Source organism: Jaculus jaculus, chromosome 12 (assembly GCF_020740685.1).
Source record: "Jaculus jaculus isolate mJacJac1 chromosome 12, mJacJac1.mat.Y.cur, whole genome shotgun sequence".
Lineage (NCBI taxonomy): Eukaryota > Metazoa > Chordata > Mammalia > Rodentia > Dipodidae > Jaculus > Jaculus jaculus.
Genome location: NC_059113.1, coordinates 74,670,647 through 74,890,045, shown reverse-complemented (window position 1 = coordinate 74,890,045; position 219,399 = coordinate 74,670,647). Strand labels below are relative to the sequence as shown.

General features: G+C 41.1%; 4 protein-coding genes and 1 pseudogene across 8 annotated transcripts; 2 read left to right on the top strand and 3 right to left on the bottom strand.

The window, feature by feature from the left end:
• Positions 1-29,128: 29,128 nt before the first annotated feature.
• Positions 29,129-88,030, bottom strand: Abhd18 (abhydrolase domain containing 18). Of its 3 annotated transcripts, XM_004657093.2 has the most exons (13): positions 87,828-88,030; positions 75,979-76,086; positions 73,295-73,379; positions 69,257-69,357; positions 62,741-62,819; positions 62,547-62,631; positions 47,245-47,272; positions 45,077-45,215; positions 43,461-43,550; positions 42,480-42,581; positions 38,656-39,046; positions 36,182-36,344; positions 29,802-29,985 (listed from the first exon to the last, which is right to left on the bottom strand). In XM_004657093.2, exons 2-13 carry the CDS (start codon positions 76,068-76,070, stop codon positions 29,934-29,936), a joined length of 1,407 nt encoding a protein of 468 aa, XP_004657150.1. In that variant the 5' UTR covers positions 76,071-76,086; positions 87,828-88,030; the 3' UTR covers positions 29,802-29,933. The 3 variants fall into 3 exon arrangements, with proteins under 3 accessions (XP_044987466.1, XP_004657150.1, XP_044987467.1); XM_045131531.1 differs by lacking the exon at positions 36,182-36,344 and having other exon boundaries at positions 29,129-29,985; XM_045131532.1 differs by lacking the exons at positions 69,257-69,357; positions 87,828-88,030 and having other exon boundaries at positions 75,979-76,028.
• LOC105943928 lies at positions 63,017-63,757 on the top strand (annotated as a pseudogene).
• A 167-nt stretch (positions 88,031-88,197) lies between the features above and the next one.
• Mfsd8 (major facilitator superfamily domain containing 8) lies at positions 88,198-160,223 on the top strand. Of its 2 annotated transcripts, XM_012948461.2 has the most exons (12): positions 88,198-88,362; positions 115,761-115,852; positions 119,045-119,088; positions 120,493-120,733; positions 122,419-122,532; positions 124,049-124,193; positions 127,636-127,691; positions 129,554-129,662; positions 130,642-130,776; positions 131,799-131,902; positions 131,985-132,232; positions 159,737-160,223. In XM_012948461.2, exons 1-12 carry the CDS (start codon positions 88,298-88,300, stop codon positions 159,950-159,952), a joined length of 1,569 nt encoding a protein of 522 aa, XP_012803915.2. In that variant the 5' UTR covers positions 88,198-88,297; the 3' UTR covers positions 159,953-160,223. The 2 variants fall into 2 exon arrangements, with proteins under 2 accessions (XP_012803915.2, XP_044987619.1); XM_045131684.1 differs by lacking the exons at positions 115,761-115,852; positions 119,045-119,088 and having other exon boundaries at positions 120,597-120,733.
• Positions 135,211-135,627, bottom strand: LOC105943929 (nuclear nucleic acid-binding protein C1D-like). The gene has a single exon (XM_012948458.2). It carries the CDS (start codon positions 135,625-135,627, stop codon positions 135,211-135,213), a length of 417 nt encoding a protein of 138 aa, XP_012803912.2.
• A 7,104-nt stretch (positions 160,224-167,327) lies between the features above and the next one.
• On the bottom strand, positions 167,328-190,249 carry Plk4 (polo like kinase 4). 2 transcript variants are annotated; one of them, XM_045131755.1, is made up of 17 exons: positions 190,026-190,249; positions 189,406-189,501; positions 188,342-188,437; positions 188,147-188,261; positions 184,984-186,001; positions 183,190-183,290; positions 180,130-180,494; positions 178,889-178,990; positions 177,420-177,522; positions 176,694-176,843; positions 174,871-175,004; positions 174,685-174,776; positions 174,262-174,409; positions 172,687-172,818; positions 170,084-170,190; positions 168,205-168,281; positions 167,328-167,976 (listed from the first exon to the last, which is right to left on the bottom strand). In XM_045131755.1, the coding sequence occupies exons 1-16, from the start codon at positions 190,053-190,055 to the stop codon at positions 168,239-168,241; spliced, it is 2,832 nt and encodes a 943-aa protein (XP_044987690.1). In that variant the 5' UTR covers positions 190,056-190,249; the 3' UTR covers positions 167,328-167,976; positions 168,205-168,238. The 2 variants fall into 2 exon arrangements, with proteins under 2 accessions (XP_044987690.1, XP_044987689.1); XM_045131754.1 differs by lacking the exon at positions 168,205-168,281.
• Between the last annotated feature and the right edge of the window lie 29,150 nt (positions 190,250-219,399).

The following is a 219,399-nucleotide window of genomic DNA, read 5'->3' as shown; positions in this document are numbered from 1 at the left end:
ACAAACAAAACAAAACACAAAACTTTTTTTAAAAACATGCTGGCTGCAAGGCCACTGAGAAATCCTGCTGGAACTGAGCTGATAACCTCCTCCATGTAGACCGGCTGACAGAAAGCTGGAAGAAGCTTTCTGCATGCAATTCAATGGGAGAGAGAAAAATCACCAGTGAAGAAGATACTCAACAGTGGCCATCACAAGCCTTATATTTGGCCAGCCAGGCAAAATGGGCCAACGAGTGCAATAGTGGCATGTCTGTCACGGTGGAAACCAACTGCCCTCTAATTTGACTGGGAGGGCATACATTCCTGATACTGAAAACCTACAACCCGGGTAGTCATGAGCCTTAGAGGTATAACGTCTGCTGCTGTCTGGCCAAATGTATATACTATGCTTATCAACCTGCCCATTAAGCACTTCTCTTAACGTTCATACCCATATATTAATGCTACTCTCACTTTCAGTAGAGAACCTTCTCTTTTCAGTTGGCAGTGACCTTGGGATGACTCAGAAGGCATCATAGTGATGAAAAGAAGTGACAGGAGTGCTCAGCACTGCAATATCCCTATCACACCTTCCAAGGCTCGGTCTATTGCAAAAGAAGTGGCAGAAAGAATGTAGGAGCCAAAGGAAAGGTAGGACTCCTTACAACGTGCTCCCCGCCCCCAGACACAAAATGGCTTGGATATCCATGACCTCACAGTGCCTGACACTTCCTACACAAGACCATCATAATAGGAGGAAAAGATGATATCAAAATAAAAGAGAGACTGATTGAGAGAGGGAGGGGATATGATGGAGAATGGAGTTTCAAAGGGGAAAGTGGGGGAAGGAGGGCATTACCATGGGATATTGTTTACAATCATTAAAGTTGTTAATAAAAAAATTGAAAAAATAAAAAGATGCTGGGCATGGTGGCGCATGCCTTTAATCCAAGCACTTGGGAGGCACAGGTAGGAGGCTCACTGTAAGTTCGAGGCCACCCTAAGACTACATAGTGAATTCCAGGTCAGCATGGACCAGAGTGAGACCCTGCCTGGAACAAACAAAAATAAAATAAAGAAATATATTTCTACATAATTGCAGTCACAATACCATTATCACAACAAAGTAAATGTGCATTAATTAATGCCACATTAGATCATAGACAAATTCCTCCAGTCGTCCCTAAATGCTTCTTTTTTATTTTATTTTTATTGACAACTTCCATACTATAGACAATAAACCATAATTCCCTCCCCTCTCCCACTTACCCTTTACAAATCCAGTCTTCATATCCCCTCTCCCCTCCCAGTTAGTCTCGCTTTTATTTTGATCCATCATCTTTTCCTCCTATTATGAGGGTCTTGTGTGGGCAGTGCCAGGTACTGTGAGGTCATGGATATCCAGGCCATTCTGTGTCTGGAAGGGTGTATTGTAAGCAGTCCTACCCTTTTTTGGTTTATTTCTTATTCTTTAATTTTGGGAAAATATCACTAGATTACTAGTCAACTATATTTCTAATATTTTCTGCTGGAATAGATGTTAAACAGAAATACATTTGATCCCATATAATCTTTCTTGGCATTCAACTTTGATTAGAAATGATATGGTCTCATATGCTGTCCTTACAGGCTAATAATGTGTTTGCACTGAGAGCAGGTTCCTTCTGGTGAAAAACTTTTCTCTACCTCACACCACACCTTAAGTATCTGCTTACCAACCCATGAAGTCCATCAGCTATAAACAGTAAGATTTTCTTGTTTCTCCACAGAAATCCAGTTTACCTGACTGAGATTGGTTGCAAGTAAATGAGGACTATACTTGCTTCAATTACCTTCATATGAAGTGCCAACTTTACATGTTCTTTGCCTCCCCCCCCCCACCCAAGGAAAGGTCTCACACAAGCCCAGGCTGACCTGGAATTCAATCTGTAGTCTCAGGGTGGCCTTGAATTAACAGTGATCCTCCTACCTCTGCCTCCCAAACGCTGGGATTAATGACTTGAGCCACCACTGCCAGGCAAGACCTGGAATTCACTATGCAATCTCAGGCTGGCCTCCAACTCACAACAATACTCCTACTGCCTCTGCTTTCCAAGTGCTGGGATTAGAGGAATGTGCCACCATGCCAAACCAAAGCTTTGTATTTTTAAAGTCCTGTCAGGTAAATAAATACATAAATAAGTAAATCCCAGCACATGGAATGCTGAGGCAGGGCAATCTAGGGTTCAAGGCCTGCCAGAGCTACATAGTGGAAATGTCACACAGAAAACCAAAAAATCTGGTCATGCATAGTGGCACACTCCTTTAATCCCAGCACTCTGGGAGGCAGAGGCAGAAGGATCATTGTGAGTTTGAGGGCACTCTGAGACTACATAGTGAATTCTAGGTCAGCCTGGGCTTCAGTGAGACCCTATCTCGAAAAACCAAAACCAAATGGAAGAAAACCAAAAATCTCTACATATTTTTAGTGCTTGTAAGTAGATAAATTTAGCCAGGATGAGTGACCTAGATAATAGTGAATGTTAACTCCCCCATTCTGGGGGGCGGGGGGAGGGCTCTTTGCAGTAGAGTCTCACTCTAGCCTAGGCTAACCTGGAATTCACAATGTAGTTTCAGGGTGGCATCAAACTTATGGCAATTCTCTTACCTTTGCCTCCTAAGTGCTTGGAATAAAAGCATGCAAAACCATACCTGGGTAACCCCCTTTTTCTGTAATGAATAATTGATGCCTACAGAATAGGTAGAGGGTTGTCTTTTGAGGGAGAGAGAGAGATCCTTTAGGCCTTTGCAAATTATGAAATACATAAAATAATTCCTATATAATCTTGATCATATTGTTTAAATAAAATAAGCCTTTGGAAGGAAAATCTGGTTTTTTTCTGTTTAAAGTTTGCTAATATATCAATAGGTGATTAACCTTGCTCCTTTTAACACTCCTCTGGTATCTCAGGAAATTTAGGTCCAACTGGAACATATGGCCCTCTAATACTATCAATGCAATTCACATTAAGACTAGCAAACAAAAACAGAAACAAAAGTGCATAGAATTGCACTGGGTGCTAAAGAACTTTAAATGAATGCAGTAGATAGAATCTGTTTGGGTTGGGCATGGTCCCTAACCTTATGTCTTTTTAAAAATTTTTTATTGACAATATCCACAACTGTAAACAATATCTCATGGTAATTCCTCCTCCCACTTTCCCCTCTGAAACTTCACTCTCCATAATATCCCCTCACCCCCTCAATCAGTGTCTCTTTTATTTTGATGTCATGATCTTTTCTTCCTATTATGATGGTCTTGTGTAGGTGGTGTCAGGCATTCTGAGGTCATGGGTATCCAGGCCATTTGGTGTCTGGAGGGGCATGTTGTAAGGAGTCCTACACTTCCTTTGGCTTTTACATTCTTTCCGCCACCTCTTCTACAATGAACCCTGAGCCATGGAAGGTGTAACTGAGATGTTTCAGTGCTAAGCACTCCTCTGTCACTTCTTCTCAGCACCATGGTGTATTCTGAGTTATCCCAAAGTCATTTCCACTTGAAAAGAGAAAGTTCTCTAACCAAAAGTGAGAGTAACATTAATATATGTGTATGAACATTAACAGAAGTGCTTACTGGGCAATTTGGTGAGCATAGTATATACATTTAGCCAGATACCATCAGAAGTTATACCCCTAGGGCTCAAGACTACCCCTGTTGTAGGTTTTCAGTATTAAGGATATCCCATGGAGCAGTCCTCCAGTCAAATTAGAGGGCAGTTGATTTCCACCATGACAGACGTGCCACTACTGCACCTGCTGGCTCATTTGCCCTGGCTGGTCAAATATAAGGCTTGCAATGTCCACTGTTGGGTAACTTCACTGGTAACTTCTCTCTCTCCCATTGAACTGCATGCAGCATAGCTTTTGCCAGCTTTCTGCCAGCTAGTCTACAAGGAGGAGGTTTTCAGCTTAGCTCCAACAGGGTTTCTTAGTGGTCTTGCAGCCCAAGTACTTCAACAATAGGGTTCAAGTCTTCAGCTATAGGGTCTTACCATTTATTCCTGTTAGGAAACCAAGGGCCTCAGAAATGGCCTGTAATGTTTTGGAGGCATCAGGGACCTTCCTGGCCAAAAACTCACTGGAAGGTATCCCATCCCTACCACTGAAAATTTTCTAGTAACAATCTACGGCTCCTATATGTTCAATTGTCCAAAAAAGTAGGTTTCTATATGACTTATTTATATCCTCTTAGATTTTGATTAGCCCTCCCCCCACCTTTCCTTTACTCAATCTATTCCTCTGACTTCACTTAGACCTTTTCACCTACATTAATCTGTTCTTCTACTTACTTATATACAATACTATCTGTTGCAGTCAGGTTTGCATCACCCAACCAAGAGCAGCTTGTGGGGAAAAGAGGTTTATTTTGGCTTACAAGCTAGAGGGTTAAGCTCCACAATGGCATGGAAAAATGATTGCAGGAGCAGAGGGTGGGCATCACCACCTGGCCAACATAAGGTGGATAATAGCAACAGGAGAGTGTGCCAAACACTGGTATGGGGAAACTGGCTATAACACCCATAAGCCCACCCCTAACAAAACACTCCCTCCAGGAGGTGTTAATTCCCAAATCTCCATCATCTAGGAACATAGCATTCAGAACACCTAAGTTTACAGGGGACATGTGAATCAAACCACCACATTCTGCCCTTGACCCCCATAAACTGATAAACATCCATAATGTAAAAGGCAATGCATTCAGTCCAACTTTAAAAGTGCCCACAGTTTTTTTTAATCAATTCCAATGATGTTCATTTATCCCATAATCCAAGGTCTTTTAACTGAGCCACAATACAAAAAAATCCCCCCAAAACCCACAATGACAAAGAATAAACATCCACACTGCAAAAGATGGCATTGGGCATAGCAAAGAAATATTCAAGCAATACATGATTTAAACAGGGCAAACACCAAACCCTGTAGCTCCAAGTCCAACAACTCTAGCCAGTGACAAATCTCTAAGTCCACTAATTCTAACCAGCAACAAGTCTCTAGAGTTCCAATTCCACCCCTCCAGCTAGGCTACTCAAAGTCCTGGAAAACTTCATCTAGGGCCAGCAGCTTTCCTTAGCAGCCATCTCATGTTCCCAGCATCTCCATTGGGTCTCCACTGCAATGCAGGGTTCATCCTCATGGCTCCAATGGGTCTTCATACAGGCATCCAGCAAACCTGCTTCACACTGCCCATGACCATTTCCAAAACACAAGACCATGTTGCAAACTCAATGCTCTCTCTTTCCTGCATTTCTTGTACTCCTCAATACCAGGTAGGGTGCCAAGTTGTTAATCCAGTGGGGAATAAAGCAGACTTTGAAGAATAGGACACTCCTAGAGCACTCAGGCCCCTTCAAAAGAGCCTACCTTCTTTCTTTTGCCCCAGTGCACGTCAGCTGGCACAATATCAAAGGCAATAATCTCTCAATTGCAGCTGAATGGGCAGCAGTTCACCCAAAGATTTTTCTTTCTGTGCCATATCCCTCTGCTCACACCAGTTCATTTCTATGTAAAGCAACCCTGCACAACTTCTCAGACATGGGCATAGCAAGCTTCCTACACAAACTGCTGGCCAAGTCCAGACAAAGCTCTTTCGCACCCTCATAAGCCAAACCTCACAGTCCATAGTTCTTGCTGTATTCAGGTCTTTCAACTCTGACCAGAATAGTCCATCAAGCTGTACTTACAGCACTGCAAGGTATCTCTGAGGCCAAGGTTTCAAATCCTTCCACATTCCTCTTGAAAATCAGCTCCAAAAGGCTAAAGCCACACAGTCAGGTGTCTAGCAGCAATCCCATTCCTCGGTACCACTTTACTGCTGCAGTCAGGTTTGCATCACCCAACCAAGAGCAACTTCAGAACACCTAAGTTTATGGGGGACACCTGAACTTGGCTTACAGGCTCAAGGGGAAGCTCCATGATGACAGGGGGAAATGATGGCATGAGCAGAGGGTGGACATCACCCCCTGGCCAACATAAGGTGGACAAGAGCAACAGGACAGTATGCCAAACACTGGCATAGGGAAACTGGCTGTAATATCCATAAGTCTGCCTCCAACAATACACACCTTCCAGGAGGTGTTAATTCCCAAATATCCATCAGCTAGGAGCCTAGCATTCAGAACACTTAAGTTTATGCGGGACACATGAATCAAACCACCACACCATCCTATTAGGTTCCCTCCCCTCTTTCTATTCCCTTTAGATCTCCTTTCTAGCTTACTGGCCTATGCTACTGAGTTTTCTTCCTACACACACACAGATGTCCAGTCATTTGTAGGTAGGATCCACATATGAGAGAGAACATGAAACAATTGGCTTTCTGGGCCTGGGTTACCTCACTTAGTATAATCCTTTCCAGATCCATCCATTTTCCTGCAAATTTCATAACTTCATTTTTTCTTTACTGCTGAGTAGAACTGCATTGTATAAATGTGTCACATCTTCATTGTCCATCAGTTGAGGAACATCTAGGCTGATTCCATTTCCCAGCTATTGTGAATAGAGGGGCAATAAATATGGTTGAGCAAGTATCTCTAAGGTAATGAGATGAGTCCTTAGGATATATGCCTGGGGATGCTATAGCTGGTTCATATGGTAGATCTATTTTTAGCTGTCTTAGGAACCTCCACACTGACTTCCTATTTCTCTGCTGCAGTTGACATTTTCTTATATTCCTCATTTTTTAGTAGAAGAGTGTATTTTGTTGGGTTGATTTTTGGCTTTTTCTCCCCTAGGCTGCTTTGGCATGGTTCTTATGCCACCATCTTAACCAGAAGTCTCTCCATCCAAGATCTTTTAACTGAGCCATAATACCAAAAATACCCCCAAAACCCAACAATGGCACAGAATAAACATTCATGCTGCAAAAGATGGCATTGGATATAGCAAAGAAATATTCAGCCAATACCAGACTTAAAACAATCAGGGAAAACTTCAAACTCTGTAGCTTCAAGTCCAACAACTATTTAGTGACAAATCTCCAAGTCCAATAATTCTAACCAGCAAGTCTTTGGTATTCTAATTCTGTCTGCTCCCCCACACTAGCTTACTCATAGTCCTGAAAACCTTCATCCAGGGCCCGCAGCTCTCCTTGGCAGCCATCTTGTGGTCCCAGCATCTCCACTGGGTCTCTACTGCAAGCCACGGTTCATCCTCATGGCCCCATGGGGTCTCCATGCAGGCATCCAGCAAACCTGGTTCACACTGCCCATGGCAATTTCCAAAACACAAGACCATGTTGCAAATTCAATGACCCTCTCTTTCTTGCATTTCTTATACTCCATAATACCAGGAAGGGTGCCAATTTGTTAATCTGGGGCGGGTGGGGGGGGGCAGGAGGGAATAAAACAGACTTTGAAGAACAGGACACTCCTTGAGCATTCAGGCCCCTTCAAAATAGTATACATTCCACCTGTTGCTCCAGTGCAGGTCAGCTAGCCCAATCTCAAAGGTTGTAATTTCTCAATTGCAGGTGAACGGGCAGCAGTTCAGCCAAAGATTTTTTTTTTTTTTTTTCGTGCTATAGCCCTCTGCTCACACCAGTTCATTTCTACGCAAGGCAACACTGCACAACTTCTCAGGACACCAGAATAACATCAAGCTTTTCACACAAACTGCCTCCAGCCCAGTCTAAGCAAAGCTATTTCTCACCCTCATGAGCCAAACCTCATAGTCCATAGTTCTTACTGCATTCAGGTCTGTCAACTCTGACTAGAGTTGTCCATCAAGCTGTACTTACAGCAGTGCAAGGCATCTCTGAGGCCAAGGTTTCAAATCCTTCCACATTCCTCTTGAAAATTAGCCCCAAAGGCCAAAACCACACAGTCAGGTGTCTAGCAGCAACCCTAGTTCTTGGTACCACTTTACTGTTGCAGTCAGGTTCACATTGCTGGTAGAAATCACCCAACCAAGAACAGCTTCTGGGAAAAAAAAAAAAAAAAAAAAAAGAGGTTTATTTTGGCTTACAGGCTCAATGGAGATGCTCCATGATGGCAGTGAAAACGATGGCATGAGCAGAGGGTGGACATCACCCCCTGGCCAATGTAAGATGGACCATAGCAACAGGAGAGTGAGTGAAACACTAATAAGGGGGATCTGGCTATAACACCCATAAGTCTGCCCCCAACAGTACACTGCCTCCAGGAGGCGTTAATTCCCAAATTTCCATCAGCTGGGAATCTAGCATTCAGAACACCTAAGTTTATGGGGGACACCTGAATCAACCACCACAGAGTCCTACCCTTCCTTTGGCTCTTAAAGTCTTTCCGCCATCTCTTCCACAATGGACCCTGAACCTTGGAAGGTGTGATTGAGATATATCAGTGCTGAGAACTTCTCTGTTTCTTCTCAGCATCATGGTGCCTTCTGAGTCATCCCAAGGTCACTGCCATCTGAAACTAGAAGCTTCTCTAGCCAAAAGTGAGAGTAGCATGAATATATACGCATGAACATTGAGAGATGTGCTTACTGGGCAGTTTGGCGAGCATTGTATATACATTTAGCCAGACACCAGCAGATGTTACACCCTAGGGCTCATGAGTACTCCTGTTGTAGGTTTTCAGTATCAGGGATGTATTCCCTCACAGAGTGGTCCTCCAGTCCAATTAGAGAGTGGTTGGTTTCCCCATAACAGACATGCCACTATTGCACCCAGTGGCTTATTTGGCCTGGCTGGCCAAATTTAAGGCTTGCAGTGTCTGCTGTTGAGTATCTTCACTGATCATTTCTCTCTCACACACACATTAAACTGCATGAAACATAGCTTTTTCCAGCTTTCTGTCAGGTGGTCTACATGAAGGAGGTTTTAAGTTCAGCTCCAGCAGGATTTCTCAGTGACCTTGCAGCCCAAGGATGTGGAGTCTTTAGCCCAAGGATGTGCACTCTTCAGCAATAGGGTCTTACCATCTATTCCTGGTGGGAAACCAAAGGCCTTGGCAATGGCCTGTAATGTTTGGGAGCTATCAGGGTCCCCCCTGGCCAACAACTCACTGGAAAGTATCCCATACCTACCTACCACTGAAAATTTTCTAGTAACAATTTATGGCTTCTAAGTGTTCCATTGTCCAAAAAAGTAGGTTTCCATATGACTTATTTGTATCCTCTTAGATTTTTTGTTTGTTTGTTTGTTTTTGAGGTAGGATCTCATTCCAGCCCAGGCTGATGTGGAATGCACTATGTAGTCTCAGGGTGTCCTTGAATTCATGGTGAACCTCCTACCTCTGCCTCCCAAGTACTGGAATTAAAGGCATGCACCACCACTCTCGGCTTCTCTTAGATTTTGGTTAGCCCTCCCTCCACATTTCCTTTACTCAATCTCTTCCCCTGACCTCACTTGGGCCTTTTCACCCCCATTAATCTATGCTTCAACTTATATATATACAATACCATCCTATTAAGTCCTCCTTCCCTTCCTTTCTCTTCCTTTTATATCTCTTTTCTACCTTACTGGCCTCTGCTACTGAGTTTTCTTCCTACTCACACAGAAGTCCAATCATCTGTAGCTAGGATCCACATATGACAGAGAACATGCAACGTTTGGCTTTCTGAGCCTGGGTAACTTCACTAAGTATAATACTTTCCAGATGCAAAAATTTGGAACTTTTAATTTATTCCTGTTAAATTTGATCTAATCTATATTTTTAAAATATATTTTTAAAAATTGTTATTTTATTTATTTATTTGAGAGAAAGAGGCAGAGGGAGAGAAAAAGAATGGGCATGGCAGGGCCTCCAGTCACTGCAAACGAATTCTAGGTGCATGCAACCCCTTGTGCATCTGGCTTACCTGGGACCTGGACAATTGAATCTGGATCCTTGGACTTCACAGGCCAGCACCACCTCGCTCTCTCTCTCTGTCTCTAATAAATAAATAAATAAATCTTAAAAAAAAAAAAAAAAAAAAGAAAACCAGCCAGGTGCGGTGGTGCATGCCTTTAATCCCAGCACTTGGGAGGCAGAGGTAGGAGGATCACTATGAGTTAGAGGCCACCCTGAGAATACATAGTGAATTCCAGGTCAGTCTGGGCTAGAGTGAGACCCTACCTTGAAAAAAAAAATTAATTTAATTAAATTTTAAAAAGCCAGGCCATCCATCCTGAGACTACATAGTGCATTCTGGTCAGCCTGGGCTAAAGGGAAACCATACCTCAGAAAAACAAAAACAAAAACAAACAAACAACAACAACAAAAACAGGAAGTTGGGTGTGGTGGCGCACATCTTTAATCACAGCACTCAGGAAGCAGAGGTAAGAGGATTGCTGTGAGTTTGAGGCCAGCCTTAGACTACATAGTGGATTCCAGGCCAGCCAGAGCTAGAGTGAAACCCTACCTCAAAAACCAAAACAAACAAACAAACAACAACAACAAATATATATATATAACTTATTTATTTGACAGAGAGTGAGTGAATGGGCACACAAGGGCCTCCAACCACTGGAAACGAAATCCAGATGCATGTGCCACCTTGTGTATCTGGCTTTACATGGGTACTGGGGAATTGGACCTGGGTCCTTAGGCTTAGCAGACAAGTGTCTTAATAGCTAAGTCATTTCTCCAGTCCCTTAAGAATTTTTTTGTTTTGTTTTGCTTTTTCTGAGGGATTTAAGATTGTCTCTTAGTTATAAGTCCTATAAAATCAAACAAGTTATATACTTTCAACATATAAAGACACAAAGCAAACATTTTCAACTGGTATAAGGCATAGCAAGAATTGACTAGAACAATGTAAATTCAACCACCATGAAGCAAACATCAAACTTTTTGTTGTTGTTGTTTTTCAAGGGAGTGTCTCACTAGCCCAGGCTGACCTGGAACTCACTATGTAGTCGCAGGGTGGTCTCGAACTCACAGCGATCCTCCTACCTCTGCCTCCTAAGTGCTAGGATTAAAAGCATGCCCCCAAAGAGAGAATTGGCGTGCTAAGGCCTCTAGCCACTGCAGTTGAACTCCAGATGTGTGTGCCCCTTGTGTGTGTGAAGGCAGTGGGTGAAGGGAGCTGTTTGTAGATGACAGGCATATTTGAAGATTAAGAGGAAGGAGTTAGAAATGAACGGACATTAGGATGAAGGGCAAAACCAAGTTTTTGGAGGGAGTTATTTTTGTTTTTTAATGTTTGCTTGTTTTTAATACTGTAGATTGAATCCAGGGCCTTGCTGGTACAAGGCAAGTGCTCTGCCCCAAAGTACACCCTCAGCTGGAATTTTTTTTCCATTAAATTCCTTCTTTAACCTTTAAAAAAAAAAAAAAAAGCATGCCCCCAAAACATTATAGGCCATTGCCGAGGCCCTTGGTTTCCCACCAGGAATTGATGGTAAGACCTTATTGCTGAAGACTCCACATACTTGGACTGCAAGGCCACTGAGAAATCCTGCTGGAACTGAGCTGATAACCTCTTCCATGTAGACCAGCTGACAGAAAGCTGGAAGAAGCCATTCTACATGTAGTTCAATGGGAAAAAGAGATACCACCAGTGAAGATACTCAACAGTGGACACTGCAAGCCTTATAATTGGCCTGCCAGGCCAAATGAGCCAATGGGTGCAATAGTAGCAAGTCTGTCATGGTGGAAACCAACTGCACTATGATACCTTCTGAGTCATCCCAGATCCCCCTTATTAGTGTTTCACTCACTCTCCTGTTGCTATGGTCCATCTTACGTTGGCCAGGGGGTGATGTCCACCCTATGCTCATGGAGCATCTCCCTTGAGCCTGTAAGCCAAAATAAACCTCTTTTTTTTTTTGAGGCCTGCTCCATGGGGGGGAATACATCCCTGATACTGAAAACTTAGAACATGGGTAGTCATGAGCCCTGGGGGTGTAACATCTGCTGATGTCTGGAAAGCTGTATATACTATGCTTATTAAACTGCCCAATAAGCAATAAGCACTTCTCTTAATATTACACCCTTATATTAACGTTACTCTCACTTTGGGTAGAGAATCTTCTCTTTTCAGATGACAGTGACCTTGGGATGACTCAGAAGGTATCATAGTGCTGGAAAGAAGTGACTGGAGTACTGAGTAACATCTCAATCACACTTTCCAAGGCTTAGGGTCTAATGTGGAAGAGGTGGCGGAAAGAATGTAAGAGCCAAAGGAAGGGTAGGACTCCTTACAGCAAGCTCCTCCAGACACAAAATGGCCTGGATATCCATGACCTCACAGTGCCTGACACTACCTATACAAGATTATTATAAGAGGAGGAAAAGATCATGACATCAAAATAAAAGAGAGACTGATTGAGATGGGGAGGGGATTATGATGGAGAATTGAATTTCAAAGGGAAAAGTGCGGGGGGGGGGAGAGGGTATATTTTTTACAATCATGGAAAATGTTAATGAAAATTGTGAAAAGAAAAAAAAATGAAAAGGCAAGAATTAAATCATCTCTGGATCTACAGATAACAAAACTAATCACAGTGGTTATATACAGAGCAAAGTAGACAAGGATTTTGTATTATAGTCCTTCCTAGTTTTTCCATTTTCCATTTCAGAACAAAGTACCACCCAGTTGTTAAAAAATAAACATAAAAAATAAAAATAAAAATTGAGAAAAAAAAGTGTGCACCACCACACCTGGCTTAAACTTCAAACTTTTGTAGCTTTAGTGCAAATAATCAGAGACTGACAAGTCTCCAGATTTTTTAATTCTGCCCCTCCAGGGCAGAGCAGCCAGGGAAAACTTATCCCAGGCCAACAGCACATTCCATGGTAGCCCTTGTACAGTGCTGGTATATCCAAAACATCTTCAGGTCTCCATGCAAATGATGGTTCATCTTCCAAACGCTCTTCTAGTCTATCAGGGCATCACACCCTGCCTCCTGCCACATCTCAGCAGTGGCTCCTGGAACTGTGTGCAATTTATGATGACTCCACACATTTTGCATGCTTCTAAAACTAATACCACATGTGCAGGACACAGCTATATTCTTGATTCAGGAATGAAATAAATTGTCATCTTGAAAATCAGGTTCCTTTTCTGGTCAACTCTTTCCTGAAGAATTTGCATTTCTATCATAGTCTTTCTTCAGGCATCCTCTCCACTTCTTTTAATATAAAGTAGTTGGGCAATCTTCTTTAAGATTACTGTTGTGTTGACAATAGCAGCTTTAATAACCTAAAACCAGTCTCAGTTCCAGTAATTCTAACTTTCTTGAGGTTTTCCAACTAAAAATCTTAAATCTAAGAAGTCCTTTATCTTTAGCCAAGCACATTAGTCCATTACAAATTTAATCTTGATTAAACTCACTGGCCTGGGCAACAGGATGCAGCCAGCCGTTATGCCAGTAGCCTAGTTCCAACAAAGTCTTCTGTAGTCTTTCCATCCCCATAGAAAGCTCATAAGCCAAGCCATGAAGTTCAATACTGCTACACTTAGCATTCTCAAACTTTCATCACAATAGTCCATTAAACTTGATTTACCACTCCAGAATGAGTCTTCAATTGCAAGCACCAAGTCCATACTCATTCCTCCAAAACAAAGGTTCCAAAAGACAAAAATCCACATGGTCAGGTTCATCTCACCTCACATTCTGCATTCTGGTGCCAACTTTTGTAGCAGACAACTTTAGGTTTGCTGAGATGAACTTCTAGATCAGGCACAGTTATGGAAGAAGGAATGTATTGAAGCTTACAGATTCAGGGGAAGTTCTATAATGGCCCAAGCTAGTTTTTACAACCCTTAAATCATGAATAAATTAATACTAGTTGAGACCTGACATCTTGAGGCTTGTATTATTTCAGTCTGTAAGGCCTCTAGCTAGCGCTAGAGAGTTAGAAGTTACTGAGCCAGAAACTGTAACTGAAGTGATCAGGATACCTGGAAGTCAGTGATCAGTTTAGATGGTCACAGAGGTAAAAGAATAGCTATACTTCAGGTACTTTTATCCATCTTCCTTTTTTCTTTGGTTTTTCAAGGTAAGGCCTCACTCTAGCTCAGGCTGATCTGGAATTCACTACGTAGTCTCAGGGTGGCCTTGAAATCACAGTGATCCTCCTAACTCTGCCTCCTGACTGCTGAGATTAAGGGCATGTGCCCCCACACCCAGCTTAAGAGATATCGCTCTTAGGCTGGAGAGATGGCTTAGCAGTTAAGCACTTGCCTGTGACGCCTAAGGACCCTGGCTCAAGGCTCGATTCCCCAGGATCCACATTAGCCAGATGCACAAGGGGGCACACACATCTGGAGTTCGTTTGCAGTGGCTAGAGGCCCTGGTGCACCCATTCTCTCTTTCTCCCTCTCCCTCTCCTTGTCCCTCCCTCTCCCTCTTTCTCTCTCTGTCTCTTTCTCCATGTTGCTCTCAAATAAACAAATAAAATAAACACAATCTATTTTAAAAAGATATCCCTCTTATGAAGAGACACCTCCTGGGCTGGGCATGGTGGAATACACCTTTAATCCCAGCACTGGAGGAGAGGTAGGAGGATTTCCATGAGTTCAAAGCTACCCTGTGAATTCCAGGTCAGCCTGGGCTAGAGGGAGACCCTATCTTAAAAGAAAAAGAAAGAAAAAACCATCTGGGATACCAAGGTAGAAGAATCACAATGAGTTTGAAGCCAGCCAGAGACAACATAGTGAATTCTAGGTCAACATGGGCTAGTGTGAAACCCTACCTTGGAAAAACAAAAACCAAACTAACCAACCCAACAAACAAACAAGCAAACAAACAAAAAACCAAACAAACAAATTTTTAAAAAAAGCACTAGGCTGGGTGTGGTGGCACACGCCTCAAATCCCAGCATTCTGGTAGCAGAGTACGAGGACTGAAGTGAGTTCTAGCCCAGCCTGAGACTATAGCATGAATTCCAGGGGAGAGCATGTACTAGAATGTGACCCTACTTGGAAAAAAAAAATTACTATTATATTGTCAGGTTTCTTAAAACCTGTTTATCCCAGAACTCAGGAGACAGAGGTAGGATGGCCATGAGTTCCAAGCCACTCTGAGATTACATAGTGAATTCCAGGTCAGCCTGGGCTAGAGACCCTACCTAAAAAAAAAGAGTAGGTAGAATATGGCTTCAAGCACAGCTCACTGGCACCATAAGGGAAATAAACCTACCAACAGGTAACCCAGTAAATGGATATATTATGCCATTATGCCTTCCAAATTACCGTCTAAATATTTATGTTTGTACCTATGTATTAATGCTACTCTCATGTTTAAAGAAGCTTCTCGCTGGGCATGGTGTTGCACACCTTTAATCCCAACACTTGAGAGGCAGAGGTATGAGGATCACCATGAGTTTTAGGCCATCCAGAGTTACATATTGAATTCCAGGTCAGCCTGGGCTGGGGCGAGACCCTATCTTGAAAAAAAAAAAAACAGAAGAAGCTTTTCTTTCCAGATGGTGGAGACTACCGGGAAGACTCAGAACTCCTCAAAGTGCTGAGAACTCAGTGAAATGTTCAGCATTAGAGACATGTCTATCACACTTTCTAGTTCTCAGGGACCATCGCAGAAGAGGTGTTTAAAAAAATGTAAGAGCCAAGTATAAGAGAGGTACTTTGGAATACTGTCTTCTAGACACAAAGTTGTCACTCATGACCTTACAGTGGCTAAAGCTGCCTACACAAATCTGCATAATAAGAAGGTAAAAAAAAAAAAGTTGAGAGCTGCCGAGATGGCTTAGCAGTTAGGGCCCTTGCATGTGAAGCCTAAGGACCCATGTTCAATTCTTCTGGCTTCTGGTCCCATGTAAGCAAACGCACAAGGTGATGCAAGTGTGCAAGGCTTCACATGTGCACAAGGTGGGGCCCACCAATTCTCTCTTGCTTTCTCTTATTAAAAAAATTACCAAAAAAATATATCAAAATAGAAGAAAGAGGGTTGGAAAGATGGCTTAGCGATTAAGGCGCTTGCCTACAAAGCCAAAGGACCTCGGTTTGATTCCCCAGTTCCCACATAGGCCAGATGCACAAGGTGGTGCATGTATCTGGAGTTTGCAGTGGCTGGAAGCCCTGGTGTGCCCTCTCTCTCTCTCTCTCTGTCTCTTTCCCTCTCTTAAATAACTTTTTATATATATATGAATGAAAGGGAGCTGGGTGTGCTGGTGCACGCCTTTAATCCCAGCACTTGGGAAACAGAGGTAGGAGGATTACTATTAGTCTGAGGCCACCCTGAGACTACATAGTGAATTCCAGGTCACCTGGGCTATAGCAAGACCCTACCTTAAAAAGAAAAAAAAAGAAAGAAAGAAAGAAAGAAAGAAAGAAAGAAAGAAAGAAAGAAAGAAAGAAAGAAAAAAGAAAATTAAAAAAATAGAAGATTAGTTACAAGGAAGGAGGGCTGGAGAAATGCAGAGTGGTTAAGGCGCTTGCCTGCAAAGCCTAACAACCTGGGTTCAATTCCCCCAGTACCCAGATAAAGCCATATGCATAAAGTGGTGCATGTATCTAAAGTTCATTTGCAGTGACTAAGGGCCCTGGCACACGTCTTTGTATCTATCTTTCTTCTATTTTTCTCTGCTTGCAAATAAATACAAATATTTAAGCCTGGCATGGTGGCTCATGCCTTTAATTCCAGCATTCAGTTCTAAGCCAGCCTGAGACTACATAGTGAATTCTGGGACAACCTGGGCTAGAGTGAGACCCTACCTTGAAAAACTAAAAGTAAAAAATTATTAGTATATTTATTTTATTATATATATATATATATATATATATATATATATATATATATAAAACTAGTATATTTATTATATCTATAGCAAAGGAAAGGGACCCATGTGGCTAGAGATCCCACATGGAGGGCTTGGGGAAAAAAGTGTGGAAAGAAAAGAGAAAAGAAAATTCAAGGAGCTCCTAGCACATAGGGAGTTGGAAGGGATAAAGAACCTATGTGGAGCTGGGGTGGTGGTGCACATCTTTAATCCCAGCACTCGGGAAGCAGAGGTAAGAGGATCACTATAAATTCAAGGCCACCCTGAGACTACATTGTGAATTCCAGATCAGCCTGGGCTAGAGTGAGACCCTACCTCAAAAAACAAAAATAAATAAATAAAAAGAAAAAAGGAGTTCATAGAAGGGGGGATACAGGAGGTAGACTGAAGAGTGTGGTGGGATTATGATCAGGGTACATTGTGTATATGTATGGTGATTATCAATAAAAACTTTTTTTGAAAAAAGGAAGCCGGCATCCTAGGTGACAAAAAACTAAGAGTCCTGCCCACAGGACTCTTATTATGATGGTCTTGTGTAGGTAGTGTCAGGCATTGTGAGGTCATGGATATCCAGGCCATTTGGTGTCTGGAGGAGCAAACATGTAAGGAGTCCTACCCTTCCTTAGGCTCTTGCATTCTTTCTGCAATGGACCCTGAGCCTTGGAAGTTGTGACAGAGGTATTTCAATGCTGAGCACTCCTCTGTCATATCTTCTCAGCACAATGGTGCCTTCTCAAGTTATCCCAAGGTCACTGCCATCTGAAAAGTGAAGGTTCTCTAGCCAAAAGTGAGAGTAGCATTAATATATGTGTATGAACATTAAAAGAAGTGCTTACCGGGCAGTTTGGTAAGCATACTATGTACATTTAGCCAGACGGCAGCAAACATTACACACCTAGGGCTCATGACTATCCCTGTTGTAGGTTTTCAGTATTAGCGATGTATTCCCTCCAATGGAGCGGACCTCCAGACAAATTAGAGGGCGGCTGCGTTCCCCCATAACAGACATGCCACTATTGCACCCTGAAACTACTTCTAAAACCAGTAAATGATGTATGAAAATCAATTTAGGACACAAATACTGCAGTTCTGTATGTAAAAGAGAAAGTCAACGTGAATAAGAAATGAAGCAAAGAATTTAAGGGTTATTTATTTACTTATTTTTATTTTCATTTTCAGTTTATTGCATGAAGTTACACTAGTCCAAGTCAAAAGCAGACCCCAAATGGTTACATTATACAAGCTGTGAGGTTTTTAAACTTGTGATAAGGGACAGAAGGGACATTCTATTCATTGCATGGAAATCCTTGCTTGTGCTTCAGACAGCCACAAGCACTTAAAACCCATAAGCCTTCAGCTGATTGTTCTTAGCCAGTCCAATCTCTATTAGGAACTAGCATATGTTTTTGTGCTGGTTACCCTGTAGCTGAATCACTTTTCCATATTCTGGATGTTCAATTACAGAACCATTGCAGGCAAATTTCTTCTTGAATGCCATCTTTGACTACCCAGATCCCATGTAAGCCAGATGCCAAGGTGATGTATGCATAAGGTCGCACATGTGAACAAGGAAGTACAAGCATTTGGAGTTTGATTCCAGTGGCTGAAGGCCCTGGCATGCCAATTAATTCTCTTTCTCTCTCATAAAAAAAAAAAGGTCAGTTTTTGGGTTTGTCTCAAAAATAAAAATAAAAAAGGGCTGGAGGGATGCCTTAGCAGTTAAGGCATTTGCCTGCAAAGCCAAAGGATCCAGGTTTGATTCCCCAGGGCCCATGTTAGCCAGATGCACAAAGGGGCACATGCGTCTGGAGTTCGTTTGCAGTGGCTGTAGGTCCTGGTTTGCCCATTCTCTCTCTTTCTCTGTCAAGTAAATAAATAAATAAATAAGAATAAAAATATTTAAATAAATAAACAGAAGAGGGACTACTTGGAAAGTGGAGTGGCTGTAGGGGCCAAAAAGGGTATGGCAGTGGATTATCAAATTACAATGTTTTGGGCTGGAGAGATGGCTCAGCACTTGCCTACAAAGCCTAAGGGCTCATGTTTGACTCCCCAGGTCCCAAATAAGCCAGACACACAAGTTATATAAGTGCACAAAATCACACATGTGCACAAGAGGGCACACACATCTGGAGTTCGAATGCAATGGCTAGAAGCCCTGGCACTCCAGTTCTTTTTCTCTCACTCATGCTATCTAACATTTAAAAAAAGGGGGGGGGGCGGCTGGAGGGATTACTTAGTGGTTAAGTGCTTGCCTATGAGGCATAAGGACTTCAGTTCAAGGCTCCATTCCCCAGGACCCACATTAGACAGATGCACAAAGGGCGCATGAGTCTGGAGTTCCTTTGCAGTGGCTGGAGGCCCTGAAGTGCCCATTCTCTCTCCCTCTCTCTGCCGATCTCAAATAAATAAATAAAAAACCAAAAAAAAAAAAAAAAAAAAAAAAAAAGCCACTCTGTTGGGCTTTACTCAAAAAAAGTTACAATGTTTATAAATTAATATTCTCAATACAAAATTTATTTTAAAAAAGAATCTCCGGGTTCAGTTTTCTCCACCTTTAAATTGCAGGATTTTTAAATTTTTTATAGTTTTTTGAGGGTTTCATTCTAGCCCAGGCTGACCTGGAATTCACAATGTAGTCTCAGGGTGGCCTTAAACTCATGGCGATCCTCCTACTTCTACCTCCCAAGTGCTGGGATCAAAGGTGTGAGCCAACACATCCAGCTGTTTTGTTTTTGTTGTTTGTTTTTTGAGGTAGGGTTTCCCTAGAGATCAGGCTGACCTGGAATTCACTTCACTATGTAGTCTCAGCCTGTCCTTATCCTCCCATCCTCCTTTGTCAGTGGTGGATTTTTTTTTTTTTTTTTTTTGGTTTTCAAGGTAGGGTCTCACTCTAGTCCAGGCTGACCTGGAGACTTCAGCCTGAGCTAGAGTGAGACCCAACCTAAAAATATATAAATAATAAATGTTGGAATTTGATTTGGAAAACTTTAACAAGTACCAAAGGCTTAAATGAGAGATTATGAAATAAAATCAAAGTGACAAGATTTCAAAAGCACAAAACAAAAAATTAACACAGAATCTGTTTCTTTGGTTAATTACTAAGAACTGAAGAACATGTGCTCAAGAACAAGTCAACAATCTTGGAGGTCTTTTTTTTCTTTTCTAATGAGAGAGAACTGGTATGCAAGGGCCACCAGCCACTGTAACTGAACTCAATGTGTGCACCCCCTTATGTGCATGGGTAACCTTGTGTACTTGTATCACCTTGTGCATCTGGCTTTCATAGGATATGGGGCGTTGAACATGGGTCCTTAAGCTTCAAAGGCTTTAACCACTAAGCTATGTCTCCAACCATTCTTTGTCTTTTTGATAGGGTCTGATAAATAATCTAGGCTGGTCCTTAATTCACTACGTATTCCAGGCTGGCCTCAATTTTGCTGTGATCCTCCTGCCTCAGCCTTCCAAGTGCTGGGCTTGTAAGCATGTGCCACCACACCTCACAATCTTGTTTAAAATAAGCATCAATGTTCTTTTAATGCTTAAATTTTAGAAAAATAGAAATCTTTTACACTTTTGCAAATGATTCAACATGAAATGTTTTTCTTTTGTGACATGGTCTTGCTAGGTATCACTAATTCTTCCTGCTTTAGCTTTCCACGTGCTGGGATTCTACATGTATACTACCATAGTCAACTCTAAAATATTTACATTTAATTCTCTATAAATCTTGAAAATGTGTAGCCCAGGCTGGCCTCGAACTCCTGATCCTCCTGCCTCCACCTCTTCAGCAATATCCTACTGGCGTGTGCCACCACAACTAGCTCACTTTTTTTTTTAAGTCAAGAGTAAATATATTCCCTATATATATTAGATACAGTTACTGCCAGGGTCAGACAATATCCCTGCCCATTCTAGGAAGTTTCTTATTCTCATCTTTGTGGAAGAAAAGAAGTACAAGTGGCTGCCAAAAGCAGATTCTTATTATCAAACAGCAGTACTGGAGCCCTACATGGGACTCCTGCTGCCCCATCCTCCATCCTGTTTCAAGAGTCCCAGACTTGCTGAGGGTACACCAAGGAATGTACTGTAGGTAGAGAACATTCTCAGGGGTATAGGGAAGAGGGGACAGTGTAGCTGCTGGGGGAGCAGGATCCTGGGCAGGGGCTCTGGGGGTTTTTGTCTGATCAGGACCATGCAAGTGGTCATGGGACACTGACTGGTGGATCCAATGTGGATGGTGCAGACCCAGGCTGGTGCTCTAGGCTCAGCTCTGGCTGTCACCAACTCCAGGCCCTGGAGTCCCAAGACCTTGACGAAATCTGTTGGCACCCAGAGGCCCTGCACATACTGTCATGACAGGCTTGAGGTGGCAGTGAGAGACAGGGCAGGAGTCATAATGCTTGGAGTCTTCTGAGTATTACTTGTCTTCTAAATCTTTTATTTATTTAGGGGCTGGAGAGAGAGCTTAGTGGTTAAGGTGCTTGCCTACAAAGCCTAAGGACCTACGTTTGACTCCACAGAATCCACACCAACCAGATTGTGGTGGTTTGATTCAGGTGTCCCCATAAACTTAGGTATTCTGAATGCTAGGTTCCTAGCAGAGAGATTTGGGAATTAACACCTCCTGGAGGTAGTGTATTGTTGGGGGGTGGGCTTATGGGTATTATAGCCAGTTTCCCCTTACCAGTGTTTGAACTCTCCTGTTCCTGTTGTCCACCTGATGTTGTCCAGGAAGTGATATCCACCCTCTGATCATGCCATCGTTTTCCCCTGCCATCATAGAGCTTCCTCTTGAGTCTGTAAGTCAAAATAAACCTTTTTTCCCCCACAAGCTGTTCTTGGTCTGGTGATTTTTTTTCTTTTTCTTTTTTTGGTTTTTCAAGATAGGATCTCACTGTAGCTCAGGCTGACCTAGAATTCACTCTGTAGTCTCAGGGTGGCCTTGAACTCATGGTGATCCTCTTATCTCTGCCTCCCAAGTGCTGGGATTAAAGACAAGTACTGCCATGCCTGGCTGGTCAGGTGATTTCTGCGAGCCAGCAATGCAAACCTGACTGCAACAGTAATGTTGGTACTGAGAGTGACATTGCTGCTAGACACCTAATTGTATGGCTTTGGCTTTCAGGAGCTGATTATCAAGAGGAATGTGGAAGGATTTGAATTCTTGACCTAAGACACCTTGCAGTGCTGTTAAGTACAGCTTGATGGATTCTTCTGGTCAGAGTTGCAAGAACTGAATGCAGTAATGAACTATGGACTGTGAGATTTGGCTTATGAGGGTGAAAAGCAGATGTCTGGACTGGGCTAGAAGCAGTTTGAGAGGCTTGCTTTTATGGCTGTGACCTGAGAAATTGTGCAGTGTAACATTGTGTAGAAACAGACTGATGTGAGTGGAGGGTTATGGCACAGAAAGAAATATTTAGGCCAAAACTGCTGCCTATTCAGCTACAAGTGAGAGAGTACAACCTTTGAGATTGGGCCAGCTGACTTGCACTGGGCCAACAAGAAGAATGTAGTCTCATTTGAAGGGGCCTGAGTGCTCAAGGAGTGTCCTGTTCTTCAAAATCATCTTTATTTCCCCCTGGATTAGCCAACTGGCACCCTACCTGGTATTGTGGAGTATAAGAAATGCAGGAAAGAGCAGGGTCATTGAGTTTGCAACGATGTCTTGGGTTTTGGAAATGGCCATGGGCAGTTTGAAGCAGGTTTCCTGGATGCCTGCATGGAGACCTGATGGGAGTTTTGAGGATGAACCGTGGCTTGCAGTGGAAACCCAGTGGAGATGCTGGGACTACGATACTGCTGCCAAGGAGAGATGCTGACCCCAGATGAAGTTTTCTAGGACTGTCAGAGTCTATCTGGAGGGGAGGAATTAGAACTCCAGAGACTTGTTGCTGGTTAGGATTATTAGACTTGGAGACTTGTCACTGGCTAGAGTTGGTCTTGGAGCTACAGTTTAATGTTTGCCCTTGTTTTAAATTCTGTATTGGTTGAGTATTTCTTTGCTATGCCCAATGCCATATTTTTCAGTGATTGTTTATTCTGTGCCATTATGGGTGTTTTGGGGATTTTTTTGGTATTATGGCTCAGTTAGATCTTGGTCTATGGAAATGTTTGAATATCATTAGGACTAATAAAAGCTATGGGAACTTTTTTTTTTTTTTTTTTTTTTTAGCTATGGGAACTTTTAATGTTGGACTGAATGTATTGCATTTTACATCATGGGTGGTTATCGGGGCCAGGGGTGGAATGTGGTGGTTTGATTCAGGTGCCCCATAAACTTAGGTGTCCTGAATGCTAGGTCCCCAGAAGATAGAGATTTGGGAATTAACACCTCCTGGAGGCAGCGTGTTATTGGGGGTGGGTTTATGGGTGTCATAGCCAGTTTCCTCATGCCAGTGTTTGCCACACTCTCTTGTTTTTATTGTCTACCTGATGTTGACTAAGAAATGATGTTCACCCTCTGCTCATGCAATCATTTTCCCTGCCATTGATCATTTTTCCCTGCCATCATGGACCTTCACCTTGAGTCTGTAAGCCAAAATAAACCTTTTTTTCTTCCCCACAAGCTGCTCTTGGTTGGGTGATTTTTGGCAGCAGTGTGAACTTAACTGCAACACAGATGTGCAAGGTGGCACATGCATCTGCAGTTCATTTGCAGTGGCAGGAGGCCCTAATATGCCCATTCTGTTTGCAAATTAACAAATAATATATATTAAATATTTTACCTGAGAGAAAGAGGTAAATGAGAGAGAAAGAGAGAAAATGCTAGCATGAATGGGCATGCCAGGGCCTCCAGTCACCTCAAACGGACTCCAAATATACGTGCCTGTGGTAGTTTGAATACATGGCCTTCAATATTTACTAGTTTGTACTTTGCATCTGCAGCCATCTGGCTGGAGGCGGTGTCACTGGGTGGATCCAGCCCTAAGTTGTGGTGGTGGGTTTGAAATTCCAATCTAAAGATATGCAAAGTAGTCAGGCATGGTGGCACATGCCTTTAATCTTGGGAGGTAGGAGGAAAGATCACTGTGAGTTTGAGGCCACCCTGAGAATACATAGTGAATTCCAGGTCAGCCTGGGCTAGAGTGAGACCCTATCTCAGAAAACAACAACAAAAAAGACATGCAAAGTGCCTAGTGACAGGTTCAGTAGTAACCAAAACCACGAGGCAAAGATGGAAGCTTTTATTGGGGTGGGGGGGTGGATAAGGACACGAACTGCCAGGACTGACTCTCAAGAACAGAGCGGTTCCCTGAAGAATGTGGATGACCCATTTCCTTATGTCTCTGTCGCCCTCCTGCTATCCTCAGTGACTCCATTTTGTCCTGACCTAACACCTGGAGTCTTGACCTGTGATGTGTGGCTTTTGATTTTTCTCTGCTTGGACCTGTGAAAGCAGGTCAGCTTCTTCTGTCATTATAATCCCTTCCATCTATAACCGAGCTTGGTCTGGAAGTTCATCTCAGAGAACCTGAAGCTGTCTACTACAGTGCCACTTGTAGCAATCTCTCCAGCACTCCCAAAAATTCCCTTTTTTTTTGGTTTTCCGAGGTAGGGAATTCACTATGTATTCTCTCAGGGTGGTCTCCTACCTCTGCCTCCCAAGTGCTGGGATTAAAGGCATGTGCCACCACACCCAGCTCATTAAAAAAAAATTTTTTTTGCAAGCAGAGAAATAAGAACCCCAAATTCACTTTAATTGCATGCGTGTCTATGTATATGGATGAGGGCATGTGGAGACCAGAGGTTGATGCTGGGTCACAACTGGCTTTTATATGAGGTTCTGAGATTTCAAACTCTGGTTGTAGGGCAAGCATTTTACTGATTAAGCCATCTCCACAGCCCAGTTTTGGTCTTTCTGAGACAGTCTACTTAGGCAGTAAGGGCTAGCCTTGAACTTGCTATGCAGCTGAGACTGACCTTGAACTCATCCTTTTGTCTCCATTTCCTAAGTACTAATTACAGATGTATACTACTTTGCCCAGGTCTTTTGTTATTCTTCTGTTACAAGGTTTTGCTCTGTAGCTTCAGGCTGGCCTTGAACTTATAGTGATCCTCCTGCCTCAGCCTCTGTAAGTGCATGGATTATACTAACCACACTGACTAGCAAGTTTTTTTCTTTGTGCAATTATTAGGGTACTATATATAAGAAAATCATTTTGCCTTAGCAATAGGTTTATACACAAATGAAATGTTTATGGGTTTACATTCTCTCCTCCTGCATAGTGGCCTTTTTAGGCCTGAATAAAATATTTTAAGGTTTTTGTTGTAATTTTCTAGTTATAACTGTCTTCAGGGTTAGGGAGATGGCTGTGAGTAAAGGTTCTTGCTTGCACAGTCTGCCAGACCAGATTTGGTTCCCCAGTATCCATGTAAAGCCAGATGCACAAAGTGGTACATGAATCTGGAGTTTGTCTGAAGTGGCAGGAGGCCTGGCACTATGATCTCTCTAAAGTAAATAAAAGTATGAAAAAAAAATGAAAAGCTTGGCATGATGGCACATGCCTTTAATCCCAAGAGGCAGAGGTAGGAGGATCACCAAGAGTTCCAGGCCACCCTGAGACTGTAGTAAATTCCAGGTCAGCCTGGACCAGAGTGAGACCCTACCTCAAAAACAAAAACAAAACAAAACAAAACTGAGCTGGGCATAGTGGTGCACACCTTTGATCCCAGCACTAGGGAGAAAGAAGTAGAAGGATCGTTATGATTTTGAGGGCAGCCTGGGACTACAGAGTGAGTGCCAAGTCAGCCTGGGCTAGAGTGAGACCCTATCTTGAAAAAAGCAAAAAACAAAAGACAAAAAATAAATCTCTCCCCCAAACACATTTGTCTTTCTTTTGTTCTTCTTCCCTGTACCTAATAATCTCCCTTCCAGATAGCTTAGGCTGGCCTTGAATTTGTGACCCTCCTGCCTCAACTTCTATGTAGGGATTACAGATATGAACCTCCACTCTTGGCTTTCTGAACCTAGTTTCTATGGTAGCCTCTGTCCAGGATCTCATTCCTTCCAACTGAAAGGCCCAAGAATTCAGAAGCTCAGAAATACTATCACGCTCCAAGGGGAGCTTAAGCAGGCTCCCTGCATACCTCAAACTCCAGGCTTTACTCTCTGTTGGAAGCAAGTAAAGAATCCCTCTTCTCATTATATCAGAGCCCGCTCCTAATATAAAACTAGGTAAAAGGGCATGAGATAGCCCTCGAGGATGGGAAATGAGTAATGAAGTGAAAACCCTTTTTTGGTTTCTGTAAATAGCCTGCACTATAAGCCTTACACTATAAGCCTTAATAGCCCACACTGTTAGCCTTAGTAGCTCGCACCATAAGCTATAACAGCCTGCCTCAGACCACCAAGGTCACAGGAGGCTGATACCATACTCTGCTACCCCCACCTAAGGAATTGCACAAAGGCTGACCTCCAAGGTCATAGGAGACTGGTACCACACTCTGCTACTCCCACCCAAGGACCTGCGCAAATGCTGATCACCAAGGTCATAAACTAATTGGCTTAGAAACTATGGGGTGGCACAAACTGACTGGCTAACACCCTGCGGGGCTCCTAATATTAGAAAATGATTGGTCTAATGCATAGGCTTTGTTAGAAACCCTATAAAAAACTGTCCTGTTCCTGCATTCAGGGCTCTGCAGTCCTCTACCCCTGTGAGGTGTACGACTGTGGGCCCCAGCGCGCTTGGAATAAAATCCTCTTGCAGTTTGCATCAAGACCGCTTCTCGTGAGTGATTTGGGGTGTCGCCTTATCCGGGCAGAGCGTGGGGGCTCCCTGCGGGGTTTTTTTCCTACACAACCAAAGTGAATCCTTTGGTTGGTAACTCTATAGGTTATAATTGTTTGCAGTATAGTGGCTAGAATAAAAACTGCAATCACATGCTGTAATCACAGCCAAGACTGACCTAAACAACACTTTAAAACAGCTGCTGTATCTCAGAGTGCTTTTCCTCAGATTCCACATGGCTCAGGGATGCTGATACTGTTTCTGCCAAGCCTCCCTCCCTTACTTCTACCTTACCCCATGTGTATAATAACTAAGGGGAACATTCACCACTCACTTCAAGTCCAGGCACATGCTTTCTGTAGCTGGAATAATGCTCTTTTGTTTGTTTGTATTTTTCGAGGAAGGGTCTCACTCTGGTCCAGGCTGACCTGAAATTAACTATGTAGTCTCAGGGTGGCCTCGAAGTCATGGCAATCCTCCTACCTTTGCCTCCTGAGTGCTGGGATTATAGACACGTGCCACCATGCCCAACAGAATAATACTTCTTGAATTTTTTTTTTTGTTGTTTGTTTTTTTGAGGTAGGGTTTCACTCCAGACCAGGCTGACCTGGAATTCACTATGGAGTCTCATGGTGGCCTTGAACTACCTCTGTCTCCCGAGTGCTGGGAATTAAAGGCATGTGCCACCAGCCTGGCAAAAATTAAATTTTTAAATAGACTTTTATTAAGACATACAAAATACTTTGAAATGATTTTTAAAATTCAGTTACATTCTTATTAGTATAATAATCATTACAAGGTAAAGCAAAGCACCACAATTAAAAATATTCATTCATATAACAATCTAAAATACATATGCCAAAATGATTTAATGGTAATTACAATATGAGTGAATCATGAAATTCAGAGACTTTTTCTAACTACAGACACACTTACATCAGAGGTCTCAAACTTAGACGTCATCAGGACCGAGGAGGAGTCTCATATAAGAATTCAGTGGCAGAGTTGGAATGCACACCTGATTTGAAGACTTTCCAAGCCCAAACATTTATGTGCACCACATAAAACAACTTGGAGCCAGGCGTGGTGTCACACACCTTTAATCCCAGCACTTGGGAAGCAGAGGTAGGAGGATCGTATTGAGTTGAGGCAACCCTAAAGACTACATAGTGAATTCTAGGTCAGCCTACGTCACAGTAAGACCCTACCTCAAAAAAAAAAAAACCAAAAAAACCAAAAAACCAAAAAAACCAGTTCCATTATTTTTACCAGCAAAAAAATCACACACCATAGTATGTTATTGCCTTATAACTTGTTGAAAAACCAGCTAATAATATCACTTCACTATATATAATATGTATGTATGTATATATAGATATAATATTTAAAAAAAACACTAACCCACTTGACAGTAAGCTTTAGTACTTTTTTTTTTTTTTTCAGGTAGGGTTATACTCTAGCTCTGGATGAGTTCACTATGTAGTCTCAGGCTTGCCTTGAATTCACATCAATCTTCCTACCTCTGCCTCCCAAGTGCTGAGATTATAGGCATGTGCCACCAAGCCTTGCTGTTTTAGTACATTTTAGGGGGCTTTTTTTTTTTTTTTTTTTTTTGAGGCAGGGTTTCACTTTAGTTCAGGCTGACCTGGGAATTCACTATGTAGTCTCAGGGTGGCTTTGAACTAACAGCAATCCTCCTACCTCTGCCTCCTAAATAATGAATGGGATTACAGGCATGCGTCACCATGGCATTTTTGTGCTGTCAGTCAAAAACAAAGATTCTTCTGGTCTGAGTGTATAAAATTGCGATAGCTCTAATGGTATTATAGTACCATGTTGGTTTATCACATCAAAGAAGTTGTTAGTTTGCTATCAATGACATCACAGTAGGAATTTTTAAACAATTTCAATGATGGAGGCATTAGAGTGAAAAAATCTTTAAAAAGGCTGCCAAGGGCATGTCATAATTCACATGTCTTTATTACAGCAGTACCTATTTTATATTCAAGGACAATACAGATTACAAAACACTTTTTTCCCCACAAACATTCACATAGTACTAAAAAAAATTTCTACCCTTTCAGCATTTTTACTTCAGAAAAGTTTAATATTAGCACCAAATTTAGCCATCTAACCCCTACTGAAAAAGTTAATAGTATATAAAACTCTCAACCTTTAAAAATAGTTTACATAGGAGAAATTATTTTTATATGAGGTTATTTTATTTTTTCTTTTCTTTTTTTTGATACAGGGTTTCACTCATGGCTCTTAATTTCTAAAACTAAAAAGACAGATGCGTACCAAACTGAAGAGCAGTTATGCAAGGAATGCTAAACACAAAATTCACCAATTAATGTAAATGCCTTCCATTATTTCCATGTTTTCAAATGTGGAACTCTTAAAGTAGGGGGGACTATGCTTGGCTTTTTTACCTTCCCTTTTCTTTCTGCAGTGCTGGGGACAGCCTTGAACCACATAGGCACTCTTCTGAGCTACAACCCCAGCCTGGCACTTTCCCCAACTGCTTCAGTAAAATCTTAAAATCTATCCCAAGTTAGTTAATATTATCTGTGTATTTAAACATTCATTATTTATCTACAAAAGAAGATTTTTTTTTTTTTCCCCCAAGGTAGGGTCTCACTCTAGCCCAGGCTGACCTGGAATTCACTATGTGGTCTCAGGGTGGCCTTGAATTTATGGTGATCCTCCTACCTCAGCCTCCTGGGTGCAGGGATTAAAGGCTTGTACCACCACACCCAGCCCAGCATTTTTTTTTTTTTCTTTTCTTTTTGAGACAGGATCTCATCATGTAGATTAGTCTAGCCATGAACTTGCTATGTAGCTGAAGATGACTGTAAACTCAATCCTCATGTCTCTACATCGCAAATGCTGGGGTCACAGGCTCATGACACCATGCACTGCTATATGCAATCAGTATTTCCTTCCTTCCTTCCCTTTCCTTTCCTCCCTCCCTTTCTTTCTTTTTGAGGCAGAATTTTTTTTTTTTTTTAATAGTTGAAAGCTAACACTGATTTTCCACATCTTTGGATTTCTATGGCAGGAAATTTAGAGTTGAAAACCATATTATAAATTCATCACACTGGCAAAAAAGAAAGCCACAGGTTTTTCAAGTTAATAGCAGAAAAGTCAGATGAGGTCATACAGTACAGAAAATGCATAATAATCTTTGTTTCAGCAATTCCATTAAAAAGTGAGTTTCTATGAATAAAGTTATTCTGAAATAAATTATTCATAATTAAAAAGTTAAAGTTTTTATAAATAGTAATAGACTAAATATCAGATATGTAGGATTTGTAAAGAAATAACAAATACTCCAAGATTATGTAATTCAAATAATGCTTTTAAACTACTAAAATGTGTTTAAGGTTTATAATTGATCTGTTAACACTGGATTATAGACAAATCTGGTAGCAATCAGAGATATCATGCTGTCTGTCTGCTTGTTCTTCACATTACACAGGATAAACTCCTTTTGTCTGCATTGATTATGCAATGCAATGATCCAGTTAGTTAGCATATTTATGGAGGAAGCGTTCAAAGGCATCGTAGATGGCTTGTCTACAATTAAAAAAAATATATAAGTAATTTAGTAAAAAGGGAGATAGGCAGACAAACTTCTATTTTATTTCTAAAATTATCTGTGGTTTGCATACTGATCTCCTCTCCAAATAGCTATAAAGAGGCAGGTGTCTGCATTCGTGAAACTTTATCACTATCAATGGAAAACCTCAAATGTATTTCTTTCTTTCTTTTTTTGGTTTTCCAAGGTAGGGCCACACTCTAGCTGAGGCTGACCTGGAATTCACTATGTACTCTCAGGGTGGTCTTGAACTCATAGCAAGCCTCCTACCTCTGCCTTCCAAGTGCTGGAATTAAAGGTGTGCACCACCATGCCTGGCTCTCAAAATGTATTTTTAACCAATCATGGATCCAGAAGCACCTCCTTTTCTCTCCCTCTTCCTCTTCCTCTTTTTCAAGGTAGGGTTTTGCTGTAGTCCAGGCGTAATTTCAGGGTAGCCTCAAATGCTGGGATTAAAGGCGTGCACCACCACACCCAGCTTCCTCTCCCCCTTAAGAAAAAAAAAATTTTTCCCCCAAGGTAGGGTCTCAATCTAGCCCAAGCTGACCTTGAACTCACACTGATCTTCCAACTTCTGCCACCCAAATGCTGGGATTAACTCTGTGTGCCACCATGCCTGGCTTAATTTTTTTAAAAAAAATCTATTTATTTATTTATTTGCAGAGAAAGAGGGAAAAAGAGAGAGAGAGAGAATGGGCATGTTAGGGCCTACAGCCACTGCAAACAAACTCCAGATGCGTGTGACCCCTTGTGCAGCTGACTAATGTGGGTCCTGGGGAATCAAACCTGGGTCCTTTGGCTTTGCAGGCAAACATCTTAACCGCTAAACCATCCCTCCAGCCCTTTTTTCTCGTTTTTTTTAAAAAAATTTTTTTTTGTTCAGTTTTATTTATTTATTTGAGAGTGACAGAGAGAGAAAGAGGCAGATAGAGAGAGAGAAAGAATGGGCACGCCAGGGCTTCCAGCCACTGCAAACAAACTCCAGACGCGTGCGCCCTCTTGTGCATATGGCTAACGTGGGTCCTGGAAAATCGAGCCTCGAACCGGGGTCCTTTGGCTTCACAGGCAAGCGCTTAACCACTAAGCCATCTCTCCAGCCCTCCTGTTTTTTTTTTTTTTGAGGTAGGGTCTCACTCTAGCTCAGGCTGACCTGGAATTCACTATGTAGCCTGGAACTCATGGTGATCCTCCTACCCCTGCCTCCATGCCCAACAAGCCTTTGATTTTTATGTTCAACTGCCAGGAACATGTTCTTAGTAATTAAAAAATCTGTGTCACCAAGTGTGGTGTTGAACGCCTTTAATCCTAGCACTCTGAGGCAGGGGTAGGAAGATCACCATGAGTTCGAGGCCACCCTGAGGCTACATAGTGAATTCCAGGTCAGCCTGAGCTAGAGTGAGACCCTACCCTGAAAAACAAAACAAAACAAAACACAAAAACAAAAACAACAACAAAAAATTCAAAGGCTCTAGCCTTCTATATAAACTTCAATAGTTATATCTTAGTATTTCAACAGAAAAAGAATAAATTATTTTTAAAAATTTTTATTCATTTTTTTGAGAGAGAGAATGGATGTGCCAGAGACTCCTTTTGCTGCAAATGAACTCCAGACACATGCATCACTTTGTGCATTTGCCTTTTTAAATTTTTTTTTTAATTTTTATTTTTTGGTTTTCCGAGGTAGGGTTTCACTCTAGCTCAGGCTGACCTGGAATTTACTATGTAGTCTCAGGGTGACCTCGAACTCACGGTGATCTTCCTACCTCTGCCTCCCGAGTGCTGGAATTAAAGGCATGCACCACCATGCCAGGCTAGCTGGCTTTCTTTCTTTCTTTTTTTTTTTTTGCTTTCTTTCTTTCTTTATTTTTTGTGGTAGGGTCTTAATCTAGCCCAAACTGAACTGTAGCTCACTCTGTAGTCCTAGGCTGGCCTCAAACTCACAGTAATCCTACTTTTGCCTCCTGCCAATTTTCTTTTAAATTTTATTTTATTTACCTATGTTATTCATTGTGACAGAGAGAGAGAGAGAGAGACAGAGTGAGGATGGGCATGCCAGGACCTCCAGCCACTGCAAACAAACTCCAGACACACGTGCCTCCATGTGCATCTGGCTTATGTGGGACGTGGAGAATTGAACCTGGGTCATTAGGCTTCATAGGCATGCTCCTTAACCACTAAGCTAACTATCTAGCCCCCCTTTTTTGAGAGAGGGAATTGGCATTTCAGGGCCTTAGCCATTGCAATCGAATTCTAGATGTTTGTGCCACTTAGCATGCATGTGCAACCTTGCACTTGCGTCACCTTTGTGTGTCTGGTTTATGTAGGACCTGAAGAGAGATGGAGCATAGGTTCTTGGACTTTGCAGGAAAGTACCTTAAATGCTAAGCCATCTCTCCAGCCCTCAAAGTATTTATTAAAGCATATTTTTTCCTCCTATAATATATTTTCATTATAGAATATTTCAGAAATTCCAAAAATATCCAAAAGTAAAAGTCAGAATGACACTGCTCTAGGGTATTGATTGTTAATCTTTCCATGTATATTTTAGGCTTTTTTTTGGAGAGGGTCCCACTATGCATATTAGGCTGCTTTTGAACTTTCCAATATCCTGCCTCAGCTACCACATCCAGTTAATACAAGCCTTTACATTTAATTTACATCTATATTTTTTCCCAATACATTAAAAAAAAAAAAAACTATGAAAGCCAGGTGTGGTGGTACATGCCTTTAATCCCAGCACTTGTGAGGCAGAGGTAGGAGGATTGCTGTGAGTTTGAGGTCACCCTGAGACTACATAGTGAATTCCAGATTAGCCTGGTCTAGAGCCCTACCTTGAAAAACAAAGCAAAAAACAAACAAAAAACCCACCTGCCAAAAAACACCCCAGAACTATGAGAACTGTTAATTTTATATCCTACTTGTTTAACCATATCCTAACAAAAATACTATCTTTGGAATTGACAGCTTACTACTAGATTACGACTGCTATTATGTTGAGAAGCTGGCTCTTAGCAGTTTTTATTTCTTTGATTCAAGAATCTGTTCCCTTTTTAAAAATCCGTATTGAAGAAGAAGTGGCAGAAAGAATGGAAGAGCCAAAAAAAGTGTATGACTCCTTACAAAGCAACTGTCTAGACAGAAATTGGCCTTGATATCCATGACCTCACAGTGCCTAGCAATCCCTTCACCAGACCCTCAAATTGGCCTTGATATCCATGACCTCACAGTGCCTAGCAATCCCTTCACCAGACCCTCATAATAGGAGAAAAAGATGATGACATCAAAATAAAAGAGAGACTAATGAAGAGAGGGAGAGGATATGATGGAGAGTGAAGTTGTGAAGGGGAAAGTGGGGGAGGGGTGAATTATCATGGTTTATTGTCTGTATGTATAGAAGTTGTCAATAAAAAGAAATTAAAAAATATATTTCTTATTTATTTACTTATTTGAGAGATGTAGAGGGAGACAGAGAGGGAAAGAAAGAATGAGAGCAGATGTGCCAGGGCCTCCAGCCACTGGAAACAAACTCAGATGCATGTGCTACCTTGTGCATTATGTAGGTACTGGGGAATAGAACCTGGGTCCTTTGGCTTTGCAGGCTGTGGTGGTTTGATTCAGGTGTCCCCCATAAACCTAGGTGCTCTGAATGCTAGGTTCCCAGCACATGGATATTTGGGAATTAATGCCTCCTGGAGGGAGTGTATTGTTGGGGAGGGCTTATGGGTGTTATAGCCAGTTTCCCCATCCCAGTGTTTGGCACACTCTTCTGTTCCTATTGTCAACCTTATGTTCATCAGGAGGTGATGTCCACCCTCTGCTCATGCCATCGTTTTCCCTGCCATTGTGGAGCTTCCCCCTCGAGCCTGTAAACCAAAATATATCTCTTTCTCTCTTTTTATTTTCCCCCACAAGCTGCTCTTAGTTGGGTGATTTCTACAAGCAATGTGAATCTGTCTACAACACAGGCTAAATCACTAAGCCATCTCTCCAGCACTCTGTTCCCTTTAAGAATATTTATTTGTAGGGCTGGAGAGATGGCTTAGCGGTTAAACACTTGACTGTGAAGCCTAAGGACCCTGGTTCGAGGCTCGGTTCCCCAGGTCCCACGTTAGCCAGATGCACAAGGGGGCGCACGCGTCTGGTGTTCGTTTGCAGAGGCTGGAAGCCCTGGCGCGCCCATTCTCTCTCTCTCCCTCTATCTGTCTTTCTCTCTGTGTCTGTTGCTCTCAAATAAATAAATAAATAAAAATTAAAAAAAAATATTTATTTGTAAGCAGAGAGGGGTGAGGAGAAGAGACAGTGACAGAATGGGCATGCTAGGGACACCAGCTGCTGCAAATAAGCTCCAGATGCATGCAATGCTGTGCACCTGGCTTTATGTGGATACTGGGGAATTGAATTTGGGACATTTAGGCTTTTCAGGCAAGTGCCTTAACTCTAAGCCATCTCCATATATTAATGCTACTCTCACTTTTTTTTCCCCCTTGTTTTTCGAGTTAGGGTCTTGCTCTGGCCCAAGCTGATCTGGAGTTCACTATGTAATCTCAGGGTGGCCTCAAACTCACGGTGATCCTCCTACCTCTACCTCCCGAGTGCTGGGATTAAAGGCGTGCACCACCATGCCTGGCTCTCTCTCTCTCTCTCTCTTAAATAAATAAATATAAAAAATACCTTTTAAGCCTGTGTGGTGGTGCATGCCTTTAATCCCAGCACTTGGGAGGTAGAGGTAGGAGGATCACCGTGAGTTTGAGGCCACCCTGAGACTACATAATGAATTCCAGGTTATCCTGGACCAGAGCGAGACCTTACCTCAAAAAAAAAAAAAAAAAAAAAAAAAAAAGCAAAAAATCAAAATAATCTCTTCCCTGTACTGGCACCTGCAAAGTGGAGGCAGAACATTCAGGAGTTTGTCGGCCTTGGCTTAACAGAATTTGAGGCCAGCCTAGCCTACATGAGTCCCTGTCTCAAAAGTCAAAGGGAGGGAAAGAATTACAGACTTGCTGGGTATTGTGGTGCAGTGCCTGTGGTCTGAACACTTGTAACACTTAGGCAGAGGCAGGTAGATTATGAATTTGAGGCCAGGTTGGGCTATAAATGGAGCTCAAGGTCAGTCTCAGCTCCATTTCTAGCACTTGTCAGGTAGAGACAGAGGATTAGAACCTTAAAGTCAACCTTAACTACATAGTGAGTTTGAGGATAGCTTGAGGTACATACAAGAAAAAGGGGCAAAAACCATATTAACAAAAGCAACAACAAAAATCCCCCAGACCTGAAACATTTGAACCTCAAAAGGTGACAATTTATGTTGAACGTTAACCACTGAAGCGCCTCTCCAGCCCCTATAAATTAACTTGAATTTATTAAGCAACGACAAACAAAAAAATTGTTATTTTAATTTTGAAGCAGGACCTTATGAAGGGTCTCACTCTATCACAGGCTGACCTAGAATTCACTCTGTAGCTCCTACTCACTCAAGGGGATTCTCCTACCTCAGTCTCCCAGTGCTGACATTAAAGGTGTGTAACCATGACAGATGCGGTGGCATACACATTTAATCTCAGTACTTGGGAGGCTGAGGTAGGAGGATCACTGTGAGTTCAAGGACCCCTGAGACTACATAGTGAATTCCAGGTCAGCCTGGGCTAGAATGAGACCCTACCTCGGAAAACCAAAAAAAAACAACAAAAACTCGGCATGGTAGCAAAAACCTTTAACCCCAGCACTCAGGAGGCAGAAGTATTAGCATTGCAGAGAAAGTCCATATCTTGAAACAAAAGCAGAAAAAAAAAAAGAGAAAACAAATACCTCAACATGAGATTTGTGGGAGACCAAGGATAAAAGGTCAAAAAAAGGCTGGAGAGATGGCTTAGCAGTTAAGGCATTTGCCTGTGAAACCAAAGGACCTATGTTCGATTCCTCAGGACCCATGTAAGCCAAATGCACAAGGGACACTTGCATCTGGAGTTGGCTTGCAGTGGCTATAGGCCCTGGCGTGGCCATTCTCTGTCTCCTATCTCTCTCTCTCTGCTTGCAAATAAATAATAAAAATTTTAAAAAATTTAAAAAGAATAAGATATTTAAAATAATCAGAAAAAAAATTCTAGATTTGTTGAGGAAAAAAATGCCCTCCCAAGAAAACAACAAATAAATATTTTTTTAGGCAAATCACCTCACCTGAACAGTCCTTGTTTAAAAAGATAAGCACTAATATGACCCCCTTCTAGATAGCGGATCTCACAGCCAGGCCAAATCTCCTGTAGACTCCGCACTCCTGTTCGTGGAATGTAGGCATCTTCTTTGGCCTGTACCACAATGATGAGGCTTGGGTCAACTGGAACTAAGTACAGGATTTTTGACCAGAAAAAAAAACAAACATAATTTTTATTTAAATACCAATTAAATTGTATTAGTAAATAAAATATACCATACACAAGGGACTAGAGCAATGGCTTAGTGGTTAAGGTGCTTGCATGTTTGACTCTCCAGATCCCATATAAGCCAGATGCACAAAGGTAAGGCAAGTGCAAGGTTGCATATGCCCACTAGGTGGCATAAGCATCTGGAGCTTGACCACAGTGGCCAAGGTGCTGGGGCACCAATTCTCTCTCTCCCTCCCCTCTAAAATAAATAAATAAATAAAATTATAAATATATATGATACTCAGCCAGGCTGGGAATGTGAAAAGGTTCAAGGCTAGCCTGGACAACTCTGTGAGACAGGTTCAAAAACCAAAACTGCAACACCAAACTGGTCTTGATCTTACTGTATTGCTAAGGAAGACCATGATTGGCCTTTTGCCTGCTTCTACCTCCCATGTGCTGGGATTATTGCTTGATTTAAAAGTTACACTTTCTGGGCTGGAGAGATGGCTTAGCGGTTAAGCGCTTGCCTGTGAAGCCGAAGGACCCTGGTTCAAGGCTCGGTTCCCTAGGACCCACGTTAGCCAGATGCACAAGGGGGCGTATGCATCTGGGGTTCGTTTGCAGTGGCTGGAAGCCCTGGCGCGCCCGTTCTCAATCTCTCTCTCTCTCTGTCACTCTCAAATAAATAAATAAATAATGAACAACAAAAAATTTTAAAAAAAAGTTACTTTCTGGGTGAAAGGCTTTAATCCCAGCACTTGGAGGCAGAGATAGGAGGATCACTGTGAGTTCATGAGACTACAGAGTGAATTCCAGATCAGCGTGGGCAAGACCCTATCTTGAAAAACAAAAAAAAACAAGCAAAAAAAAAATTGCCATTGCCTTTTGCAAAGCTGGGTATTGAACCCAGGGTCTTTTACAAGTGAAGCAAGCACTCTATCAGTGAGCTACATTATCTACTTTGTGTATCTGGCTTTATGTGGGTACTAGGGAATTGAATCAAGGTGGACCATGGGCCAAACTACCTGTAAAAGTTGAACCATCTCCCTAGTATTCATGACAATTTGTCATAATAAGGCTATTTCCTCCAAGTTGAAACATTTTATCATGGAGGGAGGATCTCCTTAAGACCCAGGAAGTCCCTAAGCTCAGTAGTAAGCAAGGCTCAAGATGTAGCTCAAGTTCTAGGAAGTTCGATTCACAAGTCTCCCTCTCCAGAGGTGTAGCTTCCAGGAGTTGTCACCTATGCTGGGGGACGGTTTTCCATAATGCAGCTGCCACCTGAGTTGTCCATCCTCATTCATACTCCTGTAACTAACTCCCATAAACTCACTGATTTACCAAGTGGAACTTTGTTGAATTGTTTCATTGTTCAGATGTTGGTATTCTGCTTGAGGGTGAATAGGTATTTGCTGATGTCTTACCAGAAAGTTTAACAAAATAATTTCATACATATATGTATTTTGATCACATTCATCCCTGTTACCCTCACTTATTCATCCTTTCCCATGCCTGCTGATCCCTTCCTTCTCCCAACAAGTCCCTTTTCCCTTTGACTTTTTTTTTTTTTCTTGGTGATCCAAAGAGTTTATATGGTTACATTGAGGAACTGGGGAGAGGTGTGCTTTATCAGAGTATGGATACTCTCATGGCTACACCACTGAACAAAATGTCTTCCTGCCCTGCTGCCTGTTGATACTCAGGGAAGGGCAAGGCAAACCTTGTGAATCTTTCCCACAAACCCATGCTTTGTGTTTTGTTTTGTTTTGTTTGTTTGTTTTTGTTGTTATTGTTTTGTTTTGGTTGGGTTTGGTTTTTCGAGGTAGGGTTTCACTCTAGTCCATGCTGACCTGGAATTCACTGTGTAGTCTCGGTGGTCTTGAACTCTCGGTGATCCTCCTACCTCTGCCTCCCGAGTGCTGGGACTAAAGCTGTATGCCACTACACCCAGCCCATCCTTTGCTTTTGAAGTAGTGTCTCACTCTAGCCCAGGATAACCTGGCACTCACTTTGTAGTGGCAGGCTGGCCTCAGACTCACAATAATCCTACCTCTGCCTCCCCAGTGCTAGGATTAAAGGCATGTACCACCATGGTTGCCCTACCAATATATTTTTTAAATGAGTAAGATGGCTTCAGATTTTATGTATAAAATGATACACTTAAATGATTATCTTGGAGAACACATTCTAGAGTATAAAACACATTCTTTTGAAAACATAAAATTATGTAGTCAACAAATATTTACACATCAGCAAATGTTCCCCATTTCATCTGAAAATTAGTACCTGAGAAATTTGCTACATGAGTACATTCATCCATGACTCCTTTCATAAATATTAAAGATTCTTTTTGAAGATTGCTTCTTCTTTGTTCTTTGCTGAGCAGCTGGTAAGACTGAGGGTTGTAATTTGTGTAATGACTTTTGCTGGATTTAAGTGTTTGATTCAAGTATTCTATCTTACAGGGATCTTGCAACAAGAGTCCTTTGGATGTAGCATTAATAGGTATTTTACTAGCATTATGGCACTCAGCATGCTTTGTGGAAACAACTTTGTCTGTCATATCTAGATTTAAAGTTCTAGAAACCAGGTTAAAATTAGTTAGCTTGTCTGGTAACTTGTCTGCACTGCTAGGGCAATGTTTCACGAACTCTTGTCCCATTTTGAAAGAATCTGTCTGAACAGATGAAAGAAAATATGAAATTAGAATTCAGCCTTATGGAACATTATTTTTAAAACAAGAAGAACAACATTATTTTTAAAACAAGAAGAAAGGTAAAGTACTCATGAGTAGGCAAACAAAAAAGTGGTAAAGCACATGCAAACGTGCATATATATACACACACAATGGAATATTGTCTTAAGTGTAAAGTCAGGAGAGGTGGCAGAGGCCTATAATATTAGCAGTTGGGAGGCTGAGACAGGCCAGTAGGTTGTTCCATGCTAGACTGGGCTTTATAGTAAGACTTTCCTTTAAAAATCAACATATACACACAAAAGTAATGAATGTTCTCTTTTGGGGGAGGGAAGGGTGGCAAAGGTCCCACAAAAAAGGTTAGGCTGCTCTCATATTTGTGATCCTCCTGCCTCAGCTTCACAAGTGCTGGGGTAATAAGTATGCAACATTAGCATAATCCCTCCCCCTTTAAGACAAGGTCTTACTGCATAGGAAAAGTGGACCTTGAATTTGTAATCCTCCTGACTCAGCTTCCTGAGTGTTGGGATTACATGTGCTACCTACCATTCCCAGCTCCAAATTATTATTTTTGAGGTAAAAACCTTTTTTTAAAGCTGGGCATTGTGGCACACACCTTTAATCTCAACACTCAAGAGGCAGAAGTAGGAGGATAGCTGTGAATTCGAGGCCAGCCTGGAACTACAGAGTAAATTCCACGTCAGCCTGGTTGAAAGTGAGATGCTACTGTAGGGAAAAAGAAAAGAAAGAAAAGAAAAAAAAAAAAAAAAAAAAAACTAGCTTCAGCCGGCCATAGTGACACATGCCTTTAATCCCAGCACCTGGGAAGCAAAGGGAGGAGGATAAACATGAGTTCAAGGCCACCCTGAGACTACATGGTGAATTCCAGGTCAGCCTGGGCTAGAATGAAACCCTACCTTGAAAAAGCCCCCATTCTCCCCAAAAGCTAGTTTCAGTGTGAACCTGTTTAAAAACATCCAAAAATAGCCAGGTATGGTGGCACAAGCCTTTAATCCCAGCACTTGGGAGGCAGAGGTAGGAGGATCACTGTGAGTTTGAGGCCACCCTGAGACTACATACTGATGTCCAGGTCAGCCTGAACTAGAATGAAACCCTACCTTGAAAAAGCCCCCACTCCCCCAAAAAGCTAGTTTCAGTTACAATGTGTGAACCTGTTTAAAAACTTCCAAAATAGGGCTGGGGAGATGGCTTAGCAGTTAAGCACTTGCCTATGAAGCCTAAGGACCCCGGTTCAAGGCATGATTCCCCAGGACCCACATTAGCCAGATGCACAAGGGGGCGCACACATCTGGAGTTCCTTTGCAGTGGCTGGAAGCCCTGATGTGCCCATTCTCTCTCCCTCTCTCCCTCTGCCTCTTACTCTCTCTGTCTGTCACTCTCAAATAAATAAAGAAAAAAAAAAAAACTTCCAAAATAGCCAGGTGTGGTGGCACATGCCTTTAATCCCAGCACTTGGGAGGCAGAGGTAGAAGGATCACTGTGAGTTTGAGGCCACCCTGACAGTACATACTGAAGTCCAGGTCAGCCTGAGCTAGAGTGAGACCTTACCTCAAAAAAACTAAAAAAAAAAAAAAAAAAAAAAAAAAGTACAGGTTTTTAATTTTTCTAAGTTTATTTATTTATTTTTTGGTTCCAGGCTGACCTGGAATTCACTATGCAGTTTCAGGGTGGTCTCAAACTCAGAGTGATCCTCCCACCTCTGTCTCCCAAGTACTGGGATTAAAAGCATGTGCCACCATGCCTGGCTAAGTTTATTTTTAGAAATAGGGTGTAGCTGTATAGCCCTGGATCATCTGATACTTTCTATACATTCCAATTTGGCCTAGAACTTAGGAGTAATATTCTTGGCTCAGCACTCCCAAGTGCTAGGGTTACAGGTGTGTGCACTTAATTAATTTCTTAAGCAAATAACTTCCCTTTGAGGGAAGACTGACTTTATTTTTTTTTATTTTTTATTTTTATTTTTTGGTTTTTCGAAGTAGGGTTTCACTGTAGCCCCAGGCTGACCTGGACTTCAGTATGTAGTCTCAGGGTGACCTCAAACTCACAGTGATCCTCCTATCTCTGCCTCCTGAGTGCAGGGATTAAACCTACTTGGTAAGCCCCAGGCTGTCAGGCTTTATAAACAGTTGCTTTTATAACTACAGAGTCATCTCTCCCAAAACAAAAAAAAATTTTTTTTTTGTTTCTCAAGGTAGGGTTTTGGTGTAGATCAGGCTGACCTAGAATTCACTATGTAGTCTCAGGTTGGCCTCGATCTCATAGTGCTCCTATCTCAGCCTCCTGAGTGCTGGGATTAAAGGCATGCACTACTATACCCAGCAAAAAGTGAACAATTTTTTTTTTCTTTTGGTTTCTTGAGGTAGGGTTTCACTCTAGCCCAGGCTGACTTGGAATTCACTCTGTATTCTCAGGGTGGCCTCCAATTCATGGCAATCCTACTACCTCTGCTTCCCGAGTGCTGGGATTAAAGGTGTGTGCCACCACTCCCGGCTTAAAAAAAAAAAAAAAAAAAGAACAATTTTTAAAAGTTCAAAATGGTGTACATTTAAATTTTTATTTTTTATTTTTTAAAATTTTTTTTTGGTTCATTTTTTATTTATTTGAGAGCGACAGACATAGAGAGAAAGACACATAGAGGGAAAGAGAGAGAATGGGCGCGCCAGGGCTTCTAGCCACTGCAAACGAACTCCAGACGCGTGCACCCCCTTGTGCATCTGGCTAACGTGGGACCTGGGGAACCGAGCCTCGAACCGGGGTCCTTAGGCTTCACAGGCAAGCGCTTAACTGCTAAGCCATCTCTCCAGCCCAATTTTTATTTTTTTATTTTTTATTTTTTCCAGGTTGGGTCTTACTGTAGCCCAAGCTGACCTGGAATTCACTATGTAGTCCAGACTGGCCTTGAACTCACAGAGATTCTCCTACCTCTGCCTCCCAGTGCTAGGATTAAAAGTATATGCCATCATGCCTGGTTTGGTGTACATTTTTTTTTCTCTTTTGGTTTTTTGGGGTAGGGTCTCTCACTCTAGCCCAGGCTGACCTGGAATTCACTATGGAGTCTCAGGGTGGCCTTGAACTCACAGTGATCCTCCTACCTCTGCCTCCTGAGTGCTGTGATTAAAGGCATACACCACCACGGCTGGCTTTGGTGTACATTTTTTAAAATTTGCTATTTAAAAACTTGAATTAAGTCAGGTGTGGTGGTGCACGCCTTTAATCCCAGCACTCGGGAGGCAGAGGTAGAAGGATCACTGTTCGAGGGCACCCTGAGACTCCATAGTGAATTCCAGGTCAGCCTGGGCTAGAGTGAGACCTTACCTCAAAAAAAAAAAAAAAAAATTGAATTAAATATGCAAAGAACTTTCAAATATTACCTGGACAGTAAAAAACTTACCCCACAGTATTCAAGCATATGAATAATTTCTTCTTCATAAACCGTCTGTGTATAATACTGCTTTTCTAGTTCCCGCCAATTAACTGATTTACTCAACACACCCTAAAATAATTAGAGCAAGATCAAATCACAACCTATTTTGCTCTATGCTTTTATTTTTATTAACCACACAAGATCAAATCACAACCTATTTTGTCCAGTACTTTTATTTTTCTTTTGGTTTTTAGAAGTAGGATCTCACTCTAGCTCAGGCTGACCTGGAATTCACTATGGAGTCTCAGGGTGGCCTCAAACTCATGTCGATCCTCCTTACCTCTGCCTCCTGAGTGCTGAGTGATTAAAGGCATGTGCCACCACACCCGCCACCAATACTTTGATTTTTATTAAGCTTTAAGAGTTTTAATACAAGCAGCCTAGAGATTACCTATTCTAAGATAGACCTGACTGTATCCTTGACTGGAATCTGGGAACATGATGAACAAGCAGTTCTTACACTAATATATCTTCCCTTAAATTATAAGAGTGGGTCATAGTAAAACAGAACACTTTCATCCCTAGCCCCCTCAGCTACTGTTACTGGGAGGTAGGCTTTCACTGTAGTCAGAAGCTGGCTTCAAACTCACACCCACTTTCCTACCTCAGCTTCCCTTTCTACTTACCTCAATTCCTGATGGATTTTTGGCACATGCCAAGCAGAAATTGTCTAACTAACAGCTCCACATTAAAAATCCTGCTCTGGGGGCTGGAGAGATGGCTTAGCAGTTAAGGAGCTTGCCTGCAAAACCTAATGACCTAGTTTCCACGCAAAGCGAGATGTACAAAGAGGCAACTGCATCTGGAGTTCATTTGCAGTGCCTAGAGGCCCTGACACACCTATTCTCTCTGTATCTCTTCTATCTATGTCTGCTTACAAATATACATATATAAATGAAAACTCTGCTCTGGCTGGATATATATAGATATTAACTGTAACTTAATTACCGTAGTGAAGACTCCAGATGCTGTTGACCAGGATAAACATGGGATCAATGGCATAGGCTTAGGCCAGTTGGACACTGCTAAGGAGGCCATCTGTAACATGATGACAATCAGTTTAGGAAGTTTCTCATTAATGTTTTGACTAGTGGGATGTGGTAGTGCACACTTAATTCTATCTTGGGAGGCTGAGGTAGCATGACCACGAGTTAAGGACACCCTGGGTTACAGGGCAAATTCCAGACCAGCCTGGGCTACAGTCAAACTTAAAGCCAAAGTAGAGCTAAAGAGATGGTTCAGCAGTTAAAGGTGCTTGCTGGCAAAACCTGATGGCCTGAATTTGATTCCTTAGTACCATGTAAAGCTAACTGCATGAAATGGTACATGCATCTGAAGTTCCTTTACAGTGGCAAGAGGCCCTGGTGTGCCCATTCTCTTTCTACTTACAAATAAGTAAAATAAAAATATTAAAAAGAAGCCAAAGTAAATAAATAAGCTCCTGCTTACTAAGATGGAAATTATTTAATACTATGAAGTACTTTGTAGTAAGTAGTTGGTGAGGAAAGACATGAACACAGGTCTGTGAGCACTAATATAATGTCTATAACCTTATTAAAGTTTTTTTTTAAAAAGGCTGTTCAAAGTAGGGTCTTGCTCTAGCTCAGACTGACCTGGAATTCACTATGTATTCTCAGGGTGGCCTCAAACTCATGGTGATCCTCCTACCTCTGCCTCCTGAGTATTGGGATTAAAGGTGTGGGTCACCACACCTGTTTTTGTTTTTTTGTTTTTGTTGTTTTTGATTTTTTGAGGTAGAGTCTTGCTTAGCCCAGACTAACTTGGAATTAGTCTTAGGCTTGACTCAAACTCACAGATATCTTCCTACCTCAGCCTCCCATACACCACCACGCCTGGTTTGTTAAACTCTGTATTTTTAAAAATATTTTATTTATTTGAGAGAAAGAGAGAGAATGGGTACTCCAGGGCCTCTAGCCACTACAAACAAACTCCAGATGCATGTGCCAACCATCTCATGCATCTAGTTTTACATGGGTACTGGGAAACCAAACCTGGGTCCTTTGGCTTTGCCAACTGATAAGCCATCTCTCCAGCCCTGTTAACTCTTTCCCCCCCCCCCCCCCAAGGTAGGGTCTCACTCTGGTCCAGGCTGACCTGGAATTAACTATGTAGTCTCAGGGTGGCCTCAAACTCACAGCGATCCTCCTACCTCTTGACTCCCAAGTGAGTGCTCGGATTAAAGGCATGTGCCACCATGCCTGGCATCCTGTTAACTCTTTAAAAAAGTTCTTAATCCCAGCAATCAGCAGGCAGAAGAAGGATTGTGAAGAGTTTGAGGCCAGTCTGGGAGCTACAGAGTGAGTTCCAGGTCAGCCTGGGCTAGAGTGATAGCATACCTGGAAAAAATGAACAAATATATATATGTGTACACACACACACACACACACACACACACACACACACACACACACATATTCATACATATTCTTATTTATAATGAGAGGGAGGAGGGGAAGGAAGAGAGACAGAAAACAAATTAACCAGATTCCCTACATCTTATACATGCAATTATAGTGAAACATAGGTGAAATGACAAGGCTTACGTGTCCTCCCATGGATATTCCAGTCATTCCTAGAGGTCCATAACCTTCCCTCTCCAGCCAGTGCAAGAGAGCTGCAGATTCCAAAATAAGAGCTCCTCCCATCACAAAAAGGTCAGACACATTTTTTAAGCTGGACCTTCTAGCCACACAAAAGAAAACAAAAAATGATTTATGTATTGCAGTTTATATATTTTTTTTGTTCTCTAAAATGAAGTCTTAGTATGTAATTCACGCTAGCCTTGAACTCACTTTATAGCCCAAGCTGGCCTCAAATTTGAGATTTTACTGCCTCTGTCTCCTTAGTGCTGGGATTTAAGACATATGCCACCATCTTTGGCTCAAAAATGTTTTGTTTTTGGTTTTTGAGGCAGGGTTTCACTCTAGCCCAGGCTTACCTGGAATTTACTATGTAGTCTTAGGGTGGCCTCGAATTTAGGGCAATCCTCCTACCTCCACCTCCCAAGTGCTAGGATTAAAGGCATGCACCACCATGCCCAGGCTTTAATATTTTTTAAATTTTCACTTATTTACTTACTTTTATTTATTTTTTTATTTTTGGTTTTTCAAGGTAGGGTTTCACTCTAGTCCAGGCTGAACTGGAATTCACTATGTAGTTTCGGGGTGGCTTCAAACTCAGAGCGATCCTCCTACCTCTGCCTCCTGAGTGCTAGTATTAATGGTAATGCACCACCATGCCCTGCTTTTTTTTTTTTTTTTTTCACCGAGTTGGGGTCTCACTCTAGCTCAGGCTGACCTGGAATTCACTATGTAGTCTCAGGGTGGCCTTGAACTCATGGTGATCCTCTTACCTCTGCCTCCTGAGTGCTGGGATTAAAGAAAGGCATGTGCAACCACACCTGGCCACAGTGTATCATTCTTATGTACAACTCTGTTCTTATATACTATGCCTCATTACTCTTTATTCTACTGTCTTGCTTTATTTCTTTGGTGGCACTGAAAAGTACCTGAAAGCATGTACTTATTTTTTTTCTTTCTTTCAGTTTTCTTGAGGTAGAATCTCGCTCTAGCCCAGGCTGACCTGGAATTCACTATGTAGCCAGGATTAATTTTTTTCTATCAAGAATTTTAACATATGAACACACATACAGAATCTGAGAATATTACCATTCCATTATCCTTTTATTGGCCCCTGTCCCTCACCCCCAGCCTCTAGTTATAAGCACTATACCACTGAGCCATCTCCCAACCTGAGAAGACTTTTTCTTATTGTTGCTGTATTATTCATGTCTAGTGTCAAAATTAATTTTTTTTTTGGGGGGGGGTTCAAGGTAGAGTCTTGCTCTAGCACAGGCTGACCTCAAACTCCCAGTGATCCTCCTAAACATTGGGATTAAAGGCATATGCCACCATGCCTGGCTTAAATTTTTATTAAATGGACCAAACCCTAATTGTCATAGAAGTTTATGATTATAAAAGATGAGAAAAGTTTATCTTTAGACTTTCTATGCCATGTATTACAAGGATAAAAAGTAATGTTTGACTACGCTAAGTGAATGCACTTTAAAAGGACAAAGTTTTATAATCTGCTTAGGTATGGTTCTCACATAAAGTTACCTACATGAGCCCACTGAAATTGCTCCTTGTGTTACCTAGTCAGACACTAAGCAAACATTTTACAATAAAGAGTTAAAGTCCCCAGCACTCGGGAGGCAAAAGTAGGAGGATGGCCGTGAATTCAAGGCCACTCTGACAGTGAATTCCAGGTCAGCCTGGGCTAGAGTGAGAACCTACCTTGAAAAACCAAAAAATAAAATAAAATAAAATAAAGAATTATTCTGCATGAGAAGGAAAATACTTAGTAGCAGAGGCCAGTAAGTTAAAAAGGAGACATAAAGGGAAGAGAAAGGAAGGGAGGAGGGTACTTAATAGGTTGATATTGTATATATGTAAGTTCAATGATTGAGATGGGGAGGTAATATGATGGAGAATGGAATTTCAAAGGGGAAAGTGGGGGGGGGGGAGGGAGGGAATTACCATGGGATATTTTTTTATAATCATGGAAAATGTTAATAAAAAATTTAAAAAATTTTAAAAAAAGAATTAAAGGCAAGACTCCTCCTATAAACTTACTCCTAAACTTAGAAAACATCATCTGAAGATACCGAGAATGTGGCTAAAGGACTGCAAAGAAGGTCACTGATACTTACACTTGGTCTTTGGGTTTCCTGCAGCCATTTGAAAACATGGGTCAAAGAGAAAGTTTTAAAATGATTAAATATAATTCTGCATCAAAACATATTGACTTGGGCTGGAGAGATGGCTTTGAGGTTAAGGTGCTTGCCTGTGAAGCCTAAGGACCCAAGTTCAATTCCCCAGATTCCACATAAGCCAGATGCACAAGGTGGCACTTGTGTCTGGAGTTCATTTGCAGCAACTGAAGGCCCTGGAGTGCCCATCCTCTCTCTCTGTATCTGCCTCTTTTTTTTTTCTAAAGCAAGATAGTTAAATATGAGCAAAATACTAAACATCTTTTAGTTTTATTTCAATAGGTTGTGTAGAGTTCTCAGATTTTTTCAACTGAATATTTTTCTCTCAATTTACACAGTTTTAGTGAGATATACTCACATATCAGATAATTTACCTGCTTGAAGTCTACAAATTAATGTATTCAGTATATGCACATGATTGTACATAACTTCTACTTAAGATTTAAAATGGGGACTGGAGCGATGGCTTAGCGGTTAAAGCATTTCCCTGCAAAGCCAAAGGACCCACGTTTGATTCTCCAGAACCCATGTAAGCCAGATGTATAAGGCGGTGCATGTGTCTGGAGTTGTGGAGGTCCTGGCATGCCCATTCTTTCTCTCTCTTTCTCTCTCTCTCTCAAATAAATGAATAAATAAATAAAAATTTAAAACAATATTTAAAATGAATTTCGAAGTTTATTGGCATACATCAAAAATATTTATTTATTTATGAGAGAGAGAGGTAGATAAGATAGCGAGAATGGACACACCAGGACCTCTCTATCCACTGCAAGTGAACTCCAGACGCATGCAGCCCTTGTGCATTTGGCCTACATGGGTCCTGGGGAATCAAACCAGAGTCCTTAGGCTTCGCAGGCAAAATGTCTCAACTGCTAAGCCATTTCCCCAGCCCTAGTAAACTTTATGTTATTACAGAAATACAAAAAAATACAAAAAAAGTGCTTAAAACTACTCTCTACAAATAACCACACTTAATTTTTTTAAATAGATTATACTTTTAAAAATATTTTATTTTATTTATTTGAGAACAAGACAGAGAAAGAGAATGGGTGTGCCAGGGCCTCTAGCCACTGCAAATGAACTCCAGACACATGCACCACTTTGTGCACCTGGCTTTATGTGGGTACTGGAGGATTGAACCTTGGTCCTTAGGCATTGCAAGCAAAATGCCTTAACTGCTGCATCCTTTCTCCAGGCCCCAGCTCACGTTCTTTCTCTATATATATTTTGTTTGTTTTTCAAGGCAGGGTCTCAGTATAGCCCAGGCAGTCCTGGATTTCAACTATGTAGTCTCAGAGTGGCCTCAAACTCAGAAATCCTCCTACATCTGCCTCCTAAAATACTAGGATTAAAGACATACGCCACCACACCTGGCTACTAGCTATACTTTTTTTTTTTTGGTAGGGTCTCACTCTAGCTCAGTTTGACCTAGAATTCACTATGTAGTCTCAGGGTGGCCTAGAACTCACAGCGATCCTCCTACCTTAGCCTCCCAAGTGCTGGGATTAAAGATGTGTGCCACCATATGTGCTCACCTCCAACTATACATTTTAAATTATTATTTAAACTCACTGAGTGATTAATTATTACCATCATTCTTGTTTTTTTGAGGTAAGATCTCATTCCAGCTAAGACTGATTTGCAATTCAGGGTGGCCTCAAATTCACAGTGAGCCTCCTACCTTAGCCTCTCAAGTGCTGGGATGAAAGTATGTGTCACGTCAAGCAATTAATTTTTTTTTTTTTTTTTTGAGGAAGGGTTTCACTTGTAACTCTGGGTGACCTTGAACTCACTCTGTAGATGCAAGCTGGCCTCAAACTCACAGTGATACACCTACTTCTCCCATCTAAGTGCTGGGATTAAAAGTGTGTGCCACCATACCTGGCTATTTTGTTGTTTGTTTTGCCTTTTTAAGGTAGGGTCTCACTCTAGCTCAGGCTGACCTGAAATTCACTATGTAGTCTCAGAGGAGCCTCGAACTCACAGCAAGCCTCCTACCTCTGCCTGGTATGAAAGGCATGCGCCACCACACCTGGCTACATCTGGCTAATATTTTGTTTTGTTTTTTTCTAGGTAGGGTCTCACTCTAGCCCAGGCTGGCCTGGAACTCAGTGGTTCTCCTCCCATGGCCTCCTGAGTACTGGGATTAAAGGCATGAACTACCAGGCCCAGCTTATTCCCATTTATTAATGAGAAAACTGAGGTACGGGTTGGAGAGATGGCTTAGTAATTAAGGCGCTGCCTGCAAAGCAAAAGAACCATGATTCGATTCCCCAGGACCCACATAAGCCAGATACACTAAGTGGCATATGTATATGGAGTTCCTTTGCAGCAGCTGCAGACTTCTGCATGTCCATTCTCTCTCTTTGCCTCTCTCTCAAATAAATAGATAAATAGATAAATAAATAAAAATTTTAAAACCTGAGGTACAAAAGGGTTAAACAACAGGTCCAAGACCATAAAGGTAGTGGTAGGGCAATAAAAACATCACTACTGACTTATGGAATTCCAATATTATGAACCAATTTATTCAATTATTTGACTATTGTACATATACACTTGTAATGTGTTTTGTTTTGTTTATTTTTATTTATTGGAGAGCAACAGACAGAGAGAGATGGGTACACCAGGGCCTCCAGCCACTGCAGATGAACTACAGATGCATGCACCACCTTGTGCATCTGGCTTATGTGGGTCCTGGGGAACTGAGCCTTGAACTGGGGTCCTTTGGCTTCACAGGCAAGTGCTTAACCGCTAAGCCATCTCTCCAGCCCATAGTGTTTATTTTTTTTAATTTTTGGTTTTTTGAGGTAGGGTCTTGCTCTAGCCCAGGTTAACCTGGAATTCACTATGTAGTCTCAGGGTGGCCTTGAACTCAGTGTTTCTCCTACCTTAGCTTCCCAAGGCTGGATTAAAGCCGTGTGCCACCATGCCTGGCCTAATTTTTAAAAATATTTTATTTTTTATTTATTTATGTATTTATTTGATAGAGAAAGAGGGAGAGAGAGAGAGAGTGAGACAGAGGGAGAATGGGTCAGGGCCTCCAGCCACTGCAATCGAACTTTAGACATATGTCCTTCCCCCCCACCCCCCGTGCATCCAGCTAACGTGGGTCCTGGGGAATTGAACCTGGGTTCTTTGGCTTTGCAGGCAAATGCCTCCAGCCTCTAATTTAAAAAAAATTAATTTTATTTATTTCAGAGAGAGATATACAGAAATAGGCAGATAGAGAGAGAATGGGTATGCCAGGGCCTCCAACCACTGCAAATGAACTCTATATGTATTTACCACCTTGTGCATCTGGCTTACCTGGGTCCTAGAGAGTCAAACCTGGGTCCTTTGGGCTTTTCAGGCCAAACTAGCAGACCTTAACTGCTAAGCCATCTCTCCAGCCCTGGACTAATGTTTTTTTTTTTTTTTTTTTGGTTTTTCGAGGTAGGGCTTCACTCTAGTCCAGGCTGACCTGGAATTCACTCTGTATTCACAGGGTGGCCTTGAACTCATGGTGATCTTCCTACCTCTGCCTCCTGAGTGCTGGGATTGAAGGTGTGCACCACCAAGCCCAGCTTAATGTTTTACTTTTATAAATAACACTGTATAAAATATTTTCTATAATTTCCTTTTCTTTTGGTTTATCAAGGTAGGGTCTCACACTAGCCCAGGCTGATCTGAAGTTCACTATGTAGTCTCAGAGTGGCCTTGAACTCATGGTGATCCTCCTACCTCTGCTTCCCAAGTGCTGGGATTAAAGGCAAGTGCCATCACACCCACTTTAAGTTTTTTTTAATGTTATTTACTTCCAAGGAGAGAGAGAATAAAAATAGGCACATCAGGGCTTCTAGCTGCTGCAAACCAACTCCAGATGCATGGCCGACTTTGTACAACTGGTTTTATGTCAGTACTGGGGAACTGATTCCAGATTGTTAGGCTTTACAAACAAACATCTTAACTGCTGAGCCATCTCTCCAGCCCCTACAATTTCCTTTTTTTTTGGGGGGGGGTTTTCGAGGTAGGGTCTCACTGTAGCCCAGGCTGACCTGGAATTCACTATGGAGTCTCAGGGTGGCCTCGAACTCATGGCAATCCTACCTCTGCCTCCCGAGTGCTGGGATTAAAGGCATGTGCCACCACGCCCGGCTTATCACCCTCAATTTCTTTGCAGTCAAGGATCAAAGAAATCCAGGCCCTCACACACACATGCTCTGCAAGCACAATCCCATGTCAGCCCAGATGTAAGAGGTTTTAGAATTCTGGTAAAGGGTTGAGTGGGATTTTTAGTCATTTGTAATGAGTCTCAATCCACAGCAGCCTGTCCAGGGCTGTGTTTATCAAAAAAAAAAAAAAATTGGGCTGGACAGATGGCTCAGTGGATAAGGAGCTTGTCTACAAAGCCTAACAACCCTGGTACAATTCCCCAGTACCCACATAAAGCCAGATGCAAAAAGTGGTGCATGCATTTAGAGTTCATTTGCAGTGGCTAGAGGCCCTGGCATGCCCATTAGCTCTGTCCTTCTATTTTCCCTCTGCTTACAAATATATAAATAATTTTAAAAAATCATGAAGAAATCAAGAAAGAAATAAAAAAATTTGTAGAGTTAAATGATAATGAGAACACAATACACTAAAACCATTGGGGCACAATGAAGGTAGTCCTAAGAGGAAAATTTATAGCTTTAAGTACCTATATTAAGAAATTAGGACAAGGGGTCCTGGTGTGCAGATCCCCATTCTTTTCTCTCTACTTGCAAATGATTAGATAAGTGAAAATGCTTTTTAAAAAAAACTATATCTTATGTTAAGACCCGATTGCCGAAGACTCCACATGCTTGGACTGTAGATCACTGATAAATCAAGAAGGAATTGAGCTGGAAACCTCCTCCCTGTTCACTGGCTGTCAGAAAAAAACTATGCTGCATGCAGCCTTTCGGGAGAGAGAAGTCATCAATGGTGTAAAACAAAAGTGAACCCTGTGAACTTAAGATGGGCCAGTGAGGCCAAATGTGTCAAATCGTATAAAAGTGGCATGTATGCTATGGGGGAAACCACTGCTCTCTAATTGGACTGGAGGCTTGCTCCACAAGAGGGAATACATGCCTGATACTGAAAATTTAGTGAAAAGCCCATGGCTGAGGATGAAATGGGCCTGGGGGAGTGACAACTGCTGTTGTCTGGCTAAATGCACATATTATGCCCAGAAAACTGCCCCCTAAGCACTTTTTTTTTTCACAATTTTAAAAAGATGATTATTATGACCATTTCAAACATGTCTCATAAACTCTGATCAGAGAAAAGAAAAACTTAAGATTAAAAAAAACAGAATAAAAAAATAGGTACTACGCGGTTCATAACAAAGAGACAAGTTTAAAAGTCAACCTTCTATCCTGGTCCTATGCAGGCATCTAACTTCAGAGACAGTTATTATGTGGAATAGTATTTCCTTCCAGATAATACATCCTAAACACTTCAACAGCCTTTCCTAAATAATTTTTTCAGGGTTAATTTTAAGAGAAGGCTGAAATACTACCAGTTGTTTCAGCTGATTTCAGATTCATGTTACAGATTCTTTTTGAAGTCCTTTTGTGTGCACAAGCAAAATTACGAATGGCATTTCGAAGAGTTGCAGTTCCCTCGGAGATATCAGAGGAATTGATGATGGAATGTAATGCCCGGTTATAGGCTCTATAGTTTTTATAGAAGATACAATTGTTGGCACAGGTATCTGGGTGAGCATCCCAAAAATCAGGACCACAACAGCATAATGGAGGTAAAATAATATTATACAGCTTCATTTTCTCCTGGACTTGGGCTCGTAAAACTTCTACATATCTTACATATTCTTTTTCTTTCTGTTGCTGTTTTTCCCTGGCTCCTTGTATTTCATCAAGCTGTAACTGAGCTAAAATGTCACTCATCTTCTCTCCTGAATATGGTACTTCACGAGAGTTCATTCTCAGCATCTTCTGCTCTTTAGCATAACGCTGTTGCTCTATCTTTTTCTTAATTTTTTCAACTTTCTTCTTTTGTTCCCTTTGCCTTTGTTGTTCTTTTGCTTGTTCTCTCTCAATGTCCATGAAAAGCCTCCTGTGTCTCAGGTATTGCTTCTGATGCTCTTTCTTGTCTTCTTCTTGATCCACTCCAGACTGAAATGCCAGTGGGCCCTGGGATTCAGTGCTCAGTCCTAACTGACACTCGTAAACAAAAAGATGTCAGGAATGCAGAGATCAGTTCTGTGACCCACAGCCATGCTGGAAGATCCAGTGTGTCCTGAGCATAGATCCACAGTGTCTGACACTACCTGCGTAGCCACAAGATCAAGATCCTGGAGGTATTCAACAAGGTGGATGGGAGTGAGAACCAGCGAATCTCCAGGGAAGAGTTCATCATGGCTCTGAAGGCGGTAAGCACTTCTACCTTGGCACGGGGTGTGCCCTGTCCCCTCTCCTCAGTCCCTGGGTCTCTCGGAGGTAAACAGTGCATTCACATTACTGGCCTCGTACTTACAGAGCCAAGCTTGAACTGTGTGGCATAACCTATGGCCAGATCATACTCTTAAAATCGCCAGTGTCCCCCTAAGCACTTTTTTAATGTCTCTACCCATATATTACGCTTTCACTTTTAGTTAGAGAAGCTTCTTTTCAGATGACAGTGACCACTGGGGTGACTCAAAAGACACAATAGTGTGAGAAGAAGTGACAGTGAGTGTTCAGCACTGAGATATCTCTATCACACCCTCCAAGGCTCAGGGTCCAATGTGAAAGAGGCGGCAGAAAGAACGAAAAAGCAAAGGAAGTGTAGTACTGCTTACAATGTGATCTTCCAGACACAAAATGGCCTTGACATTCATGACTTCACAGTGCCTGACACTACCTATTCCAGACCTTCATAATAGGAGGAAAATATGATGACATCAATATAGAAGAGAGCCTGATTAAAGGAAGAAGGGATTCAATGGAGGGGGGATTTGAGAGGAGGAGAACTGGGCTGGGTGGGGATTATCATGGTTTATTGTCTATACTTCTGGAAACCATCAATAGAAGGTCTTCAAAAATAAATAAGGGCTGGAGAGATGGCTTAGTTGTTAAGGTGCTTGCCTGCAAAGCCAAAAGATGTAGGTTTGATTCTCCAGGACCCATATAAGCTAGATGCACAAGAGGGCACATGCATCTGGAGTTCGTTAGCAGTGGCTGGAGGTCCTGGCACATCCATTCTCTCTCTCAAATAAATAAATAAAATATATTTTTGAAATAAAAAAAAAAAAAAGAAATTAGGGCTGGGCGTGGTGGTGCATACCTTTCATCCCAGCACTCGGGAGGCAGAGGTAGGAGGATCATCGAGAGTTCAAGGCCACCCTGAGAGTACATAGTGAATTCCAGGTCAACCTGGACCAGAGTGAGACTCTACCTCAGGAAACAAAACAAAACAAAACAAAACAAAACAAAACAAAACAAAACAAAACAAAACAAAACAAAACAAAACATCTCCCAACTAGAAAAAGTCCAGGCCCAGATGGATTCACTGGTGAATTTTAACAGACCTTCATGGAAGAACTAACACCAATGCTTCTTAAACTTTTCCATAACATAGGAAAGGAAGGAATCCTATCAAACTCCTTCTATGAAGCCAGCATCACACTGATACCAAAACCAGACAAAGATAGAACAACAACAACAAAAAAATACAGACCAATCTCCCTCATGAACATAGATGCAAAAATTCTTGACAAATATTGGCAAATAGAATACAAGAATATATCAGAAAAATCATCCACCCTGACCAAGTTGGCTTATATCCCAGAGATGCAGGGATGGTTCAACATATGCAAATCAATAAATGTAATGGACCATATAAATGGACTGAAGGATAAAAATCACATGATCAAGTCATTAGACACCGAAAAGGCATTTGACAAAACCCAACATCCCTTCATGACAAAAGTCCTCAAGAGCCCAGTGTGGTGGCTCATGCCTTTAATCCCAGCACTTGGAAAGCAGAGGATTGCCATGAGTTCGAGGCCACCCTGAGACTACATAGTGAATTCCAGGTTAGCCTGAGCTAGAGTGAGACCCTACCTGAGGGGTGGGAAAAAAAAGTCCTACAGAGACTGGGAATAGGAGGAACATATCTCAACATAATAAAAGCTACTTATGACAAACCTACAGCCAACATAATACTAAGAGGAGAAAAACTTAAAACTTTTTTACTAAAATCAGGAACAAAGCAAAGGTGTCCAAAGTCCCCAATTTTATTTAATATAGTACTGGAAGTGCTAACCATAGCAATAAGGCAAGAGACACACATAAAAGGGATACAAATTGGAAAGGAACAGATCACGTTATTATTTGCAGATGACATGATTCTATATATAAAGGACCCTAAATACTTTACTAGCAAACTTTTAGAGCTGATAAATACCTACAGCCATGTAGCAGGATACAAACCAAACACACAGAAATAGTAGCCTTTCCATATGCTAACAACAAACACACACAGAAGATGAAATCAGACAATCACTCCCATTCACAATTGCATCAAAAAAAAGTAAAGTACAAAGTACATGAGCTGAGTATGGTGGCACACACACTGGAGAGGCAGAGTAAGACCCTACCTCAAAAAAACAAAAAACAAACAAAACAACCCAAAAATCAAAAAATTCATTTGGAAGCACAGAAAACCTCGCATATCTAAAACAATTTTTAGCAACAAAAATAAGGCTGGTGGTATCACCAAACCTAATTTTAACCTATATTACAGAGCCATAGTAACAAAGACAGCATGGTACTGGCACAAAAACAGACATGTAGAAATGGAACAGAATAGAGGAACCAGATGCAAATCCAGGTACTTATAGCCACCTGATCTTCAAAAAAAAGTCAAAAATACTCATCGTAGAAAAAAACAGCCTCGACAAAAAGACAAGTCATTCTGAAGGTTGTACCGTGAGAGGATACTGAAGACAGCATTGCATTCAGCCTTCAAAAGAAAAAGGCTATTGTGGCCGTGATGGACTCTTGGGGCCCTTTATCATTTACGATTGCTGTCAGGGCTGCAGTGTGTAGCTTCTTGGTAGAGAACTGTGTAGCAGGCACAGGACAGAGTCAATCTCAGCTCTGAAAAAAATTTGCTATCAAATGGTCAGCCCTTGCGAAGCCAGCACATTAGAATTTGGAGGAAATGTGCATTAAAATGCTCCCAGGGATCTGGAAATGCTGAGCATGGCACCTTAAGCTATCTTCCTCAGCCACTGACAGGAACTCTCAGCTTTCTGTGTTCCTGAAAGCCAAATGTCTAAAGCTCAAAGATCCAGGGCCAACAAAACAGAGTGATTCAACAGCCTCTGCACCTACCTAGGCCTCAGCCTCACAGTTTACTTCACCACATCCTTCATCACTTGCTACAAGCCTCTGACCACCATTGTCCCCTGCAGTCAGAGCTGGGACTGGTCCGCAATCAGCTCTGGCAGAAAGGAGCATCAGGAGAGGACAAGTGGTTCCTAGGGTCGGAAATGTCAAGACAAGACATACAGATAGCACTCTGCGATCACAATCAGCATGGCAGAGTGAGGTTCTCCACAGCTAGGACTCTAGACCAAAGAGATGGTTTCCACTGCCCCAGGCTAAGTCAGCTGAGTGTGTGAGTGGCCATCCCTCACCTTCCAGGTATCTCCATGACTCGATTACTATTCCAACAGCCAGCACAGGTAATTTAATATGAATGCCAGAAAAACAATCCCTGGGGACAGAGTCAGGAGACCAGACACCAGGACAAATCCCTCTCTCCCAAGAGTGAGGGAAGCCTTTGATCTCTGTTCCACACTCATTTACCATCTGAGACGGCTCTGCACACACCAGTCAAGCTGTACAGTCTAACTGCCGGTTCTGAACAAGGACCACATATGGCTGTTGAGGGGCAGCTGGTGGGACTGACAGTGGGAGCTGTGCCCTAAATTCTCAGATTGAATGAGAGCTGGATCCTGGGAAGACTGGGCACAGGGTTGGGGTTAAGAACTGTCACAGGGAATGGAGAGATGGCTTAGCGGTTAAGCACTTGCCTATGAAGCCTAAGGACCCCGGTTCAAGGCTCAATTCCCCAGAACCCACATTTCCAGATGCACAAGGGGGCGCACACATCTAGAGTTTGTTTGCAGGGGCTTGAAGCCCTGATGCGCCCATTCTCTCTCTCCCCCCCTCTGCCTCTTTCTCTGTCTGTCACTCTCAAATAAATTAAAAACAAAAAAAAAAAGAAAAATATAGCCTCTTCAGCAAATGGTGCTGGGAAAACTGGATATGTACCTGTTGAAAGATGAAAATAGAGACTTATATCTCTCCATGTACAAGAATTAAGTCCAGGGGAGGGAGGGTATTACCATGGGATTTTTTTTTATAATCATGGAAAATGTTAATAAAAAATTTAAAAACAGAAAAAAATAGAAAAAGATAAAAGATAAAGAGAGAGATAGTTTGGATAAAAGTACTCTGCTGGGGGCTGGACAGATGGCTTAGTGGTTAAGGTGTTTGCCTGCAAAGCCAAAGGATCACTGTTTGACTCTCCAGGACCCACATAAGCCAAATGCACAAAGGGGCTCATGCTCCTGGAGTTCATCTGCAGTGGCTGGAGGCCCTGGCATGCCCATTCTCTCTCCCTCTTTCTCTCTCTCTCTCATAAATAAATAAATAAATACTTTTTTAAGTTAAGCAACATCTTTTATTAGATATGGACATATTTTATATGTAAATACCACATGTTGGTATCATCCTTTCCCTTCTCCCTGTCCCTTCCTCATTGGGGATGCAAGTCAATCACATGGGGATTGTGGGTCATGCATTATGGTGGATAGAGGCAATGTCTCTATGCAAAATGTCCTAATTTGTGGCTCTAACAATCTTACTGCCCACTCTTCTGCAATTAAGTCCAAATGGATCAAAGACCTTAATATCAGACCTGCAACTCTGAAACTGCTAGAGGAAAAAGCAGAGAAAACCCTTCAACATATTGGTCTCAGTAAAGACTTTCTGAATATAACCCCAATTGCTCAGGAAATAAAACCACAAATCAACCACTGGAACCACATGAAATTACAAAGCTTTTGTTCAGCAAAGGAAACTGAATATAGCAAGAGGCAACCTACAGAATGGTAGAAAATCATTGCCAACTATAGATTTCACAGAGGATTAATATGTAGGATGTACAAAGGACTCAAAAAATTAAATAATAAGATATCAAACAACCCAATTAAAAATGGGCTGTGGCACTACAAATGACATATAAACACCAGAAAAAATGTTCTACATCCCTAGTCATCACAGAAATGCAGATTCAAACTAAATTGAGATTCTGTCTCACTCCTGTCAGATTGGCTACTATCATGAAAACAAATGACCATAAATGCTGGAGGGGATACAGAAAAAGAGAACCCTTCTACACTGTTGGTGGGAATGCAATCTGGTCCAGCCATTATAGAAATCAGTGTGGAGGTTCCTGAGACAGCTAAAAATAAATCTACCACATGACCCAGCTATACCACTCCTAGGCATATATCCTAAGGACTCATCTCACTATCTTAGAGATACTTGCTCAACCATGTTTATTGACACTCTATTCACAATAGCTAGGAAATGGAACCAGCCTAGATGTCTCTCAACTAATAAGTGGATAATAAAAATATGGCACATTTATACAATGGAGTTCTACTCAGCAGTAAAGAAAAATGAAGTTCTAAAATTTGCAAGAAAATGGATGTATCTGGAAAGGATTATACAAAGTGAGGTAACCCAGGCCCAGAAAGCCAAACATCACATGTTCTCTCTCATATGTGGATCCTAGCTACAAATAATTGGACTTCTATGTGGGTAGGAGTAAAACTCAATAGCACAGGCCAATAAGCTAGAAAGGAGACATAAAGGGAATAGGAAGGGAAGGATGGGGGATGTAATAGGATGGTATTATAAATATGTAAGTAGAACAGATTAATGGGGGTAAAATGGCCTAAATGAGGTCAGGGGACGAGATTGAGTAAAGGAAAGGTGGATGGAGGGGTAATCAAAATCTAAGAGGATATAAATAAGTCATATGGAAACCTACTTCTTTGGACAATTGAACACACGAAGCCACAGATTGTTATTAGAAAATTTTCAGTGCCAGGGATGGGACACTTTCCAGTGAGTTGCCAAGGTCCTTGGTTTCCCACCAGAGATAATAGAAGACTTCACATATTTGGGTGGCAAGATCAATGAGAATTCCTGCTGGAGTTGAGTTGAAAACCTCCTCCAGGTAGGACAGCTGACAGAAAGCTGGAAAAAGCTATGCTGCATGCAGTTCAATGGGAAAGAGAAAAATCAACAGTGAAGATACTCAACAGTGGACACTATAAGATTTAAATTTGGCCGGCAAGGCCAAATGAGCCAATGGGTGCAATAGGGGCATGTCTTCATGGGGGAAACCAACAACTCTGTAATTGGACTGGAGACCCACTCCATGGGAGGGAATACATCCCTGATACTAAAAACCTACAACAGGGCTAGTCATGAGCCCTAGGGGTGTAAGGTCTGCTGGTGTCTGGATAAATGTATATACCATGCTCACCCAACTACCCAGTAAGCACTTCTCTTAATGTTCATACCCATATATTAATGCTACTCTCACTTTTGGTTTCAGAAGCTTCTCTTTTCAAATGGTAGTGACCTTGGAATGATTCAGAAGGCACCATGGTGCTGGGAAGATGCGACAGAGGAGTGCTCAGCACTGCAATATCTCTATCATACCTTCCAAGGCTCAGGGTCCATTGTGGAAGAGGTGGTGGAAAGAATATAAGAGCTGGGCTGCAGGGATGGCTTAGTGGTTAAGGCATTTGCGTACAAAGCCAAAGGACCCAGGTTGGATTCCCCAAGATCCACGTTAGCAAGATACACACCGGCACAAAAGTCTGGAGTTTGTTTGCAGTGGCTGGAGGCCCTGGTGTGACCATTCTCTGTTTCTCTCTCTCTTCTTCCCTCTTTCTCTGTCAAATAAAGTAAAATATTAAAAAAGAAAAAAAAAAAAAAAAGAATGTAAGACCCAAAGGAAGGGCAGGGCTCCTTACGATGTGCTCCTCCAGATACCAAATGGCCTGGATATCCATGACCTTGCAGTACCTGACACTACCTCCACAAGACCATCATAAGAGGAAGAAAAGATCATTACATCAAAATAAAAGTGATGGGCAGTGTATGATGGAGAGTGAAGTTTCAAATGGGAAAGTGGGGGGAAGGAATTACCATGGGCTATTGTTTATAATTATGGAAGTTTTCAATAAAAATAAATAACAAAATCATTGGCAGCTGGAGAAATGGCTCAGTGGTTAATTCACTTGCCTGCAAAATTAATAACCAGAGTTTGAATCCCTATTACCCATCTAAAGCCAGATACACATGCATCTGGAGTTCGTCTGCAGCAGCTAGAGGCCCTGCTGTACCTATTCTGTCTGTCTCTGCTTGCAAATAAATAAATAAAAATATTTAGAAAATCAGTGATAATTATTGTACTTTACATTTCTTTCTTTCTTTATTTTTGTTTTTTGTTTGTTCGTTTATTTTTAATTTTTATTTATTTATTTGAGAGCGACAGACACAGAGAGAAAGACAGATAGAGGGAGAGAGAGAGAATGGGCGCGCCAGGGCTTCCAGCCTCTGCAAACGAACTCCAGATGCATGCGCCCCCTTGTGCATCTGGCTAATGTGGGACCTGGGGAACCGAGCCTCGAACCAGGGTCCTTAGGCTTCACAGGCAGGCGCTTAACCGCTAAGCCATCTCTCCAGCCCTGTTTGTTTTTTGAGACAGGGTCTTGCTCTAGCCCAGGCTGACCTAGAATTCATTCTGTAGTTCAGGGTGGTCTTGAACTCACAGCAGCCCTCCTACCTCTGCCTTCTGAATGCTGGTATTAAAGGTGTGTGCCACCACTTTCCTTCTATCTGTGTACATTTCTTCTTCCATGAATAATCTGACATCACCTTTAAAATTAGTTAAGTATTGTTCTAAACCTTCACTTTTACTGCAAATGCATTTAAAACATGTGTTTCCTTAATACCAAATAGGCGACTTATGAAATTAAAATCCAACTTTAAGTATTTCAACAAATCATTAAAAAACAGGAATATAGTATTATGTTAGTTTTTCTTTTTAACTTTATTTATTTATTTATTTATTGGGGAAAAGGGGAGAGAAGGGGCATGCCAGGACCTCCACCTACTGCAAATGAACTCCAGGCATATGTGCTACCATGTGCATCTGGTTGACATGGGTTCTGGGGAATAGAACCTGGTCCTTAATCTTTGCAGGCAAATTCATTAATTGCTAAGCCATCTCTCCAGCCATTTTTCTTTCTTTCGTTCTTTTCTTTTCTTGAGGTAGGGTTTCACTCTAGCTCAGGGTGACTTTGAACTCATGGTGATACTTCCTCTGCCTCGTGAGTGCTGGGATTAAAGGCGTGTGCCACCATACCCAGCCTTTTTTTCTTTTTTTTTTTTAAGACAGGCCTTGTTGTATAGCTCAGGTTGGTCTCAAACTCACAATCTTGCCTTAACTTCCTGAGTACCTGTGATTATCAGAATGTGCCACGATATAACACATATTTTTTTTTCCTTCAGTATTCTATTTTTCTTCTGGAGGCAGGGGCTCTCATAGCTCACATGACCTCCAGTTCACTAAGTTAGACTATTCTGCTACTGTAACTCCATGACATTATTTCTTAAGAGACATAAATAAAATTATTGTTCACTCCGTTTCCTTCCTGTTTTCTATTTTTTTTTTTCCCCAAGGTAGGGTTTCACTCTATCTCAGGTTGACCTGGAATTCACTATGTAGTCTGAGGGTGGCCTTGAACTCATGTCGATTCTCCTACCTCTGCCTCCCAAGTGAGTGCTGGGATTAAAGGTGTACACCGCCATGCCCGGCCTTGCTTTCTATTTTCTGAATTGATGACTAACTTTAAAAGGGTGTGGAGAAGTTGGTTACTACCTATCATTCTTTCTGATGAATGCACAAATAAATAAATAACAGAAAACATTTTTAGGTGGGTGTGGTGGCACATACCTTTAATCCTAGCACTTGGGAGGCAGAGGTAGGAGGATCACCGTGAGTTCAAGGCCATCCTGAGACTACATAGTGAATTCCAGGTCAGCCTGGCCTAGAGTGAAACCCTACCTTTATAAACCAAGGCAAAGCAAAACAAAACAAACAAAAAAACATTTTTAGGTGTCACAAAAGGATATAATAAGGGTTTTCTAACAATAAAGAAGCCATTCGGGCCTCTTTAATCATAGGGCGGGCCATAAGTGTTCGTCTCCTCCAGTAATGCTAGGGACAGAAAAGATACCATAATTAACAAATATGACAATCAAATTTGCTAAGGGAACATGTTAACAAATATCTAGGGACTAAACTGTTATAATACTACATGTCTTACATGGTCTCCTGTTCCGGCAAGATGAATACATACAGGTCTGTATTTGCTCTTCCATTCCTTAGGCACAATAAACTGGAACCTATTAAAAGAATGAAATCTTTTTAAAGGATTTTAAGTACAAATTACACACAGTATTCTTCCCTTGGTGATAGGGTCTTGCTACATAGCACAAGCTGGCTTAAAACTCACTATGTTATCTTGTTACTTGTTACTGTTACCCCTGACAAGTGTCCCATCAGAGTCACAGGGATGTGAAGACCATTTCCTTGGCTGACCATGCTGTCCTGGGTAGTACTTTACACCACCAAGACCCCATGTCTGAAGACTGTGCCTCTCCTGGGACCCAGGGCATTGAAGACAACAAGGATATTACATGCTGGGCAGCCATAACTTGCCCCTCCACCACCTCTTCCTGAATATGGAGGAAAAGTAAGTCTTGGGCTGATCCTGAGGAATTCTTCCAGTTTCTTTATCCTAAAACTGGTGTAACAGGATCCCCTACATGCTTGAAACTGGGCTTATCTTGTGTTGTCTACCAAAGAAATCTATGTGATTATCCCAGAGACCTTTTCTACCATATCAGTAGTGGGGTTACTTGTCTACATAATTAAAAACTATGGTGTCTCTCTTGCAAGATTTATTGATAAACTCAATGGGCAAAAAATTGCTCAGCTGGAAGAAATAAAGCAGGCATCCATCAAACAAATCCAGGATGTAACTGAACTGGAGAAGTCACAGCAGGCACTGATTCATACCTTTTCCATGTTCAGAAGAGTAACACTGCTATGGCCTTGGAGATCACTTATGGGGAATGGCTACATAAAGTGGATAAAGAAGTGAAGAATCACATTTCTGTGCAGGACATGATGCACCAAAAGGAGCAAGAGCACATGATAAACTGGGTGGAGAAGAATGTGGTGCAAAGCATTTCTACACAGCAGGAAAAGGAGACAACTACCAAGTGCATAGCAGATCTGAACACTCTCAAAGGCAGCTCAGGCCCAGCCCATTACATAAATGTAACATTTTCAGTTGAAACTATCAGAAATAGTGAACTAAATGGAAAGTAGTCTGCTTGTCTTCTGTATTGTTACTGACTGAAATCACAGTGTGCCTTTCCTAAGAATTCACTTTTTGTTTATTTTTATTTATTTATTTGAGAGAGAGAAAGAGGCAGAGAGAGACGGAGGGAGAGGAAAAGAATGGGGCCTCCAGCCCCTGCATATGAATTCCAGATGCATGTGCCACTTTGTGCATCTGGCTTACATGGGTCCTGGGGAACAGAGTCTCAAACCAGGGTCCTTAGGCTTCACAGGCAAGCGCCTAACCGCTAAGCCATCTCTCCAGCCCCCAAACATACATACGTGTACACACACACACACACACACACACACACACATAAATAATTTTTTAAGGTGTGCACCACCATGCCTGGCCATACCTGGCATTTAAAATTTTTTGTTGTTTATTTTTATTTATTTATTTGAGAGTGGCAGACAGACAAAGAAAGAAAGAGGCACATAGAGAGAATGGACCAGGGCCTCCAGCCACTGCAAATGAACCTTGTGCATCTGGCTTATGTGGGTCCTGGGGGATTGAGCCTTGAACCAGGGTCCTTAGGCTTCATGGGCAAGTGCTTAACCACTAAACAATCTCTCCAGCCTCCCAAATACACACACACATGGATCCATGAGCTGCTGAGATGTGGCAAGCTGTAATAGGGTTGAAATCCCTGTGTGAAGGCCCAGGAAGATCATTGTATCTCTCTGTCTCTCTCTTACACACACACACGGATCCAAGAGCTGCTGAGATGTGGCAAGGTGTAGTAGGGTTGAAATCCCTGTGTGGAGTCCCAGGAAGATCATTGTATGGAACTATGAAGATGAACCATGGATTGCAATGGAGACTTCTGAGTTTGGAAGCCAGGACTGTGGGATGACTGCCAAGGAGAGCAGTTGGCTCAGAAAGAAGTTTCCCCTGGGGTTGTGAGCAGCCTAGCTGGAGGTCTTGAATTTGAAACCCAGAGACTTTGTCACTGGTTCCAAATTACAGAGTTGCAACTGTAGATATTTAATATTTCCTTGCTGGTTAGTGATCTTGCATTGGTTCAGCCTCTCTCCCTCCCTCCTTTTTTTGAGGTAGGGTCTCACATTATATCCCGGGCTGACCTTAAATTCACTATGTAGTCTCAGGGTGGCCTCAAACTCATGGTGATCCTACCTCTGTCTCCTGAGTGTTGAAATTAAAGGTATGTGCCACAATGCCTGTCTCTCTCTCTCTCTCTCTCTCTCTCTCTCTCTCTCTTTTTTTTGTGGCAGGGTTTCACTCTAACCCAAGCTGACCTAGAACTCATTCTGATACCCAAAGCAGCCTCAGATTTGTGGAGCTTTTCTTACCTCGCTGAAATCATAGGCATGAGCTATCATTCTTGGCATAATTTTTTTCAAGACAGGGTCTTATTTAATCCAACCTGGCCTCAAAGTCGATATACAGCCAAGAATGATTGTGAAGTGTTGATTCTCCTGTTCCACACAGTGAGTGCTAGGATAACAGGTGAGCTTGGGATAGTACACAGGGCCCTATGCATCCTAGATAAACTACCAACTAACCTACATTTCTAGCTCCTTTATCACTGATTTTTTTTTCATAAACTTTCTCTTCTCTTCTTTTCTTTTTTTCCTTTGGCACAGGTACATGAATATGGATGCATCAGGATCTCTTGCCACTGCAAACATGAATGCCAAACATCTGAACCACTTTTTCTTTTTTAAAAAATGTATTTTATTTGGGCTGGAGAGATGGTTTAGTGGTTAAGGCATTTGCCTGCAAAGCCAAAGGATCCCAGTTCGACTCTCCAGGACCTATGTATACCAGATACACAAGGGGGCACATGCATCTGGGGTTTGTTTGCAATGGCTGGAAGCCCTGACACACCCATTATCTCTCTTTCTCTCTTTGTCTCTGCCTCTTTCTCTCTCTCAAATAAGTCAATATTATCTGAGAGAGAGAAAAAAAATAGGCGGGGATGGGGGGTGGAGAGAATAGGCACGCCAGGGCCTCCAGACATTGCAAATGAACTCCAGATGCATGTGCTCTCTTGTGCATCTGGCTTACATGGGTCCTGGGGAACTGATTTCAGGTTCTTTAGCTTTGCTGGCTAAACTACGTTTTCTAACAGGGATTATTATTATTATTATTATTATTATTATTATTATTATTATTATTTTAAATCAGGTGGCTGGGAAATTGAACCTGGGTAATTATCCTTTGAATAAAAGCACCTTTAACCACTGAGTAATATTCCAGTAAAAATATATTCTTATTTCTTTATATGAGAGGCACAGAGAGAGGAAGCATGAGTAAGGGCTAGGGCCTTTTACCACTACAAATTCCAGATACAGTGCATCTACATGGGTACTGAGGAACAGAACCCGGGCCACAGACTTTGCAAACAAGTGTCTTTAACCATTGAGCTGTCTCCCCAGCCTATCATTAAGATTTTTTAAAATATTTTATTTATTTATTTATTTATTTATTTGACAGAGAAAGAGGGAGAGAAAGAGAGAGAGAGAGAGAGAGAGAATGGGTGTGCCAGGGCCTCCAACCACTGCAAACAAACTCCAGACATGTGTGCCCCCTTGTGCATCTGGCTAATGTGAATCCTGGGGAATCAAACCTGGGTTCTTTGGCTTTGCAGGCAAATGCCTTAACCACTAAGCCATCCTTCCAGCCCTATCATTAATTTTTTAAAAAACATTTTATTTATTTATTTATGAGAAAGAGACAGATAGAGAGAATGGGCATGCCAGGTCCTCTAGCCACTGCATACAAACTCCAGACACATGTACCACCTTGTGCATCTGGATTACATGGGTTGTGGGGAATCGAGCTGGGGTCCTTAGGCTTTGCAGGCAAATGCCTTAGCTGCTAAGCCATTTCCCAACTCCCTCATTAAATTCTTGATAAATCTAATTATGTTAAAATTACTTTCAATGTTGGGCGTGGTGGTGCACACCTTTAATCTCAGCACTAGGGAGGCAGAGATATGAGGATCGCTGTGAATGAGGCCACCTGAGACTCCATAGTCAATTTCAGGCCAGCCTGGGCTAGAGTGAGACCCTACCTCAAAAAGCCAAAAAAAAAAAAAAAAGAAAAATTACTTTTAATGCCGGGCATTGAAAAAAAATGAAATTTAGGGCTGGCAGGAGCGCACACGTCTGGAGTTTGTTTGCAGTGATTAGAGGCTCTGGCACACCCATAAAAGTATGTCTCCTGCTTCCAAGGTGTTTATGACTCTGGTCTAGCTCCCAATCTCCCTTAAATAAACCTCACAATTTGTAATTTTTTCCTAAAGAAACTCAATAGTTCATCATTTATTGTGGTGATCCTTCTACCTCCACCTCCTGAGTGCTGGGATTAAAGGTGTGTACCACCATGCCCAGCTAAGGGGCCTTTAATGCCAGCATTCAAAGGTAGGAGGATCACAACAACAACTGCCTCCCCCACAAATAAATAAAATATTTTAATAATGGGGCTGAAGAGGTGGCTTAGAGGTTAAAGCATTGGCCTGCAAAGTAAAAGGACCCTGGTTTGACTTACCAGGACCCACATAAGCCAGATGCACAAGGGGCACAAGCATCCAGAGTTTGGTTGCAGTGGCTGAAGGCCCTGATGTACCCATTCTCTCTATCTACCTCTTTCTCTCTCACTCAAATAAAATAAAATAAAATAAAAATCTGTGTATACAGGAATAATTAAAAAAAACTTATAAAAGGTTCAATTTCCAAAGACCCATGTAAGCCACATGCACAAAGAAGAGCATGCATCTGGAGTTTGTTTGCAGTGGCTGGATGCTCTGGTGCACTCATTCTCTTTCTCGCTCTTCCTCTCTCTGCCTTTTTTTTTTTTTCCAAATTTTTTAAAACTTTTTTATTTATTTATTTGAGAGTGACAGACACAGAGAGAAAGACAGGTAGAGGGAGAGAGAGAGAATGGGCGCGCCAGGGCTTCCAGCCACTGCAAACGAACTCCAGACGCGTGCGCCCCCTTGTGCATCTGTCTGCCTTTTTTTTTTTTTTTCCGAGATAGGTTCTCTCTCTAGCCCAGGCTGACCTGAAATTCACTCTGTATTCTCAGGGTAGTCTCAAACTCATGGCAATCCTCCTACCTCTGCCTTCTGAGTGCTGGGATTAAAGGCGTGTGCCACCACACCCTCTTCTCTGCCTCTTTTTTCTCTCTAAGCTAAACAAATAAAAATAAAAAATACTTCAGTAAACCTTTTCTTTTTCAAATCAAATGTAATTTTTTATTAAGATATCCTTCATATGCTGTAAGTCCATCCATTTCAGAAGTCTGATTTAATGGATATGTACATTGGTCACAGTGGTACAAGCTAACACCAGAACATTTTCATCCCCCTACAAAGGAGTCCCATACTTGTTAACAGTCACTCCCCCAACCACTGACAGCCACTCTGTATTTTCTGTCTCCAGATTTGCCTTCTGTGAACATCTTGTGTAAGTCCAGTGCAATCCTTTAGGGCTTTAACTTAGCTTAACATCTTCAAGGCTCATCTATATTGTAACATGAATCAGGCAATTCATTCTTTTCTTTTCCCTCCCTCTGTCTGTCTGTCTGTCTGTCTGTCTGTCTGTCTGTCTGTCTTTCTTTCTTTCTTTCTTTCTTTCTTTCTTTCTTTCTTTCTTTCTCTCTCTCTCTCTCTCTCCCTCTCTCTCTCCCCCCCCTCCCTCCCTCCCTCCCTCTCTCCCTTCCTGCTTATTTGAGAGTAGCCTTTAGCCACTATAAAGGAATTCTAGATGCATATGCAACCTTGTGCATATGGCTTACGTGCATACTGGGGAGTCAAGCCTCGAACCGGGGTCTTTAGGCTTGACAAGCATACCGCTAAGCCATCTCTCCAGCTCTTTCTTTCTTTCTTTTTTTGGTTTTCCGAGGTAGGGTACCACTCTAGCCCAGGCTGACCTGGAATCCACTACGTAGTCTCACTGTGGCCTCAAACTCATATCGATCATCTTGCCTCTGTCTCCTGAATGCTGGGATTAAAGGTGTGTGCCACCACGCCCATCTTAATAATTCATTCTTTTGTGTAACAGAATATCATTTTAATATGTGGACAGTATCATATTTTTAATCTATTTATCAGTTGATGGATGAATGAACATTTTTGTACATATATTACTGGACTTTTTTTTTTTTTTTGAGGTACAGGCTCACTGTACGTACCCCAAGCTGACTTGGAATTCACTATGTAGTCTCAGGCTGGCCTTGAACTCAGGGTGATAGTCCTACCTTTGCTTCCTGAGTGGTAAGATTAAAGATATGTGCCACCACGCCCAGCTTTGGACATCCTTATAAAGAACTAAAATACCTTCTAATTCAGCCTCTGCAACAATTTCATCCTGTCTCTTTACCATGTGACTTAACCTACCATGATGTTGATATTATCATCATTTTACTGAATACTTACTAATTTCCTTTCTGATCAAAGATTCTTACCTGGCAATAACAGACTCAACTGGCATGATATCAGGTACATAGTGGGCCATGGGAGAAACAAAGTGCCCATCTAGGATCTTACAGTCTGACTGCTCTTCAACCTGCAAGAAAAGAAAATCTAGGTGTATGCAAGTACTCTAAGATATCTGGATCTACCCTAGATGTTTTTCTAATTAAAAAAATTCTACCAGGCATGGTGGTGCATGTCTTCATGACCTAACACTTGAGAGGAGGATTGCTTGAGTTTGAGGCCACTCTGAGACTATCTAGGGAATTCCAGGTCCGCTTGGGCTAGAGTGAAACTCTACCTCAAGAAACAAAACAAAACAAACAAAAAAACAACCAACCAAACAAAATTCTATTCAGGGGCTAGAGAGATGGCTTAGCAATTAAGGTACTTGCCTGAAAAGCCAAAGGACCCAGATTCAACTCCCCAGTACCAACGTAAGCTAGATGCACAGGTAGCACTTGTGTTTAGAGTTCATTTTAGGTGGCTGCAGGCCCTGATGTACCAATTCTCTCTACTTGTTTCTCTCTCTTTCTCTCTCAAATAAATAAATAAAACTAAAAAAAAAAGTAAATTCTAAAAAAAAATCTACTCAGGCTGGAGAGATGGCTTAGCAGTTAAGGTGTTTGCCTGCAAAGCCAAAGGACCCAGGTTCAATTGCCCAGGACCCATGTAAGCCAGATGCACAAAGTGGCACATGCATTTGGACTTTGTTAACAGTTGCTGGATGCCCTGGTGTGCCCATTCTCTCTCTCTCTCTAATAAAGAAATATAAATACTTTTAAAACTTCTACTCAGAAAAACCTATTTCATCTCTATTTCTCTCTTGCTGTTGGGGATCAAACTCAGAGCCTTGCATATGATAGGAAGGAAATCTACCACACCCATAGCACTAAAACTTCTTAGTGCTTATTATGTTGATAGCCCCACTGTGCTTTTTTTGTTTTGTTTGCTTGTTTGTTTTTGGAAGTAGTGTCTCTCTAGTCTAGCCCAGGCTGACTACGTAGTCTCAAGGGTGGCCTTGAACTCACAGCGATCCTCCTACATCAGCCTCCCAAATGCTGGGATTAAAGGAGTGCATTACCACACTGGCCCCACTGTGCTTTAAAAAATTATTTATTTATTTGCAAAGACAGCAGCATCAAGAGAAGATGAACATGCCATGGCCTCTTGCTACTGTAAACAAACTTCGAGGTGCATGTGACACTGTACATCTGGCTTCATGTGGATGCTGGGGAATTGAACCTGGGCTGTCAGGCTTTGCAAGCAAGTTCCTTTAACTGTTCATCTATCTCCCCAGTACCCCACACTGTGATTTCAAAAATACTGCAATTAGGCTGGGCATGGTGGTATATGTCTTTAATCCCAGTGCTTGGGAGGCAGAGACTGGAGGATCAGTGAGAGACTGAGGGCAATCTGGCTTTATGTGGGTACTGAGGAATTGAATGTGGGTCATTTGGCTTTGCAAGCAAGTGTCTTAACTGCAGAGCCATACCTCTAGCATCCCCCCCCACACCACTGTAATTTTTTTTTTTCAATGTAGGGTCCTGCTCTAGCCCAGGCTGACCTAGAATTCAACATGTAGTCTCAGGCTGGCCTCAACTCACACTGATCCTCCTAAGTGTTGGGATTAAGGATGCGCGTCACCATTCCTGGCTCTTTTTTTTTTTTTTTTGGTTTTTCTAGGTAGGGTCTCACTCTAGCCCAAACTAAACTGACCTGGAATTCACTGTGTCATCTCAGGGTGGCCTCAAACTCACGGCAATCCTTCTACCTCTGCCTCCAAAATGCTGGGATTAAAGGTGTATGCCACCATGCCCAGCCTCTCTCTTTTTTTTTTTTTTTTATTTGAGAGCGACAGACACAGAGAGAAAGACAGATAGAGGGAGGGAGAGAGAATGGGCGCGCCAGGGCTTCCAGCCTCTGCAAACGAACTCCAGACGCATGCGCCCCCTTGTGCATCTGGCTAACGTGGGACCTGGGGAACCGAGCCTCGAACCGGGGTCCTTAGGCTTCACAGGCAAGCGCTTAACCGCTAAGCCATCTCTCCAGCCCTCATTTTTTTTTTTTTTTGAGGCAGGATCTTACACTAGCCCAGGCTGAAGAGGAACTCAGTCTACAGCCTAGGATGGTTCACTCTCACAGGTGGTGGAATAAAAGCATGAGAAGTAGAGAAAAGAAGACTGTGAGCTTGAGACTACATAGTGAATTCCAGGTCAGCTTGGGCTACAGCAAGATCCTACCTTGAAAAACAAAAACAAACAACAAGAAAAACATGAGCTATCATGCTTGGTTGTAGTTGCTTTAAAAAATTTAAAATCTGGGCTGGAGAGTTGGCTTAGCAGCTAAGGTACATGTCTGAGAAGCCTAAAGACCTAAGTTTGATTTTCCAGGTTCCAAGTAAGCCAAATGCACATGGTGACACATGCGTCTGGAGTTTGCAGTGGCTAGAGGTCCTGGCACACCTATTCTCTCTCTCCTTCTCTGTCTCAAATAAATAAATAAATAAATAAATAAAAAATAAATCTTAAAAAAATTCTTAAACTTAAAAAAAAAATCTGCTAGGCATGGTGGTGCACGCTTTTTTAATCCCAGCACTCAGGAGGTAGAGGTAGGAGGATTGCCATGAGTTTGAGGCCACCCTGGGATTATATAGCTAATCCCAAATCAGCCTGGGCCAGAGTGAGACCGTACCTCAAAAAAACCAAGTAAATAAATAATTAATTAATCAAATAATAAATAAAAAATCTGGGCTGCAGAGATGGCTTAACAGTTAAGGTGCTTGCCTGCAAAGCCAAAGAACCAAGGTTCAATTCTCTAGGACCAACATAAGCCAGATGCACAAGATGGCCCACATGTCTTGTGTTCATTTTCAGTGGCTGGAGGCTCTGGAATGCTCATTCTCTCTCTCAAATAAATAAAAATAAAATAATTTTAAAAATTAAAAATCTGTTTTAGGGCCAGGTGTGGTGGTGCATGCCTTGAATCCCAGCACTCAGGAAGCAGGAGGAGGAGGATCACCTTGAGTTTGAGGCCACACTGAGAGTACAGAGCAAATTCCAGGTCAGCCTAAGCTAGACAGAAACCCTACCTTGAAAAACAAAAAACAAAACAAAAATCTTTTTTAGGCCAATAGTCAAAATTAAAGCAGAAGAATGCCACCTTCATATCAAACGAGTGTATATGCATCTAGCATTTTTTTAAATTTAGCACATGTATATTAACATTAGTAATTTGTTTTCCCTTTTGCCACTGCATAGATTGAATCTAAAGCCTTATGAGTGCTCCACTTCATTCTATTACTGAGCTACCTTCCCTAGCCCCATCATTTCTCTTTTTCAAACGAAAATTCTAGCCAGTTATGCAAATATCACAAATATCTATTTAAAGGTCCACTTTTGTTTTTCTTTTTATGGCTACTGGATTTCCATAAGCTTCTGGAAGTTACTTCCTATCCCGTAATAGAACTTCTTTTGAAAAAGAGTCTCATGCAACTTTAGGCTGGCCTCAAACTATATAGTGCTTTATTAATAGTTGATTGCAAATAACTCCTCTGATGCTGATTCTCTGAGTAGATCACTCCCTGAAGATCACTTCCCTTTAATACTTAGTAGTCATCAAATCTTTTTTTTTTTTTTTTTTTTAATTTCCCAAGGTAAGGTCTCACTCCAGCTCAGGCTGACCTGGAATTCACTATGTACTCTCCAGGTGGCCTTGAACTCTTGGCGATCCTCCTGCATTTGCTTCCCAAGTGCTGGGATTAAAGGCATGCACCACCATGCCCGGCTTACTAGTCTTCTTTAATATTCTTCTGGTGCCTAAGGATACAAAATGCCACTCAGAAAAATGCAGCCTAAATACTTCTTTGTATTTAGGCAAGGACTAGTTATGTGCTCCAAAATACACAGGAGGATAGTTGTAAAAACATCTGGATGGGGCACAGATAGCATTCTTTCAATGTTAATAAAACATTGTGTTCCCATGCTTCAGGGCTGTTACTATACTTCGACATTCAATCTATTTCCCAATACCTTATCAATGTATACTGGATAATCACTGGAAACTAGATTCTGGCATCTTTCTCGATTTCCAATCATCTTTCTGAATTCAAAGAGTCTATAAGGAGACAAAAAGCAAATAGTTTACTTTTTATGCCAACTGTTAAATCTATTGTATAGAGACTGATGAATACCAAGGAAAAATTAGCAAGTCTAGTTTATAGGCCATACTGAATTTAATTTTTATCACTAAAAGAAAAGGGTATTATTTTTTTTTACCTACTGGATACTTACCCCTCAGAAGAAAATATGGGAAAATTATTCATAAAAGTAATCAACACTTACAAGACTCAAAACTAAAGGTACCAACCTCAAAATTATAATACTATAGTTTTACTGCCATTTTAAGTTCAGGTCACTCAAGAAGTCTGGAACTGCAGACAACTCTGGCCAGCCTAATAATGACCAAGAATAAAAAGCTTATCTGTCAGGCTGGAGTGGTTGAGACACTTGCCTGCAAAGCCAAAGGACCAAGGTTCAAATCCTCAGGACTCATAAGCTAGATGCATAAGGTGGTACATGTGTCTGGAGTTCCTTGATGGGATAGAGGCCCTAGTGCACCCGTTCTCTATTTACCTTTTTCTATCAAATTAAAACAAAACATGTATCTGTTGAAAAAACAAAGCAGGGCTGGAGAGATAGCTTACTGGTTAAGGGGCTTGCCTGCAAAGCCAAAGGACCTTGGTTCGATTCCCCAAGAATCATGTAAGCCAGATGTACAAGGTGGCACATGAAATGGGAGTTTGTCTGCAGTGGATAGAAGCCCTGGTATGCCTGTTCTCTCCCTCTGTTTCTGCCTCTTTAATGCTTTCAAGTAAGTAAATAAAGATCCTGCTTTGAAAAAACAAAACAAAACAAAAAGCTTATCTGGGGCTGGAGAGATGGTTTAGCAATTAAGTTGCTTGCCTACAAAGCCATAGGAGCTAGGTTCGATTCCCTAGGCCCCACAGAAGCCAGATGCACAAGGTGGCACATGCATCTCAAGTTCATTTGCAGCAGCTGGAGGTCCTGGCCTCTCTCTCTCTCTCAAATAAATAAATAAACAAAAATAAAATGTTAAAAAAGCTTATCTGTAGTTCTTTTTAAATATTTTATTTTTATTTATTTATTTGACAGAGAGAAAAGGAAAGAGAGGGAGAGAGAGAGAGAGAGAGAGAAGGAAGGAGGGAGAAAGGGAGGGAGGGAAAGAGAGAAAGAGAGAGAGAGAGAGAGAGAAAGAGAGAGAGAGAGAGAGAGAGAGAATATGAGCACACCAGGACTTCCAGCCGCTGCAAATGGACTCCACACACATGCACCACCTTGTGCATCTGGCTAATGTGGGTCCTGGGGAATTGAACCTGGGTCCTTTGGCTTTGCAGGCCAAGACCTTAACCACTAAGCAATCCCTCCAGCACTTTGTAGTTGTTTTTTTTTACTTTTTTGTTGTTCATTTTTACTTATTTATTTGAGAGTAACAGAGAGAGAAAGAGGCAGAGAGAGAGAGACAGAGAGAGAAAGAATGGGCGCGCCAGGGCTTCCAGCCACTGCAAATGAACTCCAGACGCGTGCGCCCCCTAGTGCATCTGTCTAGTGTGGGTCCTGGAGAATCGAGCCTCGAACCGGGGTCCTTAGGCTTCACAGGCAAGCACTTAACTGCTAAGCCATCTCTCCAGCCCTTTATAGTTGTTTTTTACAAAAATATTTATACTTAGCTATTTGCAAAGAGAAAGGGGAGAAAAAGAGGGGAGAGATAGAGAGGAAAAGAAAGGAGCACTCCTACCACTGTAAATGAACTTCAGACGCATGTGCTACTCTGTGTATCTGGCTTTACATGGGTAATAGGAATCAAACCCAGGCCTTTAGGCTTTGCAAGCAAGTGCCTTAACTGCTAAGACATCTCTTCAGCCCTCTGTAGTTCTTTTTTTTTTAATTATTTTATTTACTAGAGAGAGAGGGGTGCAAATATAGAGAAAGAATGGGCATGCCAGGGACTCAGTCACTGTAAACAAACTCCAGATGCATGTGCTATCTTGTGTATCTAGCTTATGTGGATCCTGGGGTATCAAATCTGTGCCCTCTGGTTTTGCAGGCAAGTGCTTTAAATACTAAGCCATCTCTCCAGCCCTGTTCTTTTTGTTTTAATAAAATAATACAATTTATGACATTATGAGCTAAAACTTAGGAGACATGACTACATTACACTTCTTTCTTTCGTTTTTTTAAGGTAGAGTCTCACTCTAGCCCAGGCTGACCTGGAATTCACTATGTAGTCTTAGGGTGGCCTCGAACTCATGGCAATCCTCCTACCTCTGCCTCCCTAGTACTGGGATTAAAGGCGCGCACCACCATGCTGACTACTCTTCCCCTCCTCCCCCACTAGATAGGCTCTCACTCTAGCCCAGGCTGATCTGGTGCTCAGTCTGTAGTCTCAGGGTGGCCTCAAACTCACAGTGATCCTCCTACTTCTGCCTCCTGAGTACTGGGATTAAAGACATGTGCCCAGGCTCAGTTATACTTTTTATACTGTTCAATATTTAATTCCTAAGCAAATCACTCTATAATGGAGGATGAAGGATTTGATAACTGAAATTTTAAATGTATACTAAAAAAAAAATTCAAAACACACAAACAGGGAAAACAACCAAGCATGCAAGCAAGCAAACCAAAATCAAGATTACCTTTTAAGATGCTCTGGTCTTCCCCATCCTCTGATAAAAAGTTTTGTGAGAAGAAGTCTCCGGTACAGAATGTCTAACTTGCTCACACCCATTACCACCAAACCACATCTGGAAGTAAAATTTTCAATAACTTTAAAATATATATATTTTTTAAATCAAGGCCACAGATCAACTTTCTAACCATTTTTTTTTCTAACCATTTTTTTTGAAAGCCACCTAAAATTAGACATTTAGAAACAACTGAGATAAACACAGAGAAGAGACCCAAGCCTCACTGAATTGTGCATTCTTTCAGGGCAAGACCTCGATACTCAGGATAGAAACAAGCATAAGTAGCTAGCATTTGTAGGGTGATGACAGTAAGGAGTACTAAGCACATAGCACTGCATTATCATCTAAGCACTATTAATAGAACTACCACCACACTCACTCTCTCTTGAGAAAGGATCTACAAAGAAGGAAAGTGAGGCAGAGAAGCAGTCATGATTTACCCAGACACACAGCTCTACAGACCTGATTGAAGATCCAATTCTAGTAAAATGCTAAAGATCTGACTATTACATTATAAAGTCTTCACTACAAGATGAAGTATGTAACACTTCTTCCAAATACTTCTTAAAAACTGATCTTTGGGCTGGAGAGACGGCTTACTGGTTAAGGCGTTTGCCTGCACTAAGCCTAATGACCCATGTTTGACTCCCCAGATCCCACATAAGCCAGGTGACTCATGTGCAAGGTTTCATATGTGCACAAGGTGGCGCAAGCATCTGGAGTTTTCAGTGGCTGAAGGTCCTGGCACACCAATTCTCTCTCTCTCACACACATACAAAAAACAATTGATCTTGGGCTGGAGATATGCTTTAGCAGTTAAGGCATTGGCCTGCAAAGCCTATCAACCTAGGTTTGATTCCCCCAGCACCCTCATAAAGCCAGATGCACAAAGTGGTACATGCATCTGGAGTTCGATTGCAGTGGCTGAAGGCTCTGGGGTACCCATTCTCTCTATCTCTCTGCTTGCAAATAAATAAATAAACTTAAAGAAAAACTGATCTTTTCCAGTGAAAGAAACTAACCTAGGTTTAGGTTTTAGTGTCCTTAGGTAAATGGAAATTTGTATTTCCATCTGTGAACTTTTTTTTTCTTGCAGGCAAGTGCCTTAACCACTAAGCTATCTCTCCAGCCCAAAAACTTTTTACAGAAGTAAAATGTATACATAAATACACATGGCAAAGATGGAGATAAACTTTGTCAATAGCATCTAAGTTCTACGTTCCAAGGATATCAATTGCTAGTGGTTAGAATTTGGTTCTACCTGATCTTTTCCTTGTTGATGTGATTTACATACATTTTTAAAACAATTATCACAGTAACATAACATTTTAGGCAGGATTTAACTGGTATAAAAATAAACAAAGAAGGCAGAAAGGTCTTTCTGTTCACTAGCTTCCCTTCACAAAATGAAGTCATAGTTTTGCTAATTAATTTTCAGGGTTCTAGCTCCCTTTGCTTATTTATATTTATATACAAAAGCAGATTTGTTGTAAACTCAAAAGGTATACACGCCCACATCATATTTTCCTTTCTTCTTTTCCTTTTCTTTTTTCTTTTTTCCAAGGCAGGGACTCCTCTGGTACCCAGGTCAACTTGTAACTTGTTCTGAAGTCTCAGGCTGGCCCCTCAAACTCACAGCAATCCTCCTACCTCTTCCTCACAAGTGCTGCATCCTTTTCTTTTATAGGTTAGATTAGCTGTGAACTGCAGTGGTTCTTGCTGCTATCCAGCTTCTCCATGCTGCCCAAAGACCACAAGAGTCAAGCAGGCTGACAGACAAAGCCCTGGGAAACAGGAGGGGGGCAAGACCAAAAGGAAGTGGTCCAAAGGCAAAGTTGAGGACAAACTCAACAACCTAGCCCTGTCTGACAAAGCTGCTTGGACAGACTGTAGGGAAGTTCCCAACTGTAAGCTGATGGCCCTGGCTATGGTCTGAGATTGAAGATTGACAGAGCCTTTGGGAAGCTCTTTAGTAAAGGACTTATCAAAATGCCTTCATAGCCAATAATGTACATCAAAAATGCTAAGAGAGAAGATATGCCAGTTGCTGGTGAAGGTGCACAAGCAGGTTCAACTGACTGTACATTTCGAAAAATATAATTCATTTATGTTCATTTTTAACACTATGATAAATACTGATTTTAGTTCTCTTATGCTTTATTGGATGTAGAGGTACTTTTAATTGTTAAAGCTCAATTGTCTTATATTTACTTTGAGCACATACATTTTTTGGCACGCGTGAGTACATGTGTGTGGTATGTGTGGTGTGGTAAGTGCATGCACAGTGCATGTGTGCACATGTGCAGAGGCCAAGGAGAACCCTGAGTGTCCTTTGCTATCACTTTTCTGTATTGTTGCTTTGACACAACCCCCTGGACCTGGAGCTGCCAGTTTTCAGTCAGACTGGTTGGCCAGTGAGCCCCAGCAACTCTCCTATCACCAGTATTCTCCACTAGGATCGCAGCATGCATGGCCCCACCCGGCTTTTCATGAGGGGTACTGGAGATCAAACTCAGGCCCTCATGTTTTCTTGGCACATGCTCTTACCTACTGAACTATCTTTCAGCCCCAAGTAAATGAATTTGAATGAAATTTAAGATGCATTGTACTATAATCATACAAAACATGAATTTTAAAACCAAACTGGGTTAACTCATTTTTTAAAATATTTTATGTATTTGCAAATAGAGAGAAGAGAGATAGAGAGAATGAGCATTACAGGGCTTCCAGCTATCGCAAACAAACTCCAGATACATGTGCCACTTTGTGCATCTGCCTTTAAGTAGGTACTGGGAAATCAAACCCAGTTAGATAGGCATTACAGGCAGGCGTCTTAACCGCTGAGCCATCTCTCCAGTCCTCCCACCCTTTTTTTTTTTTTTTTTTTTTTTTTTTTTTGGTTTTTTGAGGTAAGGTCTCACTCTAGCCCAGGCTGACCTGGAATTCACTGTGGAGTCTCAGGGTGGCCTCGAACTCACGGCGATCCTCCTACCTCTGCCTCCCAAGTGCTGGGATTAAAGGTGTGCACCACCACGCCTGGCTCCACCCTTTTTTAAATGTATGAGACCAAGCATCCCTGGCTGTTACCCAGCAGACAGATATAATTAAGAAACAGTATTGTTTTGAACAGGGGGAACACGCACGCACACGCCAGGGCTTGCTGCCACCACATGGGAACACTGGATTTGTTGCACACACAGGCCAGAATATACTTTGTTTTTTTTTGTTTGTTTGTTTTAATTTATTTATTTATTTGAGAGCGACAGACACAGAGAGAAAGACAGATAGAGGGGGAGAGAGAGAATGGGCGCGCCAGGGCTTCCAGCCTCTGCAAACGAACTCCAGACGCGTGCGCCCCCTTGTGCATCTGGCTAACGTGGGACCTGGGGAACCGAGCCTCGAACCGGGGTCCTTAGGCTTCACAGGCAAGCGCTTAACCGCTAAGCCATCTCTCCAGCCCCAGAATATACTTTGTAAGCAAGTGGGTTTAACTAATAAGCTACCTTCCCAGCCCCAAACAGGGTTAATTCTTAAATAACTTTGAGGAAGTCACTAAATCTTCTGCAACTTTTCTATAACATGGGAATCATGCAATCCTTTACCTTGTAAGACAGGTATCAAAATGAAATGAGTTAGTATACATCAAGCACTTAATCAGTACTTGGCTAATTTAAGTATTATACCTGTTAATAATATCAACAATATTACTGGTTACCTTTATAACATTATCTCACACTTACGAGATATATTTGTTCCCTTCTCCCCAACATTTAAGAGGTAAAATGAAGGTAAGTATGTTTAATAAAAATATCCTATTTTTAGATTAAGGAAATCAAAGTATAGTAATTGAACAAAACATAGCATTAAAAAATGTATTTATTTGAGAGAGAAGAGGGGTGGCAAAGAATGGGCACCACAAGGGCCTCCAGCCACTGCCAATAAACTCCAAATGCATGTGCCACTTTGATCATATGGCTTTACATGGATCTTGGGGAACTGAACCTGGGTTCTTTGGCTTTGTAGGCTAGTGCCTTAACTGCTATTTCTTCAGCCTACAATATATCCATTTTGTTTGTTTGTTTTTCAAAGTAGGGTCTCTACCCAGGGCTGACCTGGAATTCACTATGTAGTCTCAGGATGGCCTTGAACTCATGGTGATCCTCCTTCCTCTGCCTCTCCACTGCTGGGATTAAAGGCATGTACCACCATGCCTGGCTCAATATAGCATTTTTGATGAGTATAATGAATTTGAAGGGACATTAGTTCAATTACTGTATAAAATTAAGTGCTACTATCATGAAATTGAGTATGAAAGTTCATTTGTAGGCCAGGTGTGATGGTACATGCCTTTAATCCCACCATGTGGGAGGCAAAGTAGGAGATCACTGAATTTGAGGCCAGCCTAAGACTATATAGTGAATTCCAGGACAACCTGGGCTAGTATGAGACCCTACCTCAAAAAAACCAAAAAGAAAAAAAATAAGTTCATCTATGAAAATTATCCTCAGGTCACTGACCACATAAAAACAGTAGGTTGGCCAACAAGCCAGTTTGCTGTTTCTGAACTAGAAAATCAAATAAACAATAAGCATGCCACCAATACCACACTAATATCCTAACTGCAAAGACCCAACTATAAATTTTTGTTTGTTTTTTCAAGGCAGAGCCTCGCTCTAGCCCAGGATGACCTAGAATTCACTATGTAGTCTCTGAACTCACGATGATCGTCCTACCTTGTTCTCCCTCTGGATTTTATTTGCAGCAGCAGGAAGGTGTACCTTTTCTCTCTCCTATCCTTCTCTTAAATAAATAAACATTTGAAAAAAATCATCTGTGCTTGGTTGAGATAGAAACATATAAATAAAGCAAACTCCTGACACATGCACCACTTTGTGGATCTGGCTGAACATGGGAATTGGGGAATTGAACGCAAGCCATGAGGTTTTGCAAGCAAGCACCTTTAACTGCTGAGCCATCTCTCCAGCTCCAATAAATACTTTTTTTAAAAAAAGTCTTTTTTTCTTATCTATTTATTTATTTGTAAAGAGGATGAGAAAGCCAGAGAGAGAGAGAATATGAGCATGCCAGGGTATCCTGCCACTGCATATGAACTCCAAATGCATGTGCCACTTTGTCCATCTGGCTTTACACAAGTAATGGGGAATAAAACCCAGGCCGTCAGGCTTTACAAGCAGCCACTGAACCATCTTCTCAGCCCAGTAGTCTTTTTCTAGCCTGGAACTCACAGTGATCTGGCCTTCTGAGTGCTGGGATTAAAGGTATGTGTCACCAGGTCTGGCAATAAATACTTTTAGAAAATAAAAAGCCAGGAATAAAGAATCATGCTAGTATTCCTGGCATTCAAGGGGCTGAGGTAGGAGGTTGGACTGAGCCTGGACTACAGTGTGAGACTGTCTCAAAATAAAAACAACTCTCTAGCTGCTGAGTGAGGTAAGACAAATACTGGAGGCACACACTTTGAATCCCAGCACTAAGGAGGCCAAGGTAGGATGACTGCTGTGAGTTCAAGCCCCAGCCTGGACAGGAGGGTAGTCCTACATTAAAACAAACAAATAAAAGTTTATTAAATGTTTTCAGATTCATGACAATGATTATTATTTTTCATTTCACTCCTATTTGAAACTAGTATTAGTAAAAATCTTTTTTCCCTGTCATTAAAAAACTTATTCTGGGGCTGGACAGATAGCTTAATGGTTAAGGCTCTTGCCTGCAAAGCCAAAGGAACCAGGTTCAATTCCCCAGGACCCATGTTAGCCAGATGCACAAGGGGGTGCACGCATCTGGAGTTCATTTGCAGTGGCTGGAGGCCCTGGTGTGCCCATTCTCTCTCCCTCTTGCTTGCTCTAACTGCTTCTTTCTCTCTCTCAAAAAAATTAAAAAAAAAACAAAACTAATTCTGAGCTGAGCATGGTGTCTCATGCCTTTAATCCCAGCACTGGGGAGGCAGAGGTAGGAAGATCATTGTGAATCCAAGGCCACCCTGAGAGTACACAGTGAATTCCAGGTCAGCCTGGGCTACAGGGAGACCCTACCTCAAACTCCTCTCCCATAAAAAAACAAAAACTTATTCTGGGGACTGCAGAGATGGCTTAGCAGTTAAGGCATTTGTCTGCAAAGCCTAAGGACCTAGGTTCAATTCCCCAGTACCCATGTAAGCAAGATGCCCTAAGGGGTGCATGCATTTCCTTTTCAGTGGCTAGATGCCCTGGTGCACTCATTCTCTCTAGCTGCCTCTCTCTCTCTCCTCCTCTCTCTCTCAAATAAATAAAACAAATTAACTTATTCTGGATATGGCTGGGTAGTGATGGCATATGTCTTTAATTCCAGCACTTGGGAGGAAAGGTAGGAGGATCACTGTGACTTCAAGGCCAGTCTTAGACTACATAATGAATTCTAGGTCAGCCTGGACTACAGGGAAACTATCTCAAATAAGCCAGGCATGGTGGCACATGCCCCTTAATTCCAGCACTTGGGAAGCAGAGGTAGGAGAATCGTTGTGAATTCAGGCCAGCCTGAGATTACATAGTGAATTCCAGGTCAGGGGCTAGAGTGAAATCCTACCTTGAAAAACCAAAAACAAACAAACAAACAAACAAACATGTAAGATAGATTCATATAGACACAAACTAGAACAACAGTTGTCCGGGGTTAGGAGAAGGGGAAATGAGGAGGGTTATTGTTTGAAGGGTACAGAGTTCAGATTGCAAGATGAAAACCACAGGCAACTGGTAGTGATTATACAATAATATAAATCTAACAGGCTGGAGAGATGGCTTGCTTGTCTGCAAAGCCTAAGGACCCATGTTCAACTCTGCAGATCCCACATAAGCCATATGTACAAGGTGAAGTAACCATGCAAGGTCAAACATGCACTCAAGGTGGTGCATGTGTCTGGAGTTTGATTACAGTGGCTAGAGGCACTGGTGCCAATTCTCTCTCCCTCTTGAATTAAAAAATGAATGGCCAGTCTGTTGGGCTTGCTTCAAAAGAAAAAATACACACACACTTACATACGCTGAACTATACACGTAAATCATTAAGATAATAAATTTTAGGTTAGTGCATTTTACCACATAAAAATATTGAGGAAAATCTGAATTTGGGGTTATTTTGTGAAAGTTACCAGAATCAAAAGGAAGTCAAACTCTTTATGAAATAAAGTTAGGAGGCCAAAATGTTCTCATATGTATTTTCTTGATAACAAAAAGTGTCAAAATCACAGCTGTGCATTAAACCCATTTCTGAGCAGTCTTTCCAATTCCAATTGCAACCTTGGATATATCTTATCATCAAATCACTTTTTTTCTTCAAATCTTTTGTAATGAGCTGTATTTATTATGGGCCTAAGCTCTGTTCCTAATTTCTAATCAAACACTAGAAATTTCCCCAAATCACATAGCCTTCCTGTGTAATAACAGACTACTCCAAGTCTGGAGCCAAGTGATTTCCCTGTTATATTTACTGTAGCAAACAGTTCACCAATGGGGAACAGAAAGTGAACCAAACATACATGGAGCTTACTATAATTAGTGTTGGACTTTGGTACTGTAGATCTTCTTCACTGCCACTGCAGCCCAAGAACAATATAAAATTGAGGTTTTTCTGACTCTCTAAGCAATTGGTCTTTCTAGGCAGGCTGGCTGTGCTCAGTTTATCCCAAGCCATGAGGATTCTAATACAAGACTGGGGTAAACAAACTCCCATCTACCAAAAGTACCACTGGAGCCTTGCCAGGAACTAAAAGGCTTACATTAGACTGCCTAACCAATAAGCTTTTGCAAAAACAGGTCCCATGTGAAGCAGATATGGAGCCAAAATAGATCCAAGTACCATCCATATTTTTAAATAGTAATTGTGAAAGGGAAAACAAAGTGGACCAAAAATAGAACTGCTAGTACAATGCCAGGAAATAAAATGCCCTTCCTCGAAGTGAATTATATTGCTAAAGTGGCACTCATACTCTATCATGCCATCTAGTACTTCTTCTTTTCTTTTCTTTTTTTTTTTTTCTGGGTAGGATCTCAATCTAGCCTGGGCTGGCCTAGACTTCACTATGTAGTCTAAGGTTGGCCTTGAACTCACAGTGATCCCCTACCCCACCTCTACCTCCCAAGTGCTGGGATTAAAGGCATGTGCCACTATACATGGCTGGCCATCTATTATTTCTTTTTTATTTTTTTCTGGACTTTTGCCATCTACCTACCTACCTACACACACACATTATATATATAATCAAAGGAATTCTCTTCTGCCCTAAAATGAGACCCCAATTTTTTTTTTAGTTGTTGGCATATTACTCTTTTATTAGAAATTGTAAATGGGAAATTATTTCAAGACCTGAAGACCAGACTACAATGAGACCCAAACTTTATTTCACGCTTTTAAATTACTTCTTTACACTATAAGCTCAAGTAGCTAAGACAGGGTTGAGATACCTCAGGTATAACTGCTAAAGTCCTCCTCCCTTAGAAAGCAAGTTTAATTCATTTTGCTTTTCCACTGCAAAAGTAAAGAAAGTTAGATGCTCACTTGTTTGGGAGGGGTGTAGCTATTTATTCTGAGCAGGTATCTAAGAAAACCTAACAAGGATTTGGGGATATAGCTCAGTTGGAACTCCTGTAGTATATGAAAGGCCCTTAACTCAATATCCAGTGCTGGCAAAAAAAAAAAAAAAAAAGAAAACCCAAAAGTGGACTGTCCATATCCTTGAGTGACACATTCACAGTTAATAATCTAATTTTTCTTCAAACTTAGCTCCCCTTATGTTATTTTAGAGCAAGTGAGAAGGGGGTGGGGGAGGCAGAGAGAACTGGCATGCCAGGGCCTCGGCCACTGTAATGGAACTCCAGATGCTTGTGCCACTTTTGTGTGTCTGGCTTTCATCTCTCCAGCCCCTTAGTTCCTCTTTCTTTCTTTCTTTCTTTATTTATTTATTTATTTTTTCTGAGGTAGGATCTCATTCTAGCTCAGGATGTGGAATTCACTCCGTAGTCTCAGGGTGGCCTTGAACTCACTGTGATCCTCCTACCTCTGCTGGGATTAAAGGTGTGCACCACCATGCCCAGCCCTTAGTTCTTCTTTTGAATAGGCTATTTATTTAAAAAACAAACAAACAACAACAAAAAAAAAAAACTGCTGGGCTGGAGAGATGGCTTATTGGTTAAGGCGCTTGCCTGCAAAGCCTATGGACTCAGGTTCAATTTCCCCAGAACCCACGTAAGCCAAATGCACAAGGTGATGCATGCCATCTGGAGTTCCTTTGCAGTGGCTACAGGCCCTGGTGTGCCCATTCTCTCTTTCTATCTGCCTCTTTCTCTTTCTCTCACAAATCACTTAATAAAATGATTTCATGAATTGTACATATACTCACTGCATGTGTTTTTGTGGTCTGAAGTCATTACATGGAGGCAGTAATGGAAAAGAGCAGACTTGGGTTCCTCCACTAGCTGTGTGACCTTGCGTAGGCTACCTTAACCTATAAATGGGAAAATATGCTAGGCCCAATATATATATGGTAACAAATCACTTTACTTTCATTAAAAACAATGCTTGCTTTGATATTTTTAAGAGATATTAGAAAATATTTGTAATGCCACTCTTTTCAGATAGTCTGGTGGCAAAAAGAACAATCTTTAACAGTTGGGTCTATGTTTGCTTAATTCAAGCCATAGCTCCTGAGTTGTGTGATCCTGTCAATTTACTCAAATCTTTGTTGCCTCTCATTTCCTTGTCTAAGACAATCCCATCTCACGGTTTGTAGAGATGAAAGGAGATAACAGAATAAGCATTCTTTTAGTGTTTGTGTACATACACATAAGCTTCAAGAATACAGATACATATATATGTATGTATGTATGTACATACGTACATATGTATGTATGTGACTATTCTACTTGGTTCCATGCTAGTTAAAAGTTACCTTTGCAAGGGCTGGAGGGATGGCTTAGTGGTTAAGGCATTTGCCAAAGGATCACAGTTTGATTCTCCAGGACACACTTAAGCCACATGCACAAAGAGGCATACACATCTGGAGCTCGCATTGGGAGCTCATTTGCAGTGGCTGTAGGCCCTGATGTGCCCATTCTCTCTTTCTCTCTCTCTCCCTCCTCCTCCTCTGTCAAATAAATACATAAAATAAAATATATATTAAAAAGTTACCTTTGCAAGCTGGGCATGGTGGCATACACCTTTAAACTCAGCATTCTGGAGGCTGAGTTAGGAGCATAGCCATGAGGTTGAAGCCACCCCAAGACTTCATAGTGAATTCCAGGTCAGTCTCAGCTTGAGTGAAACCCTACCTTAAAAAACTAAACAGTTACCTTTTTATTCAAAGGAGGGGAAATTTGGAAGGGTTGTGGGAGGGGATGATGATCATGGTATGTTATCTGTAAGTATAGACGCTATCAAAAAAAGTAAGAAAGGGCCTGGAGTGATGGCTCAGTAGTTAAAGGGTGCTTGCTTGCACAACCTGACAGCTTAGGTTCAATTCTCCAGTATCAGGTAAAGCCAGATGACACAAAGCCAGATACACAAAGTGGTTCATGTATCTGGAGTTTGTTTACCATGACAAGAGGCCCTGGTATACCCATTCTCTCTTTCTGCTTGCAAGTAAATAAATAATAATAATAATAAAAAAAGCATTGTAAGCTGTGTGTGGTGGTACATACACCTTAATCCTAGCACTCCCAGGAGGCAGATGTAGGTAGGTAGATGGCTGTGAGTTACAGAGTGAGTTCCAGGTCAGCCTGAGCTAGTGAAACCCTAACTCAAAACAAAACAAACCATCACCCAAAAAAAAAAAAAATTAAAAAATCATTTTAAAACTAAAAAATACAGTTCCCCTTTCCATTGTATGTTGCCATGCATGGTGCTAGCCTCCAGTGATTAGAAGTAACCATGGCACAGTGACGGAATATCATGGTTGAGAAACGCTTATTTCTACCACCATATGGTCCTGGAAGCAATCATCAGAATCTGCTGTGTGTTTATTCAAATGAATCTGTGACACTGAATCCAACCATGTGCAAAGTAGTCAAGTCTGGATTCAGAGGATAATTTTGAACAGGAAACACATTTCAAGTGTTCACCAATGGAATATACCTGAAAGTCACAAATCAGAGGAGGTGGCAATACTACATGACAATTGGTATGAAACAAGGCATATTGTGAGCACTAATGTTAAATGAAAAAAAAATTCGAGTTTTGGTTCCCACTGTAGTATAATTTCTCTGGACCTTGATTCATGGTGAGACAGGATAGATGTGATCAAATGAAAGCAGATGGCAATGCTAACCAGAGCTAGTAAAACGTTAGTTTATGAGACACACTATGATGACTGCCACAAATTAGCCTACCAGACTATTGGCAAGGATATGGATGTCAACATGTAACGACCGGGAAGGGCACAGCATCCACACACCTAGTGAAAACAGTCACCTTCCTTGTGACGGAAGGAGTAAGCGACTGCCAAATAGGTGGTTGTGTCTTTTGTAAGGTCCAAACTACAACAGCCTCTGCTGAGGGGCACCTTACCAGCAGGCTACGAGCGGCTGGATGACACCTTTAGTCCCAGCCTGCAATGACCTACAGGTAAAGATGTGTAGAACTGGCCGAGCTGGAGGACGCGGGGTCAAAGCCACCTTTACTTCCCGCAGCAGGAAGGGACTCACTCCACTGCCCTCCCCGGCCCTTGAGTACCGCCAGCCCGCTCCCCGAGTGCCTGTCTCCCTGCACGTACGCAGCGCGCGGAGGCATGGAGCCGCCGCTCAGACACTTACCGGACACCGGGAGATGCCTGCTGTCGACCGGCCTAGCCTCCGCACGCCGCCGCTCTGGACGAGCAAGCTTGGGACTGTCGCCTGAGCCCCAACCACAAGGCCCGGAGACTCTCTCCAGGAACCGAGTCGGAGCTGGGGAGCAGCCAGCTAGCCAGCCCAGCCAGGAGAGCCCGAGGCGGGTCGCAGCGGCCTGCGGACAAGCCCTCGGCCCTCCCACGCTCGGCGGGGCGGGGCGCAGCGCGGCGGGGAGCCTGCCTCCCGCGCCGCCGGGTTCGCAAGTCCGGCCCCGCCCCTTCCGCCCGACCTCCCGCAAGGCTCCACCCCTGACCCGAGAACGGCCCGCCTACTTCCGGCCCCCAGGCGCGCACGCACATTCTCAGGTTTATTTTGACAGCTCTGGGCGACGGAGCTGGGAGGGAGCAGATGTCGCGAGAGTTGGGCGCTGGCCATCTGGCTGGGGGACCTTAGCTATGGCTAGCCTGGAGAGCGAGGCCGAGCGCGAGCCGCTCTTGGGCCACCCGACACCCGGAAGCAGGTGAGAGTCCACCGCACCGGCCCTGAGCCTTCCTGCCACACAAGTCGGCCGGCGCCCGCGCGGCGGCGGGCGAGGGAACCGGGAGATGTGCTCCCGGCCGCGGTACCAGAACCCTTGAGCTCGGGCTGTCAGCCGGGAAGAAATGCAGAGGAGGCCTCCAGGACAAATACATTTCCTTGGGAGTAGCACAGAATTGAACCCGCGGTACCAGGGAAGGTGTGGCAAAGAGGCCCCAGTGCAGCAGCTCAGGGCAGGAGTGGGCGTTGTTTCTTGGGTAGACTGCCATTGCTGTGCAGGTGGCTGGTCTAGACGAAACTGTTCTGTCTTGAGGTTGGTGTCCCCGCTCCTGTTACATGCAGTCGGTGATGCTGGAGAGCTGCTGCTTTTTTAATTTTTAATTTTTATTTTATTTTTTAATTTTTTTTTAATTTATTTGAGAGCGACAGACACAGAGAGAAAGAGATAGAGGGAGAGAGAGAGAATGGGTGCGCCAGGGCTTCCAGCCTCTGCAAACGAACTCCAGACGCGTGCGCCCCCTTGTGCATCTGGCTAACGTGGGACCTGGGGAACCGAGCCTCGAACCGGGGTCCTTAGGCTTCACAGGCAAGCGCTTAACCGCTAAGCCATCTCTCCAGCCCAATTTTTATTTTTTTGAGGTGGGGTCTCACTCTAGCTCAGGCTGACCTGGAACTTACTATGTAGTCTCAGGGTGGCCTCAGCCTCACGGCAATCCTCCTACCTCTGCCTTCCTAGTGGTGGGATTAAAGGCGTGTGCCACGACGCCCAAGAGAGCTGCTTTTTAAAATTTTTATTTATAGGGCTGGAAAGATGGCTTAGCGGTTTAGCGTTTGCCTGTGAAGCCTAAGGACCCCGGTTCGAGGCTCATTTCCCCAGGACCCACGTTAGCCAGATGCACAAGGGGGCATATGCGTCTGGAGTTCCTTTGCAGTGGCTGGAGGCCATGGTGCGCCCATTCTCTCGCTTACTCTCTCTATCTGCCTCTTTCTCTCTGTCTGTCACTCTCAAATAAATAAATAAAAATAAACAAAAAATGTGTTTATATATCTATATGGCTTTTTTTTTTTTTTTTTTTTTGAGGCAGGGCCTTGTCCTAGCCCAGGCTGACCTGGAATTCACTATGTAGTCTCAGGCTGGCCTCGAACTCACAGCTATCCTCCTACCTCTGCCTCCCCAGTGAGTGCTGGGATTAAAGGTGTGCGCCACCATGCCCGGTCTTGGAGAGCTGTTTTTTTCTTCTCCACCATCGACTTCTTTTCGTTACCTTGACAAGATCGAAAATTCAAGCTGCCTGTGTTACTTAAGTGCAAGTGTTGCATCACTGGCCCCCTTCCACGTTTCGCTGAATCTCCAGCACCATAGTTTTAATTGACGAGGATCCTGGCCTTAATTAACAACGTTGACCTGCTTCAAAGCTTGATAACGTCTTATTAAAAGTTTTTTTTTAAACTATCTATCTATACGGTTTTTGAGGGAGGGTCTTCTAGTATATATATTTTTAGACACTTTATTTTTATTTGTTTATTAGACAGAGAGGAAGAGACAACGAGAAAGACAGAGAAAATGGGCACGCCAGGGCCTCTAGCTGCTGCAAATGAACTCCAGATGCATGTGTCACCATGTACATCTGGCTTACGTGGGACCTGGAGAATTGAACCTGGGTCCTTAGGCTTCGCAGGCATGTACCTTAATTGCTAAGCGATCTCTCCAGCCCTTCTAGTATATATAGATATAGATATAAATATATATATTTTAGTATATATTTTAAAATAATTTTATTTATTTATTTGAGAGAGAAAAGAGGCAGAGAGAGAGAAGGAGAGAATGGGCACACCAGGGCCTCCAGACACTACAAAGAACGCCAGATGCATGTATCCCCTTGTGCATTTGGCTTATGTGGGTCCTGGAGAATTGAACAGTGATCCTTTGGCTTTGCAGGCAAATGCCTTAACCATTAAGCCATCTTTACAGCCCCCTTCTAGTATATTTTTAATTTATTTATTAAAGAAAGAGAGAGAGAGAGAGAAAATATGGATGTGCCAGGGCCTCTAGCCAACTGCAAACTCACTGCAGATGCATTTGTCACCCACCATGTGTATCTGGTTTATTTAGGTTATGGGGAATCGAACCTGGGTCCTTAGGCTTCACAGGCAAGTGAGTGCCTTACCCACTGAGCCATCTTTCTAGCCCTTGATAACTTCTTGATATCAAACACTATGCCAGAGCTACAAAATAAAAGAATATTTCAACATTTAAGGGAAAACTTAGATTATTATAATTCTTGTAATTTTGATCCTAATTTATACACAGTGATTCAGAAATGTTTAGACTTGTCTCACTGCACAAGTATGTATTTTATTCATTTTTTGTGTGTAATATGTGGTGGTAGTGTATGTGTGGGGGGGTACATGCTTGTGTGTGCAGATGCACATGTCCAATGCTCATGTGTGTGGAGACCAGAGGAGAACTCAAGTGTCGTCCTCCATTGCTCATCCATGCATTTCCTTTGGATGGAGTCTCACTGATTCCAGAGCTTGCCTTTTCTTTCTTTCTTTTTTTTCCCCCAAGCCTCAGTTAAATCTCTTTTCTCATCTCTGTAGAGGACTGGGGTACCAGCTATGTTCAGCCATGATGCCCACATGGGTGCTGGAGAATTGAACCCAGGTGGTGTCAGGCCCTCTCAGGTCCTCATGGAATCACTTTTACCCTCTGAGCCAATTCTCTATACCACAAATGTGTATTTGTGTATGTGCATGTGGTATGTGTGTACATGTGTATATGTATGGGTGTATGTGTGAGTGCTCTCAATCGGGAATGCTCACTGTTTGGAGTGCTCACTGGCTGATACCCCTGTCTTCCTCAATTTCTGTCCATTTCATTTGAGACAGGGTCTCTTACTTAACCCAAAGCTCACCCATTAGGCTAGTCTTGCTAGCCAGCAGGCCCTGAAGATCCTTCTATCTCCACTTCCTCAGGTACCTGGCATTTTACTGGGTGGTGGGGATCCACACTTAGGCTCTCTTGCTGGCTGAGCCATCTTATCTCAGCCCCACAAGAGTAAAATACATTCTTTAGGAAAGCACTAAGTATTTTTTTTAATATTTTTATTTATTTGAGAATGACAGAGAGAGAGAGAGAGAGAGAATGGGCGCGCCAGGGCCTCCAGCCACTGCAAACAAACTCCAGATGTGTGCGCCCCCTTGTGCATCTGGTTTACGTGGGTCCTGGGGAATCGAGCCTCGAACTGGGGTCCTTAGGCTTCACAGGCAAGTGCTTAACCGCTAAGCTGTCTCTCCAGCCCCAACACTAAGTATTTTGATCTCAGGCTGGTCTTGAAGTGGCCTCAATCTGTCTGTTGTCCAGGATGATCTTGATCATCCTGGAATTCTCTAGAATGTACCAGAAGTTCTTCAATGTGGGCCTTTTTTGGTCTGTTTTTCATGTTTGATGATAAATATTTTTGAGATATTTTTAATATTTTTAGATACTTACCTTTGACAGAACATCAGATTTCATATTCTTTATCCTCTCTAGCTTTTTTCCCCCTCTTTTCAATTTTTTTTATTAACAGCTTCTATGATTGTAAACAATATCCTATGGTAATACCCTCCCTCCACCCACTTTCCCCTTTGAAATTCCATTCTCCATTATATCCCCTCCCCCTCTCAATCAGCTAGAAGTGATTAGAGAAGAAAGTCAAGAATGTACTCTGTCTAGCTGGTGTCTTCATTTTGAGTATAGGATTGTGGTAATTTCCATTATATTTCATCATATAAGACTTTAAGACTTTATGTCATTATCATCAGAGGGGCTTTTTATAGCCTCACTTCAACAGTTAATAAGTACTAGTCCTCTGGTCCAGCCATTGTGGAAATCATTGTGGGGGTTCCTAAAACAGCTAAAGATTGATCTTCCATATGACCCAGCTATAGCACTCCTAGGCATATATCCAAAGGACTCATCTCATTTCCTTAGAAGTATGTGCTCATAAATGTTTATTGCTGCTCTATTCATAATAGCTGGGAAATGGAACCAGCCTAGATGTCCCTCAACTGATGAGTGGATAATGAAGATGTGGCACATTTATACAATGGAGTTCTACTCAGCGGTAAAGAAAAATGAAGTTATGAAATTTGCAGAAAAATGGATGGACCTGGAAAGGATTATACTAACTGAGGTAACCCAGGCCCAGAAAGCCAAGCGCCACATGTTCTCACTCATATGTGGATCCTAGCTACAGATGATTGGGCTTCTGTGTGAGGAGGAAAATACTTAGTAGCAGAGTCCAGTAAGTTAAAAAGGAGATATAAAGGGAAGAGAAAGGAAGGGAGGAGGATACTTAATAGGTTGGTATTGTATATATGTAAGTAGGATGATTGAGACGGGGAGGTAATATGATGAAGAATGGAATTTCAAAGGGGAAAGTGTGGGAGGGGGTTGGTATTACCATGGGATATTTTTATTTTTTTATAATTATGGAAAATGTTAATAAAAATTATGAAAATAAAAAATTAAGTACTAGTCCTAACAGCACAAGCATTGCTTTTACTTGCATTAAAGAACATGCACTATGCCTTTATATGTTAGAAATGCTTAACTTGGTTGATTTTACAGGTCTTAATATCTTAAATTGGTCAAGACTGTGGGGACCTTTGAAATTGAACTGAGTACAATTTACAATGTGTGATGGTTATAAATCTATTGGGGGCCAGGGGCGGAATGTGGTGGTTTGAACAGATGGCCCCCAATATATTTAGTTTTTTATTTGTTTGTAGTTTGCATCTGCAGCCACCTAGCTGGAGGCAGTGTCACTGGGTGGATCTTAAGGTGTGGTGGTGGGTTTCAGGTTTCAGATATGCAAAGTGTGCCTCGCTGGAGTTCCTGAAGTGTGCTGTGGCTTTTGGCATTTTGGCTTGTGCTTCTCTTTCTCTGCTTGGTCCTGTGAAGGCAGGCCAGTTTCTTCTGCTATTATGGAACGTTCCCTGGATATGTAAGCTTCAATAAATATCCCTTCCTCCATAAAAAAAGAACATTCACTATGAAAAGACATATGTTCAAGTAATAGTTTGAAGTGCACCAGCAAAATTATATGGCATTAAAATGTAGTAACTTCTGAGGAAAACCTGTGTCATTACACAGTAATGGAGAAAAAAAAAAAAAAAAAACTGTGATAGATGATGCATTATTTCCTGACCTAACAAAAAGGAGTAGAGCTGGAGAGATGGCTTAGTAGTTAAGGTGCTTGCTTACAAAGCCAAAGGATCCAGGTTTGACTCCCCAGGACCCACATAAGCCAGATGCACAAGGGGGCTGTTGTGGTTTGATTCAACTGCCCCCCATAGACTTAGGTGTTCTGAATGCTAGGTTCACAGCTGATGGAGATTTTAGAATTAACACCTTCTGGAGGCAGTGTATTGTTGGAGGTGGGCTTATGGGTATTATAGCCCATTTCCCTTTGCCAGCATTTGGCACACTGTCCTGTTCCTGTTGTCTACCTTATGTTGGCCAGGGGGTGATGCTCACCCTCTGCTCATGCCATCGTTTTCCCCTACCATCATGGAGTTTCCCCTCAAGTCTGTTAAGCCAAAATAAACCTTTTTTCTCCCCTTCACAAGCTACTCTTGGGTGATTTCTGTCAGCAATGAGAACCTGACTACAACAGGGACACATGCATCTGGAGTTTTTTTGCAGTGGCTAGAGGCCCTGGCAGGCCCATTCTCTCTGCCTCTTTCTATCTTTCTCAAATAAATAAATAAATAAAAATATTTAAAAGAATAAAAGTAGTTTCAGAATAATCAAAAAAGTATACTGTACTAAAAATACATTCCAGTTCCCTGGTAAATTGAACCTATGTACAACAAATTGGTAGGTCTTATTCACTTTGACTGTATTGCACAGCAGTCCAGTTAGCCAACAGCCCTTCTTGGCTTGCCAGGGTTGGTTATGCTTTTCTGGCTTGACTGCCTTAGACCCTTCTTTTCTTGATTCTCCAGTAGTCCCAACTGATTCCCTTTATAGAATTTTATTTAAGAGAATGGGGGTTGGGAAACTTTCTATAATGATTCAGATGGTAGGTATTTTCAGTTTTTCAGGCTAAAAGACAAAAGTCAAGGTTTGTAGTTTTGTAGAATAAAAAACCTGGTGTGGTGGCCCATGTCTTTGATCCCAGCACTTAGGAGGGTTGCCATGATTTTTTTTTTTTTTTTTTTTTTTTGAGGTAGGGGTTTCACTGTAGCTCAGGCTGACCTGGCATTCACTAGGTAGTTTCAGGGTTGCCTTGAACTCAAGGTGATCCTCCTACCTCTGCCTCCTGAGTGCTGGGATTAAAGGCATGCACCACCTGTGTTTTGTCATCAAACTGATAAATATTCACCTGTAAAAACTATTCTTAGCTTGCAAACTTACAGACAGGTGGTGGACTAGATTTGACCTGGAGACTATAGTTTGATATTCCTCTCTTGACGTTACTAAAATATACCTGAAACCTTCAATAGTTCATTGCAATTTTACTCTGTAGATGGAATATTACTGCAGCTTTTGTCCTTATATTGCATGACTTTTATTTCTTTTTTTAATATTTTTATTTATTTTTATTTATTTGAGAGTGACAGACAGAGAAAGAGGCAGATAGAGAGAGAGAATGGGCACGCCAGGGCCTCCAGCCATTGCAAATGATCTCCAGATGCATGCGCCACCTTGTGCATCTGGCTTATTTGGGTCCTGGGGAATCAAGCCTTGAACCAGGGTCCTTGCGCTTCACAGGCAAGAGCTTAACCACTAAGCCATCTCTCCAGCCCATCTTTTATTTCTTGAGACAGGTTCTCATTATGCAGCCAGGCTGGCCCCCAACTCATTTTATGTCCCATACTGAGCTTAAATTTATGATCCCATGCTTCTCCCAAGTACTACAAATGACAGGCATGAGCCACCAGGCTTGTTTTGTGGTACATATCTTTATGAAATATTCTCAGATTATTTCTGTCATATTTCTATAACTGTTACATTACACTATTCTGCCTTGAGAAAACCATTTCTTTCTCATGTTTTCTTTGAATATGGGTTCTTTTGTGTTCCTCAATGCTAAATCCAGAGTTGTATATTTGCAGATACAATACTGCTACTTATCCAAGTCTCTTTGGACTAGATGTTGTGTTACATGAAATCTGTTGAAATTCAGTGTGGTACTTTTAATTTATTACTATTAAATTTGATCTAATTTGTTTTTCCATAAATAATTTTTTTTTGGTTTTTTCAAGGTAGGGTCTCACTATTTAGCCAAGGCTGACCAGGAATTCATTATGTAGTCTCAGGGTGGCCTCAAACTCACAGAGATACTCCTACCTCAGCTTCCCAAGTGCTGGGATTAAAGCCACCACACCCTGCCTGTCTTCCTGGTTTTTAAGGCAAAAGTTTAGTAAGCGTTCTGTCATTTGGGACTATAATTTGTTATGGAAATATTCAAGAGGTTATTCCCTTGTACCAAAACAGTTTTTAAAACTTGGGAAATTCCACATGGGGAAATTAATACCAGAATATAGCAGTTATAGTAGTGATGCAGGATTTTTGGTGTTCAGGAGGGGGTCCCCCAATCTGTGAACCCCAAGTTCATAGATTGAGGGACCTAAGATGGATAAAGATGGACTCAAGAAGGATAAATGATGAATTAGTAAGTTTATTGAGGGGAAAATCACAAATTTTGGGTTTTATTTAAGGGAGAAATCACAAATTGTGGGATTTAGGAAACATGCTGTAATGTGGAAACACTGCGTAGTTTATAAGGTTTGTTTAAGAGCAATTGAGGTTTTGGGGGAAAATAGAGCAGAGAAAGACTTTTAAAAGAGTAAAGCTTCTGGTGCATGAAAAGTATAATCTAGTAGCTTGTGTAGGAAGACTTAGGAGAAACCAGCGTAATATCTGCCATGTGTTTTTAGTGAAGTTAAGAGGACAAATGGTGAAGCTCAAGGAAGAAATAAGAGAGCAGATATCAAAGCAGAGACCAAGAGATCAAGAGGAGAAATGAGGAATGAAGAGGGTTATACTCATGGTTAACCTGTTAATAAAACTGCACAGGTAGCAAGCCAAGAATTGGTGAGAGCACCCATGTGGTAGATCTGGAATGTAAGAAAAATATTTGCATGTGAAACAACTTCATCAGTCATAAGGGAAGACATCTTGACATTCTTCAGGAGCTATAGGAGAATAAAGATTAACACAGAACAGTAACTAAGATGTTAACTAAGGTGTTAGTCTTTCCCTAAAGTCAAGACAACTTAGTCCCCTACTACATGGTGTATATCAACATCTGGTGTTTGGTCTCACCCTTATCTGGTGCTTGCTCTGTGATAACTGCCAGATACTGCTTTTGTAAACCTTGCTTTCTTGCTCTTACAAAATTAATTAGGGAAAAGAGGGGAAGAATGAAGAGTGAAGGGCTGGAGAGATAGGCTGTTGCTGTTCTCTTCCTCAGCATCCAGCTGTGGAATGAGAGATGCCAACCAGCCTGAATAGACTCCTTTTTAAATTTTATTCAGTTGTTCTTGTGTTCATTGCTGGTAAATTCAGAAGAAAAATTTCCAGAGGAAAATCATGCATGTAGTCAAAGGGAGAAGTTACCCCAAACTTTAAAGCAGAGACAAGCAAAAAAGTTCCAAACCAAGAAACAGATTTATGCTTTCCCCCCCACCAGCCAAGTGAGTAAGGAAGAAGCTGGATTCACATGTTTCCTTGTGGCCCCAACCAAGAGAGGTAGGTTGACCAAGCAGAGAAGCAAAGCAGAGCTGAACTGAGGGGCTGAGTTGACAACAGGAAGAAGACAAAAGAACCTTTGTAGGCAAGGGGAAGGCCCTGTTGGTTGGCAGGTTTGGAGGGTAGATTCCTGAGCCAGCCTACCCATGCTGTCCATCTAGGTGGCATGTTAGACTGGGCAGCAGAGGGTGTTGTAGATCAGTCTTGATCAGACACCAGTTCCATTTTTGTGGAATTTCATAGTTCTAGGCATTTCATAGTTTATAGGCATTTCATAGTTCTCTTTGAGCCTCAATCCCTAACTGAAATTGCCTTTAAAAAGATAGCTTTCTGGGCAGGAGAGATGGCTTAGCAGTTAAGCACTTGCCTGTGAAGCCTAAGGACCCCGGTTGGAGGTTTGATTCTCCAGGACCCACATTAGCCAGATGCACAAGGGGGCGCATGTGTCTGGAGTTCGTTTGTAGTGGCTGAAAGCCCTGGCATGCCCATTCTCTCTCTCTCTCTCTCTCTCTCTATCTGCCTCTTTCTCTCTCTGTCACTCTCAAATAAATAAATAAAAATGAACGAAAAAATTGAAAAAAAAGATAGCTTTCTCCTATTCTTCAGTAGGGATAAAATTTAAATAAATCACTTGGGGAGTACAGTTACTCAAAATTTAAAAGGTATGATAAATATGGTAATTCAAGAGCTATATTCTTCTTTGTTATTTATATTTTTCAAAGTGTGGTCTCACTCTAGCCCATGCCGACCTAGAAATCACTCTGTAGTCACAGGCTATCCTCCCATCTCTGCCTCCTGAGTGTTGGGATTAAAGGCATGTATCTGGCCTCTTCTGTGTTTCTATTCTTGCTGGCAAGGTAGAAAGGGAAGTTATTGAAGTTAGGCTTTTTTAAATTAAAAAGAAGGAAAATGAGCTGTGTGTGGTGGCATACATGTCTAATCCAAGCATTTGGAAGACAGGAAATAGGCGGATTTCAGTGAGTTCAAGGCTACCCTGAGACTGCATAGTGAATTTCATGTCAGCCTGGGCTAAAGTGAGACTCTACTTAAAAAAAAACAAAAACAAAACAGAGAATTCAATATGTAGTCTCAGGTTGGCCTCAAACTCACTATGATCCTCCTTTCTCTATCTCCTGAGTGCTGGGATTAAAGGCATGCATCACTACACCCAGTTCCTGTTTTTAGTTTTGATTAACCCTCTTCTCCACGTTCTCCAACCCCACTTAGACCTCTCCATCCCCAATATTCCACTCCTTTACTTACCTATCTACTATCTTCCCCTAAGTCCCTCTCTTCTCTCTCCCCCCTTTATGGCCTCCTGTCTAGCTTCCTGGCCTCTACTGCTGGCTCTTTATTTTTTTTTTTTAAGTATTTCTTTATTTATTCACAAGCAGAGAGAGAGAGAGACAGAATGGATACCAGGACCTATTGCTGCTGCAAATGAACTCCAGACACATGCACCACTTTATGCATCTGGCTTTATGTGGGTACTGGGGAATTGAACCCACGTTATTAACATTTGCAGGCAATGGGCTGTAGAGATGTCTTAGTGGTTAAGGCACATGCCTGTGAAGCCTAAGGACTTAGGTTTGATGCTTCAGATCCCATATAAGCCAGATGCACATAGTGGCGCTTGTGTCTGGAGTTCGTTTGCAGTGGCTAGAAGCCCTGGCACGCTCATTCTGTCTCTCTCTCTCTGACTATAATAAATAAATAAAAGCTTTTTAAAAATCTAAAAAAAAAAATTGCAGGCAGTCGCTTTAACCACTGAACCATCTCTCCAGCCTGACTGTTGACTCTTAATCCACCTCATTCAAATCAGGGTAGGTTCTTACTATATCCCAGTCTGACCTGTAATTCACTATGCAATCTCAGAGTGGCCTCTAACTCAAGGCAATCCTCCTACCTCTGCCTCCTGAGTGCTGGGATTAAAGGTGTGCACTACTACTTTGAACCTAGGATAGAACATGTAGTGTTTGTGTAGCAGACAGCTTCAGATTCGCTGAGATGAACTTCCAGACCAGGCACAGTTATGGAGGAAGGGATATTTACTGAAGCTTACAAATCTAGGGGAAGTTCCATAATGGCGGAAGAAGCTGGCCTGCTTTCATAGGACCAAACACACAGAGAGAAGCACAAGCCTAAAAACCAAAAGCCACACAGCACAGCACACTTCAGGAACTTCAGCTAGGCGCACTTTGCATCTTTAGATTGAAATCTGAAACCCACTACCACACCTTAAAATCTACCCAATGATACTACCTGTAGCCAGGTGGCTGCAGATGCAAACTACAAACTAATAAAACACTGAATATATTGGGGGCCATCTATTCAAACTACCACTTTGCCTTTTTTCTGAGCCTGGCTTACCTCAGTACTATTTTTTTTTAATTTTTTTTTGGTTTGTTTTTATTTATTTATTTGAGAGCCACAGACACACAGAAAGTTGGGGGGAGAGACAATGGGCGTGTCAGGGCTCCAGCCACTGCAAATGAACTCCAGACGCGTGTGCCCCCTTGTGCATCTGGCTAACGTGGGTCCTGGTGAGTCCAGCCTTGAACCGGGGTTCTTAGGCTTCACAGGCAAGCGCTTGACCTCAAAGCCATCTCTCCAGTCCTTAGGACTATCTTTTCCAGATACATCCATTTTCCATCAGATTTCATTTTTCTATGCAGCTGAATAAAATTTCATTGTGTTTATATATGTACCACAGCATTATCTACTCCTCAGTTGATGGGCATCCAGGGTGATTCTGTTTCCTAGAACAGCAATAAACATGGATGAGCAAATATCTCTATATTAAAGAGTAGTTTTTAGGGCATATGATTAGGAGTGGTATGGCTGGGTCATATGGTCAATCTGTTTTTAGTTGTCAGAAACCTCTACAGTGATTTCCATAAGGGCTGTACTAGTTTACATTCCCATCAACAATGGATAAGGGTTTCAGTTTCTCCATACCTTTTATAGTATTCATTGTTACTTGATTTCTTTATGATATCCATTCTGATTAGAGTAAGATGGAATCTCAAGTTTCAGTTTGCATTTCCCTGATGGCTAAAGATGTTGAACATTTTCCCTCTTTGTCCCCCACCCCCAGGTATCTCACTCTAGTTCAGGCTGACCTGTACTCACTCTGTAGTCCCAGGTTGGCCTCAGACACACAGTGATCTTCCTACTCTGCCTCCCAAGTGCTGGGAGTATAGGCATGTGCTACCATACCTGGCTGATGTCGAACATTTTAAAAATTATTTATTGTCTGGGCGTGGTGGCGCATGCTTTTAATTCCAGCACTTGGGAGGCAGAGTTAGGAGGATCACCATGACCCTGAGACTACATAGTGAATTCCAGGTTAGCCTAGGTTAGAGCAAGACCCTACCTCAAAAAAAACCAAAAATAAAAATAAAAATTATTTGTTGGCCATTTATATTTCTTTTGTGAACTCTGTATTCAATTCTATGGGCCCATTTTTGATTGGGTTGTTTGATTTCTTAATATTTAGATTTTCTTTAGTTCTTTGTAATCATAGCTATTAATCTTCTGTAGGGCGTATAGCTGCCAAAGATTTTTGTCTCATTCTGTAGGCTGCCTTTTTGCTCCATTAACAATATTCTTTGTTGTACAAAAGCTTTTTATTCTTTTGTTTGTTTGTTTGTTTTGTTTTTAGAGGTAATGTCTCACTTTAGCTCAGGCTGACCTGTAATTAAAAGCTTTTTATTCTTGGGCTGGAGAGATGACTTAGCAGTTAAGGCACTTGCCTGCAAAGCCAAAGGATGTAGGTTTGACTCCCCAGGATCCACGTAAGCCAGATGCATAAGAGGGTGCACACATCTGTAGTTCATTTGCAATGGCTGGAGGCTCTGGCGCACCCATTCTCCCCCCCCCCCCCCGCCTATTTCTGTATCTCTCTCTTTCAAATAAATAAAAATAAAATATTTTTTAAAAAAGTTTTTATTCTTATCAGATCCAATTGATTGACTGTTGGCTTTATTTCCTGAGCAATTGAACTTTTACTCAGAAAATCCTTGTCTATACATATATGTTGAAGTGTTTCCCCTTTTTCCTTCAGCAATTTCAGAGTTTTAGGTCCAACATTAAGGTCTTTGATCCATTTGGAGTTGATTCTTGTACATGGAGATAGATAAGGATCTATTTTCATTCTTCTATATGTAGATATCCGGTTTTCCTTGCACCATGTACTAGAGAGGCTGTCTTTTCGCCAGTGAATATTTTTAACATGTTTGTCCAAAACTGTAGCTATATGGGTGGGTTTATTTCTTCATGCTTTATTCTTTTTTATTGATATACATGTCTGTTTTTGTGCCAGTACCCTGCTGTTGAACCAAGGTCAGTAGGCTTTGCAAGCAACTGCCTTTAACTGCTGAGCCACCTCCCAGACCCAAGTCAGTATTTCTGCCTTAGTGTGATGGGTTGTGAATTCTTTCAGCCCCTAAGAAGTTTTTTGTTTTTTTTTTTTAACAACCTGCCCTGATGTGGGAGGTGGAATTAACTTTTCCAGTTCAAACCTATGTATCCATATTTGGGTTATGTGTTGTCCCACTGTAAATCAGTCCAGTTACCTTTTGGGGTGAGTTTATACCTCACACACTTTGGGAGCTATGAAGCAGTTTCTTTTTGTTTTTGACATCAAAATAAAACAGACTGATTGAGATGGGGAAGGGATATGATGGAAAATGGAATTTTAAGTGGGGTGGGGGAGGGTATTACCATGGGATACTTTTTATAATCATGGAAAATGTTAATAAAAATTGAGAAAAAAAACCATGGTAATACCCTTCCCCCCCCCCACTTTCCCCTTTGAAATTCTATTCTCCATCATGTCCCCTATCCCCTCTCAATCATCCTACTTACATATATACAATACCAACCTATTAGGTACACTCCTCCTTTCCTTTTCCTTCCCTTTTTATCTCCTTTTTAACTTACTGGCCTCTGCTACTGAGTTTTGTCCTTCTCACACAGAAGCCCAAACATTGTAGCTAGGATCCACATATAAGGGAGAACATGTGGCGCTTGGCTTTCTGGCACTGGGTTACCTCACTTAGTATATTCCTTTCCAGATCCATCCATTTTTCTGCAAATTTCATAAATTCTTTTTTCTTTACTGCTGAGTAGAAATCCATTGTATAAATGTGCCATATCTCCATTATCCACTCATCAGTTGAGGGACAACTAGGCTGGTTCCATTTCCCAGCTAATATGAATTGACTGGCAATAAACATGGTTGAGCATGTACTTCTAAGGAAATGAGATGAATCCTTAGGATATATGCCTAGGAATGCTATAGCTGGGTCATACAGTAGATCAATCTTTAGCTGTTTTAGGAACCTCCACATTGATTTCTACAATGGCTGGACCGGATTGCATTCCCACCAGCAGTGTAGAAGAGTTCCTCTTTTTTCACGTGCCCGACAGCATTTATGATCATTTGTTTTCATGATGGTGGCCAATCTGACAGGAGTGAGATGGAATCTCAATATAGTTTTTTTTTTTAATTTTTATTAACATTTTCCATGATTATAAAATATATCCCATGGTAATTCCCTCCCTCCCCACCCCCACACTTTCCCATTTGAAATTCCATTCTTCATCATATTACCTCCCCATTACAATCATTGTAATTACATATATACAATATCAACCTATTAAGTATCGTCCTCCCTTCCTTTCTCTACCCTTTATGTCTCCTTTTTACCTTACTGGCCTCTGCTACTAAGTATTTTCATTCTCACGCAGAAGCCCAATCATCTGTAGCTAGGATCCACATATGAGGGAGAACATGTGGCGCTTGGCTTTCTGGGCCTGGGTTACCTCACTTAGTATAATACTTTCCAGGTCCATCCATTTTTATGCAAATTTCATAACTTCATTTTTCTTTACCGCTGAGTAGAACTCCATTGTATAAATGTGCCACATCTTCATTATCCACTCATCTGTTGAGGGACATCTAGGCTGGTTCCATTTACCAGCTATTATAAATTGAGCAGCAATAAACATGGTTGAACATGTACTTCTAAGGAAATGAGATGAGTCCTTTGGATATATGCCTAGGAGGGCTATAGCTGGGTCATATGGTAGATCAATCTTTAGCTGTTTTAGGAACCTCTACACTGTTTTCCACAATGGCTGGACCAGATTGCATTCCCAACAGCAGTGTAGAAGGGCTCCTTTTTTTCCACATCCCCATCAACATTTATGATCATTTGTTTTCATGATGGTGGCCAATCTGACAGGAGTGAGATGGAATCTCAATATAGTTTTTTTTTTTTAATTTTTATTAACATTTTCCATGATTATAAAATATATCCCATGGTAATTCCCTCCCTCCCCACCCCCACACTTTCCCATTTGAAATTCCATTCTTCATCATATTACCTCCCCATTACAATCATTGTAATTACATATATACAATATCAACCTATTAAGTATCGTCCTCCCTTCCTTTCTCTACCCTTTATGTCTCCTTTTTACCTTACTGGCCTCTGCTACTAAGTATTTTCATTCTCACGCAGAAGCCCAATCATCTGTAGCTAGGATCCACATATGAGGGAGAACATGTGGCGCTTGGCTTTCTGGGCCTGGGTTACCTCACTTAGTATAATACTTTCCAGGTCCATCCATTTTTATGCAAATTTCATAACTTCATTTTTCTTTACCGCTGAGTAGAACTCCATTGTATAAATGTGCCACATCTTCATTATCCACTCATCTGTTGAGGGACATCTAGGCTGGTTCCATTTACCAGCTATTATAAATTGAGCAGCAATAAACATGGTTGAACATGTACTTCTAAGGAAATGAGATGAGTCCTTTGGATATATGCCTAGGAGGGCTATAGCTGGGTCATATGGTAGATCAATCTTTAGCTGTTTTAGGAACCTCTACACTGTTTTCCACAATGGCTGGACCAGATTGCATTCCCAACAGCAGTGTAGAAGGGCTCCTTTTTTTCCACATCCCCATCAACATTTATGATCATTTGTTTTCATGATGGTGGCCAATCTGACAGGAGTGAGATGGAATCTCAATGTAGTTTTAATGTGCATTCCCCTGCTGACTAGTGATGTAGAACATTTTTTTAGATGCTTATATGCCATTCGTATTTCTTCCTTTGAGAACTCTCTATTTAGCTCCATAGCCCATTTTTTTAATTTTTATTAACATTTTTCCATGATTACAAAATATATCCCATGGTAATTCCCTCCATCCTCACCCCCACACATTCCCATTTGAAATTCCATTCTCCATCATATTACCTCCCCATTACAATCATTGTAATTACATATATACAATATCAACCTATTAAGTATCCTCTTCCCTTCCTTTCTCTACCCTTTGTGTCTCCTTTTTACCTTACTGGCCTCTGCTACTAAGTTTTTTCCTTCTCACGCAGAAGCCCAGTCATCTGTACCTAGGATCCACATATGAGAGAGAACATGTGGCGCTTGGCTTTCTGGGCCTGGGTTACCTCACTTAGTATAATACTTTCCAGGTCCATCCATTTTTCTGCAAATTTCATAACTTCATTTTTCTTTACCACTGAGTAGAACTTCATTGTATAAATGTGCCACATCTTCATTATCCACTCATCTGTTGAGGGACATCTAGGCTGGCTCTATTTCCCAGCTATTATAGATTGAGCAGCAATAAACATGGTTGAACATGTACTTCTAAGGAAATGAGATGAGTCCTTTGGATATATGCCTAGGAGTGCTATAGCTGGGTCATATGGTAGATCAATCTTTAGCTGTTTTAGGAACCTCCACACTGTTTTCCACAATGGCTGGACCAGATTGCATTCCCAACAGCAGTGTAGAAGGGTTCCTTTTTTTTCCCACATCCCCGCCAACATTTATGATCCTTTGTTTTCATGATGGTGGCCAATCTGACAGGAGTGAGATGGAATCTCAATGTAGTTTTAATCTGCATTTCCCTGATGACTAGTGACGTAGAACACTTTTTTAGATGCTTATATGCTATTCGTATTTCTTCCTTTGAGAACTCTATTTCGCTCCATAGCCCATTTTTTGATTGGCTTGTTTGATTCCTTATTATTTAACTTTTGAGCTCTTTGTATATCCTAGGTATTAATCCTCTATCAGATATATAGCTGGTGAAGATTTTTTCCCATTCTGTAGGTTGCCTCTTTGCTTTTTTCACTGTGTCCTTTGCAGTGCAAAATCTTTGTAATTTCATGACGTCCCAGTGATTAATCTGTGGTTTTATTGCATGAGCAATTGGGGTTGTATTCAGAAAGTCTTTGCCAAGACCAATATGTTGAAGGGTTTCCCCTACTTTTTCCTCTAGCAGTTTCAGAGTTTCAGGTCTGATGTGAAGGTCTTTAATCCCTGGACTTAATTCTTGTGCATGGAGAGAGAGAAGAATCTATTTTCATCCTTCTGCAGATATATATCCAGTATTCAAAACACCATTTGCTGAAGAGGCTGTCTCTTCTCCAATGAGTATTTTTGGCATTTTTATCAAATATCAGGTGGCTATAGCTACTTGGGCTTACATCTAGGTCCTCTATTCTGTTCCACGATCTACATGTCTGTTTTTGTGCCAGTACCATGCTGTTTTTGTTACTATGGCTCTGTAGTATCGGTTAAAATCAGGTATGGTGATACCACCAGCCTCATTTTTGTTGCTCAGTATTATCTTAGATAGTCGAGGTTTTTTGTGATTCCAAATGAATTTTTGGATTGTTTTTTCTATTTCCATGAAGAAAGCCTTTGGAATTTTGATAGGGATTGCATTAAATGTGTAGATTGCTTTAGGTAAGATTGCCATTTTCATAATATTGATTCTTCCAACCCAGGAACAAGGGATGTTTCTCCACTTTCTAGTGTCTTCTGCAATTTCTCGCTTGAGTGTTTTAACGTTCTCATTGTACAGATTCTTTACTTCCTTGGTTAGGTTTATTCCAAGGTACTTTATTTTTTTTTGATGCAATTGTGAACGGGAGTGATTCTCTGATTTCATCCTCTGTGTTTTTGTTGTTAGCATATGTGAAGGCTACTGATTTCTGTGTATTTATTTTGTATCCTTCTACATTGTTGTAGGTTTTGATCAGCTCTAACAGTTTGCTAGTAGAGTCTTTAGGGTCCTTTATGTATAGAATCATGTCATCTGCAAATAATGATAACTTGATCTCTTCCTTTCCAATTTGTATCCCTTTTATGTGTGTCTCTTGCCTTATTGCTATGGCTAAGACTTCCAAAACTATATTAAATAAAAGTGGGGACTGTGGACACCCTTGTCTTGTTCCTGATTTTAGTGGGAAAGCTTCCAGTTTTTCCCCATTTAGTAATATGTTGGCTGTAGGCTTGTCATAAATAGCCTTTATTATATTGAGATATGTTCCTTCTATTCCCAGTCTCTATAGGACTTTTATCATGAAGGGATGTTGGATGTTTTCAAATGCTTTCTCTGCGTCTAATGAGATGATCATGTGATTTTTGTCCTTCAACCCGTTTATGTAATGTATTACATTTATAGATTTGCGTATGTTGAACCATCCCTGCGTCTCTGGGATAAAGCCTACTTGGTCAGGGTGCATGATCTTTTTGATATATTCTTGTGTTCTGTTTGCCAATATTTTGTTGAGAATTTTTGCATCTATGTTCATGAGGGAGATTGGTCTGTAATTTTCTTTTTTTGTTCTAGTTTTGCCTGGTTTTGGTATCAGGGTGATGCTGGCCTCATAGAAGGATTTTGGTAGAATTCCTTCTTTTTCTATTTCCTAGAAAAGCTTAAGAAGCAATGGTGTTAGCTCTTCCTTAAAAGTCTAGTAAAATTCATCAGTGAATCCATCTGGGCCTGGGCTTTTTTTAGTTGGGAGATTAATGATAAATGTTCGGATCTCCATGTTTGTTATAGGTCTATTTAAGTGATTAATCTCATTTTGATTTAATTTAGGTAGGTCATATAGATCAAGGAAATCATCCATTTCTTTTAGATTTTCATACTTTGTGGAGTATATGCTTTTATAGTATGTCCCTATGATTTTTTGAAGTTCTCTGGAATCTGTTGTGATGTTACCTTGTTCATCCCTGATTTTACTAATTTGTGTCTCTTTTCTCTTTCTTTTGGTCAGATTTGCTAAGGGTTTATCAATCTTGTTTTTCCTTTCAAAGAACCAACTCTTTGTTTCATTAATTCTTTGGATTGTTCTTTTTGTTTCTATTTCATTAATTTCTGCCCTAATCTTTATTATTTCTTCCCGTCTACTGATTTTAGGTTTGCCTTGTTCTTCTTTTTCCAAGGCTTTAAGGTGAAGCATTAGGTCGTTTACTTGCGACCTTTCCAATTTCTTAATATAGGCACTTAAGGCTATAAATTTACCTCTTAGAACTGCCTTCATTGTGTCCCAGAGATTTTGGTATGTTGTGTTCTCATTATCATTTGACTCTATAAAGTTTCTGATTTCCTTTTTGATTTCTTCATTGACCCATTCATTATTTAGTAGTGTATTGTTTAGTTTCCATGATTTTGTGTATGCTCTATAGCCTTTCTTGCTACAGATTTGTAGTTTGATTCCATTGTGGTCAGATAGAATGCAAGGAATTATTTCAATTTTCCTGAATTTGTTAAGATTTGCTTTGTGTCCTAATATATGGTCTAGTTTAGAGAATGTTCCATGTGCTGCTGAAAAGAATGTATATTCTGCAGCCTTTGGATGAAATGTCCTGTATATATCTGTTAAGTCCATTCCTTCTATGACCTCATTTAGTCCAGATGCCTCTCTGTTTATTTTTTCGCAGGATGACCTGTCAATTGATGAGAGTGGTGTGTTAAAGTCACCCACCACCACTGTGTTTGGTGTTATCTGTGACCTTAGTTCTAATAGTGTTTGTTTGACGAATTTGGGAGCCCCCATGTAAGGTGCACATATGTTTAGGATTGTAATGTCCTCCTGTTGGAGTGTGCCCTTAATCAATATAAAGTGACCTTCCTTATCTTTCTTGACTAACGTTGGAGTAAAGTCTACCCTGTCCGATATTAGGATAGCAACCCCTGCTTGTTTTCTAGGCCCATTTGCTTGAAACACCGTCTTCCAACCTTTCACCCTAAGGTAATGTCTATCCTTTGTAGAAAGGTGAGTTTCTTGGAGACAACAAATTGTAGGATCCTGCTTTTTAACCCAGTCTGCAAATCTATGTCATTTCGTTGGGGCATTGAGGCCGTTGATAGTAAGAGATATTATTGAAAGGTGTGTATTTTTATGTTTGCCTTTTTTTTTTTTTTTGTGGTTCTGGTTCTACCTGTGCTCTCTTCTGTTAACTAGTATTTGAGTATTGCTTGTTTTTTCTAGGTTCCTTATATGAGTGCTTTTCCTTTTCTTCAGCATGGAGGATTCTATCAAGTATTTTCTGTAGAGCTGGTTTTGTCTTCAAATACTCCTTTAACCTGCTTTTGTCATGGAATGTCCTTATTTCTCCATCTATTTGAATGGATAACTTTGCAGGATAAAGTAACCTTGGTTGACAGTTGTTATCTTTCAGAACTTGAAATATATCACCCCAAGCCCTTCTGGCTTTAAAAGTTTGTGTTGAAGCCGGGCGTGGTGGCGCACGCCTTTAATCCCAGCACTCGGGAGGCAGAGGTAGGAGGATCGCCGAGAGTTCGAGGCCACCCTGATACTACATAGTGAATTCCAGGTCAGCCTGAGCTAGAGTGAGACCCTACCTCGAAAAACCAAAAAAAAAAAAAAAAAAAAAAGTTTGTGTTGAATAATCTGCTGTAATCCTGATGGGCTTACTTTTGTAGGTAACTTGATTTTTCTCTCTAACTGCTTTCAATATTTTTTCTTTGGTCTGTGTGTTTGGAAGTTTGATTATAATATGGCGAGGAGAGGTTCTTTCCAGGTTTTGTGTGGCTGGGGTTCTAAAGGCTTCCTATATCTGTATTGGCACCTCTTTCCCAATTTGGGGGAAATTTTCTTCTATGATTTTGTTGAAGACACCTACTATGCCTTTGGATTGGAATTCTTCTCCTTCTACTATGCCCTGAATTCTAATATTTGATCTTTTCATAGTGTCCTGAATATCTTGAAATTCCCACTCATACTTTTCTATAAGTTTGTCATTCTCTTTGTTGGCCTGTATTAGATCTGCCTCCTGGTCTTCTAGCTTAGATATTCTGTCCTCTCCTTCATCCATTCTACTGGTGAGATTTTCTACAGAGTTTTTTATTTCATTAACTGTGTTCTTCATTGCTAGTAATTCTGACTGGTTTTTCTTTATTATTTCTATTTCCTTATTTATGTCTTGTATTGCCTTCTTTATTTCTTTAAATTGGTGTCCTGCATCATCTTTGATTCCTTTGATTTCCTCTTTAAGTTCCTCTTTGACTCCTTTGATTTGTTCTCTGACTTCTTTGAACATATTTACAATCATTCTTTTGAAATCTTTTTCAGGCATTTCCTCTAACTCGTTCTCACTGGAGGTCATTTCTGATGCATTAATATTTTTAGGTGGATTTATATCGTCTTGCTTTTTAGTGTTTCTTGTGTTATAATGTATATATTTTTGCATCTTGGATTAAGTTAATGCTTGGATTTTCTAGCTAGCTGGGTATTCTTAGCTGTATCAATTGATTTGATGTTATATATTTTCAGGGTAGGAGCTTAAGGTGTTAGATGTGGCTCTTAAGACTGCAAGTATCTACAAAGGTGCTCCTAGGGGTTGGGTTTCCCTGCTATGGGAGTATTCAAGTAGGCTGAGTGGAATAAAATACTGGTCGATTCTAAAAGTTAACTAAACACAGTACCCATTCAGTCAAAAACAGCCCCAAGTATGTATGCCAGAGTAGTTATTATAACAACCAGATCCTCTATCAACACAGAGGTTAAGATTTCTGGTCTGTTGAGGGATCCCAGTCAGCTTGTGACCAAGTGAGACCCTTCCCTGGTGCAATCCCAGTTACCTTGGATGATTTTGGTCTCAGTCAAGTTGCTGCCTGGGTCGTCGGCTGCTGTTCTGATTTCTGGAGCTGGGCACTGGCTTTTCCTACGGGGCAAGCCAAGCTCGCAACTGTGGCCTTGCAGACCCCCGCTGCTGGAACTGCTGCTGCTCTGGGTCTGCTGTTGTTGCCATTCCTGGGTCCGCCGCTGCTGACGCTCCTGGGTCTGCTGCTGCTGGGGCTGCTGGTACTGGTTCCGGAGCAGCTGATGTTTGTGCCGAACTCGTCTCCTGCTTGGGTCCCGCTGTCAGCTCAAGTTGGCGTGGCCGGGTCCAGGGACGCTGCTCTGTTCGCTGGAGCTGGGCTCAGGCGGTGGGGGAGGGGAGGGAGACGCAGATGCTCCGGTTCTCTTGCTGCTCCACGTGTTCTTCTACCTCGCGGTCTGCCCCTCTGCTGCTCACTGCTGCTCTCCCTTCACGTTTCCTGAGTTGTGGAGAGCGTGGTGTGAGGGGAAAATCCCGCACCTGCTTTTCCTGCAGGTGGAGCCGAGTCTGGCCGTTTTCTGGTGCGCCCTGCCGCTGCGGTGGTTGGCGGAGCTGCCGGGGCCACTTTTGCCGGCCTGTGCGGGCTCTGGATGCTCTGGATCTCTCCTACTTCTCTGCTGCCACTTCAGTTTCCTATACACCTCACTTTTTAGTAAAAGTGTGCATTTTGCTGAGGTTTTTTGGTCTTTTTTTTTCCCCCCAGGCTGCTTTGGCGTGGTACCTACGCCGCCATCTTAACCGGACTCAATATAGTTTTAATCGAAGCAGGTTCTTTTGATCAACTGGTCTGGGTATTGTGTTTGGAGGGGGAGTGGATCCGTGGGCTTCCTAGAACCTCCAGTAGTTTCCTGTGTTGTCATATGGGGTCAGGAGGTTGTGAAGTGCTGTCTGGAGGTACTTGAGCTGCTCAGTTGGTCCCTGTTGTCTTCTTCTTCAAGCTATTTTGATTTTGTAGGGCTGGTGTGAATGGGAACAAGCCTGTTCCAGTGTTTTCCAAGGTTCTTGCTGGCTCAGGCAGGGTAAAGCAAGGAGAAGCTTAGTGGAGACAGCTGGCTGGGGCCTTATCCATGCTGATTAGCAGCTGCTCCCTACGTCTTCTCCAAGGAGGTCTTACCTGGTTCTTACAGATCTTAGCTTTTGCCAAAAAGGGCTCATTGTGTGTTATCTTGTCTCCCACCATTTTTTTTTTTTTTTTTTTTGTGAGGCTCATATTCTGTTACCTCAGTGGAAAGTCTCTGCTTTTCCCCCCTTCTTTTCTTGCATGTGTCTGTGTGTAATATGTGGCATTGTGTGTGTGTGTGTATAATATGAACATGTACCCCATGTGTATGCATGGCAGAAATGTCTGTCATCCTCCCCTGTTGCTCTTTCACATGCTTCTTTGAGATTAAGTCTCTTACTAAATCTGTAACTTCTGTTTTTCAGTCAGACAAATTGACCAGTAAGTCCCTATGATTCTCTTTTCTTTGCTCCAACAGGATTGGGGTTACAGGCAAGCCTAACCATTCCCATCTAATTATGTGGGTTCTAGGGAAGTAAACTTAGGTCAGATCAGGACCGCATGCTTGCATGGCAAGTACTCTTGCTGTCCGATCCATCTCCAGCCCCAAAAGTCTATTTTACAAAATGATCTTGGAGGCATTGTGGTACCTGTCTCTAATTCCAGAATTTAGGAGCCTAAGGCAGGGTCCTTAAGGCTAACCTGGATTATATGAGATCCTGTCTCAAAAATAATCCAACAACTCTTCCACCCAAAAGAAAACAATCTTGAGGCCGGGCATGGTGACGCATACCTTTAGTCCCAGCACTTGGGAGGCAGAGGTAGGGGGATCACCATGAGTTCAAGGCCACCCTGAGACTATATAGTAAATTCCAGGTCAGCCTGAGCTTGAGTGAGACCCTACCTCAAAACAAAACAAAAACAATCTTGGAACATAAAGTATGTTTTGTCTGTTATACTTGTCTTAATTATTTGATAACACACTGCTCACATTAAGGTAAGTTTGGTAACTGCATGGCATGTGACAATATGATGAGCACACACACTCATGTGTCACTTAACGAGGAGGCTATCTAATTCATATACTTGTCTTTAGTCCAGATCACAGGTTTGCCCAGAAAATCCAGCCAGTCTGGAGTGTCATCATGGTCCCTTGTCCACAAAGTACTCCATGATGGAGCAAAGGCCAGTACTCAAGGGTCCTAGGGCTGGGAATGAGTTTGGTTGCATTGAAGTTTTCCAGTGTCATTCCAGCTGAAGTACCTAGCCAAGTAGCTTCTTATAGCAAAGTTTTTTTTTTTTTTTCCCAGTCATCAAATGGTGTATGTTACAGTGATGACAGGAATTATCCTCTGATGCACCATGGCTGTACACCCATCCCATCCCAAGAATGAGAGAGTTTTTTGTTTTTTTTTTTGAAGTAGACTCTTGCTCTAGCCCAGACTAACCTGGATTAACTATGTAGTCTCCTCCTACCTACCTCTGCCTCCCAAGTGCTGGGATTAAAGGCGTGTGCCATGGTGCTCGTCTGAGAGATCTCATTATAGCTAGTTGATTTTACATTTTCTTGTTTTGTTTTGATTTTTTCCCCCTCTTTTCCTCCCTCCCTCCCTTTCTTTTTCTCTCTCTCAGAGAGAGAGAGAAAGAGTGAGGCATGCCAGGGCCTCCAGCCACTGCAAATGAACTCCAGATACATGTGCCACTGCCACCTTGTGCATCTGGCATATGTGGGTCCTTTGGCTTTACAGGCAAATGCCTTAACTGCTAAGCCATCTCTCTAGCCCTGGTTTGGTTTTTTTCAAAGTAGGGTATCTATTATAGTCAGGTTCGCATTACTGGTAGAAATCACCCAACTAAGAGCAGCTTGTGGGCAAAAGAGGTTTATTTTGGCTTACAGACTCGAGGAGAAGCTCCACGATGGCAGGGAAAATGATGGCATGAGCAGAGGGTGGACATCACCCCCTGGCCAACATCAGCTGGACAATAACAACAGGAGGGTGTGCCAAAAACTGGCATGGGGAAACTGGCTATAATATCCAAAAGCCCACCCCCAACAATACATTGTCCCAGGAGGCGTTAATTCCCAAATCTCCATCAACTGGGAACCTAGCATTGAGAACACCTAAGTTTATGGGAGACACCTGAATCAGACCACCACAGTATTACTATAGACCATGCTGACTTCAAACTCACAACCATCTTTCTACTTCAGCCTTCCAAACACTGGGATTAAGGTTATGCATCACCATGTCTGACTTTTCTTTTTTTTTTTTTAATTTTTTAAATTATTATCCTTTTATTTTTAGAGAGAGAGAATTGGCTTGTCAGGGTCTCAGCCACTGCAATCAAACTCAAGACACTTGTACCACTTAGTGGGCATGTGTGACCTTGCACTTGCCTCACCTTTGTTCGTCTGGCTTACCTGGGACCTGGAGAGTCAAACATGGGTCTTTGGGCTTCGCAAGCAAGCACCTTAACCACCAAGCCATCTCTCCAGCCTTTGGTGTTGTTTTTTAATTTTATTTATGTATGGGGGGCAAGAGAATGGGTGCACCAGGGCTTCTAGCCACTGCAAACGAACTCCAGATGCATGTGCCATGTGCATCTGGCTGTATGTGGGTACTGGGGAATCAAACCTGGGTCCATAGGCTTCACAGGCAAGTGCCTTAATCACAAAGCCATCTCTGCAGCCCACTGACTTTACTTTATCTGAAATGTTTGGGGCCAGAAGAATTTCAAGATTTTAGATTTTGGGGGCTGGAGAGATGGCAATGGTTAAAAGTACTTGCCTGTGAAGTCTGACTGCCTAGGTTCAATTCCCCAGTGCCAATGTGAAGCTAGACACACAAGATGGTGCATGGGTCTAGAGTTTGTTTGTAGTGACAAGAGGCCCTGATACACCCAAGCTTTCTCTCTCTCTTTCTCAAATAAATTAAAAATATTTATTTATTTTTTTTTGAGGTAGGGTTTCATTCTAGTCCAGGCTAACCTGGAATTCAGTATGCAGTCTCAGGGTGGCCTCGAACTCATGGTGATCCTCCTACCTCTGCCTCCTGAGTGTGCCACCACACCAGCCTTTTAAATTTTTTATTTATTTGACAGAGAAAGAGGGAGAGATAGAGAATGGGCACACTAGGGCCTCCAGCCACTGTAGACAAACTCCAGACGCATGCACCCCATGTGCATATGGCTAACGTGGGTCCTGGGGTATCAAACCTGGGTCCTTTGACTTTGCAGGCATACCCCTTAACCATCTAAGCCATCCCTCCAGCCCCAAATTTTTATTTTATTTTATTTTATTTTTTATTTATTTGACAGAAAGACGGAGGGAGAGAGGGAGAGAATGTGTGCGCCACTGCAGACAAACTCCAGATGCATACACCAGCTTGTGCATCTGGCTAACATGGGTCCTGGGAATTGAACCAGGGTCCTTTAACTTTGCAGGCAAATGACTTAACCACCAAGCCATCCCTCCAGCCCCAAAATATTTTTTAAATAAAATAAAAGCCTTGGAAATTATTTTAGCTTTAAAGCAAAAGATTTTGGGGACTGGAGAGATGGTTTAGAGGTTAAGACATTTGCCTGCAAAGCCTACAGACTCAGGTTTGATTCCCTAGAACTCATGTAAGCTGGATGCACAAGGTGACATATGTGTCTGGAGTTTGTTTGCTAGCGTTCATGGCTAGCGGCCCTGGTATATGCATTCTCTCCCTTTCATAAAGAAATAAAAATTTTAAACAATTAAGAAAAGGTTTTGGAGCTAGAGAGATGGCTTAGCAGTTAAGGCACTGACCCTTAAAGCCTAAAGATTTAAGTTCAGTTCCCTAGTATCCACATAAAGCTAGATAAACAAAGTGGCACATGCGTCTAGAGTTTGTTTGCAGCAGCTGAACGCTCTGGTGTGCCCATTCACTTTGTCTGTCTGTCTCCTTTCTTTCTCTCCTTGCAAGTAAGTAAATAAGAATTTTGAAAAAAAAAAGATTTTGGATTTTTCCAACTTTTGGAATTAAATTTTATCATTTTATTTTTATTTATTTATTTTGGTTTTTCGAGGTAGGGTCTCACTTTGGCCCAGGCTGACCTGGAATTCACTATGTAGTCTCAGGGTGGCCTCAAACTCACGATGATCCTCCTACCTCTGCCTCCCAAGTACTGGGATTCATTTTATTTATTAGATACAGAGGGAGAGAAAATGGGCATGCTAGGGCCTCTCGCCATTTCAAACGAACTCCAGACGTATGTGCTATGATGTGCATCTGGCTAACATGGGACCTGGGGAATTGAACCTGGGTTCTTAGGCTTTGCAGGTAAGTGCCTTAACTGCTAAGCCATCTCTCCAGCCTGCTTTTGGGATATTTTTAGTGCACTTGCATTTTCCTTTGCAACTCATCACGTGTGACCAGGATGTAGCATTTTCTCCACAATTCATCAGGTGTAGCTAGGATGTAGTATTTTTCCCACAACTCATCACAAGTGTCCATGATGTAGTATTTTCCTTTGCAACTCATCACAAGTGTCCAGAATGTAGAATTTTCCCCACAACTCATCACATGTAACCAGGATGTAGAATTTTCCACTTGGGGTGTCATGGTGTCACACAGTAAAGCTTCAGATTTTGAATTTTGAGATTAGGGCTGCTCAACTTGCATTACCTTTTGCCTTTTACTTAGAGAGTGGCACACTATAGAAACTCAAGAACATTACAACAGCAGATGGAGATCCATAAGGATTCTATATCTGACGATGTTTCTCAGCAGTGTAGGTAAGTATTCCTTAAAAATTCAAAGTACCATATTTTAACCTTGTAATATATGGTGTAGAATATTTTGTTATTGATATTTTGAGACAGGATCTTTTGCTTTGTGACCCAGTCTGACCTTGAGCTTTCCATCCTCTTGCCTTTGTTTCCCAGGGCTGGGATTATGTGTGTACCACCATGTCCAGTAAGATTTTCTTCTTATTATGGACAAAATGTCAACTCAAAGCTTCCTACTCTAATGTCAGTGTATTAATTGTACTCGGTCAACCTCTCAAAACTGAAGCTTTGTCTTCACTGAATGACTCAAATTCCCCGAGCCCCAAACCCCTTTTGTTTCAATAATATATTTTTTACTATTTTAAAAATTCATTTGAGAGAGAGAGAAAAAGAGGCAGAGAGAAAATGAGAGAGAATGGGCATGCCAGGGCCTCTAGCCATTGCAAACGAACTCCAAAAGCATGCACTACCTTGTGCATCATCTGGCTTTCATGCCTTGAACTCATGGCAATCCTCCCACCTCTGCCTCCTCAGTGCTAGGATTAAAGGCGTGTGCCACCATGCCTGGCCTTATTGTGTATATTCTTTTTTTTTTTTTTTTCTTTTTTGGTTTTTCGAGGTAGGGTCTCACTCCAGTCCAGGCTGACCTGGAATTCACTATGGAGTCTCAGGGTGGCCTCGAACTCACGGCAATCCTCCTACCTCTCCCTCCCAAGTGCTGGGATTAAAGGCGTGCGCCACCATGCTCGGCGTGTATATTCTTTTTGATACCTCATTTATTTATTTATTTAAAGAGAGAGAGAGTGAGTGAGTACAACAGACCTCCAGCCACTGCAAACAAACTTCAGATGCATGAGCCACCATGTGCATCGAGCTTACCTGGATATTAGGGAATTGAACCTGGGTTCTTAGGCTTCATAGGCAAGTAAGTAAGTGCCTTAACTGTTGAGCCATCTCTCCAGCCCAATTGGATATATTCCTATAGGGGAATAAACACTTCCTGTGTCAGGCTGGAGAGATGGCTTAGCGGTTAAGCGCTTGCTTGTGAAGCCTAAGGACCCCGGTTTGAGGCTCTATTCCCCAGGACCCACGTTAGCTAAATGCACAAGGGGGCACACATGTCTAGAGTTCATTTGCAGTGGCTGGAGGCCCTGGGACACCCATTCTCTCTTTCTCTCTCTCTATCTGCCTCTTTCTCTCTGTCTGTAGCTCTCAAATAAATAAATAAATAAAAAGAATGAAAAAGCTTCCAGTGTCCTCTTGTTTTGAGCCTGAGGTCTTATGCTGACAAAAGACAGGTCCAGGGGGGGAAAAAGCTTTCCAAGCTGATTTTATGATACTATTTTATGTAACATGGAGACTTAATAAGAAAGAATTTAAAACCCCAAAGAAATAGTCAGTCTCAGGTATATATAAATCTTGGGCCAGGGAGATGGCTCATCGGTTAAAGGTGCTTGCTTATAAAGGCTCCTGGGCTGGGTTCGATTCCCTAGTACCCATATAAAGCTAAGTACACGAAGCAGCACATAAATTTTAAAAATCTTGCACCATATGTATTTGATGAGGTGATAGGTTTTTAGGGATTTTTGTTTTGTTTTTGCTTTTTGAGGTAGCCCAGGTTGACTTGGATTTTGCTGTATAGTCTCAGGCTAGCCTCGAATTCACAGCAATCCTCTTACCTTTAACTTCCAAGTGCTAGGATTAAAGGTGTGCACCACATGTCCGGCAGTTTATTTTTTTTTAATGTGTATGTATTTTGTGTAGCTTTTTTTCCTTCTATATTTATTTATTTGGGAGAGGGTAGGAAGAAGAGAGAGAATGGGTACTCCAGGGCCTCCTGCCTCTGTACAACTCCAGATGCATGTGCCACTTTGTGCATCTGGCTTTACGTAGGTAGTGGGGAATCAAGCCCAACCTGTCATGCTTTGCAAGCAAATGCCTTTAGTCATGAAGCAACCTTTCTAGCTCATTTATTTATTTATTTTGAGAGGATCTCATTATATAACCCAGGCTGGCTTGAAACTTGATCTTCTTGCTTCATCCTCCCGAGTGCTGGAATTTCAGGCAATACCAACACACCTGACATAGGACATTGACTTTTACAAACTATGATTTGTGAGAAAGTGATGGGGAGACTAGTGAAGCTAAGAGTTGTTTTAGTGAGGGTTAATGTATCTGTTCTTCAGTGTCAATTCCCTGTCTGCAGTAATATAATGGAAGATTCTTGCCGGGCGTGGCATTGCACGCCTTTAATCCCAGCATTTGAGAGGCAGAGAGGATTGCCATGAGTTCAAGGCCACCCTGATAGTACATAGTGAATTCCAGGTCAGCCTAAACTAAAGTGAAACCCTACCTTGAAAACATAACAAACAATAAACAAAAACAAACAAATAAAAAAGGTTCTTGGGCTGAAGAGATGATCTAGAGGTTAAAGTACTTGCCTGTGAAGCCTAAGGACCTAGGTTTGATTCCCCAGAACCCACATAAGCCAAATGCATATGGTGGCACATGTGTCTGGAGTTCATTTGTAGTAGCTGGAGGCCCTGGTATACCCATGTTGGTTTCTCTCTCTCTCTCTCTCTCATAAATAAGTAAATAAAAATATTTTTAAAAATAAAGTTTAAAAAGTTCTCTTCATTGTCCCAGGAGAGACATTTATAAGAAAGGTAGGGAGAGCCAGGCGTGGTGATGCACGCCTTTAATCCCATCACTCGGGAGGCAGAGGTAGGAGGATTGCCGTGAGTTCGAAGCCACCCTGAGACTATGTAGTATGTAGTGAATTCCAGGTCAGCCTGGGCTAGAGTGAAATCCTACCTCGACCCCCCCCAAAAAAAATCGAAAAAACAACAAAAAAAAAAGAAAAGAAAAATAAAGGGAGAAAGACAGCCAGATAGCCCTTCCTACATCTACTATCTCTCCATCATGTTCAGCTCAGAGTCAGAATTCCATTGAGGTGTAACCCTAGCCTCCTGTGCTTTTATTTCATTAGTTATGTTCAGGTCCTATAATTATATCTTCTTTTCCCATTTTCTCACTGCTTTATACAGTACGTAGATTTGTAGGTTGAGAATGATATTTTAAAACCTATGCTGTATTCCCTAAAACTGTATCTGTTATGGTGATGGACTTATTATAATTTTATTTTTATTTATTTATTTATTATGGTAATTTTAAATAACCAAGTTTGCCTCTTTACAGGGTTTTCTATTGTGATAATGTCAATATGGCCATATCTCCAAAAGGTATGTACATTTCAACCTATTCTTTTAAATATCTGTAATAGTAGTAATGCATGTGTTTATTTTCTAGGGAGTGTCTTTGGTATTCTATACATTAATCTAGGGGATGTGAAAGTGGGTTATAAGCAGATGTCTGTTCCTTCACTTTTGCCATGACTGTCCAGGTATAATCCTATTTCCTGGTTCAGCACCCTTTTTACTTTAAATGTATTTTTGTTTTGTTTTCAAGGTAAGGTTATGTTCTAGCCCAGGCTGGCCTGAAATTCACTATATAGTCTCAGGGTGGGCTCAAACTCCTGGCCATCCTCCTACCTGTACTTCCTGAGTGCTGGGATTAAAGGTGTGTGCCACCATCCTTGGTCCTGCTTGTATTTTTCTTATGTAATAAAGCACATTGCCAATTTAAACCTTTTCTTGAGTTATTCTGAAAATATTTGAATAAAATTCACCTGTATTAAACATACAGACTTTTTTTGTTTGTTTTGTTTTGTTTTTTCAAGATAGGGTCTTGCCATAGCCCAGGCTGATCTGGAATTCACTATGTAGTCTCAGGCTGACCTCGAACTCACAGTGATTCTCCTACCTCTGCTTCTCAAGTGTTGGGGTTAAAGGCATGTGCTTCCACGCCCAGCTAAGACTATGTTTTTCTTATAATTTTTCCTTAAAACACATGGTATGACAATTTACATACCATTTACATCATATTATAAGTAATTAGGAGATGATTTGACATATGTGTGAGGTTACGTATAGGTTATATGCAAATATATTTTAGATAAGAGCCTTACATAATTGTGGAATCCTCTGGGGACCTGGAGTCTATCACCTAATGATACCAAGGGACAGCTGCATTTCCATCTCTTCCTAACTAGTGCTTAGGAAATGTCATGCCACTGTGTCCACAGTTTATCTAACTCCCTACCAGATTGTTAGGATGGTCAGATGGCTTCACCAAAAGTACTTGAGGGCTGGGCATAGTGGCACATGCCTTTAATCTCAGCACTCAGGAGGCAGAGGTAGAGAGAGGGATCACTATGAGTTCAAGGCCACCCTGAGATGACAGTAAATTACAGGTTAGCATGCTTAAAGTGAGACCCTACCTCGAAAAACAAAACAAAACAAACAAAGATACTAGAGCCACAAGGATTGCTGGTGGGAGTGAAGGTGGTATAGTCACTTTGGAATTCAGTTTGTCTGTTTTGTACATAGCTAAAGATGGTTTTGCTACATGATTTAGTAGTTATGCTCTAAGTAGTTACCCAACTGCTTACAAAATTTATATCCATACAAAATTTGGCTACAGATGTTTATAATTGCCAAAAGCTGAAACCTTTACTCATGTGACAATCCTTAAAGCTGAGAACTTCTCCTGTGACAATCCTTAAAGTATTGTACTTCTCTCTGCAGATTGACCAGACAGCCGATGCAAGTTTTTTGGGCTGGGTTATTGCTTCATTTAGTCTTGGCCAAATGGTAGCTTCACCTATATTTGGTTTATGGTCTAATTATAGGCCAAGAAAAGAACCTCTAATCGTCTCCATCTTTATTTCGGTGGCAGCCAACTGCCTATATGCATATGTCCATGTCCCAGCTACTTATAATAAATACTACATGTTGGCTGCTCGTGGACTAGTGGGATTTGGAGCAGGTAATGTGCATGCATGTGTGTGTGTGCGTGTGCATATGCTTGTGTCAGGTTCACATTCATCCTGACATTTATGGCTGTGTCTCCCCTGGTGTCATTTTCTTCTCACTCTCACATCCCACGGTTCAGCACACAGATTCTTGATCTATGCTTTCCAACGAAGCAACATGTTTCCTATCATTGTGCCTTTGTGGTGATGTTTTTTGTTACTTATAAGCTCTTGCTTTTGTTCCTTAATTTGTCACCCATTCAGAGGCAGATTAAGGGCCATATCCTGTGTGCAACTCTTTGAGGCTACCCGGTCCTGACCAGCTTCTCTCTCTAGCTCCTGGTTGTATTATTGCACTCTTTTCATCCTTTCTCATCAATCAGTTCATAAGTGTCTTGCAACTACAGACAATTTAGTATATTTTTAAAAAATAGTTTGTGGCTTCTTGCAGAGTCTCATATGCATAGTAAGGGTACAATAAAATTTTTGAGTTAAATTATTATTGGACTTTTTTTCTTTTTCTTGTATTACTGATCTATACATGCATTTTGTAACACCTTAAAAGAGAGTCATGGGGCTGGAGAGGTGGCTTAATGTTTAAGGTGCTTACCTGTGAAGGCTAAGGATCCAGGTTTGATTCCCCAGTGCCCACATAAGGCAGATGCACAAGGTGTCGCATGTGTCTGGACTTTGCAGTGGAGGCCCTGGCGTGCCCATTCTCTCTCTCTCTCTCTCTTTCTCTCTGCCTCTGTCTCTCTCTTTTGAATAAATAAATTAATTAAATTTTTTTTTAAAGAGAGTTGTGGCAATTATTATGACATTCATCCAGAGGATTCTAAGTATTTAATGAAAAGATGAAGTGTGCTACTCCTGCAATGCTACTTTTCATTCATTTAAAGCTTTAAGCTTTAACTTTTTTTTTTTTATCAAGATAGGGTCTCACTGTAGCCCAGGCTGACCTAGAATTTACTATGTAGTCACAGGCTGGCCTGGAGCTCACAGCAATCCTCCTAATTCTTTCTCCCAAGTGCTGAGATGCATGTGTCACCATGCTTGACTGTTTTAACTTTTTTGCTTGCTTGCTGTTTTTGAGGTAGGCTCTCACTCTAACCTAGTTGATGTGAAACTTACTATTCCCAGGCTGGCCTCAAATTCATGACCATCCTTTTACCTCTACCTCTCAAGTGCTGTTTATTTTTTTTAATTTTAATTTTTGAGACCCAGTCTCATTACATATCCCAGGCTGTCCTCTGCTCCTAAATGCTAGGATTACTGGTGTGCACTTTTATGCCCAGCTGCACTATGTTTTTTTCTTTTTTGTTTGTTTGTTTTTGTGAGGTAGGGTCTCAGTCTAGCATAGGCTGACCTGGAATTCACTATGTAACTTGCAGGCTGGCCTTGAACTTACAATGATCTCCTACCTTAGTCTGCTGAGAGTAAAGGGGTGTACTACCACACCTGGCTCTATGATTTTGTATTATTAAAAATACAGAATTCAAATCAGAAAGCCAAAAATACAATGTATGATTAGTTGATGAACTTGTTGAATTTAAATATCTCCCTTACTTTGTATGACCCTATGGAAGGAGCAATGACCATTTTGCTCCTCAGTACTGCCTGTTATATATAAAGCCTAGTCAGCATGAGTTCCACCAGCTGAAGCCTGTTTCCCTTTATTCTGGTTTATTATCTTTCCTAGGAAACGTAGCAGTGGTTAGATCCTATATTGCTGGTGCGACCTCACTTCAGGAAAGAACAAGTTCCATGGCCAATACAAGCACGTGCCAAGCATTGGGTTTTATCCTGGGCCCAGGTAGGTATTCCTCACTTGGTACTACCTAAATTTAGATTGGAGAAATTTTGAGGTTCACACATTAAATGTAAATCATGTGTAAAACTTTGTGGCCAAAGGGAAAGGGAAGGAAACTAAAAATATACTTTTAAAAACAATATTTATTTATTTACTTACTTTGACAGAAAGAGAAAGAGGAGGGGGTCATGCTAGGGCCTCCAGCCACTGCAAACAAACTCTAGACACATGCGCCACTTTGTGCATCTGGCTTATGTGGGTCTTGGGGAATTGAACCTGGCTCCTTAGGCTTTGCCTTAACTTGCTAAGCTATATCTTTAGGACTAAAAAAATACTTTTTTTGTTCATTTTTATTTATTTATTTGAGAGCGACAGACAGAGAGAGAAAGAGGCAGATAGAGAGAGAGAATGGGTGTGCCAGGGTCTCCAGCCATTGCAAACGAACTCCAGACACGTGTGCCCCTTGTGTATCTGGCTAACATGGGGCCTGGGGAATCAAGCCTTGAACTGGGGTCCTTAGGCTTCACAGGCAAGTGCTTAACTGCTAAGCCATCTCTCCAGCCCTAAAAATATACTTTTAAAAAATGTATTTATTTATTTGCAATGAAAAAGAGAATGAGAATGGTCATACCAGGGCTTCTAGCTTCTGCAAACAAACTGCAGATGTATGCTCCACTTTGTGCTTCTGGCTTTACATGGATAGTGTCCTTAGGCTTTGCAGAAAAGTGCTTTAACAGCTGAACCATCTCTCCAGCCCCCAAAATACTTATTTAAAACACTATTTTTAGGGCTGGAGAGATGGCTGTATGTATACATATATATAATTTAAGTATCACATATATAGTGGTATTCCCAATATTTGATGTAAACTTTTATAACTTGTTTGTTAAAGAAATTATATAGCTGAAGTTTCCTATAGAGTATTTTTTTTCTTTTTGTTTCTTTTTTTCTCAATTTTTACTAACATTTTCCATGATTATAAAAAACATCCCATGGTAATGCCCTCCTTCCCCCCTAGAGTATTTTTTTTTAAGAAAAATAGATATGGGACTGAGATTGTAGCTCAGTGGCAGAATGCATACTTAGCATGCCCAGGTCCTGGGTTCAATCTCTAGCATTCCCCACCTGTTCTCCTAAAAAGAAAAAGATCGAAAGAAGATTGTTGACAAGTTGCTGGAGAGACACACTCCTTTGTGAATGTATATACATCATGTCTTTCAGCATTTCATTATTGTCTCCAGAACGAGTCTTCTTAAACTTTCCGCCTAAATTGCTTTATCCCTATGAAACATTCACCTACATATATAAGCCACTTATATCTGATTTATACCTGAAAATAATAAGTTGTCTCCCCCAAGCAAAAGCCAGTTTTCTTGCCCAGTTCAGAATGCCTAATATAAATGAATTGTTCTACCCTGTTACATTCACTTCTGTGGTAAATGTCTTTTATGTTCTTTTTTTTTTTTTTAGCTGTTGTCTTGTCTCCCACATTCTAACTCACCTGTGTATATTTTATTAGTTTTTCAGACTTGCTTTGCACTAATTGGAGAAAAGGGTGTGACGTGGGATGCCATTGAGCTGCAGATCAACATGTACACAGCACCAGTTTTACTTGGCGCCATTCTGGGAATTTTAAACATTATTCTGATCCTTGTTATATTAAGGTAACTAGCTAGAATGATAAATTTGTAGAGTGGGAGGTTTAGTAAACCATGTTAATATATTTTTTTAAATATTTTATTTGCAAGCAGAGAGAGAGAGAGAGAGAGAGAGAGAGAGAGAGAGAGAGCAAGCAAGTGAGTGAGCCAGGGTCTCCTGCCACTGCAAATGAACTCCTGATGTATGCAACTTTGGATATTTGGCTTTACATGAGTACTAGGGAATTGAACCTGTGCCATCATGCTTTTCAAGCAAGCACTTTTAACCACTATGCCATCTCCCCAGACTTCTTGTTAATATTGAAGGATTATTCCTGTAAAGTCATTTTTTGGTGTGGTATTAGACATTGAACTTTGGGCCTCACATATGTTAAGCAAGTGCTTTACCACTAAACTAGATCTCTAGCCCTTTTTATCTTTTATTTTTTATTTTAAGACAATGTCTCACTAAGTTGTGTAGGCCATCTGAGGCCCAGGCAGGCCTTGAACTTCTAATTTTCCTGTCTCAGCCTCCAAAGTAGCTAGGGCTATGGGCCTGTGCCATGAGGTTGGGCCCTGTATTGTCTTTTAGTAGGTTTTGGTGTCTGCTCTTCTGATCAATTGAAGTAAAGCAGTGTCAGCAGCAACAAGATACCTGGATAAATGACAGTATCCTGGGAAGATCATTGAGAAGTCCAGGGTTGGTCCTGCTTTCCTGACTGAATGTCTCTAAGGAGAAAAATGGCACTAAAGCAACACTTTCAGTAGAGTAAAGGCCCCAGCCCAGTGTTCCTCTTCTATATGTTCAAAGAAATTGTTTAAAACTACCATTTTGGCCAGGCATAATGGCATGCACCTTTAATCCTAGTACTCAGGAGGCTGAGAGGTAGGAGGATTGCTGTGAGTTTGAAGCCAATTTGGGACTACAGAGCCTGGGCTAGATTGAGACCTTACAAAAAACAACAACAACAAAAACTACTATTTTATTACTTTATATTTCTTTGTTTTTTCTTTTTTACTTTGTTTTTTATTTAGTTTTTATTTATTTATTTTTGTTTATTTTTCAAGGTAGGGTCTCACTCTGGCCCAGGCTGACTTGGAATTCACTATATAGTCTCAGGGTGGCCTTGAACTCATGGTGATCCTCCTACCTCCGCCTCCCGAGTGCTGGGATTAGAGGCATGCGCCACCACGCCTGGCTGTATTTTTTATTTTTACTTACATGTGGTGTGTGTGTGTGCGTGCAAACACGTGTACATGCGCACATGTCAACTACATATGTAGCCCAGGCTGACTGCCGAATTCTTTTTATTATAATTTTGTATTGACAACTTCCATAATTATAGACAATAAACCATGGTAATTCCCTTCCCCTCACTTTCCCCTCCTCAAATCTGTTTTCCACCATATCCTCTCCCTTCTCAATTAGTCTCTTTATTTTGTTGTCATCATCTTTTCTTCCTATTATGAGGTCTTGTGTCGGTAGTACCAGACTTTGCAAGGTCATGGATATCCAGGCCCTTTTGTGTTTGGAAGAGTGCATTTTAAGGTGTCCTACCCTTCCTTCGGCTCTTACATCTTTCTGCCATCTCTTCCACAATGGACCCTGAGCCTTGGAAGCTATGATAGAGATGTTTCAGTGCTGAGCATTCTTTTGTCATTTCTTCTCAGCACTATGATGCCTTTTGAGTCATCCCAGAGGAGGTCACTACTACCATCAAAAGAGAAGCTTCTCTAAGTAAAAGTGAGAGTAGCATTAATACATGGGTATGAACATTAAGAGAAGTGCTTACTGGGAAGTTTGGTGAGCATAATATGTGCATTTAGCTAGATGTCAGCAGACATTGCACCCCTAGGGCTCATGACCTCCACTACCATAGGCTTTTAACTAGGTTTTCAGTACCAGGCATGTATTCCCATCTGTGAAGTGGGTCTCCAGTCCAATTAGAGAGCAGTTGGTTTCCCCTATAACAGACATGCCACTTTTGTACCCAGTGGCTCATTTAGACTCTATAAACTCTTGATACTCCTGCCTCAGCCTGAAAGGTGCTAGAATTATAGAGGTGTTACCACTAAACCTAGCATTGTTTTATATATATGGTTTATTTTATTTTTATTTTTTGTTATTTATTTGAGAGAGAGAGACAGAGAGAGAGAGAGAGAGAAACAGGAAGGGAAAGAGAGAGAAAATGGGCACACCAGAGCCTCAAGCCGCTGCAAACACTCCAGGTGCATGTGCCCCCTCGTGCATCTGTCTCACATGGGTCCGGGGAATCAGACCTTGGCTTTGCAGGTAAGCATCTTAAACACTAAGCCATTTCTCCAGACCTGTGGGTTATTTTTTTAAAGTAAGGATCTCATTCTAGCCCAAGTTGACCTGGCATTTACTCTGTAGTCCCAGGCTGTTCTTAAACTCGTGGTGATCCTCCTACCTCTGCCTCCCAAGTGCTGGGATTAAAGGTGTACATCCCCATACCCAGCGGTTATTTTATATTTCTTTAGAGTGCTTCAACTAGTTTTTCAAAAACATTTATAGCTAATGTTCAAAACACTGAAAAAAATCAAATCCTGGCTAAGGTTGATCATGTTTTTGGATAAACTTGGTAATTATTTTCCTTTTATATCATGGTATGTACTTATGACAGTCATTAGGCGGAGGAGGTGAGGATCACTTGTGCTTAGGAGTTTGAGAACATTCTGAGCAACATGGTGAGACTATGTCTCAAAGGCAAAAAGGACTCGGACTAGAGATACAGCTCTGGGGTAGAGTACTTGCTTGTGTTGCATGCATTAGGCCTAAGGCTCAATCCCAGTACTTAAGGAGAGAAACAAAACCCTTTTTAAGTTTATGGGTTATATTTATTAGTAATAATTTCATTACTTAAGAAATCAATAAAAGAAACCACATGAGAATGTGGAAAAATAGAATGAGAGTAATAAACCATTTCTATATTAAGAATGTGCACTACCGGGCTGGAGAGATGGCTTAGCGGTTAAGCGCTTGCCTGTTAAGCCTAAGGACCCCGGTTCGAGGCTCGGTTCCCCAGGCCCCACGTTAGCCAGATGCACAAGGGGGCGCACGCGTCTGGAGTTCGTTTGCAGTGGCTGGAAGCCCTGGCGCGCCCATTCTCTCTCTCTCCCCCTCCATCTGTCTTTCTCTGTATGTCTGTCGCTCTCAAATAAATAAATAAATAATGAAAAAAATTAAAAAAAAAAGAATGTGCACTACCTATACAAGACCATCAACACTACCTATACAAGGAAGTAGGAGGAAAAGATGATGACAAAAATAAAAGAGAGACTGATTGAGGGGGGGAGAGGATATGATGGAGAGTGGAGTTGTGAAGGGGAATGTGGGGCTTAGAGGGAATTATCATGGTTTTTTGTCTATAATTATGGAAGTTGTCAATACATTTTTTTAAAAAAAAGAATGATTAATACCATGCTTTTTTTTTTTTTTTTTTTTAAGAGAACACCGTGTGGATGACTCAGGACGGCAGTGTAAAAGCATTAATTTTGAAGAAGGTAGTTAACCATTTACCATTGTCAAAGTATTTCAGGTGATTCTGTTTGCTTGTTGTTTATTTGGGTTTTGCTTCTGAGCATAATACATGGGTGATTGAGGAAGATATCAAAGGCAAAAGGTATTTAATTTTTTTGCATGTGTACATGTGTAGAGTATGTGTGTGGTATGGTGTGTGAGCTGTGGTATATGAGTGTGTATGTGTGTGTGTGTGTATGTATGCCCCTTGTATGTGCAGAAGCCAGAGGAGAATGTGTATGCTCCTATCATTCATCAGCTTACTTTCTTGGATTGGGTCTGTCCCTTAACCAGGAGCTGCTGTCTGTCCCCAATCCCCAGAGATTCTCTTGTCCCTTTGTAACTGGGGTTACAAAGATGCATAGCTACATCCAGCATTTTGCATGGGTTCTGGGGAGTTGAACTTGGCAGTCTCTGCCCTAAGAGGCCCTCATGCTTAAGCAGTGAGTGCTGTTAACCACAGAGCCATCTCCCTAACCCTTAAATTAATCTGTGTGTGTGTGTGTGTGTGTGTGTGTGTGTGTGTGTGTGTATACATAGACACACACATACATATATAATTTTTTGTTGTTATTGTTATTTGTTTTTTGAGGTATGGTCTCACTCTAGCCCAGACTGACCTGGAATTCACTCTGAATTCTCAAGGTAGCCTCAAGCTCATGGCAATCCTCCTACCTCTGCCTCCTGAGTGCTAGGATTAAAGGCATGCACCACCATGTCTGGCTTAAATTATTATTACTATTTTTTGTTTTGTTTTGTTTTTCAAGGTAGGGTCTCACTCTAGCCCAGGCTGACCTGGAATTCACGATGGAGACTCAGGGTGGCCTTGAACTCACGGCGATCCTCCTACCTCTGCCTCCCGAGTGCTGGGATTAAAGGCGTGCGCCACCACGCCCGGCTTAAATTATTTTTTAAGAAAGATACTTGGGGATGGGGAGTGGGACAAAAGATGATACAGAATGGGATTAGGATCAAAGTACACTGTGTGCATGTATGAAAATTGTCAATAAAAAAAATGGTGAAGGTGGGGCTAGGGAAATGGCTTAGCAGTTAAGGCATTTGCCTGAGAAGCCTAAGGACCCTGGTTCAATTCCCCAGGACCCACGTCAGCCAGGTGCACAAGGGGACACATGCATCTGGAGTTCGTTTGCAGCAGCTAGAGGCCCTGGCGTGCCCATTTTCTCTTTATCTGCCTCTTTCTTCTCTCTCTCTCAAATAAATAAATAAAATATTTTTTTAAAAAATGGAGAAGTTAGCCGGGCGTGGTGGCGCACGCCTTTAATCCCAGCACTCGGGAGGCAGAGGTAGGAGGATTGCCATGAGTTCAAGGCCACCCTGAGATGACAGAGTAAATTCCAGGTCAGCCTGGACCAGAGTGAGACCCTACCTCGAAAAACCAAAAAAAAAAAAAAAAAAAAATGGAGAATCTGAGCTGATCACCAGCATTCATCTCTCCGTCCTGACTACAGAAACAATGTGACTAGCTGCCTCATGCTACCATGGTGTATCCTCAAACAGTGAACCAAAGTAAACTCTTCCACAAAAAAACATAAACAGGGTTGAAGAGATGGCTTAGCAGTTAAGGTGCATGCCTGCAAAGCCTAAGGACCCAGGTTAGATTCTCCAGGTCCTATGTAAGCCAGATGCACAAGGTGGCGCATGCATCTGGAGCTTGTTTGCAGTGGCTAGAGGCTCTGGTGCGCTCTGTCGCGCTCTCTCTCTCTCTCTCTCTTGTCTGCCTCTTTTTGTCTCTGTTGCTCTCAAGTAAATTAATTAATGAAGATAAATTTAAAAAATTTAAAGAAGTAGACATACAAATAACAATTTTTTTCTTATTTACTTATAGAAAGTAAAGATGGAGTTCAGATTCCCCAAGGAAGTATCGATCAAGTTGCTGTTGTGACCACCAATATTTTGTTTTTTGTGATTCTATTTATCTTTGCACTTTTTGAAACGTAAGTTTTATTCTGTCTTCGTTTACATCAGGTTACTGATTAACCTGTATCTCCTAATGCAGTGTCAGTTGGCACATAGATGTTGTAAAAGCTCATACTAGGCACATTTTTCTTATGTTATAAAAGGTGTACATACTTTTTGTATGAAGATTTCATAACTTTAGGCTGTATGATGTCTTGCTTATCTATACAGGAGTTTAGTCAGTCTGGCAGCATCAGTTCTATTTGATCTAGCTCAGGCTAACCTGGAATTCTCTATGTAGTCTCAGGGTGGCCTCAAACTCACGGTGATCCTCCTACCTCTGCATCCTGAGTGCTGGGATTAAAGGCGTGCACCACCATGCTCGACTTGTTTCAGCCTTTTATAATAACACTGCTATGGACATTTATGTCTAATGTCTTTTGAGTCTTGGCCTTTAGTTCTTTTGAATATATACCTAGGAATGGAATTGCTAGATCATATGTTAATTCTGTGTTTAACCTTTAGACAAACTACCAATGTGTTTTCTTTTTCTTTTTTTTTTCAAGGTAGGGTTTCACTCTAGTCCAAGCTGACTTGGAATTCACTATGTAGTCTCAGGGTGGCCTTGAACTGTGCCTCCTGAGTGCTGGGACTAAAGGTGTGTGCTACCATGCCCAACTTTTTATTGCTATTTTTATTTATTTTATTTTATTTTTAATATTTTTATTTATTTACTTGAGAGCAAGAGAAGCAGAGAGAGAGGCAGATAGAGAATGGGTGCACCAGGGCTTCCAGACACCTGTGCATCTGGCTTACGTGGGTCCTGGGGAATTGAACTTAGGCCCTTTGGCTTTGCAGGCAAAACAGCATGTGCTGCTGCTTCATTTAAAAGCAGTGTTTTCACTCTGCCCCTTCTGGATAGCTGAATAACTCATTAGCAAGCTCATGCTTAATTTTAGGTAACAACTGCTATGACTGATGAAAGAGAAAGAGAAAACAAGTTTTCCTTTCTCCTAGAATCCTTACTCCATTGACAATGGATATGTATGCCTGGACTCAAGAACAAGCTGTACTCTATGATGGAATAATACTGGCTGCGCTTGGCATTGAGGCTGTTATTGTTTTCATGGGGGTTAAGTTACTTGCCAAAAAGTAAGTTACATGGTTTTGGTTTGTTTGTGTATTTGGTAATGCAAAGTTTCCAACACATATACCAAGGTCTAGGCAGCATTATTGAATGTCCTATATCCCTCATGTCCATTATCCAGCTGCAACACTTATAACACTTGGTCAGCCTTCCTCTATGCTTCCTTTTTATCCACACGTTCCTTCTCAGCACCTGGATTATTTTGAAGCTGACTCCAGATACCATATCCTGTCTTCCATGAATATTTAACTGTAAAAGTTAATGGTGACATCACTGTCTAAGTCCATTCATGCTAGGCAAGTATTCTGCAATGAGCTCTGTTCCTAGCCAGTCTTAACTTCTTCATTGATAGGTTTCTGTCCATCTCAGATTTAATACAGACAAATCTAAAAGATGGGTGTACATTCATAGTATACCAAAAACATTCACCAGGGGAGGGAAAGAACAAGAAAAGAGGGAAGAGTTTATGCTAAACACTCTAGTGATGGAATCAATAAGTGCCACCATAGAGTAAATGACAGTGCAAACATCTACTTTCTTCAGTTTTCAAAGAAAAAAATAAAGGTAAAGATGGAGAGAAACCAGATGTATATGCCCCCTTGTACCCATGTGTGACATTGTGTGCTTGTGTCACTATGCATCTGGCTACATGGGACCTAGAGACTTGAACATGAGTTCTTAGGCTTCACAGGTAAGCACCTTAACTGTTAAGATATCTCTCCAGCCCCGCTCCCTTTTTTGAGACAGTATCTCCTTGTATTGCTCAAGTTGTCCTTAAACTTACTTAGTAGCTCAGCCAGGCCTTGAATTTGAAATCGTCCTGCCTAAGCTTTCCATGAGCTAGAATTACAGGTCTATTGCTCTTCCTGTCTTTGGTTATTTGGGGTGGGGAATTCTATTTAGCATTATATTAGTTGATAAATATCAACAGTTATCAAAATTGTTCTTGCAGTTTTGTTAATAATGAAAGTAATGGAACTGTGAATTCATATTTCATTTTAAAACCAGTGTTTCTGTTATTTGACAGGATTGGTGAGCGTGCTCTTCTACTGGGAGGACTCATTGTCATGTGGCTTGGCTTCTTTGTCTTATTGCCTTGGGGAAATCAATTTCCCAAAATACAGTGGGAAGGTACAGCCATTGTAACTCTCTAACATTGGCTCCTCTTACTTATCTACACAAGGGACAAACTAAACTCATTCTGATTTTACAGATTTACATAATGGCTCAATTCCAAATGCCACATTTGGGGAAATGGTTATTGATACTTGGAATTCTCCAAGAGAAGCTCATGGTGAACAACCTACTGGCTGCCCGATTGAACAAGCCTGGTGCCTGTATACCCCAGTCATCCATCTGGCCCAGTTCTTCACAGCAGCTGTGCTGATTGGAGTAGGCTATCCAGCCTGCAATGTTATGTCCTATACATTATATTCAAAAATTCTAGGCCCCAAACCTCAGGTAACCTAGCTACTTGGGCACTGCAGTTTTGTGAATTATGCTAGTATTCTCAGTTTTCTTTCTTTTCTGTCTTTCTGTCTTCTTTCTTTCTTTCTTTCTTTCTTTCTTTCTTTCTTTCTTTCTTTTTTTCTTTCCTTCTTTTGCAATATAGTTCTCTGTTTTTACTTAAGCCAATTTAGGAACTTAAAAAATGTATCATAGTGGTACACGCCTTTAATCGCAGCACTTGGGAGGCAGAAGTAGGTGGATCGCCGTGAGTTTGAGGCCACCCTGGGATTACTTAGTGAATTCCAGGTCAGCCTGGACTAGAGCAAGACCCTATCTCAAAAAAACAAAAACAAAAAAAAAAAAAACAAAAAAAAATCATACCATCCAGGTATGGTGGTGCACACCTTCAATATCAGAATTTGGGAGACAGAGGTAGAGCTGTAAGTTCAAGGCCAGCCTGGAGCTAGAGTGAGATCCTACCTCAAAAAAAAAAAAAATCATACTTAGCATTTTACTTTATTTTATTTTATTTTTGATTTTTCCAATGTCCTAGGCTAGCTTTGAACTCTCAGTGATCAACTTACTTCTGCTTCCCAAATGCTCAGATTAAAGACATGCACCACCATGCCCAGCATCCTTAGCATTTGATTTATTTTTTGTGAAGGAAAAAATATTTATTTTCTAAGTTGAAATTCCTAAAGTAAGTTTTCTCCCACTTTGTTTTGTTTTTACTATTTATTTGCAAGTACATAGAGAAAGAGAGAGAGAATGGGCACACCAAGGCCTCTTGCCACTGCAAACAAACTCCAGATGCATGTGCTACTTTGTACATCTGGATTTATGTGGGTACTGAGGAATTGAACTCAGGCCAACAGTCTTTGAAAATAAATGTCATATCCACTGTGCAATCTCTTACCCCACACATTGTTTTTTTTTAATTGATAGCTTTCATAATTATAGACAGTAAACCATGGTAATTCCCTCCCCACCCACTTTCCCACTTGTAATTCTGCTCTCTATCATATTCCCTCTCCCTTTCAATCAGTCTCTGTTTTATTTTGATGTCATGATATTTTCCTCTTATTATGATGGTGTTGTATAGGTAGTATCAGGCACTGAGAGGTCATGGATATCCAGGCCATTTTGTTTCTGGAAGAGTGCACTGTAAGGAGTCCTACCCTGATTTTGGCTCTGAACAAGCTTTCCGTGCTAGAGATGTTTCAGTGCTGAGCACTTCTTCTCAGCACCATGGTCTGAGTCATCCCAAGGTCACCGCCATCTGAAAAGAGAAGCTTCTCTAACCAAAAGTGAAAGTGTCATTAATATATAGGTATGAACATTAAGAGAAGGGATTACTGGGCAGTTTGGTGAGCATAGTATATAAATTTAGCCAGCCACTAGCAGACATTACACTCCTAGGTCTCATGACTTCCCCTGCTATAGGTTTTCAGTACCAAGTATGTTATTCCTTCCCATGGAGCAGACCATCAGTCCAATTAGAAAACAATTGGCTTTCCCCATAATAGACATGACACTATTGGACCCATTGGCTTATTTGTCATTTTCCTGCTGGCTAAGAATGTACAACATTTTTTAGATTTTTATAGGCCATCTGCATTTCTTTTTTGAGAATTCGCTTTAGTTCCATAGCCCTTTTTTTTCTTTTCTTTTCTTTTTTTTTTGTTTGCTTGTTTGTGTTTATTTATTTTATTTATTTATTTATTTTTTGGTTTTCCAAGGTAGAGCCTCACTCTAGCCCAGGCTGACCTGGAATTCACTTTGTAGTCTCAGAGTGGCCTCAAACTCACGGCAATCCTCCTACATCGGCCTCCCAAGTGCTGAGATTAAAGGCGTGCGCCACCACACCCAGGCATTGTCCATTTTTAAATTGGTTTGTTTGATTTCTTGTTACTTAGTTTTTTGTGACAGTTTTAAAAAATGATTTAATATACAGAATTTACTGAGACATATATTCCAAAATCAAATAAATCAAATATACATACAATGTAATCTCTTTTGGATTTCTCTTGTACTTAAGGGACACAGTGTAACAATGAAAGTTGTTTTGAAACACTTATAAATACATGATACAGCCTAGAAAATATATAATAAAAAATCCCCCCCCCCAAAAAAAAGATCAAGAGAACAAAAAAAAATCATTAATTTCTCCACCATGTAGGACTTCTGAAACTCACCTTCCTAATCTGGAAGGTGTATTTAGTCACAGGAGTAGATATTTAAATAAGTCAGCTATACACTGTTACTTTTATTAAGAGTATCAGACAAAAATTCAGCCATCAACACACAACCTTACTTTCCACCAAATGTTAATGAGAATGTAATTTATTTTAAACAGGACACTGAAGCAACATGCCAAGAACAGTATAATCTTAAATTTTAATTTCACATTTTGACTAACTCCTAAAATCATGGAAACAAGTTGAACTAACTACATAGGGGAGAAGTAGGTATTTAAGTCATTCTTAAAACAAATTGGTTAAAATTAATGAACTTACAACTTTGGCCTATACATAGCATATTTTATATGATCATTATTTTACAAATGTGTATAAAGAAGATTTCAATTTCACAATTGCTTACAATGGTACTTTCAGGATTGACCTATGTTAAGTGTCTTGTCAAAAGAGATGGTAGTCAGGCGTGGTGGCACACGCCTTTAATCACAGAGGTAGGATTGTTGTGAGTTGAAGGGCAGCCTGGGACTACAAAGTGAGTTCCAGGTCATTGGGGCTAGAGTGAGACCCTACCTCGGAAAAACCATAGACAGAGAGAGAAATGGTAAATTAAAATATAAAATATCTTAAACATTAAAAACTTTAGGAAAACCAAAAGACAATCTCTTTTTTAAATACATTCAGCATTTGAAACAATGTAAGTTTATATGTGACTTCAACAAGGAATACATTTATACATGATCATCCACTTGGTGAAGCTGATAAAAATGGTAAACTCAAAACAAAAAGGTTAATTTATTTTTTTCTTTTAGCAACCTTCGATGCATTTTTTGGTTTTGGTTCCCAGAGAGCATTTTTCACAAATTGTGCAGCAGCGCCTCTGTCCAGCTTGGCAGCCTTCCTCTTGTCGTTTATCTCTTTCACTTTGTTCATGTACACTCTGATCCTTTCCAATTCCTGCTTCACTGGATACTCCTTAGGATTCACTCCTTGAGTTGCCAAATAAACCCAAATCGTTGAATTTAATGTGTATGCAGAAACCAAATCCACCTTTGCTTGTTCAAGTGGATCCAACTTCTGCAGTAGCTCATTTCTAGAAGCAGACATCATGACATTCAGCATGTCACCCACTGCCCCGATGGCGCTCTCAAACGTGGATAAATACTCATGGATTTCTACTGCGTAGTCACCATTGATTTCCTTACCAGCCATTATGACCAGCTTACTGCCTTCCATGCGGAGCACCATGGGCCGTCGATATTGTTTAGTTTTTTGAGTTCTTTGTATATCCTGGATAATAATCCTTTATTAGATAGATGTATAGCTGGTAAAAATTTTCTTTGACTCTTTAGGTTGCCATCCTTAGCATTTTAAATGGAAATAAACTTGTTTTGGGGGGGGTGAAATTCTCTTCTTTTCCTTTCCTCCCTCCCTCCCTTCGTTCCTTCTTTCCTTCCTTCTTTTTTTCCTTTTGTGAGACAGGCTCTTGATATATAACCCAGACCAGGTCAGAACTTGGTATGGTCTGGAACTTGCTATGTAGTCTAACCTGGCCTGCAACTTACAGTACTCTTGCCTGTACTTCCACCACCCAAAGAACTTAAGTAAAGTGTTTGTAAAATTATAAGATGAGCCAGGTATGGTGGCACACAGTTAGGAGGCTAAGGTAGGATTTGCATTGAGCACAAGGCCATCCTGGGGCTACCAAGTGAGTTCTGAGTCAGCCTGAGCTAGAATGAGACCCTGCCTTGAAAACAACCAAAAGACAAAAAAAAAAAAAAAAAAAAAAAAAAGATTTATAAGATAAAATTAAGTAGCATGGTAAAATAGAAGATGAATATTTTGAATTCAGTGATTATGAGCTCAAAATCATGTTCATTGAAAAACTGAATTATATAAAACTCATTTTTTAATTTTTTGTTTTGTTTTGTTTTCAAGGTAGGGTCTCACTCTAGCCCACGCTGACCTGGAATTCAGGGTAGTCACAGGGTGGCCTTGAGCTCAAGGTGATCCTCCAACCTCTGTCTCCTGAGTGCCGGGACTAAAGGTGTGTGCCACCACACCTGGCCTCTTTTTTTTAATTAAAAAATTTTTAAATTTATTTTACTTATTTATTTGAGAGAGAGACAGAGAAAAAAATCAGATAGAGAGAATGTACATGCCAGGGCCTCTAGCCACTTCAAACAAACTCCAGACATATATACCATCCTGTGCGTCTGCCTTATATGGGTACTAGGGAATCAAACCTGGGTCCTTAGGCTTCATAGACAAATGGCTCAACTGTTAAGCCATTTCTCCAGCCCCCAAATTCATTCTTTAAAATAAAAAATTTGGGCTGGAGAGATGGCTTAGCAGTTAAGCACTTGCCTATGAAGCCTAAGGACCCCGGTTCGAGGCTCGATTCCCCAGGACCCATGTTAGCCAGACGCACAAGGGGGCGCATGTGTCTGGAGTTTGTTTGCAGTGGCTGGAGGCCCTGGCACGCCCATTCTCTCTCCCTCTGTCTGTCTTTCTCTCTGTGTCTGTCGCACTCAAATAAATAAATTTTTTTAAAAAATGAAAAAAAATTATTTTTATTTTTATTTTTGAGAGGGGGAAAGAGGCAGAGAGAGAGAGAGAGAGAGAATGGGTGTGCTGGGGCTTCCTGCCACTGCAAACGAACTCCAGATGCATGTGCCACCTTGTGCATCTGACTTATGTGGGTCCTGGGGAATGGAACTGAGGTCCTTTGGCTTTTCAGGCAAGCATCTTAACTGCTAAGCTATTTATCTAGCACCCAAATCCATTCTTTTTTTTTTTTTTAAATTTTTATTTATTTATTTATTTGAGAGCGTCAGACACAGAGAGAAAGACAGATAGAGGGAGAGAGAGAGAATGGGCGCGCCAGGGCTTCCAGCCTCTGCAAACAAACTCCAGACACGTGCACCCCCTTGTGCATCTGGCTAACGTGGGACCTGGGGAACCGAGCCTCGAACCGGGGTCCTTAGGCTTCACAGGCAAGCACTTAACCGCTAAACCATCTCTCCAGCCCCCAAATCCATTCTTAAGTAGATAGTAGAAGAAAATGAAAATTGGTAGGCATATCTGGATCTCAGCATAATTTTTTCTGTGCAAGGGCAAGTACTAAGAGATGAAAACTCAGTATTTGTTTACATCACTTATATATATTTTCTCTTTTGTTGTGCTGAGGATCAAACCCAGAGCCTCTATTGAGCTATATTGAGAGATACATGTTTTGTGGTGCTGGGATTGCATACAAAAATTTCTGTGTGCTAGGCTCTAGTGATAGGCTCAGTCCAAAATTACTTTTTAAAAAAAATTTTTCTTTCTTTATTTTATTAACAACTTTCATGATTGTAAACAATATCCCATGGTAGTTCCCTCCCGCCCCCTTTTCCCTTTGAAACTTCACTCTTCATCATATCTTCTCCCCCTTCCCATAGAACAGGCCTTCAGTCGAATTAGAGATGAATTAGTTTCCCCCAAAGCAGACGTGGCACAATTGTACCCGTTTGGTCCTTTGGCCTGTTTGGCCAAATTTGAGGCTTCCAGTGTCCACTGTTTTCACTGCTGATGGCTTCTGCCTCCCATAGGGTTGCATGCAATACAGCTTCTTCCAGATTTCAGTTGGCTGGTCTACAGGGAGGAGGTTTTCAGCTCAGCCACAGCTTGATTTCTCAGTGACCTTTCAGCCCAGGCATGTGAAGTTTTCAACAATAGGATCTTACTATCTGTTTCTTGTGGGAACCGAAGGGCGTTGGCAATAGCCTGTAATGTTTTGGAGGCAACAGGGACCTCCCTGGACAACAACTCACAGGAAGGTATCCCATCCCTGGCACTGAAAACTTTATTGCTTTTACATTTGAACATGACAAGTTAGATTCCAAGGTCATTTCTCTTATTACTTGCTAAATTCCATAACATAATGATGGTAAAATTGACACAAGAAGCGTGGGTTGGTTTATTGAGATTCTTTTCTAAAAGTAACAGGGCGAAAAAGCAGTGTACTTTTGGTTTCTAACGTGTTTGAATTACCTCATTTAGATGATGTATGTCAGTTCACTTCATAGATAGAGGCTAGTTAGGAATTTGATGCCAACTTTCTCCAACTTTACTGAAAACAATTGTAGTTGTTCTACAATACGAGACAAAATCTGTGCATTTTCATCGAAATCTGTGTCTTATTGCAAAGGGCTACCAAACCATTGCATTACTATGACAATTTTGAGTTGGAGGGAAAATATGTTTAAATTTATTGTTTTGTACATTCTAACATGACAAGTTAGATTCTGAGGTCATTTCTCTTGTTACTTACTAAGTTCCATAACATAATAATGGTAAAATATCATATTATTGGACACAAGGAGTATGGGTTTGTTTGTTGAGATTCTTTTCTAAAAGTAACAGAGTGGAAAAGCAGTGTATACTATTGTTTCTAATATTCATTTGAATTACCCTCTTTAGATGATGTATGTCAGTTCACTTCATAGCTGGCAGCTATTTTGTTAGGAGTCTGATGCCAACTTTCTCCAACTTTGTTGAAAACAATTGTAGTTACTCTATAATATGAAATAAAAATCTGCATGTTTTCATTGGAAAAAAAAAAAGAAACATGCTTGGTGAGCATAGTATATAAATTTAGCCAGACACCAGCAGATGTTACATCCCTAGGGCTCATGACTGCCCCTACTATAAGGTTTTCAGTATCAGGGATGTATTCCCTCCCATGGAGCGGATCTCCTATCCAATTAGAGAGTGGTTGGTTTCCACCATGACAGATGTGCCATATAGCACCTGTTGTCTCCTTTGGCCTGGCTGGCCAAATTTAAGGCTTGTAGTGTCCACTGTTGAGTATCTTCACTGGTGATTTCTCTCTTGCCCTATGAATTGAATGCAGCATGGCTTTTTTAAGCTTTCTATCAGCTACATGGAGGAGGTTTTCAGCTCAGGGTTTCTCAGTGACTGTGCAGCCCAAGGATGTGGAGTCTTTAGCAATAGGGTCTTACCATCTATTCCTGGTGGGAACCAAGAGCATCAGCAATGACCTATAATGTTTTAGGGGTGTCAGTGACTTTACTGGCCAACAACTCACTGGAAGGTATCCCACCCCTGGCACTGAAAATTCTCTAGTTACAATCTATGGCTTCTGAGTATTCCATTGTCCAAAAATGTAGGTTTCCATATGACTTACTTAAATCCTCTTAGATTTTGATTAGCCTCCACCTTTCCTTTACTCAGTCTCTTCCCCTGACCTCACTTAGGCATTTTTACCTCCGTTAATGTGTTCTTCTACTTACATATATACAATACCATCTATTAAGTTCCCCCCTTCTACCCTTTCTATTCACTTTATAGCTCCTTGCTAGCTTACTGGCCTGTGCTACTGAGTTTTATTCCTACACACATAGAAGTCCAATCATTTGTAGCTATTATTCACATATGAGAGAAAACATGTGATGTTTGGCTTTCTGAGCCTGGGTTACCTCACTTACTATAATCCTTTCCAGATCATCCATTTTCCTGAAAATTTCATAATTTCATTTTTCTTTACCACTGAGTAGAACTCCATTGTGTAAGTGTGCCACATCTTCATTATCCACACATCAGTTGATGCACATCTAGGCTGGTTCCATTTCCTATTTATTGTGAATAGAGTGGCAATAAACTTGGTTGAGAAAGTATCTGTAATATAGTGAGATGAGACCTTAGGATATATGCCTAGGAGTGGTACAGCTGGGTCATGTGGTAAATCTATTTTTAGCTGTCTTAGGAACCTCCACATTGATTTCCACAATGGCTGGACCAAATTACATTCCCACGAACAGTGTAGAAGGGTTTATCTTTTTCTACATTCTCATCAGCATTTATGGTCATTTATTTTCATGATAGTAGCCAATCTGATAGGAATGAGATGGAATCTCAATGTAGTTTTAGTCTGCATTTCCCTGATGGCTAGGGATGTAGAACATTTTTTTTAGATGTTTATATACAATCTGTATTTCTTCTTTTGAGAACTCTCTATTTGGTTTCATAGCCCATTTTTATTTTCTTTTTATTATTTCTGTTTTCTTATTTATGTCTTGTATTGACCTGTTTATTTCATTAAATGGGTTTCCTGTATCTTCTTTGATTTCCTGTTTGGCTTCTTTGAGCATATTTATAATCATTCTTTTGTACTCTTTCTCAGGCATTTCCTCTAACTCATTGTCACTGGAGGTCATTTCTGATGCATTAATACTTGTTGGTGGATTTATATTGTCTTGATTTTTGGTGTTTCTTGTATTACAATGTACATATTTTTTGCATCTTAGATTAACTTAATGCTTGGATTTTCTAGTTAGCTGCAGTTTTATTAGATATATCAATCAATCTGATGTTATATATCTTCAGGGTAAGAGCTTAATGTGCTAGGTGTGGCTCTTAAGACTCTCAGAATATCTACAAAAGTGACCCTAGATGTTGGGTTTACCTGCTATGAGAGTATTAAAGTGGAACAAAATACAGGCAAATTCTAAAATATAACTAAACAATGTATGCATTCAATGAAAAACAGCACAGAGTATTTATACAAGAATAGGTATTATAACAACCAGATCCTCTTAACAAAGTCACAGTCCCTTAGGGTGTGTGTTACCCCACATCCTTAATCCTATCAACTAGGAGGTGAAGACTTCTGGTCTGTTGAGGATTCTAAGTCAGCTTGCGACCAAGTGAGACCCTTCCCTAATGAACAACAGACGAGGAATCAAAGCCATTATAAATCATGAAGCAACAAATAACAAGCCCAAAATATAGCTTATTTAAGAATAGCAAATCTGGGGCTGGAGAGATGGCTTAGCGGTTAAGCGCTTGCCTGTGAAGCTTAAGGACCCCGGTTTGAGGCTCGGTTCCCCAGGTCCCACGTTAGCCAGATGCACAAGGGGGGCGCACACGTCTGGAGTTCGTTTGCAGAGGCTGGAAGCCCTGGTGCGCCCATTCTCTCTCTCCCTCTATCTGTCTTTCTCTCTGTGTCTGTCGCTCTCAAATAAATAAATAAAAATTAAAAAAAATAAAAGAATAGCAAATCCAACCATCCATCAGATTTAACATATAATTTATCCTTATATGAAAGGTGCAATTAGCACTTTCAATTCAAGCCTATATACCAGGCTTATTTGGCGGGTACTGACGTGGTGTAATCCCAGTTACCTTTTGGGATGATTTTGGTCTCAGTTATGCTGTACTTCTGCTCGGGTCCCTCTTTGGTGTGCTGTGGGTAGCTGGATCGCTGCTCTGGTTGCTGGTGCTGGAATCTCCCTACCAGAGGTCTCTGGTGCTTGTGCTGGTGGTGGGGGAGGGGAGGCTGTGGATGGTGGCTCTAGTTCTCCCACTCGTCCATGTGATTCTCTACCTTGTTATCTGGCCCTCCATTGGTCGCTGTGATCCTACCCTCACATTTCTTGAATTTGTGAGGAGCTCCTATGTGAGTGGAAAACCCCCTCACCTGGCTTTTCCTGCAGCTCAAGCTGAGCCTTGCAGCTGTGGCCCCACAGACCTAGTGCCACCGCTGCTGGAGCCACTTCTGCCTGCCTGTGTGTGCTCAAGATGCTCTGGATCTCTCCTACTTCTCTGCTGCCATTGGTAATTTCTTTTTTTTTTTTAATTTTTATTAGCATTTTCCATGATTATAAAAAAAATCCCATGGTAATTCCCTCCCCCCCCCCACACTTTCCCCTGTGAAACTCCACTCTCCTTCATATCCTCTTCCCCGCTCTTATCAGTCTCTCTTTTATCTTTATATCATCATCTTTTCTTCCAATTATGATGGTCTTCTGTAGGTAGTATCAGGCACTATGAGGTCATGGATAGCCATGTCATTTTGTGTCTGCAGGAGCACGTTGTAAGCAGTCCTACCCTTCCTTTGGCTCTTACATTCTTTCCACCACCTCTTCCACAATGGACCCTAGCCTTGGAAGTTGTGATAGAGATAATACAGTGCTGAGCACTCCTCAGTCACTTCTCCTCAGCACCATGGTGCCTTCTGAGTCGTCCCAAGGTCACTGCCATCTGCAAAGTGAAGGTTGTCTAACCAGAAGTGAGAGTAGCATTAATGTATGGGTATGAACATTAAGTGCTTACTGGGCAGTTTGGTGAACATAGTATATACATTTGGCCAGACAGCAGCAGACGTTAACACCCCTGGTACTCATGACTACCCTGTTGTAGGTTTTCAGTATCAAGGATGTATTCCATTCCATGGAGCAGGCCTCCAGTCAAATTTGAGGTGGTTGTTTTATCCCATAACAGATGTGCCACTATTGCATCCATTGCCTCATTTGGCCTGGCTGGTCAATTATAAGGCTTGCAGTGTCCACTGTTGAGTATCTTCACTGGTGATTTCGCTGTCCCATTGAACTGTATGCAGTGTGGCTTTTTCCAGCTTTCTGTCAGATGGTCTACATGGAAGAGGTTTTCAGTTCAGCTCCCACAGGTTTTCTTAGTGCTCTTGCAGCCAAAATATGTGGAGTCTTCAGCAATAGGGTCTTACCATCTATTCCTGGTGGGAAACCAAGGGCCTTGGCAATGGCCTGTAATGTTGTGGGGGCATCAGGGACCTCCCTGGCCAACAACTCACTGGAAGGTTTCCATCCCTGGCACTGAAAATTTTCTAGTAACAATCTATGGCTCCTGAGTATTCCATTGCCCCAAAAAGTAGGTTTCCATATGACTTATTTATATCCTCTTATATTTTGATTAGCCCTCCCTCCACCTTTCCTTTACTCAGTCTCTTCCCCTGAACTCACTTAGGCTTTTTCACCTCCATTAATCTGTTCTTCTACTTACATATATACAATACCATCCTATTAAGTCCTCCACCCCCCTTCAATTCCCTTTATGTCTCCTTTCTAGCTTACTGGCCTCTGTTACTGAGTTTTATTTTTACACCGAAATCCAATCATTTGTAGCTAAGATCTACATATGAGAGAGAACCACATGTGACATTTGGTTTTCTGCATAGCCCATTTTTTAACTGCATTGTTTGATTTCTTATTATTTAGTTTTTTGAGTTATTTGTGTATCCTTGATATTAATCCTCTCTCAGATGTATAGCTGGCAAAGATTTTTCTCCCATTCTGTAGGTTGCCTCTTTGCTCTATTTTGTCTCCTTTGCTGTACAAAAGCTTTTTAATTTCATGAGGTCCCAGCAGTTGATCTGTGATTTTATTTCCTGAGTAATTTGGGTTATATTCAGAAAGTCTTTACTGAGATCAATATGTTGAAGGGTTTCCCCTACTTTTTCCTCTATCAGTTTCAGAGTTTCAGGTCTGCACATAAGGTTTTTACTCCATTTGGACTTAATTCTTGTGCATGGAGAGAGAGAATTTTCATCCTTCTACAGATGCATATCCAGTTTTCCCAGCACCATTTGCTGAAGAGGCTATCTTTTCTCCAGTGAGTATTTTTTGACATTTTTGTTGAAGATCAGGTGGCTATAGCTACCTGGACTTACGTCTGGGTCCTCTATTCTGTTCCATTGATCAATGTGTCTATTTTAGTGCCAGTACCATGCTGTTTGTGTTGTTATGGCTCTGTACTATAGGTTAAAATCAGGTATGGCGATACCATTAGCCTTATTTTTGTTGCTCAAAATTGTTTTAGATGTTTGAGGTTTTTTGTGCTTCTAAATAAATTTTTGGATTGTTTTTTCTATTTCTGTGAAAATGCTATTGGAATTTTTATGGGGATTGCATTAAATGTGTAGATTGATTTTGGTAAGATTTCCATTTTCACAATATTGATTCTTGTAATCCAAGAACAAGGGATGCCTTTCCATTTCATTGTGTCTTCTTCAATTTCTCATTTGAATGTTTTAAAGTTTTCATTGTAGAAGCTGGGCGTGGTGGCGCACGCCTTCAATCCCAGCACTCGGGAGGCAGAGGTAGGAGGATCACCATGAGTTTGAGGCCACCCTGAGACTACATAGTGAATTCCAGGTCAGTCTTGGCTTCAGTGAAACTGTACCTTAAAAAAAAAAAAAAAAAAGAAAACCCAGTGATGAAAGGCTGGCTGGGGGAAAGCAGATAAGCATGTGTAAGAGTGGAGCCCCTTGTTAATACTTTTACTCATGTATCCACCAAATATAAGATTAAAAATAAATAAAGTTTTCATTGTAGAGATCCTTCACTTCCTTCGTTAGGTTTATTCCAAGGTACCTTATTTTATTTTATTTTTTGATGCAATTGTGAATGGGAGTACTTCTCTGATTTCATCCTCTGTGTGTTTGTTTTGTATCCTGCTACATGGCTATAGGTGTTTCTCAGCTCTAACAGTTTGCTGTTAGTCTTTAGTGTTCTTTATGCATGGAATCATATCATCTTCAAATAATGATCACTTGATCTCTTCCTTTCCAATTTGTATCTCTGTTTTTTTTTTTTTTTTTTTTTTACAAAAGATTTATTTATATCTTTTTTTTATTAGAGTCAGAGAGGGAGGGAGGGAGAATAGGCATGCCAAGGCCACCAGCCACTGCATTCAAACTCATTCAAAATGCGTGTGCCACCATGTGCATATGGCTTATGTGGGACCTGGAGAATTGAACCTGGGTCCTTAGGCTTCACAGGCACGTACCTTAACCATTAATCCATCTCTCCAGCCCTCAGTTTGTATCCCTTTGATGGTGTCTCTTCCTTTATTGCTATGGCTAAGACTTCCAGTACTATATTAAATAAAAGTGGGCACAGTGGACACACTTGTCTTGTTCCTGATTTTAGTAGAAAAGCTTCAGGTTTTTCTCCATTTAGTATTATGTTGGTTATAGGTTTGTCATAAATAGCCTTTATTATGTTGAGATATATCCCTTCTTTTCCCAGTCTCTGTAGAACTTTTATCATGAAAGGATGTAGATTTTGTCAAATGCTTTTTCTGCATCTAATGAGATGATCATGTGATTTTTGTCCTTCAGTCCATTTATATAATGTATTACATTTATCGATTAGTGTATATTGAATCATCCCTACATCTTTGGGATAAAGTCTCCTTGGTCAGGTGAATGATCTTTCCTGATGTAATCTTGTATTGTGTTTGCCAATATTTTGTTGAGAATTTTTGCATCTATGTTCATGAGGGAGATTGGTCTATGTATTAGTCAGGGTTCTCTAGAGGAACAGAACTGCTGGAATGAATTATTTTTAAAAAGGAATTTATTGGATTAGCTTATGTTAGTCCAATAGCAGTTGTAGGCTGGAGAATCAAGGAACCTGGTAACTGCTCAGTCCATGTGGCCAGATGCCTCAGCACTCCCAATCTGGCATTGAAGGCCTGGAGGCTTCCTGAGGAGCTGCTGGGTTTCGCTCCATGTGGGTCTTCAGTTTACACTGGTCTTTCATCCATGCTAGAAGGCAGCAAGCGTCTCTGGCAGCCATGTGAAAGAAGGATGGAAGGAGCTCTTTTCACCCCGAGTTGCCTTATATATAAAGTCCCCCTGAAAGGGGCCACCCACTCTAGGGGAAGGACTTCCTCCTTCAGTTAGTCTTTCCTAGAAGCAACCTCAGAGACCCACCTAAAAGGGATTTCTGTGGATTACTAAACAGATCAAGTTGACAACACCTTAACTACCACAGTCTGTAATTTTCTTTTTTTCATTCTATCTTTGGTTTTGGTATCAAGGTGATGCTGGTTTCGTAGAAGGAGTTTGGTAGGATTCTTTCCTTTTCTATTTTATGGAAAAGTTTCAGGAGCAGCGGTGTTTTCCCATGAAGGCCTGGGCTTTTTTTTTAGTTGGAAGATTTTTTTTTTAGTAAGTGCTTGGATCTCCATATTTGTTATAGGTCTATTTAAGCGGTTAATCTCATCTTGATTTAATTTAGGTAGGTCATATAAATCAAGGAAATCATGTATTTCTTTCAGACTTTCAAACGTAGTGAAGTATATGTTCTTATAGTATGTCCCTATGAATTTTCAGAATTTCTCGGGTACCTGTTGTGATTGTGCCTTTTTCATTTCTAATTTTATTAATTTGTGTCTCTTCTTTCTTTTGATCAGATTTGCTAAGTGCTTATCAATTTTGTTTATACTTTCAAAGAGCCAACTGTTTGTTTCAATGATTCTTTGGATTATTTTTGTTTGTTTCTATTTCATTAATTTCCACCCTAATCTTTTTTATTTCTTCCTGTCTACTGATGTTTTGTTTGTGGTGTTCTTTTTCCAAGGCCTTAAGGTGAAGCATTAAGTTGTTTACTTGTGACCCTTATAATTTCTTAATATAGGCACTGAAAGCTATAAATTTCCCTCTTAGGACTGCCTTCATTGTGTCCCAAAGTTGTTATTTTCTTTCTTTCTTTTTTTTTTTTGGTTTTTCAAGGTAGGGTCCTATTCTAGCTCAGGCTGACCTGGGATTCACTATGTAATCTCAGGGTGGCCTTGAACTCATGGCAATCCTACCTCTGCCTCCCAAGTGCTGGGAATAAAGGCTTGCACCACCAGATACTCAGATAGAGTGCAGGGAATTATTTAAGTTTTCCTGTATTTGTTAAGATTTGCTTGGTGTCCTAATATATGGTCTATTTTAGAGAATGTTCCATGTGCTGCTGAAAAGAATGCATTCTGTAGCATTTGGATGAAATATCTTGTATATATCTATTAGGTCCATTTGTTCTATGACCTCATTTAATTCAGATGCTTCTCTGCTTATTTTTTGCCGGAATGACATGTCAGTTGATGAGGGTGGGGTATTGAAGTTACTTACTACAATTATGTTTGGTGTTACCTTTGACCTTAGTTCTAATAGTGTTTGTTTGATGAAATTGGGACCTCCCATGTTAGATGTATACATGTTTAGGATTGTAATGTTCTCTTGTTGGAGTATTCCTTTAATCAATGTAAAGTGACCTTCCTTATCTTTCCTAACTAATGTTGGCCTGAAGTCTACCCTATCAGATATTAGGATAGCAACCCCTGCTTGTTTTCTAGGCCCATTTGATTGAAACACCATTTCCCCCCCACCCCCTTCACCCTAAATAGTGTTCATCCTTTATAGAAAGGTGAGTTTCCTAGAGGCAACAAATTGAAGGATCTTGCTTTTTAACCCAGTCTGGAAACTTATGTCTTTTGCTTGGGGCATTGAGGGTATTGATATTAAGAGTTATTAAAAGGTGAGTATTTATTTTGCCATTTTTCTTGTTTTGTAGTTCTTCTGGTTTTACCTTTGCTCTCTTGTATTAAGTAGTATTCGAGTATGGTTTGTTTTTTCCAGGTTCTTTCTATGTGTGCTTTTCTTTTTCTTCAGCATGGAGAATCCTTTCAAATATTTTCTGTAGAGCTGGTTTTGTCTTCAAATATTCCTGTAGCCTGTTTTTGTTTTGGAATGTCCTTATTTCTTTGTCTATTTGAATGGATATCTTTGCAGAATAAGGTAACCTTGGTTGACAGTTGTTATCTTTCAGAACCGGAATACATCACTCCAAGCCCTTCTGGCTTTTAAAGTTTGTGCTGAGTAATCTGCTGTGATCCTAATGGTTTTGTTTTTTTTTATGTTTTCAATATATTTTCTTTGGTTTGTGTGTTTGATAGCTTAATTATAATATGGTGAGGAGAGATCCTTTTCAGGCTTTGTCTGGAAAGAACAGACAAGAAAGAATGTGCAGGCCCCTTAACGGCTGGGCCATCTCTCCAGCCCCATAATTTATTCTTTTAAAATATTTCGGGTTAGAGAGATAGCTCAGTGGTTAAGGTACTTGCTGGCAAAGCTAAAGGATGCAGGTCTGATTCCCCAGTCCCCATGTAAAGCCACATGCACAAGGTGGCACATGTATTTGGAGTTTTTTTTTTTTTCCCCAGTGATTGGATGCCTGACATGCCCAATTTCTCTCTCTAATAAATAGATTTTTTAAAAAAAATTGTTTAGTTTTATTTATGAGTGACATAGAAAGAGGCAGATAGAGAGAGGGGGAGAGAGAGAATGGGCATGCCAGGGCCTCCAGCCACTGCAAATGAACTCCAGATATGTGTGTCCCCTTGTGCATCTGGCTTACTGGGTCCTGGGGAATCGAGCCTCGAACCGGGGTCCTTAGGCTTCACAGGCAAGCGCTTAACCACTAAGCCATAGCTGGCAAAGACTTTTTCCCATTCTGTAGCTTGCCTCTTTGCTTTATTCACATTGTCCTTTGCAGTACAAGATCTTTGTAATTTTATGAGGTCCCAGTGATTAATCTGTGGTTTTATTGCCTGAGCAATTGGGGTTATATTCAGAAAGTCTTTGCCAAGACCAATATGTTAAAGGGTTTCCCCTACTTTTTCCTCTAGCAATTTCAGAGTTTCAGGTCTGATGTTTATCCACGAGTAGGTATATGACAACCAGATGCTCTAACTGTCCCTTAGGGTGTGTGGTGCCCCACCCACACCTTTAAACCTGACAACAAGGAGTTTAATATTTCTGATCTGTTGAGGGTTCCAAATCAGCTTGTGACCAGGTGAGACCCTTCCCTGTGTAATCCCAGTTACCACTGCTCCTGCTTGGGTCCTGCTGTTGGTTCAAATTAGTGTGGCTGGGACCCTGGACTGCTGCTCTGTTCGCTGGAGCTGGGCACTGGTGGTGGGGGAGGGGCGGCTGCTGATGTTGCTGTAGTTCTCTCACTGTTCCACGTGTTCTTCTACCTTGTGATCTGCTCCTCCGTTGTTCCCTGCTGCTCCCCTTCACATTTCTTCAGTTTGCGGAGAGCTCCGGTGTGAGAGGAAGCTCCCCTCACCTGGCTTTTCCTGCGGCTCAAGCCCAGTCTGACGGCTTTCTGGTGCACTGCAGTTGGTGGCCCTGCTGGAGCTGCTTCTGCCGGCCTATGTGGGCTCTGGATGCTCTGGATCTCTCCTACTTCTCTGCTCTCGTTTCAGTTTCCTATACACCTCACTTTTTAGTAAAAGTGTGTATTTTGCTGAGTTTTTTTTTTTTTTGGCTTTTTCCCTCCTAGGCTGCTTTGGCATGGTACCTATGTCACCATCTTAAATGGAAGTTGTTGCAGTCCGGTTCACATTGCTGGTAGAAATCACCCAACCAAGAGCAGCTTCTGGGACAAAGAGATTTATTTTGGCTTACAGGCTCAAGGGGAAGCTCCACAATGGCAGGGAAAAACGATGGCATGAGCAGAGGGTGGACATCACCCCCTGGCCAATGTAAGGTGGACCACAGCAACAGGAGGGTGTGCCAAACACTGGCATGGGGAAACTGGCTATAAAGCCCATAAGCCAGGCCCCAACAATACACTTCCTCCAGGAGGCATTAATTCCCAAATCTCCATCAGCTAGGAATCTAGCATTCAGAACACCTAAGTTTATGGGGACACCTGAATCAAACCACCACATTCCGCCCCTGGCCCCCATAAACTGATATCCATACATGATGTAAAATACAATGCTTTCAGTCTGACTTTAAAAGTCCCCATAGTTTTTATCAATCTCAATGATGTTCATACATCCCCAACAATTTTCCCTGGTGGTGGGAGCCTCAATGGCTTCCATTTGGCCTTTCCAACCATAATAGCCCTTACTCCACAAGTCAGGGAACCAATGTGGGGGTTCTGCCAACTGCTAAGTATATCTATCCCAATTATGCATTCTGGGACTGGGGAAATAACCACAGGATGCGTTCAGGGACCCAGTGGACCTACTGTCAGTCTAACATTCACCAAAACTCCATTGATCACCTGACCTCCGTAAGCACCTACTTTAACTGAAGGGCCATGGTGCTTTTTGGGGTCTCCTAGAATCAATGTCAATTCAGAGCCAGTGTCCAGTAGGCCCCGAAAGGTCTGATTATTTCCTTTCCCCCGGTGTACAGTTACCCTAGCAAAAGGCCGCAGGTCCCTCTGAGGAAGGACAGGTGTAAGTTTAATATTGAAACTTTTGGCAATTGTAGGGGGGTCCTTCCCCGAGGGAACCCGGCCAACCCTTCAATCAAGGGGCTCAGGATCTGTAAACTGGCTCAAGTCTGGAAACTGATTAAGAGGCCTTGATTCTCTGTTGCTATAATTCAAAGTGGCTTTATGTCCCCTTGCTGTGGAACTTTTCTGCTTATACAGATCAAGAAGAAACTCAGTAGGCTTCTTATCTATTTGACTTCTGGGAACACCATTATTAATCAGCCAACGCCAAAGGTCCACACGAGTCATACCTTTATGTGCATAATTTTGCCTATGCTGTCTATTATGAAAAACACATTCACCCCGCCTTTGGCGATTCAGCGCTGCCACTTGGCCTTGTTACCCCGAGATCCAGTTATGCCCATTGCATCCAAATCACCTAATGCAGCAATTGCAGCTCCCACTGTGAGGTCTTCTTTACATAAAAGAGCAATGATAGAGGACTTTAAGTATGCTGGCGCTCCCCTCACAAATCTGTTTCTTATGGTCTTAGTGAAGGGCACATCTTCTGGTCGCTCCCATTGTGGGGGCAAGGATGAGTTTACATGGCAAATCCACTCCAGCATTCCAAGTTCTCTGAGCTTTTTAATCCCTTCATCGACATTAAGCCAAGGGATATCAGGCAGCTCAAGCTCATTCACAGTAGGCCATCTTTGGAGCCATACTTCAGTCAACCAATCAAATAAACTCTTGGCACCCCTTCCAACTGCACGAGCTGCATTATTAAATCTAAAATCTCTGCTCAATGGGCCCATTTCAGTAAATTCAGCCTGATCCAATCTTATGTTCCTTCCTTCATCATCCCATACCCTTAAAATCCATTCCCACACATATTCCCCATGCTTCTGCCTGTACAAGTTAGAAAACTCCTGAAGTTCTTTAGGAGTGTACCTCACCTCCTCCTGTGTCACAATTTCTATCTCACCTTTAGGAGCCTGCCTAGCCTTTCCTCTGGTTATAGGCCTAGAGGCAAAGATGGGTGGGAACTGAGAATCACCAGCATTTTCTGCTGATTCCTCAGACAAAGAAGGATGAATTCCCCCAGGCAAGGGTGGGGAGGATAATCCTTCAGGATGTGGGGGTGGGAATACAACTGGTGCTTAGGGAGGGCAGGTCATATTTTCATCCAAAACATCTTCAGAATCTAACACTTCAATGTCCCCAGGTTCTTCAGGGTCTTCCCACACATCACCATCCCAAGTCACAGGATCCCACTCTTTTCCAATCAGTGCCCTCACTTTAACTTCTGATAGTTGGTGAGGCTGGGATTTAAGTTTACGTTGCAAGTTAGCTAATCTCACAATGAGAGCTTGGGTTTGGTTTTCTGCAATTTGAGCCCTGTTCTGGCTAGAGAGGAGACTCTCCTCCAGGGCACCTTTAGAAACCTTGAGATCATGTATGTGGGTCTTAAGCTTGGAATTTTCCTTTTTGAGCTTCTGCTGTTCCCTCAGTAGTTTGTCTAGAGATGCTAAAAGCAACCAACCAGCCTCATCATTGGTCTTACTTTTCCACAAATATTCAAATGTTTTAAATACAGAGTCACTAAATTCCTTGCTCCTCACAAGACATGAGTCAGGGTCACCAAATACATCTATCTCATGGAGTTCTTTAAATAATGCACACCATGGATTATTAGTGCCCTCTTTATTTCCAGTACAGGCACTCTCCTTATCACCAGTAGGGCCTCTGGTAGCACTGAAATTGGAGAACCAACCCCAGATAGCACTAAGCCCATTAGAGAAATCCATCCTTACAATTCTGTTTCTCTAGAACCACTCCTGGTGCCAAAATCTGTATTAGTCAGGGTTCTCTAGAGGAACAGAATTACTAGAATGAATTATTTTATAAAGGGAATTTATTGGATTAGCTTACAGTAGTCCAATAGCAGTTGCAGGCCTGAGAATCACCAAACCTGGTAGCTGCTCAGTCCACGTGGCCAGATGTCTCAGCAGTCCCGACCCGGCACTGCAGATGGTGCCGGAAAGCCTGGAGGCCTCCTGAGGAGCTGGAAGGCCTGGAGGCTTCCTGAGGAGCCGCTGGGTTTCGATCCACATGGGTCTTCAGTTGATGTTGGTCTTTAGTCTGTACTGGTCTTCAATCCACGCTAGAAGGTAGGGAGAAGCTCCGGAGGCAAGTGGAAGGAAGGAAGGAAAAAAGGGAACTCTTCTACCCAGAACTTCCTTATATCAAGTCCCTCTCTGAGCGGGGCCGCCCACTCTGGGGGAAGGGCTGACCCTGGGAGAAAGACCTCCTTTAGTTGATCCTTCCTAGAAGCAGCCTGTGGATTACTAAACAGATCAAGTTGACAACACCTTAACTATCACAGAAGTCCACAACACTCTTCATTTTTCTTTACTGCTGAGTAGAATTCCATTGTATAAATGTGCCATATCTTCATTATCCATTCTTCAGTTGAGGGACATCTCTGCTGGCTCCATTTCCCAGCTATTGTGAATTGAGCAGCAGTAAACATGGTAGAGAATGTACTTCTAAGGAAATGAGATGAATCCTTAGGATATATGCCTAGGAGTGCTATAGCTGGGTCATATGGTAGATCTATTTTTAGCTGTCTTAGGAACCTCCACACTGATTTCCACAATGACTGGACCAGATTGCATTCCCACCAACAGTGTAGAGGGGTTCCTCTTTTTCCACATCCCTGCCAGTTATTTATGGTTATTTGTTTTTATAATGGTAGCCTTTCTGATAGGAGTGAGATGGAATCTCAATGTAGTTTTAATCTGCATTTCCCTGTTGACTAGGGATGTAGAACACTTTCTTAGATGCTTATATGCCATTCGTAATTCTTCTTTTGAGAACTCTTTATTTAGTTCCATAGCCAAACATTTTCCATGATTATAAAAAAAATGCCCCACAGTAATTCCCTCCCTCCCCCCTGACACTTTCCCCTTTGAAATTCCATTCTCCATCATATTACCTCCCCATCTCAATCATTGTACTTACATATATACAAGATCAACCTGTTAAGCACCCTCCTCCCTTCCTTTCTCTTCCCTTTATATCTCCTTTTTAACTTACTGGCCTCTGCTACTAAGTATTTTCCTTCTCATGCAGAAGCCCAATCATCTGTAGCTAGGATCCACATATGAGAGAAAACATGTGGCGCTTGGCTTTCTGGACCTCGCTTACCTCACTTAGTATAATCCTTTCCAGGTCTATCCATTTTTCTGCAAATTTCATAACTTAATTTTTCTTTTTTAATTTTTATTAACATTTTCATGATTATAAAATATATCCCATGGTAATTCCCTCCCTCCCCACCCCCACACTTTCCCACTTGAAATTCCATTCTCCATCATATTACCTCCGCATTACACTCATTGTAATTACATATATACAATATCAACCTATTAAGTATCCTCCACCCTTCCTTTCTCTTCCCTTTAAGTATCCTTTTTAACTTACTGGCCTCTGCTATTAAGTACTTTCATTCTCACGCAGAAGCCCAGTCATCTGTAGATAGGATCCACATATGAGAGAAAACGTGGCGCTTGGCTTTCTGGACCTCGCTTACCTCACTTAGTATAATCCTTTCCAGGTCTATCCATTTTTCTGCAACTTTCATAACTTAATTTTTCTTTTTTAATTTTTATTAACATTTTCATGATTATAAAATATATCCCATGGTAATTCCCTCCCTCCCCACCCCCACACTTTCCCACTTGAAATTCCATTCTCCATCATATTACCTCCGCATTACACTCATTGTAATTACATATATACAATATCAACCTATTAAGTATCCTCCACCCTTCCTTTCTCTTCCCTTTAACTTACTGGCCTCTGCTACTAAGTATTTTCATTCTCACGCAGAAGCCCAGTCATCTGTAGCTAGGATCCACATATGAGAGAGAACATGTGGCGCTTGGTTTTCTGGGCCTGGGTTACCTCACTTAGTATAATCCTTTCCAGGTCCATCCATTTTTCTGCAAATTTCATAACTTCATTTTTCTTTACCGCTGAGTAGAACTTCATTGTATAAATGTGCCACATCTTCATTATCCACTCATCAGTTGAAGGACATCTAGGCTGGTTCCATTTCCCAGCTATTATAAATTGAGCAGCAATAAACATGGTTGAGCACATACTTCTAAGGAAATGAGATGAGTCCTTTGGATATATGCCTAGGAGTGCTATAGCTGGGTCATATGGTAGATCAATCTTTAGCTGTTTTAGGAACCTCTACACTGTTTTCCACAATGGCTGGACCAGATTGCATTCCCAACAGCAGTGTAGAAGGGCTCCTTTTTTTCCACATCCCCGTCAACATTTATGATCATTTGTTTTCATGATGGTGGCCAATCTGACAGGAGTGAGATGGAATCTCAATGTAGTTTTAATGTGCATTCCCCTGCTGACTAGTGATGTAGAACATTTTTTTAGATGCTTATATGCCATTCGTATTTCTTCCTTTGAGAACTCTCTATTTAGCTCCATAGCCCATTTTTTTAATTTTTATTAACATTTTCCATGATTACAAAATATATCCCATGGTAATTCCCTCCATCCTCACCCCCACACATTCCCATTTGAAATTCCATTCTCCATCATATTACCTCCCCATTACAATCATTGTAATTACATATATACAATATCAACCTATTAAGTATCCTCTTCCCTTCCTTTCTCTACCCTTTATGTCTCCTTTTTACCTTACTGGCCTCTGCTACTAAGTTTTTTCCTTCTCACGCAGAAGCCCAGTCATCTGTACCTAGGATCCACATATGAGAGAGAACATGTGGCGCTTGGCTTTCTGGGCCTGGGTTACCTCACTTAGTATAATACTTTCCAGGTCCATCCATTTTTCTGCAAATTTCATAACTTCATTTTTCTTTACCACTGAGTAGAACTTCATTGTATAAATGTGCCACATCTTCATTATCCACTCATCTGTTGAGGGACATCTAGGCTGGTTCTATTTCCCAGCTATTATAGATTGAGCAGCAATAAACATGGTTGAACATGTACTTCTAAGGAAATGAGATGAGTCCTTTGGATATATGCCTAGGAGTGCTATAGCTGGGTTACATGGTAGATCAATCTTTAGCTGTTAAGGAACCTCCACACTGTTTTCCACAATGGCTGGACCAGATTGCATTCCCAACAGCAGTGTAGAAGGGTTCCTTTTTTTCCACATCCCCACCAACATTTATGATCATTTGTTTTTATGATGGTGGCCAATCTGACAGGAGTGAGATGGAATGTCAATGTAGTTTTAATCTGCATTTCCCTGATGACTAGTGACGTAGAACATTTTTTTAGATGCTTATATGCCATTCGTATTTCTTCCTTTGAGAATTCTCCATTTAGCTCCATAGCCCATTTTTGGATTGGCTTGTTTGATTCCTTAGTATTTAACTTTTTGAGTTCTTTGTATATCCTAGATATTAATCCTCTATCAGATATATAGCTGGCGAAGATTTTTTCCCATTTTGTAGGTTGCCTCTTTGCTTTTTACACTGTGTCCTTTGCAGTGCAAAATCTTTGTAATTTCATGATGTCCCAGTGATTAATCTGTGGTTTTATTGCATGAGCAATTGGGGTTGTATTCAGAAAGTCTTTGCCAAGACCAATATGTTGAAGGGTTTCCCCTACTTTTTCCTCTAGCAGTTTCAGAGTTTCAGGTCTGATGGGAAGGTCTTTAATCCCTGGACTTAATTCTTGTGCATGGAGAGAGAGAAGAATCTATTTTCATCCTTCTGCAGATATATATCCAGTTTTCAAAACACCATTTGCTGAAGAGGCTGTCTCTTCTCCAATGAGTATTTTTGGCATTTTTATCAAATATCAGGTGGCTATAGCTACTTGGGCTTACATCTAGGTCCTCTATTCTGTTCCACGATCTACATGTCTGTTTTTGTGCCAGTACCATGCTGTTTTTGTTACTATGGCTCTGTAGTATCGGTTAAAATCAGGTATGGTGATACCACCAGCCTCTTTTTTGTTGCTCAGTATTATTTTAGATATTCGAGGTTTTTTGTGATTCCAAATGAATTTTTGGATTGTTTTTTCTATTTCCATGAAGAAAGCCTTTGGAATTTTGATAGGGATTGCATTAAATGCGTAGATTGCTTTAGGTAAGATTGCCATTTTCACAATATTGATTCTTCCAATCCAGGAACAAGGGATGTTTCTCCACTTTCTAGTGTCTTCTGCAACTTCTTGCTTGATTGTTTTAAAGATCTCATTGTAGAGATTCTTTACTTCCTTGGTTAGGTTTATTCCAAGGTCCTTTATTTTTTTTGATGCAATTGTGAATGGTAGTGATTCTCTGATTTCATCCTCTGTGTGTTTGTTGTTAGCATATATGAAGGCTACTGATTTCTGTGTATTTATTTTGTATCCTGCTACATGGCTGTAGGTTTTGATCAGCTCTAACAATTTGCTAGTAGAGTCTTTAGGGTCCTTTATGTATAGAATCATGTCATTTGCAAACAATGATAACTTGATCTCTTCTTTTCCAATTTATATCCCTTTTATGTGTGTCTCTTGCCTTATTGCTATGGCTAAGACTTCCAAAACTATATTAAATAAAAGTGGGGACTGTGGACATCCTTGTCTTGTTCCTGATTTTAGTGGGAAAGCTTCCAGTTTTTCCCCATTTAGTAATATGTTGGCTGTAGGCTTGTCATAAATAGCCTTTATTATATTGAGATATGTTCCTTCTATTCCCAGTCTCTATAGGACTTTTATCATGAAGGGATGTTGGATTTTGTCAAATGCTTTCTCTGCGTCTAATGAGATGATCATGTGATTTTTGTCCTTCAACCCATTTATATATCACGTATATTTTTGCATATATTGAACCATCTCTACATCTCTGAATTAAAGCCTACTTGGTCAGGGTGAATGATCTTTTTGATATACTCTTGTATTCTGTTTGCCAATATTTTGTTGAGAATTTTTGCATCTAAGTTCATGAGGGAGATTGGTCAGTAATTTTCTTTTTTTGTTCTATCTTTGCCTGGTTTTGGTATCAGGGTGATGCTGGCCTCATAGAAGGAGTTTGGTAGAATTCCTTCTTTTTCTGTATCCTGGAAAAGCTTAAGAAGCAATGGTGTTAGCTCTTCCTTAAAGGTCTGGTAAAATCCATCTGAGCCTGGCCTTTTTTTAGTTGGGAGATTTTGATAACTGTTCGGATCTCCATGTTTGTTATAGGTCTATTTAAGTGATTGATCTCATTTTGATTTAATTTACGTAGGTCATATAGATCAAGGAAATCATCCATTTCTTTCAGATTTTCATATTTTGTGGAGTATATGCTTTTATAGTATGTCCCTATGATTTTTTGAATTTCTCTGGAATCTGTTGTGATGTTACCTTGTTCGTCTCTGATTTTATTAATTTGTGTCTCTTCTCTCTTTCTTTTGGTCAGATTTGCTAAGGTTTTATCAATCTTCTTTATCCTTCCAAAGAACCAACTCTTTGTTTCATTAATTCTTTGGATTTTTTTTTTGTTTCTATTTCATTAATTTCTGCCCTAATCTTTATTATTTCTTCCCATCTACTGTTTTTTGGTTTGCCGTGTTCTTCTTTTTCCAAGGCTTTAAGGTGAGGCATTAGGTCAGTTGTTTGCGACCTTTATAATTTCTTAATATTGACACTTAAAAGCATAAATTTACCTCTTAGAACTGCCTTCATTGTGTCCCAGAGATTGTGGTATGTTGTGTTCTCATTATCGTTTGACTCTATAAAGTTTTTGATTTCCTTCTTGATTTCTTCATTGACCCATTCATCATTTAGTAGTGTATTGTTTAGTTTCCATGATTTTGTGTATGCTCTATAGCCTTTCTTGCTACTGATTTGTAGTTTAATTCCATTGTGGTCAGATAGAATACAAGGGATTATTTCAATTTTCCTGAAGTTGTTAAGATTTGCTTTGCATCCTAATATATGGTCTGTTTTAGAGAATGTTCCATGTGCTGCTGAAAAGAATGTATATTTTGCAGCCTTTGGATAAAATGTCTTGTATATATCTGTTAGGTCCATTCCTTTTATGACTTCATTTAGTCCAGATGCCTCTCTTTTTATTTTTTCCTGGGATGACCTGTCAATTGATGAGAGTGGGGTGTTGATGTCCCCCACTACCACTGTGTTTGGTGTTGTCTGTGACCATATTTCTAATATCGTTTGTTTGATGAATTTGGGAGTCCCCTTGTTAGGTGCCTATATGTTTAGGATTGTAATGACCTCATGTTGGAGTGTGCCCTTAATCAATATAAAGTGACCTTCCTTATCTTTCTTGACTAATGTTGGACTGAAGTCTACCTTGTCAGATATTAGGATAGCAACCCCTACTTGTTTTCTAGGCCCATTTGCTTGAAGCACCATTTTCCAACTTTTCACCCTAAGATAATGTCCATCCTTTGTAGAAAGGTGAGTTTCTTGGAGACAACAAATTATAGGATCCTGCTTTTTAACTCAGTCTGCAAACCTATGTCTTTTGGTTGGGGCATTGAGGCCGTTGATATTAAGAGATGTTATTGGAAGGTGTGTATTTATATTTGCCTTTTTTTTTAATAGTTCCTGTTCTATCTTTGCTCTCTTGTGTTAACTAGTATTTGAGTATTGTTTGTTTTTTCCAGCTACCTTATAAGTATGCTTTTCCTTCTCTTTGGCATGGCAGATTCTTTCAATTATTTTCTATAGAACTGGTTTTGTCTTCAGATACTTCTTTAGCCTGCTTTTGTTGTGGAATGTCCTTATTTCTCCATCTGTTTGAATGGATAGCTTTGCAGGATAAAGTAACCTTGGTTGACAGATGTTATCTTTCAGAACTTGGAATACATCACTCCACGCCATTCTGGCTTTAAAAGGTTTAAAAGGTTTGTGTTGAGTAATCTGCTGTAATCTCCCTTTTTAGTAAAAGTGTGTATTTTGCTGGGTATTGTTTGGCTTTTTCTCCCCTACGTTGCTTTGGTGTTGTTCCTAAGCCGCCATGTTAACTGGAAGTCCCCCGTTTATGTATTTTTTAAAAAGCCAGAATGTGCATTATTTTGTTCTCAGTCTTTGCTGACACCCATTGTGTCTCTTTAGGGCTGATAGAATAGCTCAGTGATCATGTGCTTGCTTAGCATAGACTCCATATCTGACACAGCACCACAAAGTTCCTTCCTTTTTACTCTCCCTAAACCTTGACTGGTTCTGTCAGACTGCTTTTTTTTTTTTGAGACAGAATCATTGACCTGGAACTTGTGACCTGCCCCTTTATTTTGCTGTTGCTGGGATTGTAGGTATATGGCACCATGCCCAGCTTCAGTATAAATTTGTGAATGATTATTTGCTATATCTAGATATATTTTATTTTAAAAGCAAAATGTAAAGAAAGGTATTTTTTTGCCATAGTTTGGTAATGACCGTATCATGTTGTAAATCTTAATTTATGTGCTTGTCTCTTCCCACTCTCTTTCCAGGGTACATACATGGGCTGGTTAACTGCTTCTGGAAGTGCAGCACGCATTCTTGGGCCTGTATTCATCAGTCATGTGTACACATACTTGGGACCGCGGTGGGCCTTCAGCCTTGTGTGTGGAATAGTGGTACTCACCACCATGCTCCTGGGAGTGGTTTACAGAAGACTCGTTGCCTTTTCTGTCATGCATGGGAGGACTCAGGAGACAGCCCACTAAGGCTGGAATGTATGCACTTGCTGTGTGCCTGACACTTGCTAGGAACCAGTTCCAAGTCAGTCTGCACACAGTGCACTGAAGAAGAACATTCACCAAGCAATGTAACTGCATGGTGGGAATAAAAAATATCTTGGGCTTTAATTTCCTCATCTCAAAAATGAAGTATTTTTCTTATGACACCTTTTTGAACTAAAAAATAGATGAATAGTAATGGTGTATAAACATATTTTGTAATGTAAGTTGCAGGGCTTTTATTAAAATAATGAGATTGTAATGGAACTAAAGAAAGTTTTCTATGAATTAGCCATATTAGAATATTTTAAAGAGATATTTTCATTCAAAGATATCTACTACTTATTATAAAAATGCATCTTCTGTTATTGTTTCCTTTTGAAACAAAGGTGAGCCTTAAATTCTCAATGTACTCTGCCTCCCATTGGTCTTGATGTTTTCTTTTCTTTCTCCCAGCCTGATGCCTTTGCCTCCCCATCTTCCTCTTAAGTCTTCATTCTTATACCAGGTCTCACTGATTCCACATTATCTGTGAGCAAGAGTAAATGATCGTATTGGAAGCAGCCCAAGGCCCAAGGTCAAGGGGGTTTTCACCACCATCAGTGGGCCTGCTTTCTTCTTCCAGGGTTAGTAATTCACTACAAACACAAGGCAGAAGTGCTTCATGTACCTATACTGAATAGTATGCAGTGTGTCAGGATTATTGCTATTCTCCACCTCCCTGAGAGAAAATGTTCCTTTCCCTTTCAATCTGGGCAGTGGCAGAGAAGCGTGATTCCATTCTGTCTGCAGAACTCCATGCCACAGAGGTTCTGTAGTTTAGAGCTGTACTTTAGTCCCAGTCTGGTCAGGCTACTATTTGAGGCAAAATGGCTTTTACCTAATAATTTACTTAATTATCTGCAAGTGGCTATATAAAAATATGTATATATTTCTACCTCTCAAAGCTGAATACTGATAATATATATAATATATATATGAAAATCATTATTCTAAAAAATGCAGAGATATTTGAAGTATTTTCCCTAGAGTTTTTCATTTTATTACAATTTAAAATCTGAAAATAAACATTAGTCTGCACTTTTCATTAGGTTGCTGAGCTCTTAATTCAGTTCTTCAGCTCTAACAGAACTCATTCTACACTTAAATTGTAGAGATTCTTAAAAATTTTATTCACTGGAGAGAGAGAGAGAGAGAGAAAGAGGCACATAGAGAATAGGTATGCCAGGGCCTTCAGCCAGTGTGAATGAACTCCAGATGCATGTACCACCTTGTGCATCTGTCTTATGTGGGTCATGGGCAATTAGATCTTGGTCATTTGCCTTTGCAGGCAAGTACGTTAACCTCTAAGCCATTTCTCCAGCTTTCTTTTGTTGTTGTTGTTTGTTTACTCCATCTCCCACAACAAAATTCATTCTGGCCTGGTGTAGTGGATGCACGCCTTTAGTCTCAGCACTCAGAAGGTATAGGTAGGAGGATTGCTTTGAGTTCAAGGCCAGCCTGGGACTACAGAGTGAGTTCCAGGTCATCCTGGGCTACAGTGAGACCCTACCCCTAAACAAAATAAAAACAAACACTCAAAAAAAAAAAAAAAAAGCAAAAAAACCAACAACCCCCAAACCTGATTCAGTAGATTTATTGACATAGCCAGTTTCAAGTCCTGAGATCCCTCTTACCTGTTGTTCTATTTCCTCTTTGGGTAACATCTCATCTTCAACTCCACCTCTGATTTGGGTAGTATATATGATAGAAGAACAGTAATGGAAACTGATATGGCCTATAGTTTCTCGCAACATTCTTAGAGGATGAAGATACTGTTTTAATTCCCCATTTACACATGCAAGAGTGAAGGCAGAAAAGTCACTTGACTGTCTCCAGAGTCCAACTCTTAGCCACTGTATCTTCTTCCCTTCCCTCTCCTCCCCTCCCCTCCCCTCCCCTCCCCTCCCCTCCCCTCCCCTCCCCTCCCCTCCCCTCCCCTTTCCTTTCCTTTCCTTTCCTTTTACTCTTTCTTTCTTCTTTTTTTTTCCCCTTTAGTTTGTCTTTTGAGGTAGGGTTTCACTCTAACCTAGGCTGACCTGGTATTCACTGTGTAGTCTCAGGGTGGTCGCAAACTCACAGTGATCCTCCTGGGATGAAGGCATGTGCCACCATGCCAAGCTTGAAACCTTGAAACATGAAAACTATGAAGGATAGTATATAAATGAGAAGTAAATATTTTTTTAAAAACTCAGAGAAGGGTTATTTCATATTTTGAATAGGTTTATAATTTCATAAAGCATCCCTAACCTATTAAACTTCTCTAGATTTAAATTTCCAGTTGAGTGTTTTCTGCTATTGCAAAATTATTTTATGTTTTACATCTCTTATGTCCATTTTCTAATAAACAAGACTGTTGCATATCTGTACCTGTCATACTTTTAGTACATTTTTAAAGGCTAGGGCCCTGGCATACCCATTTTCTCTTAATCTGTTCTTCCTCTTTTAAATAGATAAATAAATAAAATATAATAAAAAGAAATGTTAACTTCTAGGTTGGTATATAGCTCAGCTATGAATGTTGAATAGTAAGCTATCATACACCTGTCCCAAAGAAGCAAACTGAGAAGGGGTAAAAAGGCAGTGTAATAGCAAGGTTGGCACATAGCACAAAATAAATTGACAGATAGAAATGCAGTAAAATTTGGGCTGAAGAGATGGCTTAGTGGTTAAGCATAAGGACCCAGGTTCGATTCCCCAGGTCCCATATAAACCAGATGCACACAGTGGCACATGTGTCTGGAGTTTGTTTGCAGTGCCTAGAGGCCCTGGTGTGCCCATTCTTTCTGTATCTATCTATCTACTTCTTTCTCTCTCTCTCTAATAAATAAAAAATAGAATATTTAAATTACAAAAAGAAATACGGTAAAATTTTTAGCCCTGCATGGTGGTGCATAACTTTAATCCCAGCACTCAGGAGGCAGAGGTGGGAGGATCATGAGTTTGAGGCCACCCTGAGAATACATAGTGAATTCCAGGTCAGCCTGAGCTAGAGGAAGACCCTACCTCAAACAAAACAACAACAACAAAAAAAATTGCCTGTGAAGCCTAAGGACCCCGGTTCAAGGCTTGGTTCCCCAGGTCCCACGTTAGCCAGATGCACAAGGGGGCGCACGTGTCTAGAGTTTGTTTGCAGTGGCTGGAAACCCTGGCGTGCCCATTCTCTCTCTCTTTCCCTCTATCTGTCTTTCTGTGTCTGTCGCTCTCAACTAAATAAATTAATAAAATGAACAAGAAATATTTTTTAAAAATCAGGGGAAAATACAAAGTATACCTAGTTAAAAAAAAATCTATTTTATAAATGTTACAGTCCGGGTCGCATTGCTGGTAGAAATCACCCAACAAAGAGCAGCTTCTGGGAAAAAGATTTATTTTGGCTTACAGGCTCAAGGGGAAGCTCCACGATGGCAGGGGAAAACGGTGGCATGAGCAGAGGGTGGACATCACTCCCAGGCCAACATAAGGTAAACCTAGCAACAGGAGAGTGTGCCAAACACTGGCATGGGGAAACTGGCTATAATATCCATAAGCCCGCCCCCAACAATACACTCCCTCCAGGAGGCATTAATTCCCAAATATCCATCAGCTGGGAACCTAGCATTCAAGACACTTAAGTTTATGGGGGACACCTGTATCAAACCACCACAATAAATAAACCTTCAGGGCTTGAAAGGTGGCTCAGTGATTAAAGGCACTTGCTTGCAAACCCTCATGGCTTAGTTCAAATCCCCAGCTTGCATGTAAAGCCAGGTGAACACAGTGGTGCATGCTTCGCAAGTTCAATGGCAGTAGCAAGAGGCCCTGACACACCCACATTCCCTACTTGCAAATAAGTTAATTTTTTTTTTTTAATTCTTCAGACTTCATCTAGGATTTACTTTATTTGCTTTTACAGAAGTTCATTGTGCTATCCAGTGGGCCACAGAGACACCTCATTTCCTTTTTTCTTCAAGGTAGTCTCATTCTAGCCCAGGCTGACCTGGAATTCACTAGTCTCAGGCTGGCCTCAAATCAGTCTCCTCACTACACCCAGCCATTTCCTGTTATAAAGGCTAATAACATTGTAATAATACTTTCTATGAGAAAGGATCAATTTCTTCTCCATGGTTGGGTTCCCTGTGCATTAAAATATATTAATCCTAAGATGCTCTCATTGTACTCTAAACAAAATCTGAGAATGGCCTTATTTGTGAACACTTAATTTTTTTCACCAATTCCCCAATTTTAATAAAACTGGACTTATTTGTCGATTATAAAGATTTCTTCCTTTGTACACTATATATTTACATTGTTTGTCTGATTTTCTCCTGGGCTGTTTCTTTAAAAATAAATACTTTATTTGTAAGCAGAAAGAGATAGGCTTCACAGGCAAGTGCTTGACGGCTAAGCTATCTCTCCAGCCCTTTTTAAAATGAATTCTGCAATGTATGTTGTAAATATAAATTTTTCTCACCACCTTAGTCAAAGCTCTCCACAACAATGCTGAATTATTGTTTACTTGCCTAACTACCAGAAATAATTCCAGTATTTTGCTGATTATAAAAATAAGCAGGAAGTATTAAACTTTTTAAAACCACATTTAAGAAGTTTTAAAAAAATATATTTATTTGAGAGGCAGAGAGAGAGATTGAGCATGTCAGGGCCTTCAGCCATTGCAAACGAACTCCAGATGCATGTGCACCCTTGTGCATCTGACTATCGTAGGTCCTTTGGCTTTGCAGACAATCACCTTAACCACGAAGCCTTCTCTGCAGCCCCCTTTTTTTATTTGGGAGAGAGAGAGACACAGACAGACAGACAGAAAATTGTCACACCAGGGCCTCAGCCACGGCTGTTGAACTCCAGATGCTTGCGCCTTCTAGTGGGCATGTGCGACCTTGTGCTTACCTCCCCTTTGTGCATCTGGCTGGAGAGTAGAACATGGGTCCTTGGCTTTGTAGACAAGTGCCTCAACCACTAGGCCATCTTTGAAAATCCCCTCCAGCTCCCTTTTTTTTTTTTTTTTTCATTTTTATTTATTTATTTGAGAGTGACAGAGAAAGACAGAGAGAGGGCGCGCCAGGGCTTCCAGCCACTGCAAACTCCAGACGCGTGCGCCCCCTTGTGCATCTGGCTAATGTGGGTTCTGGAGAATTGAGCCTCAAACCGGGGTCCTTGGGCTTCACAGGCAAGCGCTTAACCGCTAACCCATCTCTCCAGCCCCCTTTTTTTTGAAACTATATTTTGAGAGAGGGAAAGAGAGGCAGAGAGAGGGGTAAACATTTAGGAAGTTTTATCCTAGTCTTTGTTTTTTATGGCAGGGTCTCTCTCACTCTAGCCCAGGCTGACCTGGCACTCGTGTTTTTTTGTTGTTGTTTATTTTTATTTATTTATTTGAGAGCGACAGACAGAGAATGAGGCAGACAGAGAGAGAGAGAGGGGGAGGGAGAGAATGGGCACGCCAGGGCTTCCAGCCAGTGCAGACGAATTCCAGATGCGTGCGTCCCTTGTGCATCTGGCTAACATGGGTCCTGGGGAATCGAGCCTCGAACCGGAGTCCTTAGGCTTCACAGGCAAGCGCTTAACAGCTAAGCCATCTCTCCAGCCCATGGAACTTGCTTTTTAATTCTCAGGCTGACCTCAAACTCACAGCAGTTCTACCTCTGCCTTCTGAGTGCCGGGATAAAGGTATGCACCACCATGCTCAGCTTCTAGTCTTCTTAATATTTTTAATTATTTGCAAGTGGAGAGAGATAGGAGACAGAGAGAATGGGCACATCAGGGCTTCATAAGCTGGCAAATGAACTCCAGATACACGAACAACTTAATGCATCTGGTTTTACTTGGGTACTAAGGAATTAAGTTTGGCAAGTGCTTTAACCACTGAGCCATCTCTCCAGCCCTGGTCTTATGTTTACATTCGGAATGCCTATCCTTGCATTGCGATTAAAAAAAAATACATATACATATTCATGTGCCACTTTGTGCATTTGGCTTATGTGGGTACTGGGGAATCAAACCCAGGTTATTAGGCTTTACAGACAAATGCCTTAACTGTTGAGCCATCTCTCAAGCTCTCAGTGAAATTTTTTAGTGTCAAAATGCAAACACCAATTTTGTTTTGTTTTGTTTTTCGAGGCCAGGTTTCACTCTAGTCCAGGCTGACCTGAAATTCCCTCTGTAGTCTTAGGGTGGCCTTGAACTCAGTGATCCTCCTATCTCTGCCTCCCAAGTGCTGGATTAAAGACATGTGTCACCATGCCCAGCTGTATAATATATATACATATATATATGAATGAATCTTTTTTTTTCCCAGGTAGTCTCACTGTAGCCCAGGCTAACCTAGAACTCACTTTGTATAGCTAGTTCTAGGCTGGACTTGAACTCAAAGTGATCCTCCTATCTTGGCCTCCTGAGTACTGGGATTAAAGGTATGCACCATCTCAGTTGGTCTATATAGATATTTTAAGAGAACTGATGGTTAATATTTAAGTTATAAAATTATATTGGTTCTTTCTAAACAGAAAGCAAATTTATTTATTTGCAAGGGGAGATGGAAGAGGAGAGACAATGGGTATGCTAGGGCTTCTTCCCACTGAAATGAACTCCAAACTCATGTGCTACTTTGTGTCTCTGGCTTTATGTGGGTACTGAGGAATTGAACCTAGGCTGTCAGGCTTTGCAAACAAACACCTTAACCCTGAGCAATCTCTCCAGCCCAGGAAGCTAAACTTAAACATGAGTTTATAACTTATTTAAAAAAAAATTTTAGCCGGGCGTGGTGGCACACGCCTTTAATCCCAGCACTCGGGAGGCAGAGGTAGGAGGATTGCCGTGAGTTCAAGGCCACCCTGAGACTACAGAGTTAATTCCAGGTCAGCCTGGACCAGAGTGAGACCCTACCTCGAAAAAGAAAAAAAAAAAATATTTTTATTTGAGTTGAGCCAGCAAGAGAGAGGGAGAGACAGAATGGGGATGCTAGGGTATCCAGCTACTGCAAACAAACTCCAGATGCGTGCACTACCATGTGTATCTGACTTACATGGGTACTGGAGAATTGAACCTGGGTCTTGTGGATTTGCAGGCAAATGCCTTAACTGCTAAGCCATCTCTCCAGCCCTATAACTTATTTTAAAACAAGGGTTATCAGAAACCGGGTGTGGTGGCACACGCCTTTAATCCCAGCACTCGGGAGGCAGAGGTAGGATTGCCGTGAGTTCGAGGCCACCCTGAGACTCCTTAGTGAATTTTAGGTCAGCCTGGGCTACAGTGAGACCCTACCTCAAAAAACCAAAAAAAAAAAAAAAAAACCAAAACCAAAACCAAACAAACAAAACAAGGGTTATCAAGTAAATCAAAAGATAAAGCAACTTAGCACTGTATTTATTATTTTTTATAAAATACATTAATACATTTGTACAAACGTTTCAACAGCCACAGGCACTATAAAAATAAATATAAAACAAATGTACATGTTTACATGTTAGTCATATATATATACACATTATTTACATATTCAGATTTCCCAAACATGTTTTATCCATGATTCTCAACACGCCTGACAAGAAGGAAAAGAAACAAAGGCACAACTATGCCATACACCACAATTCCTGCTTTAAAAATATTGTTCAGTACAAATATATGAACACATTAAGTCTTGGAATATTATGTTCTCAAAACACAATTTGGTGTCCTATTTTTACTTCATGACCATTAATACTTGGTGAGCAACTAAAATTTCATTCTGTGTTCTCCCAGCTTATATGTATGGTACAAAGTTCTGTTTAATAAAACGGCTTTCTGAGGTTAAACTTTCTAAATAAAAAATCACTTTACTTGAAAGCCAACCAAACATTATTTATTAAAGGTAGATATACCAAAACAATATTAATCAAAGAAGGCTAGGACTTGAGCTAGAGAACATCAAAAGGATAGAAGACAGACACTGTAATTTCTGTTTGATGTAGTCTGGTAATTTTTCATTTTCTCCATACCTAGATGAAGCAGAAGAAAGGAATATTAAAACATAACTTCATTACTCAGTTCTTAAGAGAAAGAACACATCTTTCAGTAAGTCTTCACTGATAAGAGATACCTCATAAATAATACTATATTGATTAGAAAGCTAAATCAAGTGAAGCAAATCCCAGTTTGTTTTGTTTAAAAAATAAGCCCTTTCAGCCCCCCTTCTCCAGGTGTGTGCATCTCCCATTCCCCCCTACCTGGTGTGTGCCCCCCATTCTCTTCTCATGCTCATCACTTTCTCTTTTTCCCTTTTCCATCTCTATTATAATAAAGTCTTGGATCAAAAAAGTGAAATAAAAATATAACAATTTATTAAAATTTAAGTAGCAAGGAGGAAATTTGGTCAAAAAACTCAAAGTGAGTTTCATAACTTGCACAACAATTTGCAAATCTGGATCCTCACTAAATTGGCCACGCTGCTTCTAAAGAAGCCTCTAAGCTTAACCCACTATGAATACACTGTCATTAAATGTTAGCAATTCCAAAAACCAGAACAAATAAAACTTGGACATTTGCCCTATGAACCTATGTTCTGCTCATGTTCATCAGTTTGCTTCCTGAACCTGCCAGTGCTTTCAACAAAGACTCTCACAGTTAGAGTAGCTCTCCATGTGATTACTGTGCACATACTCATTTAACAAACAAGCATAGCTAGCTAGCTCTGCAGGAATTCTATGCCTGAACTACTTCCTCTGCAGTAGACTTCTCATGAAGAGCACAGATCTACACTGGAGGTGACAGCCCCCTGCTGTTTAATGTTATGGTCTGAGTGTGGAAATAAAATTACTGCTTACTCTTACTATTGCCACATCCCTTATTCTCTCCTGATGCCTGACACCTGAAGCACATTCGTAAAGAATGAACATACAGTTGGCCCTTGCTATCCTCAGGGGATTGGTTCCAGAACTCCCCATGATATAAAATCTGATGATGTACATCTCTTGTACAAAATGGTATAACATTTGTATGTAGCCCATATATACTCTCCCATCTATGTTAAGTCTTTAGACTATTTATAATACCAATACAATGGAAATCTGTGACAATAGTAACACTGCACTGTACCTATTCCGTACAGATGTAATTTTCAACTATTTCTGATCTGCAATCCTTGAATCCTCACAGGCAGAATCTGTGTATGGAGTCCTAAATGTGTACTTTCAAAACAGCCTTTCAAACACTGGAAACAAATATAATCTTTCATTTGGGAAAAATAATCAATTTTTAAAAATAGGGTCTCATGTAGCCCAGGCTGGCTTCAAAGTGGCTATGTATCCAAGGATGACCTTGAACTTCTTGAATTCCTACCTCTATTTCCCAAGTGCTGCAATTACAACATGTCCAGCAGCAAGTTACCTCTCAAAAATAAATATAAGGGGCTGGAGAGATGGTTTAGCGGTTAAGACACTTGCCTGTGAAGGCTAAGGACCCATGTTCTACTCTCCAGATCCCATATTAGCTAGATGCACAAAGGTGAAGCAAGCACAAGGTCATACATGCCCACTAGGTGGCACAAGTATCTGGAGTTCAATAGCAGTGGCTGAGGCCATGTGTGCCAATTCTCTCTCTCAAACTAAAAAATAAATAAAACAATTCTTATTGCTATGTTGTTGTCTTGGGGGGGGGGGCAAAAGGAAGATGATATAGGGTCTTCCTGTGTCACCTGGAACTTGCTCTATATAAACCAGGCTGTCTATGGAATTTGCTGTGATCCTCTGCCTCCTGGGTGCTAGGATTACAGGCATGAACCATCACATCTTAGTTCTTTCAAGTAAACAGTTTGTAATATTTTAAATTAGAAGTCATTCTGACTAGGGCCAACCTAGTTAGGCCCTGGATTAATAAGGCTATAAGAAATCTTACTACTTGAGTGGATTATGGGTGGATTATTCATGGCAACTGCCGTTTTCATTCAGATATTCATAAAATATGCATTAAAAAGCTATGAACTGTTAAGAATAATGAACATTTCCAAGAATATGGCTGCCAGAACATTTTATTAAATTATTTATTTCAACATAGAAAGGAAAATTATAACAAGTAATTGAATTTCAACCAATATTTTTGAGAACTTACCTTGTTGTTTGACCATTTGGTGATATATAACTGATAGAAGATACTCCTGCTTGTACAACCAACTGTGAACCATCATTAAACTGAACCCACACGGCTCCACTAGTTAACTAGAAAAGTAGTAAATATATACGATAACTACACAGTAGAGGATTTGCAGTTTTTAAAAGGAATTTATATTTAACAAGTGTTGTATATAGTTCTATGTTATCTGTCTCTCCATCCATCCATCCTGAAGCTCACTCTTGCTCCTGCCTCCCAATTGCAGGGATTCTAGGCATGTGCCACCAGTACCAGTCTGCTACAGTTTTAAAACAGCTGTGTCCAAATAACTAGAATTTAAGCCTGTAATGGTCTCACCCCTGACAATATTCCAGACCATTGCTATAGTAGCTACTGTTAACATTCTAAATGAATTCTGTTTCCCACTAATTTCCAACAGGTTATCTAGGCAGATGTAAAAAAAAAAATTTTTTTTCCCCTTCACATAGTTATTTCTTCTTAAAAAAAATTACTTATGAGCAAAGAGAAGTGAGAGTTTATGGGTACGGCAGGGCCTCCTGCCACTACAAACAAACAAACTGTAGTTGCATACACCACTTTGTGCATCTGGCTTTATGTGGGTACTGGGGAAATGAAACCTGGCCCAGAAGGCTTTATAAGCAAGCACCTTTAACCATGGAACAATCTCCCTAGCGCACATAATATTTCTTTTTCTTTTTTCTTTTTTTTTTGTTTTTTTCAAGGTAGGGTCCCACTCTAGCTTAGGTTGACCTGTTATTCATTTGTAGTCTCAGGGTGGCCTCAAACTCACAGCGATCCTCCTACCTCTGCCTCCCAAGTGCTGGGATTAAAGGCGTGCACCACCACACCCAGCCACATAGTATTTCTTAATGATAAAAACTTTTCTTTGTCCTTATGCCACAATCATTTCTCCCCTGCCTGAGAATGTTATGTCTTAGCTACTGACATCACTTCTTTTAGCTATTAATATTTACAGTGTATGACTTCAAGGAGGAAGGAAAGCATGTGATGGGGGAGGGACCTCAGACCCTGGACTAAAAATCGATGTATGTTTACCTCTAGACTTCATTAATTGACTCATGCTGTAGGTATGTGCAGATCAACCTACTATCATGAACTGATTTTACTTTCTTTAAGAAAATACAGGCTGGAGAGATGGCTTCATATAAATTAAAACAAACAAGCAAGGAAGCAAACAAAAAACTACATTAGGGGCTGAAGAGATGGCTCAATAGTTAAGGCACTTACCTGCAAAACTTAATGACCTGACTTCAATTTCCCCAGTACCCATGGTTTGCAAGTGGCTCGAAGCCTGGCACGCCCATACTCTCTCCCTGGGTATCTCTCTCCTTGCAAATAATTTTTTTTTTTTTTTGAAAAAAGCTACATCAGGTTATTTTAGAGAACAAGCTAGACAATGTACATGAGAAATAAGAAACTGCACAAAAGGTACTTGAGCCCTGCATGGTAGCACATGCCTTAAATTCCAACATTTGGGAGACAGGTAGGAAGATCCAGCTCAAGGCCAGCCTGAGACTCCACAGTGAACTCCTGGTCAGCCTGGGCTAGAGCAAGACCCTACCTAGAAAAAATAAAACAAATGAAAAAGGGTACTTGATAAATGGAAATAGATCCCCATAAAGCACCCATAAATTTAAGTGCCTTGGGCATCAATCTCCACTTTGCATAATTAGCCACTGACATGCAATGCAGACTTTAGCAGGCAACCTGTTAACAACAAATCTGAAAATTTCTACTGTATGCAAATTAGAAATGCCTAAACTTGGACTGGAAAGAGCCAAAGGACTCAGGTTTGACTCCCCAGTCTCCTCATAAAGCCAGATGCACAGGGTGGTCCAAGCGTCTGGAATTCATTTGCAGTGGCTGAAGGCCCTCGGCATGCCCTTTCTCTGTCTGCCTCTTGTTTTTCTCTCTCTCAAATAAATAAATAAATATTACAAAAAAAGAAATGCCCAGGGCTGAAGAGATGGCTTAGCAGTTAAGCACTTGCCTGTAAACCTAAGGACCCCGGTTCGAGGCTAGATTCCCCAGTACCCACATAAGCCAGGTGCACAAGGTGGAGCATGCATCTGGAGTTAGTTTGCAGTGGCTGAAGGCCCTGATATACCCATTCTCTTTCTCTGTGCCTCTCTCTCTCTCAAATAAATAAATAAAAATAAGCAAAAAAAAAGCCCAAACTTGTGGTATTATAAACAATGTAAAAATATATAAGAATTTAGGGCTAGAGAGATGGCTTAGCAGTTAAGGCACTTGCCTGCAAAGCCAAAGGACCCATGTTCAATTCCCCAGGACTCATATAAGCTAGATGCACAAGGTGGTACATGCCTCTGGAATCTGTTTGCAGTGGCTGGCAGCCCTGGTGCACCCATTCTCTCTCTACACTTCTTTCTCTCAAGTAAATAATTTTTATTTTATGTATATCTAATTTTAAATATATATATATATATATATATATATATATATATACATTTACTGATAAGAAAAATTATTCAAATAATTTATATTTCTCAGTCACTACCTATTCAGTGCTGAGAAAATTCACTTTCCCAGAATTTTCTCACCTGTGTAGCCCAACCAACATTTTTCACAAAAACAGATTTTAAAAGTTGTGCTGATTTAGGAAGACAATCTTTTAGACCAGAATATACACTTGTTCCTGAAGCTGTATGGCCAGGCCCATCAGTTGTAATGACCTGCAAAAAATAAAGGACAGAAAAGTACTCCTTAGCATTTTTATGTAAGTTCACTTCAATAAATGTATACTATTGGATTTATATTAGCTTAAAATATTTTTTCTAAAAATAAAAACTCTAAATTAACAACCACAATACTGAACATACACAAAAGGAAAAACCACATATTAGCTGGTTTTCATTTTTAGTTTTTTTTTTTCACTTGAAGATACTAATTACTATAAACCAGAGTGTATTATATATGTGAGCACACACACAGAACCTAATTTAATGTATGTGTGCATGTAAGTGTGTGGAAACCACCTCGTGTCATTCCTTACGCATGTCCACCATTTTGTGTGTGTGTGTGTATGTATGTGAGAGAGAGAGACAAACAGGGTCATCTGTAGCTCAGGTTGGCCTTGAATTCACAGCACTCCTACCTCAGCCTCAGGAGTGCTATGATTATAGGCATGAGCCAAGCCTGGCTTACATCCAACTTTTTTGAAACAAGGTCTCTTTCTTAGGTCTACAGCTTATCAAGCAGGCTAGATGGGCTGGCCAGAGAGCCCCAGGGATCTGCTGTTTCTGACTCCCCAGGGCTGGGATTATAAGCATGAGCCACCATGTACAGCTATTTTATGTGGATACTGGGGATAGAACTGTCCTCATACTTGTGAGACAAATACTTCATTAAAAGAGCCATCTCCCCAGCCTACACCCCAATTTCTTAAACACTACAGTCTTCCACATTTTTATAATCTTCACTAACATGATAGTATATGTATATAACCACAACCCTATCACTGATAGACAATGATATTTTACTAGCAAAACTTCATCCCTATTTATAGGTATTCATAGGTTAAGTGGATAGCGTGTGAAGGATCCTTTGACTTGGAGGCTCAAGAAGTCTGCAAGGGATGAAGTAGCTCAGGTTGAGGCTGGAAACAAGTAGGTGCATAAAAGCCACAGCTACCACAATAGCCACACTTCTGTTTTGTTCTGTGGTGCTGGGGAGCCATCCTAGGAACTTGCACATGTTAAGCAGGTGTTTTACCAATAAGTTGTATTCCCATAAACCCACATTCTACTTTGTCTTGTGCGTGTGTGATGCATGGTAAATGTATATGCCACTGTGCACGCAGAGGCCACAGAGGGACACTAGGTATCCCCCCTCCATTGCTCATCTGAATGAGTTCTTGAAATAGAGTTTCTCTCTGAACAAGGAAGCCCCAGCAATTCCCAGAGGACTGGAGTTACTGGTGTGCACGGCCACGCCCAGCTGTTTCCGTGGGTCCTGGGAAATAAACTGTGATGGTCTTGGGTATTCTCAGGCCCTCGAGCTTGTGGCAAGTGGTTCTACTTTCTGAGCTGTTGCCCCAACCCACATTTTAATTTTATATAAAGGGTTAGGCCACCATGGAAGGGTCTAAAGAATAGAAGTGACATATATTTACTTACAGAAGGATTAGGTGCTGATGCCTGTGTTGGAACAGTGGCGCTATCTGTGATGACCTTATGTGAAGATGGACCCTCTGTCCTGGAACAGCCAGGATCCAAAGAAGGCAGAAGTGATTGAGCTTTAGGCGAACCAGCATGACCAGGTTTTCTGAAGGAGAGAAACATCCAGATACATGTCCTTAAAGCTTTTAATAACATTTTATTATTTAGGTGTTTTGAGACAGGGTACCCTATAGCTCAGGTTGGCCCCACACTAGCTATGTAGCCCAGGATGTCCATGAACTACTGATTCTGTTTCCATCTCTAGGGTGCTGTGATTACAGGGGTGTGTCACTATGCTCAGACTCTAATATTTATAATGTAAGCACCAAACTGCTTTTTAACATGTTACATATTTTAGCCATAAAAGTTTTAAGTATTTACCTCCCTACAATCATTGGGAAAAAGGAAGCACTCCTACTTCTTTTTTCCTCTTCTGAGATTATAGATTCCAGTGCTAAACAAATACGATGACCCTATTGCAAAAGAAGAATGCTTGTTGTCAACATTTCACCTTGGCCATTTGTGATCATTATTAACTGGTATGAAAACTTTTATGTAGGTTTGTACCTCATTTGCATGGTCCATATAGAATTTCATTTCCTCTTTCAAGCTGGTAACCTCTGGTTCATTTTTTAAAGTGTAAGATTTTCCAGTCTTTTCAATCACATGAATTAAATCTTCTGTTTTGTGTATTTTTACTCCTACGAATAAGCAGAAAACTATTTTTTTAAAAATCTATGGACAAGAACATACATATATACAGTGTACCTTGACCATAATCCTCTTCCATCACTCTAAAGAAAACTATTTTTCTATCAGTTCAGCATTCCTAGATAATCATTATCATAACAAAGTGTCATTTATAGTCATTCATTGACCATTAGTAAAATAAGGCTCTCAAAGCATTCAATACAGGCCATCATTTTATTTGTTGGGGGGTGGGGGAGGTTTCAAGGTAGGGTCTCACTCTAGCCCAGGCTGACCTGGAATTCACTATGTAGCTTCAAGTTGGCCTCAAACTCACAGTGATCCTACCTCAGCCTCCCGAGTGCTAGGATTAAAGGCATACTCCACCATTTTTAGTTTTAGCATTTGTCTGCTCTGTACCTGCCACTTTTATAGCACTTTAAGTCACTGTTCTCATTAATTAAAAAAAAAAAAAAAAAAAAAAAAGAGCACAATTGAGGGGTTGGAGAGATTTCCCAGTGTGGTTAAAGGCACTTGCTTGCAAAGTCTGATGACCCAGGTTCAGTGTACCCATGTAAAGCAAGATGCACAAAGTGGCACATACATCTGGAGTTCATTTACAGTGGCAGGCGTCCCTGGTATGCCCGTCTGTCTGCCTCTTATTCTCTCATAGAAATATTTTTTTTTTCTCTTTTCGAAAAAAAAGAATAGGGTCTCACTGTAGCTCAGGCTGACCTGGAATTCACTATGTAGTCTCAGGGTGGCTTCAAACTCAGTGATCCTCCTACCTCTGCCTCCCAAGTGCTGGGATTAAAGGCATGCGCCACCATGCCCAGCTCTTCTCATAAATAATAATGATTTTTTTTTAAAGCACAGTTAAGCTGGGCATGGTGGCGCATGCCTTTAATCCCAGCACTCAGGAAGCAGAGGTAGGAGGAGTGCCGTGAGTTCAAGACTACATAGTGAATTCCAGGTCAGCCTGGCTAGAGAGAGACCCTACCTTAAAAAAAAAAACAAAAAACAAACAAACAAACAAAAAAAACAGCATGGTTAAAGGATAGAAAGATGGCTTAACAGTTAAGGCATTTGCCTGCAAAGCCTAAACCTATGGATCCAGGTTTGATTCTTTAAGTCCCATGTAATCCAGGTGCACAAAGTGGTGCATGCATTTGGAGTTTGTTTGCAGTGGCTAGAGGCCCTAGAGCGCCCATTCTCGCTCCCTCCCTCCTTCCAATGAATAAATAAAACAAAACAGGGCTGGCGGGATGGCTTAGCTATTAAGGCGTTTGCCTGCAAAGCCAAAGGATCCTGGTTCAATTCCAGGGTACATTAGTCAGATGTACAAGGGGGCACATGCATCTGGAGTTTGTTGCAGTGGCTGGGAGCCCTGGCACACCCATTCTCTTTTTCTCTCCTTCTTTCTCCGTCAAATAAATAAATAAATAAAAGTAAAGTATTAAAAATAAATAAATAAAACAAAAAAATAAAGTTGAAGGACAACTATAATTATATGTGTGTATTCAGATTCCCCAAGAGAAACTGGCAATTAACAACTCATCTTTATCTAGAAAATGAGATTTTTAAACCTTTCTTTTGGCCACATTTATAAGTCATAATCTGGGGCATGCTCACTTAGTTTCTAGTGGGAAAGGAGTTACTGCTATTTCATGAAATATGCTCTGACACATAGTAAGTATACTTACCATCATAAAACCAAACCTCAAAGTCAGCATCAGGAGAATTCTCCATCAAAACACATTTAGCGTATCTTGTAAAATAAGTGATTTTGGGAGATTTAGATCTTACAAGCTGTATAAATCTGGAAGCATATTGATATTTTCGCCAGTATTTTTCTACAAGGGGAAAAAAAAAAACTTAATATTAAGGAAGAAAGTGTTGGTTTAATGTAACAGTGGTATCTATGTTTAGTTTCTGATAGGGTTAGACAGGGTTTTTCTTTACAAGTCCCTTCAGTGAAGTTGTATTATTCATATTCAGTACTTATTTGTCTAATCCATAATAACCAGAAGAGGAACCAGGGGTCAAATTCCATTAGCCACAATTAATAAATGATCATTTACAAAGTACTGAAATGATTTTAAATGTCAAAAATGTAAATGCTTCAATGCCGAAACTGTTAATAGGTCTAGCTACATTAGTAACTAAACAAATGCCCAGGTTGTATATGTGATATGTTACTAACAGTCAAGTCAGTTTTTACTGAAATAGAATAAAGCTCCATTTTAACACAAAATATGAAAAAATAAACATTGAACTGATGATATACCAAATCCTACCAGATACAAAGTAGATAAATAAACAAGACCTGCAACCTAATTGAAGCAAAGATATTTACAATATGTATTTATATATACAGAATTTATGGGGACATAGATTATCAACATTTATTTTCTGGTATACTTACATACCTGGTAAACTGTCAAAGCTATACCTACTGATGTTGTCAGTAGGAGAGGGTGGTTTATCAGCAAGAGGAAAACCTCTTCCATCATTTGGATAATAAACAGTAACCTGACAAAAAAAATTTCAATGTGCTCAACATATGTACATATAAGAAATCTTTTTTTTAAAAAATCAACATTTCTTTTAACTACTGAGCCATCTCCCCTAAAATCCAATTTTTTTTTTTTTTTTTTGTGGTAGGGTCTCATTCTAGCTCAGGTTGACCTCATGGCAATCCTCCTACCTCATCCCAAATGCTGGGATTAAAGGCATGCACCACCATGTCCAGAAAAATCAATATTTCTAATTGTACGCCATACTTTGTTATAGAAAGCATATAGGGCTAGAGACATGGCTTAGCAGTTAAGGTGCTTGCATGCAAAGCCAAAGGACCCAGGTTTGACTCCCCAGGCAGGACCCACGTAAGCAAGATGCACAAGGTAGTGCATGCGTTATGGAGTTTGTTTGCAGCAGCTGAAGGCCCTAGCATGCCCATTCTTTCCCTCTCAAATAAAAAAAATAAATAAAAATTTAGAAGTATACAGCTGGGCACGGTGGTGCACGCCTGTAATCCCAGTACTAGGAGATAGATGTAGGAGGATTGCTATGAGTTTGAGGCCAGCCTGGGACTGCAGAATAAGTGCTATGTCATTTTGGGTTAGAGTGAAAACCTACTTCAAGGAAAAAAAAAAAAATTAATAGCACACAAAGGGTTCAATATTAAACAATAATTTTAGGAAAATATTTGAAATACTCCTAAAGGAAATGTTTTTAAAATAGATTAGGACTGGAGAGATCACTTAGCAGTTAAGGTGTTTTCCTACAAAGCCAAAGGACCCAGGTTCAATTCCCAAAGACCCAAATAAGCCAGATGCACAAGGTGGCATGCACCCAGGGTTCATTTGCAGTGGCTAGAAGCCCCTGGCATGTCCATTTTCTATCCTCTCTGCCTCTTTCTCTATCTCTCTCAAATAAATAAATAAAAATAAAGTTTTAGATAGCTTAAACCAAATTTTTTTTTATTAATTTTTTGAGGTAGGGTCTCACTCTAGCCCAGGCTGACCTGGAGTTCACTATGTACTCTCAGGGTGGCCTCGAACTCATGGTAATCCACCTACCTCTGCCTTCCAAGTACTGGGATTAAAGGTGTACACCACCATGCCTGGCTTTAAACCAAATCTTTTGCTACTAGTTGTTGTCATTTTCATTTATCTTTTGTGGTACATAAGGATTGAACCCATAGCCTCATTTATATCACCACATTATATCCCTAGCCTTATGCTAATTTTAAAATCACATTATCATACTTTATATACTTAGTATGCTATTTTAGTTCTTGAATTCCAGAGATACTATGAGATTAACATATACTGAAAGATAAATTTGAATGACAAATGTTTAAGTGATGATTTGAGTTGCAAGATAACATATTTACCATATTCCCATCGCTGGATATTTGAAGAACTTCTTTCACATATTCAGACATATGCTCTTTGAGAAGCTCCACACACACTTCCTCTGAATCAAGGATGCTCACCTAGAAAATAAAAACCCAATGAGCCCACTGCTTACTAGAATATCTCTAGTACATAAAACGGAGAGACACCTAACCATAGCCGGAATAAAAAATCAATTGCTGCTTCACCTCAACAATACAGACCAGAAGTATATTTGAGAACAACTGTGAGCCAGATGGTACAAAGGCAAAAATGAATAATGAAATGTGAAATTATAACCAATGAGCAGAAAGAAAGCAGAAGGTAGGGTGGAGACTAAGGACTCTGAAGACAATAGCAAACCACACAAAGGCAAGACTGAGTGAAGTGGCAAAGAATAAACAAGTTAAAGATGGAATTAAAAAAGAATAAACTACTCCCACATCACAGAATTTTTTTATAAAGTCTAAATATAATTGTGCATATTTCTTTTCTAATTCCAGTTATTTAAAAAAAAACCTAAGCTATATTCTAGCCCTTCATCATTCTTAAAAAGCTGGAGGGGAGAGGAGGGGCTGGAGAGATGGCTTAGCAGTTAAGGTGTTTGCCTGCAAAGCCAAAGGACCCAGGTTCATCTCCCCAGGACCCACGTAAGTCAGATGCATAAGGGGGCGCATGCATCTGGAGTTAGTTTGCAGTAGCTGGAGGCCCTGGCACACCCATTCTCTCTCTCGCTCTACCTCCCTATTTCTGTGTCTTACTCTCCCAAATAAATAAATAAAATTTTTTTTCTTTTCAAATTTTTTTAAATTAAAAACTTCCATGATTATAAAAAAAATACCCCATGGTAATACCCTCCCTCTCCCCCCACCACTTTTCCCTTTGAAACTCCATTCTCCCCATCTCAGTCTCTCTTTTAAAAAACAATTACAAAAAAAAAAGCTTAAAGGGGGGAAAAAAAGCTGGAAGGAGTAGTAGAGCATGGCACTACACAGTTGTAGCCTCAGCATTCCAGAGGCTGAGGGACCACTAATCCAAGACTGCCAGGGCTACAAATCTGAAACTCTGTCTAAAAAAAAAAGTAATACAGTACTACTTTTCCATGAATGCTCAATCTTTTTTCTCTTTGAATGAGTTTAAAATGTAGATAATACCCAAGCCCAGGCACAACACAGGAAACTAAAAATACTATTCTCAGTAAAATATATATCAAACAGCAACCTAGAAATAATAGACATACCACAGCCTTTCTGGTTTTCTGTCTGATTGGTTTTAGTCTGTGAGCAGTCAAAGGAGACATAATGCTTCGTAAGGTATGTTTTTGATAACCCACTGATGACTCCACACTCCTTTTGTTTTGTTCAGAGACAGGATCTAAACCAAAACCAGGTTCTTGGTGAATGATTTCAGGTTGACTGTGAAGTCCTGTCATGTACTGCATGGGACCCAGCTGCTGTACAGTGTGTGCATCATCAGGAGCGTCACAGTGCTTGCTGGCTCTTGTATCATTCCATGCTTTTCTTGGTGTGCCCTGCAAATCTGGGGGGGCTTGGACATCATGGTTTGAACCAAACATGTTGTGCTCAGCAGTTTCTCTGAAATGAGCTATAAAAAACATTGAAAGAAGTTGTTTACTATAGATATAGAGACATAATGCTCATGTTAGCAGTGCTTTTTAAAAAATATACAAAAGTTACAAAATCCATATATATATATAAAAAACAGAAAAAAATTTTTGAGGTTGGGTCTCACTCTACTCCAGGCTGACCAAGAATTCACGATGTAGTTCATGGCTGACCTCTAACTCACAGTGATTCTCCTACCTCCGCCTCTGGAGTGCTGGGATTAAAGGCGTATGCCACCATAACTGACCATCCATGTATTTTTAAATGTTCTCATTGAACTTTATTTAAAAGAAAAAAATATATATATATATGGTTTTTTGAGGTAGGGTCTCACTTTAGCTCAGACTGAGCTGGCATTCTCTATGTAGTTTCAGGGTGGCCTTGAACTCACGGTGATCCTCCTACCTCTGCCACCCAAGTGCTAGGATTAAAGGTGTGGCCACCACACCCGGCTAACATCACATTTTCAAAACGTATTTTATTTATTTAAGACAGAGAGAGAGAAAGAATGGGCACACTAGAGCTTTCAGCCACTGCAAACTCCAGATGCATGTACCACCTTGTGCATATGGCTTATGTGGGTCCTGGGGAATTGAACTGAGATCCTTTGGCTTTGTAGGCAAGTGCCTTAACTGCTAAGCCATCTCTTCAGCCCAAATACACACACACACACACACACACGTGTGTGTGTGTATCTATCTATCTATCTATCTATCTATCTATCTATATATGAAATAAAATTTTTGGTTTTTCGAGGTAGGGTCTCCCTCTAGCCTAGGCTGACCTGGAATTCTCTATGGAGTCTCAGGGTGGTCTTGAACTCACTGCAATCCTCCTACCTCTGTCTCCCGAGTGCTGTGATTAAAGGCATGTGCCATCACTCCCAGCTCCAATCATATTTTTATTAAAGGCTCTTATGTAATTGTATTACATAAAACTCTATAAAAGTAAATTTTAATTACCTTACGAGACAGAGTCTCACTTATATAGCCTATGCTGGCCTCGATCTCTTGATCCACCCACCTCAATCTCCTGAGTACTGGGAATTAAAGGCATTTCTGAAAGGTCATTATGATTACATTATATAGAACTCTGTAAGTTTCCAATATTAAACTCTATAAAACTTTCCATCACAATCAATTTTTTTCTTAAAATTACTTTTGTTTATTTATTTGAGAGCGACAGAAAGAGGCAGATAGAGAGAGAGAAAGAATGGGTGCGCCAGGGCTTCCAGCCACTGCAGATGAACTCCAGACGTGTGCGCCCCCCTTGTGCATCTGGCTAACGTGGGCCCTAGGGAATCAAGCCTTGAAGTCTTTAGGCTTCACAGGCAGGCACTTAACCGCTATGCCATCTCTCCAGCCCCAATTTTTTTTTTGTTTCTTAAAAGACTGCAAATTCTGCTCTGCTACACTCATGAGGGAAGATATTTTGTCAAGTAAAATATTGTAAAATTAAAGCAGCACTACTATTATTGTATAAAGGTTATTTCTCTATCTCAAACAACTGCATATTACCAAATAAAAGCACTTTAAAAAACATATAAGAGAAGTACCCATTTGTACATAGCAATTTTATAGTTAGACACAGAAACCTGAATCATTCACATTAAGTTCATAAAATTAAGTCCAAATCATCAAACTTTTTTTTTCCTTTGGTTTTTCGAGGTAGGGTCTCACTCTGGTCCACGCTGACCTGGAATTCTCAGGGTTGCCTCGAACTCACAGTGATCTTCCTACCTCTGCCTCCCAAGTGCTGGGTTTAAAGGCTTCTGCCACCATGCCTGGCTTTTTTTCTTTTTCTTTTTTTTTAATAAAAGTTTGAGCCGCACACCTTTAATCTCAGCACTGGGGAGGCAGAGGTAGGAGGATCACTGTGAATTCAACACAATCCTGAGACAATGTAGTAAATTCCTGGTCAGCCTGAGCTAAAGTGAGACCCTACCTCCAAGAACAAAAACAAAAACAACAACAACAACAACAAAAAAGATGAACCCTCCTGAGATGACATTAACAACTCTGTAAACTCTGTAAACAACTGCTATGCATGCATTCTGCTCTCTTCTCTTTGTAAGGTGAGAATGATCCCCTCCTACCCTCCATATGCTCCTTTTCATTCTCTCTTTTTCCCATCACTATTTCCCTGCCCACCTTCTGTGAATACTATGCTCATGAATGAGAAACATTTGATCTTCACACTCAGTAATGACTTAGATGACAGCTACTTAAAAACGTTCAGGTGTTAGCAGCTGTGTATTACAATAAGGTTGCATGGGCAGATGAAAATGCCCGTACCAGCTTCTACTTAAAAAACAAGGTCAAGCATCAGATTACTTGTGGGCACCGATGGTAGGTGCTTACAAAAGACTGCCAGAGCAGAGGGCTTAGAGGAAAAGCCTCTGAGCCAAGACCATCTGGGTTAGAAATCTGGCTTTTACCTAACAGCTCTGCAGGTGAGCAAACTGAGTCCTGTGCACAATTTCATGTGTCAAGTCAGAGCAGCAGTATCCTCTTCAAATACCATACTCACAGACAGGGCAAATACCTAAATGATATATAGCTTATTACTATAATACAGCTTTACTGAAATTTACTAGCAATGACTTCTTAGAAAATTTCAATACTTTGCTAAGTGTCCATGTCATTTTTAAATTAAACACACTATTAGAAACTTACCATCCAGTTGCAGATTCCCAAACCACTGCTGTACCATTTCTATATGAGGTGTCTGGTCTGAAAATGGAAAAGGAGTTTTTCCTAGACAATGATGATTGGAGCTAAAGGGAGAAGAAAATCCTGTAAGCAAATTATCAGGCAACTCTTTGAAGGGACATGGGTGAGACACTGGGGATGAAACCCAGGCCTCATGCATGCTAAACATTTGTGTTCTACCAGAGAACTACATCCCCAATCCCCAGATAAATTTTAAGATAGGAATAATAGAAAAGAGAGATTTGAGTATATGAAAGTTATAGGATAAGGGTAGAAAACAATATTTGCATAATTAAACTGTCTTTAAAAAAGGTTAAAACTCCCATGCAAAAATATGACACTGGTAATATTCTATATGGTTACTGTCCTCTTACAATGCAAGCATAAAAAGATCAGACAAAAAGCATAATCAATCACTAAAAGAATTCATTTCCATATTGGCTATGGTTACTCCTCACTAAGGTTTAGCCTCTTCCTCTGTGCACAAGCTATTAAGAGTACTTTAGGGGGGAGGGAGGGAGGCAATGAACATGGGATACTTTTTTATAATCATGGAAAATGCTAATAAATTTTTCTTTAAAAAAGATTAAAAAAAAGAGTACTTTAGGGTCTGACTTGTTCAATGTATACTTTGCACTGGAGACTGCTCCAAATAAAATTAAAAAAAAACAAGGATTAAATACATACTATAAAAATAAAAAAAATTCAGGGCTGGAGAGATGGCTTAACAGTTAAGGTGCTTGCCTACAAAGCCAAAGGACCCTGGTTTGATTCCCCACGACCCACGTAAGCCAGATGCACAAGGTGGCACTTGCGTCTGCAGTTCATTTGCATTGGCTGGAGGTCCTGGCACACACTTTCTCCTTCTCTGTATCTGCCCCTTTCTCTCTGTTACTTTCAAATAAATAAAAAGTCACTTAAAAATTATTTAAAATATAAAGCTGGGTGTGGTGGCACACACCTTTAATCCTAGCATTCGGGAGGCAGAGGAGGATTGCCATGAGTTTGAGGCCACCCTGAGACTACGTAGTTAATTCCAGGTCAGCCTCTGGGCCAGAGTGAGACCCTACCTCAAAAAAACAAAAACAATTGTTTAAAATACATTCGTGAATATCCCTATTTTTTTTTTTTTTTATTTTGCATTGATGGAAGTTGAACCCAGGGCTGTGTGCCTATTAGGCAAGCATTCTAACACTGTGCTACATGCCCAGCATAAAGACTTTTTTATTTTCCTTCAGAGGCAGGGTCTCTCTAGCCCAGGATGATCTGGAATTCACTCACAGCAATCCTCCTACTTTGGCCTCCCAAGTGCTGGGATTAAAGGATTTAGCCAACATGCCTGTCTAAACTTTGAATTCTTTCTATAAAGATGAAAATGGTGACTGAAAAGTGCCCCCACAAGTAAGAGCACTTGCAGTGCAAACATGAGGACCGGAGTTCAATCTTCAGCTCCCACAAAAAAAGCCAGGCATGGCAGTGCATGTCTGTAATCAAGCACTGAGGCATACATAGGCGGCTTGCTGGGGCTCCCTGGTCAGCCAGAAAAATGGCAGCTCCAGGCTCAGTGAGATCAGCTGACAGAAATACAGTGGGAGAATAGAGGACACCTGACATCTCCCCCTGGTCTCCACAGGTCCATGCACATAGAGCACACAACAATACAAACATACGACGTGTGTGTGACACACACAGCATTCATGTTGTTTAGATGCAGCTTATTATGAGAAAACAAAATGCTTTTGATAGAATTATCCTTACACTGCTTGATCATTATCAGGTCTTTCAAAAGATCCAGAACTACTGGATGCCTTGTCTTTAAAGAAGGGAAAAACACTGACATTGCTGTTTGTGGCTGAGCACTGCCCTTCTTTTTCATCCAGTGATCTTCTGGGCTTTGAAAGCATTTCCACAGAGTGACACCGTTCCACTGTGCATGTTTTTGCTTGAGACGGACTAGAAGTGCTAGACCTTTCGGAGGAATGAGCTCTGCGAAGGTACCGAGAATGTGGCCTTTCCCCTGCATCTACAATTACTCTTCCTCTTCCACTATTACTAGTTTTGTGCTCTTGATTTCCCCACTGAGTATAAAAACTGCATCCATCTCCTAAAGAAAAGTCACTTGAACTTTTATTTTTTGGAAATACAGTAATTTTATTTGGGAGTGGTTGTCCAGTTAAAAGTCTCCGTCTGTCAAACAGACTACCACCCATACTGGTACTGGAAGAAGCTGTAACTGCAGTAGAAATTGTAGCATGTCCACTATCAATCGAGTCTTCCACAGTTCCTAGATCTTTACTTTTTGCTGAATAATTTCGGGACATAAAAGGATGGTCTAACACTGAAGACAAACTTAAACGATCTGCTGGATTTCTACGAAGTAACTGATGAATAAGGTCCTGAGCTTCTCTTGACAAAAAAGCTGGCATTTCATAATCTGCCAACACTACCTTATTCAAGGTGTTCTTGACTGTATCTGTGTCAAAAGGTGGTCTTCCAATAAGTAATGTGTAAAACATACAACCCAATGACCAAATATCAGATTCAAGTCCATGTGCACTTCGAGTTGCAATTTCTGGCGAAATGTAATTAGGAGTTCCACACAGCGTATAGTGCTTCTCATGCGGCATTTTCAATTGAGTTGCTAGTCCAAAGTCAGCTATCTTTATGTTCATATTACGAGTAAGTAAGAGGTTGGAAAGCGTGAGATCCCGGTGTAATATACCATGAGAATGAAGATATAACATTCCTGTGATAATCTGGTGCATGAAGTGTCGAGCTGCAAGGAGGCAAAACAGGAACCTTAAAGAAAATCTGGAAGATTCAGCATTTAGAATACATGATAAAACCTAGGTAACATGCCAGTGTATTAAAGTATTAGCTTGTACTTTAGATCTTTTACTTTTTGGGGGGAGGGGTACATCCATGTGTGTCAAGTGTGGTGCAGTGTATTAGATGCAGTGTATACAGATGCACACTTGTGTGCAGAGGCCAGAGGAAAAACAACCTCAGATGCCCTCTCTAAAAAAGGGGGGAAAAAGATCTAAAATAAAACAATCAAAAACAGATATTTGGAGCCAGGCATGGTGGCACATGCTTTTAATTCCAGCACTCGGGAGACACAGGTAGGAGGACTGCTATCAGTTCAAGGCCACCCTGAGACTACATAGTGAATTCCAGGTCAGTCTGAGGTAGTGAGACGCTACCTTGGACTACCGGAAAGAAAAAAAAAAGGTTATCTATAATTTATTGAGTCCGGAGAAAAAGGGCTGCAGCAGAGTAACCTATACATCTTATAAAATTACTGTTCCCACTGTTTATTTGTACTTAAGAAAATTTAGTCAGACAATGAGTGACCTAAAAACATTTTTTTTTTTTTTTTGGTTTTCCATGGTAGGGTTTCACTCTAGGTCAGGTTAACCTGGAATTCACTATGTAGTCTCAGGGTGGCCTTGAACTGAAGACAATCCTTCTACCTCTGCCTTCCGAGTGCTGGGATTAAAGGTGTGCGCCACCGTGCCCAGCTAGCCTTTTTGATTTGAAAGGATATACAATAAAATGTTATCAATGATAAATTAAAAATGTGTCTTAGGGGACAGACAAAGGCTAATAGATTTCTTTTGTAATACTTGTATAAGAGAAATAGCAGCTTTGGGGAGAGAATCTCTTTTTCTAGGGTTTGGTTTTGTTGTTTTTGTTTTCTTTTTGGTGTTTCAAGGTAGAGTCTCACTCTACCTCAGGCTAACCTGGAATTCACTATGCAGTCTCAGGGTGGCCTCGAACTCATGGCAATCCTTCTACCTCTGCCTCCAGAGTGCTGGGATTAAAGGCATGCGCCACCATGCCTGGCTTTTCTTTTTTTTAAAATATATTTTATTATTTTTATTTATTTATTTGACAGAGGAAGAGGGAGAAGGAGAGAGAGATAATGAATATGGGCACACCACGGCCTCTAGTCACTGCAAACAAACTCCAGACACATGTGGCCCCTTGTGCATCTGGCTAATGTATGTCCTAGGGAATTGAACCAGGGTCCTTTGGCTTTGCAGGCAAACACCTTAACGCTAAGCCATCCCTCCAGCCCTTCTTTAAGAGAGAGGAAGAGATGGGGGTGAGGGTGAGGGTGGGGAGTGGGGACAGAATGAGTGTGCTGTGCCAGGACATCCAGCCACTGCAAACAAATTCCAGATGTATGTGCCATCTTGTGCATCCAGCTTAGGTGGGTCCTGAGGAATCAAACCTCAGTCCTTTGGCTTTGCAGGCAAGTGCCTTAACCATTAAGCCATCTCTCCAGTTCTTTTGTTATTTTTCAAGGTAAGGTCTGACTCAAGCCCAGACTGGCCTCAAACTCACAGCAATCCTCTTACCTCTGCCTCCCAAATGCTGGGACTAAAGCCACCATGTCTCACTTCTTTTTCTTTTCTTCTTCTTTTTTTTTTTTTTTGGTTTTTCGAGGTATAGGGTCTCACTCTGGCTCAGGCTGACCTGGAATTCACTATGTAGTCTCAGGGTGGCCTCGAACTCATGGCGATCCTCCTACCTCTGCCTCCCGAGTGCTGGGATTAAAGGCATGCGCCACCACGCCCAGCTCGCTTCTTTTTCTAGTTCAATGTAATAACTGAAATAGTTTTATTATTTTATTACAAAATACCAATCTTCAAAACCACACTTTGAAGCCAGGAGTGGTGGCACATGCCTTTAATCCCAGCACTTAGGAAGCAGAGGTAGTAGGAGGATGGCCATGAGTTCAAGGCTACCCTGAGACTACATAGTGAATTCCAGGTTAACCTGGGCTAGAGCGAGACCCTACCTCAAAAAAACCAAAACAAACAACAACAAAAAAAAAAAAACCCACACCTTGAAAGGCAACATGTTTACATGCCCCCCCAAAAAAAGAAAGGAAGGAGGAAACAAAGATGCTTACCTTCACTTTCTGAGAAAGGTTTCATTCTGTTCTTTAGAAATCTATTCATTTCTCCATTATGACACATTTCTAATACCAGATATACATAATTGTTATCTTCAAAATAGTTATAAAGCTGAAAAGTAACGAATATAATAAATTATCATGTATAAAAATTCAGTTTCCTTAGTTACTTCTACATACCTGGTATCTTACCTCTAAGATAGAAGGATGTTTTAACTGGCAATGTATTTTCACCTCATTTTGGACTCGTTGTACCATTCCAGCTTTGTACATGGCTTTCTTATCTATCTATAAATAAGAGAGGAGAGGTCTGTGTTTGTTTGTTTTTAATGGTACTGAGGATTTAACCCAGGGTCTTATGCATACTAGCGACAAGTACATATAGTATATCACTGAGTTACATCCTCAGACCCAAAGAAAATGTTTTAAAATTAATGATAAACTTTCAAACATGAAAAGGCTAAAAACCAACTTAGAAAAACAGCAAAACCCACCTTTAACTTAGAATTGTCTGAAATCTTTTTGTGTACATCTTTGAGGTCAACTTACTGTTATCTAACCCCGCTCCCACCACCATACCTAGCCAGGGAGCAAGGCAGTGTGGATTTTCAGTAAGTATGCCCAATGCATTTCAATTTAAATAATACAACTGTGTGCGTGGGGGGGGAGACACCAAATTTAGCTAAGCTTTAAAACAAATTTTCCTTTCTCGTTCCACCAGGCTTAGGTAAATAATTCACATTGCTGGGGATGGGCACTCTTGAGTTATAGTGCCAGTTAAGCAAATAATTCTCAGTTTGCATATGCTTATATTCTAACAATCAATAGTAATTTGCTCCTTTCTCTCTCTCCTTGAGATAGTGTCCTATAGACACAAACTGGCCCTGAATTTGCTGTGTAGTACCTAAGGCTGGCCTTGGACTCCTGAACTTCCTGACATTAGTATTTTGTATTCTTAAAGAATTTCATACATTACGGGGGGGGGGGAATCCTAACTTCAACCTAGTATTCTAAGTATTCATATTACCACATATAACATGTCCACTGAAATGAACATTAATGAAGATAAAATCCTTACTTAATCAAGGCCAGTGGTTTCCTCAGTTACTGAGTACTGTCTTTTGGCTATTCAATGTATTCTTTATAGACCATACTCATAATTAAAAATACAGCTACTAGATAAGGAGTTTGTGATATGTTAGAAAGTATACCTCTGTAATTATTTGCAAAGGAGAGACGTTGACTAATATTCTTACCATTTTGATTGCAACTTCCAACCCAGTGTGAATGGATTCAGCTCTGTAGACACCAGCGAAAGATCCTTTCCCAAGAAGACTGCCAACCTTAAAATCCTTAAAAAGTAAAGATTATATGTGATGACTCACGGGACTGGAAAGGAAAAGAATGGGGTAGGTTCTGGAAAATACCACAGAGGTGGGGGGGGTGTGACAGAATCTCAACAGGTATTGCACCTCAATATAGCAAGTGTTTGGGGTCGAGGGCATATCGGTACTGTGCAGGGCTCGCAGGGAGGGCTTCGTGACCAGGCTGCAGGTGATGCTGCACCCGAATAATGTCGTGCAGCCTGGGTTCAGTCCTTCCCCGGGAGTGACAGCTCGGCCTCCCGCCGCCGCTCCCGCCGTAGCTAACCGTCGGCCCGCGGAGCAGTCAGGGGGCGGCCGGGCCGCGGCAGAGCCGCAGCGGCGGCGGGAGGCCCAACGGAAGTCGGGGGCCGGGCCGCCCGGGGCCGCCACGGTCTCCGAGGGGCGGGCCGCTCCGCCCCCAGCAGCCCGGACGCGCCGCGCCGGGACCGACCTTCTAGCCCCGGTGCTGCCTCACCGTAGCGCCACGAGTCTCGCCCCCGCAGCCAGCTCACCTCGATCTTCTCCCCGATGCACGTCGCCATGTTCCCAGGCCCTGGCCGCAGCGCCCGGGATTCGCCCTCCTCGCGCAGTCCTTTCGAGGCAGCGCTCCAAGCAGCCGGTCGGTCTGGGCGCCCATCAGGGTGTCCTGTCTAGGCCGCCGCTCCCGGCGACGACGCCGACGCCACCGAAAGGCCCCTCCAACCCTTCCCGGGGCCAGGGCGCCAAACGCGCGCTCCCATTTTGAAAAACGTCCGCAGGCTGCCGTCAGAGCCCGGCTGCGGTGACGTCACAGACGGGCCGCTCGGACAGGCTGCGCCAGGCGCGCATGCGCGGCAGGCTGTGCTCTGCGTTCTCTTGGGCTTCTGGTGTCTGGGTGGAAGGCCTGAAGGTGGTGGTGGTCTTCGCTGTGCCCAGTCAGGCTCTATTTAGACCCACTGCGAGCCTGGTAAAATAGACTTAGTGATGGGCCGTTTGTCACTGGTAGGTGACTTCGTGACCTGAAGAACGACTTCCATTTCCGAGAGCTGAAGGGTGTCGCTCAAGTGCAGAGGACGTGCCTATGTGCGCCGGGTCCTGCTGTCTTGCCCAGAAGATCTTTTTTTTTTAATATTTTTACTTATTTATTTGCAAGCAGAGAGTGAGAGAAAATGGGCGCGCTAGGGCCTCCAACCACTGCAAACCGACTCCCTATGCATGCGCCACTTTGTGCATCGGGCTTCACGTGGGCACTGGGGAATCGAACCCCTGTAGTTACAAGTGCCTTAACCGCTGAGCCATCATCCGGCCCCCAGATCTTAATATCTAAAATGTTTGCAGTGGACAGAAAGAGCACAGGGCAAATGACCACTACTTTGTTTAGGCAATACCACTTATATTTCCATGAATTATTCCATACTTTTAATATAGCTGTAAATAATGTATATGGGACTCAAGAGATGGCCCAGCTGTTAAAGACACCTTGCCAAGCCCACTTGCCCAGGTTTTAATTCCCCAGTACTCAAGTAAAGCCAGATGCACAAATTGTAACATGTGTCTGGTCTTCAGTAGCAAAGAGGCCCTGGAGTACCCATACTTACTTACTTTCTTCTTCTTCTCTTCTTCTTCCTCCTCCTTTTGTTTGTTTTTCAAGGTAGGGTCTCACTCTAGCCCAGGCTGACCTGGAATTCACTCTATTCTCAGGGTGGCCTTGAACTCCTGGCAATTCTTCTACCTCTGTCTCCTAAATGCTGGGATTAAACGCATGCACCATCACGCCCGACCATATTTTCTATTCCCCGCATAAATAAAATATATTTTAAAAAATAGTGGGCTGGAGAGATGGCTTAGCGGTTAAGCGCTTGCCTGTGAAGCTTAAGGACCCCGGTTCGAGGCTCGGTTCCCCAGGTGCCACGTTAGCCAAGATGCACAAGGGGGCGCACGCGTCTGGAGTTCGTTTGCAGAGGCTGGAAGCCCTGGCGCGCCCATTCTCTCTCCCTCTGTCTTTCTCTCTGTGTCTGTCACTCTCAAATAAATAAATTTTTTAAAAAGTGTGTATTTTTAATTCAAAAACCGAACTGCCTAGGTAAAATACTGACTCAACTTTCAAGTAAAATAAGAGCTGGGGAAAAAGCTTGCCTAGCACGCTTAAAGCCCTGGGTTCCATGCCTACCACAGACACACACACACACACACACACACACACACATCCACCCATCGCCACACGTTTCCATTCTTGGGCATAGAGATGTGAGGGCAATTTGGCTGTGACATCATTTAAGTTATTGAGTTGATTTGGCTGACCTGGCTGGCTGGGCCAGTGTCCCCTTTACCCCCTCACTGCTCCATATGCATCCCCCTCCCCACTGCCAAGCTAGAAGGAGACAACCTTCCCTGAAGAGAGGAGGACCGTTCTTTAGCCAAGGACATGATGCTCTTGTGTGCATAAGTGGTTGTGTGGTACAGGTCAGTTACTCTAGAATTTTCAGTAAGTTTACGTGATCTGACATTTCCTCATGACTAATTTTACTATCTGTTTGGTTGTATTGCATCCATGTACCATTATCAAATTGTCCTCACTGAATTAGTTGATAGCTTTATGTGAATCTTGATAAGTTAAAAGGTATGCACCTTTATTTATTTGCAAGCACAGAGAGAGAGAGAAGAGAGAGAGAATGGATGTGCCAGGGCCTTGAGCTGCTGCAAACGAACTCCAGATGCATGTGCCACTTTGTGAATCTGGCTTTAAATGGGTACTGGGGAGCTGAACCCAGGTCATTAGGCTTTACATGCAAGTGCCTTAACCACTGAGCAATCTCTCCAGTCCCATTATTTTAAATAGTATTTCAAGAATATTTTTTTAGCTGGGTGTGGTGGTGCATACTTTTAACTTAGCACTTGGGAGAAGTAGGAGGATCACTGTGAGTTCAAGGCCACACTGAGACTACATAGTGATTTTCAAGTTAGCCTGGGCTAAAGTGAGACCCTACCTCAAAAAAACAAATTTATATATATATTTTTTTTCTTTGCTGTCAATATATAAAAATATTTCTATCTCCAGCAACCTTCCTAAACTTTTTGAATTCATAACATCCTTTGGATTTTATGCATATATAATCAGATTAGCTAACAATGGTAAGTTTCTTTTTTTTTTACTTTTTAACTTTTCATTTATCTGTGGGTTTTTTTTTTTGTATTTTCTTTATTTATTTGCAAGCAGAGAGAATTAGAAGCAAGCTAGACAGAGAGAATGGATGTGCCAGGGCATCCATGTAGATCAGCTGACAGAAAGCTGGAAAAAGCTACACTACATCTAGTTCAATGGGAGAGAGAGAAATCACAAGTGAAGATACTCAACAGTGGACACTGCAAGCCTTAAATTTGGCCAACTGGGCCAAATGAGCCCATGGGTGCAATAATTCATATTTGTTTTGGGATAAACCAACTGCTTTAACTTGCCTGGAGGCCTGCTCCATGGGAGGGAATACATCCCTGATACTGAATACCTACAACAGGGGTAGTTATGAGCCCTAAGGTTGTAACATCTGCTACTGTCTGGCTCACTAAACTGCTTGGTAAGCACTTCTCTTAATGGTCAATGCCCATATATTAATGCTACTCTCACTTTTTGTTAGAGGAGCTTCTCTTTTCAGATGGCAGTGACCTTGGGATGACTCAGAAGGCAACATGGTGCTGAGAAGAAGTGACAGAGGAGTGCTCAGCACTGAAATATCTCTATCACATCTTCTAAGCCTCAGGGTATATTGCAGAAGAGGTGGCAGAAAGAATGTAAGAGTCAAAGGAAGGGTAGAACTCCTTACAATATGCTCCTCCAACACAAAATGGCCTGGATATCCATGACCTCACAATGCCTGACACTACCTACACAAGACCATCATAATAGGAAGAAAAGATCATGCCATCAAAATAAAAGAGAGACTGATTGAGAAGGGCTGGGAAGATGATGGAGAGTGGAGTTTTGAAGGGGAAGGTGGGAGTAGGGAGGGAATTGTCATGGGATATTGTTTACAATTATGGAAGTTGTCACTAAAAAAAAAAAGTAAATCAGGGCTGCAGAGATGGCTTAGTAGTTAAGGTGCTTGCCAGCAAAGCCAAGGGACCCAAATTCGGTTCCCCAGTACCCACATAAGCCAGATGTACAAGGTGGTTTATGGGTCTGGAGTTTATCTGCAGTAGCTGAAGGCCATGGCATGCCCATTATCTTTCTCTCCTCTCTCTTATCAAATAAATAACAACTAATTTTTAAAAGTCAGCCATTGCTGTACTTTTTTTACACATTAATGCATTTTTTAAGCTTCCTGACTCTGTTGCTAGACATAGCATGTCACTGATTAGATGTGCCTACCATTCCTAATTTCAGGGGTTATGTTTTAAATATTTCACCATTAAGCACAGGAATGAGAAAAGTAACTCAAAGAATATTGGTCCTTAGAGGGGAGCCATAGCTGTCATAAACCTAACCATGTAATTCAAGAGTCTTCAGACCTAGTTTGGAGGAGGAATGTGGAATATTTGGAACTTTGGTCTATAAAAGACCTTAAATAATGTAAGCAGAACTTAATGAGCCACTCTTGTGGTACCTTGGAAGACAAGAATGCTGAATTTCTGGACAATAGTGGTCTGGCTCATGAAGTTTCAGAGGGGAATAGGACTCTGTCAGGAACGGGGCTGGAGCCATTTGTGTGATATTATGGCAAAGAATCTGTCTGCATTCTACACATATCCTGAGAAATTAATTGAGGTTGAATTAAAGGTAAAGAACCAATTTGAAGGCAATTTCAAGGAATATCAATTAAGACTGTGGCATTGATATAGGATTTTGGAGTCCAGGAGGCGCCCCCAAATTTATGAGCCCAGAGTTCGGGTTCTGTCCTACATTTAACAAAGAATTTATTTATTTATTTATTTTGATTTTCTGAGGTAGGGTCTCATTCTAGCTCAGGTTGACTTGGAATTCACTATGTAGTCTCAGGTGATCCTCCTACCTCTGCCTCCTAATTTCGGGGATTAAAGGTGTGCACCACTACACTTGGCTTTAACAAAGAATTTATAAAGATAGACTCAAGAAGGATAAATTATGAATTACTAGATTTACTTATGAAGAAGTCACAAGTTGTGGGGTTTAAGGGAAATTGGGATCTAGGAAGAAGGCTAGAGCAGAGCCATAAGCATGTGAGTTGTAGGAAACATGCACTCTTGTGGAAAACACAGCATAGTCTATGAGATTCATTTAAGAGAAATTGAGGTTTTTAGGGAACAAACACATGGGAGAGAGAATTTAAGAACTTGTGTAAAAAGATTTAGAAGGAATACCCACCCATAGCATCCACCCTGCTTTTCCATGGAAGAGAGTCAAAAGGGAAAATGATGGTAGCTTTAGGAAGAATAACAGAACAGAAAATATTCAGATGAGAAATGAGTAGCAAAAGTGTTATACCCATGGTTACCCCAAGTTTAGAGAAGTTGCACAGGTAGCAGGCCTAGAGTAAGAGAAAGCACCCACATGATAGATCTAGAATATAAGGAAAATATGCATGTAGTAGATTCAGAGACTGGAGGAAAATCATGCATGTAATAAAAGTGAGAAGTTACCTCAAAGTATAAAGCAGAGGAAAGCAAAAAATCCAGCCAGACCAAGAAGCTGTGTTCTGTTCTTCCCTTTCCCACCCAGCCAGGCTGGGTGAGAGGGGAAGCCATTCATTTGTATCCAAGCAAGGATGAGAGGGAGTCCAGAGAGAGTGACAGGACGAAGATTGAGCCTTTATATTATAGAAAATGAATTCTTTAATCAGATTCAGGTATGCAAGGGGAAAACTAGATTGGTTTGGAGATTTGGAAGGCAGACCCTAGGACCAGCCTACCTGGGCCATTTATTTAGTTATTTTTGTTTATTTTTTATTTATTTGAGAGCGACAAAGAGAAAAAGAGGTGGAGAGAGAGAGGGCGGGGGGAGGGAGAGAACTGGCACACCAGGGCTTCCAGCTGCTGCAAATGAACTCCAGATGCATGCACCCTCTTGTGCATCTTGGTTAACGTGGGTCCTGGGGAATCGAGCCCTGAACAGAGGTCCCTAGGCTTCACAGGCAAGCACTTAACCACTAAGCCATCTCTCCAGCCTCTGGGCTATTTATTTAGGTAGTATGCTAGACTTGTGATCATCAGGGGGTGCTGTAGATCAGTCTTCCATGTGGTACTTTTTTTTATTATGTGAGGAAAGGTTTTTATTTTGGCTTACAGCCAAGGGAAAGCTTCATGCTAGCAAGGGAAAGCATGGCATGAACAAAGGCTGGACATTATCTCTGCCACAGAAAGTGGAAACAGCTGTAAGAAAGTGAGCCAAATTCTGGCAAGGAGGAGCTGGTTATATACCACACCAAAGCATGTCCCCAACAACACACCCGCTCCAACAAGGTTCTATGTTCCAAATTACCATCAGCTGGGGTCCAAGCATTCAAAACACATGAGTTTATGGGAGACATCCTATTCACACCATTATACTCTCACCCACTTTGCACCTATCCCAACCAAGGTAAAGGAAGAAATACTAATATGAACCATGGTTATACTCAATGAAAATGTAATGTTTATCAACATATTTTTGCTAAATGTGAAACAAATGCATCCACGTACAACACACATGCAAATAAAGAAAGTTCCCCCTACAAGGATCCTGAAGGAAAATGTCCACAGTGTTAATAAGCCTGAGGACTATCATGTAAAATAAACAGAAGGTGAAGGCTAACAGTGCAATATCATCAATTCATACCCCTTAAGCCTAAAGCTTAAGGCACCTATAAAATACGGTTCACAGAACACAAACACCAACACAGAAGCCTGGCTTGTTTTTGATGAATCCAAAGAAAACTAGAAAGGCTAGTTTACAGCTAGAATCACACTCTTTCATGTAAGGGATATATGGGCTCATTTAGAAAATAACATCTCCAATTAAAAGGTCCCAGTAAAGATAAGAAATACAAGTGTTCGCCCTTTAAGTTACGTAATTTGTGTTCTAGTTCGCTTTTAACTATTCTGCTTGGGACCTATGTTAGAATGAAACTTAAGGCAAAGTGGCTAGAAGGGCAACTAAGTGATAGAGCAAATGCTGAGCTGAGGAAGAAGCAGGAAGCTGCTGCAGAGGAATGTTGCAGCCATCTTGGATGCGGCTGGATCAGATGCAGGTTCTAGCCCTGCCAGGGCTGGCAAGGTAAAATCCATGTTCTCTTTGGTCCTCTGTCCCTGGACGACTATCTATAAAAACAGCTTTCTCCTGCTCCTCCTCCACAGTGACCTAACTTCTAGACACAGTTATATAGTTTGTACCCAAAGTCTTGCAAGAAATAAGCAAATGAGAAAGTCATAAACTCAAGTTACTACAGGCTTTAATTTCTCATTTTTAGGGGTGTAGCGTTGCTGGGGTTTGAGCCCAGGACCCCCCCCCATGTGCTAAGCACTCACTCTACCACTCAGTTCTCCTTCCAGACACTGCCTTGGTACTGGTTTGGTAGGCATAAAAAATGCAAGATTGCCAGGTGTGGTGGCGCAGGCCTTTTATCCCAGCACTTGGGAGGCAGAGGTAAGAGGATCATGACGAGTTTGAAGCCACTCTGAGACTACATAGTGAATTCCAGGTCAGCCTGAGCTAGAGTGAAACCATACATCGAAAAACAAAAACAAAACAGCAGCAGCAGCAAAAGAAAAAGAAAAACAAAAAAAAAAAACCCCCAAAAAAACAAAAAACAAAAAACACACCAAACAACAACAAAAAAGCAAGATTGAGGAGGTCATGGGTCTTGCTGCATGGTCCCAGTGCTGCAGAGGCCAGAACCCTGCAGAGAGGCCCTGAGAGGCCACAATGAAGCTAGTTTCAGGGTGGCCTCGAACTCATGGCGATCCTCTTACCTCTGCCTTCCAAGTGCTGGGATTAAAGGCATGCACCACCATGCAGGGCTTGGTTCTAGTCTTAAAGGAAGTAGAACAAATGCCCTTAAGAAAGCTTCCACATCACACCCCCATTCTGCTGTTTTCTGAGGAACACACTACAAAGCACACAAACCCCACAATTACAGCTCACTGAAGGGGACACAAAGACAGGTATGCACCATCAGTCCTTAGGTAACTATTTTTAAAATTAAATGTCCTTCTCGTAGAAGGAGACAATATTAAAGTCAATTTAGAGAAAAAAGTACAATATTGTAAAGTTTCCTTTAGATTTACAATTGAAATTACTTTGTAACATTTGCATTCTCAGTGGGTACTATGATTTGAAAATATTTTTACTCAAGTTCTCAGAATCAGCAAACAGGAAAAAAAAAAAAGGAAGATGTACACTACGTGAAGTAATCAGAGCAGCAAAGAATCAGAGATGTCTAATGTTTACCTTGAATTTTTGAGTCATCACACTTATTTGGATCAAAAAGGAGGGATTAGGGCTAGGTATATGATTTAGCAGTTAAGGTGCTGCCTGCAAAGGCTAAGGGCCCAGGTTTGATTCCCTAGTGCCCATGTAACCCAGATACACAAGGTGGAGCATATATCTGGAGTTTGTTTGCGGTGGTTTCAGACCCTGGTATACCCATTCTCTCTCTGCCTTTTTTTCTCTCTCGTGTGTGTGTGTGTGTGTGTGTGTGTATGTGTATATATATATATATACACATATATATATATACACACATATATATATGTATATATGTGTGTGTGTGTGTGTGTGTGTGTGTGTGTGTGTGTGTGTGTTTTAAAGAGGGATTTTAAAGAGGTGTGGTGGCACATGCCTTTAATCCCAGCACTTGGGAGGTAGAGGTAGGAGGATTGTCGTGAGAGTTCATGGCCACCCTGAGACTACCTAGTGAATTCTAGGTCAGCCTGGGTCAGAGTGAAACCCTACCTCAAAGAGACTGAAAGGGTAATCAAAAACCTCCCTAAAAAGAATAGTCCAGGATCAGGTGGCTTCTCAGCTGAATTCTATCAAACTTTCATGGAAGAACTGAAACCGCTTTTTCTCAAATTGTGCCACACAACTGGAGAACAAGGAAAGCTCCCCAACTCCTTTTTGTTTTTGTTTTGCAAGGTAGGGACTCACTCTAGCCCAGGCTGACCTAGAATTCACTATGGTGTCTGAGGGTGGCCTTGAACTCATGGTGATCCTCCTATCTCTGCCTCTCGAGTGCTGGGATTAAAGGCATGCGCCACCATGTCTGGCTCCCCAACTCCTTTTATGAAGTTAGTATCACCTTAATACCAAAACCAGGCAGAGATGCTATAAGAAAAGAAAACTACAGGCCTATTTCCCTGATGAACTTTGATGCAAAGATCGTGAACAAAATCCTTGAAAACCAGATTTAACAGCACATCAAAAGCATTATCTACCTGGATCAAGTAGGCTTCATCCCAGGAGTGCAGGGTGGTTCAACATACGGAAATCAGTAATACACCACATAAATAAACATAAACACAAAAACCTCACAATCATCTTGATAGATGCAGAAAAGGTCCCTGACAAAATACAACATCACTTCATGATCAAAACATTGGAGAGAATAGGCATGGATGGTCTATATCTCAACATAATAAAGGCTATATATAAAGATCCTAAAGCTCAAAATATACTTAATGGGGAAGAGACTGAAGGAATTCCCATTGAGATCAGGAACAAGATGGAATGTCCACTCCCACCTCTGCTCTTCAACATAGTATTGGGAGTACTAGATCAAGCAATAAGACAGGAGAAAGAAATAAAAGGAATACAAATTAAAAAAGAAGAAGTTAAGTTAGCCCTATTTGTAGACATGATTCTATACATAAGTGACCTGAGACCCTCCATCTCAAACCTCCTAAAAGTGATTAACTCCTTCAGTCAAGTAGCAGGATACAAAATCAATGCACAAAAGTCAGTATCTATTCTATATGCAAAAGACAAAGATACATAAAAAGAAATAAGTGACATTGTCCCATTTTCAATAGCATCAAAAGAATGAAAATATCTCAGAATAACATTAACCAAAGAGGCAAAAGACCTTTACAATGAAAACATAAAAACACTCAAGAAAGAAACTGAGGACAACTTGAGAAAATGGAAAGACCTCCCATGCTCCTGGATAGACAGAATTAACATTGTGAAAATGGCAATCTTACCAAAAGCAATATATAGATTTAATGCAATACCAATAAGAATCCCATCATCTTTCTTCACAGAGATAGAAAAAAATGATCTCAAAATTCATATGGGAAGGCAGAAGGCCTTGGATATCCAAGCATATCCTCAGCAAAAGAAACACCTCTGAAATCTGGTCTAGCCATTGTGGAAAACAGTGTGGAGGTTCCTAAAACAGCTAAAGATTGATCTACCATATGACCCAGCTATAGCACTCCTAGGCATATATCCAAAGGACTCATCTCATTTCCTTAGAAGTACTTTATTGCTGCTCAATTTATAATAGCTAGGAAATGGAACCAGTCTAGATGTCCCTCAACTGATGAGTGGATAATGAAGATGTGACACATTTATACAATGAAGTTCTACTCAGCGGTAAAGAAAAATGAAGTTATGAAATTTGCAGAAAAATGGATGGACCTGGAAAGTATTATACTAAGTGAGGTAACCCAGGCCCAGAAAGCCAAGCGCCACATGTTCTCCCTCATATGTGGATCCTAGCTACAGATGATTGGGCTTCTGTGTGAGAAGGAAAATACTTGGTAGCAGAGGCCAGTAAGTTAAAAAGGAGACATAAAGGGAAGAGAAAGGAAGGGAGGAGGATACTTAATAGGTTGATATTGTATATATATAAGTACAATGATTGTAATGGGGAGGTAATATGATAGAGAATGGAATTTTAAAAGGGAAAGTGTGTGGGGGGAGGGAGGGAATTACCATGGGATATTTTTTATAATCATGGATAATGTTAATAAAAATTTAAAAATTAAAAAAAAAAGAAACACCTCTGAAGGCATCACTGTACCTGATCTAAAGTTATACTTCAAAGCCATAGTAATAAAAATGTGGTACTGGCATAAAAACAGGGATATAGACCAATGGAACAGAATGGAGGACCTGGACTCTGGGTCAAGTAACGACAGCTACTTGATATTTGACAAAGGCCCTAACAATGTAGACTGGAAAAAAAGACAGTCTCTTCAACAAATGGTGCTGGACAAACTGGGTAACCATATGCAGAAAAATGAAACTCGGTCCACACATCTCGCCATGCACAAAAATCAAGTCCAAATGGATCAAAGACCTCAATATAAGACTGGAAACTGATACTACTGAAAGAAAAAATAGGAAGAACTTTCCCTGATATAGAAGTGGGAAAAGACTTCCTGAACAAAACCTCAATAGCTCAGAAAATTAAGCAATCATGCATCCATTGGATCTCAGGAAGCTGAAAAGCTTTCTCAAAGACAAACATACAATAAGCAGAGCCAACATATTGCCCACAGAATGGGAGAAAATATTTGCTGGATACACATTGGACAGAGGCCTAATTTCTAGAATCTACAAAGAACTCAAAAACCGGGCTGGAGAGATGGCTTTGCGGTTAAGCGCTTGCCTGTGAAGCCTAAGGACCCCGGTTCGAGGCTCGGTTCCCCAGGTCCCACGTTAGCCAGATGCACAAGGGGGCGCACGCGTCTGGAGTTCGTTTGCAGAGGCTGGAAGCCCTGGCGCGCCCATTCTCTCTCCCTCCCTCTATCTCTCTTTCAGTCTGTGTCTGTCGCTCTCAAATAAATAAATAAAAAATATTAAAAAAAAAAGAACTCAAAAACCTAAACAATAAAAAGTCAAACAACCCACTCACAAAATGGAGCAGAGAACTGCACAGGGAGTTCTCAGAGGAAGAAATACAAAAGGTAAACACACACTTAAGAAAATGTTCGACATCCCTAATCATCAGGGAAATGAAAAATTTTAAAAAACTATGATAGAGCCAGCATGGTGGCACACGCCTGTAATCCCAGGACTCAGGAGGCAGAGGTAGGAGGATCACCATGAATTAGAGGCCACCCTGAGACTTCATAGCGAATTCCAAGTCAGCCTGGTCTAGAGTGAGACCCTACCTCGAAAAAACAAAACAAAATACTGTGAGATTCCACTTTACCCCAGTAAAGACAGCAAACATTAAAAAATCTAATGACAACAAATGCTGGCGAGATTGTAGAGAAACAGGAACCCTCATTCAATGTTGGTGGGAATGCAAGCTGGTACAACCAGTATAGAAAGAAATATGGAGACTTCTAAAAAGGATGACAATAGAGGTACCAACAGGGCATTTATCTTAAAAGCTCCAAACCTCAGTTCAGAGATCATTCGCTCAACCATGTTTATAGCTGCTCAATTCATAATAGCTAAGAGCTGGAATCAACCCAGATGTCCATCATTAGACAAATGGATAACTAAGATGTGGTATATCTATATGATGGAATTCTACAAAGCAGTGAGGAAAAAAGACACAATGAAATTTGAAGAGAAATGGTCAAACCTGGAACAGATCATTCACAGAGAACTCACTCAATCACAGAAAGATAATCATTGCATGGTCTTACTCTGTCGCTCCTAACCTGAATCTGCCTGTAATGCTAACATACCTAATAAACATCTTGAGGACTGCACAATAGAGATGGTGGGGTGTCAGGGGAGAGTAAAGGCATTGGGGGGAGGGACAAAAAAACTGGACCCAAATGGAAATGGTACAATAAAATCCTACATCCTTAAATATATACTAAAAAGTTGAGTCTTCATCAGGTGCTTAGAGAGAATACCTGATTCACAGGGGCCTGGAGAGTATGATAAAGACTATCCTCAATCTTCTCCTATTTCTCAGTTTCTCTTTTATATTATCTATATTTTTCTCCCTTCTTCTCCCTTGGCACTGACTCCCAGTACCAGCATGTGGGTAATATCCAAAAATGAGCTGTTGATCAGAGAGACCTATAAGGTTCCCAAAAGAAGACAGAACTCTGTCAGAGTACTTGATGACCCACCAAAGGTTAATGGTAAAATCCTATTGCCAAAGACATCATATGCTGTTGGGACAGAACCTGGAGTGACCTGGCTGGAAACTTCTAGAAGAGAGTCAATTCCCAGACAGTTAGCTTGTCTAGTGCCAGAAGGTGTTATATGAGCGACTGGGGGAAAATGACCAACACCTGACTAAGCAACTTGTGGTCTAAGCTACTCAGCAGCAATCAACTTGATGTGATGCTCACACAAGTTCAATTGTAGCACACAGACATGGTGGGTTACCAACTACTCTTGATTTTGGCTAACGGATCTGCTCAGTGGAATGGATCCCATACCAGGAACAGGGAAACAAGTCAGAACCATATTTAAAAATGAGTCCGCTCTCCAATATCAAGCTTCCACCAATGGTGGACTTCAAGAGGGCCTACACCTATTAAATTCTCTCTAAAATAGTAATGGGCATCCATGTCTTGCACTGACCTCACTCTCCGCTGGAGAATTTGCTTCTCTTTTTCAGATGGATGCAGAACCTGAGGAGAGAATCAGCCTATCACACCCCACCAGTGTACCAGCTGAAGCCATATAGTGGGAAAATAAGCAAGAGCTGCTTTCTCAGTGAACCTGGTATCAGCACAAGCACAAAAGGGATACACACAGAGAACACTCAACTTCAACCAAATCAGATATCCAGAGACACAAAGATTCCCAAGACCTCATCACTGAAATAGACCTAAAATGAACTCAATATGGCTCAGGGAAATTTGGAGAAGAGGGTGTGGGAAGATTGGTAGAGCCATAAGTTGGGTCATTATGCACAGAGACATTGCCTCTCCCCCATAACTGATGGCCGCCCTCACAATGCAACACCCACAATCCTCATGGGGGGATGACAAGGAGAAGGCTAATGATGGTACCATTATGGCTGTATATACACTATATACATAACTAATACAAAAAAGAAAGAAAGAAAGAAGCCGGGTGTGGTGGTGCACGCCTTTAATCCCAGCACTTGGGAGGCAGAGGTAGGAGGATTGCTGTGAGTTCAAGGCCACCCTGAGACTACATAGTGAATTCCAGGTCAGCCTGAGTTAGAGTGAGACCCTACCTTGAAAACAAACAAACAAAAAAAAAAAAAAAAAAAAAAAGAAAAGAAAAAGGAGGAGGGATTATTGGTTTTGGTAACAGGGAATGTTGCAGTCAGGTTCTCATTACTGGTAGAAATCACCCAACTAAGAGCAGCTTGTGGGAAAAAGATTTGTTTTGGCTTACAGGCTCGAGGGGAAGCTCCATGATGGCGGAGGAAAACGATGACATGAGCAGAGGGTGGAATCATCCCCTGGCCCACATAAAGCAGACCATAGCAACAGGACAGTGTGCCAAACATTGGCATGGGGAAACTGGCTATAACACCTATAAGCCCACCCCCAACAATACACTCCCTCCAGGAGGCATTAATTCCCAAATCTCCATCAGCTGGGAACCTAGCATTCAGAACACCTAGGTTTATGGGGGACACCTGAATCAAACTACCATAGGGGACATCCACAAAACTGACTTTGTAGTCCCAGGCTGGCCTCAAAGTAATCCTACCTCTGGGATTAAACCATACCTGGACACATATCTTTTTTGTTGCCAGTGTTACCTGACTTTATCAAGTACTCATGATTCAGTATTGCCTCCATGTCTTTGACTTGAAAGCTCCAAGTCTGTTAATGTATTTGAACACAAACGTGCCTTTTAATATTTTTAAATGTATGCATGTATATACCTAGGTGTGGGACATAGGCAGGGCCCTAGGTGGAAGCAAACCTAAGCTGTCTGACACAAAGGCCCCAGACTATGGAAAGGATGAAGCATCCTGAGCCACTGGTCATATTTTGGGGACCAGACCAGCAGGGGAGCTTCTCTTCACATTCTCGGAGGTTGCAGTGAGCCAGGATCCTCCCTCCATTCTTGGGATCGCAGTGTGCCTGGACCCCAGAACAAGATCTCAGACCCCAAGATCAGCAGGAAGTAAGGCCCCTCCCTCTCCAAGCATGGGATACCTGGACATTCAGATAAGACTTAAGCTTTACCTATCACCCTGTGACCTTTGGCCAGTTGCCTAGGAAGCTCCTCATATGTTATCAGCCAGCATCTTTTCACAGCCCATCCCCCTGCCATTGCCTACATGCTGGAATGTATATCCCCATATGCTAATTAGGCATCAGCAAGCACCTTGTACATCCAATCCCCTTAGGACCCTCTCCCACCCTCAACTGCTTATAAACCCATTTCTCTGACAATAAACCGACTGTTCACAGAAACTGTCTCCCGAAAGTCTTTTCTTTTGTCATGTGTGCACAACCTTGATCTCCATGGTTGCCTGGACTCCTTGGGGGTCCGTGGCTTCCTGAGGGCCCAGGAACCCACATGTCTGCCTGTCTGTCTATCTGTATGTATGTATGTATTTGTGAGAGAGACAAGGAATGGGTGCTCCAGGGCCTCCTGCCACTGCAAACAAACCCCTGATGCATATGCCACTTTCAGCATTTCTTTACATGGGTACTGGGAAATCAAACCTGGGCTGTCAGGCTTTGCAATAAGTGCCTTTAATTGCTAAGCCACCTCTCCAGTCCCATTCTTTTAATATTTACTCTAACAGTATGTTAGATAGATCCTTAAGGATTCAGAGGGTAAAGAACCTTAACCCTGAAGTATTGACTACTTCTACACTTATGTTTTCTTCTTCTAGTTTCTAAAAAGTATTTTATTTGACAAAGAGGGGGGGGGGGAGGAGAGGGAGGGAGGGAGGTGCGCACCAGGGCTGCCAGCCACTGAAATGAACTCCAGATGCATGTACCTACTACCACCTGTGCATCTGGCTTATGTGGGTACTGGGCAATCGAACCTGGGTCCTTAGGTTTTTTAGGCAAGTGTCTTAACTGCTGAGCCATCTGTCCAGCCTCTTTATTTTATTTTATTTTTTTTATAAATTTTTATTAACATTTTTCATGATTATAAAATATATCCCATGGTAATTCCCTCCCTCCCCACCCCCACACTTTCCCGTTTGAAATTCCATTCTCCATCATATTACCTCCCCGTTACAATCATTGTAATTACATATATACAATATCAACCTATTAAGTATCCTCCTCCCTTCCTTTCCCCACCCTTTATGTCTCCTTTTCAACTTACTGGCCTCTGCTACTAAGTATTTTCATTCTCACACAGAAGCCCAGTCATCTGTAGCTAGGATCCACATATGAGAGAGAACATGTGGCGCTTGGCTTTCTGGGCCTGGGTTACCTGACTTAGTATAATACTTTCCAGGTCCATCCATTTTTCTGCAAATTTCATAACTTCATTTTTCTTTACCGCTGAGTAGAACTCCATTGTATAAATGTACCACATCTTCATTATCCACTCATCTGTTGAGGGACATCTAGGCTGGTTCCATTTCCCAGCTACTATAAATTGAGCAGCAATAAACATGGTTGAGCATGTACTTCTAAGGAAATGAGATGAGTCCTTTGGATATATGCCTAGGAGCGCTATAGCTGGGTCATATGGTAAATCAATCTCTAGCTGTTTTAGGAACCTCCACACTGTTTTCCACAATGGCTGGACCAGATTGCATTCCCACCAGCAGTGAAGAAGGGTTCCTTTTTTTCCACATCCCCGCCAACATTTATGATCATTTGTTTTCATGATGGTGGCCAATCTGACAGGAGTGAGATGGACTCTCAATGTAGTTTTAATCTGCATTTCCCTGATGACTAGTGACGTAGAACATTTTTTTAGATGCTTATATGCCATTCGTATTTCTTCCTTTGAGAACTCTCTATTTAGCTCCATAGCCCATTTTTTGATTGGCTTGTTTGATTCCTTATTATTTAACTTTTTGAGTTCTTTGTATATCCTAGATATTAATCCTCTATCAGATATATAGCTGGCGAAGATTTTTTCCCATTCTGTAGGTTGCCTCTTTGCTTTTTTCACTGTGTCCTTTGCGGTGCAAAATCTTTGTAATTTCATTAGGTCCCAGTGGTTAATCTGTGGTTTTATTGCCTGAGCAATTGGGGTTGTATTCAGATAGTCTTTGCCAAGACCAATATGTTGAAGGGTTTCCCCTACTTTTTCCTCTAGCAGTTTCAAAGTTTCCGGTCTGATGTTAAGGTCTTTAATCCATTTGGACTTAATTCTTGTGCATGGCGAGAGAGAAGAATCTATTTTCATCCTTCTGCAGATATTTATCCAGTTTTCAAAACACCATTTGCTGAAGAGGCTGTCTCTTCTCCAATGAGTATTTTTGGCATTTTTATCGAATATCAGGTGGATATAGCTACTTGGGCTTACACCTGGGTCCTCTATTCTGTTCCACTGATCTACATGTCTGTTTTTGTGCCAGTACCATGCTGTTTTTGTTACTATAGCTCTGTAGTATAGGTTAAAATCAGGTATGGTGATACCACCAGCCTCTTTTTTGTTGCTCAGTATTATTTTAGATATTCGAGGATTTTTGTGATTCCAAATGAATTTTTGGATTGTTTTTTCTATTTCCATGAAGAAAGCCTTTGGAATTTTGATAGGGATTGCATTAAATGTGTAGATTGCTTTAGGTAAGATTGCCATTTTCACAATATTGATTCTTCCAATCCAGGAACAAGGGATGTTTCTCCACTTTCTAGTGTCTTCTGCAATTTCTCGCTTGAGTGTTTTAAAGTTCTCATTGTACAGATTCTTTACTTCCTTGGTTAGGTTTATTCCAAGGTATTTTATTTTTTTTGATGCAATTTTGAATGGGAGTGATTCTCTGATTTCATCCTCTGTGTGTTTGTTGTTAGCATATATGAAGGCTACTGATTTCTGTGTATTTATTTTGTATCCTGCTACATTGCTGTAGGTTTTGATCAGCTCTAACAGCTTGCTAGTAGAGTCTCTAGGGTCCTTTATGTATAGAATCATGTCATCTGCAAATAATGATAACTTGATTTCTTCCTTTCCAATTTGTATCCCTTTTATATGTGTCTCTTGCCTTATTGCTATGGCTAAGACTTCCAAAACTATATTAAATAAAAGTGGGGACAGTGGACACCCTTGTCTTGTTCCTGATTTTAGTGGAAAAGCTTCCAGTTTTTCCCCATTTAGTAATATGTTGGCTGTAGGCTTGTCATAAATAGCCTTTATTATATTGAGATATGTTCCTTCTATTCCCAGTCTCTGTAGGACTTTTATCATGAAGGGATGTTGGATTTTGTCAAATGCTTTCTCTGCATCTAATGAGATGATCATGTGATTTTTGTCCTTCAACCCGTTTATGTAATGTATTACATTTATAGATTTGCGTATGTTGAACCATCCCTGCATCTCTGGGATAAAGCCTACTTGGTCAGGGTGAATGATCTTTTTGATATACTCTTGTATTCTGTTTGCCAATATTTTGTTGAGAATTTTTGCATCTAAGTTCATGAGGGAGATTGGTCTGTAATTTTCTTTTTTTGTTCTATCCTTGCCTGGTTTTGGTATCAGGGTGATGCTGGCCTCATAGAAGGAGTTTGGTAGAATTCCTTCTTTTTCTATTTCCTGGAAAAGCTTAAGAAGCAATGGTGTTAGCTCTTCCTTAAAAGTCTGGTAAAATTCAGCAGTGAATCCATCCGGGCCTGGGCTTTTTTTAGTTGGGAGATTATTGATAACTGTTCGGATCTCCATGTTGGTTATAGGTCTATTTAAGTGACTAATCTCATTTTGATTTAATTTAGGTAGGTCATATAGATCAAGGAAATCATCCATTTCTTTCAGATTTTCATACTTTGTGGAGTATATGCTTTTGTAGTATGTCCCTATGATTTTTTGAATTTCTCTGGAATCTGTTGTGATGTTGCCTTGTTCATCTCTGATTTTATTAATTTGTGTCTCTTCTCTCTTTCTTTTGGTCAGATTTGCTAAGGGTTTATCAATCTTGTTTATCCTTTCAAAGAACCAACTCTTTGTTTCATTAATTCTTTGGATTGTTCTTTTCGTTTCTATTTCATTAATTTCTGCCCTAATCTTTATTATTTTTTCCCGTCTACTAATTTTTGGTTTGCCTTGTTCTTCTTTTTCCAAGGCTTTAAGGCGAAGCATTAGGTCGTTTACTTGCGACCTTTCTAATTTCTTAATATAGGCACTTAAGGCTATAAATTTACCTCTTAGAACTGCCTTCATTGTGTCCCAGAGATTTTGGTATGTTGTGTTCTCATTATCATTTGACTCTATAAATTTTTTGATTTCCTTTTTGATTTCTTCATTGACCCACTCATCATTTAGTAGTATATTGTTTAGTTTCCATGATTTTGTGTATGCTCTATAGCCTTTCTTGCTACTGATTTGTAGTTTAATTCCATTGTGGTCAGATAGAATGCAAGGAATTATTTCAATTTTCCTGAATTTGTTAAGATTTGCTTTATGTCCTAATATATGGTCTATTTTAGAGAATGTCCCATATGCTGCTGAAAAGAATGTATATTCTGCAGCCTTTGGATGAAATGTCCTGTATGTTCTTTATTTCATTAGGTCCATTCCTTCAATGACCTCATTTAGTCCAGATGCCTCTCTTTATTCTTTCCCTGGATGACCTGTCAATTGATGAGAGTGGGGTGTTAAAGTCACCCACCACCACTGTGTTTGGTGTTATCTGTGACCTTAGTTCTAATAGCGTTTGTTTGACGAATTTGGGAGCCCCCATGTTAGGTGCATATATGTTTAGGATTGTAATGTCCTCCTGTTGGAGTGTGCCCTTAATCAATATAAAGTGACCTTCCTTATCTTTCTTGACTAATGTCGGACTAAAGTCTACCCTGTCTGATATTAGGATAGCAACCCCTGCTTGTTTTCTAGGCTCATTTGCTTGAAACACCGTCTTCCAACCTTTCACCCTAAGATAGTGTCTATCCTTTGTAGAAAGGTGAGTTTCTTGAAGACAACAAATTGTAGGATCCTGCTTTTTTACCCAGTCTGCAAATCTATGTCTTTTCGTTGGGGCATTGAGACCGTTGATATTAAGAGATATTATTGAAAGGTGTGTATTTATGTTTGCCATTTTTTTGTGTGTGTGTGTGTGTTACTGGTTCTACCTGTGCTCTCTTCTGTTAACTGGTATTTGAGTATAGCTTGTTTTTTCTAGGTTCCTTATATGTGTGCTTCTCCTTTTGTTCAGCATGGAGGATTCTATCAAGTATTTTCTGTAGAGCTGGTTTTGTCTTCAAATACTCCTTTAACCTGCTTTTGTCATGGAATGTCTTTATTTCTCCATCTATTTGAATGGATAACTTTGCAGGATAAAGTAACCTTGGTTGACAGTTGTTATCTTTCAGAACTTGGAATATATCACTCCAAGCCCTTCTGGCTTTAAAAGTTTGTGTTGAATAATCTGCTGTAATCCTGATGGGCTTGCTTTTGTAGGTAACTTGATTTTTCTCTCTAACTGCTTTCAATAATTTTTCTTTGGTTTGTGTGTTTGGAAGTTTGATTATAATATGGCGAGGGGAGGTTCTTTCTGGGTTTTGTCTGGCTGGGGTTCTAAAGGCTTCCTGTATCTGTATTGGCACCTCTTTCCCAATTTGGGGGAAATTTTCCTCTATGATTTTGTTGAAGATGCCTACTATGCCTCTGGAGTGGAGTTCTTCTTCTTCTACTATGCCCTGAATTCTTATATTGGATCTTTTCATTGTGTCCCGAATATCTTGAAATTCCCACTCATACTTTTCTATAAGTTTGTCTTTCTCTTTGTTGGACTGCATTAGGTCTGCCACCTGGTCTTCTAGCTTAGATATTCTGTCCTCTCCCTCATCCATCCTACTGGTGAGATTTTCTACAGAGTTCTTTATTTCATTAACTGTGTTCTTCATTGCTAGTAATTCTGACTGGTTTTTCTTTATTATTTCTATTTCCCTATTTATGTCTTGTATTGCCTTCTTTATTTCATTAAATTGGTGTCCTGCCTCTTCTTTGATTCCTTTGATTTCCTCTTTGATTTCCTCTTTGATTGCTTCCTTGAATGTTTTCATGTGTTCTTTGACTTCTTTGAACATATTTATAATTATTCTTTTGAACTCTTTCTCAGGCATTTCCTCTAACTCTTTCTCTCTGGAGGACATTTCTGATGCATTAATACTTTTAGGTAGATTTATATCATCTTGCTTTTTAGTGTTTCTTGTGTTATAATGTATATATTTTTGCATCTTGGATTAAGTTTATGCTTGGATTTTCTAGCTAGCTGTGTATTCTTAGCTGTATCAATTGATTTGATGTAATATATTTTCAGGGTAGGACCTTAAGGTATTAGGTGTGGCTCTTAAGACTCTCTGGTATCAGCACAAGCACAAAAGGGATACACACAGAGAACACTCAACTTCAACCAAATCAGATATCCAGAGACACAAAGATTCCCAAGACCTCATCACTGAAATAGACCTAAAATGAACTCAACATGGCTCAGGGAAATTTGGAGAAGAGGGTGTGGAAAGATTGGTAGAGCCGTAAGTTGGGTCATTATGCACAGAGACATTGCCTCTCCCCCATAACTGATGGCCGCCCTCACAATGCAACACCCACAATCCTCATGGGGGGATGACAAGGAGAAGGCTAATGATGGTACCATTATGGCTGTATATACACTATATACATAACTAATACAAAAAAGAAAGAAAGAAAGAAGCCGGGTGTGGTGGTGCACGCCTTTAATCCCAGCACTTGGGAGGCAGAGGTAGGAGGATTGCTGTGAGTTCAAGGCCACCCTGAGACTACATAGTGAATTCCAGGTCAGCCTGAGTTAGAGTGAGACCCTACCTTGAAAAACAAACAAACAAAAAAAAAAAAAAAAAAAAAAAAAAAAAAAGAAAAGAAAAAGGAGGAGGGATTATTGGTTTTGGTAACAGGGAATGTTGCAGTCAGGTTCTCATTACTGGTAGAAATCACCCAACTAAGAGCAGCTTGTGGGAAAAAGATTTGTTTTGGCTTACAGGCTCGAGGGGAAGCTCCATGATGGCGGAGGAAAACGATGACATGAGCAGAGGGTGGAATCATCCCCTGGCCCACATAAAGCAGACCATAGCAACAGGACAGTGTGCCAAACATTGGCATGGGGAAACTGGCTATAACACCTATAAGCCCACCCCCAACAATACACTCCCTCCAGGAGGCATTAATTCCCAAATCTCCATCAGCTGGGAACCTAGCATTCAGAATACCTGGGTTTATGGGGGACACCTGAATCAAACTACCATAGGGGACATCCACAAAACTGACTTTGTAGTCCCAGGCTGGCTTCAAAGTAATCCTACCTCTGGGATTAAACCATACCTGGACACATATCTTTTTTGTTGCCAGTGTTACCTGACTTTATCAAGTACTCATGATTCAGTATTGCCTCCATGTCTTTGACTTGAAAGCTCCAAGTCTGTTAATGTATTTGAACACAAACGTGCCTTTTAATATTTTTAAATGTATGCATGTATATACCTAGGTGTGGGACATAGGCAGGGCCCTAGGTGGATGTTCTTAGGGGTTGAGATTCCCTGCTATAGGAGTATTCAAGCAGGCTGAGTGGAATAAAATACAGGTAGATTCTAAAATTTAACTAAAGTCTGTACACATTCAATCAAAAACAGCCCCGAGTATGTATGCAAGAGTAGTTATTATAATGACCAGATCTTCTATCAACAAAGAGGTTTAGATTTCTGGTCTGTTGAGGGATCCAAGTCAGCTTGTGACCAAGTGAGACCCTTCCCTGGTGCAATCCCAGTTACCTTGGGTGATTTTGGTTTCAGTCAAGTTGCTGCCTGGGTCGTCGGGTTGCTGTTCTGATTTCTGGAGCTGGGCACTTGCTTTTCCTACGGGGCAAACCGAGCCGCTGCTGCTGCCTCTGCTGCTCCTATAGCTGCCACCACCGGAGCCACCACCGCTGCTGAAGCTGCCGCTGCTGTGACCACCGCTGCTGCTCCCCCCGAAGCCGCTGCTGCGGGATCTCCTGCCGCTGCCGCTCCTGGGTCCGCTGCTGCTGGGGCCACTGGTACCGGTGCTGGAGCCGCTGAAGTTGCTGCCGAACTCTGCTCCTGCTTGGGTCCCACTGTCAGCCCAAGTTGGCGTGGCCGGGTCCCGGGCCGCTGCTGTGTTCGCTGGAGCTGGGCTCAGGCGGTGGGGGAGGGGAGGGAGCCGCGGCTGCTCTGGTTGTCTCACTGCTCCACGTGTTCTACCTCGCGGTCTTCTCCTCCCCTGCTCGCTGCCGCTCTCCCCTCACGTTTCCCGAGTTGCGGAGAGCGTGGTGTGAGGGGAAAATCCCGCACCTGGCTTTCTCTGCGGCTCGAGCTGGTCTGGAGGTTTTCTGCTGCGCCGCGGCTGCGGTGTTTGGCCGAGCTGCCTGAGCTGCTGGAGCCGCTTTTCCCGCCTGTGCGGGCTCTGGATGTTCTATAACTCTTCTACTTCTCCGCTGCCGCCTCAATTTCCTATACACCCCACTTTTTAGTAAAAACGTGTATTTTGCTGAGTTTTTTTTGGTCTTTTTCCCCCCTAGGCTGCTTTGGCGAGGTACCTACGCCGCCATCTTAACCGGAAGTCTCCTCTTTATTTTTTAATATAATTACTTCTTATATTTATTTATTTTGTTTTTGGTTTTTCGAGGTAGGGTATCACTAGCCCAGGCTGACTTGGAACTCACTATGTAGTCTTAGGGTGGCCTCCAACTCATGATTATCCTCCTACATCTGCCTCCCGAGTGCTGGGATTAAAGGCATGTGCCACCACGCCCAGCTTTATATTTATTTTTTAAAATTTATTTTGGGGGCTGGAGAGATGACTCAGCAGTTAAAGCACTTGCCTGCAAAGCCTAACAACCTGGGTTCAGTTTCCCAGTAACCACATAAAGCCAGATACACAAAGAGGAGCATATATCTGGAGTTTGTATGCAGTGGTTGGAGGCCCTGGTCCATTCTTTCTCTCTCTCCTTGCCTTTCTCTGAAATAAATAAATTTTTTTTTAAAGAATTAAAAAAAAGGATTTTGGGGGGCTGGACGGATGGCTTAGTGGTTAAGGCATTTGCCTACAAAGCCAAAGGACCCAGGTTTGATTCCTTAGGACCCACGTTAGCCAGATGCACAAGAAGGTGCCTGCATCTGGAGTTCATCTGCAGTGGCTGGAGGCTTTGGTGTCACCATTCTCTCTCTCCCCCACTTTCTCTGTCAAATAAATAAATATTTTAAAAAATGATTTTTGGGTGGTAGAGAGTACAGGCACTCCAGAGTCTCTTGCTGCTGCAAATATCCAGATAGATATACCACTTGGTGCATCAGGCTTTACATGGGCAGTGTGAACCTGAACCCATGCCAGCAAGCTTAGAAAGCTTGAGCCTTGAACCACTGAGCCATCTCTGTAGCCCCTGACTTTTAAACATTCTTAAAATCACAGTTGTCTGGCCAGGCATGGTGGTGCACACCTGTAATCCCAGTGCTTGGGAGGCAGAGGTAGGAGGACTGCTATGAATTCAAGGCCACCCTGAGACTATATAGTTAATTCCAGGTCAGCCTGGGCCAGAATGAGACCCTACTTCGAAAAACAAAAAACAACAACAACAACAAAAAATCACAGGTGTCTTTATAATATTTAAGTAACTGACTTTAGCTACCCTCAAATTCAGAAAAACATTTGACAGCATTATAAACCAAAGACAGACATTAAGTATTTGGGAGAATATTAATGTCAGTGCACTTTAGAGATGTGATATAGCCAGTTTTTGGTTAAGAATATTAGTTTTTGACATACATTTAATTTTAATTGTTTTTTTCAAGGTAGGGTTTCACTCTAGTCCAGGCTGACCTGGAATTCACTATGTAGTCTCAGGGTGGCCTCAAATTCACAGTAATCCTCCTACTTCTGCCTCCCAAGTGCTGGAATTAAAGATATTCACCACCATGCCTGGCTTAAATTTTAGTTTTTAAAAATAATTCAAGCTGATATATACATAAAGGACCCTAAAGACTCTACTAGCAAACTGTTAGAGCTGATCAAAACCTACAGCCATGTAGCAGGATACAAAATAAATACACAGAAATCAGTAGCCTTCATATATAGTAACAACAAACACACAGAGGATGAAATCAGAGATTTCACTCCCATTCACAATTGCATCAAAATAAATAAATAAATAAATAAATAAATAAATAAATAAATAAATAAGTAAATAAAGTACATTGGAATAAACCTAACCAAGGAAGTAAAGAATCTCTACAATGAGAACTTTAAAACACTCAAGCAAGAAATTGCAGAAGACACTAGAAAGTGGAGAAACATCCCTTGTTCCTGGGTTGGAAGAATCAATATTGTGAAAGTGGCAATCTTACCAAAAGCAATCTACACATTTAATACAATCCCTATCAAAATTCCAAAGGCATTCTTCATGGAAATAGAAAAATATCCAAAAATTCATTTGGAATCACAAAAATCCTTTAGTATCTAAAATAATACTGAGCAACAAAAGTAAGGCTGGTGGTATCACCATACCTGATTTTAACCTATACTACAGAGCCATAGTAACAAAAACAGCGTGGTACTGGCACAAAAACAGACATGTAGATCAGTGGAACAGAATAGAGGACCCAGATGTAAGTCCAGGTAGCTATAGCCACCTGATATTCGATAAAAATTTCAAAAATACTCATTGGAGAAAAGACAGCCTCTTCAGAAAATGGTGTTGGAAAAACTGGATATATATCTGCAGAAGGATGAAAATAGATTCTTCTCTCTCTCCATGCACAAGAATTAAGTCCAAATGGATTAAAGACCTTCACATCAGACCTGAAACTCTGAAAGTGATAGAGGAAAAAGTAGGGGAAACCCTTCAGCATATTGGTGTTGGCAAGGACTTTCTGAATACAACCCCAATCCTCAGGCAATAAAACCACAGATTAATCACTGGGACCTCATGAAATTACAAAGATTTTGCACTACAAAGGACACAGTGAAAAAAGCAGAGGCAATCTACAGAACGGGAATAAGTCTTTACCAGCTATATATCTGATAAGAGGATTAATATCTAGGATATACAAAGAACGAAAAAAATTAAATAATAAGGAATCAAACAAATCAATCAAAATATGGGCTATGGAGCTGTGGTGGTTTGATTCAGGTGTCCCCCACAAACGTAGGTGTTGTGAATGCTAGCCCCCCAGCTGATGGATATTTGGGAATTAATGCCTCCTGGAGGGCATATTGTTGGGGGCGGGCTTAAGGGCTTTATAGAGAGTTTCCCCATGCCAGTGTTTGGCCCACCCTCCTGTTGCTGTGGTCCATCTTATGTTGGCCAGGGGATGATTCCACCTTCTGCTCATGCCATCGTTTTCCCCTGCCATCGTGGAGCTTCCCCTCGAGCCTGTAAGCCAAAATACATCTCTTTTTCCCAGAAGCTGCTCTTGGTTGGGTGATTTCTACCAGCAATGCGAACCGGACTGCAACAGGAGCTAAATAGAGCATTCTCAAAGAAAGAAATATGAATGGTATATAAGCATCTAAAAAAATGTTCTACGTCACTAGTCATCAGGGAAATGCAGATTAAAACTACATTGAGATTCCATTTCATTCCTGTCATATTGGCCAACATCATGAAAACAAATGATCATAAATGTTGGCGGGGATGTGGAAAAAGAGGAACCCTTCTACACTGCTGGTGGGAATGCAATCTGGTCCAGCCATTGTGGAAATCAGTGTGGAGGTTCCTAAAACAGCTAAAGATTGATCTACCATATGACCCAGCTATAGCACTCCTTAGGCATATATCCGAAGGACTCATCTCATTTCCTTAGAAGTACGTGCTCAACCATGTTTAATACTGCTCAATTTATTTTATTTTATTTTATTGTTTGGTTTTTCAAGGTAGGGTCTCACTCTAGCCCAGGCTGACTTGGAATTCACTATGGAGTCTCAGGGTGGCCTCGAACTCACAGCAATCCTCCTACCTCTGCCTCCCAGTGCTGGGATTAAAGGCATGCACCACCACGCCCGGCCTGATACTGCTCAATTTATAATAGCTGGGAAATGCAACCAGCCTAGATGTCCCTCAACTGATGAGTGGATAATGAAGATGTGGCACATTCATACAATGGAGTTAGTTCTACTCAGCAGTAAAGAAAAATGAAGTTATAGCCGGGCGTGGTGGCACACGCCTTTAATCCCAGCACTCGGGAGGCAGAGGTAGGAGGTCACCGAGAGTTTGAAGTCACTCTGAGAATACATAGTGAATTCCAGGTCAGCCTGAGCTACAGTGAGACCCTACCTTAGAAACCCCCCCCCCAAAAAAAAGTTACGAAATTTGCAGAAAAATGGATGGATCTGGAAAGGATTATACTAAGTGAGGTAACCCAGGCCCAGAAAGCCAAGCGCCACATGTTCTCCCTCATATGTAGATCCTAGCTACAATGATTGGGTTTCTGTGTGAGAAGGAAAATACTTAGTAGCAGAGGCCAGTAAGTTACAAAGGTGATATAAAGGGAAGAAAAGGAAGGGAGTAGGGTACTTTATAGGTTGGTATTGTATATATATAAATAGAATGATTGAGATGGGGAGGTAATATGATGGAGAATGGAATTTCAAAGGGCAAAATGCAGAAGGAGGGAGGGAGGGTATTATCATGGGATAATTTTTATAATCATGGAAAATGTTAATAAAAATTGTGAAAAGAAAAAAAAAGTTGCTATCTGAAAAGAAAAAAAAAATAATTCAAGCTGGGCGTGGTGGTGCACACCTTTAATCCCAGCACTCAGGAGGCAGAGGTAGGAGGATTGCCGTTGAGTTCGAGGCCACCCTGAGACTCCATAGTGAATTCCAGGTCAGCCTGGGCTAGAGTGAGACCCTACCTCGAAAAACAAAAAAACAAACAAACAAAAAAAAATCATCTGTGTTTGCATGCCACAGCACTTGTGTGGAGAATGAAGGCCAACTTCCAAGTGTCTATACACTACCAAACTGCAAAGGAACATCAAACCTAACTTGAACTCTGGGTTCTTTTGGTTCCACCTCCCATTGTCTTATGTGCTTGGGATCACACAGCTACAGTGCATCTGGCTTTATGTGGGTAGTGGGTAAATGCACCTAAGCCCACAGGTTTTGCAAGCAAGCACTTTTAGTCTTTATCCACTGAGCTATTTATCTAGCTCCAAATTTTACTTATTATTATTATTTTTTATTGTAGAGTAAGTGAGAGAGAGAGAGAGAGAGAGAGAGAGAGAGAGAGAGAGAGAGAGAGAATGAATATGAATTGGTGCTCCAGGGCCTCAGCTACTGCAATTGAACATCAGACACTTGTGGCACCTAATGGACATGTGTGACCTTGCACTTGCCTCACCTTTGTGTGTCTGGCTTACATGGGACCTGCAGAGTCCAACATGGGTCCTCAGGCTACGCAGGCAAGCACCTTAACTGCAAGTAAAATTTGGGCTGGAGAGATGGCTTAGTGGTTAAGGTGCTTGCCTTCAGTGCCAAGGGCCCATGTTCGACTCTCCAGATCCCACGTAAGCCAGATGCACCAAGGTGATCCAAGTGTACAAAGTTGCACATGAGCACAAGGTGGTATACACATCTGGAGTTTGATTACAGTGGATGGAGGCCCTTGTGTGCCAGTTCTCTCTCTCTCTCACATTAAAAACAACAACAACAAAAATGCAAGGCCAGGGCTGGAGAGATGGCTTAGCGGTTAAGCGCTTGCCTGTGAAGACTAAGGACCCCGGTTCGAGGCTCGATTCCCCAGGTCCCACGTTAGCCAGATGCACAGGGGGGCGCACACGTCTGGAGTTTGTTTGCAGTGGCCGGAGGCCCTGGTGCACCCATTCTCTCTCTCTCTGCCTTTCTCTCTCTCTGTCACTCTCAAATAAATAAAAAAAAAAACACCCTTACATTCTTCCTTGGAATTACTTAAAAATCTTTGTATCTTGACAAAAGTTAAAAAGAGGTGTCTTAAGATTTAAGTTTTTGGTCAAAGTCTACATCCTCTAAAATTTACTGGGGCCTTGGTGTGTAGGGATGACTATGTTAGAAATTAGCTTTCAAGTACTTGGGTCTCTCTCAAAGTCATCAGTGATTTCAGCTATATTCTAAGAGAGTAGTACAACTAGTAGGTCATTTAATTTATAGTCTTCTAGAGGTAAACCATGCTTCTATTTCTTACACACTTCTTTAATAGTTTATTGCTCTGTCAATACTGTTTCAAAAAGCACCTTAAGATCACTTCTAAAGCTTTTATTTTGAAAACTTATGATATAGTATTACATATCTCAATGAAGATTAAGGGTGAGACCATACTATCCACTCACAGTTATATGAAAGAGAACATACTTTTCTTCATTAACTTAAATAATTAACTATAGAGTTTGTATGGTTTTTGAAAGTATTTTTTTCTGGATTAAATGATAATGTATACATATTATTTTGGCTGTATTAAACTTATTAAATGGAGGATTAAATAATTACAAAATAAAAATAACTTGACTGAAACACAAAAGTACTGAAGAGCAGGAATGGAAACTGTCAGGATATACTGGAGAGTTCAGATGTAGAAAAGGATGTTCCCATCACTTAGAAAGTTTTTGAGGAACAGCTTCTAAACAAATTGATGGAAGTTTTAACCTAGTGAAAGGTATATTGTCTCCTTTGTATTTTACAGTTATTTTCTGATATGATCCTAAATGTATTCCACATACAAATGAAAAGTAACTTATACCTGATATGTTTTTAAAATGTAGACCTTCACTTATTAGTGCCTGTTATTCCATTTTAAATATTAAAAGATATAGACATTTAAAAATGTTTAGTCTATATGATTTTTAATGCAAAAGAGGACACCCCCACTAAAAAGGTTGAATAAAAATCCCTGCAAAATGTAGCACCCCTTTCCCTATGCACTTCTTTCAGTGGAGACTACACTGTAGGAATAA

Coding starts and splice junctions, on each gene's coding strand:
- LOC105943929 (XM_012948458.2), bottom strand. CDS start 135,627: ATGGCTGGTAAGGAAATCAATGGTGACTACGCAGTAGAAATCCATGAG.
- Plk4 (XM_045131754.1), bottom strand. CDS start 190,055: ATGGCGACGTGCATCGGGGAGAAGATCGAG. Junction 174,410..174,684: donor TTCCCAATGATTGTAGGGAG/GTAAATACTTAA, acceptor TCTCTCCTTCAG/AAAACCTGGTCATGCTGGTT. Junction 172,819..174,261: donor CATCAGCACCTAATCCTTCT/GTAAGTAAATAT, acceptor TATTTTTTGCAG/GTCATTACAACTGATGGGCC.
- Abhd18 (XM_004657093.2), bottom strand. CDS start 76,070: ATGGGTGTGAGCAAGTTAGACATTCTGTACCGGAGACTTCTTCTCACA. Junction 62,632..62,740: donor TTGCCGGAACAGGAGACCAT/GTAAGACATGTA, acceptor TTCTGTCCCTAG/CATTACTGGAGGAGACGAAC. Junction 42,582..43,460: donor CATCTGGAGTCTTCACTACG/GTAATTAAGTTA, acceptor TAATTATTTTAG/GGTGTGTTGAGTAAATCAGT.
- Mfsd8 (XM_012948461.2), top strand. CDS start 88,298: ATGGCTAGCCTGGAGAGCGAGGCCGAGCGCGAGCCGCTCTTGGGCCAC. Junction 88,363..115,760: donor CACCCGACACCCGGAAGCAG/GTGAGAGTCCAC, acceptor CCTTTTACTTAG/AGAGTGGCACACTATAGAAA. Junction 127,692..129,553: donor AAGCATTAATTTTGAAGAAG/GTAGTTAACCAT, acceptor ATTTACTTATAG/AAAGTAAAGATGGAGTTCAG.